This window comes from Bos indicus, chromosome 26, assembly GCF_029378745.1.
Source record: "Bos indicus isolate NIAB-ARS_2022 breed Sahiwal x Tharparkar chromosome 26, NIAB-ARS_B.indTharparkar_mat_pri_1.0, whole genome shotgun sequence".
NCBI lineage: Eukaryota > Metazoa > Chordata > Mammalia > Artiodactyla > Bovidae > Bos > Bos indicus.
Window position 1 is genome coordinate 39,959,480 of NC_091785.1, and position 288,358 is coordinate 40,247,837.

At 44.0% G+C, this 288,358-nt stretch overlaps 1 protein-coding gene and 1 pseudogene across 1 annotated transcript; both read left to right on the top strand.

Annotated features, from left to right (window-relative positions):
* The first annotated feature begins 13,462 nt into the window (after window positions 1-13,462).
* Window positions 13,463-159,042, top strand: PLPP4 (phospholipid phosphatase 4). The gene is made up of 7 exons (XM_019988560.2): window positions 13,463-14,013; window positions 75,974-76,082; window positions 83,946-84,036; window positions 88,766-88,829; window positions 90,782-90,906; window positions 145,632-145,802; window positions 158,496-159,042. The coding sequence occupies exons 1-7, from the start codon at window positions 13,958-13,960 to the stop codon at window positions 158,693-158,695; spliced, it is 816 nt and encodes a 271-aa protein (XP_019844119.1). The 5' UTR covers window positions 13,463-13,957; the 3' UTR covers window positions 158,696-159,042.
* Window positions 106,414-107,732, top strand: LOC109578948 (deoxyuridine 5'-triphosphate nucleotidohydrolase pseudogene; annotated as a pseudogene).
* Window positions 159,043-288,358: the final 129,316 nt, after the last annotated feature.

Consider the following 288,358-nt stretch of genomic DNA (forward strand, 5'->3'; position numbering starts at 1 on the left):
GACTTCACATTGCAGGATGTCTGGCTCTAGGTCAGTGATCACACCATCGTGATTATCTGGATCGTGAAGATCTTTTTTGTACAGTTCTTCTGTGTATTCTTGCCATTTCTTCTTAATATCTTCTGCTTCTGTTAGGTCCATACCATTTCTGTCCTTATCGCGCCCATCTTTGCATGAAATGTTCTTTGGTATCTCTGATTTTCTTGAAGAGATCCCTAGTCTTTCCCATTCTGTTGTTTTCCTCTATTTCTTTGCATTCTGAAAGAGATAGGAATACCAGACCACCTGATCTGCCTCTTGAGAAATTTGTATGCAGGTCAGGAAGCAGCAGTTAGAACTGGACATGGAACAACAGACTGGTTCCAAATAGGAAAAGGAGTTCATCAAAGCTGTATATTGTCACCCTGTTTATTTAACTTATATGCAGAGTACATCATGAGAAACGCTGGACTGGAAGAAACACAAGCTGGAATCAATGATTGCCGGGAGAAATATCAATAACCTCAGATATGCAGATGACACCACCCTTATGGCAGAAAGTGAAGAGGAACTCAAAAGCCTCTTGATGAAAGTGAAAGTGGAGAGTGAAAAAGTTGGCTTAAAGCTCAACATTCAGAAAACAAAGATCATGGCATCCGGTCCCATCACTTCATGGGAAATAGATGGGGAAACAGTGGAAACAGTGTCAGATTTTATTTTTCTGGGCTCCAAAATTAATGCAGATGGTGACTGCAGCCATGAAATTAAAAGACGCTTACTCCTTGGAAGGAAAGTTATGACCAACCTAGATAGCATATTCAAAAGCAGAGACATTATTTTGCCAACAAAGGTTCATCTAGTCAAGGCTATGGTTTTTCCTGTGGTCATGTATGGATGTGAGAGTTGGACTGTGAAGAAGGCTGAGCGCCGAAGAATTGATGCTTTTGAACTGTGGTGTTGGAGAAGACCCTTGAGAGTCCCTTGGACTGCAAGGAGATGCAACCAGTCCATTCTGAAGGAGACCAGCCCTGGGATTTCTTTGGAAGGAATGATGCTAAAGCTGAAACTCCAGTACTTTGGCCACCTCATGCGAAGAGTTGACTCATTGGAAAAGACTCTGATTCTGGGAGGGATTGGGGGCAGGAGGAGAAGGGGACAACAGGGGATGAGATGGCTGGATGGCATCGCTGACTCGATGGACGTGAGTCTGGGTGAACTCTGGGAGTTGGTGATGGACAGGGAGGCCTGGCGTGCTGCGATTCATGGGGTCGCAAAGAGTCAGACACGACTGAGCAACTGATCTGATCTGATCTGAAGGTCTTAATGGAGAAGGTTAGGGAAGAAAGTGTGGATGATACAGGACAAAGCCCCGAGGACAGCTGTTCTGAGAAGGTGGGTCATTCCTTTTGGGAAGAGAAACTTCGTTATAGATGGCTTTGAAATGTCAGCCTTTAGGGACACCTGGGTAGACCAACCTTGGGCTTCCCTGGTGACTCAGAGGGTTAAGGATCTGCCTGCAATGCAGGAGATCTGGGTTCCATCCATGAGGTGGGAAGATCCCCTGGGGAAGGAAATGGCAACACACTCTAGTATTCTTATCTGGGAAATCCCATGGACAGATGAGCCTGGTGATCTACAGTTCATGGAGTCACAAAGAGTTGGAGACTGAGCAACTAACACTTCCATCACTTTCTGGGTGGACCCACAACTCCACCCCAGGCCACTTCACTCCTCTTTCTTCATGATCAGGGGCCCTCAACCTATTCAAATATAGCTTGGGTGTTTTGGTTGACTTAGGTTAGATGCTCAGATGGACCTGATTCCAAGTCTGACCACAGAAGGGAATCTTTGTTATTCAGTTGGAATCATAAAAAAAAAAAGCTGTTTAATGCCTCTGGGGCACAAGGCTGCGGTTGCTGCTGATCAAACCTTACTGGACTCATAGGTGATTTGGTCTGATACTCACTAAAGCGGATGTTCTTGACTTTTTTTTTCCTACGATGCTTTCTGAGAAACAGATAAAAATTATGGACACTCTTCTCAGAAAAATAAAATAAATTTCAGACTTTGCAAACAGTGTGGGTTTTTCATGTTATTCTTGAAGTCCCAGTGTTATACACACATCATGATTAGGGAACTGCATTGTTCTTTAGTCACTAAGTTGTGTCCAACTCTGTGTGACCCCATGGGCTGCAGCCTGCCAGGCTCCTCTATCCATGGGGTTTCCCAGGCAAGAATACTGGAGTGGGTTACCATTTTCCTTCTCCATGGGATTTTCTCTAGCCAGGGATTGAACCTGCACCTCCTGCATTGGCAGGCGGATTCTTTACTACTGAGCCACCAGGGCAGCCCCAGAGAACTCTACTCAGGAGTAACATTTGGAGAAGTTGGTGGGTCGCAATTCAGATAACACAACCTTTAATCCCAGTTCCTTGACTGCAAAGACTACATCTACAGGGCAATAGCTTTAGGGAATTCGGAAGTCTGTGCTGTTTCCCTGGCAGTGCTGTGTGGGGCCGTTGTGCCAATATGTGTGTATGTCTGTCCATTGCTGCTATAAACACATTGTCTCCTTATAGTAGATCCTCCTTAATCTCTTTGAGGAAGAACAAAGGGTGGAAAGATTTCTTTAGGCTCCAAGATGCAGTTTTAATACAAGTCAATACATCAGTGTCGCTTGTACCATGTTAGAAGATGACATGTGTTGTCTGATTTAAGCTCAAGTGGCAAATGGACTTTCAGATGGATGGATGTAACATGAACAGGCATAGCTACTGGAGGTGGCTGTGCATCCAGTTTTTTCCTGAAAGTTTAGTTTGGGCCAAGAAAGCAATAAGCAAAGCAAATCATGTGATACCGTATTAGCAGCTCCTCTGAAAGCTAGTGTTTCACTCATTTACTTATTTGTATGATAAATGTCACTATTTACCGAGTACCTATTGTACTCTATGCCAGGTAATTTTCTAGGAGCCATGGGACTGAACATGGAAACAACTTAATTCTATTGGTGATTACCTTCTAGTGAGATCTATGTGGTGGGCATCGTGTTGTGTGGTGAGAATTTGAAATGTGCTTTTTCCATATCCATTCACCTTTCTTTGGTAACAGTAACAAACTTTAGCTCAAGGTTCTGTCCCTTTTCTACTCTTGATCCTCTTGGGTTAAAGGGATGGGTTTATGACCCAGAGTTATCCCAATTAGCATAGTTCCCCGCCATCATGGGTCCATGGTCATTAGACTCATGACCCAAACTGGTCTAATCAGAGCAAATCTCAGGACTTTTGCAAGAGCTATTGGAAAACAAATAAACACACACACACACACACAAACACAAATGCACACACACACAAACACACACACACTTTTTTTTCTCTGCTGAACTTGAACCTAAGAGGCTGTAAGATGGAGCTGCCTAACAAGGAGAGAATAGAGCTGAGTATGAAGACCACAGAGAAATTATATTGAGTGATGTGTAAAAGATACGGAGTCTTCATGACACTGTTTTGAATCTGGATCAAGCTGTTCCTGAACCCAGATTTCCCCTCTGATCATTGTCCAGGTCAATTTGAATTAGGTTTTCTATCAATTGCTACTAGATGAATCAAAATTTATTCAATTTATTGGCCTGGAAGACTCAGTGAAGTAGTTTCATCTACATGCATGTTCTGAATTCCTGGGGTATTTAAGGTTCTCTGGGGATGGATATGGGCCTTCTAGGTGGTTCAGTGGTAAAGAATCTGCCTGCCAGTACAGAAGATGCAGGAGACACGAGTCTGATCCCTGGGTCAGGAAGATCCCCTGGGGGAGGAAATGGCAAACCATTGCAGTATTCTTGCCTAGAAAATCCCGTGGACAGAGGAGCCTGGTGGACTACAGTCAGTGGCGTTGCAAAGAGTCAGATACAATTGAGCAGCTGAGTTTGCATGCATGGGGGTGGATATGCCAAACAATGGAGCCAGAGAAGGCGGACCTGGTCACCCCTTCCTTCCTATCACCCCTCTGCTCACTCCCCAGCATCCTGCCACATGCAGTCTTCCTGCTTTCCCCAGGCACTGGTCCTGTGTTCTCTTTCTGCTCTCCCAGCAGCCCATCGATCCTCACTTGGATTCTGAGGACTGGGGGCCTTGGCACCCTGGAAGGGACATGGAGCCTGTTACTGGAAGATTCACCTGCTTAGTTCTGCTCTGCTCTGGACCGTTTAGGTGGTCTGGGTGAACACATAACTGTGGGCTCTCTCTTCCAAAAAAGAGGTGGAGATCATAATATTAATAATAATAATACTTCTTCCACATGATCTTGTGGTGAGGATCAAGGAGATGATGCATGGGAATGGCGGTGTAACCAGCTAGTTGACATGTGAAAAAGAAGATATCATTATTAATTGCTTGGGAGAATGTCTACTTTAAAAGGAGATCTTTGAAGAGGAAAGATTTCCTGGCTACACAAATGAAGTTGTAACGGTGAAATAATAGCCTTTAGCCGGGGTCACTGTTCTGGGGGGAAGAGGCCAGACCTAACTCAGTTGTCCAGTGAAGGCATGTGCTCCCCAGCCCAGCCCTGTGGCCGACTTCATTCCCAGCAGTTAGGACCTGGAAGAATCTATTCATTAAGGAGAACATTTTTCTTCTCGCCGGTAGATATTTTTGCAGCACTCCTCAAATGGCTCAAATGATAACAAGTACACCTGCAATGCAGAAGACACAGGAGTCAGGAGATGTGGGTTCCATCTCTGGGTCAGAAAGATCCCCTGGAGGAGGAAATGGCAACCCACGCCAGTGTTCTTGCCTGGAGAATCCCCATGGACAGAGGAGCCTGGGGGGCTACAGTCCAGGGTCCAGGGGTCACGGTCGGACATGACTGAGCATGCCTGCTGTAGCATGCACACATAAGCAAACAGGTGGTGTTGAAGAGAAAGGGCCAACCAGACAGCCTGCTTTCCTGATGGGCAAGAATGCAGGTGGGGAGCTGAGTGAAGGTTTGGAGGTGACCGGCATGAGAAGACCCCAGGAAGAAGATTTCTGGCTAATGAAAGCTAAAATTTTGCAAACAAATGCAGAGTTGACCTGGAAGAACGGGCTGGAGTATTGAGTTCACTGGTCAGGTCAGTGGCCAGGGAAACAATCTTCACTGTTACCTGAGTACCTCCTCACAAGGAGCCTTTGGGAAGCTTCCAGATTCTCCAGAAGAGATCTTTCTGCTTGAGTCTCTGAAAGCACGGTGGTTTTGCTGAGTGTGTCTGACCCCGTGGCACTCACAATACTTGAACGAACTGAGGAGTTGGCATTGTTTGCTTGGAGGTATCCCACTGAGAATTTCCTCCACATCCTGTGACCTAATTCTTCCCCTGCGTTCTTCCTCTTTAAAAGAAGTTAAGATATAACCTGTACACAATTAAATACACAGATATAAAATATACAACTGGATAGGGACATGCATGCTAAGTCATTTCATTAGTGTCCAACTCTTTGTGACCCTATGGACTGTAGCCCACCAGGCTTCTCTGTCCATGGGATTCCTCAGGCAAGAATACTGGAGTGGGTTGCCATGCCCTACTCCAGGGGATCTTCCCCACCCAGGGATCAAGCCCGCATGTACCCATGTAACCAGCACCTCAACTAAGCATAGAATATTTCTAACACCTCAGGAAGTTCCGCTGGGTCACCTTCTCAACTCTGCCCAGAGGTAACTACCCTTTCACTCTCTATTGCCACAGCCCAGTTTGCCTGTTCTAGAAGCTCATATAAATAGAATCCTATGATATGCTCTCTTTTATGTCTGGTCTCTTTTGCTCAAAATATGCTTTTCAGGTTTATTCTTGTGTTTGCAGGTATCAGTAGCTCGTTCCTTCTTGTCACTGAATGGTATTTCATTGTGGGCTTTCCAGGTGATGCTAGAGGTAAAGAACCTGCCTGCCAATGCAGGAGACATAAGAGACGTGGGTTTGATCCCTGGGTTGGGAAGATCCGCTGGAGGAGGGAATGGTAACCCACTCCAGTATTCTTGCCTGGAGAATTCCACAGACAGAGGAGCCTGGGGGCTACAGCCCACAGGGTCACAAAGAGATGGACATGACTACAGAGACATTACTTTGCCAACAAAGGTCTGTCTAGTCAAGGCTATGGTTTTTCCAGTGGTCATGTATGGATGTGAGAGTTGGACTGTGAAGAAAGCTGAGCACCGAAGAATTGATGCTTTTAAACTGTGGTGTTGGAGAACTCTTGAGAGTCCCTTGGACAGTAAGGAGATCCAACCAGTCCATTCTAAAGGAGATCAGTCCTGGGTGTTCTTTGGAAGGAATGATGCTGAAGCTGAAACTCCATACTTTGGCCACCTGATGGGAGGAGTTGACTCATTGGAAAAGACCCTGTTTCTGGGAGGGACTGGGGGGCAGGAGGAGAAGGGGACGACAGAGGATGAGATGGCTGGATGGCATCACTGACTCGATGGACGTGAGTCTGCGTGAACTCTGGGAGTTGGCGATAAACAGGGAGGCCTGGCGTGCTGCGATTCATGGGGTCGCAAAGAGTCGGACACTACTGAGCAACTGAACTGGACTGAACTGAAGCGACGACACACACACACAGTTTTCATTGTATTAATATGCCACCATTTATCCATTATCTGTGTTTATGTTAATAAATATTTGGGTTGTTTCTAATATTCAGTTATCATGCATAAAGCTGTAATGAACATTGGTACAAGTCCCTTGATATTGGCTAGCATAGATCTGGACCCCAAACAGATGGGTGGAGAGGATGAAAAGAATTGAGGAGACCCATACAATGGCCAGCTTTTAACAAAGGCATCAGGGCAATTCAGCTGAAGAAGACTGTATTATTTACAAGCAATGCTGGAGTAACCAAATATCCTTTCACATAAAAGAATCTCAGCCCCTACTTTGTTTTTTATTTGGCTGAGAGCCCCTACTATATTTTATTTTATTTTTGTAATTTGGCTACATTGGGTCTTTGTTGCAATGAGCAGGCTTCTCTTGCTGCTCTATGGCATGCGGGATCTTAGTTCCTTGACCAGGGGCTGAACTCACGTTGCCTGCATTATAGGGCAGATTCCTAACCACTGGACCACCAGGGAAGTCCCTCAGCCCCTACTTTATACCACATGCAAAAATTAATTTGAGACATAACATAGATCTACACGTAAAAGCTATTATAAAGCTTCTAGAGGAAAATACAAAGGGAAACATTCACAGATACGGAACGGGCAAAGATTTCTTCACACACAAAAGGAACAAGTGTAAAAGAGGAAATTGATAAATTGGATTTCATCAAAATTAAAAGTGTGTGCTCTTCCAAAAGAACTGTAAAGAAAAAGTTAAGGCAGATGTAGGAGATATTTGTACATCTAAGAAGGAACTGGGGTTGAGATAAATATTAAAAATTCCTTCAAATCAATAATAAAAACCAAAAATCCAATTTAAAAATGGGCAACAGACACACAGAGATACTTCACACGAAAAGATGAAAGAATGGCCAAAACTCACATGAAAAGATGCTCAACATCATTAACCATCAGGGAGACACAAACCATGATCACAATCAGATGTCAGCCAGGCAACCACAGTGGAAAGCCTGGATGTGTGGGTCTCTATAGGGAAGGATCGCTATGCTGGCTACCCGTTTCCAGGACACACAATCTTAGCCAGGATGTAGCTGAATGTCTTTCAAGAGCATGGAACTGTGAATGAGGGACTTGGGTCCTGCTCCTGGCTGTGTCCCTGACACCCTGAGGTGGGGGTGGGAGTCCTGGCAAGGGTTTGGACCACCCACAAGTGAAGGAGTAGAAATAGCTGCACCCTAAGAACAAAGGCTTCTTAATTTTGAATTTTCTTCCCTTGCAGTTGGTGGGCTTCCCTTGTGGCTCAGCTGGTAAAGAATCTGCCTGAATGCATGAGACCTGGGTTTGATCCCTGGCTTGGGAAGATCCCCTGGAGAAGAGAAAGGCTACCCACTCCAGTATTCTGGCCTGGAGAATTCCATAGACTATAGTCCATGGGGTTGCAAAGAGTCGGACACGAATGAGCGACTTTCACTTTTCACTTTCCCTTGCACAAATGTTCCAGGATTCTAATTAGGAATATTAGTGAGAATCCTATTGGCTCCTGCATAAAGATTTCTTTTTGGGCAAAGTAAAGGTAGGGCTTCCCAGGTGGCGCTAGTGGTAAAAAAAAATCCGCCTGCCAATGCAGGAGACGTAAGAGATGATGGTTCCATCCCTAGGTTGGGAAGATCCCCTGGAAGAGGGCATGGCAACCCACTCTAGTATTCTTGCCTGGAGAATCCCATGAACAGAGGAGCTTGGCGGGCTCCATAGGGTCACAAAGAATCAGACAAATGGAAGTGAATCTAGCACATATGCAAAGGTAGTGATACTCAGACTTTTCACATGATAAATTTGAAAACAAGAGACAAAATCCTGCTTAAAAAAAAGTTTCTAACTTAAAGCTTTCTAAGAACTGAAGTAACATTTTCTCCTGAAGTCTTCATCAATTCATACGTTTTCTCCTCTGATGGCCTAACAGCTGCTCTGAAGACAGGAACACGTTAAGTCACTTTCAGTGTACTTTATCTCCTTCCAGGAAGTAGAAAAATTCCCTTTCATTATGTGGAATTTGGCTTAAAGCACTTCAGTGTTGGATCTGCAGTTCTGTATCCTCAGAGGTCTAATAAATATTACTACCAGAAGGTGAACGAGCTGAGAATATTTAACTTGTTTAGAAGACCTGCCCTGTCTTCCTCTCTCTCTCTCTGCCTCCCTGCCTCCATTCTCATCTCCATCTCTCTATCTCTGTTTCCAGTTGAGGAATAATTAAAGGGCCATAATGTAGAAGAATAGGCATTAAATATATTCTGTGTGGCCCTCAAAGCACAACTGGATGTAGGCTATAGGCAAGTCTCTTTCTACTCAGACATCAAGGACAATAGATCTCTCCAGGGATGACATGAGCAGTGAATGAGTTCCTCATCCCCGGAGGTGTTCAAGCAGATGGATATTTATTGCGACCCTTATGGAGGATATTTATGGAACAAGTTGAACTTGATGACCTGTTCTGAAATTCCTCTTCAATCTCTGCACATCAGTTCACACCAGGCAACCACAGTGGAAAGCCTGGATGTGTGGGTCTCTATAGGGAAGTATCGCTATGCTGGCTACCTGTTTCCAGGACACACTCTTAGAGCAGCTAGGTAGGAGTCACTGAGACACAGTGTATAACTTTTGGAAGTGATAAGAAATTGTTGCAGATTTGTGTTGTCTGAAAGTGGTGGTTGGTTCTTAGAAATAGCCCCAAATCTGATCAATATGGGATCACCCTATTAGACACCATTTGGGGATTTAAAAAATAATCCAACAACAGAGCATGACTATGGAGGGACAAGGGTGATTTCCTTGGCATGCCCATAAGCTCAGTATGAAACATGAGAGATTTTCCCCCAAGTAGCACTTTGTAAAGGTGTGCCACCACAGAGGTACCAAAGGAAGCTGCACTCATTTGAGAGTTTGCGTCCTGCAGTGATTTTTCAAAGGTCAATCTCACACTTTACAGTTACAGTGCTCACTTTATCTCGGGGAGGAATTGGCATGTTTATTTCATTTCTTATGATAGAATGTTTCTGAGACTGCTAGAACCTCTGACCCATGCTTCCTTCACGGGAGAACTTATCACGTTCCATGGGGGGCTTCTGAAGACCCAGCTGGAGCTGTCAAGCTGGGCACCTGGCCAGACGGCTTTATCTAACCTGCTTTACTTCACTCCCTTGTCGACTCATTGCTTCAGTAGCATCACGGCACTTTGAGGGGCTCTACTACTTGGCACATGTTCACAGCTAGATGGGGCTTCCCTGTTACTGCCAGTGGTTAAAAAAAAAATCCTCCTGCCAATGCAGGATACACAGGAGACTCAGGTTTGATCCCTGGGTTGGAAGGATCCCCTGGAGGAGGAAATGGCAACCCACCCCAGTATTTTTGCCTGGGAAATCCCATAGACAGAGGAGCCTGGTGGGCTGCACAATCTCTGGGGTTGCAAAGAGCTGGACTGAGTGACTGAGCACACATGCACAGCTGGACAGTTGCTGGCGCCGGCCTCCTGCACACATGGCAGGGGCCTCCCATTGTGGGCGATTTGGGACACAGAGGATGCCATCTTCAGGCCATTTCTGGGAACTGCCCTTCAAGAGGGACCCGCCTTAAATAATCAGAGCTTCAGTGTGTATGAGAGAGCGAGCCCATGAAATATCCTGATCCAGGATATGTAATGAAGAAAGTGAAAGTGTGAATTGCTCAGTCGTGGCCGACTCTTTGCAGCCCCATGGACTTTAGCCCGGCAGGCTCCTCTGTCCATGGGATTCTCCAGGCAAAAATACTGGAGTGGGTTGCCATTCTGTTCTCCAGGGTATCTTCCCAACCCAGTGATTGAAACCGGATCTCCTGCATTGCAGGCAGACTCTTTACCATGTGAGCCACCACGTAATGAAGAAGGCTGGAGTTTTCCCTTGACAGCTGGCTTTGGTGAATGAGAAAGGAGATGATTAGAGCAGATGACAGAGTTACCAGCATGAGTGGAGAAGGAGGAGCCCCTGCAGCTGAGGAGGAGCCCCTGGGTGACATCACCACTTTGTGTAAAGGCAGCTCTGCCAGTCTGCCTGGCAGAGCACAGGCAAGGCAGCCTTACCATGTGTAACTCTTCTACTACTTAAAGATGGAGGGGCTGGCCAAGAACTCAGGGAAGCACACTAGCATTCTTTAATCTGCATGGTTATGACATGGAAGCGGGTATCCGGATCCATGTTCATTTGCTCTACATGAAACATTTTTCCTCCTCCAAAGCATCATTTGTGGGTCCACCTTTTCCCATTCTCAGTTCAGAAGCTGTGGGTGAAGTTTCCATTCCCAGCTTAGGGATGAAACACGTGGCCCAGGCCTGAGACAATCAATCCAATCATAATTCCCAGACCACGGTGCCTGGTTCAGGACTGGACAGGGCCAGTGACCTTCAATGACACTTTTGTTGGGACTGCTGGCTTCAAGATAGAGGTCTTTCCCATCAGATTTGATCCTGAGAGCATGGAAAGCTGGAATTCTTGCAATCACCTTGGAGCTACCAGGAACTCAAGACTGAAGCCAATACAAATGCAGAGTGGAGTGGAGAGGTAGAAAGAGTCAAGTCCTGGTGACACTGTTTGGATGCTGAATCCAGCTGTGCCTGAAGCCTGATCTTCTTCTGAACTTTACAATTCTACTTCTTTAAAATGAATTTGGCTTGAGCCATCTGTTCCTTGCTCCACAGAAGTTCTAATGGTATCAGTTCTGTGCAGCTGGTAGGCCTAGAATGGGAACAGGGGAAGTAGGACTAATCCGTTATTATATGTTACGGGATGCTGTGTTGTTGTAATTCCCCATAGGGGAGAGATTTCGACGGAGCTGTTTGGAGAGGGTACAGGCTCCCTCAAGGGTGAATTCTTTATCAGGAGCAGGATTTCTGATCCAAACAGGATGACCACATTGAGGGGAGAGCATAGAATCAATTCAAGGCATCAAAAGAGGGGGTTACCTGGGCAGCTCTTTAGAGCTGTGTGTTTCAAAGTCCCTTTTTAATGATAATAGCAGTGTAGTCACATACTCTTTCAAACTCCTTCTCTAGGCATCTCTAATACAAGCAAGCAATGATCAGGAACATGTGGCACAAAGATTCTAAATCTACAATCTTGGTAACAGTCCCTGGTGGGCAGCACCAACACAATTAGGTCTTGAGCATGAACTTAACCTTGGTCCACCCTTCCGACTGCCAGAGAGGTTGATCCACTTTGCCCTCCAGACCCCTTCCACCTCTTCTCCCTTCACCTATCTATGTTCTTGCCCTCACTTGGAATTTCCTTGGCCTTTTAAGAACCAACTCTCCTCAACAAGGCTTTGTGCTCTGGCCACCCCAGACCAAAGGGAGGACTCCAACCTCTGATCTCAGAGTGATCCAGTTTTCAGAAGGGGACTGATTGGTACTGCTTTGCTAAGTTCCTTAATGTTTCTTCACGGTTCCTTGTCTGTCTGTCTGCTTGAGGGCGGATTTAGATTATGAGTCCTCGCACCCAACACATAACTGTGCTCAATTGATGCTCATAGGTAAGTGATGTATTAATATCATTGGCTCTTGTTAGTAATCTAGAATCTGGCCTCCTGACCAGATCCTTTTGGATCTGGGTTCCTAGCGTTCACTGGGTTGACTATGGACTCTCCCACACCCCAGCTCAGTCCAGTGTGCTCAGGGTAGTTGCAAGGCCCCGGGAACAGAGGAAACAGACCCACACCTCCTTCCTCCAAGTCCTCATTACTCTACCCACACCTGACACTCCACGTGCGTGATATACATAATCAATCATTCATTCATTCACCGAATACTTACCAAGCACAGTGTGCCAGGCATCATGTATACAGTGACAGGCTAACCAGATGCAGGGCCTGCCTCTGGGGCTTCCAGGATGGCGTCCCTTTCACACAGCCAGGACTGTTCCTCCTCTGTCTGCCTTTCTCTCCCTAGTCCTTGAGATGTCTTGGCTCCGGAATCTTGGATCTGTCATGGGTCCCTTCTGAAGTAGAGTCAGTTTGCCCTCTGCTGATGTCTAAGCTCTCCTTCTAAGGTCTTCCTTCTTCCTACCCTCCCTCTTGTCCAAGGCCGCACTCTGGCTTCTCATTCCCAGTAACTACCATCTCCCCAGATCTCTAAACCCAGGAGAGATCTGGGCTCCCCAGAGACAACCTGATGGTTATGGTTATATGAGTTTTGCATCTTGAATGTCCATTTGTTTTAAATTAATAAAAATAGGAAGTTCAAATTCTGACAAACATATAATCCTGACAGGTGATGGGAAAGCAAACCTAATCCCTGGTTGGGCTCTGGTTTGACGTCCTGACCCTCGGGTCACCGGTGAGGATCTGGCCTTTGACTCTGAACCCTTCGGGTGAGGCTTCTGGTCCTCCCAGCAGCCCTTGCTGCCTCAGGTGCTGATGACGATGCTGTGTCAGCAAAGAGGGACCCTGCCCACCTGCTGGGGTAGGGGCCAGTCTCTCTCTCTCTTTTACGTTTCACAGCACAGTCCGGAGCTGCTTGGGGGCTGCGCGGGGTGGGGGTGAGGGCGGTTTCCTTTGGCGTGGCGCTGGTGGTTGGCGAAGAGCCAGGTTCCCCTTTGCCCTCAGTCTGTGCCAGGACCCTGGAATCTGGCCGGGTCTTCCAGGGGGCAAAGCAAAGCTTGAGAGTAATCTCGGGTAACTTCTTAGGGGAAAAAAAAAAAAAAAATTCCAGGTTAGAAAAATGTAGGAAGGGCAGAGAATAGATAGGAAGGAGCTCTGCCCGCCACGAACAGTGGGTGCCAGGGCTGTCTGGAGCCCGAGAGAATCCTCAAAGCGCTCCGCTACTACCTGCCCACGTGAGTGCGTGTGCCAAGGAGCCAGAGCCCCGGGAGCAGCGAGAGTCGAGGACGAGCGAGGAGACGCAGAGGGGCCGCAGGCAGAGACCCAGCGAGCGCGCTGCCCGGGCGCCGAGCCCAGGGGCCGCCCACTGGCGGGGGAGCCGGGGAGCGCGCAGGGGAGGCGGCGGCGTCCGGGCTTCCCCGGGCTTCCCCTCGCCCGGGCGCGAGCGCAAGGCGCGGCGGGCCCAGGAAGCGGAGGCGGTGCCGGGCGCGGGGGACCCGGGAGTCCCCCAGGCTCCCTCCCGCTCGGCGCAGGGGCCGCGGGGCTGGGAGCGTCGGGGGCGGTCGGCGCTGCGTCCCCGAACCACAGAGCCTTGGGCGGGAGATTTGGGTTGAGTCCTCCCCGCCGCCCGCCCGCCCCTCCCGGCGCCCGCCTCCCGCCCCCGCCCGCGGCCTGGAGCGCGCCTCCCTCGCCGCCCCGGGTCTGGCGAGCCGGCACCGGCCAGGCTGCGGGAGCCGCCGAGAGCACCAGCCGCCGCCGCGGGAGCCGCTCCGGCCACACCATGCGAGAACTGGCCATTGAGATCGGGGTCCGAGCCCTGCTTTTCGGGGTCTTCGTGTAAGTAGTGGCGCGCCGCGGGTCTGGGCGCGAGGACTCGGGGACCCACGGACCGAGCAGACGTCTGGGCACCCCAAGTTTGTTTGCGCCCCGCCGGTGCCTGGATTGGAGGGTCCCTTCCCCGCCCAGGGATGCGTCCTAGGGGACCTAGAAAGACCCTTCTGTCCCCTTCCTGGCACTCTGCGCACGAAGGGACCCCCGCGCGCGAGACTGAGCCGGCTCCCGTCACCTCAACGCGCCAGGTCCCCTGGCCGGCGCCTTTCCCCGGCCCTGCACCACCTGCCGGGGATTCTGGATGCTCACGGGGACGCAAACGCGCACCCTCGTTGGCGCCCTGGGGAAGTTTCTCCCTGTGTGTGATCTTCGGAGCCCGACGTTTGCAGTCTCTGCTCCTGGCTGCATCCTTCCTGGATCCGCGCGGTGCCCAGGGCCGGGCTGGGTCTCCCTTCGCGCCCCTGGCTTTGGCGCCCGGGGGGTCCTGTTGAGCGTTTTCCCCGGAGGCATTTGCGGTGCTTCTCCGGCTGGAAAACTGTTGCTGCGGCGGCTAAGAAGTCGGAGGGCCGGCAGCCCGGGATGTGGGCTCCATATGTCGAGAGCTCTGTGCGGAGTCCATGCCCACTTAGGGCAGCAGCGAGATGCCCCGGGGGCCCTGAGCGGCGGGTGCTTGGCAAGAGGAGGGGGATCTGGCAATGGGTTTTTTCAGAGACGTCTGAGCCCCACTGTACCCCCGGGGGCCCGCCGCCGCCTCCAGCTTCCCCCGCGCCCAAGCAGCAGCGATCTGTCGCGTCTCTGCCCTTCAGATTCAAGCCCAGAACATCCGCTCAACCCATTTCTAGCCTTCTGTCATCTCCTGTCACCTAGGCGCCGTGTCTACACTTGTCCCTCCATTAGGGGTTCAGGTTCTCTCTCCTCCTCTGCCCAGGGCTGTTTTCAGACACATTTTAAATATTTAAGTTGCATGAACTTTCTGGATTTGCATTTTTTTAAAAAGCCCATTAAGCCATTCCAAACAGGAGGCCTCTCTCTGGATTTCTGCCCCGAATCCGGAGTCCTTGGTGGCAGGTGGGAGGCCATGAGACGACTTCGGTTTTGTTCACCCAGGGTATACACGTGCAAAGAAATGCCCTTTCTGGCATGTTTTTCTTTACCAGGGACTAAATTCATCCAGCGTGTTTATTCACATTGCTAGAAAAAAATCCGTGAGCTTCCCCCAGATGCAGAAAACCCCCTCTCCTAGCTTCTGACTAAACACTAGTGTTATTCAGCCAGAAGAAGAACTCGGGTGGTTCCTGAGGCACTTTAGAAAAAAACAGAAAACACTTTTCCCTTCTCTTCATCTATTTTTCTACCTTTGGAATATACATTCAAACTAGTACTTGCCTTGCGGCCAGATGGGGACAGCTTCCAATTGGCAATTAGGCTGAGCCCCATTAAAGTATTGTGTGATAGAAATGATAAAATAGTGTTCAGTGCACAGCAAAATTTACCATTTGTTGGGTGAATGTTCGTGTGAGTTATGTTGAAATAAAGTAAGGTAGGCTCTTTGGTTGCTAGTTTTGTTTGCCACTGGCAATCATCAAATTAAAAAAAAAGGATCCAATGATATGTAAATATTTGTATTATTTTCAAACACTCCTTCAAATATCTCCCCCCCCACCAAACATTTATGCAAATTTTATAAATACGTAATGAATGGTCCATGCAGTGGATTTGGAAATTTGATAATTACCATTTTATGTGCTTCTTGCTTCCTCTAAAGATGTTATGTAAAAATCAGGCAGTTCATATTTTTTTCTCCAGCTTCCCCTTTGTATTAATTACTCAATGGGGGATCTTCTATCACCCAGAGGGGATCTGTTATCACCAAAAATCTTGGGTGCTGATGGCATTTTTGGATGATTCCCTGGTTTTGTATCAAATTAGAAATATTAACAGTGTGTTCAACTTGTGGCTCTTTTACCTGCAAAGACCAGCTTGGCTATCTGTGCTCGACTCCCTGGGTGGGAATCTTGGATGCTCAGATGCTGTTATCATCAGGCAGATACGGACTTCCGGAAGGACTGGTGTGGAGCGCGAGATACAGATGACCCTTTGTTTTCTGAGATGAGCTTCTGGCGAGATGACAGAGGCTGGCTTTCGGGGTGAGGGGAGTTTTATTCTTCCTTTCGCTGGTGCTTCAGTGGCTTGAACCCACCTCTAGTCATGAAGGTGATGGTCTCAGTAGGAGGGCTTCATCCCCGTAGGTTTAGAAAGTCCCTCTGGACAGGCCGAATCCATTTCTCTGCTGTTGGGTCCAACTTAGATGACACTATTTGGTTCTTCTTGGTGTATCTCCCTTATTTCTGAGGATAAGGGAATAATCTTTTGCTGGGGGATACTTTATTTCTTTGCAGACTTGTGCCTCTAGGGAGCATCACCTGTAGATATTCCTGTTCTCTGATCAGATTTGCTCTGCATGAAACTAGAACCCCACTTCCTGGTGCCCAAAGTCGTGTCTGACTTTTGTGACCCCATGGACTGTAGCCCTCCAGGCTTCTCTGTCCATGGGATTTCGCAGGCAAGAATACTGGAGTGGGTTGCCATTTCCTTCTCCAGGGGGTTCTTCCCGACCCAGGGGTCAAACCTGCATCTCCTAACATTGGGAGGCGGATTCTTTATGGCTGAGCCACCAGAGAAGCCCCCCTAGAGGTGTGAGGTTAGTGCTAATGCAATGCATTTGTGGATGCATGGGTAGTGGGCATAGACTAGGAACCAAGGTTTCCCTTGTTCTCTTAAGGAACCGGTTCTCTGTCTCTAGATCAGGTTTAGCATTGAGGTTTGATGGCTCAGGATTCCAACAGGATGCTTTTCATGGACCACTCTCCAGAGAGCACCCAAGAAATGCTCGGTCCTGCCTGAGAAGCTCAATCACTGAGGAGAAAATTAGTAACAAGTAATGCCCATCAGGGCTGGTATGTAAAGTTTAATTTACCAAGAAATAAATTGGTTTGAGGAATCAGTGTTTAGGAAACATCAAAATATGGTGTGCAGCTTTGAGGCTGAATTTAGTACTCTGAGACTTGTGGGCTTTGCTCTTCCTCAAGGGTCCCATGGGAGGGCTTCTCAGGTGATGCTGGTGGTAAGGAACCCACCTGCCAATGCATGAGATGTGGGTTCAATCCCTGGGTCACGAAGATCCCCTGGAGGATGGCCTGGCAACCCACTCCAGTATTCTTGCCTAGATAACCCTACGGACAGAGGAGCCTGGTGGGCTACAGTCCATACGGTCACAAAGAGTCAGACACGACTGAAGTGACTTAGTATGGCATGGCAAGGGCTGTGGGCAAAGCAGAGAGAAGGAGTACCCACAGGCTTCCTCCATTCTGCCATCACCCTAGATGCCAGCAGGGATACTGTGAGTGTTCCTGCTAAAGCCAGACTGGATGTTGCTGAGTGAGTGGAGTGTGGAGGCAAGGAGGCCAGTCAGTGGCCCTGTGACCCACGTGTGAACCACTACTGGTACACTACTGCCACGTTTCCGCCTGGGCCCCTCCAATACCTGCCATGTATTCAGCACTTACCATGTGCCAGACACTAATAAAGACAATCGCATATATATTTAACCGTTATATGCACCTGATGAGGCGGGTGTGTTGACATTTCTAATCATGGATGAAGGATCTGGAACACAGATTAAGGAACTGCCACAGAGCTGGTAAGGGCGCTGAGACCTAAATCTCGATGCTCCAGCTCTGTCACCTTGCTGTACAGCTTCAGGGAAAAAAAATAAAAACAGCCAGCAGTGGTCTGTTGAGGGCTCGCTGTCCACCAAAGGGACTGCATGTGATTTCTCCTTTAAGCCTCATTTTGCTTGAAGAGATCCTCTTAATTTTTCCGACTTTACAAATAGGGAGACCAATTTAGAAAAGCTAAGTAACTTGTCTGCAGGTACTCAGCCAGCAGGAGGTATAACATGCTTTCAGGCAGTTGTCTTCCTTTCCCAAAGCTGCTGAGATGAACTATGTCCAGTTCCAGGCTTCCAGACGGGAACCAAAGTGACCGCCTCTTAGAAGCCATCCCTCCGCTAACGATCCTTTATCTGTAGAGAAGCACGGTCTGGACTGATGTCACTCTAGTTCCAAAACCAGACTCTCTGACATCTCAGTGGTGGAGGGGGCCAGCTGTGGTTCACCCTCCCTAAGAGGAGGGGTTGGGCTTGTTACAGATTGTAAGGGTCTTCCTTACGTCGTTGGAGCCCAGAGAGCATGACGTGGTGAGGAAGTTGCCGATAAAGACACTAAAGGACTAGCGCTGTTTTCTCTTGCCGCTGTTGGCCGTTCCCCTCTGGGGCATCAGTTAAATGGGAGAAACCTTTATTTACAGCCTTGCAGAAAGGACCCTGGACATATGCTGATGACCTGACCTGCTAACGGGTGGGTGGGGGATGGCACAGATGAGCTGCCTACTTCATTTGTGAGTCTGGGCTCCTCAACCTCTCTTTTTCTCCCCACATCCCTCCATCCTCTTTCTCTCCCTCCCTGTGGCTCCCGGAGGATCCTTGTCTGGGATGTCCCTCCAGAAGTAGGGGTGTGCTCAGGATGCCAGGCAATGGTGTTTGCTTCACCTCAGATCAACTCAGCCTCTCTCCTTTGAGCACTTCCTATGCTGGAGGCCTGAGCAGGTGGCAGGGATGGTTGGGTAAGGAAGACCAGGGGCCTCCAAGGAGCACGCAGCCTGGCAGAGCAAGCACACGACACACTGCTTTTTGTTATTCCCCCCACCCCCCGCCCCCCCGTCACTTTGCAATCACTGGTTTTGAAAGTTTTGCCTCCAAACATTTCCCTTTTATTATCCATCCAGCCTGTAGAGGCATGTTTGGCATCTTGTAGGTGCCTGCAGTTATCATGGTTATTTTTTTTCTCTTTCATTAGTAAACTTCAGTTTGTGTAATTCCAAACAGACACAGAGTAACTTGGCGCTTTAGCTGATCCAGGTGACTTGCTCGAGGGCCCTGGTTGTGAGGTTGATTTTTGGAATATTGGCAGTAGCTAATAGATCTTTCTTTATTACCCTGAGGAGTCTGATTTAAGACTCGAGGTTGGGGAGGGCTGTGGTGTTTGGAGCAGACTGCTAGGTCTTACTTGGAAGGAGGAATTAATTAGCCCTGGGAGGAATGACAAGGAAGAGACAGGTGCCAAGGAAGGTTGTTTAGAGCTGGCATCTCTCACCTGAGTCTTGAGCAGGGCATGGAAGGTGCAGAGACCCTGGGCCCGAGAACATTCCTGCAGACAGAGTCCTGGAGCCAAAGCCTGGAGGCACATTTTGGGTGGAATTGGCTTAGATGGTAAAGAATCGGCCTACAGGGATCAACCCAGGTTTGATCCCTGGGTTGGGAGGATTCCCTGGAGAAGGGAATGGCAACCTACTCCAGTATTCTTGCCTGGAGAATCCCATGGATGGAGGAGCCTGGTGGGCTGCAAAGAGTAGGACATGAATGAGTGACTAACACTAAGCTCGCCACGTGTGGCCTCAACACAAAGTATGGGTTTCGAGGTTGGGGAGTTGAGTTGTAGGAGGGTCAGGAAATGAGCATGGCACGAGGACGTCTTAGGGCCCACGTGAAGCCTGGATGTTCCCCTGTGTGGAACGTCCCTGGGGAGCCCTGGGAAACAAAAAAGCACCATGAACAGACACGTGCCCACTGTGGAGGGTGCAGTAGTTCCCTCAGCACCTAGGCCCCGGTCCTTCTGTCAGTGGCCATGTGCGCCTCTGTTGCTGGGCTCCTCTGTGCTTTGGGGGAGCCTGAGGTTTGTTCTGCCATCTGTGCAGGAATCCACATCCCTGTCTTCTTTGCTTTCCCTGCTCTTTCACCTGGGCCTTGCATGGTTGGCGCTCAGGAGAGCTCACCAGCTGGTGCTTGGTTTGCGAAGATCGTGTTTACAGACCCCTGAGTTTGGCATCCATTCAGAGCAAGGCTTCCTGAAGGTCAGCCTACTGACCACCTGCGCCTGAATTACCTGGGCCCCAGTTCAGGCCTAACTGGATCAGCCTTTGGAGTGGAGCCCGACCCTGGAGTGGATCAACACTCCCATCAGCCCGTGGAGTGTTGCATTTTCATCAGGCGATCCTTCTTACACATTTGGGAACTGCTGACGTGCAGTTACAGAGGCTTGAGACCCTCTTGTGGTCTACGGTCGCCTCTGGTTATTTTCTCCTTTGGCTACATGGGAGACGACCATTCCCAAATCCCTGCGTTCAGGTGGGGCCGTGGGGAACATGGGCAGAGTGAGAGGGTCACCTTCAGGTTGAGGCAGCATCAGGCCCCTTTGGTGACCTGTCATTGTCCTTCTCTGTTGGCAGCAAGCATGGAGCTCTGTGTTGAGGTGGCAAAGCTGCCAGATGCCAGCTGCTGTTGGAGGTGGACTTATGGGACAGAAGGAAGCTTTTTTTCATTAACTGTGATTTGGGGACTGAGGTAGCTCAGCTGGTAAAGAATCCGCCTGCAATGTGGGAGACCTGGGTTCCATCCCTGGGTTGGGAAGATCCACTGGAGAAGGGAAAGGCTACCCACTCCGGTATTCTGGCCTGGAGAATTCCATGGACTGTATAATCCATGGGATTGCAAAGAGTCAGGCACTACTAAGTGACTTTCACTTTAGCTACTGTAGCAGAAATCTATTCTATCTACACCTGTAATAATTTTGCTCACTCTCTAGGAACAAAGGGTTTTTTGAGGCAAAGTGTAAATGACAAACCATGGGCTTTGGAGCTAGATGGACAGGGTTGGGATGGGATTTTGACTCTGCTACCAACTAGCAAATTGCCTAAAACCTCAGTTTTTTCGTGAGTGAAATGGGTTAGTTCCTACTTCACTGGGTTTTATTAAATAAGGTGCTGTAAGTGCCCAGAGTACATACACCGATAATTAGGTGTCTGCTCCCTACTCTTGTGAATCCCTATTGTCTGTATGTCCTGTCAAAATCCAGCAGTGTAGTATAGTGGTCACAGTTAGGCCCTGGGCGTTGGGTTCCTGGGGCTTGAATCCTGGTTTTGTCACTTAGCTGTGTGAACCTTTTAGCAAAGTGTTTATCCTAGTTCAGTCCATGTTTCTCCATCTATTCTCCATCAACAGCATCCTCAGATGTAAGACTTGTGAGTACTAAATGAGAGCCTCAACAAATGGTGGTATGATTTTTATTATCCTTTTATTTAGATGAATCCATAATGTACACGCTAAGGAAAATGCCATAGGTAGCTAATGATACTCTTATTGCAGATGATTTACTACAAGATTTCTGTAAAATGATTAACTCCTTTATATTTCAAACGATTGCTTTTAGCTCCCTAAAGTGAGGTACATAAATTGCCATGAGTTCATTCAGTGAGCTGTACCCCCATTAAAGCATGGGGTGCTGTCTCTCTGATGGTGTCTCAGCCCTGTAGCTTCTCAGCAGTGACAAATCACTGGCCTTTTACAGCAGCGATTCTAGGACACTGAATCAGAAGTGTTATCAGCGTTCGCTAATATGTAAGGAAAATGCTGTGTTCCCATCATTGACTTTTGAGTCTGTGCTTGTCACACAGAGTTCTGCTAGAAGCCTGCTGCAGACAATTCTTCAATCAGACACCCCTTGTACCCACCAGTCTCTGCATGCCAGACCAAGTATACCCAGCGCTTCTCCCCCCACCCAGGAGGGCATCTGCTCTGTCTTCTGCTAAATGGAGCACCCTTCCATTTGAAATATTATTTGCCACTGTAGAATGAGTCGGCTGTACCCAGAATTCTGAGAATTGGTGATGTTTTCCCACAGGGAGATAAATGCTTACAACGCCACAAAAAGAGATCATTAGTTTTATAGCTTTGGGATAAAGTTATCTCAATTAGTTATAAAGATTATACCTTTTATGACCCACACAAGGCTCGTAAAAGCTCCATATCTCTATTTTTCTGTGATAATGTTTTTAAATATGAAAATTGTCTCAGTAATATTGTTTCTTTAAAAAATATAATCTTGGTGTTCTGCGGATGAATTAGAAACCCTGGTTCACCGTGAGGAAGTAAATTAGTACAGGACCTGGCAGTGCCTGTGATGGTTGAGCAGGAAGCCAGGAGGGGCTGGGGCTGTGGAGCCCAAGGACTGCTTCATAACAATCTTTTAATACATGACTGTGAAAAATTGTCCCGTCGAGGTGAGGGACGAGTTGTTATCCTGTGTCCACTGAAGACAAAGCAGTGAGAAACGGGGTCAGAAGCTGCAGGAGCATCTAGGTTGGTTTGCAGAAAGCAAACAGTCTGCCGATCAGCACTAGACATATCTTTCTCCTTTACTAGAGGGTTTTTAAAACGTGTTTTTATTGAAGTATCAGTTTGAACCATGTGGAATTGCTGATATTTGACTGTTTTGACCTATAGACTCAGGAATTTCATCTCAGTCCAAACTAAAAATAATATCCACAAAGAAAAGTGCATGATTCATGACTGTACAGAGCACCCTCCACCCTGACGGCCCCTTCTGCCACCCTGAGGGTCCCCGTCATTCTAACTTCTAACAGCGTTTTTGAGCTTTGTGTAAATGGCATCACGCACTGTGTGTACTGCTTTCTGGAGCTTTTTTTGGGCTTTTTGCTTGGGCATGCTTTGGAGACTTATCCGTGTTATGCGTAGCTTTAGTTTGTTAATTCTCATTGTCATTGCATGATGGTGCCTTTTTGTTTACTCGTTATATGGATATCATTTATTGATATTTGGATTCTTTATTATTTTTGGCTATTAAGCATAATGCTGCTACTGTTTTTAATGAACATATCTGTAATTCCTGTGGGCTATATACTGAGGGGTGGAAATGCTCAGGAACTCATCTGAGATTTTTAAAGAGGATTTGGCTTCTTTTTGTCTGGCCCAGATCCTGAGAGAGAGCACTAGTCTGAATGCTGCTTTAATCTCCATCCGTTGATCAGTTACTTTGTGTAAAGCACGTGGTGAATGACAGGAGGATGCGCAGAGGATGGGTCCCCACTCTGCAGGAGGGGGACAGCCTGGCACCAAAGTCTGCTCATGGGCATCAGAGCTGTATCCTGACTGCTGATGAGAGAGACGTATCCCGGCTTCCTTATCTGTAAAGTGGGGACAAGATATCATTGCCGAGGAGGCTTAAAGGTGAAGGGAAGTAATGTTAAGGGAAGTAACGGTAAGTGTTAAAGCCAGGCTCCTTTCCTTCCTCCACCTCTCTTCCCTCCAATGGGGATGTCAAGATTCAGTTCAGTCACTCAGTCGTGTCCAACTCTTTGTGACCCCATGGACTGCAGCATACCAGCCCTCCCTGTCCATCACCAACTCCTGGAGTTTACTCAAACTCATGTCCATCGAGTCAGTGATGCCACCCAACCATCTCATCCTCTGTTGTCCCCTTCTCCTCCTGCCTTTAATCTTTCCCAGAATCAGGGTCTTTTCCAATGAGTTAGTTCTTCACATCAGGTAGCCAAAGTATTGGAGTCTCAGCTTCAGCATCAGTCCTTCCAATGAATATTCAGGACTGATTTCCTTTAGGATTGACTGGATGGATTTCCTTGCAGTCCAAGGGACTCTCACATCTTCTTCAACACCACAGTTCAAAAGTATCCATTCTTCAGTGCTCACCTTTCTTTATGGTCCAACTCTCACATCCATACATGACTACTGGGAAAACCATAGCTTTGACTAAATAGACCTTTGTTGGCAAAGTAATGTCTGTGCTTTTTAATATGCTGTCTAGGTTGATCATAGCTTTTCTTCCATGAACAGTATGAAAAGGGGGAGGTTGAGATAGAGGTAAATAAAAGATACCTAATGTCACAAACAGGGAGATCCTAAAGGAAATCAACCCTGAATATTCACTGGAAGGACTAATGCTGAAGCTGAAGCTCCAATACATTGGCCACCTGATGCAAAGAAATGACTCATTGGAAGAGACCCTGATGCTGGGGATGATTGAGGGCAGGAGGAGAAGGGGGTGGGAGAGGATGAGATAGTTAGATAGCATCACTGAGTCAATGGATATGAGTTTGTGCAAACTCCGAGAGATGGTGAAGGACAAGAAAGCCTGGTGTGCTGCAGTCCACGGGGTCACAAAGAGTCAGACACGACTGAACACCTGAACGACGACAACAGTGTCGCAATGTAACACTGAGTGCAGCGCTCAGTGCCACAGCAGACATGAACCTGGAACTGGTGTCTGGGGAGTCTGAGGATGGTGTTCTGAATAATTGTCCAAGAAGTCATTGAGAAAAAGAAGAGGCTTATATGCATGTATAGGGGCTTCCCTGGTGGCTCAGTCGGTAAAGAATCGGTCTGCAATGCAGGAGACTGCTTATGTGTATGTGTGGGTATCCTTTAATTGACCTGTCTCTCCATCGTGGTTACAGGAAACAAGTTTTAATACTAACCATGTGCCATGTTCATACTAGGCATTTGTCACACCCTAGATGACTTAATCTTTTCAATCCTTTAGGAGGTGATACTGTTGTCCTAATTTACAGAGTTTTCAGTTCAGTTCAGTTCAGTTGCTCAGTCATGTCCGACTCTTCGCGACCCCATGAATCGCAGCACTCCAGGCCTCCCTGTCCATCACCAACTCCTGGAGTTCACTCAGACTCACGTCCATCGAGTCGGTGATGCCATCCAGCCATCTCATCCTCTGTCGTCCCCTTCTCCTCCTGCCCCCAATCCCTCCCAGCATCAGAGTCTTTTCCAATGAGTCAGCTCTACGCATGAGGTGGCCAAAGTACTGGAGTTTCAGCTTTAGCATCATTCCTTCCTAATGGAGATCAGCCCTGGAGATCACCCAGGGCTGATGTCCTTTAGGATGGACTGGTTGGATCTCCTTGCAGTCCAAGGGACTCTCAAGAGTCTTCTCCAACACCACAGTTCAAAAGCATCAATTCTTCGGTGCTCAGCTTTCTTCACGCATATAGATTAGCACAAGCTTTTTATGGGCTCTGATGAACAAGTGTAGCCATTGAACTTAGTTTTGTACATAATGTAGATAACCATTGGTTAGCTTGGAAGATATCCATAAACTGTTGTTAAGTGATAAAAAGCAGGTTACATAAGTGTGTATAAAGCTACTGTAATGTGGTAATAGAATAAAATCAATTTGTATCTATGTCGGTAAGAAAATAGCTATAAAGATAAACAATGAAATCTTAATGGTGGTTATTTCAGGCTGATGGGATTATATAATATTTGCTTTTTTTTCATTATAACATTTATTGTGTAATTATTTTACAGTAAACATTTATTACTTTCATACATAATTAGAAATTGACTTAGATGTTTCCTGTTATAGGGGAAAAAAGAAGCTAATTAAATATCCATAGACAGGGCACTGGATGATTCTTTTCTGATTGCTTTAGAAATATCTGAAGTGGGAATGTGTCAAAAATCAACCTTACTATATTTCATGTCAAATAAAATGTTTCAAGGAAAATCAGAAAGTAAGGATTAACACACAGGATGTGTGAGATCATGGTAAAACAGATATGCTCAGATGTTATACGTGGAATTATAAATGGACATGAGCCTTTTGAAGAGTAACATCGCAGTGCGTAGACAGCCATAAAAATTATTCCTGTTCTTTGACTTAGAATGCTTTAAAAAATATGTTGAAACACTAATATAAAAGACACAAAATCTTCCTGTATAAAGATGTTCATTGTTATGTTCCATGCCAAGCAAATACAACTTGTCAAATAAAAATAAATTAAAGTTCAAATGGTCAAAAAATTTTCAAATGGTCAACATTTGAAGAAAAGTTGTAGAAGTTATGAATATAAAGAAATACTATGTAGCTATTAAAGTAACCTTTTTGAAAACCATGAAGAAACAGGGTAAAATTTTATGAAGTAATTGTTAAGGAAAACACTACACAAAAATATATGTATTTCCAGACTATTGGAAATAGATCTGATTCGGACAAATGTTAGAAAAGATTACAAAAAATGAATCTGATGGGAATGAATGTTCCCCTTCACTTGAACATTATTTTAAAAATTAAAGCAATACAAAAGGTGTACGTTTCCCAGAACTCCTGCACTTTTGCCAATTCCATTCCCTTCACTTTTTAAAGTTAAACTTTTAAACAAATATTTATATAATAAAAAAGAAAATACATTTTATCTATAGCTTAACTTTTTTAACTTAATATACCTTGGAGATATTTTCTATCTTTATAGATCTACTTGATTCCTTTTGCTGGCTGTGTAGTGTTGTGTTGTATTAACCTCTTCACAGAATTTTAAGAGTATTTTCATCTTTTGTTATAATAGACAACATTGCAGTTGTGCATACATTGTGATATACCTATTAAATTACTGCTGTGATAAACCCAATAAGTGAAATCTCTGGGCCAAAGGCCACATGTATTTTAAATTCTGATGGGTACTACCAAAAGTGAAAGTGGAGGTCGCTTGGAGATGTCTGACTCTTTGTGACCCCATGGGCTGTCCATGGAATTCAGAATACTAGAGTGGGTAGCTTTTCCCTTCTCCAGGGGATTTTCCCAACCCAGGAATCAAACCCAGGTCTCCCACATTGCAGGGGGAGTCTTTACCAACTGAGTTATCAAGGAAGCTCTGCTGCAGCTGCTGCTAAGTCACTTCTGTTGTGTCCGACTCTGTGCGACCCCATAGACGGCAGCCCACCAGGCTCCTCCGTCCCTGGGATTCTCCAGGCAAGAACACTGGAGTGGGTTGCCATTTCCTGCTCCAGCGCATGACAGTGAGAAGTGAAAGTGAAGTCGCTCAGTCGTGTCTGACTCTTAGCGATCCCATGGACTGCAGCCTACCAGGCTCCTCCGTCCATGGAAGTTTCCAGGCAAGAGTACTGGAGTGGGTCACCAGTGCCCTTTCCTGGGTATTACCAAATTGCTACCCAAATGGCTATACCTACTTACATTCTACCAATAGTTCAGAGGTATCTGTTTTTTTTAACATCTTTGCCAATGCTGGATGTTATTAACAGTTTGTATTTATACCATGAGAGGGAATATATCATTTGCATCTTTTCACTCGTGTGTTGGAAATTTGTCTTTTTAACTAAAATATCTGCCATTTCCCTTTATTCATGCTTTTATTGGATCTTCACATTTATCTTCCTGATATGTAGGAGTGCTTTATTCTTAATAGCTATTGACCTTTTATTTCATAAGTTGCAAAACTTTTATACCTGTATGATTTTTAAATTTTTTTGCACTTTCTATTATTGTGCACAATTCAGTGATATAGTTAAATCTATCAGTCTTTTCCTTTTGGTTTCAGAGTTTCTGTCCTATTTAGAAAGGTGGCTCAGCTGGTAAAGAATCTGCCTGCAATTGGGGATATCTAGGTTCAGTCCCTGGGTTGGGAAGATCCTCTGGAGAGAGGAAAGGCTACCCACTCTGGTTTTCTGGCCTGGAGAATTCCATGGACTGTATAGCCCATAGGGTCACCATGAGTCAGACCTGACTGAGTGACTTTCATTTTCACTTTCACTTTTATCAGCTAAAACAGAAACATTTTTCTGTATTGCCTAGTATTTTATACTTTCCTTCTTTAATTTTAATTCTTTATTAGAATTTTAATTCTGTATGAGATTTAATTTAATTTTAATTCTGTATCAGAATTTTTTAAACTTATGGAATGAAGTGGAGGATTTAACATTTTTATTACATGTGGTTTGTCAGTTACAAAATAGACATTGTTTTCTCAGTGACTTCTTTATCATGTAACAAACTTCGGTATGTCCGAAGATTGCAAGTGCATTCTGTTGTGGTTATTTGTTTGCCTGGTTGTGGCTCAATATAACATTTTAATTACTGTAACTCTATAGTTTACTGAGATATCTGAAGGGAAATGGCCTATTCTTCCTGAGAAGGTTTAGATTGCAAGATCCAGAACCAGGATGTCTGGGGCTCAAAACACTAATCTGCTGTTGACTAATTATGTGAACTTGGGTGGTTTGCTTTATCTCTCTGTGTTTCAGCTTCTTAGCCTTAAATAAGGAGATAATTACAGTGTTTGGAGAAGGAAATGGCAACTCACTCCAGAATTCTTGCTTGGAGAACCTCATGGACAGAGGAGCCTGGAGGGTCCCTGGGGTCACAAAGAGCTGGACACGACTTAACGACTGAACAACCACAGTGCTAAAATAGTTTCATTGAATTGAGATCAGAGACTGTGACTTGTGTGATTTCTAGTTTTTAAAAAAAATTTGTTATGATTCTCTGTATGGTCACATACATAGTCAATTTTTAAATTTACCTACAGTGTAAATTTTTGTAAATTTACATAGTTTGAACATAACGAATAGTTTCTGTTTGGTAGATATAAAGCTCTAAATATATTAAAGCAAGTTAGCTGTGCTGTTCAAATCCTCATATTTTCACTCTTTTAAATTTGTTCTTTTAAATGTGAAGATATGCTCCCTATGTCAAACTGGGGTAATTAAAGCTTTCACATTTTTTGAGGTACTAATATTTATTTTGTATTGCTTCGAACTTATTCTGTTTTCTTTTAAGTGGTGCTCATTTTTGTGTTTTTTCCCCCCTTTTGTTTCTTGCTTTGCTGAATAGTTCAACTTTTCTTTGCTACCTCCTTTTTTTTTCCTTTAGTGATTTGTAACTGAGATTACTATGTCCATTTCTGGGTAGTGTTCTTAAATTATCTTTAATTCTGATGAAATTGAACCTCTTATCATCATGAAGTTTCAATCTTTGTTTTAATGTTCTTTATGTTAAATTCTACTTTATTTACTTTTAATATGTAGCTGCATTATCTTTCTTCAGATTAATGTCTCCACAGAATGTACTTTTCAGTCTTTTTATTTTCAACCTATCTGTATTTTTATGTTTAATGTATAAAACTATGACTCTTAGAAATAGCTTTTAGTTGTGCCTTTTAATTTTATCCAGTCTGACCAGTCTCTGACATTCAGTTGGAATGGTTAAGCCATTTACAGTTAATGCAATGGATATGGTTGGGTTGAAGCCTACCACCTTCTTATTTGATTTTTATTTTTTTCACCTATTCTTGTTTCTCTTTTTCTGTCTTCTTTTAGGCTAATCAAATACTTGTTAGTATTCCACTTTATCTCCTTTATTGTATTTTAATTATAGCTCTTTAAAAAATTCATATGATTCTCTATACATTACAGTATGCATTTTTTACTTGTCATTGTTAAGTCAATATTATACCATTTTATGTACAATGTAAGAATCTTTAAAAAAACATGTTTTTCTCATGCCTTTGGTACATTGTCTTAGGTTTCACTTTTATGTGTAAGCCCCATAAAACATTTACATTATTCTGTCTTAGCAATTAATACATTTTTACAGAAATTAAATTTTAAATATATGTTTACCCACACATCTACCATTTCTAGTACTCTTTATTACTTCTTGCATATTTGATTTTCCCTTTAGGATTCTATCCCTTCAGCCTAGATAACTTCCTTTAGCATTTCTTGTAGGGCAGGTTTGCCAGAAATGAATTCTTTTGGCTTTTGCCTTATTGGATTTGTCTTTATTTTGCCTTAACTTTGGAAAGACATTTTTGTTTGTTATAGAATTTTAGATCAACAATTTTCTTTCAGTACTTTGCTGCTGCTGCTAAGTCGCTTCAGTCGTGTCCGACTCTGTGCAACCCCAGAGACGGCAGCCCACCAGGCTTCCCCATCCCTGGGATTCTCCAGGCAAGAACACTGCAGTCCATGGACTGCAACCTACCAGGCTTTTCCATCCATGGGATTTTCCAGGCAAAAGTACTGGAGTGGGGTGCCATTGCCTTCTCCGTTTCTTTAGGGATGGCTTTGAATTGTCTTGTAGATTTTAATGTTTTGATGAGAAGTCAGCCGTCACTCTTCTGAATGCCACATGTTTTCCTATTGGCTGATGTTAAAACTTTATTTTCATTTTTGGTTGTCAGCAATTTGTCTATGATATGTCTCATTTGGTCTCATTTATATATATATTTTTTACAGCTCAAGTAGACAGATCTTTTATTAGATAGACAGTAGATAGTACACTCCTGAGACAAGGGAGCAGGCCAACCCCAGAGGAGTGGCACATTTGTATTTTTGCTGCTTAGTTCATAGAGATTTTTGGAGTGATGGTTTGATGTCTTTCATCAATTAGTTATTCTCAAGACATTATTTTTTCAAATATTTCTTTAGCCCCAGTCTGTCTGTCTCTCCTCTCCCTCTGGTTCTTCAGTTATGTATATATCAGACAGTTTATTATTATTATTATTCCCCAGGTCTTGGGTAGTTCTTTCTGTTTTTCTTTTCTTTTTTTTAAATTTCCCTCTCTGTGACTTAGTTTAAGATAATATCTATTGACTTTTCTTCAAATTCACTAATTCTTTATTCTGCCGTATCTATTTTTTTTTGGTAAGCCCATGCAACAGATGTTTTATTTCAAATGCTTATTTTTTTCAGTTATATATTGCTAATTTCCTTTTGATTCTTTTTTATAGAGTTTTAGTTTCTTTGTGATATTTTCCACTGGCTCACCTATTCTTGTCATCTTTCCCTAGAATTAAACATATTTTAGAGTAGAAAGTCCTTTTCTGCTATTTCCATTGTTAGGATGATCCGTGGTTTTGTTTTTTTCTCTCTGAATTATGGATCATGTTTTCCTGTTTCTTTACTTGTGTCATGATTTTTAATTGTGTGTTGGCTATTATGAGACACTTGACTGTTGCTGTCCTCTGAAAAATGTTGAGTTTTAAGCTTGTAGGCAGTTAATTTACTGTGGAGTCACCTTACTAGAAGCCTTGGTTCTAGGTTGTGTTTGGATAAGTCTGTGTTGGTTTTGCTTTAGATACTAGGGTGTGTCCTTAAGTTCTAGGATGTGTTTCTTATTCCTGTGGTTTGACCCTTTTGAGGTTTCAGTTGAAAGTGTAACTTGGGGAAATTTCAACTCCAAACTCTGTCTCCTGGCTGCTGAAGTCTGTCCTTCACTCTTTACACTATGGCTGTTACTTTCTCTCTCTCTGTGGTTTTTTTTTTTTTTTCCAGTGCAAACATATATATTAATAATGTCAAATGACCACAGAAACTCATGATTGCCCACGTTGTGAGAGAGAGCACTTAATAAGACCAAACCTTTAATGGAGGTGGTGGCATTTCCTTATTATTTAAGCAATTATATATTTTGCAGAAGAAGAATACACATTCCCAGCTATATTTACAATTTAGCTAATTAAAACTGCCCAAACTGAGATTTCTGGATATTCTACGCCTAGAAATGTGGTCACTAACAGGTGTACCCAAATAATACCACTAGGAAGTACTGTTGCTACAGCCAGTTGCCTCAAATACTATTTTCCACAACCACAGAAAATTTGAAAACTTAGTTAAACCCCAAACTACAGTTGCTAAAATAAATACTGCATAGGTATTTTCAATTAAACTTAAGTTTTTATGGGGCAAATCTTAATAAACCTAAGGTAGCAAGCTTAGTTCTTCTGTGGCCAAAGGCCAATGTTTATAGGCTTCTTAAACAACCAGTTTTGCCCGAGACAACTCATTACTAAAAATTTGAATTACCCCAGAACACAAAGTAAACATTATATTGAGTTTGATCCACTGGTTAACTAGGTGGTTGTTGCTTAGTCGCTAAGTCACGTCCGACTCTCTTGTAACCCCAGTGACTGTAGCCTACCAGGCTCCTCTGTCCATGAGATTTCCCAGGCAAGAACACTGGAGTAAGTTGCCATTTCCTTCCCCATGTGGCTGTTACTTTCCATTGTTGTAATTTGTGCTCTTCTCCTGCGTGTTGGAATTTCTGAGTTTGCCAATGATTCGGAGGAAATTTGTACATGGAATTTTGGATTCCCACTCTCTGTCTAAACTCCTTAACAGGGATGTGTCTCCTTTCTTGTATTATCCAGTATTTTCTCGCCATATGCTTTGTGTTTTCCATAATGTTTTTTTTTTTTGTCTTCTGCTTTGCTAGTCGGTGCCCCTTGAGGCTCTTCAGCCTGGATATGGAGTTTATGTTCTTCATTCTTTTGAGTGGACTTCTGAGAGGGAAGAAAGACAAACTGCAGGTTCAATTAGTCTTCTTGAACTAGATGTCTCTTTCAAAAACCTTTTTCAAATTTTTCTTTGATACAGTGTTTATATTTTATATGAATATTATATTAAAAATTGATTCTTCCACTTGTGAATATTTTTATAGTTTTCTGAGTCATCAAGTAAGTGGTCTCCTCTTTGCTAATCTAAAATCTTAGCTAATTTCCAAGATTTGGCTCAGAATTTGCTTTTCTGTGGTATCTTATTTAAATATACTAACTCTAAATGTATATAATACTGATGATAAAGTTACAAAAAAGTCCCGCATATATCTTTTTTTTTTAATGATAGAAATACTTGGTTTTCTGGATGTATTGGGTTTTAATTCAGTCTTGTGGACAAGTGAAAATGTCTTCAGCCATGTAATGAGAACATATTAAATTAGATATAAAAAATATGAATACCTTATTTATGTAAAAACACAAGAAACAAAGATACTTATGCTTTGATTTTTTCTAGATGCAAAATATCCTTTCATTGTTTCCTAAAAGGAGCAGATTGGGATTGCTTGGCTCCAGGGGTGATGATGATGATAATAGCTAATATTTATTGAGCACTCACTGTATGCCAGGCAATTTATGCAAGGCAAATATATGCAAGGCAATTTACCCTTGAAGTCTTCAATCCTATGAGGTAGGAGTTTTATAATTCTTCATATTTTTGGATGAGAAATCCAAGGCTTAGAGAGGTTTAAGAACTCACCCAGCATCAGACTGTTAATAAGTGAGATGAAAGTGCCTTCAGTGAAACATTTAAATTGAGTGTTTAATGCGATGGAACAGTTTGCATCAGATTTGGGTAGAGAGGGGAGAAAAGGGTCTGGTGGTGAGGCTTTCTGGTAATTAAATGACCCTGACATCCTCAGTGAAGTCACGGACATGAAGGGGATTGACGTACGCTGAGCAAATGGAACTCTGACATTTTACCAGAAGGCACCACAGAGTGAATTATATCTTATCCTGCGTCTGACCTGGGAGTCTCGAGGGCTTGTCTCATCTGTCTTCCCCTCTGTGTTGTTTTTTTTTTTTCCTGTCTTTAACAGGGGGCTTCAATCACGTCCTCCTTGTTCAGCGGCGGAGGCAAACCTAGACCCCCAGTCTCTTGATTCTTGGCCCCAGGGGCTGCTCAGCACATGACCTCCTCTGCTTCTGATATGGCATAGGTCCTGCCCATTTGCATTTGGGCTCCTCTTTTCCCCATCCTGTTGGGATCATCTGAATGCAGTTGCCTTTCTTGATAGCCTCTGTGGGGAGCTAGCTGGGAAGCCACTTTTCAGGGCTCACTCTTGTCAATGTATGGCAAAAACCACTACAATATCATAATTAGTCTCCAATTAAATAAATAAATAAACTAAAACACACACACACACACACTTGCTCAAAAGGAAGTCCTTGGTCCAACATCTTCCCCCGCTGCCCCCCACCACTTCCAGTTAAAAGATGAATAAATTCTGGGGATCTAATGTACAGCGTGGTGATGATGGTTAACGATACTCTATTATATATTTGAAAGTTGATCGTAACTGCTCTGTACACAAGAAAGACACGGTGGTTATGTGACACGATGCAAGGGTTAGCACTACTGCAGGGAGCGTTTTGCAACACATGCTTATCAGACTAGCACATCGCACATCTTAAACATACACGAGGTCTACTGTATCTCCATCAAGCTGGGAAAGAAAGAAGTCCTGACAGTTCCCTCCCGTGTGTGGTCACACTTCCACAGGACACAGCAGAGGGGTGTCTCCAGGCCGAGAGAAGGTGAGGTGACGAGCCAGCCATGCCTGAGGGTGGTGTCCACTCCTGGTGGTCAACCTGACCTGGGGCTTCCTGTGGACTTTGTTCTAAGTATCGGGACAAGGGATGCAACCTGAAGTTCTGGGGTGGGTGTGTCTGGAGGTGTTTTCTCTCCAAAGTCCAGCTTTAGAAACTGAGGGGCACCACGTTGCACACTCAAAGTGTGTGTTCGTTGGCAGAGTGACTGCAGCTGATGATGCGTTGCTCTATTTGGCCCAGTTCCCTTGTCCTGCGAGCAGGAGTAGATGACGTTTAAGGGCAGGGAGCCACTGCCCTCACTTAAGATACCATTGAAATCCCCTCCATTCCTTCACTTCTGCAGCCTGATCCGTGCTTGGGTTGAGTCCCACTGTGCCAGGCCCGGGGCACAGAGAAGAAGGATGCGACACGCTAGCCCTGGTCACATGGCCAGTGAACAGCAGAGCCTCTGTATGTTGGGTTACAGCCAGGCCAGTCTTTCTGGCCTGGGGACTTACCAGTGCAAGAAGACTTGCCAGGAGTTAGGGGGTTGCAGTGGGATCAGGGCCTTGGGGGAAAAAACAACAGTGCTCAGAGTGGGGCGACAAAGTAGTGTATAGGACACCAGGGAGCAGCTTTGCCTGGGGCCAGCCACACCCTTCTCTAGGTAGACCTTGCGGCTGGCCCTCCAGCCCCAGGGACTGTCCTTGGAGCTGCTTTGCCATGAGAAATAGCAGCTTCTTTCTTTTTAAGTGCTTTCTCTGTGCTTTGTGGGCAATTAGCTCTTCTCATCCACACAACATGATGTGAGTGCTGTGATTTTTTTCACCTTACAGGGGGCAGAGGTGCTGAAGTGCGGGGAGGGGTGTGATCTGTCTGTGGTTGTCTGCTCATAGGTGGTGGAGGTGGAATTGGAGTCCAGGCCTGCCTGGCTCTGATCGCTCTCTGTTCCCATTGTTCTGCGGCTGCACTTCGGTGGGGGATTAGCTTTGTTCCGAGTCACCCACACGATTCCCTGGTGGCTCAGTTGGTAAAGAATCCACCTGCAATGCAGGAGACCCTGGTTCGATCCCTGGGTCAGGATGGTCCCTTGGAAAAGGAAATGGCTCCCCACTCCAGTATTCTTACCTGGGAAATTCCATGGACAGAGCCTGGTGGGCTACAGTCCATGGGGTCGCAGGGTCGGAAATGGCTTAGTGACTAAACCACCACCCGCACAATGGCCTGCTGCCCACTATGTCTGGTGTGGATCTTGGTCACAACAAACCTATAGTCAGATGTACCTGAGTCTAGCACTGAGGTCCAGAATCTGGATCCAGGCTGCTTGGCATCCACTGCTGCCTTCACTTCAGCTTAGGTTACTTTAACCTCTCCTTCCTCAGTTTACTGACCTGTAAAATGGGGATAGAAATAGTACCTGCTGGAACCTGTCAGGGGATAAATACTGGCCGAGTGATGCATGGCACGTAGGGAGCACAAATGTAAGCTGTTATTTTTTTCTTGCTTAAATGTGAAAGTGAAAGTCGCTCAGTCATGTCCAACTCTTTGCGACCCCATGGACTATACAGTCCATGGAATTCTCCCGGCCAGAATACTCAAGTGGGTAGCCTTTCCCTCCTCCAGGGGATCTTCCCAACCCAGGGAGTAAACCCAGGTCTCCTGCACTGCAGGTGGATTCTTTACCAGCTGAGCCACCAGGTAAGCCCTGGTGTAATGTATTTTTTATTAATTTATGTTTTACTGCAGTATAGTTGCTTTGCAATGTCGTGTTAGCTTCTGCTGTATGTACAGCAAAATGAATCAGTCCTACATATGCGTAGACACTCCCCCTTTTGGATTTGCCTGCCGTTCAGGTCCCGCAGTGCATTAAGCAGAGTTCTCTGTGCTACACAGTGGTCTCCCATCGGTTGTCTGGTTTATGTTGCTGTTCTGTCACTTGGTCGTGTCTGACTCTTTATGACCCCGTGGACTGCAGCGCACCAGTTTATACACAGTCTCAATAGTGTATGTGTCAACCCCCATTACTATCATACTCACAAGCACTCATCTAGAAATTTCCCTACCCATCTTCTCGCCCTGTCGTCAGAACAACCTCTTTTTCTGCACCCTTCTCTGGTGGTCTTCTTGTCACCCTGACCTTATCTCGCCTGTGACAGCCGTTTGTTTATAAGAATTATGTGTCTCTCTTCACTGTGATCATTGTTTCTTTCTTGACCAAGTGGAACCTCTCCCTGGATGTCAGCAGGCATTGTTGGAAAACAGTGCCTGCCTTGGAACAGCAAACATAAAAAGCATCTGATGAAGCTTGATTAATTATCTGTGTACTTTATGCCTAAAGCGTGAATCATGGTTTTCATTTCCTTCTCAAGAATGTGAGTTGCCTGCTTTGAATTAATCCAGCAATATAGTGGGGGTTTTTTTGTTTTGTTTGTTTGTTTGTTTTAAATCTCCCTACTGCTGTATCAGCACTCAGAATTATTGCCTGAGGGTTTTCTTTTATCTTTGCAGAGAATCTGAAGGTGTGTCGAATAATTTTTGGCTTCAATTTAATCATTTCAAGTTTGTAAAAAAGAAGGGAAAAGAACTCTGTGAAGATCGTGCTCAGGAAAGAAGGGTCCCTCCTGTCAGTTTTGTTCGCTTGTATCTGAGATGTTTTGAAAATCACTCTGGGTTTTTCTGCTGGCTGTGCTGGAAATCACGACTCTTTGCTTACATCAGGAAATCAGGAAGCAGGGCTCACCCCGGACCAAGTGGGGTTCAGTTTCACACTGAACGGAGTCAAGTCCTAGGTACAAATCCATGTCAGATATAAAGAAGTCCTGGCACAACTTCCCCGTGTGGCCTTGGGTTTGAAAGCATTTCCTCATTTGACCACAAGCTTCTCAAGAAGAGGAGTCTGGACCTTTGTGTCACCGCTCTCTGTCCCGCCCCTGATATGTGGCTGGCACAAAATAGATGCTCAGAAGATGCGGAGTGAATGATATAACTGATTTCCGGTCACTTTATCACCTTCTAGAGGAAGAGCCCTTCCAACCAGGGCCTCCCGGGCCTGCAGACAGGAAGTCAGAAGCCAAGGCTTGTCCTCAGATGTGCAGAGAAGCTGGGAGGAACAGTTGTAGGAGGACACGTGTCACTAAAGGAAGACAACGTTTCCTCCCCAGGAAGAAATGCAGTGCACAGAGGGCCAGGAGCTGCATAGAGAGGTCCTGTGGGTTTGCTACTCTCTCAGCTTCCTGGGGAGCCTGGCAGACCTCTGGGCTGCCTTCCTTGGGCTCTGTCATTTACAGACTGTGCAGGGTGGGAGAGAGCAGGGAGGTGGCAAAGTGGCAGAGGGGTAGTGTGGCCGCGTGTGTGTTTGATTAAATATCCAGACACACACCAGGCTTTGCCAGGCCTCCATCTCCGCCCCACCCCCGCCCCCAACAGGGCCCGCACCCACAACTGTCCAGACAACCTTCTGGTAAAGGGTCCTTGGTGGGGTCATACCCATTTCCCCAGATGCAGGCTCTGCGATCAGTTACTTCCCATCCCTCCTTGGGGGTTAGCTGCTTCGTCTGTTTGCATTACCTCTGACCTGAGGTTTACCTCTTCTGGGACCTCAGCTTTTAAACAAGTCATCTTTGTTAGAATTCTTTCATTTTACTTTAATGATTTTTTAAAATTATGACACAAATATAGGCTTGGTGCAGAAAGCTCAATAGAAAGAAAAAAAATGGAAAGAAGATGGAATTATTTATGATCCTACCACCCAGAGAAAGCCAGAGTTAACATTTTGGTTTTGCATTCTTTTAGTCTTCTTCCATTCCCTCACCCCTACTCATACCATGATACATGATACTTTTTCTGCAGAGAAGGTATGCTTTGTCTGAAAGAGAATTGTGTAGGCTGCCTTTTTCATTTTGCATTATACCCTCAACATCTTTCTATACCAATAAATATTCTTCCCCAACTTGCTCTTTTAAAAGCTGTGAGAGATGGCAGAATCTGCTGCCCCCAAATATGCCACTCTGGCATAAAGATTATTTGAGGTTGAGGGCAGTTGAGAGGAAGCAGATGCAGGAAGGGCTTCCTGCCCTCCCCCTATTTTCCTAAAAGCAGAGCATTAACTTTCAAGGGTATCCATCCACCTGTCCGCACTAGGAAGGACTGAGACCTTTGAAAGTGAAAGTGAAGGTTGCTCAGTTATGTCTGACTCTTTGAGACCCCATGGACTCTACAGTCCATGGAATTCTCCAGGCCAGAATACTGGAGTGGGTACCCTTTCCCTGCTCCAGGGGATCTTCCCAACCCAGGGATCGAACCCAGGTCTCTCGATTTGTGGCTGGATTCTATACTGTCTGAGTCACAAAAGAAGCCCAAGAATACAGGAGTGGGTAGCCTATCCCTTCTCCGGAGGATCTTCCCGACCCAGGAATCAAACTGGGGTTTCCTGCATTGCAGGCAGATTCTATACCAACTGAGCTATGTTTTCTTCTATGTATTAACCTCCCCATGGTTTGCTGTCCTTGGAAACCTAAAACATCTTTCATTTGTCCTGTCATTTCTTCACTAAATCATGGTTCTTTCTTGGGGGTGCTATATAAACTGGAGTTCTAAGCCACTACTTAGAGTTACTCATTTTCCCCTGGATATCCCCCATGTATACATGAGATATCCATGTTAATAAACTTCTGGTTCTTTATTTTTCTTGTTAATTTTTTGTCTTTTGTTATAGGAGTCCCAGCCAAGAATTCGGAATGGTAGAGGGAATGTTGTTTTTTTCCTCTCCTACAGCTGTAACACAATCCATTAAATTAGGCAAATAATCTAATACAGTAAACAGACTGGAGTTGGACATTAGTGGTCTGTCTCTGGTTTTTAGCTGATGTAGACAAGGAACCAGAGATCAAATTGCCAACATCTGTTGGATCATCAAAAAAGCAGGAGAGTTCCAGAAAAACATCTACTTCTGCTTTATTGATTACGCCAAAGCCTTTGACTATCTGGATCACAACAAACTGTGAAAAATTCTTCAAGAGATGGGAATACCAGACCACCCGACCTGCCTCTTAAGAAATCTGTACGAAGGTCAAGAAGCAACAGTTAGAACCAGCCATAGAACAACAGACTGGTTCCAAATTGGGAAAGGAGTACGTCAAGGCTGTATATTGTCACCTTGCTTATTTAACTTATATGCAGAGTAAATCATGTGAAATGCCAGACTGGATGAAGCACAAGCTGGAATCAAGATTGCTGAGAGAAATACCAATAACCTCAGATATGCAGATGACACCACCCTTATGGCAGAAAGTGAAGAAGAACTAAAGAGCCTCTTGATGAAAGTGAAAGAGGAGATGAAAAAGTTGGCTTAAAACTCAACATTAAAAAACTAAGATCATTGCATCCAGTCCCATTGCTTCATGGCAAATAGATGGGGAAACAATGGAAACATGAGAGACTTTATTTTTTTGGGCTCCAAAATCACTGCAGATGGTGACTGCAGCCATGAAATTAAAAAACTATGAAGGGAGAGCTGGACTATAAAGAAAGCTGAGTGCCGAAGAATTGATGCTTTTGAGCTGTGGTGTTGGAGAAAATTCTTGAGAGTCCCTTGGACTGAAAGGAGATCCAAATAGTCAATCCTCAAGGAAATCAGTCCTGAATGTTCATTGGAAGGACTGATGCTGAAGCTGAGACTCCAATACTTTGGCCATCTGATGTGAAGAACTGACTCATTGGAAAAGACCCTTATGCTGGGAAAGATTGAAGGCAGAAGGAGAAGGGGACAACAGAGGATGAGATGGTTGGATGGCATTACCAACTCAATGGACATGAGTTTCAGCAAGCTCCAGGGGTTGGTGATGGACAGGGAAGTCCATGGGGTTGCAAAGAGTCAGACACGACTGAGCAACTGAACTAGAACTAGAGACATCCCTGTGTTGAACAGGGTTTATGGCTCATGCCTTGCCATACACATCTCTGATTAGATTCATAGGCTTAATTCTTGGAGGAGGGATTCCTGGGTCAAAGCATTTTTTCCCCTCTACTTTCATTAGCTTGCCATCCAGAAAGGTTGTACCAATTAACATTGCTCCTTGCAGTGTGTCATCTGTTGGTTCTCCTTACCATTCCTGCTCAACTGTCTCCTGCTGGAGAAATCCTCACTGAACATTCTGTTCAATGTCTCACGCCCTATCCTATCATAGTATCATATCAACCCTTTTTGTTTTTTAATAGCACTTACTTTAATCTGAAATGATGTTCAGTTCAGTCGCTCAGTTGTGTCCGACTCTTTGCGACCCCATGAATCGCAGCATGCTAGGCCTCCCTGTCCATCACCAACTCCTGGAGTTCACTCAGACTCACGGCCATCGAGTCAGTGATGCCATCTAGCCATCTCATCCTCTGTCGTCCCCTTCTCCTCCTGCCCTCAATCCCTCCCAGCATCAGAGTCTTTTCCAATGAGTCAACTCTTCGCATGAGGTGGCCAAAGTACTGGAGTTTCAGCTTTAGCATCATTCCTTCCAAAGAAATCCCAGGGCTGATCTCCTTCAGAATGGACTGGTTGGATCTCCTTGCAGTCCAAGGGACTCTCAAGAGTCTTCTCCAACACCACAGTTCAAAAGCAATTCTTCAGCGCTCAGCTTTCTTCACAGTCCAACTCTCACATCCATACATGACCACAGGAAAAACCATAGCCTTGACTAGACAGACCTTTGTTGGCAAAGTAATGTCTCTGCTCTTGAGTACGCTATCTAAGTTGGTCATAACTTTCCTTCCAAGGAGTAAGCGTCTTTTAATTTCATGGCTGCAGTCACCATCTGCAGTGATTTTGGAGCCCCCCAAAATAAAGTCTGACACTGTTTCCACTGTTTCCCCATCTATTTCCCATGAAGTGATGGGACCAGATGCCATGATCTTCATTTTCTGAATGTTGAGCTTTAAGCCAACTTTTTCACTCTCCACTTTCACTTTCATCAAGAGGCTCTTTAGTTCTTCACTTTCTGCGATAAGGGTGGTGTCATCTGCATATCTGAGGTTATTGATATTTCTCCCGGCAATCTTGATTTCAGCTTGCGTTTCTTCCAGTCCAGCGTTTCTCATGATATACTCTGCATATAAGTTAAATAAGCAGGTGACAATATTCAGCCTTGATGTACTCCTTTTCCTATTTGGAACCAGTCTGTAGTTCCATGTCCAGTTATGGACATGTTATGTCCTGACCTGCATATAGGTTTCTCAAGAGGCAGGTCAGGTGGTCTGGTATTCCCATCTCTTTCAGAATTCTCCACAGTTTATTGTAATCCACACAGTCAAAGGCTTTGGCATAGTCAATAAAGCAGAAATAGATGCTTTTCTGGAACCCTCTTGCTTTTTTGATGATCCAGCAGATGTTGGCAATTTGATCTCTGGTTCCTCTGCCTTTTCTAAAACCAGCTTGAACATCAATCAGGAAGTTCACGTATTGCTGAAGCCTGGCTTGGAGAACTTTGAGCATTATTTTACTAGCATGTGAGATGAGTGCAATTGTGCGGTAGTTTGAGCATTCTTTGGCATTGCCTTTCTTTGGGATTGGAATGAAAACGGACCTTTTCCAGTCCTGTGGCCACTGCTGAGTTTTCCAAATTTGCTGGCATATTGAGTGCAGCACTTTCACAGCATCATCTTTCAGGATTTGAAATAGCTCAACTGGAATTCCATCACCTCCACTAGCTTTGCTCCTAGTGATGCTTTCTAAGGCCCACTTGACTTCACATTCAAGGATCCATTATTTATTGGCATCCCTGTTTAGCGGCAACTCACTTGGCAGGTTGTAAGCCCTGTGAGTGCAGGGGCCTTGCCTGCTGGGGGTCACTGCTGTTGGGCAGTGCCTTTCAACCAGTCAGCCGTTTCCACTACACTTGTGCATCTTGGCGTGCAGGATAAATTTGCTGAATGAACATATGTTTACCCATAATGTCAATGACACTTGTATCATCATGCATTAAAATTGTTATTTTTATTCTAAAACGAAGGATGCCAAGCATCTCTTAACACACTGCTGGTGACCAGTGGCCCTCAGGTGATGGCATGACTCCATTTGGTGTACTGAGGGGTAAGGCCCCTTTCCCAAGCCCTCACTTGGGTTTATAATTACTGTGGTTTGTTTCTTTTGGCTTAATTTTTCTCTCTTCTTGAAAAGTTATAGACAGTTACCCAAGTTATGTTTCCACTTCTGATTTGCAGCTACTAGTCTGCCAAAGCTTTGAAAGGAGAAAGCCACCTTATTAATATTGTGTATAAAATAAGAATGAATAGGTTTAGCTTGAGGGTCTGAATAGCTCTGCAGTGTTTAACTGCTTGAATATTCTGTGTGCCCAGAGGCTTTTTTGACTTCTTTTTTTTGGTTCTTATAGGACGATTGGAGAAGGGAATGGCAATCCACTCCAGTATTCTTGCCTGGAGAATCCCATAATCTGGCAGACCACACTCTATCGGGTTGCAAAGAGTCGGACACGACTGAGCGACTAACACTACTACTATAGGAGGATAGTATTGATAGTTAAGTCCTAAATGAGCAGAGTATTGCAATTCTTGTTACTGAGGCTGTCTCTCCTTTGAGTACAAGGGGAAGCATGGCTAACATAGTAGTTAGATATTGAACAACTAGCGTATCTAGAGAACACTGGCAGTGGCTGTGCATCTGGGACGTGGCTGGGGGATGCTCTCAAGGGCCGTGCCTCTGGACTCTGAATCTGGCTTCCTCTGTCCAAGGTTTTTATGAGCAACTTGGATAAGGACACAGAAAAAGCAGGCTTATCAAATTTGCGAATAACACAAAACCAAGATGGAAGGCTAATACGTAGGATAATAGAATCAAGATTCATAAAATTCTTGGCAGGAATGATGGGTCTGAAACTAACAAGGTAAGCCCTAACAGGATTACGTGTGAAGTCCTGCATCTCACTTCAACAGAGTAGGCTGCAGCTGCCAGCGACGGGAGGGGCCTGATTTGAAGGCCATTTGGGTAGCAAAGACCTCGTAAGGCCTGTGGGTTTCTTAGATGCAACATTAAAAAAACTAAGGATGCCTTATATACTGTTAACAGCAGTACGGCCTCCAGATCTAAGGATGGCAAATGGCCTCATAGAAATTCCTTCCCGCAGAACTTCTCTTCGTTGTCCATCTCCCCACAGCCTCACCCAACTCACATGGTGTTCAGACCCCAGCTGGGCTCCTTCTCTGAGGAACCTTCCCTGAGCCGGCAAGATGGAGTGAGTTATGCTCTCCTGGGTGCTCAGACAGCATCACGGCTTCCCCAGTGTAGTCTCCCCAAACCTTGTGGCTGTCTGTCTGACTGTTCATCTTCCTCTTTGGATCCAGGGCTCTTGGAAGGCAGGGACTGTATCTTCTCCCTGAATGCTCCATTCTGAGCAGTGCTTTTGAACTGTGGTGTTGGAGAAGACTCTTGAGAGTCCCTTGGACAGCAAGGAGATCAAAGCAGTCCATCCTAAAGGAGATCAGTCCTGAATATTCACTGGAAGGACTGATGCTGAAGCTGAAACTCCAATAGTTTGGCCACCTGATGCAAAGAATTGATTCAGTGGAAAAGACCCTGATGCTGGAAAAGATTGAAGGCAGGAGGAGAAGGGGACAATAGAGGATGAGACAGTTGGATGGCATCACTGACTCAATGGACATGAGTTTAAGTAAACTCTGGGAGTTGGTGATGGACAGGGAGGCCTGGCGTGCTGCAGTCCGTGGGGTTGCAAAGAGTCGGACACGATTGAGTGACTGAACTGAACTAAGCAGTAACACTGCGATTGGCACACAACAGAGGCCAGTGGATGCCCTGGTCGGGGGTATATCCATTCTCAGAACCTGGGTAGGGTCCTGGACCAGCTAGTGACTGGTTTGCAGACTTTTTCCTGTGACAAACAGGCGATAGAATTGTGGATGCTCAGCTAGACCATGCCCAGGTGTAAGCCTCCAAGAAAGAAGGGTGTGGACCATCTCAGGGGTTCCAGGGCAGTGCAGGGAAGCACAGGGATTCAAGGCCTTGGTTCCTTGAATGCCTGAGCGTGAAGACAGCATGGAGCTGTCCAAGCACGTGCAACCACTGACTTGCTAGGAGCTACTCACTGACTGTGAAGAGAGGAGAGGAGTTTTAAATGGCAAATGTAGAAACTGAAAGCTAATGATAATAAGAACCATCACAATAGCTAACGCTTCCAGGCCCTCCCCAGGTGTCAGGCACTTTGTGTAACTGAGTCCCCATGGCCTCCCTGTGGGGTTTCAGTCAGTTCAGTTCAGTTCAGTTGCTCAGTCGTGTCTGACTCTTTGTGACCCCATGAATCGCAGCACACCAGGCCTCCCTGTCCATCACCAACTCCCGGAGTTCACTCAGACTCACGGCCATCGAGTCAGTGATGCCATTCAGCCATCTCATCCTCTGTCGTCCCCTTCTCCTCCTGCCCTCAATCCCTCCCAGCACCAGAGTCTTTTTCAACGAGTCAACTCTTCGCATGAGGTGGCCAAAGTACTGGAGTTTCAGCTTTAGCATCATTCCCTTCAAAGAAATGCCAGGGCTGATCTGCTTCAGAATGGACTGGTTGGATCTCCTTGCAGTCCAAGGGACTCTTAAGAGTTTTCTCCAACACCACAGTTCAAAAGCATCAATTCTTCGGCGCTCAGCTTTCTTCACAGTCCAACTCTCACATCAATACATGACCACAGGAAAAACCATAGCCTTGACTAGACGGACCTTATTTGGCAAAGTGATGTCTCTGCTCTTGAATATGCTATCTAGGTTGGTCATAACTTTCCTTCCAAGGAGTAAACGTCTTTTAATTTCATGGCTGCAGTCACCATCTGCAGTGATTTTGGAGCCCAGAAAAATAAAGTCTGACACTGTTTCCACTGTTTCCCCATCTATTTCCCATGAAGTGATGGGACCAGATGCCATGATCTTTGTTTTCTGAATGTTGAGCTTTAAGCCAACTTTTTCACTCTCCACTTTCACTTTCATCCAGAGGCTTTTGAGTTCCTCTTCACTTTCTGCCATAAGGGTGGTGTCATTTCTCCCGGCAATCTTGATTCCAGCTTGTGCTTCATCCAGCCCAGAATCTCTCATGATATACTCTGCATATAAGTTAAATAAGCAGGGTGACAATATACAGCCTTGATGTACTCCTTTTCCTATTTGGAACCAGTCTGTTGTTCCATGTCCAGTTCTAACTGTTGCTTCCTGACCTGCATACAGGTTTCTCAAGAGGCAGGTCAGGTGGTCTGGTATTCCCATCTCTTTCAGAATTTTCCACAGTTTATTGTGATCCACACAGTCAAAGTCTTTGGCATAGTCAATAAAGCAGAAATAGATGTTTTTCTGGAACTCTCTTGCTTTTTCCATGATCCAGCAGATGTTGGCAATTTGATCTCTGGTTCCTCTGCCTTTTCTAAAACCAGCTTGAACATCTGGAATTTCACGGTTCACATATTGCTGAAGCCTGGCTTGGAGAATTTTGAGCATTACTTTACTAGCGTGTGCTGCTGCTGCTGCTGCTGCTAAGTCGCTTCAGTTGTGTCCGACTCTGTGCGACCCTATAGACGGCAGCCCACTAGGCTCCTCTGTCCCTGGGATTCTCCAGGCAAGAATACTGGAGTGGGTTGCCATTTCCTTCTCCAATGCATGAAAGTGAAAAGTGAAAGTGAAGTCGCTCAGTCATGCCCGACTCTTAGCGACCCTATGGAGTGGAGCCTACCAGGCTCCTCCGTCCATGGGATTTTCCAGGCAAGAGTACTGGAGTGGGGTGCCATTGCCTTCTTACTAGCGTGTGAGATGAGTGCAATTGTGTGGTAGTTTGAGCATTCTTTGGCATTGCCTTTCTTTGGGATTGGAATGAAAACGGACCTTTTCCAGTCCTGTGGCCACTGCTGAGTTTTCCAAATTTGCTGGCATATTGAGTGCAGCACTTTCATAGCATCATCTTTCAGGATTTGAAATAGCTCAACTGGAATTCCATCCCCTCCACTAGCTTTGTTCGTAGTGATGCTTTCTAAGGCCCACTTGACTTCACATTCCAAGATGTCTGGCTCTAGGTCAGTGATCACACCATCGTGATTATCTTGGTCGTGAAGATCTTTTTCGTACAGTTCTTCTGTGTATTCTTGCCACCTCTTCTTAATATCTTCTGCTTCTGTTAGGTCCATACCATTTCTGTCCTTTATCGAGCCCATCTTTGCATGAAATATTCCCATGGTATCTCTAATTTTCTTGAAGAAATCTCAAGTCTTTCCCATTCTGTTGTTTTCCTCTATTTCTTTGCATTGATCTCTGAGGAAGGCTTTGTTATCTCTTCTTGCTATTCTTTGGAACTCTGCATTCAAATGCTTATATCTTTCCTTTTCTCCTTTGCTTTTCACTTCTCTTCTTTTCACAGCTATTTGTAAAGCCTCCCCAGACAGCCATTTTGCTTTTTTGCATTTCTTTTCCATGGGGATGGTCTTGATCCCATGTGGGGTTTGGTGCTCCTCTATATCGGCTGAGCAGGTGAGACTCCAAGACCTTGTATCAAGCCACCCAGCTAGTAAGCAGCAGATCACCAAAGCCTGTTCCCATGCTACGGGCCTCTGATGCTGGGAATCTGCTGTCTGAAGGTTAAGCAGCATCTCCTCCAGAATCTAGGAAGTGTAGAAATTCAGTGGCCTCAGAGTTGGGCCAGCTTCCTAGAGCCCCTGCCCACCTCCTCCATCTGTGTGTCAAGCCTTCACTGGCTCATTCAGCTGCATTGTTAACTTGCAGATATTGGCTTCTGTGGGTCTTGAGGCATAGTACGGTGATGGAAGACCTCACAGATCCAGAAGCCACACAGTCCTGGGTTTGAGTGTCCACAGCCATTTGCTGGCTGTGGGTCCCCAGTCCAGTCCCTTAACCTCTCTGAGCCTCAGCTGTGAAATGTAGAGTTAGCCTCTAGTTTTGTAAAGCACCTGATCCAGGGGGCCCCTGGCAAAAGATGGCTTGTGCTCCCATCTGCCATCAGATTCTTGGCTGTATTGTTCATGATTGAAATGGTTAGAAATCTGTTGTCCAGATAAGCTGAGCATATCCAGGAAAACAAAATGGACATAATTTGTCCACAGTGTGTGTGTGTGGTGTGTAGAACTTTCCCTGCCTAACAGGTATCAGGGCAGAGGGAAGGGGCAGAAATACACTGTTGAACTCTGCTGGCCTCACGCTGCCCAGGGGATGTCCTGTATCCAGGCCTTGCTGCCCTTTGTCATCCTGACTGTCCTTGGCCTTGTCAGTTGTCTGGCATGTGTGTGTTGTGTGTGTGTGTGTATCTTCTCAAGGTGTTTTCTATAACTCTCTTCTGTAGCCAGAAAGATGATTACAGACCATTTGTTTGAGGGAATATCAGTAAATAGGTACATGGTTTTTCTTCTCTGAAATTATAGAGAAGGATTGTTTATTCCTCGACAAATTCTTCTTCACACTTGTTAGATGTCAGGCAGACCCTGACGATGTATCAGTGACCAAAACAGAGACCTTGCCCTCACGCAGCTTAAATCCTAATCGGGTGAGAAGTACCAGATTGGTAAGTACACAGGTGAAAGCAGTCAATTGGAGGGTGAAAAAAGTAGAAAAGCTATATGGGTGAGGAGGAAGGAGATAGCTGATTTGGGACACGTGTTGCTATTTCAAGTCATTGTGTTTGAGAAAACCTGGCAGACAGATGTTACTTGAGCAGAAACTGAAGGAAGTGAGGCGGGAGCCAGGTGGGTGCTTGGGAAGAGCACTCCCGTAGAGGGAAAACCTGGACACAATTCCCAAGTCAGGCCTGCTTGGCAAGTTCAAGGAGCCTCAGGAGGCCAGCGTGGTCAGAATGGAGCGAGAGGATGGTGCACGGATCGACTGGGCATTCGATTCCAGGCCCTGGGTCCAGCTGCCGTGTGCATCTGCGCCGGTCCCCACTGTCAAGAAGTCCTGCTTCTCCGCTGGGAGGTAGGGAGGGGAGATGACACACCCAGAACCTTAGCTCTGGGTAGTGAGCGCAGATTCTCACCTAGATCCACACGATTCTAAAGTCCTTGCACCTCCCAGCAGGCTGAGCTGGTGGAGACTCCACTCTCCCTCCACTCTGCAGAGTCACCCTCCTGGTTCCCTATGTCCACGCCCAGCTTAGGGGGCTGGAGTCCAGCAGGGGTGTCTGCTGCAGCCAGCACAGCAGGTAGGGATCGAAAAGGGTCAACGCACAGTTTGGGAAAAAGAATCTAGAGACAGAATTAAAGTTTTCAAGATGGGACCAGGGGACTCAAGACCTCTTGGGTCAAGAGCCCTGTTCCTCGAGGCCGCATCACTTTATTTAGTGTCTCGGCATGCAGAAAGCATCTGCTGTGCTGCGATGAAGTCAGCTTCCTGTGTCCCCAGTCACGTCTCCCATTTTATTGATTACTTGAAACTATCTTTGCTATTTTCTTGTACAAGGGCTATCTTGTACAAGGGCTGGAGGTCACAGACCCACATATGCCTTGGGAAAACATCTTAGGGTGTGCACAAGCAGTGTTCTGAACTTGCGCTGACCCGGCATTCCAATGTCCACACTGTTTCTCCTTAGCTGAGCAGGGCATGACAGCCCCAACTGATCAGCCCCTTATGTTGTATTGCTACATTTGGCTTTTATTCTTTTCCCATGGTGATTTTCTCATGGCTTAGCCGGAGCAACAGGCGGCTGACTATTAACTCCTGCAGGTGTCCATAGCATTGGCCAGGAGCAGAGATCTGCTCCTTCCTCCACCCTGTGGGGCACTCCCTGTCCAGCTTTAAGGCTCATCCCTGTGGAAGCTCTGAGGGAAGAGTATTTATCTAGGTTGGAATCGGAATACATTAGAAATTAGTGTTCGAGGCCAGGACACAGACTTGGTCCTGGCCTCCCTAGCAGGGGCGGGTGGGAGTGCCAAGTGACCCTCTCCAGGGCCGTGAGGTGGCTTTGAGAGAGGCAGGTGAAGTGCCTTGCTCGTGTGCAGACAGTGGTGCTTAGTAAGCCCATGCTCTGAGGGGTCTCACGAGGCCTGAGTGAGTTAACGCATGGAAAAGCACTCAGAACTTGCTGGGCACAGTGTGGATCCTTGGTCACCATCCGCTGTGGTCACCAGCAGGGGCCTGGCACTGCCCTGGTCCCAGGATGAAGAAGGAGAGACAGGCAGTGTGCTGTGCTCTTGTGGTGCTTCCAGCTGGGCGGGCCCCAGCAGCAGTGAGCAAATATTTGCGTGTAAGTGCCACAGGGGAAATTTAAGTGTGATGTAATAGTGCCTGAGCAGATATAAATATGTTACCATGTGGAGGATTTTCATCATGTCTCTCTTTCTCTCCTGTGTGTGTTTGTGTGTTGTGTAAATAACAACATCAGCAACAAAAAGGGGAGAGCCCAGGAAACTCCTTCACCTGCCGTTGCGTTATCACCCCCAGTGTGTGGCAGGGTAATATTCCCCCAGAGGTGTCCCCATCCCAACCCCTGGAACTTGTGAGTATGTTACTTTACACACCAAAGGGAATTAAGTGTGCAGATGTAATTAAGGTTGCTAATCAGTCAGCCTTGAGAATGGGAGATTATCCTGGATGATCCGGCTAGGATCTGTCTCATTCCATGAGTCCTTAAAAGTAGAAAGAGAATCAGAGGATCAGGCAGAAATATTTCCTGTGGACAGGACTGGACTTACTGTTGCTGGCTTTGAAGATGAAGGGCCCCTGTGCAAGGAAGGCAGGCAGTGTCCAGAAGGTGGAAAAGGCAAGGGAGTGAATTTTCGGTTAGAGCTTCTAGAAAGGAATGCAGTCCTGCCTAGCACTTTGATCTTTACTTGGTGAGATCTGCATCAGACTTTTGACCTCGGGAACACGTGTTGTTTAAAATGAATAAGCTTGTGGTTTTTTGTTATGTTGGTGAAAGGAGCCTAATACTATCGTCATTGTTGTTGTTTTTTTTTGGCCGTGCCTCATAGCTTATGGGATCTTAGTTCCCCAACCTGGTCGGAACCCATGCCCACGGCCCCTTGCCATGGAAGCACAGAGCCCTAACGCCTGGACCACCAGGGACTGCCCTATGGTTGGTTTTTAAGCCCATGGCTTCCCCCCTGGACTGTGAGCTCCCTGAGGGCAGGAGCCGTGCCTTATTCACTCTGGATCCCAGTGCTGGGCACTGCCTTCAGGCTGAACAAACTTTTGCTAACCTCTGCACCGGATCAAGAGCTGCACCTCGGAATTAGGGGTGGAATGGCCTCCTTGATTCTCTTCCCTAAATCCAAACTCTAGTCTTGATGCTACCCACTGGGAAAGGCCTCCAAGGCTTAGGGACTGGCTGCCAGGCAAGGCCACTCTCAGCCACGAACAGGTGACACTGATGGAGAGAGAGCATGGCCTGCCTGCTCAGCTCCTAGCTAACGGGGCCTCCTTCCCAAGGGATGTCCTTATAAAGGAGAAGAATTCACGGGCAGAACTCAAAACATGCACATGTTCTTTTTTTTGATGCTGGATACTGTGGCTTCCTTGTAACATTTTTTAAAGGACAATTATTGATTCATTCAGCAAGGAAATAAGTGAGGTAAAGACAAATCGAAGCGAAAAGCCAAACAAAAGAGTAAAGGACTAAGACAGCTGAAAGAAGGAAGAGACTTGGCCGTTGACCTTCCGAGCCGCCTCCTGCCTGCCTGTCTTTGTACAGAGGCCCCAGAGCAGGGTGTCCCACCCTGGATGCCCAGAGAGTCTGATTTAATTGGTCTGGGGCAGGACAAGGGCAGTGGGATTTTCAGAAGTTCCCGGAGTGAGTGTCTATGCAGCAGGGATTGAGAATCAGTGCCCCTGGGCATTCCTGCTTTGCTTTGTTCTCCTGTTAGAAGCCTCCAAACCCTAAGAGTCATTCAGTGGTATTACTTGGTATTACAGTCAAGCATTTTACAAAAGGAGAAACCAAGGTCATAAGACCAGGGTCTCCATCTGAGGACCGTTCACGCCCTCCACAGATCAAGCTGGTGCTGTCGATGGCCTCAAACCAGAATGATCCCACCAGCTTCCATCTGTGAGTGACTTTCAGTTTTTCACACTTTTTCTTACTTCTCCCAAATGCTCCGTATTTTTTGATTAGCTGATTTACAGCTATGCTGTAAAACTAAACTGTGTTAGTTTCTGCTGTGCGGCATAGTGAATCAGCAACACATATCATATATCCACTTTTTGTTTCAGATTTCTTTCCCATATAGGCCATTACAGAGTATTGAGTAGAGTTCCCTGTGCTATACAGTGAGTCCTTATTAGTTACCTGTTTCATATATAGCCGTGTGTATGTCCCAATTTTCCCTCCCTCTCTTCCCCTCTGGTAACCATAAGTTTGTTTTCTACATCTGTGCCAAATGCTCCTTTAAAAGGTCAGCTAACAGAAGATATGCAGATGGCTAATAAACACATGAAGAGATGCTCAACATCGCTCATTATCAGAGAAGTGAAAATCAAAACTACAATGAGACATTATCTGACACCGATCAGAATGGCCATCATCAAAACGTCTACAAACAATAAATGCTGAGAAAGGTGTGGAGAAGAGGGAACCCTCTTGCAGTATTGGTGGGAATGTGAATTGATACAGCCACTATGGAGAACAGTGTGGAGATTCCGTAAAAAACTAGGAATAAAACTACCATATGACTACTGGGCGTATACCTTGAGGAAACCGTAATAGAAAGAGACATATGCACCCCCATGTTCATTGCAGCTCTATTTGCAATAGCTAAGACATGGAAGCAACCTTGATGTCCATCAGTTCTAATGAGGTGGATGGACCTAGAACCTATTAGACAGAGTGAAGTAAGTCAGAGAAAACTAAATACCATATATTAATGCATATATATGGAATCCAGAAAGATGGTTCTGATGAACCTATTTACAGGGCGGCAATAGAGAACAGATTTGTGGACACAGTAGGGGAAAGAAAGGGTAGGATGAATTGAAAGAGTAGGTTGGAAACATATACGTTACTCTATGTAGACTAGATAAGCCAGTGGGAATTTGATGTATGACTCAGGGAGCTCAAACTGGTACTCTGTGACAACCTAGAGGGGTGGGATGGGGTGGGAGATAGGAAGGAGGTTCAAGAGGGAGGGGACATATGTTTACCTATGGCTGATTTGTGTTGATGTGTGGCAGAAACCAACACAACATTGTAAAGCAGTTACCCTACAATTAAAAATAATAAATTAAAAAAAATAAGAAGCTAGTCATTTTTTTTTTAAAGATCAGCTGATGCTTTGATGCAAACATGGCCCATCTGTCTCCACACTTCCCTTGATGATGCAGGACCACTTGGTGAGCATGAGCACAGGCTCTGAGATCTGGCAGCACTAAGACTGTATGGCCTCTGAGGGCCTCAGTTTGACCATCTGTAAAATGGGGATAGTAGTAATAATACTCCACAGGGGTTGTGAAGTTTGAAAGAAGACATATAGTGCATTCAAAGTGCCCAGAAGAGTGTGTGGTTTGTGAATGCCAGATGTTATAAATAATATTATTGTATGAAATTACTATTAATAGAGGGAAGAGAATGGGAGTTCAAGCATCAGAGCCAGTAACAAGTGTTGATGGATGCATCATTTTTCACTGGTGCTTTTCAGCTTGTTTTGGACAATGCCCAGTGGGTCATTCCTTGACTGGACGAGAGAGAGTCTTCTCTTGTAGGAGGTAATTGTGAGTTTCCAAGCAAGTGTAAGTGAGGGCTCATTGGGCATTTACTCCTATTATTCCTCCCTATCTTGAGGTCTGCCTTCTCAGGACCGTCTCCTGTACAGGCCCGGGCTCTTTGGCCAGAGCTCAGCCCCTCACTTACTCTACTATTCAGAAGGGACTTGCTGCCTTCTCCTGTGTGTTCTCCAGTACATAAAAATTTTCTGTGCAAGTAATTGCAGTATGGGGTAACAAGGAGGGTAATAGGGGGAGGTAATTGTGGATAAATCAGCTTGATTACACACTTTCCCAAACTTGATTATCCAAATTTGCAAGGCTGTGCAAAATCTCGAAAGCCAATTAAGACCTTCCAGTAATGACTACAGATTCTGGGGAAGTTGCTCTCGTAAGTCTAGCCAGTTGGCCAACAGGTTGAGGATGGTGAGGACAATTCTTCTGCTTTGGATGTTTTTATACTTCACTGATAGCTGGGGAGTTGTATTGTCATGTAACATGTGGAGGTGGGAAGGTACCCACTCTTCTGCTGATTGGGCGTATAGTGATGCAGACTCGCTGTTGGCGTTCTGCAAGGTTGTCATGCTGGTTAGTAATATTGCCAGTTGCACTGGATGCTGATTCATTTGAAGACACATGATACCGCTGATAAAATAAAAAGTTAAAGAAACTCTGGGAAGTCATTTTAGGGGAGAAGCATCAGTTGGTTTATTTAGTTACATACTTATAGCTTCCTTTCCCCAATACTACTTGACCTTTAAACTCAGGTTGTAGCCTGTTTTTGGCTTACTGAGATGTGATAGTTGCTCAGTTGTGTTTGACTCTGTGACTCCATAGACTGTAACTCACCAGGCTGTTCCGTCCTTGGGATCCTCCAGGCAAGAATACTGGAATGGGTAGCCATTCCCTTCTCCAGGGGATCTTCCGACCCAGCAGTCAAACCCAGGTCTTCTGCATTGCAGGCATCTGAGCCACCAGGCAATTGACTCAGACAATTGACATGTAACATTGTATACAATGTGTTGATTTGATACACTTATATATTGGGGAGTGATTAGCATTAGTTAATACCTGCATTACATCCCGTAATTAATATTTCTTTATTTGTGGTGAAAACATTTCAGACTACTCTCTTAGCAAATTTCAAGTATATCAGTTCAGTTCAGTTCAGTCGCTCAGTCGTGTTCGACTCTTTGCGACCCCATGAATCACAGCACGCCAGGCCTCCCTGTCCATCACCAACTCCCAGGGCTTACTCAAACTCATGTCCATTAAGTCGGTGATGACATCCAGCCATCTCATCCTCTGTCGTCCCCTTCTCCTCCTGCCCCCAACCCTCCCAGCATCAGAGTCTTTTCCGATGAGTCAACTCTTCACATGAGGTGGCCAAAGTACTGGAGTTTCAGCTTTAGCATCAGTCCTTCCAAAGAACACCCAGGACTGATCTCCTTTAGGATGGACTGGTTGGATCTCCTTGCAGTCCAAGGGACTCTCAAGAGTCTTCTCCAACACCACAGTTCGAAAGCATCAATTCTTCGGCACTCAGCTTTCTTCACAGTCCAACTCTCACATCCATACATGACCATAGGAAAAACCATAGCCTTGACTAGATGGACCTTTGTTGGCAAAGTAATGTCTCTGCTTTTTAATATGCTGTCTAGGTTGGTCATAACTTTCCTTCCAAGGAGTAAGCATCTTTTAATTTCATGGCTGCAATCACCATCTGCAGTGATTTTGGAGCCCTCCAAAATAAAGTCTGACACTGTTTCCACAGTTTCCCCTTCTATTTCCCATGAAGTGATGGGACCGGATGCCATGATCTTAGTTTTCTGAATGTTGAGCTTTAAGCCAACTTTTTCACTCTCCTCTTTTACTTTCATCCAGAGGCTTTTTAGTTCCTCTTCACTTTCTGCCATAAGGGTGGTGTCATCTGCATATCTGAGGTTATTGATATTTCTCCCAACAATCTTGATTCCAGCTTGTGCTTCTTCCAGCCCAGTGTTTCTCATGATGTACTCTGCATATAAGTTAAATAAGCAGGGTGACAATATACAGCCTTGACGTACTCCTTTTCCTATTTGGAACCAGTCTGTTGTTCCATGTCCAGTTGTAACTATTGCTTCCTGACCTGCATATAGATTTCTCAAGAGGTAGGTCAGGAGGTCTGGTATTCCCATCTCTTTCATAATTTTCCACAGTTTATTGTTAGAACTAACACCCCAAAAAATGTCCTTTTCATGATAGGGAACTGGAATGCAAAAGCAGGAAGTCAAGAAACACCTGGGGTAATAGGCAATTTAGGCCTTGGAATACGGAATGAAGCAGGGCAAAGACTAATAGAGTTTTGCCAAGAGAACGCACTGATCATAGCAAACACCCTCTTCCAACAACACAAGAGAAGACTCTACACATGGACATCACCAGATGGTCAACACTGAAATCAGATTGATTATATTCTTTGCAGCCAAAGATGGAGAAGCTCTATACAGTCAGCAAGAACAAGACCGGGAGCTGACTGTGGCTCAGATCATGAACTCCTTATTGCCAAATTCAGACTTAAGTTGAAGAAAGTAGGGAAAACCACTAGGCCATTCAGGTATGACCTAAATCAAATCCTTTTTGATTATACAGTGGAAGTGAGGAATAGATTTAAGGGATTGGATCTGATAGACAAAGTGCCTGATGAACTATGGATGGAGGTTCGTGACATTGTACAGGAAACAGGGACCAAGACCATCCATATAGTACAGTATTATTAGCTGTCATCGCTCTGCTGTAAGCTAGATCCCCAGCACTTACTCATCTTCGTAGCTGGAAGTTTGTGCCCTTTGACCAGGTTTCCCTGGTGGCTCGTGCTCACTCAGTCATGTCTGACTCTTTACAACCCCATGGACTGTAGCCCTCTAGGCTCCTCTGTCCATGGGATTCTTCAGGCAAAAGTACTCGAGTGGGTTGCTATTTCCACCTCCAGGGGATCTTCCTGACCCCGGGATCAAACCTGCGTCTCCAGCTTGGCAAGCAGATTATTTACCACCGAGCCACCTAGGAATAAAGAATCCACCTGCCCAATGCAGCAGACTCAGGAGATGCAGGTTTGATCCCTGGGTTGGGAAGATCCCCTGGAGAAGGAAATGGCTAACTACTCCAATATTCTTGCCTGAATAATTCCATGGACAGAGAAGCCTGGTGGGCTGCAAAGAGTCAGACATGACTGGGTGGTTGAACTTGCACACATGCTGAACACACCCTTCAACCAACACCACCTGCTTTCACTCACCTCCTTGGCTTCTAGTAGCCACCATTCTAGTGTTTGTTCCTGTGTTTGGCTTTTTTAGATTCTGCATGTAAGTGAGATCATACAGCCACTTGTCTTTCTCTGTTTGACTCTTCTCACTTAGCTTCATGTCCTCAATGTCCATCATGTTGTTGCAAATGGCAGGATGTCCTTCTTATGTTTGAATAATATTCCATTGTATGTATAGACCACATCTTCTTTGTCCATTCACTGACAGATGAGCATTGTTTCCATATCTTGCCTTTATCATCCTGCACTAAACATGAGAGTACAGATATCTTTTTGATATCCTGTTTTCATTTCCTTTGGATAAATATCCAGAGGTGAGACTGTAGGTTCATATCGTGGTCCTATAGTTAATTTTTTGAGGAACTTCCATACTGTTATCCATTTATGGCACCAATTTATGGTCCCATCCGCAGTTCCCAGGGATTTTCTTTTTGTTACATCCTCTCCAACGCTTGTTCTCTCTTATCTTTTTGATGACATCCATTCTGATAGGTGTAAGGTGATATTTCAGTGTGGTTTTAATTTGCATTTCCCAAACTCAGTTTCTTAATAGGCAAAAATTACCTTGTAGGGTATGGTAACATCTGAATGAAATAATATGATAGGTGCGTAATTGCACAGCTGGAAGGTAGGTGTTACATAATTGTTAAAATCCCCATTGTTTGGAAGGGGGAAGGATTTGCAGCATTTTAGACAGAAAATTCTTGACAGTTCCTTCGACTGCAAGGAGATCCAACCACTCCGTCCTAAAGGAAATCAGTCCTGAATATTCATTGGAAGGACTGATGCTGAAGCTGAAACTCCAATACTTTGGCCACCTGATGCAAAGAACTGACTCATTTGAAAAGACCCTGATGCTGGGAAAGATTGAAGGCGGGAGGAGAACGGGACAGCAGAGGATGAGATGGTTTGATGGCATCACCAACTCAATGGACATGAGTTTGAGTAAACTCCATGAGTTGGTAATGGACAGGGAGGCCTGGCGTGCTGCAGGCCATGGGGTCACAAAAAGTCAGACATGATGAGTGACTGAACTGAACTGAACTGAGACAAGAAACTCTGAAGGTACAGTTCCTTACTGAAAAAAATGAGAAAAACCTTTACTGGAGTTCATGTAACAGCTAAGCCGAGATTAGGTATTCTGGTTCCCAGTGTTGGTGGCTACTGCTTGCTTAGGACTTGCTCCCAAAGCCAAAAGGAAATCCATGGCTGTCAGGTCATAAGCAACTAGAGATTCAGTCCAGGAGGGAGAGTGAGAACTCAGGGATGGAGATTTCAATTTGGGAAGACAAGAAGTCAGGGATGAGCTTGGCTGTGGGAGCCAGTGTGGTCCCTACTGCCTGATGGCCTTGGTCTTGAAGGGCCAACATTATTCATGAAGGGCCTAGACAGAAGGAGAGGCACTTGGGAAAGAACATGTGAGCAGGGAGAGGGATGGAAGAACAGGAGGACGTGCCCCAGAAACCCAGGGTCACAATACCCACTCAATGGATGCGATATCAATGCTTGTTGGAAGAGTGGATGATGAGCATTGGACCTGCTTCAGTTACTCAGTGCCAGTCATCTTATTTATAGTAGTCCTTCTGCAGACGAGGCACAGAAAAGTAAAGTGATTTGGCCAAGGTCAGACCACTTTCAAAATGTGTGCTTTTCATTTAACTGCCTTGCTGTACTGCAAGTGAATGGATGAATAAGTGAGGGCATTTCTGTCTTATCTGTTAAGAAGTAACAACAGTGGAGGCAAGTAACTTTCCTAGAATTACAGAGTCATCAGTGGTGGAGTCCGAGCTAGCAGCTCTTTGGCTTCCTAGTCCAGCGAGCTGTTCACTAGCGCCAGGCTGTGTCTATACCACCTAGTCAGGCCCTAGGCCCTCCCACCACCCTCTACTGAGCTGAGTTGTCATCTACAGCCCACCTGTGGCCCCATGTACTTGCCCGTGTTTCCAAGGTGGGGGCAGTGAAAAGAGCCCAGGATTATGGTTAGAAGATCTGGGTTTGGGTTCCAGGTTGGCTGAATGACCTTGGGTAGGTCAAGAAGCCTCTCTGGCCTCAGTTTCTCTCTCTGGGAAATGGGGATAACAGGGCCTGCTTTTTCTACTTGTGAGGAGTGATTGAGAGAGGTGTAAGATGCGCCTAGCAGGCTGCTGGCTGGTAAGAAGCACTGAGAAAGGGGTCCATGGATCCTCCCTCCCCACCTCAATTCGCTTTCTCCCTTCTCCTCTTCCTCCCTTTCTCCCTCCGGATGTCTCTGCAGACAGCATCTCATTTACCAAGGGAAGAAGGAACCATTCAGGCAGCCTGTGACATCTCACAGCCAGTTCTCAGTGGTCCTGGACTGGGGTGGTTCTATCACTTGGCACAGATGAGGAGGAGAGCCAGGTCTGTACTCTGACCTTTCAGCCCAGAATTGGTGGTGATGATGGTGCTGGTGGGAAACAGATAAATATGCAAGTTCCATGGATCGATTAGTCCTAACATACCACTCAGCAGACGACCACTCTGAAAAGCCCAGCTTCCTGAAGAGAGAGGGTCTCATCGTCTACAGGGGAGCTGACTTCATAGAGTGGGTCCGAGAGGTCCTAGAGTTGCTTAAATGCCCCCCACTCTCAGACTAACCAGCAACCTGCCAGTGGTCTCCCTCCACGAGAGGGAGCACAGATGCCACACACACAGCCAGAATGGGGGGTCACAAACAGATGGGTGGACAGGACCCTGGACAGGACTCTGCTTGCCCAAAGTCAGGGCACTTCTCAGCTCCTCCAACTCCTTGTTGCCCTGCAGGGATGCAGGCCCCAGGTTGCCAGACCAAATTCTTCAGTGGAAGCCAGAAATACAGACTTTGTTGCAACACCTCCTGGCTTTAAATATTGGCTACAAATCATACATTAAAAAAAAAAAAATCAGTCTTAAGGATCACCAGCTGCCAGCCTCTGACTTAAGATTCTATGTGGTGGAGGATTGATCTGTATTGAAACAGCTGGACTTATTTGTTAAGTCAGCAAATATTTGCTTGTTTTTATTGAGGTATAGTTGATTTATAATATTACGTTAGTTTCCAGTATACAGCACAGTGATTCAATATTTTTGTAGATGGTCTTCCATTTAAAGTTATTGCAAAATAAAGGCTATACTTCCTGTGCTGTACAATATGTCCTTGTAGCTTATTTATTTTATACATAATGTCAGTAGCTTGTGCCTCTTAATCCTCCACCCCATCCTGCCCCTCCCACTTCCATCTTCCCATTGGTAACCACCAGTGTGTTCTCTATATCTGTCAGCCTCTTTCTGTTTAGTTTTGTATATTCTTTTGTTTTCTTTTTTAGATTCCACATATAAGTGATAACGTACAATATTAGTCTTTCTCTGTTTGACTTGTTTTACTAGGCACAATACCCTCTAGGTCCAACCACATTGTCGCAAATGGCAAGATTACATTCTTTTTGATGGCTGAGTAATATTCCATTGTATACCACATCCTCTTTATCTATTCATTTGTTGATGGACACTTAGGTTGCTTCCACATCTTGGCTATTGTAAATAAAGCTGAACACTGGGGTTCATGTATCTTTTTGAATGATTGCTTTCATTTCCTCTGGATGTTATTCAGATGTGGAACTGCTGGGTCATATGTAGTTCTGTTTTGTTTTGTTTTTTTGAGGATGCTCCATCCTGTTTTCCATAGTGGCCTCACCAATTTACAGTCCTACCAACAGTATACTAGGGCTCCCTTTTCTGCATATCCTTGCCAAGATTTGTTATTTGCAGACTTTTTGATGATAGCCTTTCTGACAGTTTTGAGGTTATATCTCATTGTGTTTTGGTTCTCCTTTCTCTGATGATTTGTGATTTTGAGTATCTTTTCATATGTATTTTGACCATATCCTGTTGATGTATCTTCTTTGCAAAAATATCTACTCAGATCTTATACCCATTTTTAGTCATTATTTTTATATTGAGTTGTATGAGCTATCTGTATATTTTGGATATTATCCTCTCATCGTTCATCTCATTTGCAAATATTTTCTCTCATTCAGTAGGTTGTCTTTTTGTTTTGTTGATGGTTTCCTTTGCTCAGCAAATATTTTGGGGGCATCTACTACATACCAGGTGCTGTTCTAAGATGTGTGAATGCAGCTCTCATTAAATATAGACAGGAATCTTGGGTTCCTCTTGGAGCTGCCATTCCACTGTGGCCCTTACATTCTGCCTTGTGCCTGCTGTATCTTTGAAGTTGTGATGATGACCTGGTTATCTTCATCCCCTTCTTAGGAAGATTTTGATTGAACCACATCCCAACCACAGAGCCCAGTCATTCCAACTGGCAACCATGGCTTGGTTCTTGATTTGGATACTGGCCGTTGTTGGGGCCACAGACACCAGCATAGGCGTGTCTCCAGTCATCCAAGGTCAAGCCCACATCCATAAGCCTGTGTCTCAATGTGACTCTGTGCTGAGGAGCTTGGGGTTTGCAGGGCACATGGCCACAAAAACACTTAGTGATGCTTACCATCAGCAACAAACTTTGGGGGCAAAAATAAGGACTGATCTGCTTAAATGCCATAGACCTGGCTATTCCTGTTCTCAATTCTGCCCTGGGCCCTACTCTCAACCTCTCACCTGATCACAGCTGTCCCCAACCCTGAGCCTTTAGATTGGTGGCTTTTCCATCTCATTCATTAGCCTCCCCTTACCTGCCAGCCCCACTGAAGATCATTTTAGGAGAACGTGACCTGATACCTCCCCTGGGGAAAATAGGTCATGGAGAGAAAGGTCAGGGGTTTATTCCAGGTGAAAACTTGGCAGATTTCTGCAAAGGACTGGAGTAAGAAAGGCCTAGTACTGTCCTTTGCTACTGCTGACACCAGGGAAAATCAAATGAGGATCTAAGGGGGGAAAAAGATCACAAAGACATGTCGCAGTCTCCTGTTTAGGAATAAGAGCTCTCTGGTTGGTGTAGTTAATTAAAATTATAGCTCAGAAGCCTGCCTTCAAATTAAGTACTATCTTCACTGTGTTTTGCCCTGAGTGTTGAGGGGCATTTCTTCTGCCCCAGTTCTTTGCTCAGTGATGAGTCCCAGGATCTTGCTGTGACTGGGTCTGGGAATGGGTATATAGAATGTTCCAGAGTACTTTAAGCTCTGGTAAGTGCCTAAAGAGTCCTAATTAACCTAGGAATGAATGGTTCACTGGGCATTGTAGTGTCAAAGATTAATTGGAGACTGAGGTCTCTTAGCAAAGAAATGTACACTTTTCTCCCTCTTTTCTTACTAGTTTTTTTTTTTTGTTGTTGTTGTTGTTGGAGTGGCTTTTGTTTGCTTCTGGTTCACATCCAGCACAGTGTTCTCTGCACCAAACATCATTTCCCACTGGGAAGTATGTCTGGCCCAGAGAATGTTCAGTCCTACAGGGGTCAGTGTTGCTGACGCTGTTGGGAGAGTAGGGCCCTGTGCTGGGGTGGGGTCTGGGCTCCAAAGTCCTGGCAGCCAGGTTTCCCTGAGTCCCAAGTTTAGTGGCCTGGCTCTGCCCCTAGTCACCGGCCACTGCTGGGCTCACTTCCACAGGCTCCTTATTACTCTACTTATCAGGCACCTACTTGCCAAGGCAGCATCTGAGCCAGGGAGAGGGCTTCTCATCACCCCAGACTCTGGAGCACCTTTAACCTGAGGGTTTCCAGGTAGGTCCAGGTGTGTGGGTTTTTGAAGGCTGTTCGTTTTGTGAATGACCAGATGACCTCTTTTCATTTCTGTCTTCTTTCTGATTTTTTCATTACTCTTCCCATTGTCATGCTTTACTGAAATCCAATCAAAGCTAATAATACTTTCCAAGGGTATCAGCTGCTTTGGCTGATAAGATACTTAATTTTGTTAAGTGTCTTTATAGCCAGTGAATGAAATCATTAGGAAAAACCAAAAATAAAACCGCTTTTGTTGTGGAATTTTACAACACTTGCCTCCAGTTATCAGCACTTTTATTTATTGTTTCCCGCCACTGTCCTCCTTGTTCAGTCTTTTTATGGAGTATTTTAGAGTAAATTTCAAATATTGCATGACATCACATCTAAATTCTTCAAAAGGTAACTAACCAGTGAGAATGAAAACAAAAACAAGCCTTTTAATTGCCCACTCCCCCGCAAGCCACAATACTGTTTGTAACACCCAATAAAATTAACATTAATTTCTTCATATCAGGATCCAAATACAGTCCACACATGGTTACTTGGTGTGCAGATATTTTAGGAATGACTTTTTAATTTAGAATTTTTCAGTGAGTAGTGTGTCCTTGCTGGTTGTTGAGTGCTTCCTGTGGGCCCTGATGATGATCCCAGATTCTCACTATATCCAGCAGGGTGTTCTACCCATTTTACAGATGCGGAAGGGAGTATAGCAGTTTGCCCCAAGTCATGAAGCCCAGACTGGACCGGATGTGTTAGTTTTTGCAGCTTGAGTTTATGGAGCCCAGGGTTTTCTGTTTAGGTCAGGCCATGAAAGCATTTTCTTTCTTCTGTTGCCTCCTTCCAAAGGGAAGGCCTCCTCTGTAGAAATGTTTGAAAATAATTGCTCTGAATGTTTGGACTTCTGGGGTGATCCATATGGTTTCTGAACGTTATGCTTCTGCAAAACAAGTTTCCATTTATGCCTGTGCTCCAGCGCGGGCGTGTCCGAATGTGCTCTGCTTTTCCTCTGAAGCAGAAGTGGTTTTGAATATGCCTCTACTATTCGAAATGACTTCTGGGGGGAGATGACAACTGAGCAGAGTAGCCTGGTCTTATGCTGAGTCCATGCTAAGTCCTCACATCCATTCCTCATCACGGCCCTCCAGGCAGGTGGCATGGTTATCTCCACTCCCAGAGGAGGCAGCAAGGCTCAGAGAGGAGATGTCACTAGCCCAAGGTCATAGCTAAAAAGTGGCAAGGGTAGAAAATAGGTTTTCACTCCGCAGCTCTGGATGCTTCCATTGCACTTTCATGGTCACACTACCTTCTACGCTATTTCCCCCACTCCGGGTCCTGCACTGGGACCTCGCTGTGCCAGTGTTCATCCAGAAAATTTCAAGTATTCAGAAAAATGGGAAGAGCCAAAATGATTCACCATATACTCTACCTAGATTAAGCAATTTGTGTTTTATCCTATGTGCTTTATCTCTGTATTTATGTGTTTATTTATATACTTTTCTGATCTGAAAGCAGGCTGCTGACATGTCATGATCCTAAACACCCTAAATGTTTAAGCTGCTTTCCCCCAAATATTCTACATTTCTTCTCTATTGAAGGAAATTATAATATTTCCTTACAGTCGTCTCATATCCAGCTCATTGTCTAGTTCCAAAATTTCCTGCTGCCAAGTCGCTTCAGTCGTGTCCGACTCTGTGCGACCCCATAGACGGCAGCCCACCAGGCTCCCCCCTCCCTGGGACTCTCCAGGCAAGAACACTGGAGTGGGTTGCCATTTCCTTCTCCAATGCATGAAAGTGAAAAGTGAAAGTGAAGTCGCTCAGTTTTGTCCGACTCTGTGCAACCCCACGGACTGCAGCCTACCAGGCTCCTCCATCCATGGGATTTTCCAGGCAAGAGTACTGGAGTGGGGTGCCATTGCCTTCTCCAAAAATTTCCTGAGTCATCCTCAAAGTTTCTTTTTTATAAGTTAAAAAAAAAAAAAACACTTTTTTTTTGACCCAAGATCCAGTCAGCACAGAGTGGTTACATTTGGTTCTTATGTCTTCAGATTCTTGTAATGTAGAATATTGCAACTTTGTTTCTGGAGTTGTCTGTTCCTCTGCCCCTGTATTTTGACAAGCTGGAAGTTGAGTCCAAAATCCTCATTAGGTTCAGAGTATACACATTTGGAAGAATGCTTCATGGGGATGCCATACACTCCATATAACCATATGTCAGGGATCTGCAGGGGACTGTGGTCCTAGCTTTGGTGACCACAGGTTGGGTGTGCAGGTTAGTGCCATTTTTCAAAAGAAAAAAAAAAAAAGAAAGAAAAAAAGCTGAAGAGTCGGTGTGAGCAGAGCATCTTTGAGCCCGTGGCTTTGCCTTTTCCGTGCAGCCTGTTCCTGGTTCTCTATCTTCCTTCCTGGGCTCTAGATGGATGAGAACACCTCCAGACTTGACCCATATATTTCCAGTGTCCCAGCACTCACCCCTGGGCTTTCCTGGTAGCTCAGCTGGTAAAGGATCCACTTGCAATGCAGGAGACCCCAGTTCAATTCCTGGGAATCGAAGATCCCCTGGAGAAGGGGTAGGATATCCACTCCAGTATTCTTGGGCTTCCCTGGTGGCTCAGATGGTAAAGAAACCACCTACAAGGTGGGAGACCTGGGTTTGATCCCTGGGTTGGGAGGATCCCCTGGAGGAGGGCATGGCAACCCACTCCACTATTCTTGCCTGGAGAATCCCATGGACAGAGGAGCCTGGAGGGCTACAGGAGCTCTGCCAGGCTTCTCTGTCCATGGGATCACAAAGGGTCAGACATGACTGAGCAACTAAGCACAGCACCACTCACCCCATCCCATCCCATCATAATTTAGGAGAGCATAGTGGAGGAATGCATCTTTTAATCACCTCCTGTTTTCCCCCTTGGTCAGGGAGGGATTCCTGCCCTGGAGTTACAGGGATCCCAGCCGTTCATGACAGCCGACACTGGACAGATGAGACTGAAGCAGTTTATTAGTGACAGACTCACAGCCCAGGGAAGCAGGACGCTGAATGTCACATAGGCTGCCCAGGGGCATAGCAAACCATGGGCAACGGGAGGCAGGCTTTGTACTATCAAGGGGCTCTAGTGCCCCCTGGTTCCCACAGGAGGATGTGGTTGACTTGTTAGAATACGTCCATGGGCCGGCATTTCTTGGGACTGAAACCTGCTCTTTGGGGATTGGCAGGTACTATACCTAGTCTCCTTGATAAGGGGGTTTGTTAGGTTGAAGGAGCTGAGTGGAAGGGGAACTTGTGGTTAGGACACGAGAAGCCTTTGTGGTTTCAGATGTCAAGGGAGGATGTGATATTGGACCTTAGTTTTTGGCTTTTCACTGCAGTACGGCACACACCTCCAGTACACTCTCTCCACGCACGCACCGCCCCCCACAGCAGTTCATCTGACGGTCTGACCTCACCAGTAATACCAGCCCTCTGAGGTAGGTGCTACCACCAGCACCACTTTATAGATGAGGAAACTGAGGCCTGGGAGGTGAAATGCCTTGACCAAGGTCCCGCAGCTGGAGGGGGTGATTGAAACGCTCACCCAGGCTGCCCTCCGGGGTCTGTGTCCACTTGATTGAAAAAGACATGAGATCTAGAGTGGAGAAAGGGGGACATGAATCCAGGCTCTGCCTCAGGTGGGCAGTTACACTTGCTGAAGCCCCAGGCTCTCCATTTATCGCAAGCTCATTACGGAGCAAGGGGGACCATCGCAAGAGGGTGGTAGTGACTCCAGGAGCTGTTTCTTGCCTGGTCCATGGCTGGTCTCCTGGATGCAATTCTCCTCCATCCAGGTGAAGGGCAGGTAGCTTTGATTAAGTCAATTGCTGCTAGGGAACCTGCTTTTCTGAAGGACGGGGAGGAGGGAAGTCGAAGCATCTTCTTCCATTTCTCTTTTTACCTCCTTCCTGGTGTGTTATTTTTTCTCTTTCACAACAAACAGCAAATTGCTCCTTACAAAGATTTGATCTCAGTTGTTCACACTGAGAGAATTGAGACTGACATCCTGCATTTCCCAAGAGTGAGGCTGTATTTCTAATTGTGGAAATGTTTATCTCTTATTAAAATAATTGCAGATGCCATTACATTGGTGAGAATTGTGTGTGCACGGGCATGTGTGTGTGCACATGTCCATGTTCCTTGATCTCTTTAGAATTCCAGAATGTGCCAAGGAGGACATGGAAGAGTGGACTTCCATCCGTGGACTGCACAGATAGAACTGTGCAGATTTAGGCAAGACCTCCTATGTCTTACAACCTTAGTTATAAGGTTATAACTAATGGGAATCTCTAAAATGGGAATAACAGTAATTTCAACCTCATACGATTCTTATGAAGGTTAAACAAAGTAATGTTGGAAAACACCAAATAAAGCACTTGGCAGAAGACAGCTCCGAATGTGATAACTAGTTACTATTATTATACTTGTTAGACTTGTTGTGGGGATGGCCCAGCTCCCCTATCCAGGGTAAAGCCTGTCTGGTGGCAGGTCTCTGGTTTACTGCCTCACAGAAATAATCCATCAATATGTTCTCTCAATGGGCTGTCCCCAGGACTAATGGAAAATCTGAAACACCTCCTCCCTGCCAGTGGAACTGCCTGCCTGTTCTGCTGACCATTTGTAAGTGTTTCCCCTCTTGCCTGAGTGACGCTCACTGGAGAGGAAAAGTCAATAGTCCAATTAAGAAACATGCTCTGCTTTCTGCTCTTGCCTGGAAAGCTTTATCATGTGTCTTGTTTTTTCCTCCTTCGGATCTCACAAGGTTCAAAAGTGACTTTCTGGGCCATTGTTTGCTCGAAGAATGGCTAAAGGATGTGGTTGGTAGTTGTTGGCATTCATCTGTCCTGTCTCATCTCCTTCCCACAACATGAAACCTCACTGTCCCGGGTGGGGCAGAAACGGAGAGGGGAAGACTTCTTAGACCCAGTGGTCATGTCAGCCATCAGCATCATTCTTGTCCACGTTTGCAAGAACAGCAGCCAATCAAATCAGGTTTGACTAAGCCCTTTAGTGCCCCAGGCACTGTGCCATATTCTAATATTTCTTCTTGCTAATGATAGCAGTATTATTACTGCCCTGCCCTGGCCATCCTGGGAAGCGAGGAAGGAGATCGGAAATCTCAGAGAGGTTAAGTGACTTTTTTCAAGTCACCCAGCTGGCAAATGCCAAATCAGTGATTTGAACCAAGTTTAAGGATCTAAGTTCATATTTCCATATAATCTTGTGTTATTTATATTTGGGGGAAAGGATGTCGACCTCTGAGTCTAGTATGTGGCAGAAATATTAACTTATCTTGAAAAAAAGCATATTAAGGAACATGAGTTAAATGTCATTGACAAATCTATGGAATCTCTTAGAAGATTATAGGGAGATCCTAGGGCTTTGAGAACTTAACTTTGAGTCAGAAAAGGCCCAGAGGACAGTAGCATCATAGTCCCTTGTTCAGGGACTTGTTCCTGGTACTGTGATGTCAAGATTGGCCATTTCTCTGGGTTCCCAGCTTTGGGCTGAATCTCTTGCCATATTCAGCAAGTGGACAGTAATAGAGTCACACCCTGGGGTGGTGAGATTTTGTGTGGTCAGAGTTCTAACACCTGTAACTAAAGGCCTTGACATCTCATTCCCCAGTCAGGTGGAGCTTAGCATCCCTTGACCGTAGTCTCCACAAGAGTGTGATCATATGTGTTTCATACACCAGGGTTCATAGGACAGTATCTGGTACATCACAGACACTCAGTAAATTTTTGTTGAATGAATAAACAACAGGCAAAGGCGGAAGTTGATTGTCTGGCCCCTGCTGTGCCCCTTCCTGTGTAAGCAGACTGTATCCTAGGCTGCTTAAGGGCAGGTGAGCTATGAAAACAGGACTAGCCAACAGAGAGAATGTGTCTGTGCATGTGTATGTGTGTTTGTGAGCGTGTGTGAGTGTGGTATGTATCTGTCATACTGTAAATGCTACCCTAGCTGGCCCTGGTCTGGGGATCCTCTGATGGGCAAGGTGATGTTTTTATTTGCTGCTAATATTTTTTTATTAAAACATAAAAATGTTTCCTCCACCTCATTAGAACTGATTCAAATGTATTCTTTTTAATGGCTGAGTAATACTCCATTGTATATATGTACCACAGCTTTCTTATCCATTTGTCTGCTGATGGACCACTACAATATTATAAAGTAATTAGCCTCCAATTAAAATAAATAAATTAAAAAAACATAAAAATGTTTTTATTTTCCTGGAGAGACCCTCAGGATACAGTGTGAGACACTGGAATTGCGTCCTTTTCTCTGGGTGAGGGTTTGGGGACCACGGAAGGCTGACAGGCCATGTGTCTGCGATTTGGCGAGGAGCAGTGACTGGTCACCTACCTGAGGGGAAAAGGGAAACATTAGGATGTTTTTGTCTGCTTGGCTTTATTTCTCCTTTAGCTTTCTGCCTGCTCTTCACTCTGTCAACATCCAATCTCCTTCTGCCTCTTTTCTATTTCAGTTAGTTTTGGTAAGGTCTTCCTGTGTCTTAGAAACTTTCTTGCTTCTGCTCACTAAAGTTCTGTGTTGGTGTGTGTGTGTATGTGTGTGGTTGTGGTTGTGTGTGTGTGTGTATGAGATATGTAGATAAGCTCTGGTCTAAGGAGGATTAAAGCATCTATGCTATGCATTGACTCGTGGTTCAGATGGTAAAGAATCTGCCTACAATGCAGGAGACCCGGGCTTGATCCCTGGGTTGGGAAGATCCCATAGAGAAGGGAATGGCTACCTGCTCCAGTATCCTTGCCTAGAGAATTCCATGGGCAGAGGAGCCTGGCAGGGCACAGTCCATGGGGTTGCAGTGAATTGGACACGACTGAGAGACTAACACTGATACTAAAAAGTTAGAAGAACATCTTTGAATTTTCTTTTTGTCTGTTTTCCAAATTCTTCTGTATCATCAGAGAACTAAGAAGAAGATGACTGCTGCTGCTGCTGCTGCTGAGTCGCATCAGTTGTGTCCGACTCTGTGCAACCCCAGAGACGGCAGCCCACCAGGCTCCCCCGTCCCTGGGATTCTCCAGGCAAGAACACCGGAGTGGGTTGCCATTTCCTTCTCTAATGCATGAAAGTGAGAAGTGAAAGTGAAGTCGCTCAGTCCTGTCAGACTCTTAGCGACCCCATGGACTGTAGCCTACCAGGCTCCTCCATCCATGGGATTTTCCAGGCAAGAGGACTGGAGTGGGGAGAAGATGAGTAGCACTGCCTAAACTTTGCAGGGAGAAATTAAGAGAAGGCTAGATTAAGATAATTGTCCAATTCGAAGGAGCTTGTCTTGGATCAAAATCCCACAGCAAGTTACCTGACTTTGGACAGTTTTCATTTTCAGGAGAGAACATTATTCATTTCATATTTCCCTAGTAGCTCAGTTGGTAAAGACTTTGCCTGCAGTGCAGGAGACCTAGGCTCAATCCCTGGGTCAGAAAGATCCCCTGGAGAAGAAAATGGCTACCCACTCCAATGTTCTTGCCTGAAAATCCTATGGACAGAGGAGCCTGGGGGACTGCAGTCCATGGGTCACAAGAGCTGGACACAACTTAGTGACTCAACCAAGACCACCTATAATAGAAACTTCATGCTTTTCACATCAGAACATGTTGACCTATATAGCTTAGTCATTATATTTTAGTTTCAAATCACTGTTAAGGGCAATGATGTTTTTGATAATAGTTAAGATTCAGTATTCTTAGAAAGGAATGATGCTAAAGCTGAAATTTCAGTACTTTGGCCACCTCATGCGAAGAGTTGACTCATTGGAAAAGACTCTGATGCTGGGAGGGATTGGGGGCAGGAGGAAGAGGGGATGACAGAGGATGAGATGGCTGATTGGCATCACTGACTCGATGGACGTGAGTCTGAGTGAACTCTGGGAGTTGGTGATGAACAGGGAGGCCTGGTGTGCTGCGATTCATGGGATCGCAAAGAGTCAGACACGACTGAGTGACTGAACTGAACTGAACTGAAGATTCAGTGACTGCATTTGATGGGGGGAGAAGTCAGTTATTTTGAGACTAGACTGGTCCTGGATGCTGAATCAGAGTTGATCAGTACCAATGCAGAAAACATTGCTTTCATACCTATGGGATCTCATTAACTCATACTTTTTCTTTGAAATGATTAATACACGGTATTTCTGACTTGTTAGATTTACATCCATCCTTGTCTCATAGCTCTTGCTCTTCCTTTCTGTTTACTTTTGGTCATTGAGTCTGATGAAGTCTTCGAAGTCCCCTCCACTCTTAAGCCTGTCTGGATTTAAAATGGATAAATGGGGCATTTAGCCACAGAATTGGGGTACCAATTGTCACACCAAGACTCTTTCTTCGTGAGTCTCTGAGGTGATGCAGAAATGCCATTCACAGAGGGGATAGTTTTGATTCTTAGCCTCAGAGTATGAGGAACTCTGCATTGGTGGATCTGTCAGACCCTTTCTGGGCATTGAGATGTTTTTCTTTGCATTATATTTATTGGAAATAAAAGTAAGCGAAGTGCGTTTACATACCTCCCAGTGGCCAAAGAGTTGCTCCTCTTCCTTCAGTGTTTTCTTCAAAATGCAAGGACATCGGTCATTATACTGGCCTGGGGTGTGCTGGGATTATCAGCACAGTCAAGTCATTATGATGCTGATGCTGGCAGGAGGTCCTAAGACCCGTGGGGCTATTTCTTCTGTAGTGAATGGCCTCCGATTGCTCTGCTTTTGAGTTATCATTTTTGCTTTTCATCTTTTTTCTGCCTCTTCTGTGGTGCAAGTGGTGCTGGAGATAATGGTAGGGGCTTCACAAAGCGAATTTCCATTATCTGTGGACATGATCCAACTGACTCTGTATTATGAAGAAGGCTCGTGCATCCCGCCTCCTCTCCTTCTATCCTCCCATATTGCAAGGAATGGTCTTGCTGACCTCACAGAGAAGGCCGGCCTCTGCCCAGAGGCTAAAGCATTAAGGTAGAATTTAATAGCTTGCTTTTAACATTTACCAACAATTTATAAAAGGAATGCCAATCCCATAACTCAGCAGTGACAACAGGTTTCTTCTAGAATAAACTCATTGCAGTTTACAAAGTCTGAAGAAAAGTCACAGTGCAAGTGGAGAGCACATCAAGCAAAACTGGCCCCCTTGGTTCTTTTTTCACCCCCCACCTTGGTTCTTAAATGGCTGAAGTTGCGAAGCATGGGCTTTCCCCAAGAACTCTGTCTGTACCACTATAGCGCTCACAGCAAGCTTGTGAAAAATGAAGATTCTGAGTCAGCAGATCTGGGCTGGGGCCCAAGTTTCTGCATTTTAAAAATATAATTTATTTCTTTTTGGCTGTGCTGGGTGTTAGTTGCTACATGGGCTTTTCTGTAGTTGAGACAAGCGGGGGCTACTCTCTAGTTGCGGTGCATGGTGAGTGGGCTTCTCATCGCAGTGGCTTCTCTTTTTGCAGAGGACGGCTCTAGGGTGTGATGCTAGGGCTTCAGTAGTTACAGTTCCCTGGCTGTCGAACACTGGCTCAGTAGTTGTAGCATACGGGCTTAGTTGCTCTGCAACATGTAGGATATTCCCGGACCAGGGATCAAACCCATGCCTCCTGCATTGGCAGGTGGACTCCTTACCACCGAGCCACCAGGGAAGTCCAGTTTCTGTATTTTTAACAGCTCCGTCCGAGGTGATGCTGACATGGTGGCCTCTTGTGACTCTAGGTTTGGTCCACAGACCAGCAGCATCAGCATCCTCAGGGAGCTTGCTGGAGATGCCAGCCCTGGACCTGCTGTATCAGCAGTCCCCAAGAGCTCTCCAGGCGCATTCTTGTTTGGGAAGCCCTGACCGTCCACGCTGCTGGGGGGCCAAGGGGAGGTCCTCAGTGCATAGTGAGCTCTGCTGAGCAGGCAGTTGGATCCCATGCCTGAATTCCTCCCCGGGAAGCAAGGTTCCATTTCCTGCTTTCCAACCCATTTTACAAAGAGTTCCTGGAAGGATGTTTCCAGGCCTGGCATGCCCTCTCTTGGGGGCACCCTTTCACATTTCTAGAACTTTCCATTCTACTGCATGCCCACCTCTGCTCCCGTCTGCATTTTGGAACTCACGTCCTCTGTGTAGCTGCCTCACTGGATTCTCGGAGGCAGACGCCAGTGGCTGGTGTGCGGGGAGAAGGGACATCTATCTTTCCTGGTGTGCTGCTCCCAGAGGATACAGTTTCCTCGACAGATGTGTTCTGGCTGCAGCCACTCAGGGTGGGGTGAGGAGTCGTGTGAAAGGATGGGTGCACGAGGCTTTAAAAAATTGCCATGGGGATAGTGTCCCCTGGGCAACAGACGAGATGAGGAAGGACTGGGCTCAGTGGTGTGCGAGCTCCTTGGCTCTGTGGCCAGCTGTGTGCAGAGGAAATGGAGATCGGAGTTCTGGGGTCTCTGAGAGTAGGGGCTGCAAGACCATTATAACAATGACAGCCTACGGGTGACAGATTGTATTTGAAAGGTGGCTGCAGCCCTGTATCTCATCTTACCTGCTTTTCCATAATGGGATTCTGCTACACCACTGCCAAGAGGTGGAGTCAGTCCCCCTGTCTTGTATTGGGGCTGACCTTCTGTCACCCAGTGATGCTACAGGACTTCGGAGGCTGGATCAGAAAAGCCATTCAGCTTCTGCCTGGACCTCCTGAGACCTGCATTCCGGAGGAAGCCAGCAACTGTGAAAAATTCAGACCATACTGAGTCTGTCGTGCTGGAGAGACGTGTGCGGTGCTCCAGGTGGCAGCTCCTGGTTGACAGCCAGCACCCATGTAAGGGACTATCCTGAGGTCCAGCCTGGTCAAACCTTCAGACGCAGCCCCAGCTGATGTCTAACTTCTGTGACCACGTGAAGTGAGCTCTGCCTAGCTGGACCCGTCTCGATTTCCTGGTCCACAAAATCATGAGCAAAAGAAAACGAATGGTTTAAGACATTAAGTTTTGGGGTAATTTGTTATGCATCCAGAGTAATTGGAGTATTCTGGAAGCTTTAAGTTTCATAAGTATATTCTTGAAGTGTTAGTCACTCCATCATGTCTAACTCTTCTATTACCACGTGGACTATAGCCCACCAGGCTCCTCTGTCCATGAAATTTTCCAGGCAAGAACTGGAGTGGGCCACCATGCCCTCCTCCAGGGGACCTCTGCGGCCCAGGAATCGAACCCAGGTCTCCCACATTGCAGGCAGATTCTTACCATCTGAGCCACCAGGGAAGCCAACTTATTCTCTAAAATAACTTGCAAATAAAATTCTTTTTACTTAGTTATATTTAAAATGCTTTTAAAATACCCAAGTGCAGTGAGTAGGTTGTTGCAAAATGAAATCCACTCCTCACCTCCCCCCTGCCGAAAGAAAGCCTGAAAACTGTCTAGAGAACAGTTTTTTACTAGAAAACTATCTAGTAAAAATTTGCAGTTGGAGGCTAGAGTAAAATGATAGAGTGACAAAATGCTGGTTTCTGTTTGTGCTCTGTTAGGCACTTTATATTTGTTCATTTAAGTTTCATTTCCACTCTGTAAAGTGTGCCCATTTTACAGATGGGTGGACTGAGGCTCAGAGATGTTAATAAATTCACTAAGAGCCACACAGCAGGGGCTGGGATTTGAACATGGATGAGACTGACTCCAGTGCCTGTCCTTCAGCAGATGGAAGAATTGTTAATGTAGAGAGCTAAATTTCTAAGTCTCCTCTTCTTGTGGACAAGGGTTCTGGGAATCTTGAAGAATTTTCTTGTTTAGTGCCGGGCCCTTCAGAATCACCTGGGGAATATTTTAAAATTCACATACCAGGCCCAGTCCATACCAAGGCTATAGGTCTGGGGTAGGGTGTCTCCAAAAGTTCTAACCCTTCTTCATTTGTCACCTCTGACCTAAGCCAACCTCCCATGTTGTAGGGGGCTTCCCAAGCGGCACTAATGATAAAGAACCCACCTGTCAATGCAGGAGATGTAAGAGACAGGATTCAGTCGCTGGATTGGGAAGATCCCCTGGAGAAGGGAATGGCAACCCGCTCCAGTATTGTTACCTGGGAAATTCCATGGACAGAGGAGCCTGGTGGGCTGCAGTCTATGGGTTTGCAAAGAATCGTTCATGACTGAAGCGACTTAGCATGCACGCACTCACGCACCCAGGTTGCAGGTGAGGACATTGAGGCCCAGTGAGAAGTGGGTTGTTCTGAGGCCAGAGCAGCTTAATGGTGGAGCTCGGGAAGAAAGCAGGTTTCCCAGCACCCAGATGGCATGCACCCTTGTGTCTTGGAGGAGGCTTGGAGGGCTGTTAGCAGAAATTACTTTACACATCAATGCAGGGGTCTCAGGGCATTGCAATAAGATCCTATAGTAGATATGCTCTGGGCTGAGTGCTGAGTGAAACAGTCAGGGGCCAGAACCACTTTCTTCTTGAAATTTCTTAAATACACAGACAGAAGGACAGAGTTTTACAACGTGAGAAACCTCAGTTGTGGGGAGAGAGAGGGGAGGAGAGGAACAGAGAGAGACAGAGAGAGGGAGGAACATGGATATAGAGACACAAAAGACAGATTGCATTTTAGGTCTCGTTTAGATATAGACATGATGGAATTCAGTGTGAGGCTGATTAGACAGAGGGTATTTTTTTTTAACAGTAGCAGCTGTTCAAAGTCTGGAACAGACAGTAGATTCTGCAGTCACTGGAGAGTCACTGAGATTCCATCCTGCTGGACTCTGAGGACATAGCCCTGGAGAGTGACTCCAATCTCCCTACCCTCCCAATGTAGCTGGGCATACAGACTAATGATCATGCAAAGCCCCAAATCTAGGGTAGAAACCAAGACTCTCAGACTGCTGACTCTGTCCCAGGGCTGGAATGGTTTTAAGATGACCCACCATCTAGGTTTTTTCTGAGATTGGGGGTTTTCCTGGGATATAGGACTTACAGTGCTAAATCCAGGAGTGAAAGTGAAAGTCACTAAGTCATGTCCAACTCTTTGCGACCCCATGGACTATACAGTCCACGGAATTCTCCAGGCCAGAATACTGGAGTGGGTAGTCTTTCTCTTCTCCAGGGGATCTTCCCAACCAACCCAGGGATCGAACCCAGGTCTCACTCATTGCAGGTGGATTCTTTACCAGCTGAGCCACCAGGGAAGCCCAAGAATACTGGAGTGGGTAGCCTATCTCTTCTCCAGGGGATCTTCCCGACCAAGGAATCGAACTGGGGTCTCCTGCATTGCAGGCGGATTCTTTACCAACTGAGCTATGAGGGAATTCTGCCCATGAGAGTCCTGGGCAAACCGGGACTGTTGGTCACCTGGCTGGTCTCCTAGATGAGACGACTGCTGACCTCCAACTCCCATCCCCCAACTCCCCTCCTCCTCATCTTGGCAATGGTACCCCATTTCCTGAAAGCCCAAGCCGGAGCCCTTGGAATCAGCTCTGCCAGTCACCCCTGCCCCTGCCTGTGTATGTTCTTCCATTTTCTGCCCTGCCTTTTGCTTCTCTCTGCCGGCATCTCTTGTTGGGACAGCTGTCCTCACCTCCTCACTGTCTCTGCCTCCCTCCTCTGTTCTGCTCCAATGCCCGTCTTCACCACTGTTCATTTCATTCCATGCTTTTCTGCCAAATTCCTCCTTGGTTCAAAAGCCAGATTCCTCAGTCTGGCACACAAGCCCTGACTCACCCAGACACATCTGAAGCCACTCTGAACTGGATTCACCAGTTGGAGAACTGGGCTGGAGAGCTGGGAGGGGGCTCAAGGGCTGAAAGCTGGCTAAACTGTTGTTCTTCCCCACAGGTTTTCTCTTGGTGGTGATTCTTTTCATCCACCTGGGTGTTGCGGGTTCCCAGGGTGAGAGAGGGGTCGGGAGGCGGAGGCTTAGAGCTTTCTGGTTCTTTGACAGCAGTCCCCCATCCCCCTCCCGCTTCCTTCATTCTTTCCTCTCCTCTGCTGTCTCTCGTGTCCCAGCCTTCTCCTTTCTGGAAGCTTCTTTCTCTCGCTCTGCCCCCTGGTGGTGGTGATGGTGGAGGGGCGCTATCTGGAGTAACGTAGAGGAGGAACTCCGTGGGTTCTTTTCTCTGGTCCTGCCCGCTGCTCCATCACCTTTCCTCCAACTCAAGTCCATTTTGTCCCCAGAGATGGCTGCTGGCCTGGCCTTGCCCCAGTCTGAGCCACCATTCTGGACCTCAACTCCCAGTTCCCTTTGGATCCCCGAGTTCTTAGGGTCTTTGTGTGTCCGCCTCTCAGCTCTTCTCTTATGCCCGCCGTTGGTCCTTGCAGACTGGAGGTGAAAAAAGACCCTACAGTCCTGGTGATTCTTCCATCTTTCCCCCATTGGAGCTGCCTGAGAACCATCAGCTGGGCAGCCTGTCCTTCCCTCCCCAGGGACCAGTTCGTCCACTCTGAGCTCTTGCGTAAGCCGCCTCCTCCCTGGTGCTCAGCCCTCATGCCTCTTTCTTTGTTTTGTTTCAGTTTTACAGAGTTTTTGGATCCCTTCCAGAGAGTCATCCAGCCAGAAGAGATCTGGCTCTATAAGAATCCTCTGGTGCAGTCAGACAACATCCCCACCCGCCTCATGTTTGTAAGTACCGGTGATTTCATGGTTGATGGGACCACTCCCCCGAGTGTGAGCCACATGGGTTTTCACTTCTGTTTTTCCACCCCATGCTGATGACGGCAAGCAGCCTGAAGAACAGAGGCAAGTGGCCCGACAAATTAAAATTCAATTCCAGATCAGGAGGGTTCGCTGCTTGGTCATGTGAGAAGCAATTGCCTGAGGCTTTGGAAAAGAAGAGCCATGCTTACTTGAGCTAAACCTGAACTCTTTGCAAATACTTAGAGTAGAATAAGATGAGCAACTAGTGAACAGAGTTGTCTGTTCCATCTTCTTTTAAAGCAGACCTTGATTTAGCCATCCTCAGACACCATTAAGCTGCTCTGTTAACCGCTTTTCTGGGTTTGGCTGGTCAGTTAACCGGTGATGAGACCACTGTGTATGACTCAACTCTGGATAGTGTCTCTGATCCTAGGATAAATGGGCTAACACCCAAATAATTGGTGGGTATATTGGGACTATTTTTACCTCTTCATTCTGCTCCATGTTGATTACAACCTTTTACACTTTCCCTACTATGGGTTTTCCTGGTGGCTCGGGTGGTAAAGAATCCACCTGCAAAGCACAAGCCCCGGGTTTGATCCCTGGGTCGAGAAGATCCCCTGAAGAAGGGAATGGCAACTCCAGTACTCTTGCCTGCAGAATCCTATGGACAGAGGAGCCTGGCGGGCTATAGCTCATGGCGTTGTATAGAGTGGAACACGACTGAGTGGCTAACATTATTATGTGCTGGTCACTTGCTGAAAGCTTAGGGAGGATTTTCTCATTTAGACTTACCTTGATTGAGGGTGGGAGGAGAAGGGGATGACAGAGGATGAGATGGCTGGATGGCATCACCGACTCAATGGACATGAGTTTGAGTAAACTCCTGGAGTTGGTGATGGACAGGGAGGCCTGGCGTGCTGCAGTCCATGCGGTTACAAAGAGTCAGACATGATTGAGCGACTGAACTGAAATGTTTCCCAGAGCGACTGAACTGAAATGTTTCCCAGTGAGGAAGATGTCATTATTGTCTGAATTTTGCAGTTGCAGACCTGCATCCCAGAGAGATGAGAGAGCTTGCCCCAAACCACACAAGCTAGAGAGTGGGATAGCCCAGATTTGCACCCAAGCAGCCAGATCTGAGCCCTGCTCTCAGCCAGGAGGTTGCCCTGCAGTCTGGAGCTGAGTGTTCAGGACTCCTTGCTAAGGCTCACCAGCTCCTGGAGAATTGTTTTAAGGCCTTTCTGTGGCAGAGGAAATATTGAAGCTTGGTCTTGTTATAGAACAAGAATGTAGCTTTTGGATGTAGCTTGAAGTTTTTGCCCATTGACCGGCCATCACATGTCCTGTCTCTGGGAACTCAGGTGTGTGTTCCAGAGCTTTTATAGAGCACACGAGGGATATTTTTGCACTTTGAAAGAAATCCCTCTGATTTGGGGAGGAAATCTTGTTCATCAGTGACTGGAAAGATCACCAATGTTTATTTCAAAGATGATTGGAAAGATCTTTATGTCTGCAGACATCCCCAAATGTCCAGAACACTACATGAGCATCAGTCTTATTTTTATTGCTTTTTCATAATTACCTTCCTGCTGGAAAATAAACCAGATTTTTGTGAGTATCAGGGAAATTGAATAACGTAGGGTTCTTGTGAGTTGGGCATTGCCTTACATCTGTGTAGTAAAATCAGATTTTTTTTCCATTTCTGTTCCAACTCACATCTTCCATAAATCCTAGAAATAAAGCAACTAGCATGTGCATCACTAGTTTACTCCATGGTTTTAGTAGGAGGAGCTTCTGTTTATCACTTATCCCCATTTTCAAAGATTTCACATTTTGTGTGCTGTAAAACCCAATTTGGAGATGACTGCTCATATGGGATGTTGTGATGAGTCTGTGGCTGTGTCCTAGATTTATGAACAATGGATTGTTTTGAAGTCTAGATACAAATGCCACAAATATCCTGGCTGCAGACACAAATAGGATGGAGCACATTTGCATGTTGGCAGTGGAGGAAAGAAGACAGTAAAGGAGTTATTCAGTGCTGGGATTCTCAGAGAATAGAAGCGGATTCAGCCACAAACACTGATTCATACCCTCTAATCTCCTAATGAAATAAGTTCAACCTTTTGTTTTGTTAATAGTTGTTGATGAATTTCATTCACTTGGTCGCAAGATTTAGTGCGGCTCCATAATAACATAAGGAAAGCAGTAGATACATTTAGAATATGTGCAACGCAAGATGAAAAATGCTTTGTCACCACATAAATTAGATTTGTTCTCCTGGGTTTTATTGAGAGTTTAATGCAAGATATCATTTGTCTGCTTTTGATCTCTACAAACCTTATGGTGTTTCTAAAAGAATGTATAAGAGAACATATTTTCAATGTTTTTTTAAAAATCGCTTGGCTTCCTTAGAAAGCTCCAGTTTCATTATTTAACACATAAATAATCCTGGGGTCTCCTCTATTTTTGTTTAGAATGTTTTACTCTAAAGGCAAACTTGCTAACTTTCTAATAACCAAAGTGTTTTTTAAAGGCAGCTGCTGTGAATCCAGGTTTCTTTGCGAAATCAGTGTTTCTGGAGTTATGCTTATTTGTGTGCATGTCTGTTTTAAAAGAGCTACTTGGTCAAATGTTACAAAAATATTATCAGAAGGTTAGGGAACTAAGTAAGGAGTAAATGGTAACGACATCACCTGGAAGCCCTGCCTGGCATTTTCTCTGTCTTTGGCACCATTAGCTAAGGTGAATGTATCTGTCAACATGAAACTTGGGTGTGGTTGGACCGTGAGATTCCAAGAGCTTGTTTCCCTGGATGCCCCTGGGCTTCTGTGGACCAGAGAGGAAGGCTGAGAACTCTCTTCTCACATACTGGGACTTGACTTTAACATTTGCTGGATATTCCCAGGCTATCAGCCACTTCCTTATTCAGAAGAGGCCATGCTTCCTTTCTGAACATGTGGAGTGTATCAGCGCATCTTTGAAAGCCTGCTTTTTGGTGTAGAAAGACTACTCGGTATTCGTTATTGCTTTTCAGTTTTCTCTCTGTTGTTGCCTGTAGTGTCTTTGTCCAGAGAACACTTCCAGGGTGAGGAAAGCCACAGGAATTGCAGGTGATGTGAAGTCAAATAAGACTTGACCCCTGAGGGCTCGTGGGGGCAGTGGTACCCTGAAGCAAAGAGGAATCTGAGAAAGAGTGGAGGAGAGGCTCAGGTGCACTTTTAGGGACGTTCATCCCCATCCTCACCATTGTCCTTCTCCTTCTCATCACCGTGGTAGTCACAACAGCAGCTAGCATCTCTTGAATATAGTAACTGTGCTCATCACTTTACAACTAGCATCTCAGTGAATTCTCTCAGAATCCTTTGAGGTTGGCTCTTTTGTGATCCCATCATTTCAGTGGAGAAAATGAAACTGTCATGAGATTAAACAGCTTATCCCAGGTTTACAACCGTCAGTGGCTGGACCAGGGTCTGAACGCCGCCGATCAGAGTGCAGACACTCTTGGAGCCGTTCAGCCATGCTGCCTCCTTGGAGGTGGAAGGGAGGTGGACAGGTGGTGAGTGCAGCCTGTCACACACAGAAGAGCAGGTGTCAAGGAGAAGACACAGTGGAACCAGGCTCTGGGGGCCCCATGAATGGGAGTTTGCTTGGAGTACTGCATGGTGAAGGGGGCAGCGGGAGGCAGGGGTACAGGCAGAGTATGGACTACTTCAAGTTAGTTAATTATTACTTAATTCAACAGAAAGTTATGGAGCACTTTCCTAGAGCCAAGTACGGTGTGTAGTGGAGGTACAGAGCTGAGTAGGTATGGTTTCTAGTCTAGTGGGAACAGAGACATGAACACAAGTCAGACCATTCAGCATCACAGAAAAACCCTCGAAGGACAGGCAAGACTCAGGGAACTGAGGGAAGAGGAGGTGTTTCCCAAATTCTTAACTTAAAAATAGTAGTGTATTACTGGTACTGTGTTGATTTAATAACAGGAGCTTCTATTCTGTGATAGGATGCTTCTAAGGAAGACAAAAATAAAATCAGTTTGCAGGGAGGAGGGAAGGAAAAGAGACCAAGCTGGCTCGTGGTAGTTGAGTTTTTAGACATTTTGACAAGCCTTCGCTCCCAGCTCAGTGACAGGCTGTGATTGTTTGCCCACCGCAGGGCCCTTCCCAGGTGGCCGTGTGTCTTGAGTTGTTAGAAGCGCCGTGCAGTGCACACGCCTTCCTGTCGGATGCCCATGGTTTTGTCTGACAAGCTCTTCTGTGGCTAAAACATCCGAACACCAGGTGCCCGGGCTTCAACCCCCTCGGTGGCTAAAAGTTCTTGGCCACTCATGCCCTTCCCTGGAGACAAGCCTTGTGTCTGGTGTCATGCCTGGTGGATTCCCAGAAGCATCCTGGCAACACAGTGCCTTATATCAGCACCCAGGGGTCACCCATTGTCTGGACTGGGGACGGACGGCATGTCCTGTGTTGCTTTCATTGGTGGGTGCACAAGGTATGGCCCTTGTGTTCTCCAGTTCCCACTCCTGGTTGGAGCCACGGGGCTCCCACATGGCGCCCCATCTCCTATTTGGTCAGAACAGTCCAGCTCAGGGTCATCCCCAGCAGGCAGCCTCTGGAACCTTGGAGGGGAAGTCTTCCCAAATCATATTTTCTCTGGGGTTCCAAATCTGTCTAACCTTAGACTATGCCTTCTGGGATTGTCTTATATTAATAGCAGGCTTCTCTGGTGGCTCAGATGGTAAAGTGTCTGCCTGCAATGTGGGAGACCCGGGTTCAATCCCTGGGTCGGGAAGATCCCCTGGAGAAATGAGTGGCTACCCACTCCCATACCCTTACCTGGAAAATCCCATGGATGGAGGAGCCTGGTAGGCTACAGGTCATGGGGTCACAGAGTCAGACACGACTGAACGACTTCACTTTCCTTTCCTTTTATGTTAATAGCATATATGTGCTAAGATACTTAGTTGCTCAGTCTTATCTGACTCTTTGAGACCCCAGGGACTCATGCCCACCAGGCTAATCTGTCCATGGAATTCTCCAGGCAAAAATACTGGAATGGGTAGCCATTCCTTTCTCCATGGAATCTTCCTGACCCAGCGACTGAACCTAGATCTCCTGCATTGCAGGCAGATTCTTTACCATCTGAGCCACCAGAGAAGCCACCAAAAGCATACACATATACGTGTGTGTGTGTTTCTACATATGTTGTTGTTGTTCAATTGCCCAGTCATGTCCAACTCTTTGTGATCCCATGGACCACAGCATGCCAGGCCTCCCTGTCCCTCACATCTCCCAGAGTTTTCCAAGTTCATGTCCATTGCTTCGGTGATGCCATCCAGCCACCTCATCATCTGACACCCTCTTCTCCTTCTGGTCTTAATCTTTCCAGCATCAGGTGACCAAAATACTGGAGTTTCAGCTTCAGCATCAGTCCTTCCAGCAAGTATTCAGGGTTGATTTCCCTTAAGATTGACTGGTTTGATTTCCTTGCTGTCCAAGGGACTCTCAGAAGTCTTCTCTAGCACCACAGTTCGAACGCATGAATTCTTTGGCATTCTACCTTCTTTATGGTCCAACTCTCACAACTGTGCATGATCACTGGGAAGACCATAGCCTTGACTATGTGAACCTTTGTCGGCAGAGTAATGTCTGCTTTTCAACACACTGTCTAGGTTTGTCATAGCTTTCCTGCCAAGAAGCAAACTTCTTCTGATTTCCTGACTGCAGTCACCATCCACAGTGATCTTAGAGCCCAAGAAGAGGAAAGCTATCATTACTTCCACTAGAATGGAGAATCCTCATGGATAAAGGAGCCTGGAGGGCTACAGTCCATGGGGTCACAAAGGGTCAGACACGACTGAGCAGCTAAGCACAGCACACAGCACATCTTCAGTTCACTATTGTTCTCATATTTATGGTTTGACTGTTGGTGGGGTTGCTGCAGTACTGTTCACTGTTCAGTGAGCTGCTCTCTCCTCTTTGAGGGCAGTGGCTGGTCTGTAGTGCCCAAAGTGAGAGGAAACCAAAAGCCCAGGACTTCTTTGACCTTAAGCTTAACTTTAGACTTAGGTAAGATGGCGCTTCAGCCAGCACTCTCTAAACACAGAATGTGTGAATCAGAACTGATGAAGTGCTTCTCAGTCATCAGAGTCATTTGAGGTGCTTGTTACACAATGTGGATTCCAGACCTGTCCTAGAAGAGGGTCTGAGGAGCCTTGTAACAAATGCTGCAGGTGAAGAGACCCCCAGGCACTGGTGTAGACTCACAGACTTGCTGGAACTCTTCCCTCACAAGTGAGTGTTGCCTTTTTCAGTCACCTTGGGTGAATCCTCTGCTTCTCTGCTCCAGTTCTGAATCTCCTTTTGTGCAGCTGTCCTAAAACCTGGGCCACACTCTTCTGAACACCCTCCATGGCGACAGGACTTATTGATGTTAAGTTGTTCAGGGCCATGGCCAATAAGGAGGCTCATCAAGCTGGTTTCTACCGTTTGTGGTCAGAAAGGAACCAGCCTGTAAGGAGAAGGGTTTTCTCCTGTCTCATGAACTGTCTGTGAATATTGCTCCTAAAGAGGAGTTCCCAAGATGCTCTGAGCTCTCGCGGTCTGGTTCTTGCATGTCTAGGACACCTCCAATTATTTTTATAGACTGTGTGCATTTAGAGGAATTCTGGTGTATTTTTAAAAAAGGAAAGTATCGTCCAGCCATGCCTTAGTCCTGTTAGAAAGCCTCCTTTCCAAAAAGCAACATTGATTAGCACCCAAGTGGAGACTTCCCAAATTGTGAACACTGTTGGTTAACAGTTACCATCTCCCATGCCCACGCCTCCCACCATCGTCTGTGAGCCCAGCTGTAGACTTGTGAGATAGTTAATCCCTTTTGATTGCTATCCTGAGATGTTATAATCATAAGGATGTAACAAATATTGTATGCCAAAAAGTTCGTTCAGGTTTTTTGGTAAGACAGAATGAAACCCCCAAATGAATGAGCTTTTTGGCCAATCCAATACCTTTTTTTTTGATCATTGGAATGTTAGGGGGAAAAAGTACTAATTATAGAATGCTGAGTAAAGACTAGATATGGGAGGCAGAAAACCTGGCCTCTGAATCCCATCTTGTTACTTCCCAGCTGTGTCCTTGGGCACATCACATAGTCCCCAAGCCTGGCAAAGATTGTCACAATTTTAAGAGAGGATTTAAGAGACCCCAGTACTGGATGGTGCCCAAACATGGCTCCTGCCTCGTAGAAGGTTCAGTGATAAGAGTTGTTTGCATCTGAATCCCAACAGCTTGATTTGTTAAGTGCATACTGTACTCCTGAGTGCTTTGGTCTAGCAGAGGAAAGGGGATGGAAGAAGAGAAGAGGAGAGACTTCATGTGAAGGGACTAACCTCTGCTTTGCAGCGGAAATGAGTATTCAACCAAAGAATACCAAAGGGGAATGAATCAATAGACTCCAAGCAAATCCCACGTGTTCCCATGTGGCCAGAGCGCTGGGGATGGGAGGCCAAGGGTTCTTCCATCCCTCCACAGGGGAGGATGGGAGGATGATTACTACCAAAGATGTCACTGTAATTATAGACTCTTCTTTTCTGTTTAAAAAGCCACCACTTTAAACGTGACTCACAGCAATTACAAATCAATTATAACCCATAATCAGACCTCTGATTTTTCAAGTCTGTGGAATCTCTCAGTATAGATATAAATCCTTCTTAGTATGAGGTCAAGAGTTCAGTGAGATCATTCAACTAGTGAATCCAAAGGAAGCTAACTGGAACTAATTATCAATCTGCTCTCTGATAGCAAACTACTGCCTTCATAAGGGATTATTTGTTATTTCTTCCAGGCAATTTCTTTCCTCACACCTCTGGCTGTTATTTGTGTGGTGAAAATTATCCGGCGGACAGACAAGACTGAAATTAAGGAAGCCTTCCTAGGTAGAGTATTCCCAGTTCCTGCTTTAGGGGATGGGGCTGAACTTGATTAGATTACCAGATTTCTAAAATCTCAGTTGCACTCAACTGATTTTTCTCTTGGTCAAATTAAGCTTGGTAGACACAAGACAAGATAAACGTTTAGCCCTTTTAAAGAGCCAGTGCTTGGTAAGTAGCTCATCTGTGGGCCAGCCCATCGCCGCTGTCCCTTGTGCTGAAAATGCGTTTCGGGCTCCTCTCCAGAGCTCTGTGCTTCCTAAGCAAACTGGAAGGACAGCTCTTGGCTGTAAGGCAAAGTGAATCTGAAGCTTTGTCACCGCTGACTGTCCAACCCCACATTTGTGGCTAATAGGCCCCCATTTGGGGCAATTCAGACATCAACCACAGACTCCTGGACCAGTCACCATTGACTGGAAGCAAAAATGTGGAAAAGCAGATGTAAAATTTAATATCAGTTGGAAACAAGCTCCATAACCCATCGCCACTGTGGGGACACTTTGGCAGTTAATCAGTTGTTATTATGTAAAGAATGCTACCATCTTTGCCATTGAGTATGACATGATGCTTATAAATTCTCCCTAAGCTGAGCCATATCTGCGTGTGACAGGAGTTTGATAATTTTAAGGTTAAATCCATTTTTTTTTCCTGATCTACATATTAATCAAAAGACAAAGTAAACGACAGCATGAAGAAAAAGCAGAACTGTTTGGCTTGTTTAGCAAAATAAACTCCCCGGAAGCCAGGGTTTTAGCTTTTTGGTCATCAGGAAAACTGGATTGGGTTTCTTTTCTGACATGACGCCTTGACGTTATCCAAACCCTCACACACGCTGTGTTGTTGGTGTGTTGTGTAGGCTCACCATTCAGTAAGGTAGTAAATCTGGAATATGAGATTCTTCACTGAAGATGGTGTTTGTCAATTACTGGACTTTGAGGAAATGAAAAACATAGCAAACTAGGGTCTTCCCTGTTCTTTGTAAGGGAAGGAGGGTGGGGTGAGTTCTAGGGTGTGCAGAGCAGTGGAAGGACTGGGACCGTTTCTGACATAGCCAGGCTTTGGTTAGGCTCTGTGTAGTTGAAAAGAACAGAATTCCTCTCAAATTGGATTGAATAAATTAGAGGTTTGGTTATAGGACTATAACAAGCAATCTTACAGAACTTCAAGAATCAGAGGGAAACCCTCATGGGGATGGAATAGGGATCCAGGCCAAGAGGGGTGGAGGCGCCCTGTCAGTTTATGCCCCCTCTTCTCTGTGATGCGTCCTTCCTCTCCTCTCATTCCCTGCCTCAGTCTCCTGTGAAGATGTTATCTCTGCTGCCTGCATCTTGGTCTGTGTGAGGCTTGGGCTTGCAGTGGCGGGTGCCCCTGCCCCACGCCTGTGTGACTGCTCAGCTCCAGTGCCACCTCCCAGTGTCACTGCGTCTTGTGGTCCAGACTTCCCAGGCGGAGACTCTGGACTTGACTCAAATCTCAAGCCTGGATGCAAAAGTCCCGAGTCTCTGGCCAGCCTGTGGATGCTCTGCTTGAAGACAGGTGTGTTCCCCAGGCTGCTCACCTGAGGTTTGAGGCTCTGGTCATCACATGGTCTCTGTCTCTTCAGCTGAGGTGATGGAAAGGTCAGGTTTTCCAGGAAGGGTGTAGGTGCCCTCCCTCTTGAGGCTCAAGCAGCTGTGTCAGCATTTGGACGGATACTACTGTGGTTCCCAAATGTCCCATTGGGAGCCCCTCTCAGCTGACCTGGAAATCTTTTTGCCTCACTTGTTATTCTAGCTGCTCCCCTGACACTGAGTCCCGAGATGTATGGCTGTGGGTAGGAACTGTCTTTCATGGTTTCAGTTATAATTTACTGGCTGCTTTTGGAGCTGGGAGATTGTTATGGCCTTGAGGAGCTTACAGTTACTTTCTCTAGACCTTTTCATTCTCAGCTAAATCTCCCTTAGGATGACACTTCAAAATTGTACACCATACCTGGCCTGTTAACAGAGAAGGTGGAGTTAATTGGATATTCTGTTTGCCTAAATAAATGAGAGGCTGCCTTGTAAAAATGATGAAGAACCTCCCTTTGTACACAATTAAAAAAAAAAAAGTTGCCACTTTTAGGAAGTCTTGGAAGGGGCTGGAGGGAATGATCTTTCAAAACCAAGGACAGAAAGCTAGGTGTAGCTTTTTCTCCATTATCTGGAATTCAGGACTTTCTCAGTGAGGGTGGTTTGGTCTGAGGTCCCTTCTTTACCCAGGCGTCTTCAGCAGACCTGGACCCTAAGAACGCCCCTGAGATGCCTGTCCACAGCAGCCCACTCTGTGCATCTGTTCGTGTGCAAGTAAGGCTCGCCGCACCCAGGGATTTGGCTGCAGAACGGCCAAGTTGGTGTTAATAGAAAACCCTGTTTTTGAAGGACTGCAATGTTGAGTTCCCAACAACAACAAAAGTTACAGCAACAAAAGCCCTCTAATCCTCTGGGGTTGCTTGTAAGCAGGAGCGCCCTCAATACAGGCCACTTGCAGGCCAACTCACATGACACATTGATTTGCATTTCTTTATCAGAACACAGTCTGGCTTGTCTTTCTGACTCTCCTCTCAACCCCGCAGTGCCGTGGGATGCTGTTGATGCACCCCTTATGAGCCAGATGCCTTGGGTCCTTGTTAATCGACAAGCCAGCCCCCCATGGTTGGGGTCATTCATTTTCTGCTCGTCCAGCCTTTCATGCCTCTACTCTCAGCCCAGCCTTCCCTGTGGTATCAGTGAGAGGTCCCCTGTCTGGGTCCCCTGGAGGTTATGCTATGCAGAAGAACGTAATAATTGGTTTACTTTACTTCCAGAAGGCTGTGACGCTTTCCACCCAGATCCTCGCTCTCTTCTGTCTCCTTTAGGCTTTTGGATCAGAGAGGGAAGCTGCCAGCTGTTGGTGCTTCCATCACAGCCACACCTTTTCTAGCTCAGCCACTTGAAGCTTTTCAGAGAATTGCTCTGCGCTATAGTAAACCCAGCCAGGGCAGAGGCTGGGGACGGGTATGGTGTTCTGGATTGATGTCATGGTCTCTGAACTTCCCCAAGGGCACTGGGAGGTCAGCTGGTGATGCTTGTTCCTGAAGACCTTTTCTGTGCAGAGGCCTTGCCAGGACCAGGAGGAGAAGGAGTTCAGCCCCGCTGGGAAAACACAGCAGTGAGCCTGTGCTGGGCCAGCCCTACCAAGAAAAGACCCCTGTCATCTCAGGGCAATCTCACAGTCTGTTAACTGTCATGGCTTTGGGAGAATCCTGCAGCAATGATGGCCCAGGGAATTCTCCCTCCTCTCTGCAAAGGAAACCTCTCAGCAGTGCTCCAAGCTTGTGAGAGAGAAGGGAAGCCAGCATTTTAGGAAGGAAGGATCTGTGCGTGCAGAGTGTAATCAGCAGATCTCTCCAAGTTCCTCCATGCTTGCCTCCAGGTTACACCGCGTTGCATGCTGGGTGTTTTAATGGTGGTCTGGTGCTGCTGACTCATGCCCCACTCTGCACCCAGGGGGCCCATCCCTCCTTTCCAGCTACTGTAATGTGGCCCATCCTCCGCTCTGGGGACTAGTTTCCCTTTGACAGAGGTGCTCATTTGAACTGGTCCCTCCCATTCTCTCTGCTTCCCCGTGACTTGATACAAGCAGGTGGGTTTTTGTCTCTATCTCAGTGGCCTGTGCCCTGGGTGACTGTGCTGACTGTTCACAGTCCTTTCATTTGTAGAATAACACATTTGTCTCCCCATGATCATGAACTGCTCCAGGCAGCTCCTTCCCGAAAGTGGCCCTCCACCGCTGTTTCCTTACATAAGTCTCAGCTAGTATTGAACAGTTAATACTTGCCAAAGGGAAATGGTAACTCACATGCTTTATTATTCGACAAAGCAACAGAACAGGACATCGATAAGTTTTTATTGCTTATGCAAAGCATTTGACCTTCCATCGCATTGACTTGCCTTTTGTGTAGTCTTGATAAACACAAGAGAGAGATGCAGGGGCCTTGCAGGGAAAACTCCATGACTCATTTCACCTGCATCCTTTGGACAATCTGTGCTTCATCCAGCAAAGTCCTTCCAAGCTGCTTAGAGAAATTCCCCAGGCTGTCTATTTGTGAAGAATGTCATCCAGAAGTGCCTACTGGTTTAGGTGGCAGAAAGAACCACCTGGGCAAACCTTTTCAAACACCAGTAATGAGGTATTGAAACACTTCACCTTCTTAGAAGTAGCGATTTGTTTGATAACAAGTGGACAGCTGTCAGCAGGGGACAGGTCAACAAGGAGGTGATGCCTGAGTGGGCACGCCAGTATGCAAAGGGATTCCTGCAGCTGCTCTGATTAGAATTATGTCTGAGAAGGTTGCCAGAAGGAAATAAAATGTTATGTTTCTTGCTACCAGTAAAAGAAATTCTACATGCTGTAGTATTAAATCTGTTCTATCAGGTCAGAACATGATACATGGGCTTCTCTATGATACTGAAAATTTCAGTCTAGGAGGAGAGATAAATTTCATGTCCTAGGGGCTTGGAATTTTATGAACTTTCAGTCTCCAAAGTCCAGTTCTAATTATGTTTTACTCTAGCCACTCAAACTTCCCTCCTTTTTAAAAAGCATTGGTTCATATTTCTATGGTCATAAATTAAATAGTGTGATGGAAAAGTAATGATGATGATGATGGTACTGATGATAATTTTGATTTGAGAGCCAGCTGGTTATTTTTCTGTTTGTTGGTTTTGTTTTGTAGCCGTGTCCTTGGCTCTTGCTTTGAATGGAGTCTGCACAAACACTATTAAATTGATAGTGGGAAGGTAAGTTCCAAAAAGAAACAAGCAGTGACTTAGTTTCAAGGTCAGCCGTGTAGAAACCTTGGCCACAGGAAACTGGATGGGACAGATTGGAGCTCATCTGGTTTTCCTTAAATTGTTGTCCTTCTGGGGTTTCTGTCCTCAACTCAGATCTTTCCACTCCTTTGAATGATAAACTCACTACTTCAGTAAGCATGACATCAATAGTAAAGAAGTATCTAATGACTATACTTTCTTGGGGACCAATGTCAAGAAAGCCATTTCCAGCCCACTGGTATTCCAGGGCCTCACCAGACACCCACTCACTTATCAGTTTTGGCATCCAAAAAATAGATAATCTTGCTTATTTATCATTGTCTCTGGGATAAGCAATATGGATTAGTATTTGAGCTGTGACTCATGACACATTTCTCTTACCCTCCTGGGAGATGATTTCTATTTTCTGTTTATCTTGCCTTCTCCCCCAAATGCTCTGGAAATGAGCTAGTCTCTGTAGAGAAAAACAGTCAAAAGATCTGAGTTCGAGACCTGACTTAGGCCCTGACTAGCTGTTGGCCTTGGACAGGTTGGTTTCCCTCTCGGAACCTCAGTATTTAGCAATCAGGTACTTGGTGTGCAGTCCTGGTCAGGTAATGAGGGGGCAGAAGATGGATATAGATTGGTCAGCAAGTGGCCTTGGGCTGCATTGTCCTTCCAACTTTCTGTGCTTAGAGTTGCTGAGGGCCCAATGAAATGCTGATTCCCAGGTCCTCTCTGAGGCTCTGGTTCAGTAGGTGAATAGCCACACTTAAAGACACACATAGGGGAGAAACAGCACACCAACAGTTCTGATAGATTATTGATAATTGATACGTTATAGATACTGATAGATTGTTATTGGGCCCAGATCCCAGAGCTGGAGGACCAGTGAGCCCTTAGAGTTCACAGTGAGAACCATATGAACTGTAACCCAGTGTGTGCAGAAAAGGGGGGCTGTGTTTATAGTATTAGAAAAACCTTGTCCATGGCAGGCATCTGGCAGAGTTAGTTGAATTCATGTGAAGAATTCACCATCACTCATCACAGTGAGAATCCACACTTGAGTGAAGTGGACACGTGGGGTGTGGTGTGTAGGTGCAGGAATCCAATTGCCAGGGTTCAGAGCTTGTCTTTGCCACTTACTGGTTGTGTGTGACCCTGGGCAGGAGTGTGATCTTTCTAAGCTTTCATTTTCACACGTGTGAAATGAAGGAAGTTCCAGGACCTGCCCCAGGGTTGTCATAAAAATCATACAGTGTGACCCATGGGTGGTACTTAGTGCTGGGTCTGGTATGCAGTTAAGTACTAAGTACATGTTAGCCATGATTATGGCAGTTGACTTGGCCTCGGGACCAGCTTGTCCCCTACTTCCTTCCCCCACAACCTGGACCAAGAGCTGGGCTGGTGACTGTGTGCCAAAGCTTAGAACTGAGTTTTCAGGTCTTCTCAGTGAAACCTGCTCTTTAAGGAAGTGTAGGCAGTTGGCCATCAGATTCAAGATACAGGGCCATGAGGAGCCTGGAGGCTTGGATCCTGGTAGCAGCCTCCAAGCAGTGGAGCCATAGATGGAGCTGTGGCTCCATCTTTATTTCACCACCGCCATGCTCAGGTGGCTCCCGGAAGTCATCTCTCTTGACCCTCAGTACCTCACTTTTGGGTAGGTATTGATATCCCTCTTTTACAGATGTGGAGACTGAGGGTGGCTATGTGACTACCTAAGTCATAAAACTAGTAAGTGGCAGAGTGGGAGTTCCAGCCCAGATCTTTCTGACCCTGAAGCCTGAGCTTTGCCTAAGCCCACGGTGTCTTCCGGTGGGGGCTGCGGTGTTGATGGCAGAAGAAGGAACTGGGGCAGCAGCAGGGGTCGGCGGGGTCAGCTGGGGTTTGTTTGTGATGGCAGCGTTTTATATTGAAACTGTCCATGGTGTCTTTTGTAGACCTCGCCCCGATTTCTTTTACCGCTGCTTTCCAGATGGAGTGATGAACTCGGAAATGCACTGCACCGGTGACCCCGACCTGGTGTCCGAGGGCCGCAAAAGCTTCCCCAGCATCCATTCCTCCTGTAAGTTCCCTGCTTGGGAGACTCTGATTCCTAGGTCATGTCTCCTGATCACTCTTTTTGGGAATTTATGTAAAGGGAAAAGTATTGATCCTTGAATGTCAAGTGTAGTTCACTTTTCTTCACTGTAGGGCGGTTGTCTTAGAAACAAGACATTCCCCAGGAAGAAATAAGCCTGAGGCCAAGACTCTGGAGTTTACAAAACATTGTATGTGTGGCTCCTGTCAACTCAGCAGGGTGAAACTTGCGACACTTTACCCTTTGGCAGTAGCCATTCAGGATGCTGACAGTCAAGGGAATTAACTGTGTTCCCCGGGACCGTATGCCTTTCAGCTCAGTGTCCTCGCTAGGTTACCCCTTCAATGAAAGTTTGTGTGTGTGTGTGTGTGTGTGTGTGTGTGTGTGTGTATATGTGTGTACTGTACCAACATATAGCATATATGTGTATATATATACATGTACATACACGCCGTCACCCCTAATATATAGTCTGATTATAGGTATGTAAGCTGGGACTTCCCTGGTGACTCAGACAGTAAAGCATCTGCCTACAATGTGGGAGACCCGGGTTCAGTCCCTGGGTGGGGAAGATCCCCTGGAGAAGGAAATGGCAACCCACTCCAGTACTCTTGCCTGGAAAATCCCATGGACGGAGGAGCCTGGCAGGCTACAGTCCATGGGGTCGCAAAGAGTCGGACACACTGAGCGACTTCACTTTCACTTTCTTTCAAGCTGGGACCAGCCTTAAACTAAATAATGTGAACCAGGTGCAGTGTGGTGTAGTGGAGAGTACGCAGGTCTTCAAAGTGTGACAAATCCTGGCTATGCAGATACAAACTGTGACTTAACCTCTCTGTGCCTCAATTCCTGCTGTGTAGACTGGGAATGATAAGGCCTCCACTGTTAGTTGGAGTGAGGGTTAAAATAAGTGATGGTGACCACTGACATTTCTGGAGCATCACCATGCCAAAATGTTTCAGTGCATTATCTTATTTAATCCACTCCATGAATGTCAAGTACTTGGTATCATGCTTTAAATGAACCAAGTTATCCATGTCAGAGTGTCCTGGTCACATCTTCTTTCATTCCATCAGTGTTTACCGAGTGAGTCAGGTGCCAGACATTGTGACAGGTGCTGGGGACATGGAGATAAATGAGCCACAGCTTGTGTCCTGGGGAGTCCGTAGGCAGTGGCAGGCTGTGTATTTAGGTTGGTGATTCTGAAATCCTTGGAGAGGAACCAGGTCCCCAGGTGACCACTTGGGAGAGGACTGGCCGCTCTTATGACTTGAAGTCCTTGATTCCCCACAGGTTGGATCGTTGTTGACCTTGGCCAAGCCTGTTACCCTCATCCTTTTTCTTTTTTCTAAGTAGCTAATACACACCCTGATAATGGCTGGACCAAGGAGTAACTGGATGGCCTTTCCTGCAGAGTGGTAGTTGGCCATTTTTGCTCAGATTCACTGGAGATTAGGGCTTGTCAGCAATATCGGGGTGCCTGGCACTCTGAGTGACTCTCCGTTGGCCTGTGCCACAGCCCTGCCAGGTCCGGTTGTCCCTACTGTGTGCATAGGAACAGCGAGGCTTAGACAGACTCAGAAGATTATTCAAGGACACTAGCTGACCTCCCTGCCAGCCTCTAATGTGATAGTGTCTTGGGCTTTTGGTGGTTAAACAACAAATACAACAAGGTATTCACACTTTGGCCACCTGATGCGAAGCACTGACTCATTGGAAAAGACCCTGATGCTGGGAAAGATTGAAGGCAGGAAGAAAAGGGAAAGACAGAGGATGAGATGGTGGGCTGGCATCACCGACTCGATGGACATGAGTTTGAGCAAGTTCCGGGAGTTGGTGATGGACAGGGAAGCCTGGCGTGCTGCATTACATTGTGTTGCAAAGAGTTGGACGTGACTGAGTGACTGAACTGATTCACAGTCCATGTTCATTTAAATAAATAACTCTTTTTCTCCCCTAGTTTATTGGAGACTTTAGTGGGTTGAATAATGACACCAAAAAAAAATTTGTCTAGATCCTAGCCCACAGGACCTGTGAATGTGACTTTATTTGGGGAAAAAAAGCCTTTGTAGATATAGTTAAGGATCTCAACATGAGTTCATCCTGGCTTTAGGGTGGGCTGTAAATCCTAGGATAGATGCCCTTATAAGAGAAAGGCAGAGGAATATTGAGACTTAGAGATATGAGGAAGGAGGTCACGTGAAGATGGAGGCAAGAATTGAAGTGATATAGTCGAAAGCCAGGAGAAGGCAATAGCACCCCACTCCAGTACTCTTGCCTGGAAAATCCCATGGACAGAGGAGCCTGGTAGGCTGCAGTCCATGGGGTTGCAAAGAGTCAGACATGACTGAGCGACTTCACTTTCACTTTTCACTTTCATGCATTGGAGAAGGAAATGGCAACCCACTCCAGTGTTCTTGCCTGGAGAATCCCAGGGACAGGGGAGCCTGGTGGGCTGCCGTCTATGGGGTCGCACAGAGTCGGACACGACTGAAGCGACTTAGCAGCAGCAGCAGCAGTCGCAAGCCAAGGAACCCTGGAGCCACTAGAAGCTGGACGAGGCAGGAAGGAGTCTCCCTTGAAGCCTTCAGAGGGGCTGGGGACCTGCCAGCACCTTAATATGGGACTTCTGGTCTCCAGAACTGGGAGAGAATACATTTCTTTCATTTTCAGCCCCCAAGTTTGTGATAATTTGTCACAGTGTTATCCATCAGGCTTCTTGGCCTTCCCCAGTCAATAGGAATTGACTGGAGGCCAGACAAGAAACTGGCAAGTTTACTGGGGGCCCTACTGCAGCAAGGGAGAGCGAGAACAAGCAACAGGTTTCCCTTAATCCTTGAGCAGGGGGCAAGCCTGCTCCTTATATGGGGTGAGGGCAGGGGTGTGTCCGGGGATCAGGCCGAAGGGGTGGCTTAGGTGTTTTGCCCACCCCTTAGGGTGGTGGTGTGTGCAGTACCCTGCCTTTGCTCCCAACGCTCTGTGCTCCAGGCTCCTCAAAAGTGGCCAATGGATTTCTTGGTCTCTTTGTATCTTTTGTCCAGAATTTGCCCCACCTGCATGTGTACACAGTTACTTTTAGTCCCATACAGTTTCTTTGTATTTTGTTGCTCAAGGAGAAGTGTGTCCAGGTGCAAGCATCGCAGCACTGCAGCCAAAGGTCCCAGGTCCTCGGCCTCTCTCAACAGCAGCCCTGAGTAAAGAAGGAGGAGACTTAGACAACACTTCCTGGTTAACAGAGCAGGTCTGGCTTCAGAGCCTTGGAGGTGGGGGAGGGGAGATTGACAGAACATGCGTTCCTGAGGTTAATATGGCCAGGGGCACAGCATGCATGAAGGCTTAGGGTTCATGGTGCTTCTAGGCTCTAGTCGTTCCTGGTATTTATGGTCGAACATCTGTTTGGAATAATCACTTCAGTTGGAGGAAGGCCTGCTATATTGATTTTCTGTCTCCTTGTTATCAGGAATTCCCCGGGTGGTATTTTTTAGATGTACCTGGGATAGTATTCACCGGGGCCGGCTTCCATCTGCTTTTCATCTGTATCCTTGCGGGGTCACTCAAGTTCTCTGCAGTTTCTGGTCTCTCAGAGATTTGGTGCTGAGCTTTAAAGGGTTCAAAAGTTATTAGCAGTAAGAAGTGAAACCCTTTGGGGAAATTTTCATCCTGGTTTTCAAATGGTTATCTGAGGACTGCAGCACAGTTTTCTATCTACCGTTGCATCTGAACTCGGGAAGGAAATAGCTCTCACGTGAATGACTCAAGCTAGGAGACTGCTGGATTGCAGAGTAGCGGTCAGGACCCTCAGAAGTTTCTTTTAGAGGCACACCCCTGCCTTGTCAAATGCATTTCCTGATGGATCTGCCCACCAGCTGCCTTGTCCAATGGGAGGCTGATGTCCCTTCTGTGCTCGACAAGCTTTCTGACAGAGGCTATTACTATCTTTTGCTTAAGACTTCACTTTCACTTTTCACTTTCATGCATTGGAGGAGGAAATGGCAACCCACTCCAGTGTTCTTGCCTGGAGAATCCCAGGGACGGCGGAGCCTGGTGGGCTGCTGTCTATGGGGTCGCACAGAGTTGGACACGACTGAAGCGACTTAGCAGCAGCAGCTTAAGATGTGCTTAAAATGTTACAGATTTTTACTGTTTGGCTGACAGGATCCTTCCCAGCCTCTAGGCTTTCGGTGAGTATTTTCCTCTGCTCTTTTTTATGACAGATCAGTGGTTGCCTTGCAGGCAGCTGCCGTATCCACTTAGAAAACCATCAGTGCCGCTTTCCGGCTTTCTTACTGTAGCTGATAGGACACCTGGTGTGACTCATTGCTCCCCAGAGGAGGTGGTGGACCTCAGAAGGGTGACCTCAGTGGACTCCCGTTTTGAGACACAGGCTCTTTCTCCCTTCTTATTTATCCATTTTTGTGGATTACACTTGAGTGAGTGGACCCAGGGGTTCTGGACCAACGGATCTCTGGAGACGAATCCCCCATTCTGGGTAAACATGGGTTTGCTTCTGCTCTGTTCACAGATAATTGGTGACTGGAAGGTAGTCGACGCCCACATGTCATCCTGCAGAACAGTTGGTTTTATTTGAACAGAAGAACAAACACTAATGTCTTTTGGAAACCAAAGATCTTTTTCTTGGTTTACTACAAGCAGTGAAACAGCACTGCCCTGAAGGGCTCATGTGACAACCTTTCAGCACACAGCGTGACCGTGGCAGCCATGTCAGAGGACTGGCTGTGTGAGGCACAGCTTCAAAGAGCGAGTGATTTCCTTCAGAGTTTTGAGAAGCTTGGGGTTTAAAGTGGAGAAAGGCGATGAACTGTCTTTCATCACATTATCTCAGCTTTTGATTGGGTGTTGTTTCAACTTGCAGAACGAGGATAGATTTCAGAGAGAAAAATTGGAAAAAAAAAAAACACCCTATTATTACCAAGTCAAGGTATTAAGAAACTTTCTTCTATAAAATGGAGGGAATGAATAAGGTGATACTGTATTCCGGGCTTGGCAAATGACAGCATGTGCACTGCCTGTTTTTGTAAATAAAGTTTTATTGGAACACAGAGGTGCCCATCACTTACATATTGTGTGTGGAGGCTTTTACTTTATAATGGCAGAGTTGGTAGTTGCAGAAGAGACCTGGCCCACAAAACTACAAGCATATTGCCCATATTCCAAACAAATAGTATTAAAAAGCATTACTTCAGGGTTCCTGGTGGGGGACGGAAGAATAGGCCAAGCACAGAGGAGTTTTAGGACAGTGAAACGGCTTTATATGACACTATACTGGTGGATGCTTGTCACTGTATTATGCACTTGTCGAAACCCATAGACTATACAGCATCAAGAGTGAACCCTAATCAAACTGTGGACTTTGGGTGATTCTGATGTGTAAGTGTAGGTTCGTCAATTGTGACAGCTGTTGGAGGATGTTGATAATGAGGGATGCTGTGAAGGTCAGGGTTGGGGTAGGGGGAACTTAGCATCTATAGGAAGTCTCTGTACCTTTTAAAATTTGCTGTATACCTAATGCTGGTCTCAGAAACTAAGGTCTAAGAAAAAGGTGTTAGTAAAGCAAGACCAGTGCACTTGAATTGTGCACACAGGTATTTCATTTTTAAAGAACTCCACTATGGAATAAAAAGGAGGCATTTACAGGGTGGTGGTGGTGTTCAGTCACTAAGTCGTGAAGGATAATCAGTGCTTGTGGGATGCATTCTTTACATGACAGACAGAATTTCAAGACCTGACTGGTGGTGATTTAACTCTTCTCGGGCACTCAGTGTTTTGCAGGCACAGTCTTGCTCTTGAGGAGGGCACAGGTGCTCTGAAATGGCCCTGTCCTGTCTGGGGTCAAGGCCAATGCCAGGCACTTTCCACAGTGCTCTGGGTTTGGGGAGCTGGGAATTCCAGTGCAGGGACAGGGACAGCCTCTGGAGGTAAAGCCCTTTCTTCTGTCATTTCCCAGGAGAGCACACATGAGCAGGTGTTCGGGGTCTTTTATGTTTGAAGTATCTTTATGCTACCCTCCAGCTGAATGTAGAATTCTAGGTTGAAAATCAGTTCTGTGCAGGATTCTAGTTTACTGTGTGATTCAGAGAGACCCTATGACATTCCCCTCTTTCGTCTTGCTTTTCTCTTTCTCTCTCTGGAACTTCTTAGGAACCTTTATCTCTGGTCGTCTGAAGTTTCACAATGATGTGCCTTCCTGGGATTTTTTTTTCTTTATATTTATTGTTCTGGTCTCTCAGTAGGTCCTTCTACTCTGGAACTTTGTGTCACTTCCTCTGTATTCAGTTTCTTTTCTCTGGATCCTGTGTTAGGCAGGTGTTGAATCTCCTGGGTTGATTTTATCTTTTAATTTTATTTCCTACTATCTTTCTCTTTGTGTTTTTGTTCATCTCTCTAGGAGAGTTTAAAAATTTTATTTACCAACCCTTCTATTGAATTTTATTATGAATTTTGTATTTTTAATTTCCAAGAGCTCTTTCCTGAACTCTGATTTAACAAAAAAATAACATCAGGTTCTTTTTCTCACGGGTATACTCTCTTTTCTCTTTGACTGCAGACGTCATCTGCTCCTCACCTTCTCTTGATCTGCATGTTTTTGGTATCTAGCTTTCCTTACATATCTGGCAGTCTTCCGCTGGATGTTCTTTATTACATATCTGGCAGTCTTCCGCTGGATGTTCTTATCTAAGGTGGGAGTGCTGAAGCTAACTGGACAGAGTCCGTTAAGTGGGCTTCACTGAAGAGTGGGTGGGAAGCGAGCTGGGGCTTCACTGGTTGGCCCTGAGCGCTAGCATCTGGCCTTTACTTAGAGGCTATTCTTTTCACTGGCGGGAACTCCCCTCCCCTGCCCTCCCCAGTCTCTGGCCGGGTGTATATGAACCTGGCATTCTGCAAGCCAAGCCCAGGGGCTTGCTTTCTCACAGGTTACCTTGCAGACTTTCCCTAAGCCCCCCTGTTTTCAGCCTGATTGTTTAGCCTTTTTCTGCATTTGACTGCTTTTTCCAAGCCCAGAGCCTTGGATGGTTAAACCTTCTACCTTCTTCAAGAGTTGAGGAGGTGACAGTTTACTGGTTCGAGGATGAGGTGGGGACCTGGAAAGTTCAGCTGCTCTCTGGGGACTTCCCACCTACTTTCCTGTCCAGCCCGCATCTGACCCCTGCCCTCTGCGGTACCTCTGCCTCCAGTTCAAACACTTGCAGGGCCCCTCCTGGTGAATTAGGGCTTCTCACGGGCATCACCATCCACAGGACCACGTGGAGATGTGCCTTTCCTCTCTGAGTCAGCATCTGCTCTGCCAGCTTCTTCCCACCCTCGTATATCGTGGGGTGGTGTTGAGGTGCTTTTCGTTTTATTGAAGATAGAATTCATCTCCCTCTTTGCATAGTCAGGGTTCTCAGGAGAAACAACCAATAGGATGTGTGTATGTACAGAGGGAGACGAACAGTTATTTTAAGGAATTGGCTTGTGAGATCATGAGCACTGGCAGGTTGGAAATTTGGTTAGGATTTCAAGGTTGCAGTCTCCTTTTTAATTGTTTATTTATTGTGACTGTGTTGGGTCTTAGTTGGGACTTCCCTGGTGGCTCAGAGGTCAAAGCGTCTGCCCGCAATGCGGGAGACCTGGGTTCGATCCCTGGGTCAGGAAGATTCCCCTGGAGAAGGAAATGGCAACCCACTCCAGTATTCTTGCCTGGAGAATCCCATGGACAGAGGAGCCTGGTGGGCTACAGTCCATGGGATCGCAAACAGTCGGATGTGACTGAGCGACTTCACTTCCACTTTCACATTGGGTCTTAGTTGCGGCATGCAGGCTCTCTAGTTGTGGTGCGTGGACTCCAGAGCACGCAGGCTCAGTGGCTGTCCTGCAGTATGTGAGATCTTAGTTCTCCAACCAGGGATCAAACCTGCATCTCCTGCATCGGAAGGCTGATTCTTAACCACTGGACCAGCAGGGAAATCCCTGTGTTGCAGTCTTGAGGTAGAATTTCTTGCTTGGGAAACCTCAGTCTTTGCTCCTAAGGCCTTGAACTAATTGAATGAGGTACACTCATATTATGTAGGGTGAGCTCCTTAATTTAAAGTCAACTGATAGTAAACACTTGTCACATCTAAAATATGTCTTTGAAGCAACTTCCAGACTGATGTTTGACCAAACATCTGGGCACTATGGCCTAGCCAAGCTGATACACAAAATTAGTCATCACTCTCTTATTCCTTCCTTCCCTTATCATTTTAAATTCAGGAATACCTTGGTAATGTTCTGATGCCTTAGTGCGGGGGTACCGTATGTTAGAAGATTCTCATATAACCTCAGTGTTATTTTGATGACAAGAGTCCTGGAGAGTGTCCTACTCTTGTAGGACAAGAGTCCTACAAAGGGTCTTTGTAGGCTGAGTGTCTGGGAGTTTGCTTTTGTGGAACAAATCTAAAGGGTTTGTAAATATGGATGGAAAAATTATCATAAGATATCATCTATGCTAAGCAGCCAGGTTTAACTCCATCAAGCATGAATATTTAATGTTATAAACCAGCTGGTTTTTGGAGTGGTTAGACAGACTTTTGCATAAAGATACAGGAAATAGAAGAGCAGAAGAAAATGCAAGATTCGTTTGTTTTGGATCATTTAGTGAAATGAAATTGCTGTCCAGGGATTTTGCTGCTAGATGGGAAGCTTGAAAAAGACCATCTTCTTCTTTTAAAAATGGTATAGGGCAAAACCAATACAATATTGTAAAGTTAAAAAATAAAATAAAAACAATAGAAAAAATTAAAAATAAAAATGGTATGAAATGACATGGGCTGATTGGGTCATGTTCAACCAGGACAAACTGGTGGTCACTTATCTGAGGTCAGTTTGATTTGTGTGGTTTACCTTCTAAGTGACAAATGAGAGCTTCCAAATTCATTGTCCTGTCATGGGACATCATCACACTTGGCAAGAGCCTCTCCTAGGTTTTTTCACCTAAATTTGCATTATCTTTCATCTGAAACTTCCAAGACAGTTCCAGAGGTTCTGGGAAGCAACTGTGCTTATTTTGCAACTTTTTCATCATTGAAATGAAGACCCCCCTGAATACTGGAAAGTCTTGCTTTGGGGATACCAAATCCTTGGAGGAAATAGTTGGCTTTAAAAAGAATCAGACCTCTTTATGGGGTGATGTTTTTCAATCTTTTTTTTTTTTTTCATTATCACCCATCCTCATTTTTGTAGGCTTCCCCTTCAACTAACCCTAACCCTCAACTTCTCTTCTCTACCATGAAATATTAATTCCACTGATATATTGTATTAATATTATGGCTGTTTGGAGGGCCACAAAAAATTGTAATATCTAGAATTTTCTCATCTCCCCAAGAATCAATTTTTGTCCCCTTGGGGGGATACCACTCTAATGGCAGAAAGTGAAGAGGAACTAAAGAGCTTCTTGATGAGGGTGAAGGAAGACAGTGAAAGAGCCAGCTTAAAACTAAATATTGAAAAAACCAGGATCATGACATCTGATCCCATTCAGTTCAGTTCAGTTGCTCAGTCGTGTTCGACTCTTTGCGACCCCATGAATCACAGCACGCCAGGCCTCCCTGTCTATCATCAGCTCCCGGAATTCACCCAGACTCACGTCCATCGAGTCAGTGATGCCATCCAGCCATCTCATCCTCTGTCGTCCCCTTCTCCTCCTGCCCCCAATCCCTCCCAGCATCAGAGTCTTCTCCAGTGAGTCAACTCTTCGCATGAGGTGGCCAAAGTACTGGAGTTTCAGCTTTAGCATCATTCCTTCCAAAGAAATCCCAGGGCTGATCTCCTTCAGAATGGACTGGTTGGATCTCCTTGCAGGCCAAGGGACTCTCAAGACTCTTCTCCAACACCACAGTTCAAAAGCATCAATTCTTCGGCGCTCAGCTTTCTTCACAGTCCAACTCTCACATCCATACATGACCACAGGAAAAACCATAGCCTTGACTAGACGAACCTTTGTTGGCAAAGTAATGTCTCGGCTTTTGAATATGCTATCTAGGTTGGTCATAACTTTCCCATTACTGATCCCATTACTGCATGACAAATAGAAGGGGAAAAGGTGGAAGTAGTGACGGATTTCCTCTTCTTGGGCTCCAAAATCACTCCAGATGGTGACTGCAGCCATGAAATCAGAAGACGTTTGCTTCTTGGCAGGAAAGCTATGACAATCCTAGACAGTGTGTTGAAAAGCAGAGACATTACTCAGCTGACAAAGGTTCCTATAGTTAAGGCTATGGTCTTCCCAGTGGTCATATATAGTTGTGTGAGCCGGACCATAAAGAAGGCAGAGAGCCAAAGAATTTATTCCTTTCAACTGTGGTGCTGGAGAAGACTCCTGAGAGTCTGATGGACAGCAGGGAGATCAAACCAGTCAATGTTAAGGGAAATCAACCCTGAATACTCACTGGAAGGACTAATGCTGAAGCTGAAACTCGAGTATTTTGGTCACATGATGCGAACAGCTGACTAACTGAAAAAGTCCCTGATGCTGGGAAAGACTAAGGGCAGAAAGAGAAGAGGACATCAGAGAATGAGATGGCTAGATGGCATCACCGATGCAATGGACGTGAACTTGGGCAAACTCTGGGAAATGGTGAGGAGTGGGGAGGCCTAGCGTGCTGCAGTCCATGGGGTCTCAACGAGTCGGACACGACTGGGCAACTGAACAATGAAGGCTACGTGGTCTTGGTTGGGAATGAGTATTCCTGGGCAGTAGTTCTCAACTGGACAATTTTGCCCCCTAGGGGATATTAGCAAAGTCCAGAGACATTTGTGGTTGTCACAAGGGCATGTGACATGTGGCATCTCCTCCGTCGAGGCCAGGGATGCTGCCAAACTTCCTACAGTGCAGAGGACAGTCCTCACGACACAGAAGGATCCAGCCCCAAATGTCAATGATGTCCAGGCTGAGAGCCCCATTCTAAGATAATTAGGCAAATATACGGAAGAAAGTTATCTTTCACATGTTAAATTCATCCACTCTTCAGGTTCTTGGTCTGAATAAATAGAGTAGTTTTAGAAATGGTTACTGTTTAATTAATTAAAAATACTCTCCCTCAAAGACTTGGCTCTCCATTTGACTTCCATGAAAAAAAAGATCATGGTCAGATTAAAGGTTGTAATTAAAGCCTAATGCCTTTTTATTTCTTTCTTTTTAAATTTTTTATTATGAAGAAATTCAGACATATAAAAGAAAACAGAGCTAATGAATCCCCACATGCTTCAAGTACAAGAGTCTGCCCTTCTTCCTTCCTGTTTTTGTCTGCCCACTTCCTACCACCACTGAGAATGCTGACAGTTTCTTTTTATTGGAGCATAACTGCTTTACAGCGCTGCATTCATCTCTGCTGTCCAACGAAGTGAATCAGCTGTATGTATGCATATATCCCCTCCCTCTTGACTCTCCCTCACCCCCGGCCCCACCCCTCCCATCTAAGTCATCACAGAACACCGAGTTGAGCCCCTTTTGCTTCATAGCAGGTTCCTACTAGCTAGCTATTTTACACATGGTAGTATATCTTTAAAAAATTATTTTAGCATTTTAAGGTAAAATGTACATTGAAATGCATAGGTCATTGCCATTCGGTCTTGAGAAGTGGGCTCATTATGTAACCCATATTCCTATCACAATGTAAGGTATTTCCATCACCTCAGAAGGGTCTTTATGTTCATTTCCAATCTTCATTCTCTTGAAATAACCACTGTACTGTTTTTTTTTTCAACCTTTAGATTAGCTTTGCCTACTTTAGAATTTCATCTAAATGGAATAATGCAGTGTATTCTTTTTGAGTCTGGCAGTTTTTGCTCCGTATAATATCTTGAAGTTCATCCACATTGTTATAAGTATCCATAATTTATTCTTTTTTATTGCTGCAATGTATTTCATTGTAATGAATATTCCACAGGTTCTTTGTCTTCCTGGTTATTTCCATTGTGAATTAAGCTGCTATGAACATTTGTGTGCAGTTCTTTTAATGAACTGTGCTGACATTTATCTTGGCTAAATATCTGTGAGTGATATTGCTAATGTAAAAACATTAGGATATGTTTAACATTTGAAGAAACTGCCAGATATTTTCACAAAATGCTTGAGCTAGTTTACATTCTCTCTAGCAACGTATGAAAATTTCAGGTACACTGGGTCTTCACCAACATTTGCTGTTACTGGTTTTTTTTGTTTGCTTAGTCATTTTGGTGGGTTTATACAGTGTCTCATTGTAGTTCTCTAGTACTAATGATGTCACTGACATTTTCATTTGCCTACTGGCTGTTCTCATATCTTCCTTGGTGCAGTGTCTGTTCAAATCCTTTTTCCATTAATTATTTTTGTCTATTTGTGATTAACTGGTGATGTTTCTTCATATTCTATTTAGAAGCCTTGTGTCAAATAAATGTTTTGTGAATATGTTCTCCCATCAGTGGCTTGCCTATTCATTTTCTTAATAGTATCTGTTGATGAGTAGTAGTTTTAAATTTTGATTAAATCTTACTTGTCACTTTTTTCATTTGTGGTTATTGCTTTCTGTGTTTTATGTAAGAAATCTTTCCCACCTTCCAGTTATAAACTTGTCTTCATATGTTTTCTTCAAAAGCTTTATGGTTTGGGTTTTATATTTAAAACCAAGTTGATTTTTGTTCAGTGTGTGAGACAGTGTTTAAAAGTTAAAATTTTTTGCATTTATATCCATTTTTAGCACCATTTATTGAAACAATTTTTCCTTTCACCATCAGGTAGCTTTAGTGCCTTTGCAGAAATTGATGGACCATACAGTGTGGTTCTATTCCTGTACTCTCTACAATGTCATTAATCTGTCTGCCTACCCTTTTTCTAGAACTGCACTGTATTGATTACTGTAGCTTTATGGTAGGTCTGTTGAAGTCCAGCAGCTGGAGTCTTTCATCTTTGTTGTTTTTTTTTCTCAAGGTTACTTTGGCAATTATAGGTTCTTTACTTTTCCAAAATATATGCTGTGGAATCAGTTTATGAATTTTCATAAGAAAGTCTTCTGGCATTATAATTGGGATTACACTCAATCAACAGAATTTGAAAAGAAGAGTTAACATGTGTTATTTAGTTCGTTTCTCTAGTGAAGCTCCCATTTTCCTCTTAATTGCTTTTCATCACAACCTCGAGTGTTTCTGAGTGCACCCTTAGGCTTGAACTTTACCATGTTCAAATAAAGTCAGTTCCTTTGAGAAGAGCTCCAGAGTTCTCTGTTTTAAGATGTGTCTTCCCGAGCCTTGTTTCCAGAGCTGAAGATAGGGACAGTGACAGGTTCCTTCTGAGTGATGCTCATGCCTAGGACTTGGCCACTGGAAGGAGGGGAGCACAGTAGCTTCTGACCTTCAGGGTGATGAATACCAACAGCCTGTCCTCCCAGCAGGACACCATTGCCCTCGACGAGGAGCTGTGAGGAGAGGAAGGGGGAGCCCTGTGTTCTAGGCTGTATCCATCTGGGATGGACCTTCCTTCACACTAGGCTGGGAGGGAAGGAGCAAGAATGGATCGAGGTTCTGATGCCAGAGATTTTCACTGTCCCTACTGAGTTTTAGTGTCTTCTTAGATGACTATTTCTTCATTTGCTATGTGCTTTTAGGATCACTTCCAGAGACTTGATTTTATATTTTTAGTAATTTTCTCCAGTTTAGCTTGGAAGTGGGGTCCCCAGAGCTTCTCATATGCCAGTGTGGAAGTGAAACTCCCTTATGTCACTTTTGATAAATTGTGATTTTAAAATAATTTGTACATTTATCTATACTGTTGAGTTTGTTAACATAAAGGTGTTCATAATATTACCTTATTGACTTTTTCATGTCTGTTAAGATTGGTGGTGCTAGTCTGGCTTCCATTTCTGATGTAGTAATTTGTTTCTGATCCTTTTTTTCCTTGATTAACTAACTTGCAGTTTATTGATTTTATTAAACTTTTCAAACAACCTACTTTGTCTTTATTTTTTCTATTTTTATGTCTTTTCTGCTTTGTTGATTTTGGTTCTTATTTTCATTGCTTCCTTGCTTTTAATTTGTTTTTAAATTGCTCATACTTTTCTAGCTTAAGTTAGAAATTTAAATAATAATTGTTTAAAGATTTTTTCCTTTCTAATGTAAGCATTTAAAGCTATAAATGTCTCTATTTTAGCTATACCCCGCAAAATTTGTTATATTGTATTTTTATTGTTATTATGTTCAAATTATTTTCTAACATCCCTGTGGTTTTTTCTTTGATCTATGTATTATTCAGAAGTGAATTTTTAAATTTCCAAATATTGGAGACTTTCCCAGCTATTTTAATGTAATGAATTGTTAACTTAGTTTTATTGTGACTGGAAAACATACTCATGAAAATTTCAGTCTTTTGAAATTTATGGAGATTTGTTTTATTGCCTAGCACATTCTTTATCTTGGTGGATATTTCATTCACACCCAAAAACATATTCTGAATTTGTTGGGTGTGGCATTCCATGTGTGTTGATTAAGATGTTGTCATTCAGAGATTTCTAATTCTTTTTCTCTGTCTCACTTATCAATCAAGAGTTTCATAGTGTTAACTATGATTATGGATTTTGCCTGTTTCTCCTTTTTGTTTTGCTGGTTTTGCTTCCTGTGTTTTGGAGCGCTTTCTATTGGCACTCACACATTTATGATTGCTGTATTTTCTTGTCATCTGACCCTTTCTTTAACCATTATGAAATGTCCTCTACTCTCCATTCTCTCTCCCATTGCATGTAATGACTTCTTGTGGATGTGAGGGCCCTAGACTCATCAGAGATCTTGTTCTTGGCCCATGATGGTAGAATGGACTTGAATTATAAAGGAATACTTGTTGGATAGGCAGCTAGTTTGTGTGGGTGTTTCTTTTATCACTGTTTCAAATCATTGACTTTTAACTCAGTCTTCCAAATTTGGGCCCAGGGATCATTCAAGATGTTAGATATGTTCTAAAAATAAAAATTCAGATAACCACATGTCTTCTGCAGTGGACATCTTTTGGGATATAGATAGATGGAAGGAGGAAGGGACATAGGTAGATAAATATAAGATAATACTGTTCTACAATCCCATTCTCTGGAAACTGTCCTAGTCCCAGCCTCAGCTGGGCACCTGCCATGGAAACATTATCTTTTGGCTTTAGAACCACACCAAGTCCTTTCTTTGTGTTTTCTCAGATTCATATCTAGTGTGCATATCCTTAGAACCAGTGTGGTTTCTTTTCCCTTTTGGCTAGAACTCATGTATGTACATAAGTTATTCCCATGAGGGTCTCCACAGCATGTATTTCATTCCAGACCTGCTTCCTCATTTCTCCCACTGGCTTTGGGGGCCATCTCTCTGGCCTCTTTTGGCATCTACTTGGAAAATGCAAAGTCATTTGAATGTTGGCTGGAGCCAACTTAATTAGGAAGTTAAGTCTGCTGAAGGCAAATGAAGCAGATCATTCCACAGCCAAGTGTGTGCAGTTGTTGGGTGATTCAAGCCAATGCTTCTTTCCACCCATCCTCCTCTGGAGTCTGCTAATTACTGCTAAATAGCACCTTCCTTTTATGCCAGCAGCAGAGTTAGCATTGGGATACAGAGTAGAAAAAGCATTTCAAGCCTTTGAAGAGTTGTTGTTGTTTAGTCACTAAGTTGTGTCCAACTCTTTGCAACTCCAAAAGTGTGTTCAGGACCCCAAATTCACCACCAACACTGAGTTTTCAGAATTCCCCTGCCTTCCTTTGTCTAGAGTAAGAAAGGGACCTGAGCTGTTAGAATAATGTGGTCAGCTCTCCTTCTAATCAGCAATGTCATTTCATGGCAAACACTTGACTTTTCAGTCTTCTCTTTCACTTTTTAAGAGATGAAGGGATATAGTTGAGATGAGGTTTCAGAACTCATTTTGAGTGATGGAATACTTTTTCAGCCTCTGTCATCAGTTTTGAAAGAGGGTTTAAAAATACCTCCCAAAGGCTCTTGTTTCCTCTGCTCCCTCTTGTGCTGATGTTCTGCCCCTCTTGCCCAGCTCTCAAGAGGCTCAGTCATCTCCCCCAGAAGGTGGGGTCTGGTTGTGGAGGAGGAAGTCATGAGGCTCTGCTTTGCCCAGCTCTGGGAGCACACCACTGCCCCAACCACGGGGTCCGTGTGTGCCTTGGGCTATGACCTGTACAGAGTCCAAGATTACACAATACCACTGACGGAGAAAGTCCTTGTGAAAACCAACATTCAGATACTCTTCCTTCTGAGTGCTATGGGAGAGAAGCTCCACATTCTGACTTGGCAAAACATTTCATAGAGGTAGGAGTGTCATAGATGAAGTGTCATAGATGAAGATTATAGAGATGTTGGTGCTGTTCTGTTTAATTTTGGCAAAGAAAAGTTTGAAGTCAAAAAGGGTGATTGAATTGCACAACTTATTTCTGAATGGATATTTCATCCAGAAATTGAGGTAGTTCAAGCTTTAGATGACACTGAAAGGGGTTCAGGAGGTCTTGGTTCTATTGGAAATAATCAAAATTTATGCCAAGAACAGAAAGTGAAAAAAAAATGTACTTTTGCCTTGAAAATCAAGGCTTTGCTTAATGTGAAAAAGGAAAAAACAAAAACAAAAAAACAAAAAACCTCCCAAAGATGTGGTGAGTATTGAAAGGGATAAAGGCTGTGAAGCCACTTGTACTGTGCTGAGCACCCAGTAGGTGCTTTGTGACTGGATCCTCTCTCTGACTCCTCCAGCAGAGCTGGTTAATCCTGATAATGCCTGCAGAGACCAAGATGACACTGTGGGTGAGGGTCCTTTCTGCTTGGAAGCCTGGAGTGGGGTCTGGGGGCTGGGAACTGGGGAATCCTGGGAGGAGAGACCAGTGAGCTGCTTTACTCCAGAGCTTTGGCCTTCCTGAGTCTTTGCTTGTTTTTGTAAGCAAACATATTCAGAAGTTAAAGTTTATTTGGGAGCATCTTTGTGCGTATTTCTGCCAATAAGTAGATTCAATTTCAGTTGGTTTTCTCTCATAGGATTATCTCCCTCAGTTTTCTGGACCATGAGAATCTCTACAGTTTTTCATCAAAAGCAAGGAAGAAAGGGGAGGAAGGGAGGAAAAACACATTGTTTTCTTGATGGTTCATTTACTAGCTAGAGGCTAGGGGAAACTTGACAGACTTCGGATCCCATGGTGATTAGTAACTTTGTTTAAAAAAAAAATAAAAATATATATATATATATATATGTCTCATATTTTTGTCCTTCACTAATATGGCTTTTTGATCAAATGTTCAGGTTTCTGGCCTGGATATTCTTTACCACAGCTTACAGATAAGACAAGAGTCCATTTACTTTCTTTCAAAATTACTCCCTTCTGGAAAAGAAGAAAAGTAACTGGCATTTGCTGACTGTGTAGAGCCAGGGAGCCCAGTGAAGAACTGCCTGTGTCTTATGGTCAGAGGGTTGTCTCCTCCTGTTATTAGGATTTACCTATAAAATCCAGAGGGACTTCCCTGGAGGTTCAGTGGTTAAGACTCCGTGCTTTCAATGCAGGGATACAGGGGGTGCTGGTTCGATCCCTGGTCAGAGAACTAAGATTCCACACGACCGAACAAAGCGAAAAAGAAAAACAAGTGAGATGCTGCCACATATTTCATGATCTGGCCTTTGTCACATCTTAGGTAGAATTCCAAATGCCCTGTATTTCAGAAAGTGTTCATTTGTGCATTTCTTTAGTGATTCAGCCATTTATTCAACCTGTGTTTCGTGGAGACCTACTATGTGCTAGGTCTGCCTGTGGTGCAAGAGGAGGCAGACACCATTCCTGTCCTAGCAGCCTTTACAGAGCATGACCTCAGCGAGCCATATGGTGCCTTAAGCCCATCAGGATAAGGTGTCTCTTGCTCCCGGCAGATGCAGTCCCAGGTATGGAGCATCGTCAGTGAAAGCAGGTGTCCTTCATCAGGTGGGAGCCCTTGGGCAGTGAGTATTTTGAACAACCATTCTTGGCAGCCCTGATGGACAGCAGTGGACATTAAACAAATTACTACTCAAATAGACACTTAATTACAAGCCTGGCATATACAACTAAGGCAAGTACCTAATGCATAATTATTAAGTAGTGTCTCTTACATAGGCAGAGGTGTCTGGGACAATTCAGAAGGAGGAGTGCGTGAGAACATTTCTCATCAGAAGAACCCCAAGCATCCCCACCCATCGTCTTGGTGCCTGTGGGGAAGAGAGCCAGGGCACTTAGATAAGTTTAAGACTTTTGGATTTCTGGTCTAACCACTTGTTCGATTAGAGCATTTATTTATTTTTTTATGTTCATAACTATGCATTGCTGACTGTCCAAAGAATGCCATTTTAAGACCTATCATGGGGTAAAAAATGATAAATTTGCTTTTGTAATCATTAGATTTCTCTACATAAATAATTTCATACTTAAGAGCACTTTAGTATTAGTTATGATAGAAAGAGAAGAATTGTTTTCAGATTCAGACAGACCTGAGTTTGGCCTGGCTCCATTACTTTGTATTGATGTGATCTTGGGCAAATTGCTTCATGAATTTCTGCCTCAGTTTACTCATCTGTAAAATGGGATCTCTAATGCCTACTTTTTAAGGCATGGGGAAAATTAAATGTGATGATTTAGTGCCCATTCCCCCTTGAGCTCTGACTCTGGGAAAGATCAGAAGATGCTGGTCTCTGTCCCCTTTGGCAGCAATGGGAAAGCAAGAGTGAAACAAAACAGAATCTGGTCAACGTGTGTTGATTCAAGTGTGTTTGTTTCTTATGTCATACGACAGCAGACTATAGATGCAGCCAGTTGAGTTCCCTACTGAAAGATGAGTGTTTGATTATTGCATCCTTAATACCGTCCTTCATGGCATGTGTTTTGCTGTGAGATTCGTACAGTATATTCAGTCAACATACTCCTCTTGCAGTGGTTCTCCTGTCTACACCTATGGTATTAATTTGATTCTATGTACAGATCTATCTGGGGTTCCCAGATGACTCAGTGGTAAAGAATCTGCCTGCAATACAGGATACACGAGTTTGATCCCTGAGTTAGGAAGATCCCCCGGAGAGGGAAATGGCAACCCACTCCAGTATTCTTGCCTGGGAATTTCATGCCCCGAGGAGCCTGGCAGGCTACAGTCCATGGGGTCATAAAGAGTCAGGCACGACTGAGTGACTAAACAACAGATCTATAAATTTCTGAAACTCACTGTCTTACAATTTTTTAAAACAAAAGTAAAACGTTAAAAAAGATTTCTCTGATCATGGCCTCCTGTGTATTTAAGAATTATGGCATGCCACTTAGATCCTTCTTAAAAACCAGGGTGTGTTTCAAAGAGCCTCCCTTGAGCCAGGCTTCTGGACAAGGCCAAATCAATGACCACAGCATGGCACACTTGCCTGATGGCCGCAGACTGAGAAGTGGGAGGCCTGCTGGAGATGCATTTCCTAGAAGGTTGGTGAACAGTTGCACCCACAGCTAGAAAGTTCACAGCAGCAGGGATACCGGAGTGCAGTCAGCCAGAATGTCAGCCAGCATGGGCCCAAGTACAAACTACCAGAGACATAGCCTGACCTTAGACCACGGGATTGGAAGTCATCGTCCACTAAGTCATCCATTGTTTTCCTCATTGGATGGTAGCTAAAGCTGAAGCACAGTTCTCAGTTCTTGAAGTGAATAACATGATTTAGGGAGGCAGTCGCTTGAGATGGCAAAGGAAGCCTCTGAGTAGGGCTGGGATGGTAGTCCTAACCAATTGAAGTTAACCTGGGAACCACTGGTTGTTACTCAGCCTCCTTCAGTCTCTTTATGACGGATGGGATTTGCAATAGCACAGGCTAGCAGTGAAAGTTCATTGCAGAGGAGCTGGCCACCTCCCCAAGGAGAGAAGAGGTGCCTTTGGAGGCCTTCATGCTATTAACTGGTGGCTCAGAGGGTAAAGCCTCTGTCTACAGTGTGGGAGACCCGGGTTCGAGCCCTGGGTTGGGAAGATCCCCTGGAGAAGGAAATGGCAATCCACTCCAGGACTATTGCCTGGAAAATCCCATGGACAAATGAGCCTGATAGACTACAGTCCATGGGGTCGCAAAGATTTGGACATGACTGAGCGACTTCACTTCACTTGGAGGCCTTCGGCCCAATACAGGAATGTATAAGCCCCATGACTTTGTAAAAGTATATTTAGTTTCTTCCATGCATCCAGCCCATATGTGCCCTTTTTTCTCAATTGCTGCTGAGAAATTAACTGGTAAAAGCTTTTCATATGGTAACAATAACCACAAAACTCACTGCCATGTGGCTGTCCTCGATGCTTTATCTCGTCCCCAACATTACAAACAGAGCCCTGATTGGATTCGATGGTGGCTCAGTCAGTAAAGAATAAATCTGCAATGCAAGAGATATGGGTTTGGTCCCTGGGTTGGGAAGATCTCCTGGAGAAGGAAATGGCAACCCACTCTAGTACTCTTGCCTGAGAAATCCTGTGGACAGAGGAGCCTGATGGGCTACAGTTCCTGGGGTCGCAAGAGTTGGATGGACATGACTTAGCGACTAAACTACCACCACCGCTAGACTACCCTGATTGTCGATAAATGCTGTCTTCATGTCCCAGGGTCTTCAAAAATTCTTCCATGCATCTGTAACACTCACTTGGATTGAGTTTTTCTTCCCCTAGAGGCAGTTTGTATGTCTTTTCTGTTTAGACACCACTGTCCTTACCTGTTGGCATCACTGACTCGATGGACATGAGTTTGAGTAAACTCCTCTGGGAGTTGGTGATGGACAGAGAGGCCTGGTGTGCTGCAGTCCATAGGGTTGCAAAGAGTCAGACATGACTGAGTGACTGAACTGAATTGAACTGATCCTTACCTGTAGATGGTGAAGGCAGAGGAGGGGTGGAGCCCAGGTGACCTTGGCACCCTCATAGCTGCCTGGTACAGAGTCTCCTGCCTGTGTTGGTGCCACTGTGGTTAGCAGGCTCCAGCTCTTTCCAACCACCACAAGTCTGTTCTCTACATCTTTGTTCTGTTCAGTTCAGTCGCTCAGTCGTGTCCGACTCTTTGCAACCACATGGATGCACATGCCAGCCTTCCCTGTCCATCACCAACTCCCAGGGTTTACTCAAACTCATGTCCATCAAGTTGGTGATACCATCCAACCATCTCCTCCTCTGTCATCCCCTTCTTCTCCCACCTTCAATCTTTCCCAGCATCAAGGTCTTTTCAAATGAGTCAGTTCTTCGCATCAGGTGGCTAAAGTATTGGAGTTTCAGCTTCAGCATCAGTCCTTCCAATGAATATTCAGAACTGGTTTCCTTTAGGATGGACTGGTTGGATCTCCTTGCAGTCCAAGGGACTGTCAAGAGTCAAAGCATCAATTCTTTGGCGCTCAGCTTTCTTTATAGTCCAACTCTCACATCCATACAGGACCACTGGAAAAACCATAGCTTTGACTAGATGGACCTTTGTTGGCAAAGTAATGTCTCTGCTTTTTAATATGTTGTCTACATTGGTCATAACTTTTCTTCCAAGGAGCAAACGTCTTTTCATTTCATGGCTGCAGTACATCTTTGTGAACTCTAGTATTTCTTGACTAAGGAAATAAATGTCAAGGCAGAGGAGAAAGCATAGCTCTATGAGGATCCATTATTAGATGAACAGAAATGGCATGATTTTTTATTAAATATAGCATGGCATAATCTTGTAAGTGACATTTCCCAGCCTCATCAATCATAATTTTTGAAGTGAATGTTAAAATTTTATTAAAAAATAAACAATTGGCAATTTAGAGAAGAAACCCAGTAGGAAAATGATTGATCATCAATAAGTAAAAAAAAAAAAAAAAATACTACATTCATGTAGATTTGGCCAAAATATTGCTTTTTGTAATTTTCATCAATAGTAACATTTTATTCAGTGCTATGTGATGCTTCTTGGCCATGTGAAAAAAAACCAAGGGACATTTTTTTCCTGTTACTTTCCTTTTTCCGGCTGCATTTAGGCCAGTTTCATGAGGACAATACCTTTCTAAAGGTAGGCTGCTCGAGTGCTGATAATATAATCCTGAATCATTTGTTCATGGACATTTCATGGTTGAGTGGAAAGTTCATGGGTGTTAGAATCAGAAGGACATGACTGTGAATCTGAACTAGTTTTTGTGACCTTGGTAATTGCTGAATTTTTCTAAGCTTTGGTTTTCTCATCTTTCAAATGGATGCAACAATATTTCATAATGTTACTGTGAGGATTGTATCACTTAGCTTTTAAAATATGCTAATTTAAAAATTTGCTTTAGCTACATTCTATTAAATTTAGGGATAATATGTACATATGGTCCAAGATGGTTGGTCTTATACTTGGGGGATTGATATAGATGCCAACTGTTGGATAATGAATTTCTAGTTCTAGTCATGAGGGAGAAACTGGTATTGGATTTGCCCTTATTGTTATTTTTAAGGTTAATAAAACTGATAAGCTTCCAGCAAGACTAATCAAGGGAAAAAGAGAGATCACACACATTATCAACATCAGGAAAAGAAGATGAGCTACTCTTATAGATTCTAAATACATTAAAAGGATATTAAGGGGATATTGTGAAGAAATTATGCCAATAAATTCAACAATGTATGTAGAATGGTCAAATTCTTCACAAACCACTGCTCACTAAGACTGATTTAAAGATTAAATAGGAATCGAATTTGTAATTGAATGCTTCTGTAGAAAGAAATCTCAAGGCTCAGATGGTTTCACTGGTATCTTTCATCAAACATTTAAGGAGAAGTAATATCAATCTTACACAAAACTTCAAAAAAAAAAAAAAGAAGGTAGAAAAGAAGGGAACATGTCCCAGCTGGTTCTTTAAGACTATACAGATAAGGTTATAGACTAATTCTGATAACATCTGACAAAGACATTGCAGGGAAGAAAAATTATAGGCCAAATATCTCTCATGAACATAGACACAAAATTCTTTAATAAAATTTCAAGTCAAGTCCAGTAATAAGTAAGAAGGAATTGGAATTTATCCTAGGAATGCAAAGTTGATTTAAAAATTAAAAATCAATCATTGTTATTGACTAAATTATCAAAATGCAGGAAAAAATCATATTATCAATAGACATAGAAAAAGCATCAGCCATCCATAATTTTCCAAAAATTCTTCTTTCATTAAAGTAGAAATAAAATGGAACTTCTTCAGTTTGATGAAACACGTCTGTGAAAAATCTACTACTAACTTCATACTTAATGATCAAAAGCTTTTCTTTTATGATTGGTAACATCATAAAGGCATGTCCATTTACTATAATTTTTCATTTAATTATTTTGTCTATGTAAAAATATAAAACTGTATCTATTAAAAACTGTGATGGTTATTCTGATCAGTACAATTAGGCAAAAAAAAAAATAGGCAAAGAAGAAGTAATTTTCATTTTATTTAAATAATTTGATTATTTATTTAGAAAATCCTAAGAAATCTACAAAATATATTAGAATCAATAATTGAATTTTGGAAGGTTATAGGATAAAAGGTTAATATAGAAATCAGTTTTATTTCTGTATAACAGGAAACAATTATAATAGAAAATGCATATTTTAAAAGTCCTATTTACGGCAGCATCAATTTATGAATACATAGGAATAAACTTTTTTGACAAAGGTGCCAAGGCATTTTAGTGGCAAAAGTAAAAGTTTAAAATCAATAGACCAGAAAACCTGAATAAAATTATGAATAAATTTAACCTTGACAGCTACTTCACACTATATGTAATAATTCAAGACAAATTGTATGCTGAGACTTAAATCAAGAAGATAATGTAGAAGAATGTCTTTGGTACTTTGAGCTAGTCAGAGGCTTCTTCTTCTTGTTCGGTACTAAGCTCTGTCTGACTCCTTTGTGACCCCATGGACTGAAGCCTGCTGGGCTCCTCTGTCCATGGGGATTTCAAGGCAAGAATACCGGAGTGGGGTGCCATTTCCTTCTCCAAGGATCTTCCTGGACCAGGGATTGAACCAGGGTCTCCTGGCAGGTAGATACTTTACTACTGAGCCACTAGGGAAGCCCCAGAGACTTCTTAAAAGGAATATAAAAGCACCAACAATTACAAAACAAGATAAATCGAACTTCACCAAAATTTAAGTTTTGCTTTGCAAAAGATATCATTATGAAAGTAACAGGGAAAGTCATCTACTGAAAGAAAATACTTGTAATTCATATATCTCACAAAAGACTTATGTGTTCACATCCAGAGTATATAAAGAGCTCCCACAGGTAAGCAACAGAAAGACAATCTAATAAAAATGTAGGCAAAAGACCTAAACAGAGACTGCATAAAGGAAGATAATATGAATGGCTGGTAAGCATATGAAAAGATGTTAGATGATTGTTCATCCAGATCAGATCAGTCGCTCAGTCGTGTCCTACTCTTTGCGACCCATGAATCGCAGCACGCCAGGCCTCCCTGTCCATCACCAACTCCCGGAGTTCACCCAGACTCACGTCCATCGAGTCAGTGATGCCATCCAGCCATCTCATCCTCTGTCATCCCCTTCTCCTCCTGCCCCCAATCCCTCCCAGCATCAGAGTCTTTTCCAATTAGTCAACTCTTTGCATGAGGTGGCCAAAGTACTGGAGTTTCAGCTTTAGCATCATTCCTTCCAAAGAAATCCCAGGGCTGATCTCCTTCAGAATGGACTGGTTGGATCTCCTTGCAGTCCAAGGGACTCTCAAGAGTCTTCTCCAACACCACAGTTCGAAAGCATCAATTCTTCGGTGCTCAGCCTTCTTCACAGTCCAACTCTCACATCCATACATGACCACAGGAAAAACCATAGCCTTGACTAGACGAACCTTTGTTGGCAAAGTAATGTCTCTGCTTTTGAATATACTGTCTAGGTTGGTCATAACTTTCCTTCCAAGGAGTAAGCGTCTTTTAATTTCATGGCTGCAGTCACCATCTGCAGTGATTTTGGAGCCCAGAAAAATAAAGTCTGACACTGTTTCCACTGTTTCCCCATCTATTTCCCATGATGTGGTGGGACCGGATGCCATGATCTTCGTTTTCTGAATGTTGAGCTTTAAGCCCACTTTTTCACTCTCCACTTTCACTTTCATCAAGAGGCTTTTGAGTTCCTCTTCACTTTCTGCCATAAGGGTCGTGTCATCTGCATATCTGAGGTTATTGATATTTCTCCCAGCAATCTTGATTCCAGTTTGTGTTTCTTCAAGTCCAGCATTTCTCATGACGTACTCTGCATATAAGTTAAATAAACAGGGTGACAATATACAGCCTTGATGTACTCCTTTTCCTATTTGGAACCAGTCTGTTGTTCCATGTCCAGTTCTAACTGTTGCCTCCTGACCTGCATACAAATTTCTCAAGAGGCAGATCAGGTGGTCTGGTCTTCCCATCTCTTTCAGAATTTTCCACAGTTTATTGTGATCCACACAGTCAAAGGCTTTGGCATAGTTAATAAAGCAGAAATAGATGTTTTTCTGGAACTCTCTTGCTTTTTCGATGATCCAGCAGATGTTGGCAATTTGTTCTCTGGTTCCTCTGCCTTTTCTAAAACCAGCTTGAACATCAGGAAGTTCATGGTTCACATATTGCTGAAGCCTGGCTTGGAGAATTTTGAGCATGACTTTACTAGCGTGTGAGATGAGTGCAATTGTGCGGTAGTTTGAGCATTCTTTGGCATTGCCTTTCTTTGGGATTGGAATGAAAACTGACCTTTTCCAGTCCTGTGGCCACTGCTGAGTTTCTCAAATTTGCTGGCATATTGAGTGCAGCACTTTCACAGCATCATCTTTCAGGATTTGGAATAGCTCAACTGGAATTCTATCACCTCCACTAGCTTTGTTCGTAGTGATGTTTTCTAAGGCCCACATTCCAGGATGTCTGGCTCTAGGTCAGTGATCACACCATCGTGATTATCTGGCTCATGAAGATCTTCTTTGTACAGTTCTTCTGTGTATTCTTGCCATTTCTTCTTAATATCTTCTGCTTCTGTTAGGTCCATACCATTTTTGTCCTTTATCGAGCTCATCTTTGCATGAAATGTTCCTTTGGTATCTCTGATTTTCTTGAAGAGATCCCTAGTCTTTCCCATTCTGTTGTTTTCCTCTATTTCTTTGCATTGATTGCTGAAGAAGGCTTTCTTATCTCTTCTTGCTATTCTTTGGAACTCTGCATTCAGATGTATATACCTTTCCTTTTCTCCTTTGCTTTTCGCTTCTCTTCTTTTCACAGCTATTTGTAAGGCTTCCCCAGACAGCCATTTTGCTTTTTTGCATTTCTTTTCTATGGGAATGGTCTTGATACCTGTCTCCTGTACAATGTCACGAACCTCATTCCATAGTTCATCAGGCACTCTATTTATCAGATCTAGGCCCTTAAATCTAATTCTCACTTCCACTGTATAATCATAAGGGATTTGATTTAGGTCATACCTGAATGGTCTCGTGGTTTTCCCTACTTTCTTCAATTTAAGTCTGAATTTGGCAATAAGGAGTTCATGGTCTGAGCCACAGTCAGCTCCTGGTCTTGTTTTTGCTGACTGTATAGAGCTTCTCCATCTTTGGCTGCAAAGAATATAATCAATCTGATTTCGGTGTTGACCATCTGGTGATGTCCATGTATAGAGTCTTCTCTTGTGTTGTTGGAAGAGGGTGTTTGTTATGACCAGTGCATTTTCTTGGCAAAACTCTATTAGTCTATGCCCTGCTTCATTCAGTATTCCAAGGCCAAATTTGCCTGTTACTCCAGGTGTTTCTTGACTTCCTACTTTTGCATTCCAGTCCCCTATAATGAAAAGGACATCTTTTTTGGCTGTTAGTTCTAAAAGGTCTTGTAGGTCTTCATAGAACCATTCAACTTCAGCTTCTTCAGCGTTACTGGTTGGGGCATAGACTTGGATTACTGTGATATTGAATGGTTTGCCTTGGAAACGAACAAAGATCATTCTGTCATTTTTGAGATTGCATCCAAGTACTATATTTTGGACTCTTTTGTTGACCATGATGGCCACTCCATTTCTTCTGAGGGATTCCTGCCCGCGGTAGTACATATAATGGTCATCTGAGTTAAATTCACCCATTCCAGTCCATTTCAGTTCGCTGATTCCTAGAATGTCGACATTCACTCCTGCCATCTCTTGTTTGACCACTTCCAATCTGCCTTGATTCATGGACCTGACATTCCAGGTTCCTATGCAATATTGCTCTTTACAGCATCGGACCTTGCTTCTATCACCAGTCACATCCACAGCTGGGTATTGTTTTTGCTTTGGCTCCATCCCTTCATTCTTTCTGGAGTTATTTCTCCACTGATTTCCAGTATCATATTGGGCACCTACTGACCTGGGGAGTTTCTCTTTCAGTATCCTATCATTTTGCCTTTTCATACTGTTCATGGGATTCTCAAGGCAAGAATACTGAAGTGGTTTGCCATTCCCTTCTCCAGTGGACCACATTCTGTCAGATCTCTCCACCATGACCGGCCCATCTTGGGTTGCCCCATGGGCATGGCTTAGTTTCATTGAGTTAGACAAGGCTGTGGTCCTGGGAAATACAAATTAAAGCCCTATTAAGATACAACTTCACAGCCATTTACTAATGGCTAAATTGAAAAAGACAGACAACATCAAATGTTGATATATGTAGATTCAAGTGGGACTCTCATATGCTGTTTATGGAAGTAGAAATTGACTTTGTAAGTTGGGAGTCTTTTTTTGTGAAATCAATCGTATACTTACCCTATGATTCAGCAGGTCCATTCCTAGGTATTTACCCAACAGAAAAACACATATTCATAACAGGACTCGTACAGATGTATTTAGCAGTTTTATTTCTTTTGTTGTTCAGTCGCTCAGTCGTTTCCTACTCTTTGGGACCCCATGGACTGCAGCATGCCAGGCTTCCTTATCCTTCATTATCTCACGAGTTTGCACAAACTCATGTCCATTGAGTCGGTGATGCCATCCAACTATCTCATCCTCTGTAACCCCCTTCTCCTCCAAGAGACCTAAACTGGAATCAATTCAAATGTTTATCAATAGGAGAATAGATAGCAAAATGGAACAAATTACAAATACATGTCACAATAGAGATGAATCTCAAAAGCATATAGGAAGAGAAGGCCAGACACCAAAGAATATATACTGTAGCATTCTGTGTATATGAGGTTCAAGAACTGGCAAAACTAGTCCATGGAGTAGAAATCAGCGTGATTGTTAGGATCAGGGGAAGGGTTGTAGATAAGGGTAGGGCTGACTGGAAAAGGCTATAACGTTATCTTTAGCAGGGGGTGGGGGTGTGCTTCTTAGAATGTCTGTGCTTTTTAGGACTTAACAATCTGTGCGTTTCACTGTGTATTAATTTAAGCTCAGTTTCAAAAAAACTAGACCAAAAAGAAAAATTTACATACTGTCTACATATTTATTAGTGAATCTCAAGGATATTTAAGAACAACTTAGTAATTGGTGAGGATTTTCACATAGCATTTATTTTAACTTGAAAAATAAGCAAGTTGTAGATTGTGATTACATTTAAGTGGCGTTTGAAATGACACTGTGACATAGCAAGATGACCAGAGGTCAGTTGTCGTCCACTGATACAGTTGTCCAGACCAGTGGGTCCTGTTCTGTCTTCCTTCTTTTATTTCACTGCTTGGTCTTTCACATAGCAATGAATTGATTTTCTGCTACTCTTCTCTTTAAAAGTCTTAGCATAAAATTTCAACTCTTGGAATAAAAGTAAGTGAATTGTCATGTTCCCCAAAGCTTTGTAAAAATCTAACCCCTGCCTAATCCTCTAGCTTCATATCAGCCGTGCTCCATGCCACCGTACTGACTTGACAGTTCCTTGATTGTATCCAGCTCTCCCTCTCTGAGGCTGCCTTTCTACCTTGTGAGGTTTTCTACCTTGTGAGAAGTGTTAGTTGCTCAGTGATGTCCAAGTCTTTTGCGACTCCATGGAGCCTGCCAGGCTCCTCTGTCCATGGAATTTTCCAGGTAAGAATAGTGGAGTAGGTTGCCATTCCCTTCTCCAGGGGATCTTTCTGACTCAGGGATTGAAGCCAGGTCTCCTGCAGTTTGCAAGCAGATTCTTTACTGTCCAAGGCACCAGGGAAGCCCATTTTGCACCTTGGATACTCTCTAATGCTCTGCGTATCTAGCGTCTTCTCATCTTTCTGGTTTACATAAAGTGGTGCCCCCTCCTTGGCCTTATCAGCCACACTCTCCCAAAAGCCTGCTTATTCCTTTCCTAACACTTTTTATAGTTTGTCATTATTTCTATTTCTAGGTTCCATAAGGCCAAGAACCAAATTTTGTCTCATTATCTCAGACCTGAACATTAACATACCTGGTACGTAGGAGGAACTGAATAAATATTTGTTGAAATAATGGCTGCATTATAAAACTCTCAATCTTATCATGCCAGGTGGTATTGTTTTGAGTGTGTTTGTGTATGTCTCATGAAGCCTACATATTTTTTCAAAATCCTGGCAGACTAAATTCTTATTTTTCGACAAAAACTTACGTTATCATAGGGAATAAAGTCACCTTTCTCTAAACTTGGATATTTGACTGCCTCTAGTTAGATGGGCTTCCCTCCTGGCTCATTGGTAAAGAATTTTCCTGCCAATGCAGGAGACCTGAGTTCAAATCCCTGGGTCGGGAAGATCCCCTAGAGAAGGAAATGGCAACCCACTCCAGTATTCTTGCCTGGGAAATCCCGTGGACAGAGGAGCCGTGCGAGCTACAGTCCATGGGGTCATGAAAGTGTCAGACATGACATAGCAAATGAACAACAATAACAGAAGTTAGGTGACCTTTCAGCTTCTTTATCTAATGGATGAAACGATGAAGCCCAAATCAGGGCAACACATCATCATCCCTTCTCTGAGTAGAAAATTGAAATCTGGTTTAATTGTAGGTCTTCGACATTTTCTATATGCATTCTATCACCATTGACTATCAAAGAGTATCTTAGGAAGTCTAGGAATTTTATAATTTCCTGCATTCCAAATGCACATACTTTTGTGCTCATTCTCAGGAAAGCAGTCCGGGTTGGTTTTTTTTTTTTTTTTTTTGACTGAATTAACAAGTGACTGCTGCAGCTTCTTTTTCCTTCTTCTTCTTCTTCTTTTTTTTTTTTAAGAAGAAAGTTAGTCAACTAATTCCATGACCCATGTCAGCACTGCAAAACACCAACCAGCTTTCACCTCTGAGATTCATTTCCTCAAAGCTGTAGGCTTGCATCAGTGATTGGAAAGGCATATTGGCTGTGTTGATTTCCAGATCTCTTCAAGGAGCTGAGTGACAAAAGCTGCTGATGGAATCAATACAGGAAAAAGTCTTTGTTGCAGTGTAGGAAGCTGGGATCCCCCCTGCAAAATTCTCTTCTGATTATTAATATGGTGTAGACAAAGTTCCACTGCATTTGAGAAGGGTGCAGACATTGGGGTTCTCAGCATTTACATTATTATCTGATTCTTTACAAAGTTTATGAAGTTGCACAGGAAAGGTGAAGTCAATATGCCATGAAAGGAAATGCAGAGTAATGAACTGACCATCTCTCAAATTAACCTGCTCTCAAACATCTGTTCCTTTTCTTTCCTCCTTCTTGCTCAGTTCTCACTGATTATTGGGTGTTTTAATATGACAGTACAACACAAACACATTGCAAGTTGATGATGAAGTCAAACTGCACATCTTGAGAAACATGCAGGCTTTCATGAAGTCAGTGAAAGTGATGCTGCAGAGCCTGCCAGGTCAGACAGTGAGACCATTGAACAACTGGAAGGAGGCAAATGCAGAGAATGAGGCCAGTGGAGTTGCTTCAGAAGAGACTGATATGAATGTCAACGAATTATGAGATGTAGTTGAGAAAAAAGTGATGAATACTACTACTATTTTTGTTCAAAAAAGATCTTCCTGGTGATTTTGAGGGGTGTGTGTTGTATTTTATGGCTGCAGGACAGGGAAGTCTGGTGTCCTGCAGTCTCGTCCTGCAGTCCATGGGTTGCAAAGCGCTGGACACGACTTAGTGACTGAAGACCAATTTTTATTTTAATTATATTAAAAAAACGGGACTTCCCTGTGGCTCAAATGGTAAAAAATCTGCCTTCAGTGCAGGAGACCAGGGTTCATTCCCTGGGTCAGGAAGATCCTCTGGAGAAGGGAATGGCAAGCCACTCCAGTATTCTTGCCTGGAGAATCCCATGGGCAGAGGAGCCTGGTGGGGTGCAGTCTGTGGGGTTGCAAAGAGTTGGACACGACTGAGCGACTAACACACACACATAAAAAACCATGGAAATTTGATTTCTTTTGTTCTAAAAATTAGCTTAATTGAAATTACAACACATATTTTATTTACTATAAGATAAAATTAATTTTTATGAGTTTTAATTTTTTGAGTTGAATCTTAATAAAAGCTTTTTTGCACTCTTTAATATGAAAGTTTGCTCTAGGTTTTGAGTGGACTCACCTTAAGTAACTTTCTGCTATTAAGGGTGCCTGTCGCTGACAGTAACCTGGATACTGTGTACCTGGGGCCTCCTTATGCCTATGAGTATGTGAGACTCCTTGAGAATCACAGAGGTGGAGAGGGAGAGGTCTGAGAGGACCAGCAATGAACTGAGCTGTGACCCAGACTTGGCCATTCAGCTTGCTGTCCTCAGCACCTGCACACCCCTAGATCCATAGCAGACATAGAACCCAAATAGAGCAGAGTCAGACAAGACTGAAGTGACTTAGCAGCAGTAGCAGCAGCAAAGCATTGATCTTTGCCTCTAGAGAAGAAAAGGGAAAACCCAAATCCAACCTTTACTCTCGTAGTTAGATTGAAAAAAAAATTGACTCCGTAATGTAGTTGACCTGAGTAAAATGTTGTTGCTATTCAGTTGCTAAGTTGTGTCTGACTCTTTGCGACCCCATGGACTGCAGCACGCCGGGTTTTCCTGTCCTTCACCATCTCCCAGAGTTTGCTCAAACCCATGTCCATTGAGTCAGTGATGCCATCCAACCATCTCGTCCTCTGTCATCCCCTTCTCCTCCTGCCTTCAATCTTTCTCAGCATCAGGGTCTTTACCAGCGAGTTGGCTCTTCTAATCAAGTGCCCAGAGTATTGGAGATTCAGCATCAGTCCTTCTAATGAATATTGACTGGTTTGAATAATATAGAAACTTCCAAATGGTGAGCTGGCCCCACTCGACTTTTTCCTTAGTGTTTGAATCAGATTTTATATTGTCTTTGCGTTGTACCCAGGGCATATGGAGCTGCTTGGGTAGAAAGCACTTTGACTTCCTGTCCGCATCACAGGGACTTTATTTGGCACCTCCCCTTTCAATCTCTTATCCAAATCATCCAGGAAGACTTTAGATAGAAATAGGACCAAGGGCTCCCACAGCATTCTGGTAAAGTTCTCAGGTGTGACTTTGGCAAATGCCTTACTAAAATTAAGACCCACTGAGTGTCACTGTGGCAGGCGGAGAAAGCACGGGACTTGAGAGGTCTGACTTAGTACCTGTTTGCCTGAATGGACGGCTAGATGGCTAGATAGATAGATGGATGGATGGATGGATGGAATCTGGAGTCCTATACCTATCACTTTCAGCAGTGACCCTGAGCAGGTTATTGACTTCTCCTTTATTCACATAGGAGACATTTATTGATTGCCTCCGGGTTCCAGACACTAAATTAAGTGTTGAGGCTACAAAGGTGACTAAGACAGCATCTCTCCTCAAGGTCTTGTAAGGTAAAGACAGTAAAGGAGGGATTCTTGCAGAAGACTAACTGGCTCTGTGTACCAGGAGACCAAGTTAGAGGTGTAGTTATCCCTGGATCTGTTGTTTCTACAGACTGGTGCCCTTTCCCATCCTTGCCTTAGGAAAGTGGTGAGCACTGTGAGGAAATAACACTCCCTTCTGTGACTATTTCCAGAGACTGATAGAAGATACTTCAGTCTTTAACTTCCAGAATCTCATTGCTTCCTTAAGGCTTTCTTTAAAAAAAATTTTTTTTAATGTATTTATTTTGTCTGTGCTGGGTCTTTATTGCTGCGTGGGCTTTTCTCTAGTTGCATCAAGCAGGAGCTGCTCTCCAGTTGCAGGGCATGGGCTTCTCATTGCGGTGGCTTCTCCCGTTGTGAAGCACAGGCTCCAGGCTCACGGGGTCAGTAGTGGTGGTGCATGGACTTAATTGCTCCTCAGCATGTGGGGTCCATCCAGACCAGGAATCAAACCCATGTCTCCTTCATTGGCAGGCAGAGCCTTTACTACAGTCACCAGGAAAGCCCCAAGCCTTTATCAAAAGACAAACCAGGATATTTTCCTGCCATCAGGCTTTCAGCACCTTTCCTATTACTCCTGCTTTTACAAAAATCCCTAGAAGTAATTTTTGATCACGTGGGGAAGGGCTCTTTTGTCCTGGGGAGAAATTGTTCTCTTTCTCATGTGGGTAACCACAGAGAATACGGGAACTGTTAAACTATTTCTGGCCCAAGCTTCTGTTCATAGATGCAGAATGTGTTCAGATGGCATGAGCAGAATGTCAAATGGTGTGGACATGAGGATAAAATTTAAGCTTGCTATTTGCAATAGTGGGGACTCAGAGAAAAATCAGTCTCCTGTAGAGCATCTTGAACTAAGCATTGAGTCTTTCTATTGACTTTATACAGCTGTTTGTTGAGCTTTTACTATATTCTGGACAAGCACCAAATGTTTTACATTCATTATTTTATTTAGTCCTCAGGAAAAACTCAGGAGGTAGATATTCTTATTAATCCCATTTTGCAGGTGAGACCCAGAGGGTTAAGTCTCTTGCCCCAGGTCACAGCAGGTAAGCAGTGAAGCTAGGATTCAAACCTAAGCATTTTGATGTGACTTTGCATAACCATCTGGAGAATGGCATGGCAATCCACTCCAGTATTCTTGCCTGGAAAATTCCATGGATGGAAGAGCCTGGCGGGCTACAGTCCATGGGGTCGCCATGCCAAGAGTCGGACATGACTGAGCGACTAATGCTTTTGCCCAACTATCAATCTATTTGATATTTAATTCAAGATATTAGTGAAGAACTCTCCCATTGATGATTCATGCAGGAAGAAGCTATTTCTTTCCTTGAAAACTTGGTAACCAAAGTATTTTATGTTCATATGTGTGGGGCAGGCTTCTTTGGTAATAATTTTCAAAGAAAAATAAATAATCCAAGTCCTGACTTAGCATATTTCTGAGCTATGCAAGCCATGCAGAACATCACAACAGATGGCACAGAGTTGCAGGCCTTTGCTGCACTGAACAGGAATAAAAGGGATGAGGTCTGTCTTTTCCCCTTTAAGAAATAGCTACATTAGAACAATAAAATATCAGTGAAGTTTGAAATCTGTTCTGGTATAAGATCTGTAACAGGCAGCCTGGCCAGTTTCATTTATTCTGCATTTATTCCCATTAGAAGCCTTGAGTGTTCCCTGGGCTCACTCTTGCTAAATCAATGTTTTCATAATTCTCAGTGGCTTGAATTTTGTAATCTGAGAAATCAATCAAGTGCCTCGGGAGAGTGCCATGTCTTATTCTGCTCAGAGCCTCCACGCGCCTCTTGTAATTAAGTATTAGTCGGAGTTCATTGCACTTGAATAATGAGGTGATGTTTGGGTAGGCTTCCTTTGTTGTCTTTTCTTCAGGCGCATTGCTTCTGTTTTTCTGGTTAAACAATCACAGTCATCATAAAAATGCAATTTACAGCCTGCATGATCATGACACTCAGCATCTCCTAAAACCAAATCCAGGACTTCAGGTTCACTCATAAGCTGTTCGAGCCAGCACACGTAGCCTTGGCATGCAGAGCACCTGCCTGGAAACATAGAGCTTTTACAGTCAAGCTTCACAGAGAAAGGAGACCAGAGTTGGGTACTTGAACTTGTTCCTCTTTTAACGGCCTGACTTGCTTGATGACCAAATGAATAGCTGTATAGTCTCTGTTACAGTGACTCTTACAAGTTTGGTGACTGGTTTTATTTTTGCATTTCCTCCTGGACTGTAACATTTCTTGATATCCTACTGTTGTTTTTTAGGGATAATTTAGTTAACCATGAAAGGCATGTACAAAATCACACATGAAACATGATCTATAATAATTAATATCTGTATAATATTATGTAATATTATTAAGGCTTCCCAGGTGGCACAATGGTAAAGAATCCTCTTGCCAATGCAGGAGATGCAAGAGACGTGGCTTCAATCCCTGGATGAGGAAGGTCCCTGGAGAAGGAAATAGCAACCTGCTCCAGTATTCTTGCCTGGAAAACTCCATGGTCAAAGAGCCTGGCAGACTGCAGTCCATGGGATCACATAGAGCTGGACATGACTGAGCTCACACACACACAAACACAGACAGATATTATTGTTATTGTTAAATAATATCAATAAACGTTAAGTAATAATGAAAAACAGACGCTGGTGTACCCACCACTGGAATTAAAATATAGAATCTAACTGTAGTCTTAGAACTCCTGTCTCACCCCCGCCACCCTTGCCCCCACCGCCTGGCTTATTGTTTTTACTCACACTGTAGCCATTGTCTTGAAATTTTAAAACTAATTTATTTGCTTTTCTAGATAGTTTTACACTCACACACACACACTCCTAAATAATATATTACTTGGTTTTGCCTGGTTTTGAACTTAAATCGAGTCATACAGATGTATTTTTGTGATTTGTTACTTTTGCTCACCACTGTTTTTGAGGTTCTTCTGTTTATTAATGTATGTACCAGGAATTTATTCATGTTCATTGCTTTATGGTATCCCAAGACATGGCCATACCACAGTTTTTAAAAAGTTATTTTAATGTTAATGAAAATTTGGCTCATCTTCAGTTTGGATATGTGTTATGAACAGTGTTGCTATGAACTCTTTTCTGCAAAAATAATTTCTCAGATGTATTCCTGGCAATGAGATTTCTGGAGCATTTGCTCATCTGTGGCTTTAACAAATAATGTCATACTATATATATATATATATATATATATATATATATATAGAATATATATATATATATTCTTGCCAGCAAGTTATGAGGGCACCCATCACCCACAGCCTTGCCAGGACTTGGCATCATCAGAATTTAATCTTTGCCCATCTGGAGGGTGTAATAGTAGCTCCCAGGGGTTATGACATGTTTCTTATACATGACTAATGAGCTGGACCATCTTCTCATAAATTTAATGCAATTTAGATTTCTTCTTTATATGACATTACTCTTCATGTATTTTGCTGATCTTTCAAATAGGTTTTCTGCCTTTATATCACTGACTTACAGGGTTAAAGAAATTCTCCATATTAGTTATTTGTTGGTTATTTGTGAGGCAAATATCTTTTCCCTCTCTGTGCTTGTCTTTTTCATTATCTTTATGTGTTGGTTTTAGCCTCCCACAGTTTGTGTATTCATTGTTTCATTTACTTATTCATTCATTTATTTTAATATTGTTTTATTATCATAGAAGCAGTACATGCATACTGTAGCAAGTTAGGCTATACAGAGATGCAAACAATATTTTTAAAGCACTTTGTATTTCTACTGCCTAGAAGTCATCAGCCTGAACATCTCAGTGCGTATTCTACTGAGTTGCATTTGTGTGTATGTGTGTGTGTGTATGCGATCAAAATGCAAGTTCAGTCAACAGTTTCCATCTTTGCATTTCAGTGAATTTTCATCACATGGCATATGCAAACGATCTTCAGATTTCCTCCATCTACTACCAATATCCTTTATAGATGTGGTCAAACCAATATCCAATCTGGAATTTATTGCATATTTGGAAGCAACAAATGTTCATTATTAAGTGTAGTCAGCTTCATCCGTTTTTTCCTTTATGGTTAGTGCTTTTTGTGGCTTTTTAGACTTACCTCCCACTCCCAAGACTGTGTCGTCTGCTAATTGCTCTTCCATTTCATTGCTCTCTTTTAGGTCTGTAATCCATCTGGAGCTGTTGATGATGAATAATGTCCAGTACTGGTCCAGTTTTATTGTCCCTGTGGACTTATCTTTCCCAACACTATTTATTGATCTATAGCACAACCTCTGGCATATCTTGTGTCCAGTCAAGGATGGGTCTTTTAATTGGCTCTCTATTCTGATCCAGGTGTCAGTTCACTTATTTTTGTACCAACGCGGCAGTGTTTTCATTGTTACAGGTTTATAAAGACTTGAGATTTAATAGGGCACATCTCCCTGCTAGTCAGCATGGGTGGGCTACCTTTGAATATAAATCTCAGTGGCTTAAAACCAAAAATGGTTGTTTCTTACTTATGTTACACGTAGAATTGTAGTCACTCGGGACCCAGACAGACGGAAGCTCTGTTACCATCTCAACATGTGCTTCCAGAGGGGAGAAGAGAGTGTGGAGAGTCAGCTGTTAATGCCTCCTCCCGGAAGTGACACGTGTAGGTTCTACCCATGTTTCGTTGACAGAGCTAGTCACGTGACCACACCTAATTTCAAAGGTGTAAGGGAATTCAATTCTTCTGTAATTGGAACTAGAGGATTGTTTGCCCTCCTTGTCTTTGTTCTTTTTCAATAGTATTTTGGTTATTCTCAGCCCTTTGCTCTTGTACAGGTATTTTAGAATCATCTGGTCAAGTTTCATGAAAATCCTTATTGAGATTTTGATTGCTGTCTTATTGAATCTCAGGTTTCATTTGGGGAGAAATGACATCTTCCTATCTAAGTGTATGGTATATTTGTCAATTGAGGTGATAATATCTTTTAGTCATTTTATACTTCTTCCTTAAAGGTCTTACCTATTATTTATTACAGTAATTCATAGGTACTTTATATTATTGTTTATATTTTTAATACTTTGTTACATTTTCTATCTGACTTTTTCTTAGTGTCCAAAAAATACAGTTGAGTTTGGTATATTGATTTTTAGTGCAGATATTTTGCTGAACTCTCTTAGTAGTTCTCATTTCTTATTCATAGATGATTTGAGATTTTCTACAAAGAGAATCATATTACCTACAAATGACAGTTTTATTTTTTCCTTTCCAGTTCTTAACTTTTTACCTAGTTTTCATATCACTTTACTAGCTAGGACCTCCCTGTAAAGGTGCTGGAATTGAGGATAGCAAGCATCCATATCTTATTACTAATACAAAAGGAATGCTTTCAACATTTTACCATTAAGTAAGACTTTTTTGGGTAGACATTCTTTGTGAAGGTCCTTTTATTTCTAGTTTGCTAAGGACGAATTTTAAGTTTGGTGCATCTGACAAGTTGTTTACTTTCCCTTTAATGTGTTAATGTGGTGAGTAACTTTAAAATATTAAACCAGTATTAATTTCTATAATTAACACTTTGATGAAGACGTATTCTCCTTTTAATTTACTACTAGCTTTGGTTGATAACATTCCGTTTATGATGTTTATGTATATATATGTATATATATATTTGAGTGATGTTGGTCAATAACTCTCATTTCTTGTGCCACACTTGTCTGATAATCAGTGTTATCAGATAATCAGTCTGATATCAAGCCAGATAGAGGTTCAAAAAGGAAGTACAAGACTTACAAAATTCCCCAAAATGATTGGAAATTTTAAATATTAATTTCAGTGACTAACAAATCAAATAAAAATGGGAAAATATATAAGATTTGACCAGCACACTTAACAAGCTTCATTAAGATGAGTGCTCCGTTATTTTTAATTCTCTGTAAAGAGTCATGTAAGATGATTTATTTCCTTTGGTGATGCCTGGCAGATATGCCCATAAAGTATTTGGTCCTAGATTTAAAATACTGAATCAATTTACTTAAAAGTTATAAAACTCTTTGTGTTTTAAAATTTTCTCTTGAGAAATTTTTGGTAACTTCAATTTGTTTTTAGAACTTAGTTCTTTCACATGAACTTTCAAAGATATTGACATAGTATTTTAAAATATCATTTGTCTGGAGGTTTTATCTGCATTGTTCATTTCTGTATTGTATATATGTACCTCCTCTCTCTCTCTCTCCCCTAAGTTTTTTTCTTGCTAGTCTTGACAGAGTTAGTCTATTAGTCTCCTCAATGAGCCAACTTTTGCTATGAACCTCTTTACCACGTGCTTGTTTTATTTTTCATTATTTCTGCTGTTATCTTTATTATTTCCCTCTGTCAACTTTAAGTATATTCTGTTCTTTTTTGGACTTACTAAGTTAACTTAAATGCATTGCTTGATAATGCTAGCCTTTCTTCCTTTCTAAACTTAAGCAATTTGGGCTATACATTTTCCTATAAATGTTTCTTTAGCTACATTCTATAAATTTTAATGCATGTTGCTTTTTACAGCTGTTCTTCTTATTAATTTGCTTGCCTTGGGTCTTAACGCGGCCTGCGGGGTCTTCTGTAGCGGTGCTCTCTAGCTGTGGTTTGCGGGCTTCCGTAGTTGCAGGAACTTGGCTTATTTGCTCCGTGGCAGGGGGGATCTTTGTTCCCCAACCAGGAATTGAACCCATGTCCCGTGCATTGCAAGGCAGATTCTTAACCACTGGACCACCAGGGAAGTCCCCATATTGTTTTCATTAAATTTACTTTTGAAAAATTTCTAATTTAAATGTGTCTCCTGTGACTTATAAGTTGCTTAGAAGAGCTTTAAAAAAAAAAATCTTAAGCATGATTTTTTCTTGTTCTATTTTTTTAAATGGTTTATAGTTTAATTACATTGTGGTCAGATAATGTGATTTACAAAAATTATCACTCTTGATATTGAGCCTAGTTTTGTGGCTTAGCATATGTTTAGTTTTCATAAATGTTTCATATGGTTAAAAAGAATGTAAATTTTTAAACAGCTAGAAATAAAGCTGTATATATGTCCATTGGACTAAGCTTAATTGTGCTGTTCAAATCTTAACATATACTCTCTAAATTCTGTTTATGATTACTTAATTAATGCTTAGTTCATACAATTAATCAAAGTATTAATTTATGCTTAATTTTTAAAGTGTACATTAAAAATTCCACTCTTACAGTAGATCTTGTAGTTCTATGGTGTTCGTTTTTTCCCCCATTTTTGAGATATATATTTTGAAGTGATGTGTAAATATAGTTTAGAATTGTCCTGCTTCTTCTTATACCTTCTACTGCTTCTTCTACCTTTATAATTAAATCCATGTCCATCTTTATTTCTAGTGTTGTTTTTTACAATTTGACTTTATTATTGAGACAAACTTTCTATTGATTAAATTCTGCTTCTTATATCTTTTTCTGTCCTGTACTGATTGTGTTCTATGTTTTATCTATGTATTTTTTTAAACATTTACCTAGGGAGCTAATTTCAATTATAGTTATTAATAGTCATGTATTAGGACTTATTGACATCATTCATTATGTACTGTGTACTCCTTACTTCTTGTACCATTTTCATCTTCATATTCCATTACTTTACTCTTTTTGTTTGCAAATTCTACTAAAACTCTTGGTTAACACATGTAGTTAATGAAATCTCAAATTAATTAATTAATATTTTTGTTTTTCTTCTTCTGAGCAACATAAAGACTTTGAATGTCTTAGGTCTGATAAACGCATTCTAACACATCTGGTGGGTTTTCTTTGGTGTTTTAATTCTAGCCCAATTCTTCTCTCCCGCCAACAAAACCACTAACCTGTGCATAGTTTAGCCATGTACATACCATTCTCTTTTCCATCTCAGTGTTTCTACTTTCTGCCAAAAATATATCCTTTAAATTTCCTTCATTGATACATCTTTTGTGGAAAATGCTCTGTTTTTTATTTTTCTAATTTTTCTTTGTTTGACCCCATTCTTGAAAGGTAGCTTTACTAAATATGGAATTCTAATTTGGCAGTTATTGTCTCTTTGAATTTTAAAGATATTATTTTGCTGTTTTCTAGCTTCGATTTTTTGGGCATGTTTGAAGTCAGTTGTGTCATTGCTGCCCCTTCTGTGCTTCCTTTCGAGATGCTTTTAGCATCTTGGTTTTTTGTGTGTCATAAAGTTTTATTACTGTGTGTCTTGGTGTGGGATTCCCTTTCTGTGTCTTGTATGAGATTTACTGGGCTTTCTAATTCTCAGGTTTGTATCCTTCTACATCCTGAGATATCCTCTGTCATTAGCTCTTTGAATATTGCTTCTTCCCCTTTTTCTCAATTATCTTTTCCTCTAATTTGGAATTCTAGTTCGACATTTATTAGAATTTTTTACCATAATCTCTCTTCATATTTTTCATCTCTCTCTCTTACTCTTTCTCTCCTTTCTTCTCCTCCTCCTTCTTCTACTGGACTCTAGAAAAATTCTGAATCTATCTTCCAATGTACTAATTCTCTATTCAGCTTTGTCTCACCTACCGTTTAATCTGTCTAGTTATTATTTAACCCTAGTTTAAGTTCCAGACTCATTTTTTATTTATAGAAATTTTATTTGGGCTTTAAAATAATCTGCTTCATTATTTTTAATGCTTCTTCTTTGTCCTCATTTTCATACTGCCCTATAATTTCCTTAAACATATTGCAATAAATTATTTTATAGTCTATGCCTTACAATCTAAAGTTGTTGTGAATCTGCTTTTCATATATATGCCCTGAAATATTTTGTGTTTTGAGTTTTCTTGCACTGGGCTTTTAACTTCCCTAGAACTTTATTTTGGGGAATATTTTGATGTCTGAGTTAAATGAATTCCTTCAGAGACCACTACTTATTCCAGGGCCATCCAAAATTAATTCTCCCCTTAGGTTTTCTGGGGACCGTATGAGAAGCATGAATGGGACAGCAAAAATATACACAAGTCATATTAATGGAATCTCTGTAGTCAGTAGAAAAATAGAGACAGACAAGTTTCCTTACCTTTTCTTCTGAAAATCAGGCTTCCTTTCCTACTCGCTCTGAAGCTTTAGGATTTAATGTTTATTCAGGGGTATTGTGTTACATTCTTCACCTTGGGTAGGCCTGAGACTCTGTCTCTTCACTCCTGTGCCCCAGGGAGACATCAGCCCTTCAAAGCCCAGGGTCTGCAGGTTTCCGTAAACACTCAGGGCTCCATCTGGCTATGCCATTTCCTTGCATCTAAGACCCTCTTTTTCCTGTCATTTGGGGAAACCTTGTTTCCACTAATTCTTTAATTAAGGATTAATTTCCTTAATTCTTCTCTTGGTGTCAACTCAGTGATAGGTTTAAAAGCTTTTTGTTTGATTTATATTTCATCTAACATGTAATTATTTCCATCAGGATATAGAGTCTGCCACATAGCTGGAAATAAAGTCCTGGGTTTGAGGATTACAGCTATTTCTGTATTGAGAAAGAGGATTAAACTTGGGCTTAGAAGCAGTCGGGTCCAGGCTTGAAACCAGCTTCAGTATTTCTAGTCACCTGTTTCCTCAGCTTTACTAACACCTTCCATCTGTATGTTGAATTTCCGTTTCCTAAGTATTTTCACCAATATCATGTCTTTTGAGAGCTGGGTGATGTTCCCCATTTGGTGAACAGATGAGACCACTGAGGGCGACCCCACGCTGTGCTAGAACCAGATCTTCAAACACCCAGAAGCTTCTATTTTTGTTCTGTTTTGTGCAGTCCTCTGTGAAGTGATTTAAAAGAAGCCAAGGTGGATTTCACCTTGTTGTGTGGGGCAAGTCATCACATGGACTCTGCCTTAAGGAAGTTTGTGAGTCCAAAGCTGGCTTCTGCATAAAGTCCTTTGCTGCCAAGACCACAGGAGATGAATTGCCACATATTTGCTTTCCAAAATTTAAACGGCCATCCTAACTTTAAAAAAAATCCACAATTCTCCCATGAACATCAGACATCTTTTTTGAAGTAACAGAGAGAGATAGTCTTTGTGTACATCAAATAAATGAAGCTCTTGTCCTGTTTATGATCAGTTTGCTTAGAGGTGTGAGAGATGAACCGAGCTGGCCTTCATTGATGGGAGTTTGTTGTCAGAGAGACAGGGATGTTGGAGAAGCCTGGGAAGCTGCCTCATCAGCTAACCCAGTCACCTGGGCCTTTGGTCCTAAAAGTGACAGATGCTGTGGTTTTCTTCAGTTACCAAACACTGGTCTAGCCTAGCTTAGGACAGAAAGATGAAGTCCATTCTCCTTCCCCTTTTCCAGTTACACAGTACTGGGAAGGTTTGGTTGGATTGTGTGGCCAGCACTAATCACCAGCTGCCCTGGAGGTCCGCATTTGAGCTGAATACCTCGGAGGTAGTAGATCCTCTTAATGGCCGCCCATTTATAGCCTGCGGCTACAACCCAGTCTTCCTCTGTGTCATGAGCTATATTTCTATTATTTCACACATTCCTTTCCTGGTAGGGCTGAAAGCCCCAGTCAAGGCTTCCAGGGGCACGTTCGAAGGGTGTTCTCCCTGACAAATCACACCGCAAGTGGTACAACGTTTCAAAAAAGGCAGATGCTGTTGAGGCCACATCTTGAGGAGACAGTATCAGTATCAGTATCAGTCAGTGAGACTTCCAGGGTTTCTCCTGAAGACCATACCCCCTGGGAAGAGGCTAATCAGATGAGCACGTGTGTGCTGTGTCGCTTCAGTTGTGTTCGAGTCTTTACAACCTTATGAACAGTAGCCCACGAGGCTCCTCTGTCCATGGAGATTTCTCAGGCAAGAATACTGGAGTGGGTTGCCATGCCCTCCTCCAGGGGATCTTCCCAACCCAGGGACTGAACCCAGGTCTCTTATGTGGCCTACATTGGCAGGTGTGTTCTTTACCACTAGCGCCTCCTGAGAAATCCAATCAGATGAGTACCTTGGGCCACTTAATGGCTACCTTTAGTTGTTTCTTTTTAGTTGTTTTTCAAATGTGTATTTAACTATTCAAATCTCGCCAACAAATTTATGTTCTGCTAAGGCCATCTGTCGGAGGTAAAATAAAATGATTTTCCATTAAAATGTTATCTTTATCTGAGTCCTGCCAGAGCTTTTATCGCCTCCTCTAATAGTGTTATGGACAAAGGTAATCTCTCCCTTTTGAAGGTTTATTCTCATATTCATGTTTCAGGTCATTGTGGTGTATAATCAAGACTGAAAAAAACAAAAGTCGTCCTGGGGATTTAGACCTTCAGTAGATTAGGAGAGTGTGATATGCAAAACCACATTCCATCTTGGTGCCTGCTCTTACTTAGCTCTCTCTGGGGCGAGGAGTAACATCTATGATTCGTAATAAGAATTTTTCATCAAGCTGTAGGGGGTGGATGGGGGAGAGACAAAGTGACTTCTGTCACTTAGAAATCCTTAATCCTCCTCTGCTGAGCTTCTTCCCTCCCCAGGATTGGTACCTCTGGGGCTCGACAGAAGGACCTCCGCCTTCTTCTCCCAGAGTCAGTTTCATCCCCACCCCTCGTGTTTCCTCTGTGCTTTTTGTGCATTGTGTCTGAGTTGATTTTTTTTTTTCCCCAGAGCAAAATCGTCTTTGGGATGCAAACTGAGGTTATGCAAGGAGTTTACAGTCTGCTTTTCTCTGTTTGCACTTCCTGCCTCTGACATTTGCTTTCAGACTAATTACGAGCTTTCCAGTTCTGTTTCCCCATGGCTCATTCTCAAACAAGGCGGTGCGATCCTTTCCATCGTGAGGTGGAAATCATCTTCTGGCTCAGGTAGCTGCAGAATCACACTGCCTCAAACAGTGGGTGGAGCACACCACCTTTCATGGCCATGTATGTCTTTCTTTCTCTAAGGAGCTTGGCCTCTTGCCAGAGTACTTGTTCGAGTGAAGTTATGTTTGTGGAAGGACTAAATTGTCTCTGCCATTTATATATTCATTCAGTCACCATGTGTCGCTGACTTCTCCTCCCAGGTAGTGTGCTGGGTTCTAAGGCTTGAACAGTGACCCTGATCGTCACATGCCTACAGGGAGTGTAGAACAAATAGGCAGCTAGAAGTGCTGTAAGTACAACCGTGCCAAGAAAACATGTGATTTTTTTGCTCTGTTTAGAAATAATTCACAGTTCCTTTTTTTTCTTATTTTATTTTATTTATTTTTTGCAAATTAATTTATTTATTTTATTACATGGCTAGTTACTTAATTCACAGTTTCTTAAGGACTGCATTAACCTTCAGTAGGTAATTTGACCTGAGCCTCCATTTCTCATCCATGTAATGGCCCAATAGCTATGTCATTGTGTTTTTCTGGGGATGCAGCAAAGACAAGTTACGGAAGCGTCTAGTGCAGAGTCTGACAGAGAGGGGCTCTCCGTGCCTGATGGTCTTGTCCTCCTTCTGATAGAACACTCCTGGTACCTGCTCGAGTAGACAGTTTCCGCTTTCCTTCTTTTCTCATTCACTGAAATTGCTACTCCACCCACCCATCCTTCAGACTCCTAGAATTTCATGGCTTCCTTTTGTAGAATTTTTTACATTGTTTCTCAGAAACTAGCCCAGATATCTCAGAGGTGGCTACCAGCCTCTGAAAAACAGAGGAACCCCTGCTATGAAGGCTCCAGGAGAACTCTGGGGTCATTCTTGTAGGAGGAGGGCAGGGAAGTGTGTGTATACGTGTGTGTGAGTATTTAAAAGAGACACACACACTCTCTGTGAATGTCTGGCGGGCGGGATGTGATAAGGAAGAATTCAGTGGAGGCCCAGCTCACCTTCCGCCCACACGTTATCCTGACCCAGTGCGGTTCAAGCCTGACTCTAGCCCTTCTCCTCCCCTGGGTACATCCCTGTCTTCTTTTGTGAAACCTCTGGTTATCAGGTCTTCAGCCATTCATTCAGTATGTGTGTTGGTGGGGCCTCTAGTGAGCGCAGGCTGAGAATCTAGCAGAAGGGAGAGAGATGCTGGACAGTCGCATACATGAGAGTAGTGGTGTTAAGTGTTATGAAGGCAGGTGCAGAAGGCAGTCAGAGCCCATTACACCTGCTGGGGAGCTGGGGAAGACCTCTGAGGCAGTGTCATGTAAACCAAGCCTTGCAGGGAGGAGGAGAAGTGTGTTAGGCAGAAAAGGGAGGCTCATCACTGTTTCCTTGGAGCCCCCAAGAGTATACACCATCTGGTCCAGTTTTCACATTATCCTTCTTGTCACTAATTTGTTCATTCACTCATCTCGAGCACCAATTTTTGATGTGGGGCATAGAATGGCAACAGATGCAGACGCCATCTTGGTGGCGTGGTCATGGAGCCAACCCGGAACTCACATCCTTTTAGCTTTCCATGCGCATTTGCTTTATTTCCTCTTCCACGTTCTCAGGTTCACTGCAGGGATGCAGCATGATTTTGAGGAAGAGCATAAGTAGAAGAAGCAGATGGAGGGGAAAGAGATCAGATTTTAACTTAGGGCTTGAGGAGTGCTGCACACTTTGTCCAGTGTGCCCTGGACACTCTATCATCGGTGCTTTCGGTGGCTGTGTGGACAACTGTTGGCTCATCCATTTTAGAGGCGACAAGCCTGAGCTCTGGAAGCTAAGCACCTCACCCTAGGTCACACAGGTGGGAGGCTGGTGGCAGGGGGTCAGTGTGCCTGCCTGGACCCATCCAGCTGTGCACAAGAGCATTCTCACCTGTGCTCAGTCCCCACACCGCCCTTGCTGTGCTGTAGGCTCTCAATTCTTTTGACATCTCTGGTGTTTCAGCCACTGGGTCTTCTTGGTTACCTGGTCCCCTCCAGTGGGTTAAAATGGTTCTTGCCATTCCTGTGGATCAGGTGGTCAAATGATTTTGGCTTCAACAGCCTCAAACTCCGCCTGCCTTCCCCAAGGTGCTTAGGACCCATCCAGTCTCCTTTGTCTCAGCAGATGGCTTTCAGCTCCTCACCAGCAGAGCAATTCTTATTAACTCTTATGACTGATGGTACTGGAGTAAGTAATTCTACCAGAGGTCGTTGGGCATTCTGACTGTTCCTGGAATCACAGGCAACTTTACTGCATGGATGAATACTTTTAACCCCGCCTCTCAACACCCTTGAATTATGTCAATTGTAATGAAAGAAATTTTATTACAACTTCTTTGTAATTGAATTAAGAGGTATCATTGGTGTGATATTTAGAAAATTTCCCGGATTTTGAGAATTCTCTTCATTCCAGCAAAGATAGATACGTCTCCTACATCATAGTGAAACGATCTCTTTACTGCTGGATTAGAAAGGAGAGATTGAAAAAAAATCACTGTGGTACTGAGTCTGTTCTATAATTTTTATCAAAATCTCCCCTTGAAATTATGATTCTGGTTCGATAGCTACATCAGAGGCTAATGATCTTCTGTCAGTCATTTCATTAGGAATAAATAACTGTCTTTCCTGTTCACTTGAATGGTTTAGGCAATAGATGCCCTGTGGATCCACAGTCTAAGATTTGTAGCAATCTTCTCTCATCCTTTTTTTGAAAGTGAAATCTCTTATTAACTTAGAATGTTAATAAATATAGCTTGTCATATAAAGAAAACAGAGCAAGCATCTTAGCTAGAATGAACTATGAATTAAGAAACTATGAATGAGAAACTATTTTAAGAAATTTGGGGCCAAAGGGATGTAAAAGTAGGTGTCAACACGGTGAAACTCAGTATCATAGGAGACAAGCTACATGACGGGTCATGTGCATTAGAATGGCCTCCTGGCTGTCTGACCCTCTCATCAGAGAGCTTCAGTCATCTCCCGAGTGGAGTGGGGAACAGTATCTCTGCTGGCCTTTCTCACTGGGTCTGTAAGTTTGTTCATTTTGCCAGCTGAGATCATTTTACATCTGCTGAGAGCCGCAGGGGCTAAAAAATGCTAAGAGGCTAGGAACCCAGCTCCAGAAATCTCTGTAAGCAAGCATGCAGTTATATAACTGAGGAGCTGCAGATTGCAAGAGTAGAGCTTAGGAAGGCTTTTCTTTGAGGATGAAACTTTCTAGAACCAGGCAGAACTCAACAGCAGCTGCAGAGCTGGCAGAGTTAGGAGAGCAGTCACTCAGCACCAAGCTAAGCCTGTTACAACTCTCTGTGAGCTCATCCTCAAGATGGCTTTGTGAGTCGAGTGCTACTAACCCCATTGTACAGATGAGGAAACTGAGGCCCCCAGAGATGAGCTCACACGGGAGAAGGTAGCAGAGCTGAGTCCTGAAAGGTCTGCTTTTCTCAACAGCACACAGTACTCCCTCCTATTGAATTGAGTATTCAATCCCTGAATCTCCTGTGTCACTTAATTTGTTGTCGCTATTGGTTTAAGCAACACCAACTCTAAAGCTTTTCAAGTGCTTCTTTGCTCTAGTGTAGAGAGAAGGGATAAATTGATGTCTATCACATTTAGCACAGACTTAGGGGATCATTTAGACAGTGGACCACTAGCATTGGAAACAGAATTTCAGTGTTCTCAAGTTGGCAGCCCACTGACCTAACCCTGTTAGTACACAGATGAGTTTCATGTGGTCTGTACTGTATTCATTTTCGATGAATTGTTCACATTTAAATGGAGACACTTCTCATAAATATCAGGGTTTCCCTCTTCTGTTAGAATATCAAAACTTCTGGGAACACTGAGCCCATGTGGCAGACACCAGCTTGAGCAGAGGGAAGGCGCTGCATCTTTAAATAGGCGAATGTTTCCATTTTCCCCGGTCCTCACCACTCTCAAATGTCTCCCAATGGCAAGGCCAGGTATTAGTTGCCATTTATCACCACAAATGAACCATTGAATTTTTTTCCGAAAGTATCTCTTGGATCTGAGTGTCTAGCAATAGAGGAGTAATAGAAGACAGACCAAGAGGGCTTTCTGTTGCAAAAATGTTGACTCAACATCCAACTACTTAACTCATGCTCCCTATCTACCTGGCTCCCCTGGGCACGATGTGGTAGCCCCTTGTGGATCAGCCTCTTATTTTACAGAGCAAACTGAGGCCCAGAGTGGGAAAGAGACTTGCCTAAGATCATGCATTCAGTTAATGGCAGAGCCAGAATGGGAACCTGTACCCCACGCTCCCAACAGCACCCCACTGCTTGTTAGGAGTCTGCAGGGGCTGACCAGGCATGCGTGTTCTGCATCCTTGGTTTTGGATGGTCTTGTGGAGATGTACTGGCAAACTCCTCAAAACACCCTTCAACATTAAAATTTATTCAGAGACTTCCCTGGTGGTCCAGTGGTTAAGAATCCACTTGCCGATGCAGGGGACATGGGTTCAATCCCTGGTCCAGGAAAATCCCACATGCTACAGAGTAACTAAGCCTGTGAGCCACAACTATGAAGCCCCCACATTCTAGAGCCTGTGCTCCCCAACAAGAGAAGCCGCCTCAGTGAGAAGCCAGAGCGTCGCAACCAGAGAGTAGCCCCCGCTCACCGCAACTAGAGAAAACCCGCGTGCAGAATGAAGACACAGTTCAGCCAAACATAAATAAATTAATTGAAAAAAATTTTATTCCACTACCCAGTATCGCCTTTCTCCCTCTTGGAGAAGAAAATACTTACTCTTTGAGCATCATGTGAAAAATTTGTACAAATTACCTCATTAGAACACAATTCCATTTGTGGTGTCAGCTATAATCAGTTTGGGGAAATTCATTGTAATTAGAGTAAAAAATAAAACCCCAAAAGCTGAGCCTGTGCCCCTGATTCTTATCTCATTTGTTTTTAAAGCCTTTTCTTTGGAGCCAGTTTTCTCATTTCTTGCAGTCGTTGGGGTCCAAACCTCTTTCACTTGGTTTAAAGTAAGCTGGGGAGAAAAGGCAAAATGACTTTATTTCACCTAAGTGTGTATGTGTTAGTAGCTCAGTCCGACTCTTTGCCACCCCCTGGACTGTAGTCCGCCAAGCTCCTCTGTCCATGGGATTCTCCAGACAAGGATACTGGACTGGGTTGCCACCTAAGCTGACTCAGTAAATAGACCTTTCTTGCAAAGGGAATGTTGTAAACCTGTGACAGTTCATCTGTGTAGTCAGAGATGAGTCAGTAACTCCCTTTCAGAATCACCAGGCAGGCAGATAGCCCTGTTCAGGCCACATGCCTAGCATCACCACCTGGACCAGCAACTCGTATTGTGAGGTTTTGCTTATCTACTCTCATTGATGACAGCCAAGTGAGCCCCAAAAGTGCCAGAAACAGGTGGGGAAGCCACCCTCCTTCATCTGCTTCCTAGTTTAGAGGCTTCAAGAGTATTTTTACTTCTCACAGCCAGTTCAACAGAGAAATATTTACAATCAGCTGCTTCCTGCCAAGAAAACCTGCTACAGACTTTGAAAACAAGGGGCATATGCTCTTCCCTTGATCCATGTGAGTGCTTGTGTGTGTGTGTGTGTGTGTGTGTGTGTGTTCTAAACTCTGGAGAGCAAATAAACACGTTCTGAGCCCCCAGGAGGGGTCGGCTCTCAGCTTTCTCTCATACCATTATTGTAATCGTATTTCTGTTGCTAATACTGTTAATAAAATATGAAGGCATTTATCATACTTTATCATCTCCATCTTCCAAAATGCCCGGTGCTCTGCTGCATCTTTGAATGCTCGGTTTTATCTCCTAATCATGCTGGAAGCAGGGACCACGTTTCAGGGGGAAGGCAGACCCTTGGAACAAATGCCATCTCCCTGCTCCTCACTCGCATACCAGCTTCTGAGGCTCTTCAGTGTCTCACATGCCCGTTTCTTTGAGAAGAGAAGAAGGTGTTGTTTGGCTCAAGTTGGAAAGCATTTCTTTAAAAACCTTTCTGCTTTCTTTTTCTCCCAGTTGAACTTGAATCAAAGCCTTGGTAAGTCCCAGGATCTCAGAGCTGAAACGCTCACGGAAGCATCTTGGTCCCAAACTGCCAGCCTCAAAGGAGGAGGGGGCAGAAAACTGTGGAATCCTATGTGTTCAGTATAGTTTGATAGAGCCTAATTCTCATTCAGTTGGTATTTGGGAAAACAGGCGTTTGGGCAAAGTACCTGAGCTACCCATGGCTGGGCCAGAAGGAGGTGCATCAGAAGCCCTTTGTCAAAGGAGCACATGCCAGTTCAATAACTGTAGGAATATCAATGAGAAAGAGACAAGCATAGAGTTTAACATGGAATCAGAGTCTGTTGTGTCAGCTAGACAAGTAAGGACACACCGTGCTGCTTTAGACACGCTGCCCGGAGGACCAGTAGGATGTGTCGAAGGAGATCAGCTGCTGCGGGATGCCTGCAGGATCTAGGCTGTTGAACTCAGCCTTTAAAATTCCTTTGAACCCCTCTTTCTTTTCCAAGAGGGTTTCCCTTGTGGCTCAGCTGATAAAGAATCTGCCTGCAATGCAGGACACCTGGGTTGGGAAGATCCCCTGGAGGAGGGAAAGGCTACCTACTCCAGTATTCTGGCCTAGAGAATTCCATGGACTATATAGTCCATGGGGTCGCAGAGTCGGACACGACTGAGCAACTTTCACTTCACTTCCTTTCCAAGAAGCAGATAACTCTCCATTTCAGAGGACCTGCAGCATGGGCCCCACTGTGAGAGAGAGGACGTGCTTTGCCTGCTCTTCTTTGAGCCACGGGCCCCACTGTTGGAGCTCAAATTTGGAATCCAAATTTGAGTTTCTGGGGTCAGGGAGGTGACCTGGTGGAGGTCAAGGGTCTGGCCTTGGACCACATGCCCTAGGACTTGACCTTGGTGGGTTTTTAGCAGTCCCTTCTCTTGTCCATCTTGTGAATCTTTCCAGAGCTTGTTGAGTCTGGACTCATCTATCTTAAAGTCTCCAAACCATTGTTTATAGGGACACATACAAATTCCTGCTCAATATCCACCCTATACTTACTGACCTTGTTTTTAATATTGACAACTTGGCAACACCCAGGACTGCCTTTCTTCCAATTCAAATCTTGAAAACTTCCATCCATAACCCTGCAAAGCCTCAGGGCAGATCTTGGATGCTCATCACATTCAATGTACAGTCGTCCCTCAGTATCCTTCAGGGAATTCGTTCCAGGGCCCCTGCGGACACAGATATCCATGGATGCTCAAGATCCTTATATAAATGGAGCAGCAGTAGTTAGGTGGGTATACTGCTAGGCTGTCCGATTTGAACAAAGTCTATTACTCCTCCCTTAAGAGCTCAGAATGAGGCCAGTACCCACCAGAGCCAAGTCCCCAGCCTCTGCTGCCCACTCTGATGCCTCAGGGCAGAGTGTGAATGAAGAGAAGAAACAGAGCAAAATGGATGAGGATGGGGAGTTGAGAGCCCGTTGCACTTGCTAGGAAGGTGGCCAAATGGGACCGCTTTGGAACACACTATAAACCATCTATTAATAATACCCTTCATCATAGCAAACAATGTAGAACTGGCCTGGGCAATGCAGTTTTGCACAGAGTTTTACTTTAAACAGAATATTCAATGTATGCTGGCACTGCTTTACTGTTTGAGTACAAATCATTATTCAAAAATATTTAAGTGCTTCATTTTTATTCCTGAGATAAACCTGGCTTAATATTGTTTTACTAATAAAAAAACAAAACCAAGCAATCCTGTTACCTTGTTTAATTTGATTGTTGAAAAAGTTCTGCTTTGGCATAAGCTTTTGTTCATACTTGGGGAACCCTATTTAAGAAGACACATTATTATCAGAGATAATTCATTAAAACTGCAGGTTATTCATATTTATATACTATAACCATGATTATAATGAACTTACAACTTAGAGTCCTGCTTTTTTCACTTAACACTGTATCCTAAGTATTGTCTGTAGTGCTACATTTGCTGTTGTTCAGTTGCTCACTCATTTCCGACTCTTTGCGACCCCATGGACTGCAAACCACCAGGCTTCCCTATCCTTCACCATCTTCCAGAATTTGCTCAAATTCATGTCCATTGAGTCGATGATGCTATCCAACCATCTCATCCTCTGTCGTCCCCTTCTCCTTCTGCACTCAATCTTTCTCACTGTCAGTGTCTTTTCCGGTGAGTCGACTCTTCACATCAGGTGGCCAAAGTATTGGAGCTTTAGCTTTAGCATCGGTCCTTCCAATGAACGTTCAGAATTGATTTCCTTTAGGATGGACTGGTGTGATCTCCTTCGCATAGTCAGAATATTTTCCATGGCTGCATCATAATTCATTGAGTGGGAATAGTCTAGTTCTTTCTCTTTATTTTTTTCCCCATAATTACATAATAATTTTAAGCAGAGTATCTTCTAGATATCCCCATGGTTTTTTATTATTTCCTGAAGATGGACTCTCAGACACATTGTATCAAGAGGATGAATGTTCTATAGGCCAGGCCTTCTCAGACTTCAGGGTGCACACAGCTCACTTGTGGATCTTGTGAAAGGGGATTCTAACTTAGTACGTCTGGGGCAGTTCTGAGGTTCTGTATTTGCGACTAACTCACTGGTGCCGAGGCTGCTGCTCAGGCTTCAGACAGTCTGTTAAAGTCCTTGATGCCCTAGCTTTAGCCCCATTCTACCAACTCTATCAAATCACTGTGTAGGCTGGTTGCCTAGGAGCCCTGCCCCTCAGGAGTATTTTCTGATCAAGAGGAGAGTTTTGAGTAGGCTAGTGTCCAGAGGAGGTGGGAGCTGTAGCCCCTTCCCTCAAAAGAAGCATCTAAACTCACTCCTGGCTGCCATTACAATCACCTGAGGAGTACACACACACACACACACACACACACACACACACACACACACACATAAATGCATGTGTGCACCATTAGGGTTCACTCCAGACTAGTGCAAATAGAAGGTTTGATAATGAGGTCTGACTACCAGTATTTTTGAAAACTTCCCAGGTTTTAAAGTAGAGAAGGCACTGGCGACCCACTGCAGTACTCTTGCCTGGAAAATCCCATGGACGGAGGAGCCTGGTAGGCTGCAGTCCATGGGGTCGCTGGGAGTCAGACACGACTGAGCGACTTCACTTTCACTTTTCACTTTCATGCATTGGAGAAGGAAATGGCAACCCACTCCATGTTCTTGCCTGGAGAATCCCAGGGACGGGGAAGCCTGGTGGGCTGCCGTCTATGGGGATCTCACAGAGTCGGACATGACTGAAGTGACAGCAGCAGCAGAAGCAGCAGCAGGTTTTAAAGGTGATTTCCGAGTGTAGCCCGGGTTTGAGCACTGTTGTTTTAAGTCCACAGAATACTCACCTTAAATCTCACTGACTTCAACTGTGTATTAAACCTGACTAGATGAAAAGCTCAGGGCTTACCTACTCCACCTGACTCCACACTTTAGACAATTGATCCAATGAAGCTATGAGTTGCATTTGCAGTTCTAAAAACTAATAACCATAATTTCTGAGAGAAGACAAGAAATGTGTCACCACTGGCTTCTCTGTCAAACCCACTTTTCCAGCATTTGCTGGTCCCATCTTCCTGAGCTAAAACTTACCAAGCTAAAACTCCCTTTCTTTCCCTCATTTTTCAAAGCTAATCAGTCATCAGTCATTTGTTCTGCAGGCACTTTTATTCATATAGAACTCCAAACACAGTATTAAAACTCTGTTTGCACAACCATGACCCTCAACCAGTCCATGAGCCCCTTGAGAGCAGAGACAGCCTCTGAATCAAGTTTTAATTTCTCCCACGTTGAACAATGCCTGTCTAGCACACAGTAGCTACCCCTCAAATCATTGTTGAATGAATGAGATTGAGTAGATTGTGATCGCATGCAAGCCTGAAAGGCTGTTCTCATTGTTGAAAGCTTCATACCAGCGTGGTTCTAGCAAGAGCACAGATTGCCAAGATGGTGTCTGGCGCCAACATGGTCCTGACCCTGGGGGTGTTGCAAGATGGTAGCCAGGATGCTTGGGTGCCCTGTGTCCCTGCCACGGCCCACCTGCTAGGGTAACACCTGCTGTTTGTCTTTGGCAGTTGCCTTTTCAGGCCTTGGCTTCACAACGTTCTACTTGGCTGGCAAGCTGCACTGCTTCACCGAGAGCGGGCGGGGGAAGAGCTGGCGGCTCTGTGCTGCCATCCTGCCCCTGTACTGCGCCATGATGATCGCCCTGTCCCGCATGTGTGACTACAAGCATCACTGGCAAGGTGAGTCCCTGCCCCGGGCCCGCCCGGTCCACACGCCATCTGCTGCTCTCGTGCAGGGATGGGGGGATACTTGCACCTACCGGGGGGAGAAGTAAGTGCCTGCTGTGAGAAACTAGAGTTCGCTGAAATGACAGAGCAGACACAGTTTTAAAGAAGATGCACCTGTTCAGGTGAGCTCCGGCCTTGCTGGGAACAGAATCAGAGCTCCTCCCATTCCTTCATGCTCAACTAGGCAGCTCGAGTCTTACCAGGAAGGCAGGACCTCAGGCACAGACTCAGATGTGACTTCCCTGCTGGATCCCTTGCCTCTGTTCTCAGACTTGGTGCCAAGTGGTAGTTGGTTCCTATTGCATTCACCCTGTAAAGGCATGTTTCTCACCATTGATGCTCTTCCAGAAGAGGTTTCCAGCCCAGGGATGGATGCCAGCAGCCACTGCAGGGCTGGGTGAGGCTTACCTATATGTTTCAGCCCTGGGGTGTCTGTGCCAAGTCAGAATAACACAGGACAAGTGAGGGGCTTGTTCTTGGAATAAAGCAAAACCGTGCCATGCCCCTCTGCAGATCAGCTGCAGCTCTCAGCTTGCCTAAACCACAGCAGCATCGGCCACGGCAAGAAAGGGAGCAGAGACAGAGGCAGTGTCCATAGAAGGCGTGCCCTCCAGGAGCGCAGGGCTTAGGGCTGTGTTTCCCAGAATCCAATACTCAGATCACCTTGACCAGGCCACTCCAACCTAGGAATTGGACTCTTGAGGGTGGGTTCGGAGTGACCGCCAGAAGTGTGCATTCTTAGCAAAGCAGTCCATTAATTCTGATGAAGTCTGAGAAGCACCATGGAGAGTTCCACTGCGTCAGCTTTCAGCAAACACAGTGCATGAAATGTGCCTAATCCTAATCCGGCTTCCCTGGATGAATGGCCTTCCACGATCTGTCTGTGGCCGGCCCTTCCTCTTCCTTTCCTGTCCTCCTGCCGTCCCCCGGGCTCACTCCCTTCTGCCGCCTTTTCTGACCACCCTCTTCTCACCTCTTCCCAGGTGTTTGTCCCAGTGGTAATGAGGCAGCAGTTGAGGCCAGAGGTGAGGGGAACTCCTGGTTGGAGGTGACTTTGCCCCATCTTCTCCAGGGGCCTTCTGCTCCTTCTCTGGCTTCAGCTCCACTTTCTACCCTCTTGAAAATCACACGCTGGGTGTCATGAGCTTCCAGCAGCAGCTTCAACCTGGGGGTGAAGGGTCTGGGAGAAAAGGAGGCTGATGCATGGTCTAGACAGGTGGAGGCATCAAGGAGATTTGAGGCCCTGCTGATGGGGGTGGTCAGTAGAGGCCCATTGGGCTACACCCTGAGCCTTACCTTGTTCTCTGCTTTTATCAGTGACTTGGATGAAGTTATGGATAATGATCCCACACAATGGGGCAGGGGCAGGAAGAGAATCGCTGAGCCAACAGAGCAAGGGCAGACCCATCGCATCCTTGGAACTAGGAATATTTTCCACCAGAATCATGGTGGCGCATATGATTAGAGCATTTCCACATGAGGACTATTACGGGCTGGATGGCATTTCATGAACTGCTTCTCATTTATCCCTTGTAAACTGTAGTTTCTCCTTTTGAACATGGGAACAATAATCCCTCAACATTTCCCAGAGCCATTTCATCGACTAAATGAAATAATGGATCTGAGTGTACTTTGTAGATGAAAGTGTGTTGCACAACTGTGAATCAATATTGAAGTTGCTTAGTGCATCATTTCTAAAGAAGGATGTGTTGTGTCTCCCAAGCCACTGATTTTGAGGTGGACATGCTTTTGGCACATTAGTAAGCTCTGAATCCCTGGTTTCCACTTTTATTCCTCCACATTGGACCTGAGAAGTGATGAAGGATTTCAGAGTTGATATTTTGGCTTCATCTTGGAAGATAGTAAGAACCTTTGTGTAGTGATCTTGTCCTGAAAACCTAGGAAGAGAGGTTGGCCTGTCTTAAATGCTCTTTTGTTACTACTGACCTGTGGTTGGTGCCTCATGAAAGGATGAAGAATCGCAGTTCTTGGCTTTGGGGAGATGCTGGACTTGACGCAGCTGGTGCCCCCAAGCCCTGCTGGCAGCGGAGCTTCATGCCCATCCTATCCAACTGGCACAGAAGGGAACTTGGAGCAGTAAAGGGAGAATACTAATGCTCTGTGAGCTGATGGGAAAGCAAAGCAAGAGAATTTATGACCAGTGATGTGTAGGGCTGTACTTTGGGGGCGGGGAGGGGCAAGCCAAAATTGCATCATGGTAGACCCATCCTGCAGCCCAAACTGAATGTGCCTGAGTGGGTTACAGGTCATAGATATGGCCCAGCTACTCGTTCAGCTGTGCCATCACCTGTTCAGCTCGTACCCTGGAGTTAGCCAGGAGCAGAGTGTGCTTTTCCTTGGATCCCTCTAATGGGCCCTGAGTTGGGTTCATTTTATCTGAATTCCTCTGTAGGAGGTCATCTGTCCTTGTCTATTCCAGTGGTCTCAATGGGGAGCAACTGAACCTTCTAGGGGACATTTAGCAATGTCTGGGGACATCTTCACAGATGGGATGGTGGGAGTGGTGGTGGCTGCTGGCATCTAGTGGGTGGAGTCCAGGGAAGCTCTTCAACATCGTACAGTGTATGAGATAGCACCTCCTCCACCGGGAAGACTTCTCAGCCCCAAACATCTATGGCCGAGGTTGAGAGAGCCCAACTACACCACCGCTCGGGCTTCCCTGGTGGTGCTAGTGGTAAAGCAACCACCTGCCAATGCAGGAGACAGAAGAGACACAGGTTTGATCCCTGGGTTGGGAAGATACTCTGGAGGAGGGTATGGTGACCCACTCCAGTATTCTTGCCTGAAGAATCCCATGGACAAAAGAGCCTGGTGGGCTACAGTCCACAGTATTGGACAGAATTGGACACAACTGAAGTGATTAAGCACACACACACACACACACACACACCCCACATCTCAGCTCCATCTTTCTTTCCCTTATTACACGCTAAAAGCAGCAGTGTTCAATGAGTGGAAAATTTTATTTGTTCAACACTCACTTATTAAGGAAGTAATCAGGGAGGCTGCAGAGGTTTGCAGCTTGGAGAAAAGGTAGATGGTGAGGCCCTTGGCTGCTGTGTGGGAGGGTGTTGGAGGCAGGATGCCTGGCTGAGATTAACGAGGTGTTGTTTGTTGGTGTACTGAGCTGCCCAGTGACTGTGGGCGGGGGCCTTCCGTCATGATGATAATTCATGGGGAGACCCCTAGGCAGCAGCACAACCTGAGAACCTCTCATTATAGACTTTAGTTAACAACATTAATATTATGAGATTTTTATGACTCCATTTCAATTTTGATTTAAGCAACTGTGTCTAATGTGGAAGTATATCCAATTACTCGATTACATATTCATATCCAGTAAATAACCCATAATCTCAAATGCTTTGCTCTGTTCATTATCATGGTTACCAACATCCTTCCGGTCTTCTCTGCCTTCCCAGCGCCACTCCACACGAGTCTGTTGTTTTATTAAGTGAGGAACATGGAGGGCACAGGCCATGGTCTGGAGGGGCAGTAAGACATGTAACAGGGCTTCTTCACAAATAAAATCACTGGATGGATTATAAATCTTTCTGTGGCTGAAGTTCTCCTTGTCTCTGTGACATGCTGGCTTTTGGGTCAGCTGGAAGTTAGAGTCCTTGGGTGATGTCAACGCTTCACAAAGAAGCTTACCTTTGTGATTAACTGTGTGCTTTCAGCATTAAAACTTGTAGAATTCCCATGCTGGGGGGAATATCTATGGAGAAAAACGCACAGAAAGAACAGAGCACCTCCCTGAACCGTCTTCTGCCTCAGTTCATAGTCTCGTGGGTTTATGGTTCCTGTCAGTGGACAGTCAGAGCCAGAAGTGGCAGGAGTGTGTTGTTTTTTCCATGAATGGACATAACGCGCTCCTTCTACCCTCAGATCCTTGTATCTGGATCCAGTGTTTCCTTATGTGACTCCAGCTTGCAAGTAACCTTCTAGCCAACACTGATTCTCTAACCATAGCTCTCTTAAGCAGCCCTGGGTGCCTTAGGTAGTGTTTCGTCATAAGAAAGGGCACGTAGGTCTGAATGTAATCCAGAGAAACAAGTCTCAAGGGAGGAAGCAGTCATTTGTTCCCACCCAGCCTGAGGCCGGGACGCGTCCATGTCGGTCACAGACGCCATGTTTACTGGCCTCAAAATTCCAAGATGGTGCCACTGCTTTTGCCAGGTTTCCTGACTTGGCCATGAAGGGTCTGTGATGTGCAATGAGTTCAGGTGTAGTTTCTGGTCTCTGCAGATGGGATGTTTGAGGATGAGGGCACTGTGCCTACGTGGAGAAGGAAATGGCAACAAACTGCAGTATTCTTGCTTGGAAAACCCCATGGACTGAGGAGCCTGGGGGCTACAGTCCATGGGGTCATCTGAGCAATGTAGCGAGCACCCTGCACCTAACTGTACCTGAACCACACTAAAAAGCCAGGCAGAGTCTGCTCCCTCCTTGCACAGTCCCATTCACCCCTTCCCCCCAACACACACACAGTTGAGGGACATACTGCTCACCAGTCCTCCCTGGGCTGTCAGAAACAATCTCTGCTGCTGCTAAGTCACTTCAGTCATGTCCGACTCTGTGTGACCCCATAGACGGCAGCCCACGAGGCTCCCCTGTCCCTGGGATTCTCCAGGCAAGAACACTGGAGTGGGTTGCCATTTCCTTCTCCAATGCATGAAAGTGAAAAGTGAAAAGTGAAAGTGAAGTTGCTCAGTCGTGTCCAACTCTTAGCGACCCCACGAACTGCAGCCCACCAGGCTCCTCTGTCCATGGGATTTTCCATGCAAGAGTGCTGGAGTAGGGTGCCATTGCCTTCTCTATGAAACAATCTCTAGATTTTCTAAATGAAGTGACTTGAAAAGGAGACTTTGGAACGATATCATGCTTCCCACCAAAACCACCAGCCTTACATAGAACAAGAGCACTAAGTTCCTCCCTCCAAGATCCTCCTTCCCAGGTGAACTGATCTCATCTCTTCCTCCTTCCACAATTGGCTGCCCATGTAGTGTGTCTGCATTCACATTTATCATCAGCTGCCAAATGCTGCTTGGGGTCTGGGACCTCTGGGCCTTGGCTGCCCGTGAATCCACCATCTCTGCCACCATACCTAGGGCATCCCTGTGGAGGCCTTGAGCAGGCCCAGGCCACTCCCTTTCTGGGATCAGAATGCACTAAACAGGGACTGCCCTGGATGGGCCAGGGGTTAAGAATCCGCTTTCCAGTGCAGAGGATGCGGGTTTGATCCCTGGTCAGAGAACTAAGATCCCATATGCTGCGGGGCAACTAAGCCCGAGTGCCACAGCTGCTGAGCCCATGCGCCTCAGCTAGAGAGAAGCCCACCCACCACACGAATATCCCGCATGCCCCACAACTAGGACCCAATGCAGCCAAATAAGTAAATATTAAAAAAAAAATCCACTGGGCAGAGAGCATTGGGCCTTGAGAGGCTTTCTCAGCCAGGCTCCCTGCCCTCTGCCCTGGCCTCCACATTGCTCAGTTCCCAGGGAAGACAGGTGTTGGCTGCTTCCAAGTCTCTTGACAACTTGGCTTCATTTAACAGTGCTTTCTGCTGTTGACTTTCTGTTCAAAGTAATTCCAGAAGCCACCTTCCTTTGCCCACTGTAGTTCAGACCACCATCACCTGCTGCCTGGGTTATTGCAGAAGCCCTGCTACTGTCTCCCCTCCTTTCTCCTCTGCCCCTCACACTGCAGCCAGGAAGAGCCTTTAAACCCTGTCACGTGTGGTGCCTGCTCCTCTGCCCCTGGGGACTCCTTGTGTCCATCAGCATCAAAGCCCAGGTCCTACAGCGACTGTGAGATCTGGTCCCGCAATTCCTGCTTCTCTGATGGCGTTCTCCACTGCCCCTCCTTGCTCATGCTGGTGCTTTCCCACCCCGGGGCCTTTGCACTGACTGTCTCCAGTGCCCAGAATGCGCTTCTCTCAGATGTATGTATGGCTCCTTCCCTTCCCTCCTCCTGATCTTAGCTCAAGTGAGGCTGTCTTATAGTAACCACTCTGTTGAAATCGCAGCCCAGTCCCCACATTCTCTGTGGTGTTCACCTTGCTCATCTACCACCTTCTGACAAACCCAGTCATTTCTTGCGTGCATGCTCAGTCACTTCAGTCATGTCCAGCTCTTTGTGACCCTATGGACTATAGCCTGCCAGGCTCCTCTGTCTATGGGATTCTCCAGGCAAGAATCCTGGAGTGGGTTGCTGTGCCCTCCTCCAGGGGATCTTCCTGATCCAGGGATCGAACACATGTCTCCTGCATTGCAGGCAAATTCTTTACCACTGAGCCACTGGGGAAGCCCCAGTCACTTCTTAGGTATTGATTATCGTCTGTTCTTATCCACTTGAACAGGAGTCTGCACACTTCCTCTGTAAAGGATCAGAGAGTCACTATCCTGGGCTTTATATGGGCCATGTGGTCTCTATGGTAACGCTTGAGTTGGTGATGGTGGTGTGAACACCAGCCTATAAATGAATGGCTCGCATAGTTTGCTGCTCTCTGTACTGGAATATACTCTCCCTGTGGGGAAGGATTTGTGTCTCTTTTGCTGGTATGGCACATAGTAGGTGCTTGTGTTAGTTTCCCAGTTTCCACAAACTGAAGAGAAGTTGTCTCATGGTTCTGGAGGCCAGAAGCCCAAGGTCAAGGTGTTGGTGGCCCCTCTCCCTCTGACACCTGCACGGGAAAGAGCTTTCCATGCATCCTGCAGCTGATCAGCCCCAGATAGTTCTCGGCATCTGCAAGCATAATTCCAGTCTCTGCCTCTGTCTTCATGTGGCATTTCCCTTGAGTTTCTTCACATCACCTTCCCTCTGTATCTGTCTCTGTGATCAAATTTCCCCTTCCTATCAGCACACCATTCAGATTAGAGCCCATTCTACTGATCTCATCTGGGCTTGATGATCTCTGTACAGATTCTATATCCAAATATGGTTGCATTCTGAGGTACTGGGGTTTAGGACTTCAGCGTATCTTTTGGAGGAACAATTCTTAATGCTTAGCAGTGCTCAGTACATAAGTGTGGAATGCAGGAATTAATAATTTTGGTTAAATCATATTCCTTTCTTACTAATTTTATTTTCTCTATGCACTGGTTTTACTAAAATTATTCTTACTCTTTGTAAGTTCTTTCTTTTCAAAAATGAGCCAAAAAGTAAACTTCCAAAACCATCCACTCACTCATTCAGTATGTCTCTTGTACCTGTGTGTCAGGCATATTCTCAATGGAGGCACAGTATTGAGGCAGAAGACTGGGTGCTGCCCTGCCAGCTTACAGTGTAGCAGGTAGATTGTGCATTCTCTGTGCTAGGTAAGTTCTTTTACAGAAGCTCAAAGTCACAAAAACGGGATGCATTATTAGTAGCAGAAAAAAAAAAAAAAAAACAGAAACAATCATGTGAGGTTGTTGAGTTTTCCAGAAATGGCCTTTACCCTAGGGTCTTGGGTCATAAAGCCCAAGGCATACAAGATACCAAGTAAGCCAGCTGAGTGATGTTGGATGTTGCCATGGCAACAGGGAGGGATGTGTTCCTCCCAAGGACCCGCTTGTCGGTGCCAGAGCTGAGTACTGGCACCTCAGTAGGCCAGACTCCATGAGATCCTTTCCTGCCCTTCAACTTCATGAGAAGGGGTTGAGGTCATGCTCGTTTTCCAGGTAAGGACTGAAATACAGGTCGCCTGATTCAAAGTCTAGCCCTCTTTCTACTACCATTGGAGCCCTCTAGGTATTGATTCTAACCTCCCCTTTCAAATAGCTTTGTTGAGGTGTAATTCATAACTCATAATGCATAAATTCTCCCTTTTAAAGTATGCAATTAAATGGTTTTTAGTATATTCAGAGCTGTGTAGTCATCACCACTGTCTAATTCCAGAAAATCATATTAGCCACCGCAGCCCCCAGCAACCACAAATCTACTTTCTTTCTCTATGGATTTCCATCTTCTGGACATTGCATATTCTTGGCATCACATAATATATGGCCTTTTGTGTCTTGTGGTGTCTATTCTTTAGTGCATCTTGTAAATGCTCTTCAGGGCATCTCAACATTTACTGCATAATAACTGCTGGGCTGGGCTTCCGAGTGGCTCAGTGGTAAAGAATCAGCCTGCCAAGCAGGAGACCCAAGTTAGATCCCTGGGTTGGGAAGATCCCCTGGAGGAGGAAATGGCAACCAACTCCAGTATTCTTGCCTGGGAAATCCCATGGACAGAGGAGCCTGGCGGGCTACAGTTTGTGGGGTCACGAAGAGTCAGACACGACTTAGTGACTGCACCTACACACATGCACACAACTACTGGGCGTGGGGAGATGAAGATGAGGCACTCAAGGGGCAGTTAACACTGACAGGTAGATGTGAGCCGAGAGGTGCACAGACAACAGCCTAGAAAGCTAGTGCAGCCCCTGGTCCTCAACAGAGCCCCAAGGGGCCATGGAAAACCGTCTTCTCCAGCCCACACCAGAAGCCTGGTCAATTTATGTCCTATAGAACTGTAAAGACACACCTCTCTGGAAAAAGATGGACCACTCCTTTCAGTTTCTCAAACTGGCCATGCCCCTTCCTTCCTCTGCCAGGAAGACTGCCCTGCCATCCCTGCCTCCACTTCCTACCCCGCTGGTTTGCACCTGCTCTTCCTGCAGGGCTGACCCGTGGATCTTGTCCTCAGCAAAACTCCCCCGATCCAGACAAGCCAAACCACTCTGCGGGCTGATCTCACAGACCCGCCTCCTCCTTCCTGGCGCTCACCACAGCTGCCGCTCACTGGTAAGACTGTCACTTCTCAGTGTCCATCTTAACCCCTAGGACTGGGAACACATCTCTTTTGTTCAGCCTCGTGTTCTGGTACTGGGCATCACTCCTGACATCTGATCCCCTCGCAAAATACATGATGGATGAATGATGTCGACGCTGAGTGAGAAGACCGTGGCTTGTGTACTCTGGGGACACGGAGATCCACACACTCCCCCTTTGAGCCCTCCAGTCCCATGCGACCATATTTGGGGTGAAGTCAATCCCAGGCAGTTTTTTCCCTAACAAGGGCCGCTTGTCTCCTGCCTGCTTTTCTCTAAGCACATGCTCTACGGGATGGGAATGGGATTTCATTAAATGGCACTTAATGACAATCTCTCTCTTTAAGTAAGTCATTTTTTAAATCTTATTCACCATCTTTGTGATAAACAAAGCCCTGAAGAACTGCTGAGAAGGCGCCTTTGCTAGACCTTCCATTGCCCTGCTGCTGCTGCTAAGTCGCTTCAGTCGTGTCCGACTCTGTGTGACCCCATAGACGGCAGCCCACCAGGCTCCCCCGTCCCTGGGATTCTCCAGGCAAGAACACTGGAGTGGGTTGCCATTTCCTTCTCCAATGCATGAAAGTGAAAAGTGAAAGTGAAGTCACTCAGTCGTGTCCGACTCTTCTCGATCCCATGGACTGCAGCCCACCAGGCTCCTCCGTCCATGGGATTTTCTAGGCAAAAGTACTGGAGTGGGGTGCCATTGCCTTCTCCGATGCCCTAGTTGCTTCTAATAACTATGGTGGCACCTACAATACCACTTCTAATTCATTCCATTAAACGGGAAAACAGCGTTGATGGCAGTCACATGCTCGGCTTGCTGCCGCATCAGTAAGCTCGGGGAACGTACATTCAGAATGACTTGGTATCTTTTGGTCCGTGATGCACCTTGTGCATGTGACCAATGCCTTGTCACAGAAAATAAAAGTCAAGTGGCATTATTTATAGGTTTCTCTGCATGGTCTGTTCAATAGTCAATGACTCAAACACAGATGTCCTGGGTCATTTCAGATACTCATAAAAGTAATACCCCATAGGCCTGTTCTCTGGGGTTATTAGAAAAACAAAACAATGGTGTGTCCCTAAGACTTTGTGCATGAAAAAGCCTGGCATGTTCCCTAGCACGGGCTCCTGCCCACAGGCGGTATGAAGTTTCTCAATTTGAGGAACTTGGTTTAATCACATTAATTATGCCTCATGACCCCACAGAGGAATTCACAGTAGTTACTACTTTCCAATTTCTTGGGTGACCATTTTTTTTTAAGTTCATGAATTTATTCAAAATGCTATGAAAGTGTGGCCGTGCTAAAGAGATGACAACTATAGACTGTTGAGTTACTGTGTGAAGAGAAGGATGGGGAAGGATTAGAAAGTCCCCAGTAGTGCTGGGAAGATCTCCTGGAGGAGGAAATGGCAACCCGCTCCAGTAGTCTTGCCTGGAGAATCCCATGGACAGAGGACTCCGATCAGCTGTGGTCCATAGGGTCACAAAGAGCCAGCCATGATTGAAGTGACAGCACGCAGTGCTGGAGAGGAACACAATAACAGTGATGGGCACTATTTTTTTTTTTAATTAAAAAACATTTTTTTGGCTACATACTACAACATGTGAGATCTTAATTCCCTGACCAGGGATCAAACCCTTGTCTCCTACATTGGAAACACAGCATTAACCACTGGACTGCCATAGAAGTCTGAGACTATTGTTTTAGATACTGCATTTCAAGGTCTTATTTTGTGGCATGCACTGTTCAGAAGCAGATCTCATCAAATCACTGTGATGATAAAATGACATGGATATTGAGATCTCCATTTGAGGCTGGGGAAACTGAGGTTCAGAGGTGCAGTGACTTGCCCTAATGGGGTCTACAGTGTCTTTGTGATGGATTTCTCAGCCAAGAGGATTCTCAAGTCCGAGGTGAGAATAGATGCTGGATAACTTACTGTGGCCCCAGGCATCTGCTCTGGGAGCAGAGCTGGGCACTGGGGTTTCACTGTATCTCACAAGTGGTCCTCCCCACCCCTCTTCCTTGGTGGCTACTCATCAGGGCCAAGTGGCCACTAATCTCTTTTCCTCCTCTTTCTGCCAGGTTGCACCATGTTTGCACTCCTATGCAGAGGAAGTAGCCACAGTTATTCAGTTTCTCTGGCCTGTTAGAATGACTTTTGTTTACAAGTGACATTTTATCCCAATCAAGGATATGACCTATTTTCTGAAGATGCTCAGCAGAGTTTCATAATGATCTGCAGGCTGATCTCAGTAGGTTGACCCTGGGGACCAAATTCCTAGAACATTCATATGAGAAAGACTCTCAGCTGCCAAGCACTTATTCCTGGTGAGGGAACTGAAGTTCAGAGAGGGGAATGGGGACAACACCAGACAGTAACCAGAGCCTAGCCCCAAATTACTGTGCACGTATTCATTCTTCCGGGCTTCCCTGGTGGCTCAGTGGTAAAGAATCCGCCTGCCAATGCAGGAGACATGGGTTTGACCCCTGAGACAGTAAGATACCCAGAGAAGGAAGTGTTAATGCACTCCAGTATTCTTTCCTGGAAAATCCCATGGATGAGGAGCCTGGCAGGCTACACCCTTGGGGTCGCAAAAGAGTTGGATACGACTCAGCGACTAAGCAACAGCATTCATTCAGCCACTTCCCTTCACCAACTTAATTCTGCAGATGAGCAAAGTGCTGTTCCAGGTATTGAGGAATCAACAGCCAGCAAGCCTCACAGAGCCCCTGCCCTGGTGGAGCAGAGACTCCAGTGTTAATGTTACGTCATCACACAGCTCGACACACCACTTGCTGTTCTCATCCCCAGGAGATGAGAAAGTGTATCCCTGCCCATGGCAGGGGTGGGTGATTCAACAAGATAATGACGGTGAAAGTGGAAAGCCCCCACTGGAGGATGACACTTCAGCCTGGCAGTGACCTTCACAAGAAATCAAAGTTTCTCTTGGCAGGGGGGGTTTTTCCATTGTGTTAGGATCTTTTTGGCAAGAATAAACCCAAAGACACAGTTTAAAGGGCATGCACACACACACACACACACACACACACACACACACAGTGAGGGTTGTTGGGGTGGGCCACTTTCATGGGGTCTCTGGTGGACACTAGCTGAATACCTTCTTTAGCATGGGGTCCAGAGGTGGTGGAAGGGCCTGTTTTGCCCACAGGTTCCCTCTCCTACCTTGTCTGCGGGGGCCCCCCACCACGTCTTCTGACTTGATAAAATCTGCAGCTTGTAGAAGGGTTTAGGCCCCTCCCACTGGGAGTGTCGAATTTGCCCACCCTGGTGCAGCATAAAATGTTGTATTCACTTTGTGACTCAGAAGTTTTACTCCATCCCTGGGAAATCACTTAACTTTGAGGAGGAGGCCAGCATGCCCGCTGGCTTTCCGTGGTGCACCAGCAACATTGCAGGACTCCAGCAGAAGCTTGCTAAAGAAAAATGACAGCCCCCGAGGGTATTTACATCCCATGGAGATGGCTGGAATTATTCTTCCAGAATTTAGAATTGATTTTCAAAATCAAGAATGCAGTTCTGAGTTTGTGCCGTGCGCTGCTGCGTATTCCATCAATAATGAGAAGAATCAAGTGCACACACAAAGGGGATGTTTAAGTTCTAGAAATGGTAAGGGTTTGCGGAGGCCACCAAGACGTACACCTCCAGTGTCGTTTCTCTCCCCTTCCAGTCTTTCGAGGGGTTTCATCAGCAAACCAGTCACCGAAATCGGTAGGAAAGTGCTTTCTGGAAAACACAGCTGGCCTCATTTGAATGAATCATAATGCATTTCTCCTGGTTCTGCTCTTCTGCCCTAGATTCGTTTGTTGGCGGCGTCATTGGCCTCATTTTTGCCTACATTTGCTACAGACAGCACTACCCACCTCTGGCCAACACAGCCTGTCACAAACCCTACGTCAGTCTCCGAGTCCCGCCCTCGCTGAAGAAAGATGAGAGGCCCACGGCCGACAGCGCGCCCAGCCTGCCCCTGGAGGGCATCACCGAGGGCCCTGTATGACCCAGACCTCGGGGGATGGACTGAGCCCAGGCCACGCTCCTCCACCCCGACCTCATCACACAGTAGAAGAGGTTTTCTGTAACATGTTTCTCATCCGTTGTTTCTCCAAGTTCTCCTTCCGCTCCCATTTTGCCGACGATGATCCTGCTACATTCCACGTCTACTTTCAACTCTCCTGAACTGGTCAAGAGAAGGGCCCAGGAACATTTTGTGAGAGACATGTGGAAGGAGGCTGCCGGGGTGGGCGGGTGCAGCTTGGTCGATTCCTCCTTCCGAGATGTTTGCCGTCACGGCCACCGTCCTATGTTTTCATGGTTGTAAAACATAATAAAACCTCCCACCTGGAAGACATGGTGTTGGCAGTCCAGTGCACAGATCATTCGGGGCTGCGGTGAGTTTCACATCCACCCCCAGGGTGGAGAGCCGGCCCAGCTCTAGCTGTGGTGGTTCTAGGTACTGAGCTGTGGGCGGAGACTGACAACCTTTGAGAACTGTCAGCTGATTACAGCTCTGAAATGGAGTTGCAGCCTGGAGCTGCAGCCTTGACATTGCTAGGGCTCTTTGAATCACTGAATCTGTTACCAAGTCCAAGCTCAGCCTGGTCATCCCACTGAGCCAATAATTGGGAGACAAGGTGTTGAGGCAAGGAATAGTGACTTTATCTGGAAAGTCAGGCACCCAAGGAGATGGTGGACTAATGCCCTACAGCACTGTCTTACGGGGTGTGCGTGCTAGTTCCTTTTATGGAATAGAGGGAGGAGGTCAGGGAACAATGTATGAAGGCCATCAGTCAGTTCAGTCACTCAGTCGTGTCCGACTCTTTGCGACCCCATAAACCGTAGCACGCCAGGCCTTCCTGTCCATCACCAACTCCCGGAGTCCACCCAAACCCATGTCCATTGAGTCGGTGGTGCCATCCAACCATCTCATCCTCTGTCGTCCCCTTCTCCTTCTGCCCTCAATCTTTCCCAGCATCAGGGTCTTTTCAAATGCTCTTCGCATCATGTGGCCAAAGTATTGGAATTTCAGCTTCAGCATCAGTCCTTCCAATGAATATTCAAGACTGATTTCCTTTAGGATGGACTGGTTGGATCTCCTTGCAGTCCAAGGGACTCTCAAGAGTCTTCTCCAACATCACAGTTCATAAGTCTTACAAAATATCTCCTGGTTTGGTCATCCTCGGGGAGGGAATGTATTAATTTCTTCTTTCCCACAGCCATTCACACATGGTCAGGGCAGGGAGTTTCCTAAGACACTTTTAACATTCAGGCTGAGGGGCAGGGTTCCCTGAGGCAGGCCATTATGTGTGCTTATAACTATAAACAGCAATCCTCTCAGTGATTATAGTAACAAAAGCAACAGAAAACAAAGATTAAAGTAAAAGAAACACCAATGTGGAGTCAGATTTTGTTCTTCCCTGTTACAAATCTAGAAGGAAATGAGATGAATCATCTCACACATAGGTTTCTACCAGACAGGAGGAAAATAAAGATTGAGGGTATGGGGAGAGGGTCAAAGCAGTGTTCTGAGGGTATGGCTGAGGGTACCATATCCTTTCAAGGGAATGGCTGGGTGATGCTGGAGTAAAAGCAGCCTCTGGGTAGGAGTTTTTCCCCTTTAGGGTCCTGGTGCACAAAGGGTTCATCACATGGCAGCATCGGGTCCCCAATCCTATCTGGCAGGTGGCGTTTCAGCATGCTGAGGCTCCCACAGAAGGTGCCAGAACAGAAACAGAAATATGCTGTCTCTGGCTCAGCTCTTCTCACCGTTTAAAGGTGGCCAGAGGAGAACTGTGTGCAGTCTGAGTACAGAGCCCGCCGCTCCTCAGCCAGCTTGTTCTTTTCAAAGCAGCGAGCAACCTTCCGTTCAGTTCTGATCAGACGTGCCAAGTGCTTCTCCAGATCCTCCAACCGTGGGATGCATTTCTGACGTTTGAAGACTGTCACTTTCCAGCAGTTCCTGTAACAGACTGCATCTGTAGGGACTCGAGTGGCTGTCGAAGCGGTCGCCTGTGTAGCTCTGCCCTGAGCATGCCAGTTAGAACCATCAGGGTGTCTTTGATCAGCCACCTCAGCTGTGGGCTAAGCCTAGGAGTGCCTGTACCACTTGCAAAGATCTTATCAGGTGAGCTCCAGTGCAGCTCCCTAGAGCTATGGTCCTTTCAACCCTGTGTCCACACCCGCCAGGGAGCAACTATTCTATTGTGGGGTAAGGGGAGGGGAAGTCTTGAGGTCCTTCCAAAGTCAGATATTTTTAATTTGCAGCAGTTACATTCATGAGTAACTTTGAAAACACATATGAGATACTTTAAAAGCTAAATCACAGCAATTCATAAGACAATTTAAAATCTGACTTCCCTTATTGCTCAGTGGTAAAGAATCTACCTGCAATGCAGGAGACAGAGGAGATGGTTTGATCCTTGGGTCGGGAAGATCCCCTGGAGTAGGAATGGCTACCCACTCCAGTATTCTTGCCTGGAAAATATCCCATGGACAGAGGAAACTGGCAGGCTACAGTCCATGGGGTCGCAAAGAGCTGGATGTGACTAAAGAGACTAAGCATGCAGCAATTTTAAATGCAGAGCCAAAATTCATATAAAATATAAAAATTGAAACAGTATTCTGATCTAACTAAAAATTCTATAATTTTGAAAATAAAGTCAAATATAAAAATACAGGGAAAGAAGCCTTTTGCTACCTGCTGTTAAAAACAATCCACCCAATGCCGCCCTTATATTTCTTTGATCCTGGTTTTCCCCCTACTCTGCATTACAAGCAGGAGGAAAGTGAGAGAACCACACTTCAGTTAATGATGATGACTTAACATTCTGGACCATGAAATGTAAATTTAATATAAAAACTTACATTTAACAATAAATGGAAGGAAAAGTAACAAAGCACAGAGCATTGTTAACGCTGATGATTATTAAATTGAAAGTTCTAAGACAGGCCATGTAAAAGCTTTCATTAAATTGTAATTAAAATCACAAAGGGCGTAATAACATGAAGTGTATGGCAGCATCCTTAGGAGACATAATTACCATGATGAGCCAGTTCACAAAAGGCAGGTGTTTTGTGGGTGCATGTGTTTTAATTTCATGCTCTATTAAGATGAAGGAAATGTAGCATCACAAAGCATTAATAAAATGGCTGAGAATGAAGTCATTTGTTCCCCAGCCCCTGGTCTTTTTTGGAAGTGAGGGGTTACTAATTGAGTCTCTGGCAAAGCAGGTTGGAGACGGTTCGCTCAGAGCCCAGCCAAAAGCTGTGATCCGTGAGGCGCTTCCCTCCCCTTGCGAACGTGCTCAGTCCATCTGCACTGGCTAGAGCCCTGTCCTGTGGCCAACCAGAAGTCAGGGGGCTTGGAAGGGAGAGTCCCCATCATTTTCCTCTGCTCCCTTTCTCCAGGTCCTCAGGTTACTTGCACATGGAGGCATGGTAGTTTTCTTGTTCATCTGGTTACTGATTCCCAGGCGCCACCCCAGAGCTCCTGAATTAGACGCTGGGGAAAGAGAACCCGGAATCCGTAGTGAGGACTCACAAGCACTTCTCAGACCCCTTGCCTGAAAGGCTTTCTCCTGCCTCCCTTTCCCCAAGAGGGACAGGCTGGAGGGGCAGGAGACTAGTCTATGGAGCTGTTCTCAGGGCGTCTTCTTCTCTGGGAGGGAAGGGTCTCGGAAATGATCATGTTCTTTTCTTTTCTGTTGGTATTTCTGTCTGTGCTGCATGCTGTGTCCCATGGAGCCACATGGACTCTGAAGTCCAAATCCCTAGCGTCTCCCTTGATGGTTTTTTTTTCCCTGATTCCCTTTGTCCGAGGCATAAGCAACACCTCTTGGTTCTACCTTCAAAATACACCACACACTTCCCCATGCCTCACTCGCCCACTTCCCCCCCGACCTTAGCTGTGGCCACCCTAGTCCAGGGGGTCACCCTCTCTCACATGAATGGCTGTGATGCCTCCTACCTACCTCACCACGTCCACTTCTGGTGCCTAATCCACAAGGCACTCAGGAGCCAAAGTATCCGTGTGTGTGTGTGTGTGTGTGTGTGTGTGTGTGTGTTGCAGGGCCCAGCCCTGAGACCAGGTAATTATCCTGGGGCAGGAGCTGTATGAAATATATGTAATTCACAACTCACACAGTTTATTGCACCCAATTAGCACACGACACAGGTTAGACAGAGTAGGGAAAATAGAACCAGTGGGTAATGAGCCCTCCCAGGAGAAGTCCAAGAAAGAGATGTCTCTGCACAAGCTGTCAGGCAACAGGGCACAGGGCGGCTTTGTCCAGAGCAGCTACCGGCAGCCTGGAGTCGGGTCCTTTCAGCAGAAGAGCCTTGTAGCCACATGACTTGGGGGTCTTTTTTGAAGGAGGAACAGGGGAGGGTTCTTGGCTCTAACAGTTGTCCCTTCTGTTTCAGTGATGTATGTGGCCCATCAAACTTCTTATCCCAGGTTCTCCCCTTAGTTTATCTCTCGTAGACACCGACAGTCCTATTGCAGGTGTTTCAAAACAACACACATGGACGTTCATGATGACCACTGTGACCCTGTTTTGCGCTACTTAACATGTCCTAAAAACATGGCTTAAACCCTAAAAGTTCCACAGAAAACAAATCACCTCATAACTGTGTTCTTTTTTTATTCAGGAATTATTTATATTGGGCTTCCCAGGTAGCTCAGTGGTAAAGAATCCACCTGCCAACGCAGGAGACTCAAGAGATGTGGGTTCGATCCCTGAGTAGGGAAGATTCCCTGGAGGAGGAAATGGCAACCCACTCCAGTATTCTTGCCTGGGAAATCTCGTGGACACAGGAGCCTGGCGGGCTACAGTCCATGGGGTCACGAAGAGTCGGACACGACTGAACCACAATATTATTTATATAGGATAAACTCACCTTTTTTGAATGTCCAGCTTTTTGAATTTTGATCACTGTACACAGCTGTGTGACCACCACCACTGATTAAAGTGCTCCCTCCTCCTGGAAGTTTCCTTCTTGCCTCTGTTCTCCACGTCCTCCTCCATCTCTAGTCCCAGGCGACTGTGGATCTGCTTTCTATTGTAAGGTTATACATTTTCTGCATGCATGCGTGCTAAGTAGCTTTAGTCATATCCAACTCTTTGTGACCCTATGGATTGTAGCCTGCCAAGCTCCTCTGTCCTTGGGATTCTCCAGGCAAGACTACTGGAGTGGGTTGCCATGCCCTTCTCCAGGGGATCTTCTCGACCCAGGGATTGAACTTGCGTTTCTTACATCTCCTGCGCTGGCAAGCGGATTCTTTCCCACTACCACCACCTGAGAAGGTCTGTGCCTTTTCTAGAATGTTGTATAAATACAGTCACTTAATATGTGGCCTTTTGTTTCTGACTGCTGTCTGCTTTTGCCATCTAGCCTCCTCCCTCACATCTGCTCTGGCTGCCTCCTCTCTGTTCATAAATCAGCTGAGTAGTTTATCGCCTCTGCATCGCTGTGCCCTCTGCACCTAGCAGCTCTGCCTGGCTCTTCCTCTTTCTCTTCTTCCTGGTCTCAACTCAGATGCCTTCTCCTCTGAGCATCACTCACCAGGCCAGTCTTCTACTCTTCACTCAAATGCACACACACACACACAATTATATTTTTCTCTCAGGTTCTCCTATTAAGTTCCTTCATGTCACAATTATATTATTCATATATTCTTACATGTTGAATCACCTCCCTTAAAGTTCATCTGTTGAAGTCCAAGCCCCCAGTATCCTAGGATGTGACCTTATAGGGAGAGAGGGTCTTTACAGAGGTAACCAAAGTTAAAATGAGGTCATTGTTGTTTTTCATTCTCTCAGTCATGTTCAACTCTTTGCTACCGCCATGGACTGCAGCATGCCAGGCTTCCCTGTCCATCATTATCTCCTGGAGGTTGCTGAAACTCGTGTCCATTGGATCAGTGAGGTCATCCAACCACGTCATCCTCTGTCCCCTCTTTCTCTTCCTGCCTTCAATCTTTCCCAGCATCAGGGTCTTTTCCAATGAGTCTGCATTAGGGTAGTACTAATCCAATATGATCAATGTCTTTATACAAAGGGGAAGCTTGGAGACAGATCTACACAGAGAGAAGACTGAACGAAAGCCACCATGGACACGCCAGGGAGAGAAGCCTCGACAGACCCTTCACTCACAACCCTCAGAGGACCCCACGCCGCTGACACCTTAGCCTTGGACTTTTAGCTCCAGAACTGTGAGCTGATGGGTTTCTATTGTTTAAAGCACCAGTTTGTGGTACTCTGTTACTGCAGCCTGAGAAAACAAATAGATTTTTTTCCATTCTGCCCTCACCAGAGTGTAGGTCTGGTGGGTGCACGGCCCCATCTGTCTTGTGCACAGTTCTGTTCCCAGGGCCTGGCACAGAGGAGACCTTGATATGTTGCTGAATTAGTGAATGGGAACATCCTTTTTCTCACCGTTATCCTTCTAAGGTTGGCTCATGAAGTTTAAGTTACCTACTCAAGGTGACACAGCTAAAAGCAAGAGAATTGTTGATTCCTGGTCCCACATCATTCCAATTATTCCATAGTTCCCTGAGGGCCAGCTTGAAAAAAAAGAAAATCTACCAGCCTCCCCTTCTCGCAGAATATGGAATGCTTGTTCTCCTTAAAGTGCTTCAGAAGGTTCACATTTGTGCTGTAGCCTGCCTACATGCATGGTCAGTCTTGTCCAACTATTTGTGACCCCACGGACCGTAGTCCAGCAGGCTCCTCTGTCCAGGAAATTTTCTAAGCAAGAATACTGGGGTGGATTGCCATTTCTTCCTACAGGGAATCTTCCCGAGCCAGGGATTGAACCCAGGTCTCCTACATTGCAGGCAGATTCTTTATCACTGAGCCTCTGGGGAAGCCCCTGGGCTGTGGAGGGAGAAGCAAAAATAACAATGAAACAACATATCAACCAAAACTAGATACCTTGAAGGAGGTTGTTTTGATTAAAGGAAGCAAACCGACCAACTTAACCAAAGACTTTTTTTCTTAACCTAAGTATTGACATCCCACTATTATCCCAACCCATCCTCATATGATATAATTTATTACAATTTGATTTTTTAATTTTTATTGAAATATAGTTGATTTATAACGCTTTGTTAGTTTCAGGGGTAAAATGATTCAGTTATACATATATATAAGGGCTTTCCTGGTAGCTCAGCTAGTAAAGAATCCACCTGCAATGTGGGAGACCTGGGTTCGATCCCTGGGTTTGGAAGATTCCCTGGAGAAGGGAACAGCTACCCACTCCAGAGAATGTAAAAAAAAAGACTCTCTCTCTCTATCTATATAGACTCTTTTTTTTTTTACATTTTCTTCCATTAGAGGTGATTACAAGATACTGAGTCTAGCTCCCTATGCTGTACAGTAGGCCCTTTTGGTCGTCTATTGTATGTTGAGTAGTGTGTGTATTTTAATTCCAGTCTCCTAATTCCCCCTCTTGGGAACCAGATGTTTGTTCTCTGGGTCTATGATTCTATTTCTCTTTTAGAAATAAGTTTATTTGTATCCTTTTTTAAGATTCCACATGTAAGTGATATCATATGGTATTTGTCTTTCTCTGACTTCATTTATTATGATAATCTCTATGTCTATGTTGCTGCAATGGCAGTTTCATTCTTTGTATGGCTGAGTCATTTTCTATTGTATGTATGTTATCTATTCATCTGTCAACCGGCACTTTGGGTGCTTCCATGTCTTGGCTGTTGTAAATAGTGCTGCTATATTACAATTTGATTTACAAAGATCTTTCAAGAACCTATCTATTGCACACTTGCGGATTCATTTTGATATTTGGCAAAACTAATACAATTATGTAAAGTTTAAAAATAAAATAAAATTAAAAACAAAAACAAAAAAAAACATACCAATAAGCTGTTGACCTGAGACAAATAGACCACCAGATATTTCTCCAACAAAGATGGGTTTATTTGGTATCAGCAGAAAATTCCATTCAGGGTCTGCAATCACAGCAAGCAAGTCGCCCCATGGCAAGAGAAGGAGGACACTTGTGTAGAGGGGAAAAGGCAGCTGGGAGAGCTGCGGTAAACACAGCCAAGGCTTTCCACTGACCGAGTCCTCGTCAGGAAGAAGACTCTTCTTCCTGTCGGGCTCGCCTATCCTCACAGGGTGTGAGAGCTCCCCCTTCTGGTCTCCCACCTGAATTTAATTGAAGCTTCTGTTTATTGAGGAGGCCATGGCAACCCACTCCAGGATTCTTGCCTGGAGAATCCCCATGGAGCGAGGAGCCTGGCGACCTATAGTCCACAGGGTGGCAAAGAGGGAAGGCAACTGAAGGGACTTGGCATCTCTTTGTTAATTTTTTACAAAACCAAGAGGTGTTTGTCAAAAAGACTAGAAAAGTAGAGGACAAGGTAGCTCTTAATTTGACCCCCGAAGAGCTGTGAGAGAGCAAATCCAAAGCACCAAGTGCTGGCATACCTTGTTTATGGAGCTCTGCTTTATCATGCTCTGCAGGTACTGTATTTTTTACAAGTTGAAGGTCTGTGGCCACCGTGCATCAAGAAAGTCTATCAGCACCGTTTTCCCAACAGCGTTTTCTCACATTGCCTCCCTGTGTCACATTTTAGTATTCTTGTAATATTTCAGACTTTATTATTATTATTATATTTGTTATGATGATCTGTGATCAGTGATCTTGGATGCTAGTACTGTGCCTCTTGAGACTCAAATGATAGTTGGCGTGTTCTAGCTGTAAAACATTTTTAAAGTGAGATATGTACATTTGTTTAGGCATGATGCTATTGCACACTTAGACTGCTGCTGCTGCTCTTTACTCACTAAGTGGTGTCTAACTCTTTGAGACCCCAAGGACTATAGGCCACCAGATTCCTCTGTCCATAGGATTTCCTAGGCAAGAATATGGGAGTGGGTTGCCATTTCCTTCTCCAGAAGATCTTCCCAGCCCAGGAATCGAACCTGTGTCTCCTGCTTGACAGGTGGATTCTTTACCAATGAGCCACGTGGGAAACCCCTTGGTAGACCGCAGGATAGTTTAAACATAACTTTTATAGGCACTGGGAAACCAAAGAAACTGGAGCAGCTCGCTGTATTTTGATATTTGCTTTATTGCAGTGGTCGGAGCCAACCCACATTATCTCTGAAGTCTGCTTGTACACGTGGAAAAGTGTCTGGGAAATGAGGGCAGGCAAAGGAGAGCAAATATATTATTTCTTTAAGTGGCTGAACCTTGAAGCAGGTTTGCAATGAGACAGCTCATTAAGGGAAGTCATTTTTTCTCATGGTGCCTAAGTGATATAGCTATCGCTTTAATGGGAAATTAGTTAAGTTTGGGGAATGATAGAGCATTTAATTTGCAGTTCAGCACCGGTGTGTTCTAACTCTTGCTGTTTTCCTTTTAGCGAAAAGGAACTCTTCTAACTCTTCAGTTTTCTTCTCTGTCTCTGTGTCCTTCAGAGTGTCTTTTCTGGGTTTCTGTACACTGATGTGTGTCTGTGACTTCTACACTTATCTTTCCTTCTGCCAGTGTATCTCTGCTCCCTCCCTTCCTCTCACTTTCTCTGGCCACTGCTCTGGTGGTGCAAAGCCTGAGAGTCTGTGTAAAACTTCATTAGCCTCCCTCATACTGAAAGCCGAGCTCTTTTGTTCCACCCAGGAGACAGAGAAATCCTTTTAAGTGTGGGAATGCTATCTCATTATCCGGGGGCTGGAGAGAGGAACTTCTCAAACTTTGTCATTTCAGTAAGAAAGATCTTTGAAATCTTTATAATTATCTGCACACTCCTGCCTACTTTTACCCAACAGCTAAAATGCGAGTGAACAGTACTGAATGCCCACTGGCTGGTCCATGAAGGGGAGAGCGATTTATTGAGATATTAGTCTGGGTTCTGTCTTTGCAGCAGGGGAAATCAACATGATGAGAGGCTTTATCGTCCTGTTCTCTGGGTTTATCTCTGCTTTATCTCCTTTTCTCGGGTTTCTCACTCCTCCAGATCCCTAGAACCTGCTTCTCTTGATGGCCTGGGTTTACTGTGGGGATGGTGCCGGGTGTTCCCAGGGGAGCGGGGGTTGGGGGGGGCAGGAAGGGCTTCCTGTGGGGGTGGGGGATGGGGGTAGAAGCAGCACAAGTGCACGTGTCAAGCTCTCACTTAGGCGTTGAGGAGACATCAGCACACAAAACAGACAGATATTCCTGCATGTGCAGAGCTCACACTGGGTGGAGACCGAGAAGGATGGTCTCAGTGAGGGAAGAGGGCTTCCTGAGTAATGTGGGAGAGAAGTGGAGGTTTGGCTGTGTGATCTTCCTGGAGAGGGGGGACCCCCCCCCCACATCTTGAAGACCTCAACCTTAACCAACCCAGATCGATAGATACCAGAGCTGCAAGAAGGAGCAGAATCACTGCATCTGAGGGACTGCACGGGTTTGGGCAGAGTAGCTTGGCAAGGACTGGAAACCATGGGCTCCCCTGCCCCCGAATGTTCTCCTCTGAGACCCCCAGAGCCCTTCCCAGAGCTGGGTTAGAACAGCCCCCAATTCACTCAGCCTGGGTTCCTTGCCAGGCCAGAAGGATTGAGTTGGGGACTCAAAATCAAAATTAATTTGACTTAAAGAAAATAAAGTAATTTGACCTGTGTTGCCCCACGTAAGTAAATAACTTCCAAGTCTAACTCAGACTTCAGTGGAAGGTGTGTGCTCCACGGCGTTGTACAGATATGTGACTTTTTTGCTCTTCAGAATATTGTCCCTTATTCCCCTTATATCTGTTAACTCAGTCCTATGTTTTGGTTGGGGAAAAAACAAAAACATAGTTAAGAGTGACAGCTCTGAATTTTTCAGATCTTAGCCCAAACACAGATTCACATCGTAGATTTATATCTCACTTGCATCATGTGGCCTTGGGCAAGTTACAAAGATTCTCTTACCTTCAGTTTGTTCATCTGTACAATGGTGATCTTGATAGTATTTATCTGAGATGTTACATGAGAATTAAGCAAATCAATACATGTGAAGCATGGAGGTAAAAGTGCCTGGCATCTGGCAAGTAGCTGAGAAGTACTGACTCTGATTTTTACTTTTTCTTACTTACTAATCTTAGAGAAAGGGACAATTAGAGATTACCCATCATGAAGTTTTGAACTAGATGACGTCTGAAGTTCTGTCCCTCTCTAAATCTCAAGGATAATGGGCCTCTCATATGGCTTAGTCCCCTCTCTTCCTTTAACTAACACTGGGTTAAAGGTATGATTGCACATAAGAATACAGTGGCTAGATGCTTTATTGAGGAAGATCTGGGGTTCACAAAAGACCAAACAACCATTTGAGTCATTCAGGAAGAAGATAAGACAGTGTTTGGGTTGTGTATACTGCAGCATTCTCAGCGTGGTTCATAAACACATCTTCCCTCCTTTGCATCATTGGGCCTTCCAGTAGGTGATGAAAACTGCCCCAAAGAGTGAGTGGCTAATTTGACAAATAAATGAAAAAGAAGAGTGGAGAAGACATTGAAACAAATAAGTTGGCTCATCTTACTCCCAGAAAATAATTTGCTAGAATGGGGCTAGAACTTTAACAAGGCTTTTCGCCTGCATAAACTCTGGGTCTTTATTGGAATGGGCTTATTCAAGGGCCCTTTGGTTACCTTACCTTTTGGTCGCTTGGGAGGGATGAAGGACAGTGGCTTGAAATAGGCCTAGAGCTTGAGAATGAGCTATACGAAGTGGTAGGAGGGCAAGGCTGGTAACTGTCTTTAATACGCAGATGATCTTGGCTGATAAGTGTCTGCAGGCCAGACCTTCCATCGCTTCAATCCCTTTGAGATGGATTCCTCAAGTAGCATTATGTAGTGGATCCAAGATGGCTACCCAGTACAAGCCTCAGTCTTCTTCTCTGTAATGTGGCAATACCTGCCCTAGGAAATTCAACGAGATGATTACTAGGAATAAGGCAGAGGGGAAAATCTTTCCCTTTTACCTTTCTGTGTTCTCAGCTGGAGCCTTGAAACAAAGCACAGGTTAATAGAAGAAAAACAAGTGGATTAACACGTGTACTATACACGTGGCCCATGGGAATGCCGATAGATGAGTAACTAAGAGACGAGGCTTGGAACTCGGCTGAAGTAACATCTTCAACAGACAATAAATTTGTAGAGAAATAACAGAACATAGAAGGTGATTTTAGGCTTCCAAGGATGGTAAACTGTAAGAAGGTAAATATATTGGAAACCAGTGGCAGATCAAAGCTAGTTAGTAAAGTTTATTATGTAAATTTGTCTCCAGATGGATATGAAGTTGTCTAAAGTAGTGTCTAGACAACACAAAGTTGTGTCCAGTGACAAATTTGTGTCCTTCTAGATAGAAAGTCCTGCTTCTAGGCAAATAGTGAGAAGGCAGAACACTTTTCTATTTTTTTTGTAACTGCTTTTTCTTAATTGCTTTCAATTCAAAACAGTCTTTTTGCCCAAGTGTTCATATTTTGGGGTTACATATTTTGATTTCCTTCCAGCTCATCTGAGACAATGATTATGGAAGCTTACAATATGACTGGAAAATATTTCATGTTCTCTCTTTTTCCTCTCATGTTCTCTCACTTATGTCCTTCCATCTGTAGTACAGCATCTGTGGGTTGTCATGAAGCAGAGTATGGAAGTTTAAATGACACCCTTAGCAGTGCTAGCTCAGTAGTCAAGCTTGCTCCCTTCCGCTTGACAATGATCTGCTGCCTGGGAGTCACAAGACCTCTTCGCTTTGTGAGCATCACTTTGAATTCTTCCTCTAGTCAAAACAGCGAAATGGTGGGGACTTGCCTCAGGGAAACTTCTACTCTGAGAAGGAACGGCTCTGAGTCAGTAGGAGTGACTAAGAGAGATTCTAGAGGGAGGCCGTTGATGTGTCATGGCCTCATAATGAATTCATCACTCAGAAGGCTGCTCACCAGGACTTTCAGAATGATCTCTCCCAGTTGTTTGGCATGAAGAGTAATAGAACACTTGGAAGAGACATCAACATAATGAACAAACTTAGAAATGATGATCCCTGCACTTCTAATAAACAGAAAATAACAGGGACATGTTAGAAAGAAATAACAAGTCAAAAATAATATTTCCTGCCCCATGACAGCAAACCAAGACTGAACTGCAGTTTCAGTCCCTCCCAGAAATGACCTTTAAAACAGTTAATCTGAAATTTTCTGATCAAGGATCAATACCAGTGAGGTAACTGCACAGTAAAGACCCCTCCTGTTCCTTTACCCCCACCAAAAAAGGTGACCTGGCCTGAAACAGTCCTTTATTTTCTTTTGCTAATAGTTTCTTTCTCTGTCTTCTAAAGCTTTCCATTTTGGACAACTCCTCTGATAGGAGCTGGAGTCTGCCTGGCTCATGAATCCTTGAACAGTCAATTGAAACTTCAAATTTACTTGGCTGAATTTTGTGTGTGTGTGTGTTTTAACAGAAACAGCTATGACTTTACAAGGTCACGTTGGAAACCCAGCTCATAAATAGTGAGTCATAACTATTAAGAGTCTATGTTTCACTATTAAGAGTTAGTAAAGGGATTATACAGAGTGAAGTAAGCCAGAAAGAAAAACACCAATACAGTATACTAACGCATATATATAGAATTTAGAAAGATGGTAATGCTAACCCTGTATGTGAGACAGCAAAAGAGACACAGTTGTATAGAACAGTCTTTTGGACTCTGTGGGAGAGGGCAAGGGTGGGATTATTTGGGAGAATGGCACTGAAACATGTATATTATCATATGTGAAATGAATCGCCAGTCCAGGTTCGATGCATGATACAGGGTGCTCAGGGCTAGTGCACTGGGATGACCCAGAGGGATGGGATGGGGAGGGAGGTGGGAGGGTGTTCAGGATGGGGAACACATGGTGGATTCATGTCAATGTATGGCAAAACCAATACAATATTGTAAAGTAAAATAAATAAATAAAAAGAGTTAGTAAAGGAAACATGAAAACTTATAAGAATAAGTTTGTCAAGAATAATTAAAGGCAATCCCTATATATTTTAAACATTATCAGTCCTATATATTTAAACCATCTTTCAACTGACTGTTGAAGTAAACAAATTCATTTCTAGCTGTCCTGGATAATCTCATGCTTTTATCCTCAGACAAGACCATGATGGTTAACCATGGTTCTTCAGTAATGGCCATGGTGAAAACGGTGGCTGGAAAGAGCAGATCCCTAATGGGTAACAGAATCCCCAGAAGGTGTAAGCTCATCTGAGATGATAGCAGATGAAGTCACCATTTTTCATACTGTTCATGGGGAGGGGTTGGGGACAGGAGGAAAAGGGAATGACAGAGGATGAGATGGCTGGATGGCATCACTGACTCGATGGACGTGAGTTTGAGTGAACTCCGGGAGATGGTGATGGACAGGGAGGCCTGGTGTGCTGCGATTCATGGGGTCGCAAAGAGTCGGACATGACTGAGTGACTGAACTGAACTGAAGTCACCATTTAGTCTTATATTTAGCAGTCTCATGTAATCCATAGACTCTGCCCCAGCCCCTCAATCACTTTTGTTACCTTGAAGTGGTTATGCAATTTTGTGTCCTGTCCTGCAGCCTTTCTCCTTGGTAGCTTTCAACTCTGGGGGAAAACTACCCATTCTTTTCTCTGTCCAAGTGGTAAGTAAGAGGCTGGCCCCATCTTAGCTTCAGAGGTGAAGCATGTGGCCGAGCCTGGCCAATCAGAGTGTCACATGCTTCTGAGCTTAATGATTGGTAAAGGGATAAGCATGTGACCCAAAGCCGACCACTCAGAGCTGTTGAGACTCAGTTTCAGAACTTCAATCAGAACCATAGAAAAAGAGAAAAAGCTTCTCTGTTGCTTGAGATTGCTGTGACGATGGAATGGAAGCCTCAAACAGCTGTATCTGCTTGTAAGTGGAGCCCACACAGAGGAATTCAGAACCAAAAGATAGAGAAAGGGAAGTGGAGCCATTGTCTGGGACTCTCCACCAGCTGTTCCAGAAACCAACCCTACCCCTGACTTTTGAGTTACTTGAACCGATGAATTCCCTTTTCTGCTTTAGCCAGATTTAGTTTCATTCTGCACCCCAGGTGACCAAATAAAATAGACACTACTTTCAGCAAGTACCAATGCAAGCCCTAAAACACAAGCAGTGCCCACTTCCTCCCTGTTCACTGGTCTCCCTTCTTTTGAGTGGGAGTCTTTCTGAGACTTGCATTTCCTTTATGTTTCATTGCGCCTGTTCCTTTCTCTGGCTCACCTTCAGCCCTTGAGTCAGCCATGGCTCTCTGTTCTTCTGGCTGATGCCTGGAGCCTGTCCAGTGGAACTTGGTGTTGTTCACCCTTCTCCCTCATCAGCACACTGCTTTCTGGCTCTGGTGATGCAGGCTGAATGCAGAGCATCTCAGTGTGCTGGTTAGAATTCCAGGGCCTGCCTTCATCAGCCTGAGTGTACACAGGCAGCTGGGCTGAGACTTCCATTTCTGATGGCTCAGAGTCACAGTTTCACCCTGTTATCGATACCCGCGATGTCATTTTAGAAAATGTAGGAAAATAGCTGTCCAATTTTTCCAAATATGTGTATATAAATCAATAACTCCACATTTAAATCCATCCTTACTTTGATGTGACATGAAGAGAAAAGGCAGTCCCCATGGTTTGTTTCCCAAGGAAATAAGAAGAAAGTGGGTTAATACACCATCAATATCACAAGGAATAATGAAACACATTAAATACTATTTGAAAATTATTTTTACAATTACGATGTTCGTTTTCCATCAAGCACTGGGACAGTTGCCTTGATTTGTGAATGGCATGTCTCCCTGCAGGCAGGCTGTGCATTTCTAGAGTCTCAGATTATGGTTATGAAAAGAGGAGTCCCTGTTCTTGGTGTGCACCCAGAGACTGTGTCTTTCTTTACATTGTGTGATGGTGTGCAGGTGTAGGACCCTCACCAAAGGCCTCGTGTTCATGAAATTCCTTTTCTTCTATCAGCTGCTACATGGGACCAAAAACTTGTCATCTGAATTGAACCAAGTTACTGTCTTAAGATGCGTAGTGAAATGAAAACTGGGGGTCTGAGGCTGGTAGATACAGGCATTCTGGAAAAAGTAAGATCCCAAAGCAAAATTTTCACCATGATTCTTAGAGTAAATAGGATCTACAAGTCTATTTTCATGGAGCAAAAAGCTACTAGATTAGGAGCAGATTTGAGTCTAGTACTTCCAAAGAGACTTGGGGAATACTGGAAGCATGTGATTGGTGTTTCTGAACAATGTTTCAAATTGTGCATATATTTTTGTTATATATGTGTGTGTGTATTGTTTATTGAAGTATAGTTGATGTACAATATTACAGAAGTTACATGTGTACAATATAGTGGTTCATAATTTTTAAGGGTTATACTCTGCTTGTAGTTATTATAAAATATTGGCTATATTATCTGTGTTGTATAATATATCCTTGTAGCTTATTTTATACCTAATAGTTTCTCCTCTTAATCCTCTACCCCTCTGTTGCCCCTCAACCCTCCCCTCTCCTCACTGGTAACCACTAGTTTGTCCTCTGCATCTTTGAGTCTGCTCCTTTTTTGTTATATTCACTAGTTTATTGTATTTTTTAGATTCCATGTATGGGTGATATCATATATATTTGTCTTCGTCTGATGTACAGTGGAAACAGTGTCAGACTATTTTTTGGGGTCCAAAATCACTGTAGATGGTGATTGCAGCCATGAAATTAAAAGATGCTTACTCCTTGGAAGAAAAGTTATGACCAAACTAGATAGCATATTCAAAAGCAGAGACATTACTTTGCCAACAAAGGTCCGTCTAGTCAAGGCTATGGTTTTTCCAGTGGTCATATATGGATGTGAGAGTTGGACTGTGAAGAAAGCTGAGCGCCGAAGAATTGATGCTTTTGAACTGTGGTGTTGGAGAAGACTCTTGAGAGTCCCTTGGAGGTCCAACCAGTCCATCCTAAAGGAGATCAGTCCTGGGTGTTCTTTGGAAGGACTGATGCTGAAGCCGAAACTCCAATACTTTGCCCGCCTGATGGGAAGAGTTGACTCATTGGAAAAGACTCTGATGCTGGGAGGGATTAGGGGCAGGAGGAGAAGGGGATGACAGAGGATGAGATGGCTGGATGGCATCACCGACTCGATGGACATGAGTTTGGGTGAACTCCAGGAGTTGATGATGGACAGGGAGGTATGGCGTGCTGCAATTCATGGGGTTGCAAAGAGTCAGACACGACTGAGCAACTGAACTGAACTGAACTGATTTTTTTTAACAAGGAAGGAAGGAAGGAAGGAAAAAAGAGGGGAAGAAGGAAGGACGACAGAGGAAAAACAGAAAAAGAATGGAAAAGAAAAACAAACTGAAAGAGTCAATTCTATTGTAGGGTCACTTGAGAGGAGGACACTTGGGAGATGATGGGGTTTGGGAAGCAGTTGCAGGGCTGGAACAGAGTATGACATAAGAACCCTCATTTGGAAACCTGAGCAGACTGTTTCTTGCATGACAGAAGGAAGAATTAGAAGCAATAGTAGGAGAGAGACTTCAGTTCAATTTTAAGAACTTGCTTAGTAGAGAAATGGGTTTCCAAGTGAGGTAGTGAGTTCCCTCTCAAGGAATGTGCAAGCAGAGACCAGACACCTACAGGGTGTTGAGAGGGTAACAGGCAGGAAGGCCAGGGGTCTCCAAATAGAGGAAATAGCCTGCAAGTGTCAGACATTTTTCTCTCTCTTAAGCGGCAGGAGAAAACAAACTAGCAATATTTTTTCCTTCTCTATACAAATTTAAAGGGAGGTTTCTCTTAAAATATTGTGTTGCTATAATGACACCCGGCTTCACCTGAAGTTAGCTATTCTCGAGTCTAGAGATAACCAATGCCTTTTCTTATGGAAATGTTCGTCTTAAGCTATGCTAATGTACTATGCCTTTACCCCAAACTCTGTCTCCAAGTCGGTTCCGCCTCTCGGCCCAGAACCTACTTGACAAACCAGTATGGATATTGTTCCCCTAATCTATGTAAATGAAACTATTTGTATGGTGGTCTGCCCTTCTTCAAGATTCAAGTTAATCATTTTATGGCCCAGGATAAACCATTTGGTGCCAAGATTATCCCAAAATGCATCTTATGGGTGAGGGGCCTGGTGCCATTCTGAATTTTAAGACATTCCTTTCTTTCATTAACAGACTGCTAGTGACTATATAACATCCAGCTAAAGACTAGCAGGGGGGTACTCTTTCTGCCCCCTTCTGATGCCTATGTCAGAAGCTTTCTCTATCTCCTTTATACTTCAATAAAACTTTATTACACAAAAGCTCTGAGCGATCAAGCCTCGTCTCTGGCCCCGGATTGAATTCTTCTCCTCCGGGGGCCAAGAATCCTGGTGTATTCGCGTGATTCAACAACAACCTTTCAGTGTCAACCAAGGAATTCATTCACTGGGGGAAAAGTAAGACTAACTCACTGCTTAGAGTCTATGTTTCATGTTTGACTCTTGAAAATTGAAGTGATCTTAATGGTGTCCCTAAGAGAAGCTCAAGCCTCTTGGAAGCAAATACAGACACACCTCAGACAGGCTGTGAGTTCAGTTCCAGACCACTGCAATAAAGTGAATATTACTATCCATAAACTCTTTGGTTTCCCAATGCACATAAATATTGTTTACACAATTCTGTAGTCTATTAAGTATGAATGATGTCGAAGAAAAACAATGTGCATACCTTTGTTTAAAAAGAATTTACTGCTAAAACTGCTAACCATCATCTGAATCTTCAGTGAGTTGTAGTCTTTTGCAACAACATCAGAGATCACCATAGCAAAAATAATCATGAAAAAGTTTGAAATATTGTGAGAATTACTAAAATGTGATGCAGAGACGGGAAATAAGCCAACGCTGTTGGAAAAAATGGTACCAATAGACTTGCTTGATGCAAGATTGCCACAAACCTTCCCTCTGTGAAAAACACGATATGTGTGAGGCGTGATAAAACGAGGGCTGCCTGTACCTCGGGCGCCTGGAGAGTTCAGAAGAAGAAACAAATATGGCAGCAAGGCAAAACACACATCAAGTAACACTTGTGATAATGAGGAGGTGATTACTTCCCTTCAAAAACCCCACAGGGAACAATAGTAGGTACAAGTTAAATCACAGGCATTTCCCCTCATTATCTAGTTAATTACTTGAGTTGCCTTTCTAATTAGCCCGGTGCTGTCAGCTCTGGGGAGCTCCCAGAACCCAGTGAAGTGAAGTCGCTCAGTCGTGTCGGACTCTTTGCGACCCCATGGACTGTAATCTATCAGGTTCCTCCGGCCATGGGCTTTTCCAGGCAAGAGTGCTGGAGTGGGGTGCCATTTCCTTCTCCAGGGGATCTTCCCGACCCAGGAATCTAACCCGGGTCTCCCGCATTGCGGGCAGATGCTTTACCGTCTGACAACCCAGTTAAATTATAAAAGTTATAAAAGTCACTCAGTCCCAAACCGTGCATGGTCATTGTTGGCCAGAAACTCACCAATGACAAACGGATTCTTTACCAGCTGAGCCACAAGGGAAGCCCAAGAATGCTGGAGTGGGTAGTCTATCCCTTCTCCAGCAGACCTTCCTGACCCAGGAATCGAACTGGAGTCTCCTGCATTGCAGGCAGATTCTTTACCAACTGAACTATTGGGGAAGCCCATTCAAAGAGTGGACAAATATCCGTCCTATGGTTAAAAATTTGCTTTCACACTCAAATCCACACATCAAGAGCTTTGTGTGGTGTGTGGTGGTGATTGGGGGTGGTTGAGATTTAAAATAAATGCTTAAACTCGAACTGATCACTTGATTAAATGAAGCGAAGGTCCTAAACTACCATACAGAGGCTGAGATAGAAAACCTGTCCTGCTCCCACCTGTTCTTGGCACCCTGTATTCCACATGCTCGGTGATGGCCACCTCTGCAGGCTGTGCTAGGCAGCTGTTTGTAAAATCATAGTGATTGAACATTGGCTTGCTTTTTAATGTACTTGTTAAAGAAAAGAAATAATTTGGCATAATCCCCTAAGAATAATAGAGAAACCCAAGGCACCATCCAAATAGAGTCTCATTTTTCATTTCTCTGCTTTCATCTTTTGGGATCTTGCCAACATTTGCTATGTGTGTGTTCTCATTCGTTGGTTTTGAGATCACTGTAGGTGTGGCGATGGGCAAGGAGGAAACGGAGACAATTAAAACCCAGAGAAGCTGAAAAGCAAATTGGTGCATCACCTCCCTGAAAAGAATTTATCCAGTATTTATTATTCTCATGTGCTGGGGTGAGCAACTTTTCTTTATCTCACCCAAACAAGCCCAGCCTTTGTTTTTTCAAAGGCAGAAGCTTTCAGCTGGCCTTTGAGGACTTGTTATAAATTTTTAGTTAATTAGATGTCAAGCACATCAGATGGTAGGTAAACAGGAGTAGCTTTTTATTCAAAGAGTCTGACAGGAGTAAAATAAGTTGCTAATTATGAAGAGAAGAATTTGGATACAAGACCCAAATATACCTAAAATATTTAGGCTCTTACTCTCTATTTCTACAAACTAAATTTTTTCCCTCTCCTGGTTATAGCCCACCATTCTTGCAGCATGGCATGTTTAGAAATTTTTAATTGTATGCTGGATACTATACATTTTACCTTGTTGATCACATAGATTTTCTTACTTTCTTTTAAAGAGAGTTGGCCTTTGCTCTGGCAGGCAGTCAATTTATTTGAAGAGCAAACTGTTCCTTTGAAAGATCCTTTGTATTTAAGCTTTTTTAGAGTGATCCTCTGGTGGCTCAGATGGTAAAGAATCTGCCTGCGATGCAGGAGACGTCCCTAGGTCTGGAAGATCCCCTGGAGAAGGAAATGGCAACCCACTCTAATATTTTTGCCTGGAGAATTCCACGGACAGAGGAGCCTGGCGGGCTATAGTAGATGGGGTTGCAAAGAGTCAGACAAGACTGAGTGACTAAAACTTTCCCTTTCACTTCTCAATTTAACAAGCACATTGTGTTCTGCTTGGGATCTCTCTCCTTGCACTGAAATCTGCAAAGCGCCCCCAGGCAGAAAACTAAGGTCATTGCAGAGCTTATCTTTTTCACCTTGCTTATCTCCCTTCTCTAGGGATCATATTCTTATGCTGTCTGCTATCCAATATCTGAAAACAGTTGTTGGTTTTCTAGTAGTTCATGGTGGAGAGATAAGTCTGCTACCAGTTCCCTTGTCATGGCCAGAAATAGACATTCTCAGTTTCCTAGTCTCTGGTGCATTTCTGCGCCGTTTCTGCAACCAACAGTTCATCAGAAAATAAGCAATTGAATGGAAAGTAGGACCCTGTGGTGGGAGAAGATCATAACTCAATGAGAAGACAGTCATATAAGTAACTTCACCAGGGGGTAGAACAGTAGAGATGCACAGGTTGACCATGCCCTGATCTTGTTTAGAACAGAGATTCCCACACTGGTACCATCTAAGCCTGGCTTAAAAAATTCTTCCCCTTTCCTGTGGTCAGTATTGACCCATCCCATCCCAGTCCTTATTTTCTGAGCAGTGACAACAGGTGCTAATTGGGACTATGTATTATTGTCTTACCCTGGGCGCTTAGCCTAAACAACATGTACGTGAGCGATGATGCCATCATGCAGCAAGGAAGGTCAAGGTCAGTGAGGGAGACTGTCATTAGAGGTGGCTTTTCTTTGGCTATACTCCTTCTCCAACCTCCTATCAGGAAGACCTCATCTGTCCTCTCTGCCTACCTATATTCTAGACTTCAAGCTCAGCTCCAGCCCATCCTAGGGTAATCTCGTTGTATCATATGCTCCAGGATCCTTGCTGGGATTTAGTGTTTCTTGCCAGCATCTATTTTACTCCTGGAACTGATTCCTAGTCAAGTCAGAGGATGGACCACTGGAGTGTCACTGTTTGACTTGCATAAATTGGAACAGCAACTGTTGCGTGGAGAATAAAGAAAATTTAGCTCAAAGGATGAAAATAAGTCTGAGGAAATTCCATGAATTGGTAAAAATAATAGATATTAATTACCATCAAATGGAATTGCATGATGACTATTAGTTCTTTGCAGTTTAAGATATAAGCATTAGGATTCTGTCTTTTTAAAGAAAGTCAGTGTTCCATCTCTGGGTTGCATTTGCAATTCCCAAGGCTGACTGAAGAGTGTTGTAGCATCTTCACATTAAGAAAGCTTTCCAAAGAAATTCCCTGGGAAAAATCATCCTGGGGGTGATGCCTGTATTGACACAAAGTCTAGTATCCAGTTAATGTGGCCTGTAGATATACCTGCCCTGAGTTTGAAACCACAGAAAAAAACAGAAAAGAGCTATACTTTTTCTTCACATCCTGTATTCTACTCAGGAAAAAAATAAGAAGCCTTATTAGACAGTATTTGTAGTAGTTAGCCTGGTTTAAGCAACTCTGACTTTCAGAATATTGATTTATTAAGCCTAAGAGGATCCATCCGGAGACTGTATCTACATACTTGGCTAAAGACATCATGAAGTTGCCAGGAGAATGTCTGAACCTTGCTCGGGAAGGAGAACTACATGCAGGTCAATAGACTACTTATGTGCCAGGTTATGTGTGAGAGCTCTAATTTCTGACTAGTTTTCCTTCCTAAGAAGCTGGTTAAAATGCATACACACATACACGTACACACTGCTTTCTCAAGAATTCATAGAACCAGTAGACAAAATCAAAAATAGTTAAGGATAAAGAAAGTTTGATTAATGCTGTCAATCAACTGCCAACATCAGAGATGCATTTCAGCACTAGGGCCTGGAGGGAGAGAGGGTGGGAATGTCTTACCTTGTCCCTTGGAGTCATCTACATTTGCTGTCTCTGGCCACCAGGGCCTGGGCAGGCCATGTGAATGTGTGACATGCTGGCTAAGGCGGGGCCATGGCAAAGAAAGCTTGAGCCTTCCAGCCGCAGCCCCATGCCTCAGCCTCCCTTCGACTACATCACAGTAAAGAGCCAGAACGGCCAGACCTTCTGTTTTCTCTTGATACCAGTAATCTGGCTTTTCAAGGAAAAACTCGATTCTTAAATGTTGACGCTAATTTAAACTTGTTAATGAAACACTCTGAGCGCTCCTTCCCCTCCCATTTCTATATGGAGCTCTCTATTTGGCCTTCCCAAGCACGGCTTATGGTGCCCCCTTGCTCGGGGCAATGGGTGCCTCACTCGCTGTCTTTGTTCAACCTGTTTTTTCCTCCCAGGACATACTCCACCCTCTCAGCTGTCAAAAATACCCTTTTAGGACTAGCTCAGGGCTTCCCTGGTGACTTTGATGGTAAAGAATATTCCTGTTATACAGGACACCTGGGTTCAATCCCTGGGTCGGGAAGATCCCCTGCAGGAGAGCACGGCAACCCACTCCAGTATTCTTGCCTGGAGAATTCCTGATGGATTCAGAGGAGCCTGGCGGGCCACAGCCCATGGGGTCACAGGACTAGCTCAGTCTTGATGAGAACTGATGAACATATTCTGTATCCTTTTGGTGGTATAGGGGGAAAGAGGAGAGGGTCTAATTTCTGAGTTCCTAGGCAGTGCACCTCCCCTATGCTGGGCAGTTGCCTGGAAATGTCTCTGTTTCCTGTCATCACCCCCAGCTCAGGAGATGGGCAGGTACCCCTTCTGATACCTGGTGGCATCCTGAAAAGGAAGTTCAGTCTTCCTTGGGCTTCTCCATAAAGAGAGAAGCCTCCATAAAGGCCTGTTTATTTAACCACTCAGCATGAGAGATACATATACTCCCTTTATAATTACAGCCTCTCCTTCTGTCATCTAAAAGAGTACTTTCTCTATTTCTGTCCTCCTCCTAAACATAGAGCAACACCCTCCATTCATCTTCCATAATAGCGATAGTTGTTTTATTTTAAAACCAGTCCTCCCCCTATGTCTTTCCCAGTTATTCCTCTGTCTTTTCTTTTCTCTCTTCTTTTCAAATACAGATAATGGACTCTCTTCCTTAGTCTTTCTCCCAAATGTCCTCTCTGCCTACTTCTTCCCAGAAGAAGAGCCATCATCTCTTTCTGGAATGCCTATTTCAAAAGCAACTTCCTCAAAAAAAAAAAAAAAGTAACTTCCTGTCTTCCCCTTAACTTGTTATTAACTTGGATGTCCAACCAACTTCTAATAATAAAGGCATGATAATGAGCTAACATTTATCCAGTTGTTATTATGTGCCAGATGCTATGTGGCTGCCTCTCATTTCATTTTTCCAACTTTGTAAAATAAATATTACCACCCCACAGCACAGAGGGGAACATTGAAAAATCATCTGTCTAAAATCGTATAAGTAAAAAGTGGCAGAGACACAAATAAAATCCAAATTCAGGTAATCGTGACTCCAAAACGAGTATTAGATGCTCCTCCCCAAGTCACCGTGTCATGAGCTGCCATGTATATTATGATAGTTTCCATAAACTGGGTGGCTTAAAACCGCGTATTTATTCTCACAGTCTGCAAGCCAGATGTCTGAAATCAAGGTACTGGCAGAGTTGGCTCTGGGGGAGAATTCGTCCCATGCTTCTCCTCTAGCTTCTGGTGGCTGCTGGTAATTGATGGGATTCCTTGGCTTGTAGACTGATGTGTGCATATATGAATGAGCACATGCTTAGTCACGTCCAAGTCTTTGGGACCCCATGGACTAATAGCCCACCAGGCTCCTCTGTCTATGGGATTTCCCAGGCAAGAATACTGGAGTGGGTTGCCATTTCCTCCTCCAGGGGCTCTTCCTGACCCAGGGATCAAACCCGCGTTTCCTGCACTGGCAGGTGGATTCTTTACCACTGCACCACCTGGGAAGCCTCTGTAGACTTGTAGTTTCTTCTTTTCCTTCCTCTTTTTAAAGATTTTTTTTTATGTGGACCATTTTAAAAGTCTTCATTGAATTTGTTACAATATTGCTTCTGTTTATGTTTTGGTTTTTTGACTGTGAGGCATGTGGGAGTCTTAGCTCAACCAGGGATTGAAGCTGCACCCCCTGCAGTGGAAGGTGAAGTCTTAAGCCCTAGACTGCCAGGGAAGTCTCTCCCTTCTTATTTCTTCTAGATTCTTGTCATTGAATTTAGGATTCATCCTAATCCTTAGTTGAGACCCTTAATTACATCTGAAAGACTTTTCCTAAATAGGATGGACATATCCTGAAAGGGGGGATTGGGAGATGGGGCAGCATTCAACCCACATAAAAGGCAAAGTGGACATGAGGCAAGTGGTCACCAGCTGTTTCCAGTCCAGGCTGCCAAAGACTTGTTCCAAATGCAAATTCAGTTTAGTACTTCATCTTAACAATATCCAAGGAGATTCCTTTTAATTCCAGCATTTCATAAAGATAGCAGATGGACTCGTTGAAAATAAAATTTACATTGTAGAATAAGCCACACATGCATGCACACACACAACTTAAGCAGGTACATAGCAAATTTTAAATACCATACAAATTTAATTAATTAGTCTGGCTGGCAATCTCTACCAATGACAACCCTTGTCTGAAGCACTAGGGGTTCTGCCCCTGCTTTAGCCTGGATCACGTTCTTCCTTCATTCTCCTGGTTCCGGGTCTCCCACCCTCTCTGCCCAGTTGCACATCCAACCCTGGCTGGTCCCTTCCAGGCACCAGATCTTACACCCTCACTTCTGAGTTCTATGAGCTCCAGTTGGAGTGTCTCTCAACCTGACAACACATTTCCTATGGACTATTTTTCCATGTCATTGTTGCTGCAGCTCTGATGAGTCTCTGATGGTTCCCAAAACCCTGCCATAGGAACAAGAGCCAGAGGTGCACTCTGGGCTCCCGTGCTGCTGACTTAGTGCCCTCTGCCACCTGCCATGGCAACCAGAGGAGGGTTATGGCCCACTGGGGACATCGCAGGAGATGAATTCCTCCCCAGCTGCGTGCTGTGGCTGGATTGATTTTTACAATTTAATTATAGCTGTAGTTGGTGCTTTATGGATTGTTACCGAGTCAGACCCTGCAGAAACATCTGTAAAGTTTGGCAGCAGAATAGAGGAGTTAGTGGCCTGGACTGTATTATTAGGCTCCTCTTGAAAAAGTGCCACAGCAGGTGCTCTGTGGAAAGGAGACCTGCAAGGGGAGATCGTGGTGGGGTTATTGCCGGACCCCATCACCTCCGAAGGGGTGTGGATTGCTAGAGTTTGAACTGCCCTCGGGGGACCTGTTAAAAGCTACAGATGCTTCTCTGTGTTTGCAAGAGCCCAGCAGAGTCAAACTGTACTTCCAAGAAGGAGAGAGATAACTGGGTAGGATAGCCACTGGGAAGACTCCACCAGGGGTAAAACCTTGAGATACTCTTGTGCCAGTGGAGATGGCCCCCAGCACCCAGCACCTCCATGTGATCCAGTCACTAGTGAATTAACACCTGACCCAGCAGCAGCCCTCTGGGCATCTCTCCTGGTTAGTTGGTGCATTATGCATAAGTACGTGCTTGGTCATTTCAGTTGTGTCCGACTCTTTATAACACCACTGACTGTTTTCTGCCAGGCTCCTCTGTCCATGGGATTTTCCAAGCAAGAATATTCAGTGGGTTGACATTTCCTCCTCTAGGGGATCTTCCTGACCCAGGAATCGGATTTGCATCTCCTACGTCTCCTGTATTGCAGGCAGACTCTTTACCCACTAAGCCATTGAGAAAGCTCCTAGTTGGTGCATTATAGTTGCTTACTTAATGTTCAATCACTGCCCCTGAAGAACAGGAAAGGCAGGAACCAGTGAAGCTGTGAGTTCCCTGAACTGGAGGAAAGGAGAAGACCCACCACGGGGTTGCAGCCAGAAGCCCAGGGAGGAGACATGTGTTCCTGGTGGCTTCTGAGCGTGTGTGCCATTTGCTGCAGCTTCTGTTAACTCTATCATGGATTTGTCAGGTATCTTACTGGGACTGTGAGAGGGGCAGAGCCCTTGGCCAAGGTTAAGCTGACCTACATGAGCAAGGGGAACAGCATGGGCCAGATGCCCACATGCTGAAGTTCCAGGAGGTCAGTGGGCTCAGAGCCCCATAGCCCAGCTTGTCCTAGGGAGGGTGGGTTCAACTGGTGAGTCCAGGGTATGTGGGTGCAGCTGGACTCACCAGGGCAGACAGTGGTTAAATACAACTTGCTGTATCACCTTCAGCGAGTGGACCATCTGGAGAAGGGAGGGTGTCATATTTAGCCCTGCTTTCTTAGAGACAGAGAGGAGAACTCTCTGAGGGTGAGGGAGACCGAGGCAGTGGCTTCTTGGAACATTCTCCTCCTGGACAGCCCGTGCTTTCCACCAGGAGGGCTTCCTGCTTCTGCCTCCGTGGTCTCCACATTCAGTAGTGTTTTACCCAGGCTGGTGCTTTGCTGTGCCTCTGTTCTGTGCCAGTGTGGGCCAGGAATGAACCCAAAGGCCACAAAGATGAATCAGACTCTGGTCTTGGTTTTGAGCTGATCCCAGGGCAGCAGTGACCATCAGCACGTTCTTCTCCAGGGACATTTTTCTGTGTGGCCCATTACATCCCATTCCTCCTGTCTACACTGCCTTTCATATGAAAGGTTATCTCTTTGTCTTGTGTCTGCCTGTAAACTGGATTGTGCTTCCTCCCCCTCCCCACTCATGCAAGGGCCCTTCTCCAAGATATACGTTAGATTTTCCCGTTTGATACTCAAGCTCCCTAAAGTATAATCAGCTTCTCCCTTTTCTTCCCAAGTTTTCAACTAGAGTACATTTCTCAAAGTTATCCTTCCATAATTTCCTGGGCCTCAGTTTTCCTATCTTTAAGACTGAAGGCGTTGGGCTAGATGAGTTTTACATCTGACATGCTAGTCTTCCTATTACTTTTGAATGTTGCTACAAGAAGATAGCCCACAAGGCACCTAATATGTGAGTTCTAAAGAAGTCTCTCTCTCTCCAGAACAGAGACCCATTACAGGGACTAAGATGTAGCAAGCAGAGCAAAGGCTGGATTTTGGCTTTTCCTTACATCTTTGGCCAGCTGCCCTTACACAGTGAGTAACCTGGCCAGCTGCACATGGCAGTCTTATTTTCTAAGTACCAGCAAGACATGCAATTGCAGGGAACAAGTAGATGACAATCAAAGTCTTTGTTTAGGACAGTGTTACTCAACCAGTTTGTCCTCCTCCCACAGAGGGCATTTGGAATATTCCAAATATTCCAGGGTTAGGGTTAGGGTTAGAAAAAATGAAAATGTAGTCTCCTAGCCAAAGGTGAAAGTCCTATACACAATTCAAAGAGGCACAGAAAGAGTCAGGGATTCAAACCTAATGTTCAAAAATATCTGCTAAAATTACTCGTGATTTAAACCTTTGCTACCACTTCCTGAATAAATACTTATTTTGTTTATGCAATGCCTGATAATTATTATTATGGCTAAGGTTTTGAACCAGGGTTTCTCAGGCTTAGCACTACCGATATTTGGGACTGGAAAGTTCTTTGCTCTGGGGCTGTCCTATGCATTGCGAGGTGTTTAGAAGCCCAGCCTCTACACACTAGATGCCGGTAGCACCCCACCACTCTCTCACCCTGTTCTTCCACTGTGACAGCCAAAAATGTCTGCAGATATTCCAAAGAAAAGCCTGAAACCTGCGGCCTCTAAGGATACTCCTTCAGTTCTTTCTTTCTTGTGGCTTTCCAAACTTATAATAACCCCTCAGTAAATTTCAGGTTAAAATTACAAAGAAAGTTTTTAAATTGATACTTAGATTTTATGCAGTGAATTCAGCTATAAATTAACCTGCAATTTGAGTCTATGATTTGAAAATTCACTCTACACAAAAGCACTGGGTAAATTGTCATAAATCTTTATCAAGTCTTTAGCTTCAACAGTGATTGAAGGGTTATTGACCTTGAAAAGACACCAAAGAATGGCAGTATTTGGTATTTTATTACTGATATTACTTTGCCAACAAAGGTCTGTCTAGTCAAGGCTATGGTTTTTCTAGTAGTCATGTATGGATGTGAGAGTTGGACTATAAAGAAAGCTGAGCGCTAAAGAATTGATGCTTTTGAACTGTGGTGTTGGAGAAGACTCTTGAGAGTCCCTTGGACTGCAAGGAGATCTAGCCAGTCCATCCTAAAAGAAATCAGTCCTGAATATTCATTGGAAAGACTGATGGTAAAGCTGAAACTCTAATATTTTGGCCACCTAATACGAAGAACTGACTCATTGGAAAAGACCCTGATGCTGGGAAAGATTGAAGGTGGGAGGAGAAGGGGACGACAGAGGATGAGATGGTTGGATGGCATCCCAACTCAATGGACATGAGTTTGAGTAATCTCCAAGAGCTGGTGATGGACAGGGAAGCCTAGCTAGCTGCAGTCATGGGGTCACAAAGAGTCAGAACACGACAGAGTAACTGAACTGAACTGAACTACCGAAATTATGTTTTGTGTGTGTGCTCAATCACTTAGTTATATCTAGCTCTTATACGTTTACATAAACAGAAATGTGGATTAAGTAGATCTTTCACTTGCAAAAAAAATAGGGTCGACTCTTATGTTTCCCCAGTTGGACTTGAAAGAGATTCAAGAATCAGATTCCACTTAGGATGTAGAAAGATACACCTAAGTGTGAGAAAAAGGCAGATAGTATAAAGTACCTGCTGACAGGAACTTCTGTTATGTCTTTAGCACTTAGAACCTGGCCCGGCATATGGCAGATGCTCAATAAGTGTTAGCTGGGGAAATGACTAAGTGGATTAATTAATGGATCTTTCATTATTTTTAACAGTTGCATGTTAAAAAGGCATTTGGGTTATCCCAAGATTTTGTGGTTATCACTATACTATGAATTACTTCCTACACACATTTTCCCAAGAATTGAAGCATTTAAACTGTGAAAACTGGCGTGAGTAGAGCCGTTTAAAGTAGAGCTGGAGACCCAACTGCTAAGCAATTAACCAAGTGTCATGTTTTTTTCAGACATGCAAAGCCTCAGAAAACGTACCTTCTAGGTACCTTTTTAGGAAGATACCAGGGAATGTGCTTTTCCAAAACAGGGCCATAAACCAAAGAAGAGGAAGACATGGGATGCAGAAAGCAGTCTGGTTACTACCCTGGTACACAGGACAGAGGGGAGGGAGTCCTGAGGATGCTGATACAAGGAGATCTAGGACCACCATTGAGTGCTGGGCACATCGGGCCACCAGCCTGGAGCCCGACCGAAGGCCCTGGAAGAGAGTTTCCTTAGGAAGATGGGCTTGAAAAAGTACTGAATGCATCTGGACTTCTAGAGAGGATATTTAAACAATTGTTTATGACTTTGATCTTAAATTAATGATGATAACATGGTGTATTATTGGCAGAAGGGTTCTTTACCACTAGGGCCACCTAATACTGTAGAAAACCACAGTTGAAGAGCCAGCTTTTCAACAAGAAAATTCTGACCCCAAAATCTGACCAAATGCTGCTCTCTCCTGTCCTTTCTATGTCAGGGACGTTAAAGCCTGAAAATCTCATCCTGGGTTTTCTGGGTGATCTCCTGGATTAAACTCTGACCTGCTTGATCCCAGAGCTGACACCTATTTAGCTGTGTATCCACAGCTCCCATAGAGTGCCTGGTGCACAACTGGAGCTCCACGGATGCTCTTTGAATGCATTCAAGAACAAATGATGACCTCCCAAAGGGGTGCACAAGGGCACGGTGGCACAGAGGAGCAAGGGCTCTGAGCTGCTCTAGAGGGCTTTCCAAAAGACCTTACAAAGGAAGTAATATTTCCTCTGGAGGGACTGGGTGAATAGGCAAGGTAGGAAAGGGTAACCCAGGCAAGTGGGAGCTGAGCAGAGGCACAGAGGTATGCGTAGACAGGTAGGTGTGTGTTGTGCACACACACTCTTAGAGAGAGTAGAGTGGTTCAAAATAAGGCTGTCCTGGTGGGCAGAGGTTAGCATAGTCCCGTAGGCCACTTCTTGCTCATAGAAGACACTTAGATTTTTCATGCTTAAAGATCTGTACTGTGCTGTGCTTAGTCGCTTCAGTTGTATCTGACTCTTTGTGATCAATGGAATGGAGCCCATTAGGCTCCACTGTCCATGAGGTTTTCCTGGCAAGAATACTGGAGCAGATTTCCATGCCCTCCTTTAGGGGATTTTCCTGACCCAGGGATTGAATCCATATCTCCTGCATTGCAGGCAGATTCTCTGGCATTAAGCTAACAGGGAAGCCCCCATGCCTGAAGATCAGGGATTCCCAAAGCTGATTTCTCATCAGAATCACCAGTGGAGCATTTTGGCACGTGTGTCCTTAGCCCCACCCAAGAGTGTTAGCCATAGCTCTGTGATTGGAACCAGGAAACTGCAGTTGTCAGAAAATGCCCAGATGGCAGACTGGGGACAGGCTTGGGGACAGGGGAAGAGCCAGCCAGGGAAACATTACTTCCTTTGTAAAGTCTTTTGGAATGCCCTCTAGCAGCTCAGAGCCCTTGCTCCTCTTTGGGAGGTCATCATTTATTCTTGTATGCATTCAAAGAGCATCAGTGGAGTTGTGTACCAGGCAATGTGTAGGAGCTGTGGATACACAGCTAAATAGGTGTCACCTCTGGAATCAAGCAGGTCAGAGTTTAACCCAGGAGATTAACCAGAAAACTGAGGATGAGATTTCAGACTTTAATATCTCTGACATAGAAAGGACAGGAGAGAGCAGCATTTGGTCAGGTTTTGGGGTCAGGCTTTCCTTGTAGAAAAGCTGACTCTTCAGGCTGGTACAACAAATATACCACAGACTGGTTGTGTTAAGCAAAAAGCACTTATTTGTCAGTTTGGGAGACTGGGAAGCCTAAGACGAAGGTAGATGCTAGATCCTGTCTCTGGTGAGGACCTGCTTCCTGGTTTGCACACAGTTGTCCTGTATCCACAGGTGGTGGACAACCGAGTGGGGAGGGGAAGCTCTCTCCTGTCCCTTCTTATAAGGGCACTAATCCTATTTATAAGGGTTCCACCCTCATGACCTAATCACCACCCAAATGCCTCACTTCCTGATTTCATCAATTTGGGGATTAGGCTTTAACATATGATTTTGTGGGAGAGACACAGACATTCATCCCTGAAGAGGAAGGAAAAGTCAGTCAGACAGTGCAGGCACTCAGTCATGTCCAACTCTTTGCGACCCCATGGACTGCAGCCCACCAGGCTTCCCTGTCCATCACCAACTCCTGGAGCTTGTTCACACTCATGTCCATCAGGCTGATGATGCCATCCAACCATCTCATCCTGTCGTTCCCTTCTCCTCCTGCCCTTAATCTTTCCCAGCATCAGTGTTTTTTCCAATGAGTCAGTTCTTCACATCAGGTGCCCAGACTATTGGAGTTTCAGCTTCAGCATCAGTCCTTCCAATGAACATTCAGGACTGATTTTGTTTAGGATTGACCTTTTTGATCTCCTTGCAGTCCAAGGGACTCTCAAGAGTCTTCTTCAACACCACAGGGAGGAAAAGGGGGAGAGCCAAATCTGGGCTTTAGAGTCAAGAACCAGATTGGAGACTTTCCCTAAAATCCAGAGGTGATGTAGTTTAACCAATTTGAATCAGAACAGCATAAATAACACTTTTGTGTTGATTTAAAACATAAACACTATGAAAGAGTTACTTTGTGAGCCCTTCATCATTACTAAATCTACCATGTTATTGCTAAAATGAGGTGATTTAAATATGGAAAATTAAGATCAATTTCCAGATGACCCACTTTTGTTACTGGAATTTAAAACATTCTCTACTTTTCTTTCTTCTCTAAATGAATAACAATGAAATAAATTTTAACATAAGCTAGTATATTTCACATCTAATATGTGATGTTGATACTGTTTAAAATATTCAGTTTTATTGAGGGAAAAAATGCATTAAAATACCCTCAGGAAAGCTGTTTCCTAAATGTGCATAGTTTGATTCCTATCCTGATGTTCATTTATTTCAGTCTTAATCTTACTTAAAAATCAACTAGTATCAGCTGAGCTCCTACTCTGTGCAAGGTCTTGATTTGGAAAACAAGGAGATTAACTGCTGTAGGAATATAAGAGAACATGGGCCATGAGCTTTGTTCAAAAGGAGTTTACAAGCTGGCTGGGGAGATAAGACTAATACACATGACAAAATTACTAATGACTCACTATATCCACAAAGCTCTGATGCTAAGATCAAGTGAGGATACAGAGGACGTGCTCTATAGGAACTCAGAGGACGTGGAAACAACTGTGGGCTCAACTGGGTAGGGAAGGCTTCCTGGAGGAGGTGTGATCTGAGCTGGTCTTGAAGGCCGGGTCAGAGTTCACTGGAAAGAGTTGAGGAGACTCCTGGGGGAGGGGCAGGAGAGGACTTGAATCCAGGTGGGGGAAGATGTAAAACATATTCAGAAATAAGACTCAATCAAAGGAAGGTTCTATCTTGGGAATCACTGGAGGTGTGACTGGGAAATATTTAAAGAGTTACTGTGGAGAATTTTGAATGCCAAATTCAAAGCAGTAGGCATAAGAGAGTGGCTGATGAATTTTGGTTAGATTAAAGTAGTGGAAGATGAACAAAGAACTTGGAGAACACTGACTGGAGAAAATTTTCCAATGAATGAAGAAAGCAATGAAACCAGTTAGGAGGCTATCGTAAGAGGGTAAATCTAAGGGGATGAGATTCCGAGTTAGACCTTGGGACTGGGATTGGTAGGAAAGGGAAGGTGGCTGGAAACCGGGCAGTGGACAGGTAAGCAGGCTTTAGGAAAGGCTATGGTTCACAGACAGAGGAGGGGAGGCAGCCCCACATGGAAATCTGGTACTGGAGTTGTTGAGTGAATGATGGTGTTGCTGGCAGAGAAAGGAAGGTCAAGTGGGGGTGCTGGTTTGGAGAGAAAGAAAAAGGTTTCTGTTGCAAGCATGTTGAATGTGAGCAGGCAGCAGAAAGAAATGCAAACAAACAGCTGGAGATGTGGGACTTTGGGTAGGAGAAAATTTGAGGCTGGAGTTGTCCCCATAGAGGTGAGTGCTGAAATTGAAGAGTAAAGAAGAGTCACTCATTCATCCAACAGCTATTTGGTCTTATCTATTAGGTGTCAGGCACTTTTGGACCTGCTGGGATACAGCAGAGGGCAAAGGAGATACTTTTGGAACGTGTTTTTGATTGTAGGAAGCTGACTTTAAACCAAAGAACTGGGGGAAGGAAGGTGAGTGAGAGAGAGAACAAGCAGATAGCATTCCATTTTTCGGGAAAAAGAAAGCAGGAACATTGTGGAAACTAGGTTTATTCTGAACTTTCACATAGAGGAGTCAGAGCTCTGACCTCTGCCCAGGGCCTCTCTGGAGTCCTGCCCGATTGTTCCACATGTGTGTGTTTTCAGACACAGGCCCACCAGTCATAGAGGCAGTGCCAGCCCACCTCTCTCCAGAGTCCGTTCCTACCTTAGGCCATGGTTTAAGCAAGGAAGCTACATAACCAGTGTCTTCATGTAGGCTGCCTAAAGGGACCAGGAGAAAAATCACCAAATGGCAAGCACTCCTTATTAGCCTCATGTGTTTAAAAGGAACTCATGATGAAGCAGTTGGGAAATTAATCACTTAATGATGTTGTCCACATCAACTCCTCATGAGGTCCAATGCGTCCTTCAGAGCAGCCTGGGATGCTTCCTGATGAAAGCTGGGCTTATGGTCCCATCAGCTAAATGAGGCCTCTCGTCCGTGGTTTCTCTCAGAGGGAGAGCGAGGCATGTTGGTGTGACTGTTTCTTACGCATCCACTGATCGGTCATCACAGCAGAGAGCTGAGATCCTTGCCTGAGTTTTGCATGGACCAGTAACGGTGACAGAAATCAGTGATGGTGGCAGCTCTCTCCTTAGCGCAACTGGCCCTCAGCAGGTGGGTGGGTCACACGTAAGGCCGGAAGGCAGAAGTGGAAAATTTCTCCAGAATTCCAGAATCCCCTTGGCCCTTTTGCAACCCCATGTGTCAGAATCCCCAACACACATGGCCCACAGAAGTGTAATGAATCCTTACTTGCCTCCTGGTCTTGGAGTTCTTTTTTTTTTTAAGTCTTTATTGAATTTGTTACAATATTGCTCCTGTTTTATGTTTGGGCTTTTCAGTTTGAAGCATGTGAGATCACAGTTCCCCAACTAGGGATTGAACCTGTGCCCCCTTGCATTGGAAAGCAAAGTCTTAACCACTGGACCAGGAGGAATGTCTGCTGGCCTTGGAGTTCTTGAAACCAGGGTCTGTGTTTTATCAACTCCGGCATCCTCAGTACTTAGTTCAGTACCTGGCATTCAGGATGGGTGCTCAGGATACATTTGAAACAGGGGAAGGGAGGGGAGGTGCGTGGAGCAGCTATAGTTACCACTGAGCAGTCAAATCCACAAAAGGCATCTTGGAGCATAAGGAACCAGTCCATCTCTTCAGATTCAAGAGTTACCTTCCAGCCCACTTGCAGGAATAGGTGAGAGAGTATGCACTTGTGCAAAAAAATCGCAAATGCCATCTAATCCCGGGAGAACTCAGCTTCTTAAGTCCTGCTGGGCAAAGGGTATGAAGTCAGGGAAGTGAATGGGCTTGGCAGTGCGCAGAGGATGCTGGGTAAATGAGGACTGTGCCTCCTGCACACAAGTCAGTGACATGAAAGAGGTACTCCAAAACAGTAGCTTTTAATTGTGAAATAAATGTGCTGTACATTTCAACTAAACTCCCCATTCCATAAGATTTCTGGCAAACCAGGGCTTTACTTTCCTAAATTGTTTCAATTCCTAGAATTTAATTGCAAAACACACACGGGATCACAAAGAAAGCGTTTAAGATTCTTTGAAGTCAAAACTTTTAAGTTGCAGAAAAAAATTTGTCCTCAATATTATTATGTGGTTTACACAGAGATAGAGCTTGGTCTGGGTCTCTGGGCTCTCTGGAAAGCCCCGCTTTCCAGGCATGGCTCTGCCATTCTCCTGCTGGTGACTTCTGGCTGGCAGTCCCCTCTCTGGACTTTGTTTTCTTCATCTGTAAGAAGGGGTTTGAATAGAACAGCCCCAAATAATGCCTATCCTCTCCATCCTCTTTTCAGGATGAAAAGTTCTTTGACATCTATCAGGACATTTGGTTCTTCAGGTGTAACACTTAGTCACCTGTGGCAACTTCATTTAAACCTCTACAACTCATCATTTATCCATAAGAAGAGCCAGCGTCTTGCTGTTCTCACGGTCTCTGAACATGTGGGTTAGTGTCATCCTTCACTATAATCCTGCAGACATGACAGCCTCATCACAATCTCATAGAAAAGTAACCAAGGCAGGAAGAAGCCAAGCATGACACAGTCCTGGGGAAACCAGTCTGAACTAATTAGCTTTCCGCGCACACCCTCACCCTGTAAAAGCTCAGGAGCAAGACTTTTCAGCTTCCTTCTCGTAAAAAGCAGTAAGAGGTTCATTCATAACAGGACCTGTTTCTTTTTCTAGAGACGAAGGGCAGAGCATTAATTTCCTGTTCTCTATCAGAATCAAGTTTACCCTTGTAGCTTTCTGCATTACTGATTTGAGTTAATCGTACTGGTGACGAATGGCAGTGTGAACTTGCCCTTGGAGACTATCAGTGTGTGGTTCATGCCCCTCATGGAATGCCTTGGTGGGCAAATATTTCCTCCTTAGTAACCCTGGATGGGCTTCCCAGACGGTGCTAGTGGTAAAGAAACCACCGGCCAAGGCAGGAGACATAAGAGATGTGGGTTCCATTCCTGGGTCGGGAAGATCCCCTGAGGAGGGCATGGCAACCCACTCCAGTATTCTTACCTGGAGAATCCCATGGACAGAGGAATCCTGCGGGCTATAGCTCATGGGGTCCCAAAGAGTCAGACACAACTGAAGCGACTTAGCAAGCACTAAGTGACACCACTCTTAGGACAGAAAGTGAAGAGGAACTAAAGAGCCTCTTGATGAAAGTGAAAGAGGAGAGTGAAGAAGCTGGCCTAAAACTCAACATTCAGAAAACTAAAATCATGGCATCTGGTCCTATCACTTCATGGCAAATAGATGGGAAAACTATGGAAACAGGGACAGACTTTATTCTGGGGGCTCCAAATTCACTGCAGATGGTGACTGCAGCCATGAAATTAAAAGACACTTGCTCCTTGGAGGAAAAGCTATGACCAACCTAGACAACATATTAAAAAGCAGAGACATTACTTTATGACAGAGGTATGTCTAGTCAAAGCTATGATTTTTCCAGTAGTCATGTATGGGTGTGAGTTGGACCATAAAGAAAGCTGAGCACCGAAGAATTGGTGCTTTTGAACTGTGGTGTTGGAGAAGACTCTTGAGAGTCCCTTGGACTGCAAGAAGATCCAACCAGTGAATCCTAAAGGAAATCAACCCTGAATACTCATTGGAAGGACATGCTGAAGCTGAAGCTCCAATACTTTGGCCACCTGATGTGGCCAAATTGATGTTCCTCACATCAATTCCTGATGTGAGGAACTGGCTCATTGGAAAAGACCCTGATGCTGGGAAAGATTGAAGGCGGGAGGAGAAGGGGACAACAGAGGATGAGATGGTTGGATGGCATCACTGACTCGATGGACCTGAGTTTGAGGAAGCTCGGGGAGTTGGTGATGGACAGGGAAGCTTGGTGTGCTGCAGTCCATGGGGTCGCAAAGAGTCGGACATGACTGAACGACTGAACTGAACTGACACCCATCCAGAGCCCTTTACATCTCACCGGGTCTGTCTGGGAGACTGCAGGAATGCTTTTTTTTAATCCCAGGTTTCATTTTATGAACAAACAGTGACAAAGCGCCAGAAATGACAAAGAGTGGAACAGTGGAGGGAAGCCATGGGACAGAGGACCGAGTTATAAAATGAGATGCAAGTTATAAATTACAGCGGGTTAGCTGACAACCCTAGATCTGAAGGCTGGCTTTGTAATGCCCTCCCCCCAAAAGCAGTGTGGGATGAAGATGACTTTAGCCATGGCTTTTTAAACTCTCCGCCAAGCATTTTCTACCTGCTTTTGTATCCCAGCCAGATGTTTTTAGGCACCTGGGTTTAAGACTATATCACAAAGCATGGGGCTGAGAGTTACTTGGTGTATGCTGGGTTCCTGGCCATCCTAGCAGAGACGTGGTTTTTTCTTCTGGGCTGGTATGTGGGCTCATCAGGCAGCAGGGAAGGATGGCTCCAGCCAGTATCTGTCCTGGTTCAAAGATGAGGTGGTGCTGGCTTGTCTCCACCAAGCCCTGCCCGAGAGACCCAGCTCCATGGGAACTCCTTTTGGGAGGAAGAGAAGAGGAATAAAGCAAAACCAAGTCCTCCTTCCTGTGCTCAAGTACCGTGGGGCTTTGCACTTGGCGAGGGTCCTGCTGGGGCTCAATATTTTCACTACAGGAGGAATTCACCATCCAGGCAAGGTCTAATTCCTATCCTGCCCTCTTGGCCAAGCTCCCTGGGGATAATTTACAGATTCTGAGTACCTGAAATCAAACTTGGACCCTGGTTACTATGCATTCTTTCACAGGGACTACCTCTGTTTGACTCTCTACCTCTGCTTCATTAGACGGCATAGGAAATTAACACATGGTAAAACGCCAAAGGTTTTGAGTCTATAAAGAACACACCACTGACCACCAGCCCAGCTGGGGTCATTTACACCAAAGGGATGTCGTCTATCTGGAGTCAGACCCCAGATGGTGACTCAAACACCCCTCCCGACCCAACTCAAAAATATGAAACATTCCCCATCATGCTTTTAGAAGCCAGTTATTTTTTACTTTTCCTTTTTACAAAATATGAGATTTTACAATACAAAGCTTAACTACTTAAATCATTAAGAAGCACTTGTAATCAAACCCCTTATACTTGAATATGCAGTTCTTACCAGGACACAGCTTGAAACCTCACTTTAAATAATTTGTCTATGATGATCAAGCCTGCTAATGGGGAGGCTTTTTGCTCAGTTGTTGAGCTCCTACTGTGTGCCAGGCCCCAAGCTAGGCGGCTTGGCACTGTGGCTGGACAGCTGGCTGTCCATTCAAAAAGCACCCCCACCAAACATACCCCAGGATGATGTTACTTCTGGGAGGTAAATACCCACCCCAGTCTGCTTTGGCCAGCCCTCCTTTTGTGGAACTGTGGTCATGAGACTAGTCTTGTCAATGCAAGAGTTTGTATAACATGCTGAGTCTAGAACCAGGTTTTAAATGGATGTCCCTTTTCCCTATTTTTTTTTTTTTCTCCTTGTAGAATTTCAGCAGCAAGAAAAAGGAAAAAAAAAATATCATTTAACCACCAGTTATTGAATCCAAAGGTCACCTAAAGCTCAGAGGGTAGAGAAACCCACCTCATTCCAAATGAGCTTGGAATCCTCTTCCTGCCGTTGTAGGTCATACAGCTTTGACTGAAAAGCTCTAATTTAGGTTCCTAGACCCTAACTTGTTTTTGTGGAAGTTTTCTGGAATGTGGCTCACGTAGAAGAGAGTCAAATTTTAAAATGCAGAAGAAAGATAAACTGAGGGTAGAAATGTGTATGTGGGACTTTCCTGGCAGTCCAGTGGTTAAGACTCTGTGCTTCCAATGTAGGGGTCGCGAGTCAGATTCCTGGTCGGGGAACTAAGACCCCACATGCTTCAGGGTGTGATGAAAAACAAAAAAGGAAAAAAAAACCGTTTGTGTGTGAGCCTCCTTACACATTCTCCTTCTTTCCTTAGAGCCCAACTCTGAGTCTAGTGTCCAATTATTTTTAAGTAATTCATTTTCTAAAAAATAAATCAATTTATTTAAACTAGGAAAAAAAAATCATTGTTTCTTCCACTCCCCAAACCCCATTTCCAAGCAACCACCAGTCTGTTCTCTGTAACTCTGAGCTTGGTTGTTTGGTTTGTTTATTTTAGGTTCAATATTTTTTTTTTAACAGCCGAAGTTAAACTGTTTAGAGTTACTTAAGTAATTTCTATATGTTTGGTCTTAATTCTTTAACCTTTTTTTCTGTTCTTCGGAGAATGTCCTTGGATGGGCAGAGGTTCTATTTGTATCTTTGCTATTTTGTTGGTCTTGTCTCCTGTCTCATATTTAATGTGGTTTGTTTGACTTTATTTTCCAGTATGAATGAAATTCCTACATCCTGTTCTCAAGTATTTTAAGGAATAAACTGTAATATCTGATTATCAAAGTCAATAGTGAAGTCATGTCAACCTTCTAACTTGATCTGGTATAAAAAGGAAAATTAGGTATGTTTTGCTCACTCCACTCAGGTTTTGGTAATATAACTTAGAGATGAGAACCATTATTTTTATTCTTTATTTTTTAAAATATGAAAGTATGATAACACATTTACAGAAACTTAAATATAGAACAAAGTTACATATAGTTCTACTATATAATTATTTTTAAGTAGATAAATTAAGATTTTTAGTTGGAATTTCAATATCAAGCTCTCAAAAATTAGTAGAATGAATAGACAGAAAAGTAGACGGGTATATAGTAAGGCTGAAAAGCACTATGAACCAATTCAACATAATTAAGATTTACACAATTTTCACACACAGGAGGATACAAATTATATTGGGTTCCCATAGACTACAAACCAGGAGACATTGGAGCATATCCAGGGACATAAAGCAAGGTGCAAAAATTTCATGGTCTACAGGTATTGAAATCATACAGAGTCTGGACAACCATTTTTTCAAAAGTTTATTCAAGTTCATTATTTTCATTCTTTGAAACATGTTATTTTCACAATTAGTCACATTTCAGGATAAGAAACAAGCACACAGCCTTTAAAAAAAGTTTCCATGTTATTCTATATTCCCAAATTTTCTATGATAAGCATGTTTTAAGTAGAAGCAAGAATTATTTTAAAGTCAGGATCCCTGATTTCAAAGGTATATTTGTCATAACCTATAGATTGCACATCTTTCAACGCCAGACTAAGAATAGCCAATTAGGTTCTTTAAAAAATCATTAGGAATGTAAACTTCAACTTGACAATGGAAGACATAATAATATCAAATTCTTGCTTAAGGAGGGATTAGTTCATCCATTAATTCACTTAATAACTAATTATATGCCTAGTGTGTGCTGGGCACTGTTTCAGTTGCTGCAGATACAGCAGTGAGCCAGATCATCCTGGGCTTGATCCACAAAAAGCTTATGTCTCTAGGAGAGAGAGATGTTAAACATAATCACGTGATTTTTTAATTAAAAAATTGAATAATTGAGATAAAATTGACAGGGAATAAATGGCACATATTTAACGTGTTCAATTGGATAACGTTTTACTTATGTATATACTTGTGACAGCATCACCACTGTCGAGGCATTGAAAGTATTATCACCTCCCAAGGTTTCTCCTTGCCCCTTGGTGATCCCTTCTGCCTGCCCCTCTTCTCCTTCACGTCCCTAAGAACCACTGAAGCATTTTTTGTCATGACAGATTAATTTACATTTCCTAGGACTTTATGTAAATGGTATCAGATGGCATATGCTCTATTCTTTCTGACTTCTTTCATTCGGGATCATTATTTTGAGCTTCTTCAATGTTGATGGATTTTTCAGTAACTCATTCCTCTTTATTGCTGAGAAGTACTCCATTGTATGGACAAAATACAACTTATTGATTCTTTTTCCTTTGATAGACGTTTGGGTTGTTTCTGGTTTTTGGCTATTCCAACTAAAGCGGCTGTGGACATTCATGCACAAAGCTTTACATAGAAGTGTGCTTTCATTTCTCTTAGGTAAATATCTAGAAGAATGGCTGAATCACATGGCAGCTGTATGGTTAACTTTTTAAGAGCTTGTCTGTTTATCAAACTAGTGATATTCTTTTGACACCTCTACCAGGAAGTGCACAGTGGTCAAGAAACTGCCTGCCAATGCAGGAAATGCAGGAAGTACAAGAGACGTGGGTTCAATCCCTAGGTCAGGAGGATCTCCTGGAGTAGGAAATGGAAACGCACTCCAGGATTCTTGCCTGGAGAATCCCATGGACAGAGGAACCCAGCAGGCTACAGTCCATGTGGTCGAAGACCCGGACGTGACTGAGCACACACACTAGGAATATATGAATTTCAGTTTCTCCTCATCCTTGTCAACACTAGGTATGACCAGTTTTTAAAACTATTAGCCATTCTAATCAGTGTGTTGTGATGTCTCATTGTAGACAAAAATCACTATTTAATTGAGGAGAAAACTGCATATTTTATGAAATTGTGTAAGTGAGGAACAAATCTTAGCTATGTTAAAGCTCTTTCTCTCCAATACTAATTATCAAATAATTCCCAAAGCCCGACATATCTTTTCAATAGATATAGTCTTTGCACGAATCTGACCATCAGGAATAATTTGATATTTGACTACTCTCAGCCTTTTTTATACAGCCCGGTGGTGGTGGTTTAGTCCCTAAGTCGTGTCCGACTCTTGCGACCCCATGGACTATAGCCCTCCAGGTTTCTCTGTCCATGGAATTCTCCAGGCAAGAATACTGGAGTGGGTTGCTATTGGCTTCTCCAGGGGATCTTCCCAACTCAGGAATCAAACCCATGTCTCCTGCATTGCATGCAGATTCTTTACTGACTGAACTACAAGGGAAGCTGCTTTATACAGCCTAGTGATCTCCATCTGGGTATGAATAAGCCTGAAAAATTCTCTGAACTGGGCCACCCCCAGCTCAGGAGTTTATGGCTGTTTTTGGCACCCTACTCCAGTACTCTTGGCTGGAAAATCCCATGGACAGAGGAGCCTGGTAGGCTGCAGTACCTGGGGTCGCTGAGTCGGACTCGACTGAGCGACTTCACTTTCACTTTTCACTTTCACACATTGGAGAAGAAAATGGCAACCCACTCCAGTGTTCTTGCCTGGAGAATCCCAGGGATGGGGAGCCTGGTGGGCTGCCATCTATGGGGTCGCACAGAGTCGGACACAACTGAAGCGACTTAGCAGCAGCAGCAGTAAATAACTAAGCTTTCCTGTCCTCATTCCTGCTCCTCATATTCTACTGTGTCAAGCTTTCCCAGAGAACATACGCTCAGAGCTTTCTTCTTCAGTGAACCCAAGGGCCGCGGTGAAACCTTGACATTGTGTCATAATGTGGATATCATAACAAGATCGGTGGCCCAAAGCAGTAGCTCAAGGGGAGCAAGGAATAGAAAGCATGAGCATAACTCAGCCAAGGAAAGAAAGAAGAGATAGCTTATCCTGCCAGCTGCCTTCAGGCTGCACTGCTGCATTGCAAAATGGCTCTGCTCACCCATAGTGAAGGACCTCGCCAGCTTTGTAAGAGGGGACAGGATACAATGAGTTGGCTCTGTCAGTCTGAGAGATGAAGGAGGCAGACTGCTTAGCAGGCACGGTTTTCCCTGGTTCCTGAAGTGAGTTTCCTGTAACTGTATAGGAAGGAGAAACGAAAAATATAAAAGGCAGTAAAGGAGAAGACTGGCCTTCAATGGTGTTTAGAGTTTTCATTTAATCTCTATAGTTTGTTATTCCTCGGTCAAAGTGAAAATTCCATTTCTCAGTTCTTCAAATTTTAAAAATATTTCTCTACTGTGCCGACGGAAGATTTTAAAAAATAGAGAATCAAGAACAAAAATAAGTAAATGTCCTTTGGAGATTACTGCAGGAGTAGAAGACATTGGGTGTTCCTAGTAGCCATTTCCAGTTACTCATCTCAATAAGCAAAGGGCTTTGGAACCTGGAGAACTAGCACACTTCTTGGTAGAGCTTCCACCTCTCACCTCTTCTTTGTACCAGTCCATTTAACTCTTGGCATTGCATCACTTTGTGTCTTCTCTGCTCTTCCCAGCCAGACTCTTACTTCTTGTACCCACAGAATGCCTCTGACAGCACTGAATTTATTGGCTTTCTTGATTTAAGACTCCTCATCTCTGATCTAATGTTACAATTTCTTTCTTATTCCAAAGACTGTTCTACTACAAGTGGGTTTCCCCAATGGCTCAGCAGGTAAAGAATCTGCCTGCAATGCAAGAGACACAGGTTCTATGCCTGGGTCAGGAAGATCCCCTGGAGGAGGAAATGGCAACCCACTTCAGTATTCTTGCCTGAAAAATCTCATGGATAGAGGAGCTGGTGGCTACTGTCCAAAGGGTCACAGAGTTGGACACGACTGAGCAACTAAGCCCATGCACGTGCACACACACACACACACACTACAAGTATGTATTGTAAAGTTATAAATCTAAATTAATTTTATTTGGAAATTGTTGATGAATTTTGCAAAATGGCTTGAGATACGTGGCATCCAGACATGAGACAAGTTTCTCCTGGAAAGAGGATCAGGTTGGCCCCGTCTGGGCTTGGTTGGGTCCATTGCTGATCTCAATGACTGTTCCAGGGAGGAGCAGGGAGATGTGACACAAACGTGAGCACAAGGGCTCACCTTTGTGTGTCCTTGAAGAAAGGGAAGGAAAAAGTAGTGGATACCCCAAACATGTCTACTTCACCTAGGGAAAGTCAAACAGACCCCAGATTCTTAGGAGGTTAATGAGACCAACTCTCCACTCTCTTTTACTCTTGTCTGAAAGTCAGCTTTGTTATACAGAAGACAATTTATTCTCCTAATTTCTCTTTCAGTTCTTCAGCTGCAATGTTTTTGGCATTTGGGGTGGTCTCTACTTTCCAACGGAGAGGGCAATGGCACCCCACTCCAGTACTCTTGCCTGGAAAATCCCATGGATGGAGGAGCCTGGTAGGCTGCAGTCTGTGGGGTTGCACAGAGTCGGACAAAACTGAGCGACTTCACTTTCACTTTTCACTTTCATGCATTGGAGAAGGTAATGGCAACCCACTCCAGTGTTCTTGCCTGGAGAATTCCAGGGACGGGGGAGCCTGGTGGGCTGCTGTCTATGGGGTCGCACAGAGTCAGACACAACTGAAGTGACTTAGCAGCAGCAGCAGCTACTTTCCAGATAAGACTAGCTCACCTACCAAATTGCACCCAGTGCTAGCCTAGGATGTCAACTTGTACTGTCAGCCTTATCCCTCCTCAATGTTTGAGTGATGTGTAAAAATTTTATGAAATTATCCCAGTGCTAAGCATCTATGAGCATCATCTCTTTTCATTCGCAGACACACTACAAGATTGATACTATCATTAACCCAATATGATGGATCAGGTTAAGTTACTTGCCCAGGATCACACAACTGGTAGACAAAACTTCTACCCCAGTGCATCTATCTAAAGCACAGGCTTTGAAGTATCATGCTGCGGCACCTCTCATAATTTTCTGATGATTCCTCTATGTATCTGTCGAATCCTAATAAGCCAACTGTCGTTTTCCATCTGGCAGTGATAATCATTTGCAAATTTATCACGTGTGGCTTTTACTGACTTCTCTGGCTCTTGCTCCTCTGTCTTAAGCATAGTTTGTCCCTCGGCCATCATTCTGCTTCTAGAAAGATTTTGTTAATCATGGGATAGTCCTTGTCCAAGGTTTCAAGGAAATAAACATGAAAGAACACACTGGAAATGACTCTTCAACACCCTGACAATAATCTGTGGCAGGAAATGTGAATTCTAAGTGGATCCCATTTCAAGGAATTCTCTAGTGCAACCAACTCAGAAAATTAGATTATACTGTCCTTCCTAGGCTGTAATCTTTTTTTAAAAAATATCAATGCCAGAGATTCCTTTACTATCTTGATTTGTGTTGTAACTGGATTTGTATGATTATTTGCTATCATTTTTATTAATATAACTTTAAAAATTCTAGTGTTATTTGGGAACATAGCTTGTATTTGATGATAGTGCAACTTTCTCCCTTTCTCCAAAGATAGACTGCAGTTTTTCGGAAGTGTTCACAGATCTGTCTTGATTTTATATCACAAGGAATATTCATGAGTAAGCTATCAATATCCAAACAGGCTACATTAAATTTTGCTCATGGGGAAAAGCTGTGTGAGGGTCAAACAGGCAATTAAGATCTTATCTCTTCTTAAAAAGGATGATGTTTACTTCCCCCCTGCAAGAAAGACTCCAGATGGAAGCTGAGATTTACAAAAGATGAAACTGCTCTCTGGTTTGTTTCTTCAGGGCTGAAGTTTAGCACTCATTAAACTCTTAAAATGTTCAGAAGATGCTTGTTCAGATCCTTCAAAGATTTATGATGCTACCAGCTACTGTCTGCCTTCTTCCCCCCAAATCTCAGCTGAGGAAGTGTATATTTTCTCTGCTGAAACATTTAAAATGGGTAATTGCTTTCACACCAGGCATTTTTGTGAAATCAAATAATAAACTGGGTCTTAAATTTTTCGTTTCTCTAAAATTTCATGAGCTTAAGAGAATTTCCATTGAGAATTTTATTTCCTATGCTGCAGCTTTAATAACTCCATGAAAGCTCTTACTCCCCCCTCCCCCATACCCAGCTGTGTATATTTGGGTATGGAATGTAATTTTCTTTGGCCACAGCTAAAAGGAAGCTTCTTGAAATGTTTCATTTCTTCTAAAATGTGAAACACAAGTTTCTCTTGGAAAAACAAGGGGCATGTATTGACCAATTCAGGTTTGTCCCGTCTCCTTTTATTACAGGGTGTGGGGCAGGGGGTATATCTTATCACTTGATGATTTTGTAAATATATATTGTCCATAAGTTTTCGTTTAGTGTCTGATTTCTTTCATGTATTTTTTTGGTGGAGATTCAGGTAGATTCTATGACTGTTCCACAGTGTTGCTGTAATCCTGTAGTATAACCACTTTCTTAATCATATTTTAAAATATTTTCCAAGGGAGGGATAGATTATAAAATTCACAGTGTCATGGTGAATTTTCTTGAGTGAAACAGCAGAGGAAAGAAAAGTATGCCTATGTTCTAAGAAGGCTGTCTAAAAGCACTTTCTATGGAAGGAAGTGGAAGGCAGCAATGGGGCATCTGAAGGCTGTGAAGGAGGGGAACTCCAAATACCCAGTGGGTATTCACTGGAAAATGAAATTCGATCGATTTGTGGACAGTGGATAAAACTGTTAGTGAGTAAATGGAGGCTTTCCTTGGCAAGTTTTGAAAGGAGATCAGGCAGTTTGAATGAACTTGAAATTGACTTATCAGAACTGCTTTCCAGGACAGAAACTCATATGGAAGAGAAACATCTGGGAGTGGAAACAAAATTGAGCAGGATATGGACAATAGAGAAAAAGGAAAGAGGAAGTCCAGAGAGAAGGAGAACAGGGGAGGGCTTCCCTGGTGGCTCAGTGGTAAAGAATCTGCCTGCCAATGTAAGCAAGAGACATGGGTTCAATTCCTGATCCAAGAAGATCTCATATACTGCAGAGCCCATGCACCACAGCTATTGAGCCTATGCTCTAGAGCCCAGGAGCTGCAACTACGGGGCCCACATGTCCAAGGGTCCGCACTCCAAAACAAAAGAAGCCGCGGCACTGAGAAACCTGGGCACCACGACTAGAGAGTAGCCTCTGCTCACCGCAACCAGAGAAAAGCGCTTGTGGCAACAAAGACTCGGCACAGCCAAAACTAAATATAAATAAGTGAAATTTAAAAAAAGAAGTAGGAGAGGGGGAAACACCAAGAAAATTCAGGAAGTCAGCTATCTGATTTTTGCACACTTCTTAAAACAAACAAAAACAACAGAAGCAGAACTCTGAGAAATGAGAAAAGCTGTTCTGAACCTTGCCTCCTACTAAAAGTTCAGGAGAAAATAAATTCACACAAAAATGAGCAGCAAGTATAATTCAAAGTCATGTTCATTCAGAGTTAATAGTAGAAAAACTGAGAATAAGGAGCAGGATAATATCCTTAAAGATGATGAATGCATGCCAGAAATGCAAGCCCAGAAAACTATAATCCAGTATTTCAAAATGAGCAAAATGACATTTGGAAAATGATACATGACATGAAATAACAATATCCATTACAATTGGAAAAACTCAAAAGATAACACCAACTCAGGAAAGATTTAGGAATAAAATAAGTATAAAGGGTATAATGTATTATCAACAAGCAAGATCTCAGTGAATATTGTTTACAGGCTCCTTCCCAGAAAATATACCAGAGAATGAGCTTCAGATCCTCAAAGGAACTAGAGAGATATTTACATAAAGCCTGGCGGTGAACATTGCATATACAGCTATTTGTAGAATGAATTCTAAATGAAGGTTAAAAAGAGAAAGTATTAACAGGTATGTATCTGCTGTGACAATGTAGATATGGTACAACAATTTTAAAAAGGGAGGGAGTAAGAAGAGCATACATAAGAAATTCTTTAATTATTTTTCATAATCATATTGGTATTTGTTGTATTGATACTGGTATTCTAAAGCTGGTGAATGTGTATTGTGAAATGAAGCAAATAAATAATCCTCTGGTTCTGAGGATTTCATCAGGATTCTTAAGGTGGAACAATGGAGATACAGGTCTAACATGTAAAAGGGACCTGTAGTCCTTCATTTAAATTAGACATAGCCATATATATATATATATGGAATTCCCTGATGGCTCAATTGGTAAAGAATCCACCTGCAATGCAGGAGACCCCGATTCAATTCCTGGGTTGGGAAGATCCGCTGGTGAAGGGATAGGCTACCCACTCCTGTATTCTTGGGCTTTCCTTCTGGCTCAGCTGGTAAAGAATCTGCCTGCAATGTTGGAGACCTGGGTTTGATCCCTGGATTGGAGAGATCCCTTGGAGAAGGGAAAGGTTATCCACTCCAGTATTCTGGCCTGGAAAATTCCATGGACTATATGCAACCCCATGGATAGTAGCCTGCACCAAGCTCCTCCGTCCATGGGATGTTCAAGGCCAGAATACTGGAGTGGGTTGCCATTTCCTTCTCCAGGGATATATATATATATATATATATATACCCTTTCCACTTAAAACCTAGAAACAATGACCCACCCACAAGTGATCTTCAGATTTCATTTCCTATTAAAATAAATTATGGCTTATCCCAAGTCTGAGACAGAAAAAAAAAAAAAAAAAGCCAATAAGCCTAGAATACGGCAAGAAAGTTGTCAAAGACCACTAAGATCATATCAAAAAGATGCACTGACCAACCTGAATAGGCTCCCAATTTGACATATAAGACCCAATTTTGCTCCAATAAGGATAACAACTGAAAGGAATTAAAATCCATCATACATGTTTTAGGTCCATGAATTATCACTAATAGTTTTAACCCAAACCAACTGGCTAACTTCGTGGGGTTTCATTTTCTTAAAAACTGAGAAAGAAGGATGCATTTATTCCTTTTTTTCCTATATGAACTGTCCTACTGGGTCTCCAAATAGTATATCAGGGACAACATTCTCTGTTATAAAATCATTCCAATTAAAAGCATAAAAATAAATATGGAATTAGAATACCACCATTTTGAAATCTCCAGGGAATGAACAGACCTAGGCATTATGGAATAATAATGGCTAACTTCACAAAAAGAGAGAATATAGCATGCTTATAGTCTTGCCAGTGCAATCAAACTGGAGTCCACTCAAGCCTTTGGCTCTGGGTTTAATTTTCAAGAAACCTGTACAGCCCTGGGATTTCTTTGGAAGGAATGATGATAAAGCTGAAACTCCAGTACTTTGGCCACCTCATGTGAAGAGTTGAGTCATTGGAAAAGACTCTGATGCTGGGAGGGATTGGGGGCGGGAGGAGAAGGGGACGACAGAGGATGAGATGGCTGGATGGCATCACTGACTCGATGGACGTGAGTCTGAGTGAACTCCGGGAGTTGGTGATGGACAGGGAAGCCTGAGTGCTGCGATTCATAGTCGCAAAGAGTCGGACACGACTGAGCGACTGATCTGATCTGATCTGAAGAAAGAGGGACATGCTAACAGCAAGACAAGTACACAGCCAACAAAATCCACACTGTTGGAAGCCACAGGTTAAGTTGCTTGGGTTTTCAACAGATACACATAAGGAAAAGAAGGGGATGGAGGTAATTCTAAAAATTAAAAGAAATTAAAAGTGTGTCAACGTTTTTAATGGCAAGATGAAACTAGTGTGTAGGGATACAAGTATATATACTTTTTCATAAGTATGGAAAAAACTAAAAAGAACAAAGAAGTGATTGCTGTAAAAGTCGGAATAGAGGGGGCTGAGATTGAGAGGGACAGCTCTGGGTGGACGACCAAGTTCAATTTCTTGACCTGTCTGGTGGCCACGAGGATCCTCAGCACTTAATAATCCACTGAGCTATACGTTTGTCGTGTGAGCTTCTCTATTTTTATTTTTTAAAGGTGGTACTGGCATCTGTTCCAGAGAGGCAGGGTAGGGTACTCTGTCTCCTTTGCTCCTGCTGCTGCTATTTAGTCACTTACTTGTGTCCGACTCTATATGACCCCATGGACTGTAGCCCGCCGGGCTCCTCTGTCCGTGGGATTCTCCAGGCAAGAATACCTGAGTGGGTTGCCATTCCCTGCTCCAGGGGATCTTTCTGACCCAGAGATCGAACCTTCGTCTCTTACGTCTCCTGCACTGGCAGGCGGGTTCTTTACCACTAGTGGTCATTCCAAGGCAAGCTCTAGTTTGAAAGCAGAATTAAAACTGACCTTTCCTCTTGTTTTGAATTGTAGTTATGCAGATTTATATGATTTTCAAAGCTCATTGAACTAAATACTTATAGTTGGTGCATTTTATTTTGTATATCGCAACATTAAAAAAAAATAAACCTACTTCTCCTCAGTTCAGTTCAGTTCAGTTGCTCAGTCGTGTGCAAACCTTTACGACCCATGAATAACAGCACGCCAGGCCTCCCTATCCATCACCATCTCCCAGAGTTCACTCAAACTCATGTCCATCAAGTTGGTGATGCCATCCAGCCATCTCATCCTCTGTCGTCCCCTCTTCCTCCTGCCCCCAATCTCTCCCAGCATCAGAGTCTTTTCCAATGAGTCAACACTTCGCATGAGGTGGCCAAAGTACTGGAGTTTCAGCTTTAGCATCATTCCTTTCAAAGAATACCCAGGGCTGATCTCCTTCAGAATGGACTGGTTGGATCTCCTTGCAGTCCAAGGGACTCTCAAGAGTCTTCTCCAACACCACAGTTCAAAAGCATCAATTCTTCGGCACTCAGCCTTCTTCACAGTCCAACTCTCACATCCATACATGACCACAGAAAAAACCATAGGCTTGACTAGACAAACCTTTGTTGGCAAAGTAATGTCTCTGCTTTTGAATATACTGTCTAGGTTGGTCATAACTTTTCTTCCAAGGAGTAAGCGTCTTTTAATTTCAAGGCTGCAGTCACCATCTGCAGTGATTTTGGAGCCCCAAAAATAAAGTCTGACACTGTTTCCACTGTTTCCCCATCTATTTCCCATGAAGTGATGGGACCAGATGCCATGATCTTTGTTTTCTGAATGTTGAGTTTTAAGCCAACTTTTTCACTCTCCACTTTCACTTTCATCAAGAGGCTTTTGAGTTCCTCTTCACTTTCTGCCATAAGGGTGGTGTCATCTGCATATCTGAGGTTATTGATATTTCTCCTGGCAATCTTGATTCCAGCTTGTGCTTCTTCCAGCCCAGTGTTTCTCATGATGTACTCTGCTTATAAGTTAAATAAGCAGGGTGACAATATACAGCCTTGATGTACTCCTTTTCCTATTTGGAACCAGTCTGATGTTCCATGTCCAGTTCTAACTGTTGCTTCCTGACCTGCATACAGGTTTCTCAAGAGACCGGTCAGGTGGTCTGGTATTCCCATCTCTTGAAGAGTTATAAAAAATATTAATTAGGGGTTCTATTGAGAAACATGATTATAGTATTTAGGGACAATCAAAATGATAATGTTTGAAAGCAATCAGAGTTTCCTTTGACTTGTCAAAGACTCATACCTATGCTGGGGTGAAGAGGCCAAAGGCTCTGGAATATGCTTGTGTGGCCATAATAGAGTGAATTCATCCCTGCAGGGAAGCCCTCTAATGGGCCTTCCCAGTTCAAGTCCCAGAGGGAATTCAAATACATGTTTAGGCTTTTTCAAATTATTGCAATCTGGTAGGTCCTCTCTGCCCTGATCATGTGATATATGGAGATGATGAGTGTTGCTTTCCAGCAGGCATATGTCCTGTTCTAAGCTGGTTCCATAACTAAACCTGCATAAATCTTAATAGTAGCATCGCTGAAATCCATCTGCAGATTTAACATGCAGAAATTATCCTTTTAGAACTAAACGATGGCAACAACAAACCGTGAATCTGTGCTCATTTGAGTTCTTAGAACACAGTCCCCTCTGAGCCCATTAGGCGGTAAGCACAGTGGAAGTTTAGGCCTCAGAGGCTTAGATCTTGGCCACAAAAGTTATTTCTTACTTACTGGGGCAGGTTTTACACAATCTTCATCTGAGCAATATGTAAGTGAGAAAGTCTGAAAATTGCTGTTTTTCTCTCAAAAGTTATCTCGTGCAAGATCTGGCTTTAAAATGGGGCAGCTTCATTCCATTTGATTATTTGCAGAGGGAGATATTTTAAAAGTGATGTCAGGGAAAAAGTGTAATTATTGCCCTTCAGATTGCTGTGGCTCTCTGGAGTAACTCACTAGTGAGGGTTGAGTGTGCCCTGTGGACCACTCCCTAGGAAGGTACAGTTGTTGTTGCTTAGTTGCTTAAGTCCTGCCTGATTCTTGTGACCCCATGGACTGTAAGCTGCCAGGCTCCTCTGTCCATGGCATTTCCCAGGCAAGGATACTGGAGTGGGTTGCCATTCCCTTCTCCAGGGGGTCTTCTCGACCCAGGGATAGAACTCTCATCTCCTGCATTGGCAGGTGGATTCTTTACTGCCGAGCCTGTGGGGAAGTTCCTGGAAGGCACAGGCTTTGTGCTATTTCTCCAGGGTGGGGAGAGATTTGCATTGATCCTTCCAGAGTCCACAACTCCTGAGTCACAGTTGTCCTCCCACACCCTGAGTCTGATCCAGAGTTGCCTGGTTCCTACCCTCTAGCTGGTGCCAGTGACTCCTTTGCTGTACCTACAGACTCTGAGATGTCTCTTCCAAAAAGGATAGTAAAAGAAATCCGGGACAAAAAGTGACTTTCTTCTGAACTATCTGCACCACTGTTTTCTGGTTCCTGAGATCAGGGGTGATAATCACATCAACATGTACTTATCAAGGGCTTCCCCAGTGGCTCAGTGATGAAGATCCATGTGCAATGCAGGAGATGCAAATTCTATCCCTGGGCCAGAGAGAACCCCTGGAGGAGGGCATGGCAGTCCACTCCAGTATTCTTGCCTGGAGAATCTCATGGACAGAGGAGCCTGGTGGGCTACAGTCCGTGGGGTCAGAAAGAGTCAGAGACGACTGAGCACACACACAAACTTATCAAGAGCCTGAAGTGTAAGCTTGCACAAGGGTCTGTGGATACCGCGGTGGACAGAGATGATCCCTGGCCTCAGGGATCTTGCAGTCCAGTGAGGAGACTGTCATTAAAACAAGAAGAACACAGTGTGATCACTGCTTAGTGGTGGCGTGTGCCAGTTCAAGCAGAATGTAGGCGAAAGGTCCCTCCTGGAGAGAGGGGTGGATCTGGGGAGGTGTTACAAAGCTCAAAAGAAAGGCAGGTGTGTTATTTGTACATTCCTGTGTGGACCCACCACCACGCGAGGACTGGTAGCTTGTGACTCGGTCACTTTGGATGAGGAGGTCCCCTGCCCATATGCTATGACAGCTCGACTCCCACCTTCTCCTACTCAGCTCCTAGATTTCGGGACAGGGGGCTGCTCCCCTTCTCAGACTCTGCTCTCCCTACTCCTCCCTCTCCACCCTCATCTCCTCTCCCTCTGTCTCAGCCTTGCCTCATCGTTGAGGGAGAGAAACTGGCTTTGCCAGTTGGCGCTGCATCTTTGCCACATGCTCCATTTATCTTTGAAACAGCTTTGCTGAGTTATAATCGATACGCAACACACTGGACGTATTTCATGTGAGCAATTTGAGGAGTTTGGATGCACACACACACTTGTGAAACCATCACCACAATCAAAGTAAAAGATACACCCGTCACCCCCAGAAGTTTCCTTTGTGTTCCTTTTAGTTTTTTGTTTTCTGTAGTAAGAACACTTAATAGGAGATCCATCCTCTTTTTAAGTCACAATATAGTTTTGTTGACTTGCCATAATGTTGTACAGCAGATCTCTAGAACTAACCCATCTTGCATGTTGTTATTGTTCAATCACTAAGTCATGTCTGACTTTTTGCAGCCCCGTGGACTGCAGCACGCCAGGCTACCCTGTCCTTAACTCTCTCCAGGAGTTTGCTCAGATTTATGTCCATTGAGTCAGTGATACTATCTAACCATCTCATCCTCTGCCGCCCCCTTCTCCTTTAAGCTTTATTCCAGCTGAACAGTAACTCTCCACTTCACCTTCCCTCAGCCCCGGGTACCACCATTCTACTCTTTGCTTTTATGAGTCTGACAATTTTAGATTCCATAGATAAGGAAGATCATGCAGGGTTTTTTCCTTTCTCTATCTGGTTTATTTTACTTAGTATGATGTCCTCAAGATACATTCATGTTGTCAGAAATGACAGTATTTCTTTTTTTATTGAGGCTGAATAATATTTCATTGTACATATGTATTACATGTCTTTATCCATTCATTTGTTGATGGACATTGGCATATTTTATTAAGAGGCTATTTTGAGGCTTTGCTCCTTTTCAGTATGGCTTAACATAAGGAAAAATGGCCCTTGTGGTTCAAAGGGATAAGAGAGATGGAGAAGACACATAGAAACAGGGAAATTTATACAACAAGGTGTAATTCTGCCCCACTAGCCATCACCCAGTGATTACTATTTCATTGATATTTTGATACATTTCCTTCCCGTATTACACACTATATATTTTCTATACTTGGGAATCATTCTTCCTGTATAACTAAAAATCATTACCCTTATTGCTGAAATTTAGAAAGACAGACTATCAATGGTTGGTAAAGATGCAGGAACTTGGCAACACAGCCTGTAGGCATATAACTTAATACAACCACATTGAAAAACAATTTGGAAATCATAAGAGAAGCTGGATTTGCACAAACTCTTTGACACAGCAATTCCATTTCTAGATTTATACCTGACAAAAATCCTTATGTTCCTAAAAAAGAGCTTAAGTACAAAAATGTTTTGTAGAACAGTGTTCAAAAAATTTAATGAGCAGCTACTGTGTTCTAGGTATTTGATACGTGGCAATGTATTTTTTTAAGCACTCCAGTACTCTTGCCTCGGAGAAGACAATGGCACCCCACTCCAGTACTCTTGCCTGGAAAATCCCATGGATGGAGGAGCCTGGTAGGCTGCAGTCCATGGGGTCGCTAAGAGTCGGACACAACTGAGTGACTTCACTTTCACTTTTCACTTTCATGCATTGGAGAGGGAAATGGCAACCCACTCCAGTGTTCTTGCCTGGAGAATCCCAGGGACGGGGGAGCCTGGTGGGTTCCGTCTATGGGGTCGCACAGAGTCAGACACGACTGAAGCGACTTAGCAGCAGCAACTCTTGCCTGGAAAATCCCATGGTCTGTGAAGCCTGGTAGGCTACAGTCCATGGGGTTGTGAAGAGTCGGACACGACTGAGCGACTTCACTTCACTTCACTTGTACTTATAAGGTCATGCACGCAAGTAGAGAAAAGATAAATGAACAGAAACAGTATGTAATGGGAGGGGCTAGTAAATGACATTTAGAAAAACAAAGTTAAAAGGAATGGGGAAAGATGGCTATTTTGTCTAAGGTAGCTATCTGAAGGCCTCACTGAGAAGATGACAGGTTGATACTTAAGCAGAGATGGGAGTCAATCATGTGTGTGCCTGGGGAAAAGGCTTTCCCGGCAGAGACACCAGCCTCAGGCCCCTCCATTTTCTTACTGCAGCCTGAGTGGTCATCCTAATGTGCAAACCTCCTCATGTTCCTACTTTTATGTAAGTTTGTGTCTTTGATTATGTTTAGGAATAAGAGGGATCCCAGATGGTTCTTGTGTTCCAAATGCAAGTAATCACAAGAATGGTGGTCACGTTCAATGGGAAGCAGAATTCGGGATTGGAATGGGGAGTGTTGTCAGATGACCTGGGGTGTGTAACAGGACTGCTAGTCTCCTAGACAAGGTGAACCAGAGGTGGGTAACTGGTGGGGGAAAGAACAGACTGATTAAAGTAACACTGGAGAGAGTTGGAGAATCCAAATTCGATTTCCACCTTAGCTATCAACTTGCTTCCCCTTTCTAGGTGTTTTCTCATCTGAATGATTACTGGTTTGTATCAGATAAATGCAAAGGATCACTTCAGGGCTAGAATTGTACACTGTGTGGGATTCTCTGCAGGTTATTGTTAGTGATTCTCAAGGTGGTACTTTGGGAGCAGGCAATGGGTTGATCAGAGAGGTGGATGTAACAGTGACCAACAGTGAGCACAGACTCCTTGGGTTGAGGCCATGGACAGCCCCCTCTCCTGGCTGTTGCTCCTGGGCAGGCTATCATAGGGCTCTAGAGTTGAGGTGTTAGTGGGAGTTTCACATAAACACAAGTCTATATTCAAATAAGTTTGAAAAACACTGTACTAAATAAAGTTAGAAGACATCTTTATAACTTTTAAGCCTTTAACATGATCATTTTCTCTCTGGGATGTTAATATATTGGATACAGTTCTTTAAAAAGAAAGGAAGGAAATTGTAATCAGGCAAATCTCAGCATGCCAAGTGGGGAGGGGAGAGCCGACTTCCTGCAAGCTTGTTGAAAGCCCTCAACGACCCCCTTCTGTGAGATGACTCTTGGTGGGGCCATTGAGGATGAAGATCCGTAGGGAAAACCAGTCTTATCTTCTGGACCCGAGTGCCTCTCAAAGGCTAAAGGATGCTTCTGTGGATTCGGTGTGCCCATCTGCTCCCTGCGTCCTGAAAAGAGATCCAGCTTCCAAAGGCGTTTGTCTCCATGAGTTAAATGATATTGACTACTTGTGCATTCTCCTCCAAGCACACTTCCTCATTCCCATTCTGCCTCCTTTGTCGTTTCTTATTCTGTGGGCACTTACGCTTTTGCAGCATAAAATAATGAGGACCCTGAGGACTTGTAGCTCTAAAAGCTGGAATCGATTCAGAAGGTTTGTCACCAGGCAGCAAAATTCCCGGGTGGTGTGGTTGCTGTCTACTTCCATTCAGCCAAGGGCATGCTCGGCTAGTGGCCTTTTATGCCTTTAGCACAACAGGGTAGGTGGGGACTGGCTACCTGCTTGCTCTTTGATTGCTGACTGTATCCATGGTTCCTGGTTATTTGGGGCATGGGATGAATGCCATTAGTCGGGAACAAAACTTCCTCTCTGTGAGCCGTTTGTTAAATCCCATCAATGAGCACTGGCCAAGCACTTAGGAAAGTGGATCCCTGCTATTTTGTCTCTCTCTCATCCCTTCTCTTTGTGAGACTGTACCTCTCCCACTTGATGAATTCCAAAACCTGTTTATCATAATTCCCACAGGACTCTGAGAGGCAGAAAGCCCTTGGATAAAAGTTTCTGAAGCTAGGAGAGCAAATAGCAATTATAGAGAGGGACATGCAGCTGTGATACCTTGGGTGCGACACACAGGGTGGGTGGAGGCCTGGGGTAGAGGATCACATGTGTGCCCTCAAACGGAGTCTGAAGTCTCTGTCCCAGTCAGAGGGCTTGTATTAGGCATGGAGGCTTGTGGGAATGATGGTCTCTCTGGGGGACGACTGTGTCTGATTCATCTCTGTGTCCACAGGCAGGACCACTTAGTAGGGGGCCGTGAGCGCTCAGTCACTCAGTCATGTCCAACTCTGTGACCACAGGGATGGTAGCCCACCAGGCTCCTCTGTCCATGGGATTCTCAAGGCAGGAATACTGGAGTGGGTTGCCACGCCCTTCTCCAGGGGATCTTCCCAACCCAGGGATTGAATCCATGTCTCTTGCGTCTCTTGCATTGGTAGGCAGATTCTTTACCACTAGCACCACTTGGGAATCCCTTGTGGGGGGGCCAACAGATATTAAAAGCATCAGTAGATCAACAAACAATGAGTAACTGCCACTCCTCACACACTGTACACCAGGCTCAGTGCTAAACACATCATCACCTCGATGCATCTGTTAACCCCAGGCAGTAGGTATTGGAGTCATCTTCCTTGTTAGATGAGAAAAGAGGGGGAAAGAGAGCTGAAGTCCCCTGCTGGGAGCGTAGCAGCTACAGTTGGCACAACCAGAGTGGAGTCCAGGCCCCTGAGTGCAAAGCTCTCAACCAAAGGCTGTGGAAAGAGCAGGTGAAGAGGCAATGCCATGGGGCTGGATGGGGAGGAGGCATCCTTCCTTCAGCCAAGTTAGAGGTCACCACTGGGGGCTCAGTGGACAGGAGGAGAGGGCCCATCACCAGGCATATGCTGGGATCCTCGTCCTCAGCCTGCCTCTCGGGCCCCTCTGGAAATTGGCTGCTTATCCTAGCACTCCAGGACCGGGGTGGCCTGCGTGTGGTCCATGCCTTTCCCCATCTTAAGTCAAGGCAGACAGCCACATGGCATTTTGTCTTTGGGCACCTGGCTCTTTGGACACTGAGAGGCCATGTGGTGTCGTCAAGTATTCCCATGTTTTATCATAGGAGGCCGCGTTTCTCCTGGGGTTTCTGGGCAAGGTCTTTCCAGAAAGAAACCAGTCAATATCATGCCTGTCTGAAACACTGATGAATGTTTTTATTCACCTTTGATGTGGTGTGTTTTAAAGCTGGTCTTCCCAGGTGGCACTAGTGGTAAAGAGCTTACTTGCCAATGCATGAGATGCAAGAGACCTGGGTTTGGTCCCTGAGTTGGGTCGATCCCCTGGAGAAGGAAATGGCAACCCACTCCAGTATTCCTACCTGGGAAATTCCATGGACAGAGGAACCTGGTAGGCTACAGTTCTTGAGATTGCACAGAGTTGGACATGACTGAGCAACTGAGCACATTTAAGTCAGTATTTTCAGTAGCGAATATAAAACAAAATTTAGCAAAACTGAGATTTCTACCTGTGGACTTAATACTTGACAGCTGGCAACCATCTCTTGAATTACACAAACACAAATTCTGCAGTTCATTTTTTCTCAATCAAAAATACAATAATGACAGTTTAAAAAAATTACTATTTTCATTTTCACTGAGTTCAAATTAGGGCATTCAAACTTTGCCAAAAGTATTTTCTTCATCCATGGGTCTTACCTGCCTTTGAGAAATAATCCCCCCAACCCAAATGTTTTTCAGTGGTTATTTTCATTAAAACTTTTAGTTTAACTTTAGGTTTATTTTATTTTCATTAAATAAAGTAGTCTTAAATAAAAATTGTTTTAGTTTCATGAAGATTTTTCATTTAGTTCATTAGAACATTTAGTTAACTGAGTCCTTTCCCCACTGGGGGGAAAAAGTTGAAAATGATAATTAAGGCTCCAAAGATGTGATAATAACCTGGAGCAGTCCTGGTAGAGGTAGGTCTGGATATAGTGTGGACTTTTCTCCTCTTGTGAGGGTTGGCATCAGAATACCAATGTGAAGTGTTGAATTTTCCTATTTGTTTCACCTCTGTGGGTAAGCACTGTCTGGTCGTTCTGGGCAGTATTATCTTCTTGTTTTACAGGGATGGAGAGAAAATGATTTTGATATAAATATATCTCCACATTTTAATTTCAGAGCTTACCTCCTATCCTGTCCCCACTTTGAAGTGTATTTGGCTCAAGAAGATGCCACCAAAATGAGTTACATTAATTTATCTTTCTGGATGAAGGTGTTTCTAACAGAGCAATTATATGTTTGCCTAGACTAAGCATTCCTCTCATTCCACCCGGAGCCTCTTCCGCTTTGCTAGCGAAATGGAAAATATGAAACTGGTTATCTCAGTTCTGAGAACAGAGGATATGTTTAAATTACATAAAAAATCCTTCAGGCCAAGGCATCTAGAATGATGACTGCAAGCGTAAAACAGCCAGAAGAAGGAGTTAGCATCGGATCATTTGCTGTCTCTGGGTGAATTTTATTCTATTTCCTCTTCCTATTATAACCTTCCTCATTAAAATGAGTCTATTGAATCTTAATGTTCAATCTGTCCTCATTCTGTTTGTATGACTTTCTCATGACAAAAAAAAATTAACAAATGGAAAATAGAAGTCAAGTATATATTTGTGTTTCTTAACATTATAGGGCCTGAAAATAGTACAGAGTGATTCAGTTTTTAAGACCTTTTAAATTATACCCAGAAGCATGAATAGGGAAAAATGAAATTGGTTTGGGGGACAATATAAAATCTCCATTTCATAGTTATCATGCACTTGGTAAATTGTTCCATAATGCTAACGAAATTAGATTTCACCACTTCAACACAGGAAAACAATGGTAGTAAATATTTTCTGGCTCTTGTAAGTTGGGATGGTAATAAAATACAATTTGACATCTTGCAATTACTGCTTAAAGATATTGAATATAAACTTAATATCAGCTATCTTTGTCAGGTGATGACATTTATCAAGTACTTAAGGCTATAATGCATTTAGATGATATGATGTTTGGGAATTTTATTTTTCTAATGTATTTACAGTACTATTTTCTAAGTTATCTGTGTTAGGCGATACTGCTTACTGACTTTTAACTGTAGTATGATTGACTATTAACTCTTACCATCACTACCAGTTAACCAATAGAATTGTATCATAATTCCTGGTAAATATCATATATATTAAAATGCTTATATTGCTATTCTCTACATTACTTACTATTGTACCAAGTAATTACATGATGACTATTTTCTCTCTTATATAGTTCTGTCTTCCTTACAGTTGATAATTTGCATAATTTTCTATTGTTCTATTGCCAATTCCCTCCTAAATTCACCTAAGGTTTTTACCATATTTAAAGAAAACACCCATTCACACTGGATAATCGTCTCAGTCTGAGCTGCCATAACAAAGTTCCAGAGACTGGTGACTTATGAACAACAGAGATTTATTTCTCACAGTTTTGGAGCCTGGAAGTCTGAGACAGGTTCCAGGATGACCCAGTTCTGGTGAGGGTCCTCCTTCAAGTTACAGCCTGCCAACTTCCGTGGTGTCCTCAAATGGCAGAAAGAAGGTGGAAGAACTCCTCTGGGGCCCCTTTTATAAGGGCACTAATCCCATTCATGAGGGCTCCATCCTCATGACCAAAACACTTCCCAAAGGCCCCATGTCCTAATGCCATCACACTGGAGTCCAGACTTCAGCATATGAAATCTGGGGGAGGGGACACAAACATTCAGTCCGTAACAAAAATCTGCCAGTCCCAACTTTAGCTGGGGACCTTTTCCCCACTACCCTGTATGTTCTGGTCCTAGTGTGCATGGATTGTTCTCTAGGACTCTGTCCAGTGGACCTTAGACTGCTTTCCACCATCTCCTGGGTTGAATTTCTGTTTCCAGTGTCTTCTTTGGTTTGCTCTCATGTTGTGAATGCACATTCTTCAGTTGCTTTCTAAAGAAATGTGCCTTTTAGGTAAATCTTCGAGTCCTTACACTTCAAAAAAGGTCTTTATTCTACTCTCACCCTTCATGCAGTGTAGAATTCTAGGTTAAAAATAACCTTCCCTCATCATCTTTTAAAGGAGTTTCTCACCATTATTTAGCATCCAGTGTTGCTACTGGGAAGACTGATAACATTCTGATTCCTGCTACTTTTCATGTAGCCTGTTATTTTTGCTCCCTGGAAGTGTGTGGTTTTCTTTTCATTCCAGTATTCAGAAATATTATCATGATGAGGCTTGTTATGGATGTTTTGCTGTCCATAGGACTGGACACCCAACAAACCTTTTCAATCAAGAGACCCAAATTTAGTTCTGGGAAATTTTCTTGTATTATTTTCTTAACAATTTCTTCCTATCTGTTTCTCTGACTTCATACTTTAAAACTCCTATTGCTAGGACTCTCACAGATATATTCTCTTATTGCATTTCTCCTCTCTTCTGTTATTCATATTTTGGTTTTATTTTCCTGGGTGATTTCTGGGTTACTCTTTAAAACTATCTTTGACCCCTGGGTCGGGTAGATCCCCTGGAGAAGGAAACAGCAACCCACTCTAATAGTCTTGCCTGGGAAATCCTATGGACAGAGGAGCTTGGCAGGCTAGAGTACATGGGGCTGCAAAAGAGTAGGACATGACTTAGCCACTAAACAAGAACAAATTTGTATTTTTAAGAGTTATATATTATTTTCCATTTGTTCTTTCCTAAAAGCATTTTGTTCTTGTTTTATGGGTAGAATGGCTTCCTCATCTCCCCGAGGACCATAAAGTAATAACTGTATTTTAAAAAAAAAAAACCTTTGTAAATCAACTATAACAATTAAAAAAACACTTGTTTCTGCTTCATCCTGTTTTCCTTCCACCTTTATTTTCCTCAGATTACTTTCTTTCATCTTCCATTTTCCTTAATTGCTATTTTCCCACCTTTTTAAAATGATAAGCTCTAAAAACACTCACGTGGATCTCTGCCTCAGATTGAGGGCAGAGGGCTGATTAGTTGATAATAGGTTCCAGTGTGGGTGATCAGCCAGCCTGCTATCCCCAGAGAAACTTGGAGTGTTTGGTATGTTCCAGTGCTTTCACAATAAGTGTTTTCTTAAACGAACACGCGAATCTCTGGCTTAGGGGAGTGTATATCTTGCTTTAGGGTCCTAGGAGCAGAATTTGGGGGGTAGGCTGGGAATTCCAGGGTTCAGAATGCAGACCTTGACTTGTCTTACTCTTTTATGACTGTGCCTCCTGGAATTCCCTCCTGATGTCCCTGAGCTTGTAGGTTTCTGGATACATTTCTCCAGAAATGTATGTATGTATACATTTCTGGATACATACTATGCAGTCCATTTTCTATAGAAGGAAGATAAGTGGAGCTTGTTTGTGGCTGTGTGGGGTGGCAGAGAGGAGCTGGTGGTGGTAGGTAGGGGGACAATTGCGTACTGCAAAGACAACCTACCACCCTCTTTTGAATCGACCTCCTCTGTCTGCTTCCACAGTCTGTGGTGCCAAGCTTGCACTTCTTGAGGTTCTGTAGGATGAACTGAATCTCTATCATCAGCATCCTCCCATCTCTATACCTCTCCCCTGAAACACACACAAGGTGGTAACTTCCTGCTATCTGCTGTCATTATTTCATTTGCATTCTGTCTTTCAAAAACACACTGAAATCTTTCAATAGCTGTTTTCTCCTGCCTAATCTCTCAGAACTTGTGCAGTAATACCTGCAGTTTTAGTGGATTTGGTGAAGGAGATAAACATGAAAAGTTCATATGTCACGTTTTTTGAAAAGTCCCTTTAGTTTTCTAAATCAAACTAACACTGACTGTAAGGTATGCAAGGTGGTGAGATAAGTGATCTCGGTTTGTGTTAAGGTCTCATTCCCTTCTCCAAGGCTTAACAAGGGAGAGCTCAAGGACTTAGTTGGCATCTGAAAAATAGAAGACAGCTCGTAGACTTCTGAAATCTGTGGTCACCACCAGGATTTGCTTCTTTCACAGAAATACATCGCAATGTGCAACTGCTTTCTTTACTTTCTTATTACTACAGTTTCTACTTTTCATTCTTTTCCTCACTGGGCTTCCCAGGTGGCTCAGTGGTAAAGAATCCCATCTGTCAAGCAAGAGACATGGGTTCGATCCCTGGGCCAGGAAGATGCTCTGGAGAAGGAAATGGCACCCCACTCCAGTATTCTTTCCTGGAAAATTGTATGTGTAGAGGAGCCTGGCAGGCTACAATCCATGGGGTCGCAAAAGAATCAGATGCAAACTTCGTGACTAAACAACAACAAATTTTCCTCACAAAACTGAATGTTCCAGGAGGTCAGGGATGACGTCTGCCCTGTTTACTGCTCTGTTCTCAGCTCCTCGCACTAGGCCTGCCACACACATGAAATCACTATCTGTTTGTTCAGTGAAAGAATAAATGAATGAGTGTTTTTAAACAAGACTTCCAGGTGATTCTGATGCAATTTGTCCACCGTGCACACTTTGATAAACACTACAGTGTATTTTCTTTGCTTCTTTTTGAGATCAATAGTCCTCAATTTTAGTCCATTCAATTCAACCCACGTGAGGGCAGCATCACAGCCCTGTTGACCTGCTAAGAAGAGGGGTCCTGGCCACTTTTCCTCCCCCAGTAGACTCACCCACGTAGCAGTCAGCACACACACACATTCCAACCCTGATATACCAGCAAGACATGCACAATGGGTGTGAATGTCTGTGATTTCTGGCCTCGGCATCATTATTCCTTCCTAGTGGCGCCGTGGATGTGTTTTGGAGGAGGGAGGCTTTCCCCTTCATGGTCCTGTAGACCTGCTTTGGTGGGTCCATCAGGTGCTGTGTGTCTAAGCCAGGAGCAACGTCTTCATCTACACGGGCTCCCGGGACTCCTCTCCCAACCTCCACACTTTGAGCTGAGCGAAGCCAGGACAAGCAGAGCTAGCCTCCCTTCCAGCACTGGCACCAGGGTGGAGGGCTTAGGAGTTCTTCCCATCCTAACACCCCAGACACTCCTGCCTCCTATCTTGCCACTGTGCCTGCTCTTGAGTCTGGGCTCTGGTTTCCTGTAATCCTGGCTTCACTTTCTCTCTGGTGGGGGCTTCTAGCTGGGTTCTCAGTATCCTTCTGCTTAAGGAACAACTGATTTAATTGGCAGTGAAAGTGTACGCTGCAAAAGGTGACATTTATTTCCCCACTTCCCTTGCCACGTGCCGCAGTTCAAACCAAAGAGGTGTGAGCAGAAGTTGTAGGTAGATTTTTTTTACTAATGTTTATGAAAGAAGTGGCCTTCCTCTCCTGAGTATTCATGTCTCTGCCTCATTAAAGAAAGACTCCTGGCTGAGACATTTCCTCCCCTTAGCTCTGGTCACATGGGCATACCCATCGTGAGGAAATGGACAGATGCAAAGATATTAACTTATGCAACAGATGACCTGATTCATCACATTACAAATTGTTTCATTTCACCCAAAATACTACTCACTTGATTTCTTTGAATACCAGGTCTCCCTCCCTAACTCCGTTACATTTAAAATAAAATGATTTTTTTTTAAATTTCAGTGCCACAAGTGATTCAAAAGTTGAGCTCTGGGCATAGGCAGAGATCGACTTGAACCCTAGATTGGTTATTTTCCTCGAGCAGATAACATAGCCATTCTGAACCTCAGGCTCCTCATTGGGAAAATACCATTACAAAAATGCCATTACTTCAAAGGCTCATAATGAGGATGAAATGAGATAACATTCTTGAAACACTTGGCTTATAGAAATGGTAAATAATGTTAGTTATAATTATAATCTTAGCTATCAGCATTATTGATCACAGAATGCAAACCATATATTGATCCAGCTCAGCACTTATGGGGAGAGATTCCCATCTAATTTGCACCAACAAGGGCAGAATTAATGGTGATTTTCCAGCTTCTATATGCATTTTTAGAATCATACTTGGGAAATGAAAACATTGTAGTACTCTTGCTTTCAAATTTTATAATTCTGACTGCCTCTAAATACTGTAATCATGTTTGTCAATAGAATGCCTAATTAATATTTTTATAGTTCCTAGGAGAGGTAAGTTTATTTTTTTACCTTGAGATATATAAAATATACCAACTCTAAATATTCAGTTCAATGAGCTTTGACCATCATATAAATCGGTATAACCACAATTCACAACAAGAGGAGAGGTAGATTTTTATTTTCTTTTGACCCTTTTTAAAAAAGGTTTATTTATTTTTTGATTTTTGGCCATGATGGGTCTTTTATTGCCACATGCGGGCTTTCTCTAGTCGTGGCAAGTGGGGGCTCCTCTTCCTTGCAGTGCGTGGGCTTCTCATTGCGGTGGTTCCTCTCGTTGCGGAGCACGGGCTCTACTGCCAGCTTCAGTGGTTGCAGCTCGTGGGCTCTAGAACTCAGGCTCAGTTGTGGCGCGTGGACTTAGTTGCTCCGTGGCACGTGAGATCTTCCGGGACTAGGGATGAAACCGGTGTCCCTTGCATTGCAAGGCAGATTCTTAACCACTGGACTACCAGGGAAGCCCCTCTCTTTTGACTTTTAAATGTTATTTTTTCCTATTCATTATGATATTCTTAAATGGCAGATATTAGAAAGTGATCCAAGTGGGCAACAGTCATTCAGATAAGATTCAGGGGTGACCCTGAAAAATGAGTTTCTTGACCCTATTTTCTTACATTCTCACCAGCGCCTCACTGCTCAGACCTCCCCTGATCCTACCACTTCAACCTTTCTCTCTGCCTACATTGTTTCCTCTTAGTCTAGAAGCATACAGCTCTCTTGATCCAAACAAATCCTCTTTAGAACCATGTCTGCCACAATTACCATGCAATCTCTCTCTTCAACTTCCCCAAAGAGGAGTCTTTATGCTTCTGCAGTCTCCACTCAGAGAGATCCTCTCTCCATAGAAGTTGACTCTTGTGATCCCTCCTTTCCCCACCCAGGATACACTGTGTTCCTGACTGAGACTCAGACACCCCACTGCTAGGGATCAGCAGAAATCCAAGTACAGTGGTTGCCAGGTTAGTAGCGTAGGAGGAGCTGTTGTCTCCTGGCTGAGGTTTCCTGTGAACCGAAAGAAGATTGCTGCTGCGTGTGTACTCAGTCATATCTGACTCTTTGTGACCCTATGGACTGTAGTCTGCCAAGCTCTTCTGTCCATGGGATTTCCCAAGCAAGACTACTGGAGTGAGTTGCCATTCCCTCCTCCAGTGGATCTTCCCAACCCAGGGATCGAGCCCAGGTCTCCTGTGTCTCCTTATTGGCAGCTGGATTTTTTTTTTTTTTTTTTTCACCACTGGCACCACCTGGAAAACCTGCAAAGAGAGAAGGACTTGTTCACTGCGAGACAGAACTCTGATCTTGGCTTTGCCTGGACTGTCCAGATTCGAAAGTGATTCAGGCAGCCTCTCCTCTTTGTTCCTCTCTGCAGAGAACGTGACGTGACCTGCTCCCGGAGGTGGGGATGGTCACTGCAGGCTCAGCTGGGGGGAGGACGATGCCCTGGCTGGCTTGCTCAGGCCACAGATCAACCTCCCTGCAGCCGCCTGGTGGGGACACTTCCCACTTGCCATGGGCTTTCCTGGTGGCTCAAGGGTAAAGAATCTGCCTGCAGTTTAGGAGACACAGATTCGATCCCTGAGTTGAGAAGATTCCCTGGAGGAGGACATGGCAACCCACTCCAGTATTCTTGCCTGGAAAATCCCATGGACAGAGGAACCTGGTGGGCTATGGTCCATAGAGTCACAAAAAGTCAGACATGACTGAGCACGCATGCACACAAAGACTGTATACAAATATAAAATGTTGCATTAAACAGATAAAATTAGACCAAAAAATTTGGGGAAAAATGATAAGTGAAATTTTACAAAGACATTGATTTGATAGCAAAATGACAGTTAAGATTCAGGAGATCAAATGGTGGGGAAATTAGAAATACTTTGTGCTGAACCCTGTGGGAAGGATGGGTTAAGTACACAGAATGAGCCTCCACTTTTGAAGCCCAGCTCTGCAAAAAGCCTCATTTTCTTTATTGAAGTTAAGTGAAAGTCACTCAATCATGTCAGACTCTTTGCGACCCCATGGACTATAGCTCGCCAGGCTCCTGTGTCCATGGGGATTCTCCAGGCAAGAATACTGGAATGGATTGCCATGCTCTCCTCCAGGGGATCTTCCCAACCCAAAGATTAAACTCAGGTCTCCCGCAATGTGGATGGATTCTTTACTGTATTGTCTGAGCTACAAGGGAAGCCCATTTCCTTTATTGTTGGATTCAAGTCCCTCGTTGTTTCAAAGGCTCCACCCATTTTGCCTCCTGCTCATGATGAAGCTTTGGATCATCTTCAGTGTTATGGCTGGCAAGGTAATGAAGGGGGGGGGGGGCTGTAATTACAATCATCTTTTCACAGCAGCGACCACGAGCACCCTCTACCCTGAACACAGGTCCCCTCAAGTGGGGGACTCCTGACTGTCCTCAGTCCCCCCTGGAATAACGTCTCTGCTGGTGCTGGGAGCTTGTCTCCAGATCCTGTCTTTCTGGACACATCATCAGACCGTTTCCTCTCATCCCTGGCGCGCTCCTCAGGCTCACTCTTACACATCCCAGAGGCCTCTTAGTATCCACCCCTTCCTCCCTCCATCTTTCTCTCCCAGACTCTCCTTTCACCTGACTCAGCTCACTATTCCTTGCCTCCAGTGGGCTCAGACTTTTTGAAACAAATTCCAGGACAGGAGGCATTTTGATGGCAACTTCTTTCTGTCTGGCTGTAAACTCTTACTGGGTGGGAAAACACAGAGCTTACTCTCTGCTTTAAGGGTAGGGCCAGAGTAGGGAGGGAAGGAAGGGGAAATATAGGGAGGAGAAGCAGAAATTAATCTCTCAAAATATCACCCAGCTTTGTATATTATGTTAAAGTTAAAGATGTGGGGAGATACTCAAGATTTATAAACTGTAAAGAGCAAGGTTAAAAGAACACGTATCCCATGAGACCATAAATATATAAATGTATGCAGATGAAGAAAAGACAGAATATAAATATAATGCTTATATAAAATATATGCTTAGTTGCTCAGTCATGTCCAACTCTTTGCTACCCCATGGACTGTAGCCTGAAAGGCTCCTCTGTTCATGAGATTATCCTGATAAGAACACTGGAGAGGGTTGGCATTTCCTTCTCCAGGGGATCTTCCTGACCCAGGGACTGAACCCATGTCTCCTGTGGCTCCTGTATTAGCAGGCGAATTCTTTACCACTGAGCCACCTGGGAAGTGTATATAAATGTATAGAGAAAAGACAAGAAGGAAATCCACCTGTGTTTTCTATAGGGAGCAGTATAGCACATCCTTCTTTAATTCTGATTTTTCTGTATTTTTAAAACTTTTCCATGGTGAGCTTCCTTTAGTTGTAAGATAAAACAGAAGAAATAAGACCAGAGGAACATATATACTAGAGAAGAAGAGAAGACAGCTCTATGATACCCACTCTTTTTTCCTGCGCACCACTCCCCCAGCCCCGTACATTTTTGGGGAGAAGTTTTAAGAGGCAAGGCTAATGTCCTGCATGGTGACCTCTCCTAGTGGATTAATGTCCTGTGTTTTGGGGACTCTGCATTTCTGCTGGCGAGGAAAAGGACCCATTGAGTCTCGGGCAGCCACATCAGGCCTGTCTTTCCACCCAGGTCTAACATACGCTTCTGTGCTTTAGAAAGAAAGAGTCCACACCCCACCACACACTCCGCAGGCTGGGTGGGGTGAGGGGGAAATGGGCAGTGCTCCCTCAGTGGTGAGGACCCACACTGAACCAGCTCCTGAATCCATGTAAAAATGCACACAGGGCAGCCAGCATTTGGCTCCAAGGGTGATTAGTACCCGCCTGTGGGCACACTCTGCTTTTAGGGCAATGAGGTTGCTTGAGACTGAGATCAGGAAAGCCTGCCCTGCAGCTGCTCCCAGCTTCACCTGGTGGCCTCAGAAAGCCAAGAGGTGAAACACCAGCTCCTGCTTTGTGAAAACTCTCTTTCAGCTAAAAACTAAAGTGGCTTCCAGAAGACAGTAATGGGAACAACAGGCAACTCGCTCGTTACACTACGCCTTGGAGCAGAAGCCACTAATGAGTCTAATCCATTCACCTTCTGGACACCTTAGCTGTCTGCATCTCCCCCTCAGAGAAGCAGAGTCCCCCTTTTCGGATGTCCATTCATTTACCCGCAGCTCCATCAAACCCTACTCCCCAGATTACATTTCAAATGATGTAGTGTTCCAGGATGCTCTCTGCAAACCAAACCAGGCTTTGTAAAGGCAAGAGGTGATTGTGGTTGGCATCCAGAGCTCTGACGGCACATCCCCAAGTTGGAAGATTCTCTGTGTTACAGGTGGACTTTGCACTCCTCCATGGCAGCTCGGCTTCTGACCGCAGGCAGAATGATTAATGGAAAGTTCTGATGAGAAGTAATTTTTTTGAGAAGCACCAGAACCCCTCCTCCCTCCAGCTTGGACTGAAGTGCAAAGAAAGCAGCGGCTCAATTACTGTTTGGGGGGTTTTATTTTTTATTTTTTTGTAATTTGGCATTTTTGTGATCTCTCAAAATTGATTTCCTTTCACCCTAAACCCTGTTGCTTCCCTAACAGTCAATTTCAAGTAAATATCTGTCTGTTCATTGTGTGATATGATTGTCCACTGCATATCAGCAATGGCTTGAAGACTGGCGGCGGGGGGCGGGGGGCGGGGGGGGGCGCCCTTTAAGACCATCTGGAGGAATTTCCTGGATTGTTGGTTATTCCCAGTCTCCTCACAATCACTTGGTTGAAAATGCAATAAAGGAAATGAAAATTAACCCCCTGTTAGGACAGCTGGTTTCAGGGAATTCAGTTTGTTGAAAAGAAAGAAATGGATTCATAATGGATTCCTCAGTCACCCAAGAAATTTAAAAATTATTTCCGGAATGTTGAAGTATGAAAGTTCTTGCAGATTCCCAAAGCAGGTTCTGATATTTATGTCGTGAATTTCACTTTGCATGCCACCCAGAGTTCACTCTAGGTGATCATGATGTCCTTAGTTCCATCAGGTGGTTGGGATGTGTCTTTCTGTCCTTCTAGTTGTTGACAGGACCCTCTGGGGCAGCTAGAATCTGTGGGAATAAACCGAGGGTGGACAGCCTGCTTTTTCAGTGCAGCCCCACTGCCTCTGACTGTAAGTAAAGCATCCAGTGCCCACTGTATCAAGAAGAGGGAGCCCGTCATGGAAAAATTTGTATCCCATTCCAGGTTCCCACATCCTTCACGTAACTGCCCAGCATACACTTAGCTTCTTCTCTTGAATGTCCTTGTATCTGTACCAGTCAGCCCAACTTGGTCTTCCAAGTTTCCAACTACAGGTGCTCAGCTTATGTCCATCAAAGTTACACAGCCAATTAAAACAGCTTTTTCCAAGCATAGCTTTGAGTCCATTAGAGTCCCATTACGACTCTGCCTGTGACCTCAACCAACTCATAGTACAAATCAAGCCATTTCCCCCGTAGGTGCACCTCTACAATCAGAGGGAACTTGATGACATATGGCTGTCTGGGAGGAGCTTGCCCATCATCTCATCAGTGCTCTGGGCTATAGGAAGCAGATAGGCACGGGGCCAAAGATAAGGCCATTTCAGAAGACAGATGGTTGTAATCAACAGCCCCTCCTGAGTGAGAAGCATCAAACCAAGCTCATCACTTAGTCTTATTAAGGGAATAGGAAGCAGTGGGGAAGAGAGCACATTAAAATCCCACTGGACATCAGTGATGAGCTTGTAAGGTCGAGAAACCAAGGAATGTAATAAGAAAACCCTGGGAATGATTGGCTGCTGGGCACTTGCTGTTTTGTGTTCTGATTACCAAGCGGCCCTATGGATGCAAAATGCTTACTAAGCAACTTCTGGGTTTGCAAAAATCAACTTCCTGCTCGTACCCTGCTAAGGGGACATTTTTCCACCAATAAAAGGTAGTTCAATTATTTTTTTCCATTTGGGGTAGGAAGAAGGAGAGAGAGTGAGAAACAATCAGGATATAACCTCACAGAAAGAAAGAAAGTGAAGTCACTCAGTCATGTCCAACTCTGCGACCTCATGGACTGTAGTCTACCAGGTTCCTCTGCCCATGGGATTGTCCAGGCAAGAATACTGGAGTGGGCTGCCATTTAAGTTTTCAATTATTTCCTGAAGTTATTTTTATTTTCTATACTTTAAAGAAAATATGTATTTGCCCTTGATTTGTATAACAAGGAAATAAATCCAGTGGAGAAGGTTTTTGTTTTTTTACTTTTTTTGGGGGGGCAGGGGTTGTTTGTTGGCTGCATCCTGAAGCTTTCAAGATCTTAGTTCTCCAACCAGGGATGGAACCCATGCCTGGCAGTGGGAGCACAGAGTCCCAAACACCAGACTGCCAGGGAATTCTTAGAACTTTTAAAAACTGGCTGAATTCGGTTTCCAGAGGATGGCTTTAACAAAGCAGTGTCATTACCATCATAAATTTCCCTTTAGTACCTCGAAGATACACACCAAAATGAGCTGATACATGTGGAAGGCTGTATTAAACTCTAAAATATTATTTATATGCAAAAGTTTATTATTATGCCCCAGAGTCAGGTCCTTTTCCTCAGCATGCTTTGGTGTATACTAAGAAACTAACGAAAGATTTTTATGGTTTTTAAGAAAATACACTGGCATTTCCACACAGAGAGCTTACACTTGAGTGTAGGTTTCTTGAACACAGAACTTGATTCTTCTGACATGACTCTGGTGGTTGGTTCCCAGTCCTTTTCACACAGGAAGGAAATCACAGAGCCCTGTCTTCTGTCCTTGGGTTTAATGAGCAGCTGGCCTGTTCCATTCAAGCAGCGGTTTTCAGACAGGGGTAAATTTGTCCCCAGGGATGGTTGGCACTGTCTGGAGACCTTTTTGGTGGGTGGGTGCTGCAGGCATCAGGTGTGTAGGGACCATGCTTGTGTTCAGTAGCTCAGTCGTGTTCAGCTCTTTCAGACCCAATGAGCTGTAGCCCCATGGGCTCCTCTGTCCATGGGATTCTCCAGGCAATAATACTGGAGTGTGTTGCCATTTCTCCTTCAGGAGATCTTCCTGATCCAGGGATCGAAACTGGGTCTCCTTCATTGGCAACCTGGGATGCCCCTGTAGAGACCATGTATGTCCTTCAACATCCTACAGTGTGCAGGACAGCTCTGCACAGCAAAGAATGATCCACTCCACAAGCCAACTGTGCTGAGGTGGAAAATTCCTGCTTTAAGACATGAGGCTGTCTGCCCAGACAAGTCCCTGGGCTCACAGGATGCGAGCAGGAGAGCATCAAGCCTTCCCCCTCCCACCTGCACCGAGAGCAGCCAGCACTGGGACAGCGTTAAGGGCAAAGAACTATGAGGTGGGAAAAGAAGCAGCACTTTGAGCTGACTGGTGTGGCAAGTCAGCCAGCAGGGCATGGGAGACACAGAGGTTCCTCAAGAGAGATGCCAGCTCTGGAGAATCAAGTCTGAACAAGAGGCTTCTTGTGGGTGAGAAGGCAGCCCACCCTCTGTTCGAGGAGAGACAGGATTCCCTGCCCTGGGAGAGTAATCCTTATGTAGCATGTAGCACAAAAAAAGAAGGTGGTGAGAGGTCAAAAATCTGAAATGAGGGCAAAGTGTTGCCTTTTAATGAGAATGTGCTGAATTAGCAGGAAGGAGAAAAGACTATTGCAAAAGACAAAAAGAAATGGTAAAGTCATTTAGCAAATGTTGCGTTTTAGGGCCCAAAACATTCCTCTGCGGAGAAGCTGCAAAGCTCCTCTCATGGGAGGAGCTATAGACCTGGGGTAGTTGCAGATTTTCTCAGAGGCTGTGGAGCTTCAACTGAATCTTGGAATAAAAATCGTCCCTAGCAGAGTGGACACTGAATGCACTTTCCCAATGCTGATCTGCTGAAGAGCCTCTTGATCTTCTGAGCCTAATATCCTCCTTTATCAAGTGGGACTGTGGGACCGAATCTGATTCAGAAAACTTGTGAGCATCAACCTTCAGTGAGGGGGTTGTGAAGGATGCCTAGCCTAGCAACACCCTGTCCCTGCACTTAAGGGGCTCAAATTGACATGATCTGGGAGGTTCCAGCTCTTGAAAGCCCTCAGAGAAGTAAAACTTTGTGATTCCACGGCAGAAAACTGCTAGGCAACTTAGTATCTTATAACTTCAGCTCGAGCCTCTGAACTACAAAGCCCATATTCTCTTCCAACCCTCCCAAAACCCAAAACCCAAAGCCAGTGACAAAGGGAGTGACCATCTAGTATCAGAGAGCAATGAACAAGGCTAGGAATTCCCATTTCTATGCAAATAAAAGTGAATCCAGGAGACTGTGGTCAATCTACTTTATAGGCCTCTTAACACACATCATAAAATTGATGAGCTTTCCTTGCTAATGAGAGGCAAGTTGAAGCAGTAAATTGTGACTGTTGTATAATTCTTCAATAAGTCCCATCAGGCCCCGAGCCCACCTTTCCCTGAAGTATAAATTTCTCATTATCGCACCAGATGGATCACATGATGCTTGTAAGGTTCCTACGAGAAATCCTTGCAAAGCTGTGCCAGCTGTTTGCCAGGAAAGATGGAGCAGGACCTGCCTTTCATCTGTCTCAGATGAAGTAATAGGATTCTTGTTTATGTCATGCTGTCCAATAGCATCCTGACGCTCTGTCCATCCCCTAAAAATGAATGAGTCCAGTTCTGCTGGGACATATGAGGCTATTTAACTCACTATCAGAAGGCTGAAGTCCGTGAGGTATAGAAATTGGATTATATTGTTAAGAAGAAGTGGGCAGCAGAATAATCTTTGGTGGTTCTCCAGGTCTCCTGGCATCCTGGAATTTCCTTCTTTTTTGCTAATTTCAAGAGAAAATAAGTAAACTCAACCCAGAGAAAGAAGTAGAAAGACCCAGTTTTGTCAAGTGTCCGACACAGTAAAAGTTGAGAAGTAATTTTGATATTTCCCTGTATGACTCTTCTCCCAACTGAAGTAACACAAGATGATGTTAAGAATCCTTTACGACTCTAAGATTTTATGGTTTTTCAAGGCCTGATTGTTAATGTGAAGTTTACAGTGAAGCTTAGAAAAAGTGAATACTTTAAAAAATTCCATCTACAAATTAATCGTATACATATTAAAACCAGTACCCAGAAGTCTGGGTGCGGGACAAACTGTTTTCCCAGAGTTGAGAAACAGCAAGTTGGGGGAAGCGTGTGTGATGTGTGTTGTACACCTCTGCTTTTGCTAAAACTGTGAGACGAGCACAGTGCGTCATGGACATGAGGCTGTTATAGGACTTTTGAAAAAACAGAGCTCTGAGCCCAGGTTTTGCCTGGAAAAGGACAAATGTCCACAAGGCAGAAGGCTCTCCGAGTTTGCAAAAAGTGGGACGGGGAGGTATCAGGACTCATGTAAATTGTAAAACTGAGGGTTTAAATCAAGTAAACAAGATACCTGAGAGGTAGGGAGGCCTCAGCTGATATCTGGGGGACTACTGAGGTCCCACAGAATCGGTCTTAGGTGGGACAAGATTTAGGAATCTCCACCTCTAGCTCTGTCATAGTAGAGCGTCTTTTTCTCATTTATTGATTTGGCCACATCAGGTCTTCATTGCCACATGTGGACTCTTCATTGCAGGATACGGACTTCTCTCTACTTGCAGTGCTGCATGTGGGATCTTTGTTTCTTGACAAGGGATCCAACCTGCATTGAAAGGCAGATTCCTAACCACTAGACCACCAGGGAAGTCCTGAGAGTCTTTTATTCATAGAGAAGAGAAAAAGGCAGGATGAAAACTTTTAACAGTCAATTAGAAGAAGTGGTGGATGGGGTGACTTGGGTCTCAGCATTTTGAAATCAATATCCAGTTACCATGAGGGACATTGCAGCCTCCACCTTTAGATTTGGTTCATAAGAAGAATCTTGTGAAATAAGTTCCTCTTCTTAAAATAAAAGACTTCTCACAGAGTGGGCTGTGGAGTAGGGAAATGAAGACAAGTGGTTGGAAACGTACCAAAGAATGCCCTACTTTGCTGCAACAACATTGATTTTACCTGTACCATGCGGTCCCAGAAAACAGATGCTTGAGAAAGCTCCAGTCCTTTGTGTTCCAGAGCTGACTTGCTGCAAGGAACCTTCCCTCCCCACAGGGCTTAGATAAGACTCACAGATGCCTCCTTTGTTTACCTGGGACAAGACTAGATAGATGCTCTCCAAATTTCCAGTCTTTGTTTCATATTAACTGAACTATCTGTGATCTGAACAACATGCTTATTAACCAAACTTTGGCTAAGATCACTCTGATGGTCTAAGCCCCTGGTTTCGGACCCACCATCCTCCTATGCCAGCATTCAACCCCTTTTTAACAGCCCAACCTGAGAAATAAGCTGACCTTGGGGTAAAATATCCTGTGATCTGCTGACCAGTCACACCATCTCTGCTCATCCCAATGCCCCACACCTGTAGTTTTCTAGATTTGCTTATTCCTCCCCATAAAAAAAAAAAAAAATTCTTTACAGTATGACCTTTGAGATGCTTATAGATCTGGTCAGAAGTCCCATATTGCAATAGTTCCCTTTCCTTTTTCCTACAGCTCTACCCTTTTCTCTTTTCTAACATCCTTTGGAACATAGCCTTTCCTTACTTAAGTTTTTATTTGTTTTTTGTCTGACAACAGGAGAGATAAAAAGAAATTTTTGCCTGGGTCATTGTTTGCCTATAACTTAATTTGGTTAAGTCCGTACCATCCCTCTCCCCTGGGGTTTCTGAAATGGTCCTTTGGCTCCTCTCCACGAGCCTTCTTAGGGTAGCGATGGCTGACTCAAGAGAGCATCAGACTGGAAGACAGGACCCCAGTGTCTATTCCCACATCCATCAGGAACCGTGTGGCTGTGGATTTATCCTGTGGCTTCATGGACCTCAGCAAAATAATACCCTAAAGGAAATCTTGAGTCTCTTTTCTCAGGTCTAACTCCTGCAACTTGGTGATTGACTAGACCTTCCAACTACTAACATTTTGAATTCTAATAGCATTTTTGATCTTTCACCTAGGCTCATACCAGAAAACCATGCTGTTGTTTAACAGTTCTGTGAGCATGTGTGTGTGTGTGTGTGCGCGCATAGGTATGTACGTGTGTGTGTGTGTGTGTGTGTGTGCATGCACACGTATGAATGTGTGTGATATCCTTAGGAGGCTGAAACTGTTGATGATGATCTGGCCAGTGCATTAGATTTGCTTTCTTCCTGTCGACAGCTTCAGCCAAGTCACTTTGCTCTCCTTGGTGTCTCCCCCTTGTGGTGGTGAATGATGTTTGCTCGGGTTGGGTGGATGTGCACACTTCTGACATGGATCTGTAGTGCACTGAGCTATGGTTTTCCTAGTGTGTGGAGTGAAACCCGCTATTTGGTGTCCGAGGCACGTCTGCTTTCTTCCCTCAGGTCTCAGCACTAGGGCCCCCTCCCACCTCCAGGCAGTCACCACCCTCACTCAACTCATCTTCTTCACATGGCCCATGTCCTCTCTGGAAAGCCACTGTACACTCTGAGTGCACCTTCTCGTGTGTCCCCAACCCCAGTGACTTTTAGACTGGAATATTCCCTGGTGGCACAGTTGGTAAAAGAATCCGCCTGCCAATGCTAGAGATGCAGTTCAATCCCTGGGTTGGGAAGATCCTCTGGAAGAGGAAATGGCAATCCACCCCAGTATTCTTGCCTGGAACATCCCATGGACAGAGGCGCCTGGCGGGCTACAGTCCATGGGGTTGCAAAGAGTTGGACATGACTTAGCAAGTAAACAGCAAACCATTCTAGAAGAAAGGGATGAAGGAAGAGAGGCATGGAAGAAAATCATTTTTTTGAAAGCACTAAATTTTAGCTACCCAAGGCGCTCCAGCATTCTGAAAATGCAGCTTACAGAAATAGAAGAGTGATGTTTGCTACTGGCTGATTGACAAAGCATGTTACTTTAGGATCAGACTTCAATCCATTTTAAAACTGGATTTTTGTTTCAAAGAAACTTCAGAATTATCAGAATCTCTCTGAAGAACACCAACACATAGATATGTAAGAATTTGAATAAAAATTGAAACCCCAAATTACATCATTAGTAATATACCCCTGCAGGCAATTGTAGGTTGATGGCAAGATGTACATCATTGCCAGGAGATTATGAAGTGAAGAAGAGGCAAACGTCTGCAGCCTGGTGGATTAAAGAAATCTATCAGGCTGATTTACTGTTGTTCCCCAGAGACACTTGAAGCCATTACTATTTAAACTTATTGTATTTGGCTTGAATGCACCAGTTTTATAAGATCGTCACACACAAGATCCATTTCTTTTGCTTCCCAAAACCAAAAACGCAGACGCAGTACTATTTGCCAGGGTCTCCCTAGCCTTCCTCACTTCCTGTGTAGGGAGGTTGGGACCATGTGACTAGTTTGGGCCCTAAGAGGGAATAGCAGGTGTCACTTCCAGTCCGAGACATTGAACAGGAAGGACATCTTGATGATGCCCCCTTTCACAGGCACTCTGGAAGTTCTACATGGAGGTGGAAGCATCCGTGGGTGGAGACCGCAAAGGTAAATTGCCATTTTCATTTCATATCAAGGGCACATGCTATCAACATGACTTACCACCTTACTGTTGACCTTGATCGCCTGGCTAAGGAAAAGTGTATCATTTCCTCCACTGTTATGTTACTCTTTTCCATATACTGTGCTTTGGAAAAAAGGAATAAATTCTCTCCCATTTATTTATTTTATCATTTATTTCTTTCAACATGGACTTGTGGATACTTATTTAATGGTTTGGGCTATAATCTACTACTTTATTTTGTTTCTTGAATTGTTCTAGCTCTAGCCATGAGAGCTCTATCAGAGGCGTCTGCAGCTCTTTTGACATACCCCATTATGGGGAGTTTTGTTGGATTTTTTAAGCTCTTCCTTACGTTTTGGCACTATATAGTGTTCCAGGCTCGTCTTATATATTCAGTGCCTCAGTCCTAGAACCAGCATTTCTCAAGGGAGCCCTGGTTCCTTTTACTGGAGAATGGCATCCAAAAAATCAAGATCTGTTTGGTACTCGCTCTTGTTGCTGTTGGGGGCCATTGCTTTTAGGGTCTTTCAGCTTGTGGAACAAGGAAATACAGGAGTATATGTAACCCATGCGGAGAAGGCAATGGAACCCCACTCCAGTACTCTTGCCTGGAAAATCCCATGGATGGAAGAGCCTGGAAGGCTGCAGTCCATGGGGTCGCGGAGAGTCGGACACGACTGAGTGACTTCACTTTCATTTTTCACTTTCATGCATTGGAGAAGGAAATGGCAACCCACTCCAGTGTTCTTGCCTGGAGAATCCCAGGGACGGGGGAGCCTGGTGGGCTGCCGTCTATGGGGTCACACAGAGTCAGACGTGACTGAAGTGACTTCACTATGTAACCCATGTATAAATGTATCTATAAAAACCTCTATGTATAATACTTCCCTGATTTTAATTTTTTTATTTTTTAAAAATAACTTATTGAGATGGATATTTAGTGTCTTAATTTTCAAACTTTCTTATTTTTGTAACAGTGTGGTTTTAGGACTATGAAATTTCCTCTGCATGCCATTAGCTGTATCCTCCAAGTTTTACATGCATTTTAAATAATCATACAGTTAGAAATATTTTGTAATTTTGGGGGGAGGGATTTCTTCATAACCCATGGATTACTTAGAAGTCAATTTTTAAATTTTCCAGCAGGCAGACTTTATAGTTGTCTATCTTATAATTGGTTTATAGTCTTACAGCTTTGTTGTATTATGATCAGAGAACATAGTCAATGGTGATAATTATTTGAAATTGGTAGATTCTTGCTTACAGTACAGCTTATTGTTATTTTAATTTTTAGTAATGTTTTATATGTACTTGAAAAGAATACAGATTTTGCAGTTCTTCCATGCAACATTCTATGCGTATACCTTAATCCTGTTTTCTAATGATGTTTTTGAAGCCTTCTGAATCCTTTCTGAAGTTTGGTCTGCTGTTCTGTTGGCAACAAGAGAGCTATGTCCATTTCTCCCCTCTGACTGTGGTTTGTCTTCTGCTCTGTGGCCCTGTCAAGTTTTGGTTTATAGTTCTGAGTCTATCCTATTGGGTGCACGTGTATTATGAGTTGTATCTTCCCAATGGCTTGAAACAGAATATTATGAAATGTCTCCCTTTATCATCCGTGAAACATTTTGCCTTAATGTATGGCTTATCTGATATGAGTACAGTTTTCTTTTTATAGTGTCTAAAGAAAGAAAGAAAGTGAAGTCTCTCAGTCGTGTCCGACTCTTTGGGACCCCATGGACTGTAACCTACCAGGCTCCTCCTTCCACGGGATTCTCCAGGCAAGAGTACTGGAGTGGATTGCCTAAAAAGATGTACAAAAAAGAATAGTGTATCTTTTAGATTAGATTTAATGTAGTTGCTAATATGTGTTTAAATCTACCATCTTATTTGCTCCTATTTGTCCCGTCTGTTCTACATTCTCTTTTCTTTTCTTTATTATCTTCCTTCAGATTGATTGAGAATTTTTTATTGCTTCATCTCCTCCCCTCCCTTTTTTTTTTTTTTTACAAATTATATGCTTTTAAACAATTTTAGTGGATGCCCTGGAGCAGCAGCAGCCCACAGATCATTACTTGTTTTTGTACATCCTGTGACTAAGAATAATATCTCATGACATAAACTCATTGAAATTCAAATTTCATTGTTTATAAGTAAAGTTTTATTAAAATACTGTAGCACTTATTTACTGGAAGCAAAAGTTTTGTGCTTCTCTGATTTCTGTACATGAGATATTATATGAGTGGTAAATATCTCCTATTTTTCTTCTTTCAAGCTTGAATAAGTTAAATTGAAAAGATTCCAAAGATTTCAAAGGACATATTTATATACTTTTGTTATCTTTTGCAACCACTTCATCTGTCTGAACCAAGGATTTTTCAAAACTAAAAAAAATGTACAGAAAACATTTGATGATAAATTTTGACAGAATTACACAGATCCTAATTTCAGATATTTCTGTTAATCAAAGGGTCTTTTTATTCTTATCAATTACCTTTATAATAAATAATGTATAAGTTTAAACACATGAAATAATACATGCCAGAGAGACTCCACTTTCATGATGTCAATTTTGAAAATAGGATTTCCATGCTCAGAAGTGTGAAAATCAGTAAATGAATCTAACTAACTAACTTAAGCTTAAGAGAAAAAAAATGATTTGATTCTGTGTGTTAGCACATGACCTAACCCACGAGGGTGGTATTGGTAGCCTTCCTGGACCTTACTCCAAAGTAGAGATGGAGGAGAATGTCAAGATAATTCTTGAACTGATCTTAAAGACCATAATTTGAGACAGGTTTAGCAAGCCCTTGAGCAGAGGTTTCCAGCTGGTGATTTGTGGACCAGATGTATTTTGCCTTTTCATTGCATTTTAATTCTCTGTATTGCTGACCGGCATTGTTAAATTGAGAGATTTTATATATAGAACAGAATCCATATTCTGAATTCTCTTAGAAAATTGAAAGAATGACACCAGCACTCTGACACACAAAGTTGGGTTGGAGTTTAGTTGACATCACGTATTAGCTTCCTGAGGTGGCCCTAAAAAATGTTTCAAACTGGGTGGCTTAAACAACAGAGATTTATTATTGCCCTTCTGGAGGCTAGAAGTCTGAGAGCAGGATATTGGCAAGGTAGGTCCCTTCTGTTGGCTGTAAGGAAGATCTCCGTGTCTTTCTCTTAACTTCTGGTGGTTTGCTAGAGGTCTTTGGCATCCCTTGGCTTGTAGACCCATCACTCTCATCTCTGCCTTTGTGTCCACATAGTGTTCTCCCTGTGTCTGTGTTCACATTTCCACTTTTTGTAAGGAACCAGTCATGCTGAACTAGGAGTCCTCCCTACCCCTGTTAGGATCTCATCTTAGCTGTGTACCTCTGCAACAGCCATAATTCCTAATAAGAGCACATCCTGAGGCACTTGGGAGTTAGGACCTCACCATATGAATTGTGGGGAGCACAATTTAACCCATACACCCCCTTTAGAAGGAACACACATCCTTCTGTTCCCCACAGTTACCATATGGTCAGTTATTCATTTCTGTTGCTCCCTAACCCATTAGGGCATTTAAGTTTGTGAAATGTATCCAAAATCGCAAGGTGTAGAAGGTTGTATACTTGACAGGTAGACTTAAGTCTCATGGGATTACAAGATCATGAAACATCAGAGCTGGAAGAATCTGAGAATAACTGCTGTCTTGCCATATTGCAATAATTACTTGCCATATTGCAGAGGGGCCAATCAGCTGTTCCATTTCAAGTCGCTTTCCCCAATGGTCCCCCAAATTCTTACTAAGTGTATAAGATCTTTTAAAAATGCCATTGCAGTGTATTTAAGGGGAGAGACAAGTTGGACCAGGCTTTTCTTGCAGTTCCACTACACAAAGAGTAAATCCCTATTCTCTAAACTTTTCCCAGTTACTAGCACTGGTATGGTTCATCCTGCAGGGTCTAAGTAGTATTTTTTTTTGTTTGTTTATTAAAGTATCACAATGGATTTATTCCTCGGAAAATAAAGAGACTTTCCAAGTAAATAGGACCGCTGTGTACAAATTAAAGTCTGGAAAGATGCTTCTCAATGGTTCAGCAGTTTCATAGGCCATTTAACATACAGCCTGAGTAAACAGGAGTTCCTACCTACACAGCCTTTTTCTAAATTTATAACTTCTGAACAGCCATGAATTTTGCTACCAGATGGGTCATGAGAGGAAAGCTGATAAATCTTTCATCTGCAGTGGATCATGTTTGCCCATATGCATGTTTATTTCCATAACCCATGTTTATTTCAGCCAGGGTACAGCTGATCCTCCACAAAACCATGCTGGTGTGTGAGTGGGAATCACTAATAACAAGAGCAGTGCCCACCTGCTCTTGTTACATTCTGACTCCTCGACTTTTCAAAAGAGAATCCAAGGAGATCCTGATTCTGCATATCACTCCATATGACAAATTAAAAGTTGATGCATAATACAGCTTACCCTTTAAGCAGTCAGTGATTTGCATCAAAATCAGTCATCACTGATCAGGCCTTAATCAAAAGCTATTAAGAAATGAATGTTTGAAGTTCAATTTTTTCTTCCAGAGCTACAATGGGATTGAAATATTTTTCATTGCTATAATAGCCTAATGCAGCCCCTCCAAGTATTTGCTGCCAGTGTAGATCTGTTACACAATAAATACAAAACCACACCATTTTCTGTTCAACACTTTGTCCCTGACCACCATTTGTATGGCATAACTTGAATGTAATTTCAATAACATGGTCTAATCAGTATAACAAGAATTAGATGATATGCTGGATTCATATAATCACCCACGTACTGCTCCTTCCAGGTGTTCTGACCCTTCGTAGAGGTGATTGCTTTTATATGAAGAGTGAATGAAAGATGTCTTACAATTCAAGCCGCATTTTCTAGTTTGCCAAGAGTTTTCATGGCCTTTGTCGCATGCTTTTCAAAAGAAACAGCAACTTTAAGAAACAGTTAAGACAATTTCTGTTTCCCAAGAGAGACTGAGGCTCAAGGAAGCCAATGACACACCCAAGGGACACAATCTATAAATGTGGAACCAGGCTCAGGTTCCCTCTGCCCAGGTACAGTGTCCTTTTTCTATACCGCATTGCTTTTCCAAACGTCGTGCTTGAGTGTTTCTCCCCCACTGCTTTTCACAAGCCCCACTTTAGGGCACTCTAAACACACTGTGCTGCAGTGTCGTTTGCAGTCACTGTGCTGATCTTTCGGGGGACTGGTTGTGTGTTGGGATTTACTTTATGGTAACTCTGCACCGTGTGGACTGATGCCCGGAATATTATCTCCAAGTGTCACTGGACACAATAGACTTGCATGCTCTGTCCTTGGTCAAGGTGAGGGGAGGGTTTGGTGTTGAATCTAAAAGGAGAAAGAAGCTGCCCTTTCTATATCAGCAGCTCAGGACACGTCCAAGTTGTCTGGCTCGTCTCCCTACCTTTCCTTTTTGTAGCTTCTTCAAAAGGATAAATTAAATTCCGAAAAGAACATCTTTAAATAAACTATACTTGTGTTGGCTTCCTTGCATTTGCATAGAAATTAAAGGAAGACAGTATTTTTGTTACAAAAATAACTTCTTAATAACAGCTTGATATGAACTAATTGCTTGCATGGCTCTGCGGCACTGGCAGGAATTATCGCCTTGACTTTGCCCTTAAGCTTCAGGCTCGGGCATATTTAGATGAAGACTCAGCTTCCATGAGAACTTCCCAAATTTTCATCTTTCCAGGTAAATGAACTCTAAGCCCTCTTTGCGTTGAATATGAGAATGGTATAGCACCCTCTGCCCCCGTAAGCTGGTAAGATGTGCCCAAGTTCTTGCCATACAATAGGACACAAACTCGGAATCCAGACTATGTGAGCTTTAATCCTTTCTCCTCCACTGACTTGATATGTAACTGTGCTTGAGTTACTTAACCTTATCATACCTCATACCTCAGTTTCTCCATCTGTAAAATGAGAATGATAGTGTTGTTTTTCAGTCACTTAGTCATGTCTGACTCTTTGCAACCCCATGGACAGCAGCAAGCCAGGCTTCCCGGTACTTCACTATCTCCCAGAATTTGCTCAGACTCACCTCCACTGAGTCAATGATGCCATCCAACCATCTCATCCTCTGTCATCCCCTTCTCCTGTCTTCAATCTTTCCCAGCATCAGGGTCTTTTCCAATGAGTTGGCCCTTCACATTAGGTGGCCAAAGTATTGGAGCTTCAGCTTCAGCATCAGTCCTTCCAATTTATTTTCAGGGTGGATTTCCTTTAGTATACCTGCTTTACCTTTGGCTATTTGGTAGGTGAAATGAGTTACGATATGTCAAGGGCTGGAACAGTGAGGGTACATAGCCAGAATGGAATAAACGGCAGCTACTGCTGTGATCATACTGATGGTAAGGATGACACTGAACCCTCATCACCTGAGAGTTAGATAACACATTTTCCTTGATTTTACTCTTTTATCCCAGCTTCAGGAGGCTTAGACAAAGATTTTGATGACTTGTTCAAGGTTTGATAGCTAGTAAAGGGCTGAGCCAAAAAGAGAGTTATTTGCCCAGAATGGTCACACTAAGGATTCAGGGAGCCAATCCACTGGCCAGAGTAGTCAAACAGCCAGTGGTCAGTGATGGGAAGGCGGGCCATGACCGCTGAGCCCGGTGATATCCCAGGGGCAACACTGATTTGGAATCAAAGGTGTCACCTTGACTCAACCCTTCACCAACTCAAGTCAGTTAATGTCTCTGAGTCTCAATTCCTTCATATGTAAATGCGCCCTGATCTAACCCACTCAATGGAGTTGTCCTGAGATGGGAAGAAATAATACATCTGTGGGACTTCCCTGGTGGTCCAGCGGTCGAGTTTGTGCTTCCACTGCAGAGGACACAGGTTCGATTCCTGGTGGGGGGAACTAATACCCCTATGTGCCAAAAAAGAAAAAGACAGAAATAATATTGTATTATACAATCAGACAATTGTATAATATAAAATATCATTAAGGTTCATGTGTTAATTTTTGAGATCTTACAGGATGCTTTTTACCTTTTTGCTCAGTTGTTGATAAAACTGACTAAATCACCTGATTATTTCTTGTCACATAGATGGAATCCAGTAGTTTCTTTAACCTGTAAACACACATCAGTTGTAAAACTAAGGTTGGGAAACATCCCAGCCCACAAAAATGGGAACACAGATGCTCTCCCCTAGAAAATGTTCAATTTTTAAAAATTATTGCTTGAGTAATTCATCCATTTGCTTATTGTACTTCCTTCTATGTATCAGGCATTTTGCTGGATAACAGGATGAATAATGCACAATCCTTGCCCTCAGGAGGTTAACCAACCCCATAAAGAGTTATAATCCACTGCATTAAGTGTAATAGCAGATCATCAAACCATACTCAGAAAACATTTATCTGTGAAAGGAATTCACAGAAGGCTTCCTGGAAGAATTGGCATCTACACTGAGTTTTAAAGAAAAACAAATACTTATTTTAGCCCCAATTCTTGTGACCCCATGTAGCCCACCAGGCTCCTCTGTCCTTGGAGTTCTCCAGGCAAGAATACTGGGAGGGGTTGTCATTTCCTTCTCCAGGGGAATCTTCCCGAGCCATGGATTAAAGTTGGGTGTAGTTTCATTACAGGGAGATTCTTTACCATCTGAGCTGGGAAGCCCAGCTAATAGTTACAACTAAATACAACTTATAGTAGTACCCTATAATGCTATGGGTAAGCTTTGTGACCCTCCAGGGTCAGATGGTAAAACTTGGTTGATGGGCTGACCTCACTGTGAACTCCAGCCCTGTGATGGCTGGAGAAAATTGATGACTTGGATGAGAATGTCTTTCAATAATCTGTTGACTGCACAGGGCTTCTCTGTTGCCAGTATCTTAGGGCAGATGCTTGCAAACCTGGCTTATTTAATGTGTGAACTTGCCACAGTGCACCATGTCTGCCTTTAGAGAGGGAATAGGGGAACTTTCTCTCCTTAAGTGGCCATAAAGAAGCACTCAGGTTTATTCAGCGCAGCTCTGTGCTGAGTGACTTCAGATAACACGCTTGTGAGCACCAAAATAAAATGAAGGGAATAGGATACAATCAGACCAGAATTCATGGGAGTGAGTCAAATATGCATCTCCACCTACAAAGAAATAGTCTCATTATCACTTTAAAAGATTTTTGGCTTGGATCACCATATGATTATTGTTCCATAAATACCACTTAATATACAATAAAAACAGTTGTGCTTGCCCCAGCTTCAGAGTTTATTGCCTCCCTGAAGACAAAGGCTTTTGGTTTTAGGATGAAGGGAGAGGAAGTTCGGGATCAGAGAAGAGACCCAAGGAATGTCAAGATCATGCCCATTTATTCCATGGTTAGGTCAGGCAGAGTCATTATTAGTTTCAATATTTTTTGCTTAAAAGTGGTTAGAAAATTGGCTGAATTTGGGGCATCTTCAGGCTGAGAGCTGAGAAATGTATCTCCCAGGACCAAAGGAAACAGGGTGGTGATAGATGGAGTAGTAAGGTCTAGTTCTGGCTCATATCTTAATATTGGTCTTATGGATCCTTAACACCCAACCCTGTATATGAATTTGTATTCTGAATAAGTATTCACGTGATTAGTGTTTACACTGTAGTGAGCGGTGTGTGGCGAATTCTGTAATCATTATAAAGAAAATGTAAACGATACAGCTTTGAGTTAAGGGCTTGCTCTGACGCGTGCCTTGTAAATTTAGATGCGCCATCTAGTGGATGGAGAAGAGACTTTTCCGATGATCAAAGTGGTCTTTATAGGTACGAAGATTATTTCACCACCACTGTCCTAAATTCTTCTCTCAGAGTCAGGTGGTGTGTGCTTAAAGTTGTTTTGAAATCCACTGAACTGTGTGAAGTTTGTTGCCTCCTCATTCCCTTCTGGAAATCAGTTTAGTGCTAACAGTCACTCCCCATCTGCCGAAGCCAATTTAAACTAGGTCTCGAGGGAGGAATCAGAATTTACCAAACAGAGAACAGAGAAGAAGGAGGCAAAAGGACGGGTGGGTAAGGGCTGGAAAGTGGCTGCAGTGCGGGAGCCCACTGCACCCTGAACACGGAGCGCTCTCCTGGGGTTGCAGTGAGAGGTTCAAGGTCAGTGCCATGGCCAGGTTGGGAAAGGCATTGCTGTCATTGCTGATGGCTTGAGGTTTGGTGTCAAGAAGTCCCTGGGGTGTAAGCTGTGAAACGCTGGGACCAGAGCTGAGCTGTAGAAAGATAACTTGGTGTTGTGCGAGGAGAGGCCAGGGGAGGATTCCTGTGAGCTGCGTGAGACGGCCGTCTGGCCTGGAGTGGATGGGGGCTTGAATTATAGACACGTGACGGAGAGAGGTGGGGATATAGGGGGGAGTTCTGAGATGGGATCTGCAGAATGAGATGACTTTTGGGATGCGGTACATGGCTCCTGGAAGCAGAGTGAAGGGCAGTCTTGTCATCGCTGTGTCTTGGAGCCTTGAGTGTGGCAGCAGCCTGAATACATGGGCAGATGTGGGGCAGCAGGGAGAAGGAGTCCCTTCCCGATTACCTTTAATGAAGAGGAGGATGGTGTGCAGTCAGGGGGTTGGGGAGGAGTCCGAAGGGGGATCTGAGAAGGAAAAACCTGGACAACTTGTACTGCGGGTCCTGCTTGGTCTGGACAGCACTGCAGTGACGTGTCTGTTGGTCGGGGCTGTGCTGGTCTCCCTGCTTACGTGGGCTGCCAAAGCAGGGAGACAGGCTGAGGTTTGCAGAAGGCCCGAGTAAGTGGGGCCACATCCCCATCAGCCCTGGCCTTTGAGAATGAACCATCAACTTCAGTCTAGGCTGAGTGCCCAAGAATTGATGCTTCTGAACTGTGGTGTTGGAGAAGACTCTTGAGAGTCCCTCAGACTGCATGGAGATCAAACCAGTCCATCCTAAAGGAAATCAGTCCTGAATAGTAAATGGAAGGACTGATGCTCAAACTGAAACTCCAATACTTTGGCCACCTGATGCAATGAACTGACTCAATGGAAAAGACCCTGATGCTGGGAAATATTGAAGGCAGGAGAAGTGGGTGGCAGAGGATGAGATGTTTGGATAGCATCCACAACTCAATGGACATGAGTTTGAGCAAGCTCTGGGAGTTGGTGATGGACAGTGAGGCCTGGTGTGCTGCAGTCCATGGGGTCGCAAAGAGTCAGACACGACTGAGCTGCTGAACTGAACTGAAGGCTTTGTCGTTAAGAACTGATCCCTTGGGTTTCCCTGGTGGCTCGGTGGTAAAGAATCTTCCTGCCGGTGCAGAAGACACCTGTTCCATTCCTGGTCTGGGAAGATCCCACACACCATGCAGCAACAAAAAGCCCACACACAACTACTGAATCTGTGCTCTAGAGCCTGAGTGCTACAGCTACTGAAACCCACGTGCCTAGAACCCGTGCTCAGCAAAAAGAGAAGCCACTGCCATAAGCCCTCGCCCTGCAACTGGAGAGTAGAGCCCACTGCCGCGACTAGAGAAGGCCCGCGTGCAGCAATGAAGACCCAGTGCAGCCAAAAATAAATAAAGAAAACTAAAAAAAGAAAAAAAGAAACGATCCCTCAGCTGCCTTCAAGTTGGTCCTTAACCTCTCTAACTTTTAGTTCCTCATCTTTGAGGCAGAGACAAGAACAGAATTTCTGCCATACACAGTGTGGCTTCAAGGCCACGTGATCATTCATACTAAGCGCTTGGCAGACAGCCCAGTGCTGGCGGTGCACACTGAGGGTTCTAGGCTGATAGTAGCTATTTTGGGGGAATGAGCATCCTCAGAGAACTCCATAAATGGCCTATTAAAAAAAAGAACCTACTACATCATTCCAGAATTTAACATTTACTCTGCTGCTTGGATCTCTGGGACTAGGACAGAGCTAATGGGGGATGGTTCTACCAGTTTCCTCATGAGGTTTTTTGGGGGGAGTTGGTTTTTGACTTGAATAATAAGGAGAACTCTGTCATTCTGAATGTTTAAACATGCTACATTTACTCTTATTTACTCCCTTAACTTGCAGACAGATATTCTTGCACTGAGGCAATCTCCCAAATTGAAACATTAAATCCAATCTTGGCTAATTTGGCAGTTAATTAAAAAAACTTCTTTAGGCTCTTCATGGAGGGAAAAAAGCAAACTTTTTGCTTCTTTCTGCAAGATCTTGAATGGACAGGAAGAAGGAATTACTGTAATTAATGCTGAATTTTAAAATATCCTCATAGAAAGATAGCTAACATCATCCCAACAAGGTGTGTGAATGGGAGCCTGGGAGATCATAAGGTGTTTATATAAATGTGATTTATGAAGTACAAAGAAAAAAGTTTAGGAAAAGCAGCAAATAGGGAAGTAAAATCACACACTAGCATGAACATTGAATAGAGCTTTTGAATGAATGGGTTCATATCTTTGTATAAAATGCACATATTCCTACCAGACAGGGCAGGAGTTTTGATATCTATCCTTCTTGACTTTGGGGTATTATTTGATTTCTACTCTTCTAATTCAAGTCATGAGTCAGCAAGGAGTCCATGCTTTGGAAAGAGTTTGCGTTTCTAAAATCAGCAGACCTCCACCTACTGGTCGTGGTAGCATTCTGGAGAAGTGAGAGTTGAAGAATCTCCTTAACTTCACAGAGCCCTGGGGACCACTCCTCATAGAGAAGAATAAATCCTTGAGGGCATTTTAAAGGCCATTTTAAGAACTATCAAAAGACATTTCAGGAGAAAGAATACAAGCTAAAGAACTTAATATGAGACAAAGTGAAGGATGTGGATGAAGGACTGGAAAGAAATCCTAGAAAAGCTACAATCCATCAGGTTGAAGTAAGTGCTTTTCTGCTGGTTCATGGGTCATCAGTTTGTGAATCAAGAAACAAAGAGACATGTGAAACCTGGTACCCGACATAGCCAGCTCACCACTGCTGATCGAAGCCTGAAACCTGCCTGCCTTGCGGGGAGGGAGGGGGCGAGGGAAAGGGGGGAGGGGGAGAGCAGGACCCATGGCTCAGAACCAAAGACACCTTAATCAACAGGCTCTGATCCAATGTTTCTGGGCCTTTTTTTCCCATTATTGACTCCCACACCTTAAAGAGCTTTTTAAGGCAGCATTTTTCCTAACTGTCCCTCCCCATGAAATTTTAATCCCATGGATGTTCTAAACCGCTGTTTCTGTTCTGTGACCCTTGGTTGTTGTTCAGTCGCTCAGCTGTGTCTGACTGTATGAGACCCCATGGACTGCAGCATGCTAGGCTTTCTTGTCCTTTTTGAAAGTGAAAGCGATAAGTTGCTCAGTCGTGTCTGACTCTTTGCAACCCCGTGGACTGTAGCCCACCAGGCTCCTCTGTCCATGGGGATTCTCCAGGCAAGAATACTGGAGTAGGTTGCCATCCCCTCTTCCAGGGGATCTTCCTGACCCAGGGATCAAACCTGCGTCTCTTGTGCCTCCTGCATTGCAGGCAGATTATTTACCTTCTGGGCCACTGGAGAAGTCCTCCCTGTCCTTTTTGGAGAACCACAAATCATTGTAACCTGTAAGATTTCTGTCCTCCAAAAACCCATCTTTAGTCCTTGGGAGCGATATCGTCTTAGGTCCTTACTATATATCTGGCCCTAATATGCCTTATTTATGTAATTCATTCCCATTTGGCAAGTGAGGCTTTGAAGAGTTGAATAACTTGCTCCAGGACAAAAAGGAAGGATTCGAAACCAGAGCAGCCCAATCTCAGCCTCTTAACTACTGTCTCCTGCTCACAGCAGGATCCCAACATGCCGTGCCCATAACCACTTCGCTCTCCTTCCTCTCTTTCTGAGATATCAGACCTTCATGGCTGCAATGCAGAAATAAGGTCCCTGTAGTCAGGGTTCATGGGAACATCACTTGTGCCAGGGGGCTCCCCTTTGAGCATTTTTGGGGGTTAAAAGCATTGGTTGTAAAGACAGATTCAAACTTTGGTACCTGGCTCCTGATCACTCTTAGTGAGATGCCATGTTCTGCGTGCCAGGGAACGGTGATGAATGAAGTAAAGATACACTCCTGGAGCAGACACATGGGAGAATGTTGCCCTGACAGGAGAATGCAGTCAGTGCGACAAGGGGAAGAAGATGGGGGATGTAGCAGCTGAGAAGGAGAGCATGGACCAGCCAGGGCATCATGTTGCCGACTGGGGCTGAGGACATAGGAAATGTACCTCAGCTTGTCATAAGACTGTACCTTCACCCCACGTGGATCCTCCATACATCTGGAGAGAAGGATGTAGCTAGTAGATGCACTAAACACAGTGGAAATGGAGTCTCACCCACATGGACTGAGTTAATTTGTCTGGGGTGAGACCCAGGCATCATCATCATCATTAGTATTATTTTTAACTTGCAAGGAGATTCTAATTGCAGTGAGGGCTGGGAGAATCCAAACTAGACCAAGCTTTTTGCCATTCCTGAGACATACAACACATTCTTAACTGTAACTGTGCAACACTTCAGTGATCCTCATGGTGAAAATAGAGAAGGACATAGGAAACACTGGAAAAAGCTATATTGATCACAAATGCTTTTGACTATAAAAATCATAACAAAAATCTTGACCAGAGTGATTAAACCAAAACAGGTTTATTTACTTATTTTTTTACATTTTTAAAAGGCTACCTGGCACTGGATCCAGTCACTCACATGTCAGAACCAAAATATCTAGAATTCTCTTGACTTTGATTTCATGGTTGCAGGATGGCTGCTGAAGCTCCAGCCATCATGTTTATGTTTCAGTGAAAAAAGGAAAGCACTGTGTAGAAAGACTTCCAGTTATATCTAAATGGCTAAATTTAGATCATAGAGAAAGGGATTGAGAATCAAGTTGGTTGACCTTGGTATCCAGCTTGGAGGAAGAGCATCTTTAGTTTTAAAGACCCTCCTGGGGATTCTGGTGTGCTCCTCCCCAACTGCCACACTGGAAATGTTTGGGGACATTTTTTACTGTATTGACTGCAGAGGTAATACTGTCATTTGGAGGGTGGAGGTCAGTGAGACTGTTAAATATCACACAATGTACAGGCAGCCCCACACAACAAAGAATTATTTGGTCCAAGATGGAAATAGAGCGGAGACTAAGAAACCCTGTTCAAGACTCTTACAGAAGTCTCTAGACCATTGCAGAGACCTCCTCCCGCTCAGTCAATCTCTCTCGAGTTCTGCCTTACAAAATAGCCAGCATTACTCCATTCTTCCTGAAGCACTGCTCCAGTCTGAAAGTACTCTATATGTTTACCAAGGTGAGAAACCCAATGTGGATCTTTGAATCCTAATTCCTGAAGTAAAGAGACCTTTATAGTATTCCTAATAGTGATCTGTATTCTACCTGAACACTTTGAGCTCTGGGAAGCTCATTCCGTTTCTTTCCTCCACCTCCTCCTCTCCTTTTTTCCCTTTTAATCGAGGTATAACATCTGTAAAGTAAGTTACACAATTCTTAAGCGTACAACTCAATGACTTTAAACATATGTGGGAATCCCTGCAACAATGACCCAGATAGAAACTTCCCATCACTCCCAGCAAGGTGCCTGTGGTCCTTCTGGGTCATTCGCCTCTTAGAGGTCACCACTACTCTGACTTTTTACCAATAAATATGGAGCTGGGATTTGAACTCATGTCTGACCTCAAAACCCATGCCTGCAGAAGTAAAGATTATACTTTTACATAGGATGAAGTTTATCAATTATTTATATTTGAGAGTAAGGTTTATAAAACTATCCCCATCCTGCTTGTGTCTTGTCCTATAAATTTCCCTTTCCAGCAGAGTAACTTGAAGTTTGTGTGCTGTGACTGGCCTTTAAGACTGTCATAAACCTCCAAGTCAATACTCAGGGCAACAGCTTCATGCGTGTTCTGTGCAAATGCTTATTTAAAGACTTCCTGTGCAGTGGCTGGACTGGGGCTGCCTAGAAGCAAACTAAAACTTATTACAGCTGGGAGGCAGCCACTCTCCCCAGGTATCGCTCTGAGAGAGTTTACATTTGTCTTTCCCTTTGGGGCCTGTGCATAAAAGCCTTCCTCTCCAATGGACACACGCATGTTGTTTTATTCCAGCTTATCATTAAGAGCTAGAATCTTCCTGCCAATTTGTGCATGATAATGCAAGTTTTGTGTCTACAAATTCTTTCTGTGGGGAAGTGAAACTGAAGCGAAGGTCATGGCCACCCCAAATTCTCACTCCAGCCAAAGGATGCCTCTCTCTCCTCTGCAACGTAGGAGCTGGTTCAAACCAGTAACGCCCAGGGAAGAAAACTGAAGGACCCAATAAGCTATTTAAATGACTGGCAGAGAAACTTCAAAGTATTTTCTACTTTTCCCTTAAGATTTAAACCGAGTGTTCACTATAGGAGAAAATGCAGGCTGACTCTAGGTCAAGCTCATTAAAAGTTACCCTGAAGTGACTGGTGCTTTACCCACAATGAATAAGTTGTTTTATGTGCTCAGTCGCTTCAGTCGTGTCCGACCCTTTGCGACCCCATGGACTGTAGCCCTCCAGGCTCCTCTGTCCATGGGATTCTCCAGGCGAGAGTACTGGAGTGGATTGCCATGCCCTTCTCCAGGGGATCTTCATGACCCAGGGATTGAACCCGCATCTCTTGTTTAAGTTGCTTTAACCTGATGGAATATGGAAATAATTAGAATCTAAATGGCATCCAGACTTTCTCACGTGGACTTCATCTTTAACAGTGATGACTATTCCTCGATGCCTAGTGCTCCTTCTGAGTTCTTCTAGGGTAAATGGCAAAAATAACTCTGGACTTGGAGTTGGAGGCCTGAGACATAAGCCCTTATGTGATCATCACCTCTCTTTGACTTCTCCAACTTCACCTCTTGCTTTCTCCCCCACTCACTTTGCTTCAGCCCACTGGTCTTGCCTCTCCACTGAACGTGGCAGCACTGGTACTGCCTTTATGGTCTTCTACCTGGAACATTCTTTCTTTGGATGTTAAAGATTTTGCTCCGCTGTCACCTTCTCCATGAGACCCACGCTGACCACCCTAATTGAACCCTGTCTCCACCTTCCAGACTCCTGACTCCCCTTGCCCTACGCTACTTACCACCTTAATTTCTCTGCAATTTCTTTATGTTTGCTGTCTGAATAGAAACAAATGAGATCTAGAAAATCTCTTATCAAATGCATTATATGCATTTAATTCTTAACCTGTAATGCTATCTAGATGATCTCTTAACACATGCATTATATATGTAATATATATGTATATTATAAATTCCATATATATATATGTATATATAAATATATATGTAATAAATTCCAGTATTTTAAAACAAAAAATTCTCTTTTCACCAATATTATATATTATCTCTTTTGTTTACTGATGCATCTCAAGTGCCTAATACAATGCCTGGGCATAGAAGGCACTCATTACATAACTGTTGTTTTGATTGCTGTGGTTTTGGTTTCATTTTTACCCCTTATCTGTTCAGAGACTTTAAGCAAAGCCCATCACCTCCTCAGAGCCTGTGTTTATGCGTGAATGCTCAACTGTGTCTGACTCTGTGCGACCTCAAGGACTGTAGCTCACCAGGCTCCTCTGTCCATGGAATTGTCCAGGTGAGAATACTGGAGTGGATTGTCATTTCCTTCTCCTGGGGATCTTCCCCACCCAGGGATCAAATCTGTGTCTCCTGCACTGACAGGCACATTCTTTACCACTGAGTCACCAGAGAAGCCCTCAGGACTGTCTGCTTTTCTTCACTGTTATGTAATTCCACTGTTATAAAACTGCCCCTGATGCTTCTAAACTTCATTTATGCAGATGTTATCATTGAAATCTATTCTTCTGATTACTGTAGTAGTACATTATGTAACCACAACTTGATGTATCCATTCTACTATCCACGAGCTGGTGGACATTTGGGTTGTTTACAGTTGGCTGCTAATCTCATTCTTGCTCCTATACATTGGAATACTTGCATAGAAGTTTCTCTAGGGTATTTGGTGATAACTTTCTGGATAATTCAATAAGTGTATCTTCAAATCTAAAAGGAATGCCAAACTCTTTTCTAAAGCAGATGTACCAACATGTAAAAACATGTAAAATTCTAACTGCAGGACCTTGCAATAATGTGCTTTACTTGCAAACAGGGAGCTAGTCCTTGGAATTTGCCTCAAGCCTGGAAATGTGACCTTTGGTATATTGCTATTAGAATTTAACTCCCCCTTCCCCTTCCCTCCTCTGTGCCTCAGAGGATTATTGTTTTTTAATCCATTTAATTTATCTATTCGGCTGTGTCGGGTTGTGGCATGAGGGATCTAGTTAGCTGACCAGGGATCGAACCCAGACTCCCTGAATTGGAAGTGTGGAGTCTCAGCCACCGGACCATCAGGGAAGTCCCAGAGGATTATTTTTTAGTCAAAGTATCACTTATCCAATTTGGAAAGACAGAAGGGCAATTTAACAGCTATTATATAGATGCTTTTCCATCTAAAATTGTTAATATAGAGATAGGTTCATAACAAAAAAATAGAAAAGTGAATACCTAAAATAGTAATATACAGTTGACCCTTGAACAACACGGGTTTGAACTACATGAGTCAACTTATACTCAGATTTTTTTTTCAATAAGAAATACTACAGCACTACATGATCCCAAGCTGGTTGAATCTTCTAAGGCAGAACCACAAATATGAAGAGACCAACGTAAGTTATAAGCGGATTTTCTACAGCATGGAGGATGAGCGCCCCTAACCCCACGTTGTTCAAGGGTCAACTGTAGTTTCTTTCATGGGTTTGGTCTGTTTGCTTCCTGTACCTCTGCTGAAAAAAAGAGAATTCAAATAATATATTCTATTCAGGGTCTGAATTAAACACCCACTGGTATTGCCTAGTTGAGATGGGGGAAGATAAGCAAAGAGCATATCCTGAGAAATTCACTATATCTGTTCAGGAAGTTTTTCTAAGAGAAGGTACAGCTTTTATTTGATTCTTTTTCAGAGCACAGTCAGAATCAAAGATCTTACCTGTTAGAAGAGCTTTGTGGTGCATGCGTGCACGCATGCTCAGTTGCTCAGTCATGACTGACTCTTTGCAACCCCATAGACTGTAGCCCTCCAGACTCCTCTGTCCATGGGATTGCCAAGGCAAGAATGCTGGAGTGGGCAGCCATTTCTTCCTCCAGGGGCTTTTCCAAACCCAGAGATCAAACTCCTGTCTCCTTCGTGTCCTACATTGGCAGGCAGATTCTTTACCACTGAGCCACCCAGGAAGCCCTAGAAGAGCTTCAGAGAATTCTATCACTCTCCTATTTTCAGATAAACAAATCAAGATACTTTGCCTAGTATTGTTGCTGGCCAAAATCTTGGCCTTCTCTGCCCACTAAAGCTGAATGAAAAATACAGAGACAGATTTGGGGGCAAATAGAAAGGTTGCTTTTATTCTCGGCCAGCGGAGAGGGGAAAACAGTAGGCTCATGCCTCAAGAACGGTGCCCATCCCCTACCCCACTCCTGCTCCATGAGGAGTCTAGGGGCTTATATAAGACAAGGGCTCACAGTGAGCAGTCAGTGATGAGGAACAAAGGTGATCTTGATTTCTTCCTCTTGCATTGTTTCAAAGACAGTCATAAACTGGCAACAGTAACCCACTAATTGAGTCTGGGGTTTTGGTGGCTCTGCAGCCTCCCTTCTGATATGTAGCTATAAGGGGAAAGGTGTAAGGGTAAACACCAGATAGGGGATGTATTTAGCATAGAATCAAAGGGAAATAGGTGGGAAGTATAGTTCCTGCAGAGTTAGGGGGCAGAAAAGCAAGCTTAGTTACAGCCCTTCAGAGTTAGGAGCATATTAAGTAAAAACACTACGTATGCTCACTGTTCTTCAGGCCTGCCCACTGTTCTCTTCATATTCTCTTCACATTCTCTTAAAAGGGAAAAAGAAATACTCATTCCTCTTTTTCCCTTTTCACCGCAACAACATCTCTAATACCTAGCATAAACCCTGAATATAACAGGTGCTCAGTAAAAAGCAGAACACATCAAGTTCTTAAAACCTTGAGTTGAAAAGAAATGTAACCAAAAGAAGAAGCACAATTTGTTTAAAAACCTTGTCCTTTTAAAGATTCAACCGTACACAATTACTGACTGCATAAAAAAAGAAAATGAGTCCAGAAAGTTGACATCACTTTTGTAGATAAAACTTTAATTCAAGGTCTAATTTGATCCTTCTAAACATCAAGCATTAAGGTCAGTTACCCCAAAGCATAAAGGAGATTCCAAGCCTCCCCTCACCCTTCCCCAGTCTGTTACAGTCAGTCTTCTCCCATGTGATTCCTAAAGGTATTCCTTGCACGCTGATGGTATCACTGAGTCCCCCAGAGTCCAAAACACCTTTCCAGTGGAAGCCCAGTCTATAGTGTGCATCACAATGGCAGTTTAACCAACTCTAATGGGAAGCTGATCAGGATGAAGGAAATATTGCTGACAGGGCAATAAATCCTCTCTCCCTAATAAATCTCTGACAGCAAAGCACCCCCATGCTGTCTCAGTGCTGTGAGCCTACAAATTAAATCAGAGGAGATGTCTTGTTGATTGATACTGGAGGTAATCCGATAATTGACCAGGCATGGGCTGATAATGAGACACTTTCAGCTAGTTAGAGGAAGACCAATGAACTGAATTCAGATGAAACACTGTGATAAAAATCACTGTAGAGAAAAGGGCCAGGAACTGGAGAGATGGGAGGAAGTGATCCTGCAGGGTGGCGCTTGTATCATTCTAGTTATGAGTCGTTCTCTTGGTCAATGAATCAGGCTCAGAAACACCAACGGCGTGGAAACTTCCCCAGGAGGGTTTGTAATCCAAAATCTAATGATCCAAGAGAGGATTTGGAAACAATAGTGGAAACAATATCCCAAGAATGTATTTATAATTTGCATTTAGCTATTCCTGAAGTGTGACTTGAGTATGGAAGGGTCAGATTCTGAGAAGGAGTCATGGGAAATAAGACCTTAAACTGAACACAGATTTCAGAAATTAGGTCCAAGAGGAGGTTTATTTGATCCAAAGGGACACATTCTGAATGATTTACATGTTTTATATGTACTTGAGAATGTATTTTTTACCCCAAAGTTTAATAAGGGAACAGTCCCTCCCACTTCACTCTTCATCCCTTCTCCCCTCCCCTTACCAAAATGCATGGGTTTTATTATATAATTAATTAATTAGATTTTATCTCCTATTTGTATAATTATTATTCATGTCTTTTCCCTTAGAAGAGCATTCGCACACTTTTTCCATCTTGTTCTGCCTCATCCTGTCTTCTTGGTCTCATCTAAGGTCTTTGTTTTGGTTCTCATGGCTACACTTTTTCTTTTGCAAGGGAGAAGTAATAGGAAGTCATTGCAAATCTACACAGAAATAAAATGTGTCAATTCCTGTCCTCACCCATTCTTCCCACACCTCATTTCTCTCTCCTGAATCAGTCTGTCTTCTTTGGATGTGTCCATTCAGCTCTCTTACTCATCTATTAGGCTTTTCATTTCTACAGTTCCATTTTTCATGCTCCGGATCTCCCATCTCTTCTTATTCACAACCTCATCTTCTTACTTTGTGTTTCAAATATCTCTCCTCCCTTTTTTTTTTAGATGATATTTTTCAGACTTATTTAAAATTCTCCAGTAGAGGTTTTCAGTACGTAGCCTTTCAGGCTATGTGTGCTCTGCAGAAGTCTTGTTATTTCTCTCTGGCTATGCATGTTGCCTAGGGAATTACAGTTGATGTAATGTGTACCAGATGGAAAGTCAAAGATATGGCTGTGAGGTAGGGAATGTTTCTGGACAGATTTTGGCAGATTCTGCAAATAGGAATCAACCACTCCCAATGCGCGTCACCCCTTCCCTCCTATCCCGCCCCACCCTCATACTTCCCAGGGACTCCCACCTCAGACAACCTGGGGAACTGCTTATTTCCAAAGATTATCCCTTTTTGCTTTGACACTGGCAGATTGGAGGAGGAAACATTCAGGGGATGGCCAGCCTCTCCATGTTTGTTATCACCACAGAGGGGCTCTGGCTCTGCCTCAGTGTCACTCAGCGACCTCTGATGAGTGCTGAGCTGGGGAGCTGATTTGCCACTAAAGGAACAAGTGTCAGTAGTCTACTGAGGTCAAGGTGGGAGATGGAAAAGGCACACTCCGCCAGCCCTCCCAAACACCTCCTACCTACATCCCTGGGCTCCTCCTGATCCGGGCTGTCACTTGCCTTCCACACAAGGACTTATCCACCGTCTGTGTTCCCATAGGTTTTCATGGTTTTGATGTGAAGTGCTAGGACCCATCCACATATCTTTTGCTTTTTTTCCTTAATGTGTCCACAGTAGGGTTTGAAAGTGAAAGTCACTCAGTCGTGTTTGACTCTTTGCCACCCCATTGACTATACAGTCCATGGAATCCTCCAGGCCAGAACATTGGAGTGGGTAGCCTTTCCCTTCTCCAGGGGTTCTTCCCAACCCAGGGATTGAACCCAGGTCTCCCACATTACAGGTGGATTCTTTACCAGCTGACCCACCAGGGAAGCCCAAGAATACTGGAATGGGTAGCCTATCTCTTCTCTAGCGGATCTTCCCAACCCAGGAATCGAACTGGGGTCTCCTGCATTCCAGGCAGATTCTTTACCAGCTGAGCTACCAGGGAAGCCCTGGTAGAGTAAGGTTTTACTTTGGTTAATTTGCCATGTTGTCCGGAAATGGAATTTCTTCTAAAGATGATGGATGCCCACGATCACAGGAACCATGAGACTTATCTCCCCATTAATGCACGATTCCTAGCGTATAGCCAGTTCTCACTGAAACATTTCCTCAGTAAATTGGTATACTCATTTGAAGGTATTTTAGATTATATGTGAAGTCATGTTTTTAATTCTAACTTTTAATTCTAACTTTATCTCTATGTTTTGCGTGAGAAAAAAAATATTGCCTCAGTAGTCTGAAAAGGGAGAGTTATTGCACTTTAATAACCTAATCACCAGGAAAACCCCAGAACAGAGTAAACAGTGTGTGAAGATACGAGTCTGGAGAGATTTCCAATTAAGCTTACATTTTTCTTTGTGATACGTAAGCTTCTCCCGCTCTGGGATCCATTTTCAAGCTGCATATTATAATGTTAATACTAGAAACTTTTGACGTTAATTTTGCTATTATTTCCCCTTTTACAGCTCCTTCTTCCAAAGAGCTCAGTATATCTACAAGAACCTACAAATTGGACATCCAACCTTTAAGATTTACAAGATGATAGAAAATACAGAAGGAACAATTAAGAACTCTATCTACGGTCTATTACCTCTTAAGGTAGAAGGAAAGAAGTAATGAAGGGTTGGAGATGGAGGGAGGGAGAAGGAGGGAAGAAGAAAAAGAAAAAACAAAAAAAAGGAAAGACAGGCTGTCCTCACTTCCACTCCATTCTCTTCTCTCCCTTGCGCTTCTTCTCTGCCCTCACCTGCACTTCTGACCCGGACTTTCTTTCTGATTCGAATGGACTCTCGTGGCTACTCTATAAACTTGTTCACCTCTTGTGGAGTCTTAGTATGTGCTTCACGTCGGCAATCCTGAACTTTTTTCTCTCTTCTAACTGTCCCCTTCTTGCTACTGTTTCAAAGAAAAGCTTGTGTCCTTTGTTAAAGAAATGAGGACTGGCCCTCAGAAGGCTCCCCTCCTGCCCCCCTCTTTAACAGGAGAGCACCTCTTTGTGTAAACTGACATCCATCCCTTTTCCATCTGATTGTAGAGCAGCCTTTCCAGCCTTTCCAACCTTTCCAGTACCATCTCCTTCTCCTTCTCCCTCTCAGTTTCTGCTCGGCCTGCCTCTTTTTCTTCCCTCTGCAGCTCCTTCCCTTTGTTAATCATCACCTTATTTGTCAATCGCTTAAAGGGTGCCATATACAATGTAAAGCTAAGTATTCCCGAATTATCGCATTACCAATGAAACATATAGTATCAATATGCAGTATCATTATACCTACTTTATGGAAGCAGATTTTTTTAGGCTCAGAAAAGTCAGGTAACTTGTCCAAGGTTGCACAGCTTACAGCTGGTGGATCTCATTAGCTCCTTCTCCTTGACCTTGAAACAAGGATGTGTTTTGGCTGTAAGTAACTAAGAAAATAAATACCTCACCTCCCTTGAGGCTTTCTTGTATTATTCTCCTTCCTTTCATTGCTAATGTGTCTATCAGGCAAGTGGGTACCTCTGCCTCCACTTCCTCAGCATCCCAACCAGCCTGACGTCCTTGCGTTCTGGCTTCTGTGCCCTGTTATTCGACCAATGTGGACAGATGTCACTGAAATCACCGATGGCCACCTCCTCTATAAACAAATGCCTTTTTAAAAAAGATATGTCTTTTATATTTTTAATTATTTTATTTATTGGTCTGCGTCGGGCTTTAGTTGGGGCGCGTAGGATCTTCTGTTTCGACTCATGGACTCTCTAGTTGTGACTCACGGGCTCCAGAGCACCTGGGTTTCAGTGGTTGTGGTGTGCAGGCTTAGTTGCTCCACCACGTGTGGAATCCTAGTTCTCTGATCAGAGATCGAACCTGTGTCCTCTTCATTGCAAGGTGGATTCTTAACCACTGGACCACCAGGGAAGTCCCACAAATGCCCTTTATAATCCTCCTTAACACCTCTGAGCTGTCGATGGTGCCACTGATCTTGTCTTTGGAACTTCAGCTGCCAGACAATGAGGCTTGTGAAACAATTTGCATGATCATTCACACTCCCTATGAGATGGGCTGGTCCGGGACAGATGGGTTCATCACACAAGGATGTACTTCAAGTCCAAGGTCAGAAATTTTAATTTCCTTTGAGAGTTAAGAGGTATGAACTCTCTTCAGAGTTGTTGTTGTTCAGTCGCTGAGTCGTGTCCTGCTCTTTGCGAACCCATGGACTGGGAAGTTTCTTTTATAGGTTTAAGGCTACTTTTTGCAGGAAAACGAATTATTTACCTTTTTTGAATGATATTTAATTATTTGTGGTGACCCTATACATGTGCACACTCAGTTGCTAAGTTGTGTCTGACTCTTTTCGACCCCATGGACTGTAGCCCACCAGGCTTCTCTGTCCACGGATTTTCTAGGCAAGAACACTGGAGTGGCTTGCCATTTGTTTCTCCAGGGGAATCTTCCTGATCTAGGGATAGAACTCATATCTCCTGTGTCTCCTGCATTGCAGGTGGATTCCTTCCCCACTGAGCCATCAGAAAGGTTGACCCTATATGTATAAATATTAAATCTTAAGGGCCTAAAAAACTAAGTAATATTCATATTTGTAACAAAATATAAGTAGTAACCTCAATAATACTACAAGTATTTTGTGTCTGCGGGAACGAGATTGGGACAGGTGGGAGTATGAGGAGTGATTCTCATCTTTATGGAATAGTTCAGTGGAAAATGACTCTCCTGGGGATATTTTATATATAACTTTGCCTCTGAGATTCTCTTAATTACTCTCATAGGGGTACAGCTGTGAATATCACAGAATATTTATTTTCTCTGAAGATGTCGCAGTTTCTAAAATGAAAGAGTAGTTCAAAGAAAATAACCACAGATTTTGTTCCTCTGTCACATGGTCCAGAGAAAGTGGGGTCTCAAATGGGATTGATGAGAAGCACAGATGCATGTGGTTTAACACACCCAAGAGACATGGTAGGCAGATTTTAAAATGGAGAATATATTTAACATTTGCATAGAACTTTACGACGTCCAAAGTACGTCCACATGTACTATTCCATCTGCCTTCTCCCAGCTCCTTGAAAAGATGGGAATTTGGATCCCAGTTTAAAGATGAGGAAATCAGAGTCCTGACACTTGATACTATGCACCCAAGTCTCCATCAGTAATAAAGGCAGACACAAGATCAATACGTGGGTCCCTGACTCCGCCAGTGGCTAAGTCTCACTCATCTCCTTCCAGCCCATTGCAGGCCAGGGTTGATTAATTGCACGGAAGTGGACTGCAGCAAAGATGAGCTGGTACAGGCATGCAGGCAATCACAGGCATACTACAGCAGATTATTCTTCTACTATCATTTTCTAATTAATTAACTTTAATTTTGGCTGTGCTGAATCTTCATTGCTGCACGTAGGCTTTTTCTAATTGAGGCAAGCAGGAGCTACTCTTTGCTATGGTCCATGGGCTCCTTTTCTTGTCATGGCTCACTGGCGCTAGGGTGCAAGGGCTTCAGTAATTGTGGTACATGGGCTTAGTTGCTCCACGGCAGGTAGAATCTTCCTGGACCAGGGATCGAACCCGTGTCCCCTGCATTGGCAGGCAGATTTTTATCCACTGTACCACCAGGGAAGTACCATTATTATTATTTTTTAACTGGGGTATGGTTGCTTTACAATGTTGTATTAGTTTCCACTGTACAATGAAGTGAATCAGCCATATGTATACACGTATCTCCTTCCTCCTGAGCCTCCCTCCCTCCCCATCCCCATCTCACCCTCTGTCTAGGTCATCACAGAGCGCTGAGTTGAGTTCCCTGTGCTATACAGCAGCTTCCACTAGCTGACCCAGCAATCCCACTATTGGGCATATGCCCTGAGAAAACCATAGTTCGAAAAGCACATGCCACCCAGTGTTCATTGCAGCACTATTTACAATAGCTAGGACATGGAAGCAATTTAAAGGTTATTCTTTTAAAAGAATATCTATTTGAAACATGATTCATTCGTGGTCATCCCTTTACAAAAGGCAGTAGGTATTTCCAAGCGGAACCCGTCACCCACCCTGAACAGCTGAATTTTCCACTGAGACAGACTCCCCAGGTGCTGGATGAACTATTGTGGGTGTGCTTGGTTAAAGCTCCAAGGGCGCTTAGGTATCACCTACGCAACTTCCCTCTTAGGATGCCAAGATCCAGAGAGGGGAGATGACCTAGGAACAATATTGCTGAGTCATAGGAGGAAGGGGAATATCTACCCCTCCAGAGCAAAAACTGTGTGTGTGGAGAAGACACGTGGGGACGTCAGTCCAGTCACAGATCCCTGAGACCACCGCCTGCATCACAGCACCCTGGTCACTCACACCTAAGCACACCTACACAAAAACATGTACATGCACACTGGGACCCCCAGCAGCCGTGGTTCTATGATGAGACCCTGCTTTCCTGGTCACAGATGATGGAGCAGGCGTGGACGCCCGACCCACGCTGGACCACTCAGCTCCTCTCTCTCGAGAACTGAAACCGAGAAACAGCACACATGGGAAAGATAGCTGAGAGATGCGGACAACGAGGCTCCAGCAGGGAAGCCCACGAACTGGGGGCTGAGAGAGTCTTCCTTTTCTCCTCCCTCCTGACCTCTGTGTCGCTTGGCCTCTTCTTTGATTTCAGAGGTTACTACCTCAGTGTCTTCAAGGAAATCCCACCCTGTACTTTAGCTCATTCAAAGTCAGTTTCTGATATTTGCCACCAAATATCTTAACAAAACTGTGAGAGGCCCAGGAAAATGATAAACACACACTCTCTCCTGATGCTTTTATATGATAGAGTAAGTTAATTAAGTGCTGGTTGATCCCAGGAAATCAGTTTAAAAAACAAATGATCAGTTTATGCAGGTACCCGTCATAAGCTGAAATGCTTATTAAAAGGTGATCTCTTTTCTTGAGGTAAAGAGTTTGAAAGCTCTTAAATGCAGCTACTAGAAAATATACTTTTTATGCTTTCAAACAATATACATGTGTGTGTATATACATATGTACATTGGACGTGAGTTTGAGCAAACCCTGGGAGATAGTGAAGGACAGGGAAGCCCGGTGTGCTGCAGTCCATGGGGTCACAAAGAGTTGGATACAGCTTAGTAACTGAACAGCAAATGTTGGGACACATACACACAGACCCATTCATTGAATTGTCAATTGTGGAAAAATGGAAGAAATTTTAAAATAAAAGTTTGCATATCAGATCAGATCAGATCAGTCACTCAGTCGTGTCCGACTCTTTGCGACCCCATGAATCGCAGCACGCCAGGCCTCCCTGTCCATCACCAACTCCTGGAGTTCACTCAGACTCACGTCCATCGAGTCAGTGATGCCATCCAGCCATCTCATCCTCTGTCGTCCCCTTCTCCTCCTGCCCCCAATCCCTCCCAGCATCAGAGTCTTTTCCAATGAGTCAACTCTTCGCATGAAGTGGCCAAAGTACTGGAGTTTCAGCTTCAGCATCATTCCTTCTAAAGAAATCCCAGGGCTGATCTTCAGAATGGACTGGTTGGATCTCCTTGCAGTCCAAGGGACTCTCAAGAGTCTTCTCCAACACTGCAGTTCAAAAGCATCAATTCTTCGGCACTCAGCCTTCTTCATAGTCCAACTCTCACATCCATACATGACCACTGAAAAAACCATAGCCTTGACTAGATGAACCTTTGTTGGCAAAGTAACGTCTCTGCTTTTGAATATGCTATCTAGGTTGGTCATAACTTTCCTTCCAAGGAGTAAGTGTCTTTTAATTTCATGGCTGCAGTCACCATCTGTAGTGATTTTGGAGCCCAGAAAAATAAAGTCTGACACTGTTTCCACTGTTTCCCCATCTATTTTCCATGATCTTCATTTTCTGAATGTTGAGCTTTAAGCCAACTTTTTCACTCTCCACTTTCACTTTCATCAAGAGGCCCTTTAGTTCCTCTTCACTTGCTGCCATAAGGGTGGTGTCATCTGCATATCTGAGGTTATTGATACTTCTCCCGGCAATCTTGATTCCAGCTTGTGTTTCTTCCAGTCCAGCGTTTCTCATGATGTACTCTGCATAGAAGTTAAATAAACAGGGTGACAATATACAACCTTGACAAACTCCTTTTCCTATTTGGAACCAGTCTGTTGTTCCATGTCCAGTTCTAACTGTTGCTTCCTGACCTGCATACAAATTTCTCAAGAGGCAGGTCAGGTGTTCTGGTGTTCCCATCTCTTTCAGAATTTCCCACAGTTCATTGCTGTCAATTATGAAATACTATTTAGCAGCCGTAGAACATCTGGAATCGTGTAACAATCATGTGCCAGACATCGTGCCAGAGAATCTTATCTCTTTTTTTTCACATCCTACCCACTCTTTGTAATTATTATTCCTGTTTAAATATGAGAAACTCTGTGTATGTACGTGTGTGTATGTGTGTGCGTGTCCAAACCGTTAAACCCAACCAAAGTTTGCAGTGTGGACTAAGCATAAAAAAATGAGGAAAACTGTAATGGTTACTGTAAAGCATTCACAACACTTACAGAGCAAATGCATGCAGGAAAAGGAAAGCTTACTTTGGAGAAATCTATTTAGATTCATGAAGCCAATGTAAACATGAAAAAGATTTTAAACATTTCCGCCATATTTGGCAAAAATGGGTAAAAGAGAGAAAGTCCTTTAATACACTTGCATTATACTTGCTACTCTCTCAGGCAGGCAGGAAGTAACATGGCATCATGGAAAACAAGAATTCTCAGGCAGCTCTGATATGGACGTGATTTGCATTGTTTGAGGAGGTATGCGCTTGTCAACAACTCCCCAGCTGTGCTGTCAACAGGCAGGTCTTTTGTAAAAATATTAAGTGTGTACTTATCTCCCCTAAGACATGATTAGACACTATGTTTTATATGCCCAAATGGAAATGAGTAGGGAGAGGCTAGGGGCTCCCTCAGTTATTAAATTGACATTTCTGAGCCGCCTTTTAAAATTAAAAATTTTTTTATTTCACAAGTAATCCATGTTCATTAGAAAAATGTGAATTTATAACTAACAAAAAATAACAACAAAAATCTTCCATTGATATCTGGATGAATTTTCTTCCATACTTTTCTGCATAGCTATATACACAAATTTAAACATTTTACAAAAATGAGGTTACGCTGCTCTCTGACTTCTTCTTCAACAATATATTGTCAGTGTTTTCATCGCTGGGAAATAACTCCCCATGAATCTCTCACGTTCCTGCTCATCTTGGGAACAGGGGCACTTTGCTCTTTTGTCCCAGATAATTTTTTCAAGGACATTTATACATCAAACAACTTTGGAGGACAGAGATAGTGTCTCTCCTCAGAGCAAAGATCAGGTTTGCTTACAACCTTGGAGGATAGAGGTGGTTCCTCTCCCTGGAGCAAAGAGCAGGGGTTTCCTAAGCTCAGAATTGTCCTCGGAAAATGCAGCCCACTGTTGCTGGCAGTGCAGGCATCACCTCTGCTCTTTATGCCACCCTTTGGGAATTAGGGCTCAGGAAGTTGGCAGGAAAACAAATCCTGATATTCTGGCTATTGCTACTGCTGTGAGTAATAAAGTCCCTTGTCTCTGACCCAGGGGTATATATCTTCTGCCTACAACCCTTGAAAGATGGAGACTTGTTAATTTACAAGGGGAGAAAAATCTTGGCTCCTCACAGTTCTTGACAGTCATGTTGCTAAGCCAATGCTCAAGATCATCACATTTGATAGTTGCATTTTAATGGAGGCACAGGTTATCTTGGACTTCCCTGGTGGCTCAGTGATAAAGAATATACCTGTCAATGCGGGAGATGTGGGTTTGATCCCTGGTCTGAGAAGATCCCCTGGAGAAGGAAATGGCAACCCACTCCAGTATTCTTGCCAGGGAAATCCCATGGATAGAGGAGCTTGATGGGGGACAGTCTATGGGGTCACAAAAGAGTCGGACACAATGACACGATTTAGCAACTAAACAACAACATGGTGTCTTAACCCAAGGGGCGCTCGTGGTAAAGAACCCACCTTCCAATGCAGAAGGTGTAGGAGACGCAGGTTCGATCCCTGGGTCGGGAAGATCCTTCTCCCCTGGAGAAGGGAATGGCAACCCACTCCAGTATTCTTGCTTGGAGAATCCCATGGACAGAGGAGCCTGGCAGGCTACAGTCAATAGGGTTGCAAAGAGTCAGACATGACTGAAGCAACTTAGTACACACACACATCTTAATCTAGCTCCCTATTTTGCTATTCCTTTTCTACAGAGGGCAGCAGAACTTTTCTCTTATGGTTAAGAGTAACTGTCAGTCCCTAACTTCTCCCCAGAACTGTATAGGGCTCATAGGAGTTGGAGGTAGTGGACAATAAACTGGAAATAAACTTCCCAGGTTTGCTGCTATGATGACCCCTTCTTCTCCCACCCACCGCATCACCCCCTGCCACTAGCCGTGCGGCAGCATACCGCACCTGGGGGCTCTGCAGAGACAACGTGGCATAGAGATCTGGCACTCAGGGCTTTGGGTTTGGGCAGATGTGGTTATGAGTCTCAACTGCTCTTCTGCGGCAGCTTTGGTAACCTTGGGCAAGTGACTTTGCCTGTCAGAGCCCCCACGTTCTCAGGAACAAATGGGGATAATAAGGAGGAGTGTACCATCAGCTGATGAGATGAAATTAATGAAGCAGCATATGTAAAGAGCTTATTAACATGTGGCACGTAGCAGGAAATCATTATAGCCACTCTCATTATTGTTATTAAAGCTGTGATCCACAACTACACACAGCTAATACCAGGCAGGCTGTGCTGACTTCTACGATGGAAGTATAAATGCAGCTATTATTATTGGGCAGGCTTCTTGCTTGGGGGCCCCAGCTGGTACTCACATCTCCTCCAGCATTTAGAAGGCAATTGCTGTGACAAAGAGCAGTAATCCTGAGAACCTTATTTTCATGCCCCCAAATCCTCTTAAAAATATACAGTTGTCCTATATCTCTGGCAATAAACCTTAAAGATAAATGAGCTAAAGCTATGGACCAAAGAATGAGAACTCTGTCTCCAAGTGTAACCTGTCCAGGGATGATGCCAGACTCCTAGATCTAAGCCCTAAGCTCACACAGAGATGACTAGTTATTAGGTAATGGCCATGGACAGACCCACTGATGATAACATTCCATAAAGCCACAGTCCTGGTACATTCACGAATCATTTTCCTCTGATCTTCAGAAGCCAGTGCTGCTTCAAATTCAGAGATTGTACTCCAGGCATCATATTGATTTTGCTCCCTTCCACCTCACTCACATACCCTAAAACTGTAAGATTAATTGAACTGCTAAGATGAATAGAGTTATATACACCAGCTAATTTTCCAATGGTCAGCATGACCTTTTGTAAAAATGTCTGTTCAGCATTTCAAAGGGTATGTTTTCCAGCCTCTCACAATGAAATACGTATCAGGATGCGAAGCTTTACAACGATTTTCTTTTGTGCTGACAAACTGAGAAGTATGAGACGTTCATTTGCCCCAGAGTCAGAAAAAGTACAGCCGATTACGAAGTCTGAAAATATCAGAATTGACTTATAATGGCAAATGGTCATGCCTTTGTAATTCCACTTAACTGGTTACTCAGCTCTTTTAAAAAGGCATTATTAACTTGTTAGAGAATCTCAAAGGGAATCTCTTTCATTAAGCAACTAAATAGTTAGGCTTTGGAGTATTTAAAAAGATTACAGGCAAATGAAATACAGTGCTACAGAGGGACCCTGAAATGCATCTAGAACTCAATAGAAATAAAGATTTATAAAATTCCTTTCTCATATTGTATTATTTTTCCTAATTGTTATTATTTTTCCAATGTAAGATAGTCACTTCACAAATATATATATATGTAAAATTTTATCTATATCCATATATATGGATTATATATTTTTATAGATTTTAATAGTCACACACAGACACACACACATTATATATAAAACAGATAAGCTTAAAAAAGAAAATGACCCATTTCAATAAATAACCACTATTAATCTTGCCTTAAACTTTCAGGAGGTTTATATATCTATATAGCCTGGTAGCTAAGAGCATAGGGGTCCAGAGTAAGAGCTCATCACTTACAGATTCTGTGATCTGGAGAATTCACTTAAACTTTGATTCAATTTTCTCACCTATATAATTGGGATTAAAAACAGTATCTTCCTTGCAGTATTCTAGGAAGATCAAATGAGATAACATGACTAAAATCTTAAATTAGTGCCTGGTACCTTGTAAGTGTTCAGTAAATATTAGCTGTTTACATCCTAAACACAATATACAATTAAAGTGAGACTTTGTTTTATATACTGTTTTATAGCCTGCTTTTTATTTAATAGTGTGTTGTACATATTTTTGTGCATAAATGCGTGCATACCACTTCATCTTACTTAATTGCTGTATAATATTCCATCACTGAGTTTTTGATAAATTATTAGGTAGGACTGAGCGTGGTGGCACTACCTGCCAAGCTTCAGGTGAGTCTGAGTGATGTCTTTCTACATCTCTGTGCATTGATGCAATTAATTGTATTTTAAAATTGTTATACAGAAATCAGTGGAAACAATCTAAATGTCTATTGACAGATGAATGGATAAAGAAGATGTGGTACATACATACAAGAAAAACTACTCAACCATAAAAAAGAAAAAGAATGCCATTTGCAGCACAATGGATGGATCTAGAGATTATCATACTAAGGGAAGTAAGTCAAGCAGAGAAAGACAAGTACCATATGATATCGTTTATATGTGGAATCTACAATGCAACACAAATGAACTTACAGACTAAGCAAAAACAGACTCACAGATATAGAGAAGAGACTTGTGGTTGCCCAGGGAAAGAGGGGTTTGGAGACGGATGGATTGGGAGTTTGGGATTAGAAGGTGCAAACTATTACATATAGGCTGGATAAACAAGGTCCTACTGTACAGCACAGGGAACCATAGTTGGTATGCTGCGATAAACCCTAATGGAAAAGAATGTGAAAAAGAATATATGTATTTATATTTATATATCTTAATCACTTAGCTCTCCAGCAGAAATTAACAAAATATTATAAATCAACCACCTGCCAGGCTCCTCTGTCCATGCGATTCTCCAGGCAAGAATACTGGAGTGGGTTGCCATTTCCTCCTCCAGGGGATCTTCCTGACCCAGGGATTGAACCTGCATCTCTTGAGTCTCCTGCATTGGCGTGGATTCTTTACCACTAGCGCCACCTGGGAAGCTCTATAAATCAACTAAATCTCAATAAAATAAATTTTTGAAAAAATTAGTAGAAATGAAAAACTAAAGGTCTGATTATTAATGGTAAGAATTATTGATCTTATAAGTGTGTTGCACTTGAGACAAAGATAAAGCAATATATATATGATTTTGAAAAGCATGTATAAAATGGAAGAAAAATAATTGCCTATTTTTTTCATGCCCAAAGTGCAGGGCTAAGTAGAAATTTCCTACTTTATCTCTCAGCAAAGAGAAGCCTGCTTCCAAAATATATTATTTATTTTCAGGTCTCACTCATTTGACTAATGGCCAAATGGAAAGTCCTGACTGTATGCATCTCTTGACAGCTTTAGGAAGAAACATGAGTAAGTGCAGATGGCCAGGCTCATAAGAGACAGATGGAAAGTCAAAGCTGTGTGGAATTCTGCAGACTTTCCTGGCGCCCAGATTCTATAGTTCTGAATATTTCAGTGACCCCCAAATCTCTCTTATTAACAAGCACCAAAGGTCTGCTCCCTGAGCACTGACAGACTGGGCACACAGTAGGGGGCTTGGTGTGCAATCAGGGAAGAGATGCAGACTGAGTTTGGGAAAGACCCCTCATGGAGCCAATAACATGGTCTTGGATGGAAATAGTTTTTGCTTTCATTCTGTGGTGGAGTGCAGGGAGGAAGTGTGAAAAAAGCTCTACAGAACAAGACCGAAAAAAAGAAAAAAAAAAAAACAAAAAACGAGACCGAAACCCCTACTGTGGGTCTAGCATGCCTAGCACTTAGTGAGTGATATTTGAATATTGGGCTGATGAATGAATGGACTCCATTTTGTCAAGTAAAGGAATCAGAAGAATATCACTTATTGCTTTAATACATCTCTTCTGGTTGTTTAGTTATAAAGTTGCCCTGGCTCTTCTCTATAATCTTTTCACTCAATCTTTACTCTGATTTAGAAGAAAGAAGATGAAGGCAACTAATATTTGGGGGCAAGGCTGTAGCAAATGGTGATGTGAAAACTGTGTAAGTGACACCCTTGGCATTGCACAGTGTACAACCTGTGCAGCTGTACAGAACGGACCTGGCTGTTCAGTGCCTCCTAGGTTTGCAGTATATAGCATTGTATCATCACGTAATATTATAACAAATCTCCTTAAGATCTCTGTGAGGTGAGAATCACCCCTATTTTGCAATTAAAAAATATTGGTTTAGAAAATTTGGAGAGTGTCCCAAGATGGTGCAATTAGATGGAAAGAGGTCATGGGACAAGAACGGGAATTCTAATCTGAGTTTGACTCAGCTCAGCTCCCCACTGAGCTCTTTCAGTCATCCCAAAGAGTTTGGAGATGAATATATTTGAACACAAACTGACCATCCCCTGCCATTACAAAACATATGTAATACACAAGAGTCCTGCATTTCTGCTTTCAATAATGCTTTTTGTGCCTCATTCGAGTGCCAGAGCTGGGCTCTTCTGGAGTTTAGGACAGAATCATGGCTTGGCAGGAGACTGAGTTCTTAAAAAAAAAAAAAAATTATATCTTTTTGGCTGTGCTGGGTCCTCGCTGCTGCATGCGGGCTTTCTCTAGTTGCCGCGAGCGGGGCTACGCTCTAGTTGTGGTGAATGGGCTTCTCATTGCGGTGGCTTCCCCTCTTGCCTAGCATAGGCTCTAGAGCGTGGGCTCATTAGCTGTGACGCATGCACTCACTTGTCCCACAGCATGTGGGATCTTCCCAGACCAGGGATTCAACTGTGCCTTGCATTGCAAGGTCGATTCTTAACCACTGGACCACCTGGGAAGTCCGAGCCCGAGTTCTTCAATGTGGAATTTGTGCACTAAATCATGCGCCCTTGTTTGAATTTCATTTCCTGGGTTAGCTCCAAAATCTTTTCCTTCCTTGCTGGGTCTCTTCATCTTTCAGTGAGAGGCCTGGGAGTCCCTGTATTACTTGGTGCTCAGTGTCCTACACAGTTGGGGCTGAAATTCTAAAACTGAGCTAGTACAGCTTCAGAACAGAAAAGGAGAGTCTGATCAAAGAACAAGACTCCATGAGAATCTTTAAGACATGGTACAGAGCTGGAAGGAATTGGCAGAGGAGCCAGCTGCCAGCCCACCCTGCCCTCTTGCAGAAAGACATGTTCAGGATTGAGAAGGTTGCTCATGGGTGCCATCTGCAAGGTCCAGGCTGGGGCTGGAGCAATGAAGCACCCTCCTTCCAGCCCTGGGCCTTAGAAACCTGAGCTAGGAGACTCAGACCCAGAGAAAGCTTCTCAAGACAGAGGCACAGGAGTGGGTCGTCATTACTTCCGAGGCCCCCTGTTTGTCTCTTTCAAGAATGCCTCTTTTCCCCTTGGAGAGGCCCCACCTCAAGATGTGGTCCTCTGTCTCCTGCCGATCTGCGTGATGGTTTTGTCCTCAGCACCTTCTCCAGCAGGGCACTCCCAAGCTATTTATAGTCCCTGGGGCTCCAGACTTTCTCTGATGGTGCTTCTAGCATCTCGTCTTGGAGGTTTTATCCTTTCCTGCCTTCTGCATTTCCTGCTCTGGAACTGCTATTCTCCTTGCTGGGGAACCTTCTTACCTCATCTACCGGGAGAAGGCTTAGCACTTAGGGCTGGAGGCCTGGCATGGAATGAGAGGCCGAGCAGTGGAGATGGGAAGCCCTGGGCGGGTGGTGGGAGGCCCCAGGATGCTTTAGACGAGGAGGAAGAGGAGGAGGGAAGGAGGAGGTGTTGTCCTTCTCAGGAACGACAAGAAAATCACAATGATAATAGTAAAACTTGTATTAGTACTGGACGTAAAAGTTGTTCCATTGGATGTAGAGGAGGTCATCTGTGATGTCCAGGGAGTAATTCAGTAAAGTAATTCAGAAATCCAAGACAGAACAAAAGAAGCTGGGCAGTGAGTGAGTAGTGAAAAGGCAGATGCAGCGGGTATAAATCCCTATTTTCAAACATTGACCACGCTGCTGAGAATTCTAAGATTCCTATTCCATCCCCACGGTGTCACTGGTTGCAGCCGGTACTTTCAATTAGTCCCACACTCAGACCTGACACTGGGAAAAAGCTGAAGCTCTTGGACTTTGGCAGTCTGAACAACCCGCAGGTCACTCGGCCTACAGCTGGGATGGATTTTGGAACACCAGCTGGAGCCATTGGAATCACTCTGCTGCACTGTAGTATTTTCAATAAACCTTGGACACCCCCCCCCAAAAAAAATCACCTCATTATTCTAAGCTCAGGTGTTTTTGCGTGTGTGCACGTGTGCATGCTAAGTCGCTTCAGTTGAGTCTGATTCTTCGCGACCCTATGGACTATAGCCCATCAGGCTCCTCTGTCCATGGGATTCTCCAGGCAAGAATACTGGAGTGGGCTGCCATGCCCCCCTCCCAGGGATCCTCCCCACCCCTGGATCGAACCCATGTCTCTTATGTCTCCTGCATTGTCAGGAGGGCCCTTTATCACTAGCACCACCTGAGAAGCTCTCAGGTATGGTTTAAAGGGGCTTATTAGGAGTAAGACTCTCCTCTCACCCTTAACACTCAGGAAATCTAAGAATTTTAGCTCTGTGCCAGGAACTGGGCACAAAGATCAAATTCTTATCCAAGGAACTAAAACACACTTTTTTTGGGGGGGAGGTCAGAAACCAGGTTGAATTAACATGCTTAAGAGAATATATTCTGTGCATAAATTCTCTCCCTACTGTTGTAAAATGAAATGAGGAAATATATCTACCAATGCAAGAGTTAGAGGAGAAAGACTTGGCACATAGTACCTCATCCTTAACCTCTATATTTCCTACACACACACATCTTCTTGCACAAACAATAACTGCTAATATACTCTATTCAAGATGGACCACTTTCTACCTTCTTGTACTGTTTCATACTATCCAAGAGTCTTGACTAGACCTTGACTTGTCTCATCCCATAGTTTTCTATTTTCTTTCCAACATATCTTTTCATTGCTCTGTGTTCAGTAAAACTGACTTGTGGTAGAGTTGGAAAAGAGTTACTCTTGGGATGAAGGTACTCTAATCACCAGTATCCACAGGACATTTTCCTGAGATCCACAAGCGGGTTGGTGAGACAAAGGCCTGGGGAGGTGAATAGTGGGTGAAGACTCCTGACATGTGTCACTTCGTGGAGGTAAAACTGGCCAAGCTGTTAACACTTGGCAGCTTCTCTGTGATCACAGAAGATGTTCTGTGTCCGCCTCTAGAGTCTTCAGCCTAGAAGTCTCTAGAGTCTTCAACCTCTATACACATCCCAACAACTCACTGCTTGCTGCCCTCTTTTTCCTCTTTGTTTCAGCCTCCACCCAAGGCTAATTAATAGCCCAGTGTCCTGTTTTAACCTTACTTGTAACAATCATTAGCGAGGTGTGTTCTGTTACTGTCATTACAAACTACTCTTATGCATTGCTATCAATAGTTATACACATCCCCAAATATTTGCCAACCATCTACTGTGTTCCTGGTATTGGGATGGCCACAGGGACAGAGAAATAAATGAGATCAATAGATTATCCCAGCAATCAGAGAACTATTGATTGATTCTGGAAATGAAACTTAACACATAAGAATAGAAAGACTGCTGAATGCTGCATGTGACTTTGGGGAAAGTTCACACAGGGAGCTATGAGGATGTAGAGAAGAGGGAGCCCTCTGAATACAGGCTTGAGGCAGGAGACCATAAAAGTTAAACTGCTTCCTTAAGGTCATGTGTCAGTGTCCTGGGGTTGCTGTAACAAATCACCACCAACTGCTTGGCTTAATGCAACAAAAATTTATTCTCTGACAGCTGAGGAGGTCAGAAGTCTGAAATCAAGGTGTCAGCAGGGCTGTGCTCCCTCTGAAGCCTCTAGAGAAGGATCCTCCCTGGCCTCTTCATAGCTCTTGGTGATGGCCAGCAATCCTTGGCTTGCATCGCTCCAATCTTTGCCTCCATCATCACATGGCCTTTATCTCTGTGTGTGTCCCTGACTCCAAATCTCCCTCTCCTTATAAGGACACCAGCCTGGATTTAGGGCCAACTTCAATCTTGCATGATCTCATCTTATCTTGATTATATCTGTAAAGACCCTGTTTTCTAATAAATCTGATTCAAAGGTACCAGGGGTTAAGGCATAAACATTATCTTTCCCAGAGGAGGATACAGTTGAACCTGCAAGAGGTCAAAAAGTCAACTAGTGCAGAGCCACAGTTGTTATCAAAGATTTGGGGCTGGACTTGTGGCTCAGACAGTAAGGAATCTGCCTGCAATGCAGGAGACCGGAGTTTGATCCCTGGGTCGGAAAGATTCCCTGGAGAAAGCAATGGCTACCCACTCTAGTATTCTTGCCTGAAGAATTCCATGGACAGAGGAGCCTGGTGGGCACAGTCCATGGGGTCACAAAGAGTTGGACACGACTGAGTGACTAACACTTTCATAGTCAGAGTCTTTCACAAGAACAAAAATGGACCACTACCAACAATGTGACTGTTAAAATATTAATCCTGGGACTTCCCTAGTGATCCACTAGTTAAGACTCTGGATTTCCACTGCAGGGGGTGAGTATTCAAACCCTGGTGGGAACTAAGATACTGCAGCTGCACGACATGGCATGCAAAAATTAATCCCATCTCCCTTGCCCCTTAGACTATCGCTCTCTTAGTTTAACATTTTGATGGAGTAAAACTTTACTCAACCGAGCACTTGTAACATGCTTAGTTATAATGCTGTTTAGGCTGATGCGAAGAGCCAACTCATTGGAAAAGCCCCTGCTGATGGGAAAGATTGAGGGTGGGAGGAGAAGGGGGCAGCAGAGGATGACGTGGTTGGATGGCATCACTGACTCAATGGACATGAGTTTGAGCAAACTCTGGTAGAAGGTGAAGGACAGGGAAGCCTGGTGTGTGCAGTCCATGGGGTCGCAGAGAGTCGGACACGACTGGGCGGCTGAACAGCAACCACAAGGGGCTCTAGGCGCATGCGCTGCCCGAGCTGTCACCTTACATCTGGCTAACTAGTCCTCAGTGTCCAAAGGGCAGTGCAGTCACCTCAACCTGGCAAGCCCCTGGCCATTCCTTTTCTTTCCAGGCTCTTTCTTTGTCTCACCACGGTGATCACCTACCATCCTTTCTCACCTAGGTGTCCTGGTTGCAAATCCCAGATGTGTAAGTTGAGTTCTCAGGGTCTGAGCATCACCCAAGGCTCCATTCTGCAGAGGAGGTGGCAGGCACTTAGCAGTGGGAAGCTTAGACTCCTTTTGATTTTTCAGACCAGAGCTTTTAGAGAACAAAGGAGCCGACCTGGTTAATTCTAATGTGCTTTTATGCGGCCCGCCCCACCTCCACCAAAGCAAGTTTTCCATCTTTTTATTCATCTTGCCAAAGACTCCCAGGCACTCTGTCAGTAGTGATGGAGGTAGGCAGAAACAGGGCAGAGAAGGAAGCTAACCGATCTTGCCACACATTTGAAATTCTTAAGCTTTGGTAGATAATGACCTGGGGCTTCCCAGAAGGTGCAGTGGTAAAGAATCCTTCTGCCAACGCAAGAGATGCAAGAACAAGATTCCCTGGAGAAGGAAATGGCAACCCACTCCAGTCTTCTTGCCTGGAAAATTCCATGGACAGAGGAGCCTGGCGGGGTCCAGGCGGGTTGCAAAGAGTCAGACATGACTGAACACAGCACAGCACAGATAATGAACTAAAGTTATAGAAGTATTTAAACATTCCTCCATCTGAGAGAGAGCTTAAAGAGCCTTCTCTGAACTACGCAGAGGGGGGTGAGGAAAAAGATGTTCTGATTTAATTCTTACATTATAATGATAGCAGTATCCTGTGTGTGTCATTATTTTTCCATTACCTTAATGCCTCAGTTAATGAAGACTTTCAAAGCCCACTCACGCCACTACGGGAGCTGAGCAGTTAGATTCCATCTCGGTCCCTGTGGATACAGACGCAGCCTCTCTGCACACGTAGTTGTCTTATGCACACGTAGATGGCCTCATCAGTGCTACCATCCACTGAGCTGCAGAGGCCAGCCTCAGGGTGAAAAGCCACTTCCATTTCACCCACGTGGGCACCTCACCCCCTTTCCTTTCCATTGGTATTATCACTGCAGAGGCAGCCTGTTTGGAAGGTCCCTGCTGTGCTGATGATGGCAGGTTGGCAGCTCCGAGGTACCACAGGCACTCAGGGGCACTGGACAGTTCTTACAGGACACAGACCACGGAGACAATACCTTCCTTTGTGTGAGAGGACACATAAGTTTTAACGTGTGGGGATTTTCAGATTTTATCTTTCTCCTGCCTGCGTGCATGCTCAGCTGCTTCAGTCATGTCTGACTCTGTGACCCCATGGACTGTAGCCTGCCAGGCTCCTCTGTCCCTGGGATTATCCAGGCAGTAATCTAGAGTGGGTTGCCGTGCCCTCCTCCAGGGGATCTTCCAGACCCAGGGATCGAATGTGCATCTCCTGTATTGCAGGCAGATTTTTTTTTTTTTTCACTGCTGAGCCACAAGGGAAGCTCCATCTTTCTCCAGCCTATAACAATTTCAGAATTGCCCATGTGGCTTTGTCTGTCCTCACCCCTCTCGCTGACTTCTAAGAGTAGAAAGGGCAAAATCTATGCAGAGCCTTCTGAGAAAGGAGATCAGACAGGACAGAGCCCTCGGATAGCTTCACGGGAAAGGAAGAGGCGTGACTGGTCAAATGGATCAGGACAGGGGGACAAGCACGTGGACGTACAGACAGGATGGCATGGATGGGGGCAGGGAAAGGGCTCATTGGCGTAGGAGGGTGAGAAAGCCCTGAGCATTTGGGGGTGGCAGAGGTGAGCAGGAAGCAAGAGCAGTTGGAAAAAGGTGTGGACTTTGCCCTTGGAGCCCCAGGAGTGCTTGTTTTTCATTGCGCTGTGCGCATGCTCAGTTGTGTCCGACTCTGCGACCCCATGGACTGTAACCCCCCAGGCTTTTTGTCCATGGGACTTTCCAGGAAAGAATACTGGAGTGGGTTGCCATTTCCTTCTCCAGGGAATCTTCCCAACCCAGGGATCGAACCTGTGTTTTCTGCAAGTCTCCTGCATTGCAGGTGGACTTTTTACCACTGTGCCACTGGGGAAAGGCCTAAACAAACTCAAATCTCTTCTAAGGTTGCAGTATCTTCCTCTGAAACTGGTCCACATGGGCCCCAGTTTTGTGAGCAGAACATCTTGTTCGCCGAGTGTTCGGTGCTCACCTATCATCCCTCACTGGCACTAATTAGAAGGGGTGAGAACATAAAATTACAGGCTTTCAGAGGATGAAGGCCCATTAGAGATAATCTGGTCTAGCCTCCCACTGAGTTCAGGACACCTCCTACTGCCTCCTCACCTCACCTCTGCTGCAAAGATTCCAAGAACGAGGACCTCAGGTCTGGTTGAGAACCCCCCTAACAATTGTAAAGGCTATGCCTCGCGGTCCAAAGACATGGCCCCCGAACATTCATTGAGTGTTCAAGTCTTGCTCCCTGAGTCTCAGGTTCCTCTTCTGGAAAAAGGTCACAGCAGTCCCGGGCTCTGAGAGTCTGTGAAAGGACGGAATGACATGACGGAACTGTGTGTGCTTCAGAAGGAACAACGCAGACTCGAGTAATCAGTGCAGACTTGAGACCCCGTGCGCTTGGATTGAGTCGACATGCTGACCGAGGATCCACTCGGTTCAGTGTAGGGGAAAGAGGCCTAGTGTTGAAACACCAATATGATCAGTGATCCCATAGGGTTTGGGTTTTAAAATGAGTCCTGCTGACATGCTAATACCCAACTATGTTAATTGATTTGGGGAAAGCATTTTCAAAAGTCTATGTATACCAGGTGGAGAGAGAACCTTGGGAACCCAACACAATTCCAATCAAAATCATTCCATTTATAGATAATCAACAAGGGCCTACTGGATAGCACAGGGAACTCAACTCAATATTCTATAATAACCTACATGGGAAAAGAATCTGAAACAGAATGGATATATGTATATGTATAACGGAACCACTTTGCTGCACATCTGAAACTAACACAACCTTGTAAATCAACTATACTCCAACATAAAATAAAAATTAAATTTTAAAAGTCATTCCACTTATAGTACCTTTTAGTAGCTTTACATACTTCACATATTCTTTTATTTAATGATCCTGGCATCTAAATAAGAATATATCATAGAAATTAGAGGTCTTGGAAAACCTGACAGTAAAAATAGAAAAAAAAAAAAAAGATTACAAGACCCAAATAATTACTAAGAGTGATATAATTAAAGGTGAGTTTATTTTTCTTGTTTCTGCATATTAAAATTTTCCACAGTGAGGTTATAATATCTTGGTGATAAAAAATTTTGTTTTGAGAATCCTCAGGACAATTTAAGTACTAGATTTGTGTAAGCTTTTATGGTAATTTTTCACCTTCACTGCTTTAGTGTCTTCAGCTTCAAAGCAATGGAATTCAAATATGTGCTATAGAGGACCTTTCTTAGAACAACCCCATTATTCTAGAAAGTGACATTTTCACTTACAAGCCATAGCGTGTCACCCATTCCAAACAGCTTTTACCTTCCCAGCCAGATGACTTTCCATACAAAAATCATATATTTTGTTAACAACTATATGCATCTTGCTTCAGAAATAATAAACAAAAGAGTGACAGCTGGATATTTTGAGTATCGAAAATTTGGGACAAATAGAAGAGCTCTCAAACTGTGACTCTGGCCATGAGCAGGTGGGTATTATTATCCAGTGCATTTATGCCTGGTCTATCAAGTGAAAATTGGCACCTTTCAGATGAGTTAGCATCCTTTGAGCCCATCCCCTTTCTGGTGGGTAATGACGAGTACTTTTCTGTCCCAAGGTAGCTTTGGTGACTTGAGCCTGACTGAACAGTCCAGTAAGCCATTATGCAGACTGAGATGTAGATTCCATGCCCTGAAATGCCTTGTCATTCGCATACTTCAGAAATATCAAGCATCTCACATGCAAAAATGAAAAAATAAAAATAATGGTGGATGTTACTGGGTCTAATTTTCAAATATAATTTATATAAAATAGAACATTCACTATACACTTCAGAAACTTAAAGAAAATCTCTATTAATTCTTAAGGTGTTGAGTTTTTGTTGGGTTTTCTTTCAAACATCTTCTGACCCGTGTGATATTAACTCTTCTCCACGTTAAGCTGGATTCCTTGCCTAATGGCAAAAGGAACTGGAAAGAGATGCTAGGGTTTCTCATCACTGTGGTTACCAATTTGCCAAAGTATTTAAATTAGTAGCAGATCCCAGGTCCAAATCCTCTGATTCAACAAAAGGATAAAAGTATTTATATTCTACCACTAGCTATGGATGCTATTTTGTTGCTTCCTTGAAACTGAGGCTAATTCTTGTACATATATATAAAGCACATCTGACATGGAATTTTCATACCTGTGCACACAGAGATGTACTGCATGATTTAATACATATTGTCCCTAATGAGAGGATAGGAGGAAAGATAGGTAGGCATTTGCAAGCACTTTCTTCTTAGATCATATTGAGGCCAAGGGGCAAAAATATGATGCCATCACTCAGACCTCACCAATGACAGTGTCCAGTCCATTGCTGTTTGTCACTTCTACAGGCACCACCCCCTACTGTATTTCCTTTCTGGTGGGGGCTGGATCAATGATAAATTGACACTAATATGTCAGAAAGTCACTTTTAAGCCGCTCTTGATCTGCTGGCAGTCATAGAACCTAATTTGGTCTAGAGACTTTCTTGTCATTGCTGTTCAGTTGCTTAGTCCTGTCTGACTCTTTACCACCCCATGGACTGCAGCATGCCTGCCTTCCCTGTCCGTCACCACCTCCTGGAGCTTGCTCAAACTCATGTCCATTGAGTCAGTGATGCCATCCAACCATCTCATCCTCTGTCTCCCCCTTCTTCTCCTGCCCTCAGTCTTTCTCAGCATCAAGGTCTTTTCCATTGAGTCAGCTCTTCACATCAGGTGGCCAAAGAATTAGAGCTTCAGCTTCAGTCCTTCCAATAAATATTCAGGATTGATTTCCTTTAGGATTGACTGGTTTGATCTCCATGCAGTCTAAGGGACTCTCAAGAGTCTTCTACAACAACAAGGTTCAAAAGCATCAATTTTTTTGGCACTCAGCCTTCTTTTTGGTCCAAATCTCATCCTTGTGGCTCAGCTGGTAAAGAATCCGCCTGCAATGTGGGAGACCTGGGTTTGTTCCCTGGGTTGGGAAGATCCCCTGGAGAAGGTTACCCACTCCATTATTCTGGCCTGGAGAATTCCATGGACTGTATACTCCATGGGGTCGCAATGAATTGGGCATGACTGAGCGACTTTGAGTTTCACTCACATCCATACATGACTACTGGAAAAACCACAGCTTTGACTATATGGACCTTTGCTGGCAAGGTAATGTCTCTACTTTTTAATGTGCTGTCTAGGTTGGACATAGTTTTTCCTCCAAGGAGCAAGTGTCTTTTCATTTCATGGCTGCAGTCACCATCTGCAGGGATTTTGGAGCCCAAGAAGATAAAATCTCTCACTGTTTCCAGTTTCCCCATCTATTTGCCATGAAGTGATGGGATCAGATGGTATCTGCCTTATGGCAGAAAGTGGAGAAGAACTAAAGAACCTCTTGATGAAAGTGAAAGAAGAGAGTGAAAAAGTTGGCTTAAAGTGCAACATTCAGAAAACTAAGATCATGGCGTCCAGTCCCATCACTTCATGGGAAATAGATGGGGAAACAGTGGAAAAAGTGGCTGACTTTATTTTTCTGGGCTCCAAAATCACTGCAGATGGTGATTGCAGCCATGAAATTAAAAGACGCTTGCTCCTTGGAAGGAAAATTATGACCAACCTAGAGAGCATATTAAAAAGCAGAGATATTACTTTGCAAACAAAGGTCCATCTAGTCAAGGCTATGGTTTTTCCAGTGGTCATGTATGGATGTGAGAGTTGGACTATAAAGAAAGCTGAGCACCAAAGAATTGATGCTTTTGAACTGTGGTGTTGGAGAAGACTCTTGAGAGTCCCTTGGACTGCAAGGAGATCCAACCAGTCCATCCTAAAGGAGATCAGTCCTAGGTGTTCATTGGAGGGAATGATGTTGAAGCTGAAACTCCAATACTTTGGCCACCTGATGCAAAGAGCTGACTCATTTGAAAAGACCCTGATGCTGGGAAATATTGAGGGCAGGAGGAGAAGTGGACGACAGAGGATGAGATGGTTGGATGGCATCACTGACACAATGGACATGGGTTTGGGTGGACTCCAGGAGTTGGTAATGGACAGGGAGGCCTGGCATACTGTGGTTCATGGGGTCGCAAAGAGTCGAACACAATTGAGCGACTGAGCTGAACTGAACTGATGGGATTTGATGCCATGATCTTTGTTTTTTGAAAATTAAGTTTTAAGCCAGCTTTTTCACTCTCCTCTTTCGCCTTCATCAAGAGGCTTTTTAGTTCCTCTTTGCTTTCTGCCATAAGGGTAGTGTCATCTGCATATCTGAGGTTACTGATATTTCCCCCAGCAATCTTGATTGCAGCTTGAGCTTCATCCAGCCTGGCATTTTGTATGATGTACTCTGCATATAAGTTAAATAAGCAGGGTGACAATATACAGCCTTGGCATACTACTTTCCCAATTTTGAACCAGTCTGTTGTTGAACCAGTCCAGAGACTTTAGAGGAAATATACTAAGAGTCCCTTTAGAAAGATTTCCCTCCCTGAGAGATATAGGATGAAGCTTCACCCTACTCTTACTTTGGACTTAGAAAAGAACAGGGACACCAACTAAGTGTCCAGATACCACTGAGTTGCTGGGCCAGCCTCCCAACTCCCACAAATCAGCTCCTTCTGGATTTCTTATTATGGGAGGAAAAAAACCTTTACTATATAAACTGTGTCTAGTCTGTTTTCAGGAGGTCTATTCCTTGCAATCAAAAGCATCATCCTAGGGACCCTCCCAGCTCCCTCTCTTGCTCTGGTCTTCCTGTTTCTCACCCTCGGTCCTAATGTAATCTCCAGCACACACAAACAGACTGCCAAAAAAAATGATAAAAAGTTGACTTGTTCTCCATCTCCTCAAATTCACTGCTCCCAGTGACCTGTCAAAGTACATGAGGGCCAGAATTCAAATTCCCTTAGGAGCCCCCAGGGGCGGGGTAAGGGGATGAACAGAGAAAGGATGTCTTAACCACATCAGTGAGGCTTCAGGGCAGAGCTAGAAGAACTGGCAGGAAGAGCTGTGTTGACGACTCTGCATTGCTGCCTAGGAGGCTGTACCTGGTCCCTTGAAGGAGCTGTAAGGCTCCAGAGCTACCCCCGGACCCTCAGCAGGACATGTGTCGTGAGCTGGGAACTGCAGCCCCTCTAGCCGCAGAGGTGGCCTCTGCGGAGTATGGCTGAGTTGTCTGAACCCTGAGACTTGGTAGCAGAGAGAAGTGCCAACTGCTGTTCACAGAGGTCTTCCTGGGATGGTGGGGGCCACTGTGGGGAGCGAGCCGCGCAGCGGGGAGAAGGAGGTCTGCAGTCTTTGCTTTGATAAATGATGCCCTGTGGGGCCCCGCTGTAACACTGCACAGGCTCCACGCAGGACCCAGCAAAGAAGAACTGCTGAGTTGCCAGCTGGAGAACCCCATGGCTTTAATGTCCCCAGCTCTCCACACTCCCCTTTCATGATTCGTCCCAACATCGACATCTGTACATAAGAAAAGGAATGTGTTTCTCTGCTTTATTCACCCCTTACTGTGGAAGCAAAATAGCTTTCTCTCACTGGGGGACCAGGAGAGAGTGAAGCCCTAAAAATCTAGAGCTGGTCCAAATGTAAAGGACCACGATTCCCATCCAGCCTTCAGATTGGCAAGCAGCTCAGGCTGCCCGGGCAAAGCTGTTTCCCCTGCATTGATCAGCGGGTGGACATTGGTCCTGCAAATCACCAACTGGCTTCTATTGCCCAGAAGTAAAACTCTTCAGATCATGGGCATCAGAGCAGGATGCTTAATTTGTGAATATTGGAAATCATTAAGTTTTCTGAAAGGCTTGGAACAGCTTGTGGACATTAGCGAATTATAGCATCTCTAATTCTTTTTGCTTAAGTGTATCTACCTGGCATGGAATGAAGTGGAAATTTGGCAAGAGATAATCACATTGATTATCCTCAGTGATAAATGCAAAGAAATAGAGGAAAACAACAGACTGGGAAAGACTAGAGATCTCTTCAAGAAAATTAGCGATACCAAGGGAAAATTTCATGCAAAGATGGGCTCGATAAAGGACAGAAATGGTATGGACCTAACAGAAGCAGAAGATATCAAGAAGATGTGGCAAGAATACACAGAAAAACTGTACAAAAAAGATCTTCATGACCCAGATAATCACGATGGTGTGATCACTCACCTAGAGCCAGACATCCTGGAATGTGAAGTCAAGTGGGCCTTAGAAAGCATCACTAGGAACAAAGCTAGTGGAGGTGATGGAATTCCAGTTGAGCTATTTCAAATCCTGAAAGATGATGCTGTGAAAGTGCTGCACTCAATATGCCAGCAAATTTGGAAAACTCAGCAGTGGCCACAGGACTGGAAAAGGTCAGTTTTCATTCCAATCCCAAAGAAAGGCGATGCCAAAGAATGCTCAAACTACAGCACAATTGCACTCATCTCACACACTAGTAAAGTCATGCTCAAAATTCTCCAAGCCAGGCTTCAGCAATATGTGAACGTGAACTTCCTGATGTTCAAACTGGTTTTAAAAAAGGCAGAGGAACTAGAGATCAAAATGCCAACATCCACTGGGTCATGGAAAAAGCAAGAGAGTTCCAGAAAAACATCTATTTCTGCTTTATTGACTATGCCAAAGCCTTTGACTGTGTGGATCACAAGAAACTGTGGAAAATTCTGAAAGAGATGGGAATACCAGACCACCTGATCTGCCTCTTGAGAATTCTTTATGCAGGTCAGGAAGCAACAGTTAGAACTGGACATGGAACAACAGACTGGTTCCAAATAGGAAAAGGAGTATGTCAAGGCTGTATATTGTCACCCTGTTTATTTAACTTATATGCAGAGTACATCATGAGAAACACTGGACTGGAAGAAACACAAGCTGGAATCAAGATTGCCGGGAGAAATCTCAATAACGTCAGATATGCAGATGACACCACCCTTATGGCAGAAAGTGAAGAGGAACTAAAAAGCCTCTTGATGAAAGTGAAAGTGGAGAGTGAAAAAGTTGGCTTAAAGCTCAGCACTCAGAAAACGAAGATCATGGCATCCGGTCCCATCACTTCATGGGAAATAGATGGGGAAACAGTGGAAACAGTGTCAGACTTTATTTTTCTGGGCTCCAAAATCACTGCAGATGGTGACTGCAGCCATAAAATTAAAAGACGCTTACTCCTTGGAAGAAAAGTTATGTCCAACCTAGATAGCATATTCAAAAGCAGAGACATTACTTTGCCAACAAAGATCTGTCTAGTCAAGGCTATGGTTTTTCCTGTGGTCATGTATGGATGTGAGAGTTGGACTGTGAAGAAGGCTGAGCACCGAAGAATTGATGCTTTTGAACTGTGGTGTTAGAGACGACTCTTGAGAGTCCCTTGGACTGCAAGGAGATCCAACCAGTCCATTCTGAAGGAGATCAGCCCTGGGATTTCTTTGGAAGGAATGATGCTAAAGCTGAAACTCCAGTACTTTGGCCACCTCATGTGAAGAGTTGACTCATTGGAAAAGACTCTGATGCTGGGAGGGATTGGGGGCAGGAGGAGAAGGGGACGACAGAGGATGAGATGGCTGGATGGCATCACTGACTCGATGGACATGAGTCTGAGTGAACTCCGGGAGTTGGTGATGGACAGGGAGGCCTGGCGTGTTGAGATTCATGGGGTCGCAAAGAGTCAGACACGACTGAGCGACTGAACTGAACTGAATCACGTTGATCACAAACTGGTTGATTTCACTGCCTTGTCTATTGATGTTGCTAACATCAAATGATGGCTAAGTTTCCACAGAGCAGTGCCCTTCGAAAGAGCACAGTACTAAAGCCACATCACTGAGTGTACCAGACACTAATATGGTGGCATTTAACCCTCATTACTTCATGCAGCAGATATTTATTATCTGTGTGGCTTTGGATGAGTTTCTTAATCCCTCCAAAGTGGTCCTAGTCCAGAGGCGTGGGTTTGAGATCACCATTCTGTTCTGCTATTCTTGAACCTGCCTTGGGAAACTCTATCTTTCACCTACCCATCCCTACACAATCCCTCCCAAAACATGTGACCTTTATGGAAGTGGCTGATTGATAAACTCATTTTTTTTCCTGGGGACTTGAGAGGACAAGTGCAAACAGATTAAAAGTCAGGAAGTTCATGGAAGCTGGAGATCCTGAAAGGGCACCAGAAAGGATGCAATATCAAAGCATCCACCTAGCTCAGCCCCAGGGCCCAACACTCATACTGTGGTTCCCACCACTCCCCCCGCCTCGCTACTGCAAGTCAGACTGAATTATGTTTGCCAAGAAAGGGAGTTCCTAATTAAATATCCCAACATTTTAGTGTGTGTGTATTCAGTGATGCTATGGCATAAAATAATTTATATAATATAAATGAGAAGAAAGGGAATATCATTACTTTTATGAACACAGCAATTCTTTATGGCTATCCTATTACTGGGCAGATTTATGCTTTAAGGTCTAATCTGTACTTTATAACTCAATAAAGTCATGTAAATTAAGCCTATATCACAAAGATGTTTTTGCTGATACCAGTTCTCAAGGCTGGCCATAAATCAGATTCTAGTTAATGGGACACTTAAAATCTATGTCAGAGACATTCCCAGAAAGGAAAACTGATAGAAGAATAAAATAATCAATGGTGAATACTTTTCATAGGTAAATCAAAATATCCAAAGACCTAAGGTTCACCATTTGGCCCTCACTGGGGCAACCTTTTCAAGCTACCAAAGAACTTGACAGCATTTTCAAAATAATCTTGGAATCAAATCTCACTTTCTGGGTTTTCTAAGCTCTTAAGAGTGTCTGTGTGTGTGTGTCTGTGTGTACATGTGTGTTGGTGAAGATAAAGCGAACAGGCTATTATGGCAGAAAATTATTTTTAATGAATTTAATTTTCATTCTTGTGCTGCCTTGAAGAAAATAGTCATGTAAATTAAACATTCTGAAAGCCCAAGTACCTTAAAAACAAAGCAAAGCAAAAAAAAGAAAAAGAAAAAAACCTCTAAAAGATCCTGCAAGACTAAATTTTGTGTGTGTTAGTTGCTCAGCTGCGTCCGACTCTTTGCGACCCCATGGACTATAGCCCACCAGGCTCCTCTGTCCATGGAATTCTCCAGGCAAGAATACTAAAGTGGGTTGCCGTTCCCTTCTCCAGGGGATCTTCCCGATCCAGGGATCAAACCCGGTCTCCCGCATTGCAAATAGATCCTTTACTGTCTGAGCCACCAGGGAAGGCTAAATTTTAGTAACTCAATAATTTTGCACAGCTCTTCTGCATTTGAACACCACAAGTGAATGATTCATTATAAGATTTCCCAGGTTGTCAGCAATGTAAAAGTTGAAAGAACGTGTTCATAACGCACATGTGCACCCCAAACCTTTTTTTTTTAAAGGTCACTTTATTCTGCCTTTCTTTTTGGTTGAATATCATCAGAATGATTTTCTTTTATTTAATTTAAGATAAAAGACTTGAAAATTCCATGTACTAAGCAGGGGAATGATCTGCCTTAAATCATTAGTAATTACAAAGAGTACAAATATTTCATTATGCAAGATTGGCTATAAATTCATTTTTTAGCCCATCCATTAATGAGATATATTGGCTGCAGATAATAGCGGCTGTGTTCAACAAATGATTCATATTTAAAAACTCATTTTCGCTTCTCAGAAGCACTTTAGTACTGAGTGGTTTGTTTATGCTGGAAATAGTTGCTGGTTTGTTTCTATGAATGCTTCAGACAGACTCACTAGGCTGAGCAGGCATATTGAACCATGTGTTATGTGCACTTAAAGGAGTCCAGATTTTCCTGCCAAGGCAATAAATTAAAAAAAGTCACTGGAACCTCTTTTTGCTCTGTATCAATAGAAGCAGAATGGAAAACAGAACTCAGTAATTATGAGCTGACTGTATATACCCACCCACCCTCCAATTCATTTGCTGAAGCCCTAACTTCCAGGACCTCAGCACTGTATTGGGAGATAGGGTCCTTAAAGAAGTTATTAAACTAAAATGAGGCCATTACCATGGGCTCTGGTCCAATCCTACTGATGTTTTTATGAGAAGAGATTAGGATATGGACATACACATACACAAGAAAGACCACAGTGAGAAGGCAGCCATACACAAGTCAGAGAGACCTCAGGAGAAATAAACCTGCCAACATCTTGATCTTAAATTTCCAGCCTCCAGAACTATGAGAAAATAAATTTCTGTGGTTTAGGTCACCCAGTTTGTGGTATTTTATTCTTCTTCTTGGCAAACTAAGACATCAAATAGATCTAGAGTTAAGCTGATGACCCTCAAAACATGGCAAAAATGTCAGTGTCAGCTAAGTCCCCATCCCCCTAATGGAGAGCCATCTTCTGTGAGTAATGATTTCACCAAGAACATTCCTTAATGTTTTTGAGAGATGATAT

What these genes read in the sequence shown, in the direction of transcription:
- PLPP4 (XM_019988560.2), top strand. Translation starts at nt 13,958, where the DNA reads ATGCGAGAACTGGCCATTGAGATCGGGGTCCGAGCCCTGCTTTTCGGG. An exon ending in TCCCCACCCGCCTCATGTTT is followed by an intron (nt 76,083 to 83,945) that starts GTAAGTACCGGT and finishes TATTTCTTCCAG; the next exon opens with GCAATTTCTTTCCTCACACC. An exon ending in AATTAAGGAAGCCTTCCTAG is followed by an intron (nt 84,037 to 88,765) that starts GTAGAGTATTCC and finishes TTTGTTTTGTAG; the next exon opens with CCGTGTCCTTGGCTCTTGCT.